The 288,358-nt window shown below is 40.9% G+C and overlaps 1 protein-coding gene across 6 annotated transcripts; it reads right to left on the reverse strand.

The window, feature by feature from the left end:
• Positions 1–2,994: 2,994 nt before the first annotated feature.
• On the reverse strand, positions 2,995–205,039 carry LOC134359998 (histone-lysine N-methyltransferase EHMT1-like). Of its 6 annotated transcripts, XM_063073967.1 has the most exons (28): positions 204,971–205,039; positions 195,276–195,448; positions 148,226–148,310; positions 142,644–143,257; positions 95,788–95,947; positions 95,246–95,373; positions 93,242–93,457; positions 91,970–92,065; positions 86,089–86,206; positions 74,292–74,399; positions 73,921–74,066; positions 67,702–67,845; positions 66,341–66,564; positions 64,153–64,341; positions 56,183–56,265; positions 53,967–54,073; positions 53,256–53,378; positions 49,083–49,184; positions 47,658–47,762; positions 45,530–45,684; positions 43,966–44,133; positions 41,065–41,209; positions 34,307–34,384; positions 33,347–33,462; positions 25,528–25,614; positions 20,246–20,324; positions 7,073–7,248; positions 2,995–3,752 (listed from the first exon to the last, which is right to left on the reverse strand). In XM_063073967.1, the coding sequence occupies exons 3-28, from the start codon at positions 148,299–148,301 to the stop codon at positions 3,569–3,571; spliced, it is 3,927 nt and encodes a 1,308-aa protein (XP_062930037.1). In that variant the 5' UTR covers positions 148,302–148,310; positions 195,276–195,448; positions 204,971–205,039; the 3' UTR covers positions 2,995–3,568. The 6 variants fall into 6 exon arrangements, with proteins under 6 accessions (XP_062930037.1, XP_062930035.1, XP_062930034.1 ...); XM_063073965.1 differs by lacking the exon at positions 195,276–195,448 and having other exon boundaries at positions 64,153–64,338; positions 204,971–205,014; XM_063073964.1 differs by lacking the exon at positions 195,276–195,448 and having other exon boundaries at positions 204,971–205,014.
• Positions 205,040–288,358: the final 83,319 nt, after the last annotated feature.

Consider the following 288,358-nt stretch of genomic DNA (forward strand, 5'->3'; position numbering starts at 1 on the left):
ACTGGGAGTATTGCATACAGTTCTGTTTGTCATTATCACCGAAGGATGTGGTAGCAGTTGAGAGTGCAAAAGAGTTCACCAAGATGTTGCCTAGATGTTACAAGGATAGATCAGGTTCTCACTGGAATAAAGGTGTGACATTAGTTTATAAAATGTGAGGAACACAGATAAGATAAATCACATCTTTTCCCATGGTAGAGTAGTATAGAACTACAGAACATGGATTTAAGGTGAGGAGGGAGAGATTTCCCCTTTAAATCTGAGTGCTATTTTTAAGGGGAGATTATCTGGAATGAGCACCCATTGAAAGTGGTGGAGGCAGATAAAATTACATTATAAAAGACAGGTACTTGGATAGGAAAAATGTAGAGATACACAGACCTAATATAGGCAAATGAGATTAGTGTGTATAGGCCTCTTAATCAGCATGGATAATGCAGTCTGTAAAGGCCCTTTTCATTGCTGGATTTCTCTATTATTCTACAGAAGTAAATGCAGTTAAACATACCAGCTCTCTCATGCTGTGCATGTCTGCCCTTCCTAATGGATTTGCCTGTTCTCTCTTCCATTATGAGAAGCCTCCTTCCCCACCTGCACTATCACTCTGACTCCTACCCCACCGCCTCAATAATTTAAATCCTCCCCAGTGGCACCAGCAAATTTCCCTCCGTTCAGATGCAGCCCATCCATCTTGTACGAGGAGTGATTGATAAGTTCATGGCCTAAGGTAGGAGTGAATTTTAGAATATCTAGCACATTTATTTTTCAACATAGTCCCCTCCTACATGTACACACTTAGTCCAGCGGTCGTGGAGCATACAGATCCCTTCTTTGTAGAAGTGGTCCACAGCAGGGGTGATTGATAAGTTTGTGGCCTAAGGTAGAAGGAGATGAGTGAAACAGCTCGCGTTACATGCACATGCAGTTCAACACTTTAAGTGAAAATGCAGAAAGTTTGAAGTTAGTAACTCATCTCCTTGTACCTTAGGCCATGAACTTATTAATCATCCCTCCCGTGAACAACTTCTGGAGGTCCAAGACGCTGACTTCTACAAAGAAGGGATCCATATGCTCCATGATCACTGGACTAAGTTTGTAAATGTAGGAAAAATAAATGTGAGCAACACACATCAAAGTTGCTGGTGAACGCAGCAGGCCAAGCAGCATCTGTAGGAAGAGGTGCAGTCGAGTGTAGGAAGGACTGCACCTCTTCCTACAGATGTCGCTTGGCCTGCTGCGTTCACCAGCAACTTTGATGTGTGTTGCTTGAATTTCCAGCATCTGCAGAATTCCTGTTGTTTGCGAAAAATAAATGTGCTAGGTTTTCTAAAATTAACTCCCTTCTACCTTAGGCCATGAACTTATTAATCACCCCTTGTACATAAGAGGGTACAGTGATCCAAAAACCAGAAGCCTTCTCCATTTACACCAAGCCCTTTAGCCACACAATCACCTGTCCTATCTTTCTATTTCTGTACTTGCTAGTATGTGGCACACACTAATCGTGTTTCCAATTCTGGAGGACCTGCTTTTCAACTTCCGATCAAAATCCCTAACTTCACTATGCATATCATTTTTGACTCATGTCATTGGTACTAGTACGGTTCATGATCTCTGGCTGCTCACTCTCTCCTTTCAGAAGGCCCTGTGTCTACCCAGAGACACCCTTGACCCTGGCACCTGGAGTTTTGAATGTGGACACAGTCTATTGAGTTCTCTATCACTAATGCATGTCTACACTTTGTGCTTCCCTGCTGTACAAAGGGGCTAAGGAGCCACAGCTGGCTGTTGCTGCTTTCCTCAGAGACCATCTCTCCAACAGTGTCCAAAATAGTACACCTGTTTTTTCTGGTGGTCACCTATTAACCTGGCCTCCTTCCTAAATCTTGAATCAATAATACTTGCAGCCTCCTCTACACTCCTCAGGGAGTCAACAGCAGCTCCAGCCCGATCTGTGTAGTTCGAGAGGAGTTTTAGCTAAACAACATACTGTAAATATGGTGATCAGAGACTCTTGACATCTTTCTTATCTCTTTCACTGGAGGAGCACACTATTCCACTGACTGCCATTACCAATCCTTCTATTGATGTAAATTAAAATCCTTACCTTGTCTTACCATGTTGCCACATTGTCTTCTTGTCTCAGACTCTCCATTTTGATCTTAGCCACAGTACTTCACCTCAAAATGTCTGCTTCCACTGTACCTACCTCAGTTTCTATAGCTCGTGTAGGCCTCTCCTTGCTCCCTCTTGCTCTTGCAAACTCAAGTACCACCAGTCCTGCTGCCTTTTGAAACCTTACCTTTCTCCCTCACTTTTATATCTCAGATATATGGAGTTCAGCAACAGCATACTAGCCATTGAATCCAATTAAAACAATAATGTCCATTTAAAATAGATTATATCAACCATTTATGTTGTATTTATCGAGTAAGGAAGCAGCCCCAAGCACACTTCAAACAGGGATGGTCATTTTGTATTAATTGTTTGCCTGACTTCATACGATCTCAAGAAATTTTTATGTTGAGCTGCCACAAATTGAACTTCAAATTAAGTTCACAGAGAGAACAGGTTCTTTCGTCCACTGAGTCCATGCCAACCATCAATCCGACATTAATTGCACTTTATTCTCCCCACATCCCATCAACTCTCACCAGATTCTACCACACACCCACCCACAGGTCAATTTACAGCAGCTAATTAGCCAGCCACCTCTCATCTTTGGAATATGGGAAGAATCCAGAATATGCAAAATCCATACAGACAGCCCCTGTTAAGGACTGAACTTGGGTCTCTTGCCCTGCAAGGTAGAGGCTCTAACTAGCTGCATTGCTGTGACACACATAAAAGTAACTCCACTGCAGGCAGTATTCAAACCTCTGTGTGACAGCTTATTGGAAATCCGATTATAGCTTTCACTACGTCTATGTATTTTCTAAAGCACAAATTCATATCAGTTTAGAATAAGCATTTTCACACTTTACAAATCCATTATGAACTGCTTTTATTTATAACATCTGAGCAAGATTTGCATACAAATTCAGAACACTAATGGATCAAGCATAAATGCCCTTAAAACCGGTGAAAATTATAATGAATGCTAACAGTAATGTTTCTGTAAAGTTCTTGAAGTACTTGCACAAAAAAACCTGACCTGCACTAAGGAAACCTTTAAAAATCTTATGCAAAATGGTGTTTTTAACGTCCAACCATCATGCATCAACAGCAGATGGCAAATTCATAAAGACAAACTATTACTACTTTTACTATTACTGATAATACTACATGTAAAAAATTTTTACTTAAATTCATGTTAAAAACAGGTTGTTCCTTTATACAATCTTGTGGTGACTTTAACTTTGGAGTAAAATCACACTATCAGCACCATAACTGTTGGCCCTCACTATAACAAAAGTTCAATTTATTAAATGTCCTATCATCAATAACTAGACAGACAATTTGTAGGAAGAATTTGTCAGTACAGCTGAGCTGGTGCTTCAAGAAGTCTTTCACACAAGTGGAGGCATTCCATTTAATACCGCTCAATGTGGTCCAGGTAACTAGCATGTCAAGAAACATTGGCAGATGTGCTTGAACTGGTGTCTGGGAGTCTGTTTTGTTGTGCTTCCATCTGAGATACTGTGGCTTGTCGCTGAGCAATGGCAGCAGCTGAATGCTTGCACTTCTCTGAACCACACTGACACGTAAAATATTTACTCTTGATGTCCCAAAACCTGTCACCATAGTCAAAACTGCGAAGTAAATACAGCACATTAAAACAGCTTGCATTAAAAAAAAAGTACTCTGAATACAAATTTGATACCTCTTCTCATTATTATTTTCTAGGTTAACAGTGCTCACAAATTTGCAAATCAACTTTCTTTGAATATAAATTGAACCCTACTTTACATTATAGTTGTCCTTTTATTACTAGTACTTTGAAGTGGATGAAACTAGAAGTAGTACAAGGCTAGTTCCATAGTTTTCTGGAATGTTTGATTTATCTGAATAGCCAAGATTCACTTGATATATAAGCCTTAATGGTACCATATTGGCTGTGACATTGAAATTTCTGCAAAGTGAACTAAAAAAGTACAGCAACTGTTCTGCAATGAAGATGATCTTTTTGAAGTGGATTAACTGAACATAATTGAGCAGTCAGCTACCCATGCATTCAGGTTCACCCTATAAGAATAGAGAGATGAGCACATTTATGTAACATTAAACTTTTAGGGCACTGGGAAATCAAGCAATTGAGTTTCAAGAAAGATTCCTTGTAAGGGTTTGTAATTTGTAACTCCTCCAAATTTAGTATCCCAATTCAAGGAAGTAGAGGCAGAAAGCAGGAGGCAAAAAGCCCATCAACCACATGTTGCTAGACAAATGCTGCGATTGATTTTTACGGAAACAGTAGTAAGACGTTTACAATGTTATTGTACAATTCAGCGGAGATAATATCATTTATTCAAAGCACCTAATGTTTAATAAATGATTATTTGAGGACGAACAAAGAGGAAACCTGTAGATGCTGAGTATTTGCATTTCCAAAGACATTTTATCAGATACTTTAGAAAATCTGTTTGCACATGAATTGCGGCTGATATAATAGCATAGATTAAGGATTAGCTAACTAACTGTACATAAAGTTAGGTCTAACAGATCATTTTCAGGTCAACAGGCTGCGACTAGTGGGGTGCTATACAGATTAGCACCAGGCATCAACAATTTAGATGGAGGAAGAGACTGAGTGCGTTGACATAATGACTGATGGAAAAGTAAGTTACAAAAAGGAACTTACTCACAGAGACCAAAAAGGAATTATATAGCTAAAATAAATGGGCAACAAAAAGGGCATTTGGAGTATTATGCAAAGTTCCTAGATATGTGAAGTAATCCATTTTGGCAGGTAAAATTTAAATAGAAAATGTTATTTAAAGGAACAGAGTCTGCAGCATGCATCTTGGTGGAACCCTACACAATACAAAGTCATGATAGAATCACTCAAGTCATTAAGGCAAATGTAATGTTGGCCTTTATTACATGGATTAATGAGAACGAGAGTGCAGGTATTGCTACAACGATACAGCCACTCATAAGATCATAGCTGATTCAACCTCCTTATTGCATTGGAGGCAATTTAGAAAACATACATGGGAATGGTTCCTAGGATGAAGGCTTGACTTAAGAGAATGACCATGTGATTTGGGCTTGTGCTTATTGGAGTTTAGAAGAGAGGTGCTCCGAGAGATGCACACACGATTCTGAAGAGTTTAGCATGATAGATGAGAGCGAGTCTGGAACCAGGGAGTATAGTTTTATTATTTAGAATTGTCAATTTAAGTCAGTGATAAGGAGAAATTTTCTCTCTTAAGCAGTGGTCCCCAACCACCAGGCCGCAAGGAAACGATACGAGTCAGCTGCACCTTTCCTCATTCCCTGTCACGCACTGTTGAACTTGAACATAGGGTTGCCAACTGTCCCGTATTTGCCAGGACATCCCGTATATTGGGCTAAATTGGTTTGTCCCATACGGAACCGCCATTGTCCCGTATTTCTCCTGCTAAAGTAGAGCGTTCCTGTGAAACCGTTTGTGCCGAAATGGTGTAAAGCAAAGAAGCAATTACCATAATTTATATGGAAAAAAATTTTGAGTGTTCCCAGACCCAAAAAATAACCTACCAGATCATACCAAATAACACATAAAACCTAAAATAACACTAACATATAGTAAAGGCAGGAATGATATGATAAATACACAGCCTATATAAAGTAGAAATGATGTATTTGCAGTATAGTCGGGAAGACTAAGGCAGAACCGATTTGTGGGAAAAAAAACGGCGGTACACGCATGCGCACACAGATGCCTGTGCAAGGCTTCATGGTCATGGTAGTCTTTCCTGGGGTAAACACAAGTGTCCCGGGATTTGACTGCTACTTTTGTCCCTATTTGGAAGTGAGAAAGTTGGCAACCCTAACTGTAAAAGACATGTTGAGGTGAGTTTAACCCCACTTGAACACCGGGGATGTCAGCCGGTCTGTGATGCAAAAAAGTTTGGGGACCCCTGTCTTAAAGGATTGTGAATCTATTTTGGAGAGTTGCAGAGCTGAAAACAATGGACATATTTAAAAGTGCATTTCGCCATGAGGGTAAAAGAGCTATAAAGCTAGATAAGAAAGTATATTAAGGCCGAGATCAGATCAAACTTTGGCAGAAGTTTGGCTCAGATCCACATTAATTTCTTCTGCTCCTTAATCCAAGTTAGTGGAGAAATCAATTAGAGAGTTGACTTACAGCCTTGAAACACAAATATTATTCATAATTACAGACAGAAAATTAAAAAGTTTTAAAATTTACATAGATTTGTATGGATCACAAATACTAAGCATACAATTTTGTTGTTAACGAAAATTAGTCCATAGACATCTTTGGACTAATTCAAATGAAATTGACACACTATCATGCTAACTGAACCCAAATCTGGCATTCTGAGTAGTTCCAGTGTTACCTTTAACATTTTCAGTGTAACATGGGCAATAACACGTTGCAACTCTGGTTTTCTTAATTTACTTCTAACATACCATTAATTATTCATTAAATAACTACATTCTCTGTTAAATATCTTTACAGCTAAGCCCAAGTTTTTGCAGTCCCTTGTCATAATTCAAACTCCCAGTTAGTGGATCTTCTCACCATCTGTTTGCCAAACATCTCAGGAGGCCGAATTGGAGACAATCAAGAAAAGTGCTGGTCAGGCAAAAGCACTATCTTCTTTGCTGATTAATATTTAGTAAAAATATAGATCAATATTTATAATAAATTGTTAGATGTGAACCACTTTGGGGCATTCTGCTCCATTTAAGGTTCTTTATAAACCTAAATTGTTATTTTATAAAGGACTGAAGACAATTCATCAAATATACATTTCCAAATCACGTACTCCTATTTGGGCACTTGTTTGGCCCATTTTTACATTGGGTACCTATAACAGCCTTTTCACGTCACAGGATACCACATCTGAAAATTATCTTGTTTTGGATATTGGAAGGAAATCTCAAAATGTTAAATATTTACCCTAGTTCCTCGCCACATTTTATGTCTCTACTGCTGAAGAATGCAATCCTTGGGAAACGAAGATCCTGGTGTGACATAAACACTCGTACCGGAATGAGATTTGGTTCACAGAGATGGTTGACAAAGCGGCTGACGTTTCCATAATATCGAGCATCAATGCAGTACACGTCCCCTTCCTTAAAATTAAAGTGATAGATAAATATGTATTTTATTACTTGTTTCCTCAGTTACAAGTGCTACAAATACAACTAGAGTTGTGTTTATACTTATAGAGTAGTTTGATGTACCCCAGACAATAAATTTACTTTCAATTTTGTTTCCTTGGTTCAACTAATGCATGTAAAAGCTTAAAAGCAGCAGTTAACTCAAGCCATTAGCCGTCAGAATTATCAAAGTAACTACTAACATTTTGCCATATATATAGTAAATTAAACTATTAATCTACATCAAATTTGATCAAGTCATTTTGATAAATTGGAGGCTTTTCTAGAACAGAAATTGAATAAAAGATTTTAATAACAAGAGATATGATGGATAGGCACAATAATCCAAGAAGTTTACTTCAAAGTTTCAAGGAAGCAACTTATAACAGTCTCTTTTTAAAAATGTATGAATAAACTTATACAAAAGAACTTCCATAAGACTGTAAAAAATAGGAGCAGAATCACACCATTCAGCCCATTAAGTCTGTTCTGCCATTTCATTACGGCTAATCCATTTTCCCTCTCAACCCCATTCTCCTACCTTCTCCCCCCAAACCTTCCGTGCCCTGACTAATCAAGAGCCTATCAACCTCCATCTCAATGACCAACACTCAATGACCTAGCCTCCACAGCCACTTGTGGCAACCAGTTCCACAGACTCTCCACCCTACGGCTAAAGAAATAAATCCTCATCTCCATTTTAAATGGACGTTCCTGTATTCTGAGGCAGTGCCCTCTGGTCTTAGACTCACCCACTACCAGGGCATCAAAGGGTATGGGGAGAAGGCAGAGGAGTGGGGATGACTGGAAAAATAGGATCAGCCCATCATTGAATGGTGGAGCAGACTCAATCGGCCAAATGGCCTACTTCCTGTATCTTATGGTCTTATGGTCTCATAATAAATCAACCATGATGGAATGGCAGGGCAGATACGATGGGCTATGTGGCCTAACTCTGTTCCCATGTCTTATCGTCTTATATTCAAACCACAATGAACAAAGGTAGTTGTCAGACCACAGAATTGAAGATCAGAGTGTTTTAACCTATACCAGTGATTCCCAACAAGGGGGTGGTTACGTGTCCTCAAGGGGCATTAAGGGAAATAGAAATCGTCAAGGGATGTTCAAGATTCTTGGGTGCGGAGTTAAGTGGCACCCTAACTTGAGGCACAAGACCTGACTAGCCTTGCCAACTCACTGCCATCAGCAACATCCGATGGACATTCCCAGTTTGTGTTTTTTTAATTTTAATTTAGCCCCATTAATCATGGATAAATACGTACATTGCAATCTTTATGAGTCTCAAGGTGGTGAAGCCTTGAATTCTAGTCCTGCTAAGAAATAGTAACTATAGAAAGTGCTATCATACAGTGTTACATATCTGGAGTATGGATTGGAAATTGGGTGGCTGACAGGAAACAAAGAGTAGCGATTAACGGGTCTCTTTCGGAATGGCTGGCGGTGACCAGGGGGGTACCTCAGGATTCAGTGCTGGGACCACAGCTGTTTACAATATATATTAATGACTTAGAAGAAGGGATTAAAAGTAACACTAGCAAATTTGCAGATGACACAAAGCTGGGTGGCAGTGTGAAATGTGAGGAGGGTGTTATGAGAATGCAGGGTGACTTGGACAGGCTGGGTGAGTGGGCGGATGTATGACAGATGCAGTTTAATGTGGATAAATGTGAGGTTATCCACTTTGGTGGTAAGAACAGGAAGGCAGATTATTATCTAAATTGAGTCAAGTTAGGAAAAGGGGAAGTACAATGAGATCTAGGTGTTCTTGTACATCAGTCACTGAAAGCAAGCATGCAGGTACAGCAGGCAGTGAAGAAAGCTAATGGCATGCTGGCCTTCATAACAAGGGGAATTGAGTATAGGAGCAAAGAGGTCCTTCTGCAGCTGTACAGGGCCCTGGTGAGACCACACCTGGAGTATTGTGTGCAGATTTGGTCTCCAAATTTGAGGAAGGACATTCTTACTATTGAGGGAGTGCAGCGTAGGTTCACAAGGTTAATTCCCGGCATGGCGGGACTGTCATATGTTGAAAGATTGGAGTGATTGGGCTTGTATACACTGGAATTTAGAAGGATGAGAGGGGAGCTGATTGAAACGTGTAAGATTATTAAGGGATTGGACACGCTGGAGGCAGGAAGCATGTTCCCGCTGATGGGTGAGTCCAGAACCAGAGGCCACAGTTTAAGAATAAGGGGTAGGCCATTTCGAACGGAGTTGAGGAAAAACTTTTTCACCCAGAGAGTGGTGGGTATGTGGAATGCTCTGCCCCAGAAGGCAGTGGAGGCCAAATCTCTGGATGCTTTCAAGAAAGAGATGGATAGAGCTCTTAAAGATAGTGGAATCAAAGGTTATGGGGATAAGGCAGGAACTGGATACTGATTGTGGATGATCAGCCATGATCACAGTAAATGGCGGTGCTGGCTTGAGGGGCCAAATGGCCTACTCCTGCACCTATTGTCTATATCATAACCACTTAATTCCTGGAATCATTCTTGTGAACCTCCTCTGAACCCTCTCCAAAGTCAGCATATCCTTTCTTAAATAAGGGGTCCAAAACTGCTCACAATACTCCACGTAAAGATATTCTAGTACTCTCGAAATGAATGCTAACATTGCACTGATCTGCCTCACCACAGATTTAACCTGCAAATTAACCTTTTAGGGAATCCTGCACACTGACTCCTAAGTTCTTTTGCACAGCAGATCTTTAAATTGTCTGTCCTTTTAGAAGATAGTTACGCTTTTATTCCTTCTACCAAAGTGCATGACCATACACTTCACGACACTGTATTCCATCTGCTACTTCTTCCTCCGTTCTCCTAATCTGTCCAAGTTCCTCTGCAGCCTCTCTGCTTTCTCAACACTACCTGCTCCTCCATCTCTCTTCATATCATCTGCAAACTTGGCCACAAAGCCATGAATTCCATCATCAAAATAACATATAGTGTAAAAATAAAGTGGTCCCAACACCGACTCCTGTGGAACACCGCTAGTCACCAGCAGCCAGTCAGAAAAGGGTCCCTTTATTCCCACTCTATCCATGCCGGGAACTTTCCTGTAGTACCATGGGCTCTTATTTTGTTAAACAGCCTCATATTCAGGCACCTTGTCAAAGGCCTTCTGAAAATCCAAGTATACAACATCCATCAATTTTCCTTTGTCTATCCTGCCTGCTATTTCCTCAAATAATTCCAACAAATTTGTTGAGCAAAATTATCCCTTAAGGAAAGCATATTTTGTACCCTGAGAACTTACCTTTAACAATCGACTCCAACATCTTCCTAGCCACTGAGGTCAGACTAACTGGCTATAATTTCCTTTCTTCTGCCTCTCTCCCTTATTGAAGAGTAGGGTGGCATTTTCTAATGCCTCCATAATCTCTTCAGCCACCTCTTTCAGAACCCTGGGCTGTTGTCTATTTGGGCCAAGTAACTAATTGACTTTCAGATCTTTCAGCTATCCAAGTACCTTCTTCTTAGTACTTTGCTACTACAGGTTTTCCCCACCATCCAAAGGTAGAGCGTTCCTATGAAACAATTCGTAAGCCGGAATGTCGTAAAGCAAAGAAGCAATTACCATTTATTTATATGGGAAAAATTTGTGAGCGTTCGCAGACACAAAAATAACCTACCAAATCATGCCAAATAACACATAAAACCTAAAATAACAGTAACATATAGTAAAAGCAGGAATGATATGATATATACACAGCCTATATAGAGCAGAAATACTTCTCTACAATCATTGACTGCACTGTCCACCGTAGCAAAAATCTCACGCAAGCGCCATCGGCAAAAACACGGCGCAAGCGCTCTCGGCAGAAAATCTCATGCAAGCAGAAACATTCTCTCCAGTAACCTTATGAAGCTGCCAAATTATACCAAATAACACGTAAAAATACACAGCCTATAGAAAGTAGAAATAATGTATGTACAGTGTAGTATCACTTACGGGAATCGGGAAGACAGCTTGCCAAGCACACTGATGATGGTGTGTTAGGCTGAATCGTCAAAGGTTGGGGTGGTGCAGTGGCCCCCACCCTCTGGGCAGCGACACGATACCGATCCGCGAAGCATGCAGGGGTGGCTGGGAGGCACTCAGCACATCTTTAAGAAAAAAGCTGAAATAAACATGCTAATTAATTAGGTGCCGCGATCTGGGCTGACATTTACGTGCCGGGCGGCACCTAATTAATTAGCATGTTTATTTCGGCTTTTTTCTTAAAGTTGTGCTGTATGCCTCCCAGCTACCGCTGCACTCTCTGTGAATCGGTATCTGTCCGTGGCCTGGGGGTTGGGGTGGTGGGACACTGGGGTGTCATCTCATTGTCATCTGTTTCCATTAGGGCAGGCAGGTCATCTTCTTCTACGTCTGCCTGCCTCGATGTCATTTTCGGTCCGTTCGCTACTGCATTCGGTTTCGATTGTTATCCTTTCCTCTTCCAACTGCATCAGCTCTTCATTTATCGGTTCTTGGTCATAGGATGCCAAGACCTCTTCAACATCATCTACATCAACTTCCACAAGCCAAACTCACTTTGTCCTTACTTCGTTCACCACGATCGAAACGCTTAATTATGTCTAGTTTTACGCTAAGTGTAACACTCTTACAAGCTCTTTTAGGCTTTTCTGCTACCTTAGAACTCAACTTGCAAACGGCTGCTCACAGGCATGTGTTTAAGCAATGCCAGCGAGAGTTCCGTTCCGAATCCAGGGGAGAGCAGCTGCTCGGGGCACATACTGATTTTTTTCGCGCGCTGCCTTTTTTCGTAACGGTGAAAACATCTTCTGTTAGCGAAAACAGGGAACTAATGTAGGTCTTTTGTAACAGTGAGGTTTCGTAAAGCGAATGTTTGAAAAGCCGGGGCACCTGTAATACTTTTGTAAAATATTGACTTTTACCCATTGCTATCAAAGTCAAATGGCATTCTTTACTTGGAACAGATACATCAATTTGTTTACTTTAAAATATCAACTAGCACCTATATTATCAATCCTAATATCTACAAAAATACTGCAAATTATGGCTTTTGGACAGATTACTCTTGGGGCTTTTAATAATCTGATAAATACACTAATTGTTAGTATTTTCACTTTCTTCCCCTAATATACCATTTCTCCCTAATTTTTTCATCCCCTTAAATGATAACTTTTATCTAATTAATGGGCTTCAGGGAGGGTGAAATTTCTCAAATATTTTCATTGGTGTAATTTTCATAGAGTAATACAAGATAGAACCAGGTCCTTTGGCCAACTCGTCCATGCCCACAGTGTGAAAAAGACTGACTATCCACCTCATCTATGCCCGGCATGATTTAATAAACCTTTGAGAAGTTGCCCTTCAATCTTCTTCACTTGTTGGAAAAAATACTAGCCTATCGAATCCTGTGGTAAAAGTATAATTAGGTTTCAGCATAGAGTAACCTGAAAAAATAAATTCTTTCTCCACATTCAAGAATAACCAAATGACTGATCATCCTCAATTTAGACTATACCAGGAAAAACATTTCAATTCATTTTTATCTGAAGAATTTATATCTACCTGGTTCTATAATTATATCAATCAATTGTCAAGCATTCACTTGAATCTAGACTTCGTATCTTTCCATTTTATTCTAAGTAATTATTTTCAAAGCCATAGTCTCACTCACAAGATCAGTTTTAAACACTAATAGGCTGACTTCTAGATGATTTATACAGTTTTTCCCTATGTAAGCAACAAGAGTATCCACACCCTTTCCCATTAGCTGTTGATGCAATCCAAAACAAGAAACTGAAGTAATAACATCTACTGAAAGCTCTGTCAAAACCATAGCTCAGAGTCAGTAACATTACACGTAGGGGCTGGTACAGTGTACTGATGAAAATCTTTCAGCTGCCTGGGGCGATGGTAGAGGCAGAAACATAAGGAGACATTTAAGTAGGCACATGAATGTGAGGAAAATGAAAGGATATAGACATTGTGTAGGCAAAAGGGATTAGTTTAGTTGGACATTTTATTACTAATTTATTTAGCTCGGCACAACATTGTAGGCCAAAGAGTCTGTTCCTGTACTGTATTGTTCCATGTTCTATGCATTAATGCTTTTCTCCTTAAAATGCATTAAATAAAATTCATTAGCTCCAATAAAAACAAAGTTTTTATTGAGTGAAATATTGCATGTTGGGATGTTTAACCATGGCAGAATATACACACCGAACAACGCTGTGTAGTTTGCTGAAAATGGCGACATAGGTAGTCATGGTGGTGAAGAAGAGATTTGACGCATTTGCCTTCATGGGTCAGGGCATTGTGTTCAGGAGTTGCAACATCACGCTACAGATACACTGTGTGCAGTTCTGATTACCACTCTTTCGGAAGGATGTGATTAAGTAGAGAAACTGCAGAAAACATTAACAAGGGGCTGGGGCTGGAGGGTTCCATTCTAAGGAAAGACTGATATGTTTTCCCTAGAGAGAGGCCAAGGATTAACCTTATCAGTTTATAAAATCATGAAAGGCATGGATACGATAAATAACCATGTCTTTTCCCCAGTGTAGAGAAATCTAAAGTTACCGTGAGAGGGGAAGATTTAAAGGGGACCCGATGGACATTTAAAGAATTAATTGCTAGAGGAAATGAAAAGAGGTACAATTACAAGTTTGAGAAGACATTTTGACAGATACATAAATTGGAAAGGTTAAGAGGGATATGAACCAAATGGGACTAGCTTTGGTAGGCATCTTGGTCAGGCATGGATGAGTTGGACTAAAGGGCCTGTTTCTGTGCTGTACAACTATTTCAACCTGAAATTTATCCATATATTTAGCAGCAAAATGAACTGAACGATAGTTTATAAAAAGTGAATCCCCGCCTATGACTTATCCTCTTTTAAATACTTTGTTACCGTGCCAGTTTCTCAGCCATCTTTGCTGTTGACATTAGCCTTAAGGATTTTACTTTCACACTTTACATTGCATTGACTCTTTGAGCTAGCTGTTTATTTTTAAATTTAGCACCCTGTATAACTTAGCTTATGCCAAATATTCCAAACACAATATTGCATGCATATTTATCATTTCTTGCAATGTTGTTTCCTTTCTATCATTGATTCCTTATGCATAAAACCAGGAAGAAGAACATGAGGAACAAAGATCTTCCTAACACTAATTCCATTTTCAAATTTGTTGAAAAATTAATCAATTATTTAAGATGATAATCAGAATGGTCAGTAGTAGAGCTTACAGAGCATATGGCAGGGATACAGGCCCTTCAGGTTAGAGTTCATGCCAACAATGTTGTCCACCCAGCAAGTTGCAGTTTCCTGATTTCGGTCCATTTCCCTCCAAGTATCTATCCAAATGCTTCTTAAATGATACTATCGTTGCTGCCTCAACCACGTATTCTGGAAGCTCGTTGCACATACTCACCACCCTTTGCATGAAAATTTGTCCTGAAGAAACTTCTACCTAAAGAGTGTAATGGAACAGAGGGATCTAGGAACACCTAAGTTATTGAAAGTGGGGACACAGGTAGACAGAGGAATGAAGGTAGTGTTCTGTCAGGGCACTGAGTATAGCAATTGCGAATTGTGGGAGTGGAGGCAAGGAGTGTGGGAAAAGAAACTAGGGGAGAAGTGTAGAAGGAACCAGGTAAATCATGAGGAGAGAGAAAGGGGGCAACGGTGGATCAGAGTATCTGAAATCGAAGGATCCAATGAAGAGTTCATTGTTAATCTGGTATGCCGCAAGTTCAATTCAATAATTTACTGGATGTGAGCAGGGGCAGATGGAAGGGGCCTAGTCCTCGGTCATAGCCAGGATTAGGCAGCATGAAGCCATGGTGTTGCTTGTCGCACGTGAAGTGAGGAGACAAAGCCATTGCGCTTCTCCAGGGTCGGTGCGGTACACCATCCAGAATGGAGTCGGAGCTGCCCTCCGGGGCTTTGGTCGGCAGAAAACAAGTTCTGTTGTGGTTGACTGCAAATTTTTTAGCGGCACTCAATGGACTCGGGCCTCAAGCTGTGGGGTCGCTTGTTTTTCAGCCGCAGGAGAGGCATTCGAGCCATCGCATTTACTGGGGGTGGCGTAGCGCAGTTGTGGCGACTGACGATTTTAAATGGACTGAGTGGTCTGGACTATATATATGCAGACATATATTTGTCGGGTTGTGTTTTTACTAACTGATATGCACTTATATATGCAAGGACTAGGCCTCAAAGTCACGGATTTGCCTAGTGGGAGTTGGGAGTTGGGCATTGGGGCAAGGACAAGGTTTCAAAGCTATGGTGTCGCCTAATGTGTATCGGGGGCCAGATGACAGATAGCAATGGGCTGGGGGTTCTGGACTATATATATGCAATGATCATTGCATTTTTACTGATATTCTATGTGGGTTTGTTGAACTGTATGCATCAAGCTGAAGTATCACTGGGGGGGCGTGGGGAGGTGGGCACCAGGACTCTCATTACATGATTGTGATCTTGTGTGTGCGACTGTCATTAATGTGTCTTTGCATCATGACCTCATAGTAATGTTGTCTCGATTGGCTGTATGGTTAAATGACAATTAAACTTGAATAGAAGTATGCCACTGAACCTTGCAGCCCACACAGGCAGCATGTGAGGTGCTGTTCTTCTAGTTTGCATTTAGCCTATGTTGGTGGTGGAGGTGGCTACGGACACAGGTGGCTATGGTAATAGGTAGAGGCAACCAGATGGCCATGGGGGATAGAGCAAAAAGTATCTAGGAAAGTAGACATCCAAGTCTGCACTTGGTATCACTGACATACAACAGGCTACCTCAAAAACACCAGATGCAAGATGAGGCTGGAGGAGGTGCATGTGCCTCACCTGGAAGGGCTATTAAGAGCTCTGGATGGTGGCGACAGAGAAAGTATAGCAAAAGGTCCTATACCTCCTGCAATTACTGGGTGAAGAGTCTCAGGAGGAAGGTGGATGGACAGGGATGAGTGAATCAGGTTGTCAGAACAGCGGGGTCCCTGTGGAAATCAGAAAGGTGTATGGAGAGGAAGATGTGCCTGCTGGTGAGATCACATCATAGCAGGTGCAAATGTTGACAAATGATGTGCTTTATGCATAGGCTGGCAGGGTAAAAGGCAAGGACCAAGGGAACTCTTATCCGTATTTTGTCTGGAGTGAGGTGGAAAGGTAGGGTAAGAGCAGAAGTACAAGAAATAGAGAAGATATGGGTGGGGGCTTCATCAATCATAGAAGCTCCATTTTCTCAAAAAGATCTCAGATTAAAAACAAACAAAAATTAAACAAGCACAAGTAGGTATATAGATGTTCTCCAGTTTGAAATACAACACCTCTGCATATCAACATATATAAATTCTTGCACAGCATTCACTCTTCCTGCCCCCAATCCTAAATTTCTCTTAATTTTCAGCTTCAGTGTCAATATTTAAGGTTGAAAATGTCTGGGCAGACATTAATAAGTGGGAAGTCTTGCACAGTGAGGGGAAAAAGTTGGATTCTTGGAAAAACAATTCTAAACATTTTTAAAAATACTGTATTTTTAGTCAAGTTAAGAACTCAAAGGTTTAAACATTGAAATTATGAACTATGTAGTCAACTTGAATAACCTAGTGCCTCTTTCTAGTTTTTTAAATTTTCAAATAATCTGTAAAATTACTGTAGAATGGCCCTATTAGGACGCAAAGTTTTCTTTCTAAATCCTACCAAAATCTTAAGACTCCAGCAAATGCTCTAGAATTCTAGTAATTGCTCAGAAACACCTTAATAGAATTCCTATTTCAAAAACTGACAAAGTTTCAAGATATTAAAAACCTACCTCACAAGCTTGCAGATCTTCCTTCCAGTATTTTGAAGACATAATCAGAATATCCCTGTGTTCCTTCCCTGAATTGTCATATTCCAGGCCTCCTGCCCTATACTTCTAGCTCTTAAAACTTCCCCCTAATATTGATACAACAGTACTTCTTCTCATTTTTCTTTGTTCAATACATGAATGGCTTTGCTGGCCATTCATTACAGCGGACTCTAAAACTCCTTGGAGTTAAAGGACTGCAGTGCAGAAGAGCCACCAAGAACACTCTAGAGGCTGCTGAAAAGGCCTCGCGGTGGCTGTGGATCCAGAGGGGGTATCCGTGGATTAGTGCACCACTTGGACACAAGTCGGGGGCTGATCACCCCCAGCTGGGTCGCCCAGTCGAGGCTGTCTGATGATTAAACACCCGAAACACCCTATGACCCCAGGTTCATCACCGAAGACGTGCCCAAGTAGCACCAGAAGGTGTATTCTACAACTATCATAAGCATTTCATTTGCTGAATGCTAAATCACAAACAACTATAGAAATTATGAACTATTTCATCCACCATAATTATCTAACACACTCAATTATAAATACTCTTAAATATATCATTCTGGTACACAGATACTTCGTCCAAAAGCATAGTATATATGAACATAAAATTAAAAAGGAGAAAATTTTAAACTGTTAGCCATTGAAGAAAATGGGAATTTGTTTAAACTCCTGAGATCCAAAGATACAAAATACATTGTATTTTGTTAATATATTTTTAAGAACAATCTTAAGGAATCTGAAGCAACAATTATACTTTCAAACTCAAGTTTTTCTTGAGCTAAATAATCTGCAAAGCATTCAAAGTTGACAGTGACCATTGTCCTTTGCTTCCTGTGGAGAATTACTATGTTGGAGTACATTAATTACCGGTAACATTTAAAAGGTAATTGGACAAGTACATGGATTGTAAAGATTTAATGGGACATGGGCCACATGGGACTAACTTAGATACGAATCTTACTTGACTTATTTCCATGCTACATGACTATGACTTAAGATCCCATTAACATCAACAGTTGTCAGAGAAATTATATGGAATTATGTATCCTGGGGAACTTCAGCCTTTAATTGGAGGCAATGAGCCTGCAAAGTTCTGTACTAAGTCCTGCACCAAGTCAATATGTACTGGACGACAATTTTCCAGTAAAATCATTTGGTTGTACCAACAGCAGCCCACCAGACCAACAAGATGAGAAGTGAGTAATTAAAATGTATCTTATCTTTCCCTTGCCAGAGGGTTTCTTCACAAGCTGGTCAAAGAACTTTGTCTACGGAAAGTAATTATGTATTTTTTTAATTGATCAGTGTTAGTTTCAAAGTTGCCATTGGAATCTGATTGTACCTTAATTTTGCACACCGAAATTAGCAGGACCAATTGTTCTTTGAAAAAGCTTCGCCTTCCATATTCCAGTGAATCTATCAACGTTCATAGACATGGAGTTGTAAAGGATCGGCCCACCATATCTGCACCAACCTGTTAACCATCTACACTACCCCATTTGTTTTCATTAGGTCTGTATCCTCTATACCTTGTGTCTGTCTAGATGTCTCTCTTAAACACAGTGATTATGTATGACCCCGCCACCTCCTCTGGCCACAAGTTCCAGATACCCACCACTGTCTGTATAAAAACCCTTCCACTCAGATCCCCTCATAAACTCCTTTCTCTCATCTTAAAGCTTATCCTCTTGTTTCTGACAACTCCATCATGGGGAAGGATTCTGACTACCTACCCCATCTATGTCTTTTATAATTTTATATCACCTGATCAGGTCACCTTCAGCTTTCTTTACTCCATCCAGGGAAAACAAACCCAGCCTATCCAATCTCCCCCCCCCCCCAAAAACTAGAACCTTCCAAGCCAACCAACATCCTGGTGAATCTCCCCTGCACACTCTCAAGCACTACTGCATCCTTCCTAAAGTGTGCAAACAAGAACTATACACAATACTCTAAATGTGATCTGACCAGTGTTTTGTGAAGTTGAAACATAATGTCCAATTTTTGTATTCTATATCCTGACCAACGAAGACAAGAATACTATATACCTTTGTTCACTATTATGTCTTGTCTTGCTACTTCTGGGGACCATGGACTTAGGCCTCTCTGTTCATCAACATTTCTTTCTGCCCTTCTATTTACTGTATAGAACCCACACCTATTTCTTCTCTTAAAATATATCATCTCACTCTTATTGGGATTAAGTTCCATCTGCCAATCTGATCTACATTTTCCTCTATCCTTAGACAACCTTCCTCACTACCCATTATTCCATGAACTTGAGAATTATACTTCAAATATTCACATCCAAGTGATTGACATATAATCACAAACAAATATCCCACCAATAAACCCTGCTGTACACCGCTGGTCACGCACTTCCGATCAGTAAGACATCTCACCATCACTGCCCTCTGCCTCCTATCATCAAGCCAAATTTGAATCCAATTAGCTAACTCACCTCAAGTCCCAGACATCTTAACCAAGGACCAGCCTAACCATGCAAAATCTTGGTAAATGCATTACTAAACACCATATAGAGAACATCTACTGCACTGTTAAATCTTCTTAGTTACCACCTGAAAAGATTCATCCAAATTAGTGAAAAACCATTACTTCCCAACATAAAGCCATGAGGCCTATCCCTGTGTTTCCCATTAGATTTTCTCCTACCACTGATGTAAGATTCACCAATATGCAGCTAGCTGGCTTATCTTTGCCACCCTTCAGAAATAAAGTAACTACATTAGCTGTCCTCTAGCCTTCAGCTGTGGTTAATGAAGATGCAGAAGTGTAGGGGCGCAACTATCTCCTCCCCAGCGTCCCATAGCAGCACAATAGTACTGTTTAATACAATATTAAAAATGTCAATAAGTACATTTGGTGATATTAAAAACACATTTTCTGTCCAATTAATTTACTCAGATCTTTTGTTGAGAAGTTTTCATTTTATATCTCTTCTGATTACCAGATAGGATTTTTGTTAGAACAGCAACAAAAACTTTTGTGAATTTAAAGAAGTAAACTAGTTCCCAGATTAAAGGCTAGTCTAATTCATGAACACACAGGAGATATAGTTAATCTGACACAAAATGACAACATAATAGAATAATGAGTACCTTATTATCAAGGTCAAAAAGATAGGAGTCATCTTCTCGTACATCTGCTTCCGCATCTGTTATAAGTTCCCCCACATACCTTGCACAAAAAAGAATGCATTTGAACTGTTTTATTTGATCTTGTATGATGTTAATAGAATACCCATCAACCAGCTTGACTGATGGAACAAATAATAGTCTATCACAATATTTGATCTTGGATTTCTTTTTTAGGAATCTTAAAAACTATTTATTTTCCAACACAAATTTTAAAAGGTGAATCAATGAGCACATTGAGAAACATGTGCCATTATCAATACATGAAAATAATTATCAATTCTATTCAAATTCAATGTATGGTATTCTATGAAGTAATCAGGAGGATAATGTGGCAACAGTGATTGTGGGAAGAAGCAGGTCATTTACAGGACAATCCACAGTATACATTAACACTCATCAATAATCCAATAAAGATTCCAGGACTGTGTCTGGACTTTGAAAATCCCAGTGCTCAAGCTAACTGAACCAACCTCCAAACTGTGGGCTACCGTGCCCATTCCCCACTTCCTACTGACAATTACATAGGTTGGTTATGAAAGGCCTGTTTTGTTGACCCTCCACATCCCAGAGTCCTTAGGTGCAGTTTGGACAACACCAAGGCTTCAGATGTTACAGAGCCAGGATCTACCAAAAAAACATTCTGGCAGACAGCAGAGGAAGCAATGAGCTTTGTCAGTTGTGAACACTGCCTTGATTTCAATGACTTTAAAGTCTCTGACATTTAACCACATTTTAAAATTGTTGAAGTAAAATATTTTTAAAAATATAGAAGATTTTTTTAAAAATTGAAAACTAAAATGCAAATAAAAAACTGAACTAACGCAATCCATTTAAAAATAAAATTTACCTTCCAATTTGGCTTTCCTTTCCATTTTAGATCCAAACTCATTATCCTAAAATCCCCAGCGAAATGAACTGAGTCTCAGATCATGCACAAAGTCAGACCTGGCATAGGATTTGTCAGCAAGTTCTGAATATTTGTGCTCCACAGCATATGTGAAGTAGCCCAGGATTTAATCCAGCCCATTACACTATGCATATTGCCACTGGAGTATTTCAAGGGAAGTATGCTTTTCACTAGGAGGATATCCAAACTCAAGGCTAATGAAGGCAGTTACAAGCTAATGTACACTTTGATTAGAAGAATGACCCAAATATGTCAGTTTTTGCCAAATAAGAAATAAAATCACGAACAAGGCTGCCAACATTTAAAGACAAACACACCAGAAGACTCAAAATCAACTTATACAGGTCCTCTTGTCTCCAGGGATAATTAAATGATTCCTTTAACAACTTTTAAGCAAAATATTAATGTAAAAGGCAAATAACCTTGACAATACAAGTGCTCCAGTATCTCACATAATAAACAAATTATCTGAGAAAAATACATCACTCTCCTATGTAATCCACTGGTACAACAGACAGAGTGATTTTGATCTTGGAATAAGATTTGAAGGATCAAATAAAAATGCAAAACAGCTATTTCTGTCTTCAACAGAAATTTCTAAGCGTTGTACCACTTAAAACACATTAACTTTAGCTTGAGTAAAAGAGACAACAAATTTAATTTAAAAAGGTGTTAGAAATGCTCAGCGAGTTAAGCAGCATCTGTGCAAAGAGAAAGAGAATACTTCAGATGCAAATCCGCTGCTGGATCAACTCAGCTGATCAAACACTGCGGAGGGAAATAGACAATATTTTGGATCAAGGCCTTTCACCTGGACTTAAAAGAGTAGAGTGGAGGTAGTTGGTATAAAGAGGTGAGGAGTGGTGGAGCAAGGCCTGGCAAGTGGTAAGTTGTTTCAGGTGACAAAGGGTGACTGGCAGATGGAAGGGGAAAAGGTGGAGCATGGAATCAAATAAAGGAAGTGGAGTGGGCAAATGGGAACAATGAAGGGAGGGTAGCTGGTGGGGGAATGTGTGGCTGATGGGCAGAAGGAAAGGTTGGAGAAGAGAAAAGGAATGTTTGGGGGCTGATGGAGGTGGGGTGGGCGGATGTAAGTAGAACTGGATAGAATGGGAAGAGAGAGAAAAGAGAAGAGAGATCAACTTACCTAAATTTGGACAATTCAATGTAGACGACCCAGGTGAAACATGATATGCTGCTTCTCTAGGTTGTGTCCTTCCAGACTCTATCATTTGCAGCCCTTTGTTGCCTTAGCTATCACCTCCCACCCTCTCACCACTTCCACTCTTCACTACTGCATCTGCCTATTAACTTTGAATCTGCCAAACATTTGCCTGCTCATGACCTACCCCTCACCTCTTTATACTGGCCCTCAATCTTTCAAACCAGATTAAGGGTCTTGACTTGACATGCTCACTGCCCATTACCCTTTGTATGTGCTGCCTGATCCACTAAGTTCCTCCAGCGGTCTGTTTTTTTGCTCTAGATTCCAGCACCTGTACTCCCATGTCTCCAGTTACCACTTCAGGTCCAGAACTCACCTCTGAAGAACACTAATTGTTTCTTCCTGGTCTGGAAGATTAGATCCTATGGAATCCAGTGAGAGCTAGTTAGGTGGATCCAAAACTGACTCAGAAATAGAAAGCAGAGTGGTGTTGAGGTTCTGTTTCGGAATGGAGACTGCTATAAAGAGATATGCCACAGATATCGGTGATGGGACCTTTGTTGTGCAAATGCACAAGGATTAACCAATAAGACCACAGATGACATAAAATTAAAAGGTGTTGGTCATAAATGAATAGGTTTTTGTAGACTACAGGGGGATCTTGATCAGCTAAAAGTGTGAGTGACATTGTCTAGAAGATGCCAAGAGCAGCACCCACCACCTCTCCATCCCTGTGAATGGCTTGCATTGCCCCAGCAAAGGATTCATGTGGATTTTGCCAGATCATTCATGCGCATAAATTTCTTAGTAGCTGTGGATACTAAAGTGGCCAGAAGTGTTCCCAATGATCCCCACCACAGCCTTGCACACTGTTGATGTTGAGAAGCCTCTTCTCAAGGACTGGTGTTCCAGAACACATAGTCAGTAACAATGGACCAGTTTGTTGCAGAACAGTTTCAGCCCCAGAACCTGAGATTGTTTCACAGCCAAGCAGAGTGACCCCTTGGTCAGGAAAGACATTAGCCGACAAAAGAAAGAAATCCTCTATAGCTATTAAATCTTTAGGTCTGAATGGGATAATTTAAAATTTACTCTGCTGTGGACATCTATATAGTAGTTGTGTACTTAACAGTTCAGTAATATTTGAGTAATATTGTAAATGTGGCCTGCGACTAGTGGACTCTGGATCGACTGTTGTGATGCCTGGTTTTGTGAACTTCAGTTCTGAATTCCATTTGCTTGTTTTTATTGTTTGCACAATTTGCTTTTTTCTCTCTCTACACACTGGGTGTTTGACAATCTTCTTTTGTTTTTAATGGGTTTTATTGGGTTTCTTTGTTTCATGGCTGCCTATAAGACCAATCTCATTTGTATAAAGTGTACATACTTTGATAATAAATTTACTTTTAACTTTGAACTTTAAAATACATTGTTTAATAAAGTACTCTTTATTGTTTACATAATTCATTACTGGTTATTTTTTTATATACAAGTTCTTGGGTTTTGGAGTTACAAAACATAACAAATATGATAAAAACTTGAAATGCACTGTTGTTCACTCAGCACCAGCAGAACAGGTCATTATGATAGAGCAGCTACTGGAAATCTTGAAATGATAAATAAATATCCAAGGCCTGACCAGGTATATTCAAGAACACTGTGGAAGGCTACAGAAGAAATTGCAGGAGACCTAGCTGATATACTTGCATTACAGTTAGCCTCAAGTGAGGCGTCGTAGACTGGGGGGTAGCAAATATTGTGCCTTTATCTAAGAAGGGCTGTAAAGAAAAACCTGGGAACTCTAGAACCAGTAAGTTTAAATTCCATGGTTGTTAAGTTATCAGAGAGGATTCAGAGGGGTAAAATACACAATTATCTAAAAAGACGGGATTTATTCAGGGTAGGCTACATGGCTTTGTGCATGGGAAGCATCACTCACAAAGTTGATTTGAGTTCCTTGAAGAAGTAACCAAGAAAGCCGATGAGTGCAAGACACTGTCTATAAGGACTTTAGTCAGACCTTTGGTAAATTTCTGCATGGTAGGCTGCTCTGGAAAGTTAGATTGTATGGAATCCAGGGAGAACTGACTAATTAGATTCACAATTGGCTTGATGGTTGGAAGCTGAGGGTGGTAGTGGAAGACTGTTTCTTTTGGACCGGAAGCCTGTAACTAATGGGGTCACTCACAGGTTCTGGGCACATTGTTGTTTGTCATCTATATCAGTAACTTGAGCAAGAATATACAAGCCATGGTTGACACTAAAAGGGGGGAAAAAAAAGCAAAGCTTATCAAATATCACAGAATGTTCTTGATCAGTTGAGTAAGTGGGCTGAGGAAAGGCAAATGAGAGTGTTTTTATAATAAGTGTGATGTAGTGCATTTTGGAAAGTCAAATCAATATAGCATTTTTTTTTACAGTAAACAGCAAGGCCCCAGGGAGTGTTGCAGAACAAAGTGATCTGGAAGCTCAAGAATATGGTTCCCAAACAGTGTAATCAAGGTATCGAGGAAAGCTTTTGGCATGCTAGCAGGACATTGAACATAGGTTGTGAGGTCAAGGCATTTGTGAACCATGCAATAGAAAAAATGTTATTAAACTGGAAAAACCGCAGAAAATATTTACCAGGACATTGCCAGGGCTTGATGTTCTGAGTTACAGGGAGGGACTGGACAGAGTAGGATTTTTTTCCTTAGAGCATAGTAGACAGACAGATGTTCTTGTAGAGTATAAAATTATGATGGGCATAAACAGGGTGAATGCACTCAGTCATTTTCACAGAGCTGGGGAATCAAGAACTAGAGTGCATAGGTTTAAGGTGAGAGGGGAAAGACATAATAAGAATTTGAAGGGCATTTTTTTCTAGAAGTGATAATACATATGTGGAATGAGCTGCCAGAGGAAATAGTTGAAGCAGGTATAACAACAACTTGTTAAATCCACTTGAACAGGTACATGGATTGGAAACATTTCGAAGGTTATGACTCAAAACTGGCAGAAAGGATTTAGGGTATTTGAAGTGGATAATGTGGATTATGTGGGCAGTTGGCACTACAGGAAACGGTAAGTAACAATTTAAGACCAATCTGATGGACAGGAGAGGCTGATGCAATGGTGCAAATCAGTTCAGCCATACATTGCTCCATCACCATTGTGCAGTGAAACACTTACTCGCAGATAAAATGACCCTTAGGAATGTCCTGCAGTGACCGAACGCCCCAGCCCATCTTGTGTGTACGATACGTCTGAAGTCGAACCCTAAGCAGACAGAATAAACAACAAAATAAATTGTAACCACACCATGGTTCCAAGCAAGTTGTTGAAAAAATACTTGCTTTTTTAACAAAGGTTATCTGCCATTGATTACTTAGTCACTTACCTCCCAGTTAGTTGCAAGGTTTTTATTTTGCATAAAAACTGACTACAGCACTTGTCCCATATGGAACGTTGTGCATTTCAAAATAATTCAATATGTATATATAAAACAAGTAATGTCAGAAAATCTTCTGATCTTCATATGTAAATACAAATCATGGGGTTAATATTTCAGAGGAAACTCTTCCGATACCATGCATAAGTTGTTTGTTTAGTTTTTCTTGAATGGATAATTGCTATTAGCTTGCAAGTGAAATTTTCTACGAAATGAAGTTAAGCCTGCAAAATTACTGCTAGTAACATGGAGAATTCAAACCTATAAAATACATATTGTTTAGTATAAATTATTCAATAGGTTAGAAACCATAGCTTTGATTCCAATAGACTATACTCAAATCATCAGTGGTAATGGATGCTATCATTGACAGAATAATCCAGCTATGATTAATTTCCAATAGCCTGGTCACTGATGCTCAGTTTGGGTCTTGCCAGAATCACTTAGCTTCAGAAACATCACAGCCTTAGTCTAAACATGGACCAAAAGAACAGAGCAATACAATAGCACCATAAATATACCAGACAATAACGATCTTCAACAAAAGAATGCCTACCCACACATCAGTAACATTTAATGACACTGCATCAATAATGTTGATCATCACCGAGCAGCAGCTTAGCTGCACCAACAAACCGAAGACCTTTCCTCTATCTACAAAACACATGTCAGGGCTATGATGGAATACTCATCTGTTATCTCAATGAGCACAGAAATAAGAACTCCAAAGAAGCTTTAGAGAAGGTAGAAAACCTGTGCCAACCAATTAGTGGGTGTGTTCAACTATAGTCAAAAGTTCCCACCTGCCCCAAAAGGGCAACAATCATACCAGTACCCAAGGTTTTTTCCTATATTATCATGTATTGCATTGTATTGTTGCTGCAAAGTTAACAAATCTCATGACAGATGCAGGTGATATTAAACCTGATTCTGATAATAGGAAGCAGGGTATGGTGGGATGATGTTTTTCTGACTGGAAGTCAATGACCAGTGGATCACAAAGTTCACTAGAGGTCATGGATTAAGGCAGAAAAGTGAAAAGTTTAACAGGAACACGAGGGAAAATTTCTTCAGACAGTCATGAGAGTGTGGAATGAGCTGCCAGTGCAATTGGTGCATGCGGGCTCGATTTCAACATTTAAGAGTAGTTTGGATAGGTACATGGATGGCAGGGGTATGGAGGGCTATGGTCCGGGTGCAGGTCGATGAGGCTAGGCCATTTAAATGGTTCTGCATGGACGAGATAGGCCAAAAGGCCTGTTCCTGTACTGTACTTTCCTATGCCTCAATGTTCCATATCTTCTGGTGCCACATACACACACCAACCCTTTGGTCCCTTTACCTGGTTACTCTCCTTTTCCTTCACTTTATAAGTGTGTAAGGGGTTTCTTCTTTTATGTTACTGCAAAGGCTCATAAAAAGGCTTGTTATGTTATAATAAAAATGGTTTTTCTGTAATAATAACTGCGATGTAAGGAGTTCTCTCTCTCTCTCTGCTTGTTTGGGTTATATTATTGATAACAGAGGGAACAAACCAAAGCGTGTCCATGTTATTCTTTTTGTGGGTGATATTCTGTCTCATATGGCTGGGAACCGTGTGGTTTGGCGGGCTTTTCAGGAGGAGACCTGGAGAAGAAGGACGTACTGGACACGCTCTGGTTGACTATTGTGGTTGGTCCTGAGCAGCGAGTCAAGGGGGTCAGAGGAGATTAGCCTGGTGGAAAGAGGACCCTGTTAATTCAGCTCCAACGGTTGTGCATGAAGTGGTTGAACTCTGATAAGATTGGCACCTTTTACTTTTCCTTTTATATTGTATTTCTATTAATTACATAGTTCCAGTAAGATTTATAAAGTGTAATCTGTAAATCGTACATTGCGTGCTGTCTGATATTTGATGTGTGAGTTTGTACCAGGTGGCATTACACAGTAACTACGCAAACCATGAGGCGCGGTTGGGCGACGGGCGGGGATTCCCCTAGATAATCACGAGCCGACAGACCTGAGCATTACAAGTGTATTAAGAGCAAGAGGATAACCAGGACAGCATAATTTTAAGGAGGCTGGAGCAAAGTATAAGGGAGGATATCAGAGGTAAGTTCTTTTTTCTGCAAAAGTGGTGAAACACTCTACCGGGGTGGTGGTAGAGGCAGACGATAGCACTAATAATGTGATCACTCGAGTCGAGTATGATGCTCTCCTAAGGGGTGGTCTCTTGGTGGGTCCTCAGGTGTCTGCAGAAGCCAATCTGAAATCTTCATATTCTGGTGCATCTGGGCAAGAGTAAGTGGTGGCTGTGGTTAGTGGTTGGGTCTTTTGGTTGTTCAGACTCTTCTTCTGCAGTTACCACTTATTCTCTGCAGCACAGTGGAGATCATTCTCATATAGCACAGCTACTTCTTGAACAGATTACCTCGGGTGTATCTATTGAGTGCAATGTCTTCTTAGTTTTCAGATGTAATGTTGAATTTCTTCAGACTGATTTTAATGTTGTCTTTGAAGTGTTTTCTTTGCCCAACAGGGGCTCAATGACCTTCCTTCAACTGGAAGTAAAGGATCTATTCACAAAAAGGATCAGATTGCAAAACCCTAGAAGATAGTAAAAACTGTAGAGAGAATCACTAGTGTCTCCCTTCCCCCTTATTTGTGACATTTACAGGGAGTATTGTATAGGAAGGGCTCGAAGCATTGTTGAGGACCTATACCACCCATCCCACAATTTCTTTGACCCACTACCGTCAGGAAGAAAGGTACAGGAGAATCAGATTACTACAGCCAGGCTGAGTAACAGCTTTTTTCCCCAGGCTATGAGAACATGAATACCCTGCCACCACTGAGTTCTTGCCACTAGGACAACAAGCTGTTTACTGTACCTGGTTACCTATGCTGCTCACTTTACTTGCATTTTGAATTATATTTTATTTACTGATTTGTGGTAATATTTTGTTTTATTTGCTACATGTGATATATGAATTGTGGGTGCACCGTGGTTTGAAGGAACGTTGTTTCGTTTACTTGCATACATATACAGTCAGATGACAATGAATTTTAACTTAAGCTGTTTGGGGAGATGTGAGTTTGGCTTCCAGATGACATGACCTATCCACTGGAGTTGGTGTTGCTTTATTGTGGTGGAAATGCTGATCATGTTGGCCTGCTCCAGTATGCTGGTGCTAATGCGTCTGTTGTTCCAGGTGATCCTCAAAATTCTTTGGTGGCATTGTTCCAGGACTTTAAGATGCCTACTGTAAGGATTCCATGTTTATAGCTCCATACAGTAATGTAGGAAAGATGACCGCTCTATAATCCAGAAGTTTTGTTTGGACCTTTAGAACTGGTCTTCAAAGATCTTTTTCCTTAATCCTGCATAGCACTACTCAGGCAGTGGTAGATCTGAGTCGACGTCTGCTTTTGAGAGAATGCTACAAAGGTAAGGAAAGCGGTCTACATTTTTAAGGGTGATATTGTCAAATTTTATGGAGGGCTGGATACATTGCTGGTTGAGCAGTGACTGATATAGAAACTGTCTTCATTATATTCAAAAGAAAACCCAGTGCCCGATATGTTTGGGCAAAGGCAATCAGGGCTTTGAGTTTTGTTTTGAATACAATAAAGACACAGATACTTTGGAGATCTTCTTCAGAGTGTGCTGCGATGGCATTGTCATCTGCATACTGAAGTTCCATGATAGTGGTGGTGCTGATCTTGTTCTTGGCCTTGAAGCTGTAGACGTCGAGAAGCCTGTTGTCATTCTATATGTGATTGGGATTCCCTCAGGCAGGTCTTGGCCAATGAAGTGAAGGAGGGCAGTGATAAAGGTGGCAAAAGGGGCACAATTATATAGCCCTGTTGGACTGCCTTGACAGTGAAGAGTTCTGATTCAGCACCACTATTGCTGAGTACTGCGGCTGGTATGCAGTAGTCTCAATATTCCTAAGTACTCGTCAGGCAGCCGTGTTTTGATAGCATATGCCTGAGAACTTGGTCTCCTGTATCAAATGTCTTTGTCAAATCTATGAAAGCCAAGTACAAAGGCTTCCTTTGTTCACACATTTTTCCTATAACTGGCATGCTGTGAAGATCATGTTTGCAGTACCCCTAGATTGGCAGAAAGCACATTGCGATTCAGGAAGTATTTCTTCAGATAGCAGAAGGAGTTAGTTGACAAGGATATCTGCAAGAACTTTCCCTGTTACTGACAAGATGGAGAAGCCTCTGGAACTGCTACGATCTGCCTCATCTCCTTTCTTGAATATGGTTACTATTAGAGCATCCCAGTGAACTGAAGACAGTTGTTCCCTTTCCCAGACCTTCAGAAACAGGGAATGTGGTCCACCTTCCTTGAGGATCTCCGCGGGGATCCTGTCACAACCGGTAGCTTTTTACTTTGCAGGCTCCAGACAGCATCATGGGGGTTTCCCCAAGTCTTCTTTCACCAGTATCTGAAGAATTTAGTTAGTACCCTTTGGTTCAACAGTGGTTATTAAGTTCTTGAAAGTGCTCTCTCCTTCGATTGCTGTTATCCTTCTGATCCTTTGGCAACTTCTTCCCATCCTTTGAACCTTGGTTTAATCAGCTTTTGCAGTTCACCAAGAATTCTTTAGCTCCCTCTCCCTCTGCTGCACACTTGCCTTGGCTCTGAAGTAAGCTTCTCCTTTAGCCTTGCTGCCGATGTCATTCTGTCAGGCACAAAAGGCCTTCCCTTTCTTGAAGATAACTTGTTCCATCTCAATGTCATTATCATCAAACCAATTCTGGACTTGTACCCAAGGATGCTTTTGCAGGTATTGAGGATGGTGGATTTGAATAGAACCCTTCCTTTCCTCTGGTACCCTTCCAACAGTAGAAGTCCCAATTGACCCTGACACTGAAGTCCCCTAAGAGAATTATCTTTCTTCCTTGGGTATGCTTGACAGTGTTGCATCAAGGCAAACACTGAGGCTTCCTTTGCATATCTACATGGGTCCAGAGTTAATTGCCATCTGATTGTTGGCAAGCACCAAGCACCATAGGACGTTCACTGATCCCCACGGGAAGCTCAGAGAGTTGACTGGTATGCTGGTTCTTTGTTGCAAACCCAACACCATTGATCCTGGGCTTGTCAGCTGCCTTCCCTTCCCAGAAAAAGGTACAACCACCCTTCTCCTCCTTCAGTTGTCCTTCATCTACCAGATGGACTTCTCCGAGGATTATCACATTGTCATGATGGAGAGATTTCTGAGTTCCTGAGATCTCGAAAGCAATATTGTCAGGAGTTTGGTTCCTGATAGGGTCACCCATGGTGGTAAGCTCCCGGGGGAGGCTCCAGACAAAGAGTGATCCGACCAAGACTTCAATGGTGGAGCTGGCAGAAGGTGATGGACACATCACATCACAAAGACAGAGGAAGGCTGCAGCAGTGAAGGGCTCCCAATCATCTTGTATTCCATACCTTTGAACCCTGACCCCAAGCTGTCAAGGCTATCTGTGCTTTAGCCTCTCCACTTTAAACAAAGTCACACATAGATGTTCTCCATTAAGGGAGTCTACCATAACATCCTGGATTAAGTCCCATGGAAATCAGCAAGTGGTGCAGAGGGGCAGGACTGTGAGGTCTGAAAGCCCCCAGTCACGAGCTGGCACATTGGGCAGTGGGCATTTGATTCTGTCACTGGACTCTTGGACTGAGGCAGAAAGAGCCCTTGGCCAGCTGCACCCTCGAATGAGCAGCCCTATTTAGTATTCACTCTGCTCACCCCACTCTGGGAAGGCATTGGAAATGGTACCTTAAAAATAACCTGTTTAAAACCTCCTGACTGCATTACTATGTCCAGAGGGATCACCATACAAGGTCAGAAACAAAGAAGCATGACAGTCTGATAGACAGTGATTGACCAGAGAGAAAAACTGCAATCACTGCCAAAGGACTTAGGAGATGGTAGAGGCAGACATATTAGGGGCATTCAAAAAACTCTTAGATAGGTACATGGATGACAGAAAAAAAAATATAAGGCTATATATGCAGAAGGGAAGGGTTAAGATTGATCCTGGAATAGGTTAAAAGGTTGGCACAATATCTGGACTGAAGGGCTTGTAGTGTGCTGTAATGTTCTATGTTACCAGCCCGTGGTACTTCATGGCCCTATTTGCACTCATTCCTTTTTAAGCAGTGCATTACACTGTGAAGAGCTTCCCATTTTCAGTGCTCCACAACTACTATATGCCTTCTTTTTCTTTATTAAACCATTGGTATTCCCTGACAAGCAGGGTTCCCTGGACTTGCCACCTTCATCCTTACAGCAACACGTCGGCCTTGAATTCTATTTCATTTTTGAAAGACTCCCACTTCCCTTTACCTGCAAGTAGCTGCTCTCTGTCTATGCTTGCAAGGTCCTGTTTAATGATACTGCAATAAGTCTTTCCCCAATTCAGACTCAATTCATGGTAGACCCCAAGTTATGAGCCACCCTATCCATTTCCTGAACCATGTTGAAACTTACCAAGTTCTGGTCAGTATTGCCCAAAGGATTACCCATATTCTGGGTTTTATCTACTTGCCAAGCTTCACTCCCCGGAATTAGGTCTAGCACCACTCCACCTCTAGTCAGACTATCTACGTACCAAGACAAAAACAGTTCTCCTGGATGCACATTAGGAATTTCAGCCTGTTTAATCCTTTCACACAAAGGTGATCCCAATTAATAAGGGAGAAGATGAAATCTTCTGTTACAACCTGTTCTTCTTAGCCCTCTGATTTGCCAGTATATCTTGTTGATGTCTATAGTAGACCCCCAACAAAATTACACCATCTTTTCTGGTTTTAAGCTCTATACATTGTCTCATCTGAAGAGCCTTTTAGGTCATCCTCCCTCACCAATGAAGTGACAGACAATGATAACCAGTATTGAACTCTCCCTCCTCTTTTACATTAACCTGTCACCATTTGAAACTTCTACATTACATAATGTTGAGTCATCATGTTTCAGTCATTGCAAAAATATCACATTCCAATGTACTGATCAATGCTCTAAGTTAGTCTCTCTTACCAGTCACTTTGCATTAAACTAGATGCTATTTAGCCTTCCAGTCCTCCCATGTGATTTATCACACCCATGCTTGCTCTGCCTACTTGACTGAAGTTCTTTCTCTTCCAAATGGAAATGTGACCCACCCCCAACTTTACATGTACTCTGCATCCCATAGCCTTACCAAACTTGCTTAAAAGCTGTCCACAGCATTAAGTATTTTTATTTTAGCAATACAGCAAGGAATAGGTCCTTTCGGTCCCTCCAATCACACCACTCTAGTAAACCTCACAATCCCATTTACCTCTAACTTAATCATGGGACAATTTACAATGACCATGTAACCTATCGGGTAGGCCTTTGGACTGTGGAGGAAACCGGAGCACCTGGGGAAAACCCATGTATTCCACGGGAAGGACGTACAGAGACACCTTACAGAATGGCGCCAGAACTGAACTACAAATTCTGGAACAGCCCAAGCTGCAAAATGTTACGCAAAGTGCTACGCTATTGTGGCGCCCACGTTATTACACTGTCCTAACAGGAACTTCCACTTTACCTGATTCCATTCTGTACCACACGATTTTTACATGTCCTCCAACATCCACAGGCATGATTACACTCGAAGATGAGTGGTGGTTCCAGCATATTGAATTCTGGAAGAAGCCGCCCATCCTTAAAATACAAATCATGACAACTGTCAGATCCACTGCATTGAGAAACTCTGTAAAACTGAGAAGAACATTAACTGCTTAAAACACCTTTTATATTCCACTCAATAAGGACCAGGATACTGTGATTAGAAAGATCAGTAAAAAATACATTTTATTTTAAAGCACCAATTACCAATTCCTCTTGATCTGCAGTTTTTCTAGATTTTAAAAATATCCAACCAAACTCTCCAAATACTGTATGCAGGACCGTATTTCTTCTCGCCCATGTCATTAATACCAATATGGGCCATGATGTTTGGCTGTTGACCCTCCCCTTTTAGAATGCTTACTGCCACTGAGACATCCTTGAACCTGGCATCTGGGAGACGACACTAGAATCTCACACATATCCAAAAATGTCTGTTTATCCACCTGACTATTGCCCCTCTCACAACTGTACGTCTATACTGTTCTCAAAACGATCACTCCTGTTGTACCTAGCTCTGCTTTTATTGCATGCTGGTCCCACTGAATCAGTAAACCTTACCATGCTCCCTCTCCCTAACTCTTGAATGTATTATTTTGTACCTCTCATACCATCTTCAAAAGTATTTTGTGTGTGTTTCTGCCAGTAAGATAACTGCTTAACTTTAAGAAGTTTGTTTACTAAGTTGAATGCTCCAAGTTATTCAACTGAAGCAACTGCCTCATGGTGAAAAGGTAACTTTAATTAAATTCCTTTGTAGCATTGAGAATTACACTGCGTCTTCCATTTACCTTTTAGAGAAACCATGCTCTACTCTGAGGGATTCTACAGACTGGGGAAAAAGAAAATCAGTTTTCATTGCTGAAGTTATCTTGCTTACCTGGCTATACCAGCAACGTATACTTAGTTGGCCACACATGCAGGCACTGGAAGAGCAGTCATCATCACAAAAACAGTACTGTACATTGAAATGAGACAACTGGTTAGAAAGATTTCAACAGGGAAAATAAATGCATTAAAAATGAAATCCTTATGTATTAGAATTCCTTAATGAGATAAGATGAAAACATTTTAACTGTTTTAACTCAAATCTTTCTCATAGACATTTCATTATCTATTAAAAGGTACCATGCATCTGGTAAAAAGTTAGTTAGGCTATTGGATTTTGCATTTGATTTTTTTAAATTTTACATATTTACTAATTAAGTTAATCTGGAAAATTCTATTACATTGCATCACGTATTTCAATCACTTCTTCCTCGGACAGTTGGTTCAAATATAGCCTCAGTTCTAATTAACTTTGTCCACAATAATCTACCTTTGCAGATCCATGACAACACTGATGTGAGTGACTACCACACAGTCCTTATGGAGATGAGGTCACCCTCCACTCTATGTGGCAGTACAATAATGCTCAATGAGACAAACAGACATGATAGTTCAAACCTAGCCATCTAGATAGGAGGCTCTGTGGATCACCAAGAGCAGCAGAAATATATTTCACTAACTTTTAGCTTCACAACCCAACATATCCCTCATTCTACTTTCAAACTAAACAACTGACAGTCATTCACTGAGAAATACAGAAAATATCACACCAGAAGTGGCATCTAAAACTACAATGAAAAACTTTGTGTATGCTAAACATCAAAAATAGCAGCGAGCAAACAGAGCTAATCAACCCCAAATCAATGAATCAGTCCAAAGCTCTATAGGCCTACTGTTTCTCATCCGGAATTGTGATCAACAATTAAATAGCTCATGGAAGAAGACTAAAGGATATCTGGATCCAGCATACAAGTGAAAGTTGTGTTCCACCAGAAATGCTCAGTGGATGATACACTTTAGTTTCTCCTGAGATCCCCAACATCATGTTCATATTTCACCAATTTATTTCAATACACTCTTCAATCTGTAATTTAAAGGTGTGCTACACACAGAAACCTGCGTACAACTCTAGTAAACACAATAGTAAAAATAAACAGATGGAAATTTGTCACAGCAGCTTCAAATAACCATCATTTTCAAATAATATTATTTTACAATTATATTTCCAAAAACATTACATAGGAGTAAACATCACCAAAAACCCGTCCTGATCCAACCACGTTGACACCATGGCCAAGAAAGGTCATCAGCTCACCTTTCTCAGGAATCTAAAGAAATTTTGCATGCCCCCTTTGAACATAATTTTCATTTATTCACCATAAAAAGCAACCTAGCCAGATATATCAACAATTTGGTATGGCATTTGCTTTGCCCATGGCTACAAAAAACTGCAGACAATCGTCAATACAGCTCAGCACATTATGGAAACCAGCTATGGACTCTTTCTATACTTATTTCTGCTCTGGTAAAACAGCAAAATAATGAAAAACCACAGCCAGTACAAGCATTCTCTTTACTTTCTCCTCTAATCAGGCAGAAAATACAAAAACCTTAAAGCATGTACCACCAGGGTCAAGACAGCTTCTATCCCACTGATTTAACTCTATTGAATCATTTCCCAGTATGTTAAAATGGACTCTTGACTTCACAATCTACCTCATTAAGACCTTGAAATAGATTGTATACTTGCAGCATACATTCTTTATAACTCTAATACTTCATTAGTCATATGGTTGTACAGTACAGACACAATCCCTTCAGCCCATCTAGCCAAACTGTCATTCAGTTTATTCCCTTTGACCCACACCTGAATCATAGCCCTCCATACTCCTCTCAACCATGCACACAACACTCCAAATATGGCTCAACAAAACCTTATACAACTTCAAATGTAGCGGTTAGCGCAACGCTATTACAGCTTGGGCGTTGGAGATCAGATTACAATCCCAGTGCCCTCTGTGAGAAGTCTGTACTTCCTCCCTATGGAATGTGTGGGTTTTCTCCGTGTGGTCTGGTTTCTTCCCGTAGTTAAAAGACGTACTGGTCATTGTAAATTGTGATTAAATCGGGAGGTGTCTGGGCGGCGTGGCTCGAAGGCCCTATTCCAGGCTATATCGCTAAATAAATAAATGTACCATCCCAACTCCTGTGCTCAATACTTTGAATTATGAAGCCCAATGTGCCAAAATCTCTCTTTCAACTCCATCTTCCTGTGACATTACTTTCAAGGCATTATGGTGGCTCTGTATTCCGAGATCCCTCTGTTCTATCACATTCTTCAGTGCCCTATCATTCATTGTGTACACTCTTATTATTTGACCCTGTACTATTTGACTGCACCATTGTAATGAATCAATCTGTTTGAATAGTATGCAAAACAAGTTTTCCCACTGTAACTTAGTATACATAATAATAAAACAATTTACTATTAGCCACGAATCTTTGGGTGACCTCTACCATAGGATGACACTTAATTTTCTGTAATTGTTATAATCCACTTCTGAAAATATTTTGAATATCAATTTCTAGTGCACTTGCTACCCAAAAGTTTTGCTTAAGAATACAAATCCTAGAACTCGCTACTAGCTATTCCACCATGAACTGACTTATCATGCCAGTGTGAAAATGCCTTCCAAAAGAAAATAAAAGACTAGAATTTTATCTTGAAAAATCTTTAAATCCACTGCACAGCTATGCATGATGCAGGAAAAGAGGTAATAAAATTTTCCCATAACAATTAATAATTAATGTGAAATGTATGAAAAAGATTGTTCATCTCTGCAATGGAGGTGGTTCTACAGACATTAAGAGCATAAAAGCAAAATAATGTTCAAACAGTGGACTGGAGAACGAAGGACCTATATATGTTTTTGTTTCAGACTGCTTGGAGTACAGGTTTCCCCCACCATCTGAAGGTAAAGCGTTCCTATGAAACGGTTCATAAACCGAAATGTTGTAAAGCGAAGAAGCAATTACCATTTATTTATATGGGAAAATTATGTGAGCGTTCGCAGACTGAAAAATAACCTACCAAATCATGCCAAATAACACATAAAACCCAAAATAACAGTAACATATAGTAAAAGCAGGAATGATATGATAAATACACAGCCTATATAAAGTAGAAATACTTTTGCACAATCATTGCTGAACTGTTCTCCGTAGCGAAAATCTCACGCAAACGCCGTCGGCAGAAAATCTCACGCAAGCGCTGTTGGCGAAAACACGGCGCAAGCGCTCTCCAGTAACCTTTAATCTATGAAGCTGCCAAATCATACCAAATAACACGTAAAAATACACAGCTGAGATAAAGTAGAAATAATGTATGTACAGTGTAGTATCACTTACCGGAATCGGGACAGCGCCGAGCACACTGATGGTGGTGTGTTAGGCTGAGTCGTCGCAGGTTGGGTGGTGCAGTGGCCCCCACCCTCCGGGCCACCAACCGATACATTGCCGCGAAGCACGCAGGGGTGCAGCAGTAGCTGGGAGGCACACAGCACATCTTTAAGAAAAAAGCCGAAATAAACATGCTAATTAATTAGGTGCCGCCCGACACGTAATTGTCGGCCCAGATCAGTGCCGATTTCCGACTGCGTCGTCTCTGATCTGGGCCGACATTTACGTGTGGGGTGACACCTAATTAATTAGCATGTTTATTTCGGCTTTTTTCTTAAAGATGTGCTGTGTGCCTCCCAGCTACTGCTGCATTCTCCGCAAATTGGTACAGTATCTGTCCGCGGCCTGGGTGTTGGGGTGGTGGGACACTGGGGTGTCATCTCGTCGTCTGTTTCCATTAGAGCAGGTAGCTCATCTTCTCCTATGACTGCCCGCCTCGATGTCGAAGGATGAGGTTCATTGCCTGCTGTGGCTGATGTGGAAGGCTTGCTTGACTGCTGAGTCTCGCTCATTTTTCTATCATACAGTTCTTTGTAAGGACTCAAACCATCTTGCAAATATCCCCTAAACCTACGTACCCTTTCAAAATTAAGGTCGTACTTTATCATTACTCATTCGGTTTTGATCGTTATCCTTTCCTCTTCCAATTGCATCAGTTCTTCATCTATCAGTTCTTGGTCATGGGATGCCAAAACCTCTTTAACATCATCTTTGACAACTTCCACAAGCCAAACTCACTTTCTCCTTGCTTCGTTCACCACGATCGAAACGCATAATTATGTCTAGTTTTACGCTAAGTGTAACACCCTTATGAGCTCTTTCAGGCTTTTCCGACACCATAGAACTCATCTTGCAAACAACTGCTCACAGGCATGTGTATAAGCAATGCCGGCGAGAATGCCATTTCGAATCTGGGGGCCAGTGGTTGTTCGGGGCGCGCACTGCCTTTTATCGCGCGCTGAAAATTTTTTTCATAACAGTGAAAAAACCTTCTGAAAGCAAAAACAGGGTACTAATGTAGGTCTTTCGTAACAGTGAGGTTTCGTAAAGCCAACATTCGAAAAGCGGGGACACCTGTATTACAGTGTATCTTTGAAGAAATGATAATTCAAATTTGTGTTGATTTTATTAACAAATTGGTCTAAGGTAGTACCACTTTTGAATTAAAAAGTGATGAACATCTAAATCAAACAATAGCCGATCAACCTTTCTTCAAATGCATGGGAACTGAACATTCTTTAGCTGAGATAATAAAATCCAGCTCAAAACCTCTCTACCAGTCAAAAATGTGCAAATGCAGGTGAAGTGAAAAATTCATTGTTACTTATATTCCACGAAATATTATTTAAAGATTTAGCTTTCACCCAATTATTGTCTTTAGCAATTAAAGTCAGGTTTGCCTACAATTAATTAATAGAAAATAAGATTATTTTTATCCTTGTTCTGACATGATACTTGAAATCATTGCACAGCTAAGTAGTTAAGGCACCCAACGGCCACTCCTTTGCTTGCATCTTCGAAAGCAGTCCTATTTCCATCTTTCGAAGACCCTGACATGGAGTTACACGCTGACTACAATTCTTTGCGGGAATGGGACCCACTCTCGGCCGCTATTCGGCATGCCAAAGTCTCGGCCTAAGATTTCGGCACGGTTTCAGAAGCCTAGGATCTCAGTAACTGGAGACGAGCGCATCGAGGGTCGGTGTCGCCACAGGAGATCCGTGTGTCATTGGGGGAGTCAGAACATCTGCTGTGTGCCTGGGGACTCGGGATCCTTGCGACCTCCAGGCACAGAGCTCGAAAAAAGCGACATAACAGACTTTTAATATTGTAAACCAGCGAGTTGTTTGTTATCTCTCCCACTCATTGGAAAATGGAATGGAGTCACCTCTTTCTCCCTTATTAGGAGAGAGAGAGAGAGGGAGCCTGCAGCATGTCGAATTATCAAGTGAACAATGCAGTCTTTGGGGTAACTGCAAGTCTATGTCTTTGCTATTGCTTTGCTCACGCTTGAGTGCTGGTGGCGGGCACGCTTTATTTTTGTTGGTGGGGGAGGGGGACTGTTGCTCGCTGCCACTTACGCGCAAGAGGGAGGGGAGCTGGGAGGGGGGCTTTGGGGTTCTAACATTTAACTGCCATTCATTCTTTGGGGCACTCTGTTTTCGTAGATGGTTGCGAAGAAAAAGCATTTCAGGATGAATACTGTATACATTTGTCTGACGTTAAATGTACCTTTTGAACCTTTGAAAATCATTAATCAGCTAAACTTCAGAAAATTCAGGTTTGAAACGCAATCACATTTAGACAGATATAATAATGATCTTCAACAGTGCCAAATGTGATTTATAAAAAAAGTCATCTACCTTACATTTTTGCATATCAGGTAGCACCTTTGGAAAGTTCTGGAATGCGTGTGAGGAGTGTGAGGGTTATAGGTTGCAAGGAATTGTAGTGTTAGGGAGGGGGGCAGGGCAAAACCATGGAGAGATTAGGCGTTGCTTAATCTGTTCCCATGTGGGTCAAATTCAAAGTGATTAATAAGCAAGATTTGGCATGAGTGTATGAGCATCAGATTTCTTTTATGACCTCTAGTTTATGGGAGTTGTATAAAGAACCCCAAGCAGTAGTAATGATGTGGCCTAAAAATTGCAATGAAAGATGGAAAATGCATGCCGAAAGGGCAATGTCAAAATAGACATAGGGGACTTCAATATGCAGGTAGGGTGGGAAAATCAGATTGGTGCTGGATTACAGGAGGGGGAATTTCTATAGTGCCTGTGAGATGGCTTTTTAGAGCATTTCAGGTACACAGTAGGTCAAGTGGTATCTGTGGATGAAAAGGAATACTCAATGTTTCAGATCCTGATGCAGGGTTGCAATTTGAAATGTTGACTATCATATAGACGCTGCTTGACCTGTAAGTTCCTCTAGCCATATGTATTTTGCTACAAGCCGCCAATTAATTTATGCCTTTTAATATTCTCCTTTTTATTATTTTGTTTTTCCTAAATATTAGCTGTGTGTAAGAATCACAGGGCAAATTGTATTGTCCATCTTTTGTACCCCAAAACATTAAGTCAACTTCACACTATGACAGATGTCACACTTAAGCCAGTCTGGTTTATTTCCCAGTCGAGAAATCAAGCTCAGATGGGTTTTTATATACTGCAGGTAATGCAGATTTCTACCGAATTTCGTTCCATTGTTTGCCACGGTGGTAAATAAACAAGTTAGTGGCTGACATTCTAATACATTGTAATGAGGTTATATAATCCCACTATTACTTAGCATGTCTCAGAAATATAACATTTTAAATCAACATTGCAGAGATTCATCTTCCTTTGATCATACCTGCAGATGTGTGATGTTCCTGTCAATGTTCATTGGAGAGGTTACACAATTTTGGGAAACATATTTATAGTCATTTGGACAAGGTTCATCATCCACTCCATTGACGCATGGGATTGGTACAGGTTCATATCCTCTACCAATATCTCTGTTTTTGAGGATCAAAAAGCAATCGTTTTTACAAAAAGAACTCTAACTAATAAACAATGTGAACAATGAAAAGAAGTGAAAATACTACCTGGAGAAACAAGATGCAGAGGGCTCACACTCTGCCGAAAGATATGATGCAACAAATCACATAGCATTAACTTAAAATATCCAAGCAACACTTTTACACTTGCTGTCTATTCAGGTGATGACCTAACTAAAGCTTCATGCAACTGCACAATGATCTCCCAACTTTCATATACTTAAGACCATGACCTATGAAGAAAAATATGCCATAGTCTTCTCACCACCTTATCTACTTATGTTAGCAATTTCAGAGATCTATGGATTTGCACTCCAAGATTCCTTTGTACATGAATGCTCCCCAGGGTCCTGCAATTTATTGTAAGCTTCCATCTTAATTTTGATTTTTCAACGTGCAACACCTCACACTTGTCAAGATTAAGCTCCATTTCTTGGCCTACATTTCTAATTTGTCTATATCCTGCCAAATCCTTTAGCAACTTTCCTCTCTATGTACAGGTCCATCAATCTGTACTCTCTGCACACTTACTAATCAGTCCACCTACATTTTCACCCAGCTTAACACAAGGTTACAGTATCTGTAGACAACACACATAAAAGTTGCTGGTGAACACAGCAGGCCAGGCAGCATCTCTAGGAAGAGGTGCAGCCTGGCCTGCTGCGTTCACCAGCAACTTTTATGCGTGTTGCTTGAATTTCCAGCATCTGCAGAATTCCTGTTGTTTGAGTATCTGTAGACTCTTGTGCCTACATTTTCATCGAAACTAGTTATATCGATTTATCAAACAAAAGACCCAGTACTTACTTGGCCCTGCAAAACACAACTGGTCACAGACCTCCAGTCAGAATAACATCCCTTCACCATTATCCTGTCTAAGGTCGAGATACTTTTGAATCATATCTACCAAGTTTCCAAGATACCAATCTTCTGGATCAGCCTACCACAAGTGACCATAGCTTTACTGAAATTCATGTATACAGCATGTGATGTCTTACTCTCAATTATCATTGACAGCTCCTCAAAAAACTCAATTGAATTTGTAAGACATGACGTCTCCAACATGAACTGCATGATGTGCAAATCTACTGCTATGTAAGTGAACAGATTCAGTTGTAACAATGCTTCAATCAGTATATTACAACACAAAAATTACAATTTGAACCTAAACTTACACCTAAATGAGGCACATTCACTGCTGCTAAATGTTACACTGATTTTATAAATGTACATGTTAATACTGCAGTCATCCATAAGCAACAGATAGGTAATGTCCAGTAAAATGCAATTTCACTGAAAAATTAGACCTGACTTGCAATTGCTGTTCAAGTAATAAAACCATTAGCCCGTAAGGCACAGGAGCAGAATTAGGCATTTGGCCCATCGAGTCTGCTCTGCCGTTCAATTGTGACTAATTTATTCTCCCTCTTATCCACATTCTCCTGTCTTCTCTCTGTAACCTTTGATGCCCTTACTACTCAAGAGTTTATCATCTCCTGCTTTAAATATACCTAATGATGTGGCCTCTCCCACTACTGGAAACATTCTCTCCACATTCACTCTGTCTAGTCCTTTCAATATTTGGTGGGTTTCAATGAGATTCCCCCTCATTCCTTTAAACTTCAGTGAGTACAGACCCAGAGTTATTAAACACTCATCTTAATCCTTTTGTTTCTGGGATAGTTCTTGTAAACCTCCTCTGGACCCTCTCCAATGTTAGCATGACCTTTCTTAGATATGGGGCTCCAAAACTGCTCACAATACTCTAAATGTGGTCTGACCAATGCCTTATGAAATCTCAGCATAATTATGCTTGCTTTTATATTCTAGTCCTGTCAAAAAATGCTAATCTTGCATTTGCCCTGCAAGTTAACCTTTAGGGAATTCTGCACTAGGACTCCCAAATTCCTTGCCCTTCTAATTTCTGAATTCACTTCCCATTTAGAAAATAGTCTATACCTTTACTGCTACCAAAGTGCATGACGATACACTTTCCTATACTGTATTCCATTCTGCCACCTTTTGCCCATTCTCCTAATCTGTTCAAATTCTTCTGCAGATTCCCAAGCTCCTCAACACTATCTCCTCCACCTATCTTCATATCATCTGCAAACCTGGTCACAAAGCCATCAATTTCTTCATCCAAATCATTAACATATAGCATGAAAAGAAGCAGACCCAACACCAACCCTTGCGGGAACACCATCAGTCACTGGCAGCCAACCATAAAAGTCACCCTTTATTCCTATTCTTTGACTTCTACCAGTCTACCAGTCTTCTGTCCATGCTAATATCTTTCCTCTAATAGCATGGGCTCTTATTTTGTTTAGCAGCCTCACGTGTTGCACCTTGTCAAAGGCATCCTGAATATCCAAGTAAATAACATCCACTGATTCTCGTTCGTCTATCCTGCCTGTTATCTCCTTACTATTTAAATAAAATATTCAATGCAAGTACATACAATAGAGAATGCAATATCACAAATATTTACTTGTAATGTAATTAATGTATTTTGTAGGCTTTGTCCAAAATTCCAAGTTAAGAATTAATATAATATTGGTGGCAGTGCCCAAGACAAGATCAAATATGGTGGATGCATGCAGTGGCCTTTAATAAGATAAATGTACAGACGGTGTTCTTTCAAACAGGAAACTCAAATACATTCATACTAAAATATGTAAAGAAAATTACAAAAGAAATTTACTATATCATACCTACTAACTAGCTTCTCAACCTGGGTAAGCTTATTAGCCGATGCTTGCTTCAGTTTTTTGTTCACTTGCAATGCAACCCAGACTTGTGAATTCAGGCTTGAACATTCAAGTGGAGTCTCACCTTCCTTATTCTTAATGTTAACAGCAGCACCACGTGAAAGGAAAAGCCTAAATATGTACAATTACAAGCAGATTTATTGCCAGAATATCCTTGAAATACATTTCAATTGCAATTAAGTATATTTCCATGTAGAATTATTTATATAAAGCATCATTCTACAAGTATTACCCATGTTATCTAGTTACAAACCAATATCTATAAACCATATATAACCCTGAACTTGATTTCCCATAACTAGTTTGGTGCTTAACAAAATTTGGAGCTATTTCACCAGTTTAGAAAAAACTGACGTATAATATAAGGGGGCATCATTTTAAGGTGAATGGAGGAAAACATACAAGGGGTGATGTTAAAGGCAAATTCTTTACACAGAGAGTGTTGGGTACATGGAACGTTCTATCAGGGGTGATGGTAGAGGCAGATGCATTCGGGGTATTTAAGAGACTCTTCGATAAACACATGGATAATAAGAAAATGGAGGGCTATCTGGGAGGGTAGGGTCAGATTGATCTTAGAATAAGTTACGAGATCAGAACAACATTGTGGGCCAAAGAGACTGTACTGTGCTGTAACGTTCAATGTTCTACACTTTTTCAAAATGGGGTTTTTCTGCACCAGGAGTTGTAAAAGTACAGAACAGTGGCTCTAGTGATGAATGAGGCTTGGGAGTTACTCTTCAAATAACAACTTTTATTTTCTCCCCCCAACAGAAACCAGAGTTAATTTCGATGAAAATATTCCCAAAGGACTACAAAAACATAAACTTTGCACAGTGTAACTGTAAAGAATATTTTCCCTGAGTAGAAAAGAAAAAAAATTGGTTACTGTTAATGGTCTTAAGAAGTTATATTGTTATTCAATTGATCTTGTACTTCCAGAAAGGATTAGCTATGATATAATTTTAAAATTAAACAGCAAATTTTAATGTATTTGGGTAAGAATAAGTGAACGTAATGAAGTAAGGGCAGCTGCAAAGGAGATCAGATTTACTTCAAAAGGATATGATCTGCCAAAACAATATGTTCATACCTTAGTAGTCAAACTTCTGCAAGTTATCTGACAGCAATTGCAGTACTGGTGCACAATATTATTGCAGGGACTATAAGAATGATGATCAGAAAACACACAGAATTTGGAAGAATTGATTTTTGTCCGTCATGAAGCAAACTATCAACCAATGACAAGTGTACTGGGATCTTCCCCTATCCTGAATGCTGCAGTTACGTATGTTATGGGTGTGGGGGGTGTGGTCAGCTAGGTGTATACTGAAGGGGGCGACATGAAAATGTGCCACCGCTCTGGGCACGTACAGACAGTAAATTAACCTTGAATTCCTATCATACAGAAACTTGCTCCGATAATTTATGTCAATATTATCGAGTTCAGAATTCACAAATATTTATTACATATACCAGTCACACATAAAAGTATTTTAATACTTACACGACACATTCATAATGATTTTCCCTTGATGCGATATGTAGAGGAGAATCACCATGCATATTCACTGCGGTTAGATCACATTTTGCATTCAGGAATATTTCAGCAATATCCACACATCCTGAGAAAGCTGCCCAATGCAAACAAATATTCTCTTCCTGTGCATCAAAAATAGGAAGAGAACAATTTTAAAGCTTAAATTCTTTTTCAACTTCAAAGAAAGAAAACAAATTCCACAAATTCAATTATTTATCAACTTTTGGCAAAAAGTCTTAAACTGGTCCTACAAATATCATTTGAAGTTAAGTACTACCAACTTTAATATTCACAACACAAGTGCAAGGTCAATAATGTACTAGGTCCATTCAAAGTGATGAAAATAGTCTCTGAAGTTAAATAAACTCAGAAATGAGGTTACCTTTAAAAAAAGTTTTACGTGACAAATTATGGAGTGAGAGAGACAAAGTTCAGAATCAGAATTAACATTACCAACATACGTCATTAAATTTGTTAACTTTACGGCAGCAGTACAATGAAATATGATAAATAAATATAGAGAAAACAAAAAACTGAGTTACGTTAAGTGTGTGCATTTTAAACAGTTAAGTTAAAATAAGTAGAGCAAAATAACAGGAATAAAAAAGTAGTGTGGTAGTGTTCATAGGCTCAATGTCCATTTAGAAATCGGGAAGGCAGAGAAGAAGCTGTTTCTGAACTGCAGTGTGTGTGCATTCAGGCTTCCTTCCCGATGGTAAGAGGGCATGTCCTAACTGGTGGGGATCCTCAATGATGGACACCACCTTCCTAAGGCACTGCTCCCTGAAGATGGCTTGGGTGCTACAGAGTTTGCTAATTTAGAACCACCAAATATAGTGTGCTGCATTTATATTGAAATTCAATCTGATAACATTACCATTTCCAAAAAAAAAACACTAAATGAAGTAGTTCTATTCATTTCTAGCTGAAAAATGTATTCCAGATGTGAAAGGGTGCAAATATAAGGTAAGGTATGTTTACTGCTTTTAATATTTGAATTTGATGCAAGTTTTTACATCAAGTATTGTAAATATGAAGTATTTCATCACTTCATCATGAATATTCCTACCTTTGAGGGGGGTGGGGGAAGAAAAACTTATGATGATGCATTTCAGCCTTTAAGTCGGCTGGTGGCACAGTGAGATCAGCGCCGGGCTCGAGAACGGAGGTTCCCGAGTTCAATCCAGTAACAGACCGCCCCCATGCACGCTTTCCATCCGTGCCAGGTTGATGTCGAGCCCGCAACTCGGCCTCGTAGAATAATACTGCGAAATGTCTGTGTGAGGAGTGGCGTCCCACACAGCCTTCCGATTCGCGCCTTGTAAGGCATGAAAATGCCCGACGCTGGCCTCTCAGGCCTGAGTCGACATCATCATCGTCAGCTTTTATGTGCAGCTCTTGATTTTTAAGAGTCTTTGCAATATGTTTCACCTTCTACACATAAATACCAACTTTGACAAATGTTCAAAGTGACACTTGTTATTCCTACCAAGACTAAATAATTTAAATGCAAACTGCTTCATACAGACATCCAGAACAAAGAAAATGATCCTGCTAAAACAAAATAATTTTCAGCAGAATTTTATCCTGACAAGATGAACCAAATACACAATAAATCTTCCCTCACTTTGTCCAATAGGCCACACTGAGGGAAGAACTACAATTAAGGCATCAACAATATGGTCTAAACATCAGCACCTGAAGGTTTTGTGTCAATATAGACCAAATTCAATTCTAATGGATTGACTGCAAATATGGGGGAATAAAAAGCAGGCTATATTTCATCAAACCTATGCTAAACTGTAACCAAATCCGATAAATCAATGTGTGTTTGTTAAAATGTCTCAGCTAACTGCAGTCTGGCACCAGAAAAGTCATCACTATGAGCAAAGACCACGTTTTTTTTTAAATCAAAATACAATTAATAGTTTTATTTTGTTTTTCTTCACTTGTGCAACTTTAAACCAAAATTTAGGACACAACATAGCTAAAAAGCACATTAGAAACTCTCTTGTTTATGTTTCAAAATGTTAAAGTTTTTTTTTCAGATTTATCCCATTAAGTTTGTTTATGCATAAGAGATTAAGTAACTTACATTGTCCCTAATGTTGATATCAGCACCTTTTGACAGCAGCAGCTTTACAATATCTATATGCTTATATTCTGTGGCCCAAATCATGGATGTCCAACCGCCATCATCCTTTTCAAAAAAATAAAATTATAAGTAAATGCACAAGTGAAACAAGAACACAGGAAAGGAATAAAGAATGAACTCTGCCATCTACTGAGCATATCTAGCATTTCCAGTTTTTATTTCAAATTTTCAGCATCAGTATTAAACACATAGTAGAGAACTACAGCCTATATAGTTCATGCTAAACTGTTATTCTGCCCAGTCACATCAACTCGCACCTGAACTACACCCTCCATACCTCTCTTATCCATGCATTTACCCAAATCTTACATGTTATAATTGAACCTGCATCCACCACTTCCTCTTACACCACCCTAACACCCCGCTCAAGTTCCCCTTAAATATTTCACCTTTATCCTTAACCCATGACCTCTAGTTCTAGTCTCACCCAGCCTGAGTGGAAAAGGTCTGCTTGCATTTACCTCATCTATACCACTCAGTTTTGTATACCTCTCTCTCTACTCATTCTCCGATTTTCCATAGGGAAAAAATTTTAAAAAGTCCACCTTTTCCCTATATCTCAGGTTCTCAAATCACAGCAACAGCCATGTAAATTTTCTCTGTACCTTTTCAATCTTATTATGCACTTTAAATCACATGATATGGTACCAGGCTCAACATTAACCCCCTTTACACGTCCAGCTCTTGGCTCCATCCCTCCCCCTCCTGTCTTCTCCTATCATTTTGGATCTCCCCCTCCCCCTGTCAAATCTCTTACTAGCTCTTCCTTCAGTTAGTCCTGACGAAGGGTCTCAGCCCAAAACGTCGACTGTACCTCTTCCTAGAGATGCTGCCGGGCCTGCTGTGTTCACCAGCAACTTTGATGTGTGTTGCATTAATACCCTTTTATTTTTAGGGGGAAAAAAATCAGTATTTTTTGGAATTTTACACCTTTTATCCTCTCACTAGTTCACAGTTACTTCACTATGAGGTCTCTGGATTGAGAACAATTTAGTGCTAGCCCTTTATCTGTTTTACTGAATAATCTAGATGTAAAATGTAGTGGGGTAAATTCATTAGAGTTGACATCAATCCACAAATTCATAGACATTAAACAGATTCTTGATGTTTTATTGCATTATCTTTGAATTTCTTAAATAAACATTCAAGCAGGAAAAACTGCCTCAATTTCAGTTGAGTAACAGGTACTGTTCCTTTCCAATTAGTACAGAGCTAATGATGGAAGTACAAGGTATGATATTTGAGGTTGGCCATGTAATGCATCCAGCAAAGTACCCAATTAGCCTTCACAACCCTAGTAAAGCCGAGGAGAAGATAGTTGAGATGTGATAATACCTTTATGGAACACTTACTCATCTGACTCACCTGACAGTTTACATCAATTAATCCCGTGGACAGAAGATGTACAACCACATCATAATGTCCTTTCTTAGCTGCCAGATGAAGGCAAGTTGAACCTTCAACATCCTATAAAAGAGGATTATAACTGATGTTAAAAAGTATAGAAGAGCATAAAAATATGTAGTTAGATAAGTGGAGTTCTAACGACCATATTTTGACCTCATCAACATTCAGGAATGTGCAGAACAATTACCTCAAGCTAAAGTTTGAACTGTACAGATCCACAGAAGTCTGATTTGTCAAGACTAAGCCTCAGTTTCAAAGGGAAGAGTTCTCACATCACTAATTTGTTTCTCTGATACTACAAAACTAAGACAGATTTGAGCTTTGGGATCAAATCCATTGGCCACAAGCTTAGACAATCTAAAAATAATTCTCCACGATTTTAGAATAAATCAATAGATGCATTGTCAATTATCATTTAATCTAAATAAGAATATTCATATTTCGGGAATCATTTCCAATACAAAACCATAAACAGAAAATTAGCACCAGTTCTGATTCATAAACTCCATGCAGTGGGCAAGCCAAAAATTATTTTTTTGTTTAGACCTCTTGCTATGAAAAAAAAACACCGTTGGGAAATCATAGATTAAATACAAATGAGACATTTTCAATATGCCGACAAAGAAGTTTAATGTATTCAGTTTCTAAAAATAAAACCTTTACTCTAATTTTCTTCAGTTGACAACGATCATCAAACCAAGAACCTTGTTATTTAATACATGATGATTCCACATTAAACTCAATACTGAAATCGCTAAATGATCTCCAAGGTCAAAGAATAAAGAGCAGCAGTGGATAGGTGCCCCCTTTTAACAGACATTGTGCTTAAATATAACCCAAATTAACAGAATCAATTTCTTTTCTAATTTATTTCAAGAGTTATAATCATATAACTTTTGATAGTTTAAGCTTGTTGCCAATGTACTAGATCCCAATGCACAAGCTACCTTAGTTTTACAATCTTAGACAAACAAGTTAGTGAAGTCCAAATTCTCTCTTTGAAAGTGAGGATATTCTTGACAGATTTGTTTACACATCTGTGTCAAAGCTATCTGATAGTGAAACTGGCTATCCAGAATGAGACAGGGTTCCATTTTGCAATATCATTTGATGCCTAATGAAGTTTAGTATTTGTAGAGGTAAGTCTAATACAAACCATTCTCGGCTTTTTTTTTGAAATACTGTTTGGAGTTTTCCATCCTTCCTCTCATTTCCTGTGGGCTTCTAACTTCTAGTGGTTTCTAACAGCATTTCTGGTGTTCCAAACAAATTTGTATAGTTATTACTTAGATCATATAAGAATCACATTTGTAAATGTCGCATGTAGTGCTGTTTTCTATTTTTTAAAACAATGTAATTACTGGGATAATTTTTATCCTTTGTTTTCTTCAACTGAGCAGAACAGAACTACATAAAGCGATGTCATCCTGAAACTTGAGGTCAATAAACTTGGCCTAACATTAGTCTGGTACATGTTAAAATAATAACCTAAGATAACAAGAGGTAATGGCATTATATGTTCTAACAAAAGAATAGTCCCATATTGTCAGAGGGCACAGATTTATTTTTGTTAGCATTGTGGCATTAAAGTGTCTCCTGCAGATTCACTAATAATCAACTATACAGACAGTTGCAAGAAAAAGTTTGTGAACCCTTTTCAATTACCTGGTTTCCTGCATTAATTACTCATAAAATGTGGTCTGATCTTCACCTAAGTCACAATCATAGATGAACACAATCTGCCTAAAAATAAAATTGTACTTTTCATGTTTTCATTGAATACATTACTTTATCATTCATACAATAGTCCAGGCTGGAAAAAGTATCTGAACTCATGTATTTATTAACTGGTAGAATCTCCTATAGCAGCAATAACCTCCACCAAATGTTTCCTGTAGCTGCTGATCAGACTTGCACAATAGTGAGAAGGAAGTTTAGACCATTCCTCCATCCAAATTTGTTTTAGTTTATCAATATTTCTGGGATACATTACCTGAACAACCCTCTTCATGTCACAGCATCTCAACTGGGTTAAGGTCTGGCCTCTGGCTTGGCAATTTCAAAACACCAATTTTCTTCTTTTTAAACCATTCTGTAATTGATTTACTCTTGTGTTTTGGATCATTGTCTTGCTGCATTATCCAACATCTATTAAACTTCAGGTGACGGACTGCTACCATGACATTCTCCTATAAAATGTCTTGATACAATTTTGAATTCATTGTTCCCTCAATGATGGCAAGCTGTCGAACCCTAAGGCAGCAAAGCAGCCCCAAACCATGATGCTCCTTTCACCATGCTTCACAGTTGGATGAAGTTTTGGTGTTGGTGTACACTGCCCTTTTTCCTCCAATCGTAGTGGTGTTCATTTCATTTCTGTCTCATCTGTCCAATGCAACATTATCCCAGAAGCATAATGGAACATCCAGGTGGTCTTTTGCAAACTTGGGACGTGCAGCAATGTTTTTTTTTTGGAGAGCAGTGGTTTCCTCTGTGTTGTCCTTCCATGAACACTATTCTTTTTCAGTGCTTTTCTTATAGTGGACACATGAATACAGATTTTGGCAAGTTCTAGAGATTTCTGCACGTCTTTTGCTGTTACCCTTGAGCTCCTTGTCACCTCCTTCAGAAATGCATGCTGTGCTCTTGGTGTGATCTTCGCAGAACACCCACTCCTAGGTTCACATACTCTTTTTGAACCTAGACTGTGATTGTTTAAATGGTGTACTCAGTATTGATAAGAAGTACAATCGCTTGTGTTATTAGTTTAGGCAGATTGTGCGTGTCTATTATTGTGATTTAGATGAAGATCAGACCACAATACAATGGATTCCGGTTAATTAGACTATTGGTTAATCAGGGCAGCCACTTACTTGGGACAATTGGTAAAGAAGAAAAACTAATCAAGGAAATAGCCGGGATTCCCTTAGTTTACTTCCGACACTGCCATTTAATTGGGGCAAGAGACTGCTCGTTGCCAAACTGTTTCTAACTGGCATCAGTCACTTGCACTTGTGTGGCCGTTAGACAGTGCACTGTGCTTAGAGCAAACAGTTTATAAATAGCATCAGCTGCGTGTGTTTGTGTTAAAAAAAACTGTGATTTTTGTCACTGATAGTTGGCAAGAAATAAGCAGGAAGACAATTCAGAACTGTTTTTCTCACTGTTGTTTCAAGTACTCAGGCTTGAAGATGCTGGAAACAGCCAGGAGTGAAAATGAAACAATCTCACTACTTTAACAAGTTAGTAACTACAGAGAACTTGAAGGTATGCATAATCATCTTGAATGTTAAAATGAAAATGAAGATTTGGGGGATGCAATCATTGAAAGCATTCAATGAAGGCAGTCCATTGTCTACACTAAATGTCTCGGCTGATATTGATCAATTACAATCAATCAAAAGAACACTACAGTGTATACTGGATGAATTCGTCCATCGATAACTATTAGGAACGAATACAGTTTTACAGTGCTGTATAAGTTCTACTTTGTTCTGTATTTCATTTAAATAAATAATTTTCTACTCACTTCAATGGTAGTTTGTCTTTGTTTATGCTTCATTTTAAACTATTTTCATGAAACTTCGGCTAATTCAGCTCCTTAAATTGGGCCAAAATGTACAGGTCCTGATTTGTCCCAATTAACTGGAATCCACTGGACTTATATTTTCTGTTAAAACTCAAATAACATTCAACAGCACTACAAAGCAGAATGCTGCTTGCTAGCCTGCACCAATTTCAACCATAAATTTCTCCTTAATATCATGCTTCAACTCCACACTCAGAAGGATACCTCCTACAGTACTAAAAATACATCTACTTCCATTGACTCACTCCACTCACAAATCTGTTGGAATGTATCTCTGAATTTCTTTTACTTTAGACCAGGGGTTCCCCACCTGGGGTCCATGGACTCCTTGGATACTGGCCAGGCTCCATGGTGTAAAACGGGTTGGGAACCCCTGCTTCAGACCTTTATATCCACTAAAAAAGACTTCAATCCCATCTTTTAAACCTTCATCCTACAATACAGGGATGCAAGAACAATATGGAAATACCCAACTGGGAAAATAAAGATAATCTACATGGAAATTAATGCTACAGCATTTGAATTATTACTTTAATTCTAACCTTGTGATCTCCCAGTGCACCAGCCTTCAAGAGGTATTTTACTGTTTCAAGCTGGTTGTTCTCTGCTGCATCCATCAGCGGGGTTCTCTGATCATCATCACAGGTATCCAAATTAGCGCCAGCCTGCAAAAGAAGTCAATTGCCTTTAAAATAATTATATCTTTACATTGTACTGCTGCTGCAAAACATACAGTTACAATAGTTTGTGAATCCTTTGCAATTACCTGGTTTTCTGCATTAATTACTCAAAAAACTTTTTCTTGCTACTGTATCACATCATACAAGTCAATTATAATAAACCTGCTCCTAATGCACAAAAATCAAAATATTAATGAATTAATTTCTCGGCAAAATGATTGATAATTTTGGTTAAAAAAAATTAACAGTCTGCTTCCTCGTAATTAAACTGACTGCCATCTAAATTCCCAACGACAATAAAATTTTCTAACAGTACTGTTTACAGCATGAAACATAAAAGTTAAATAACAACATTTCAGACTGCAGGGACTCAGTGAGGACCCATCACAACCTCCTTGAAAGTAACAAATGGCAACACTGTCAAGCAAATTCATAAACTGAAATTTAAAAGGAGATTGATTCAATGATGAATATCATGATCTTTTATCACAGGTGTTTTTTTAAAATTGTAGAATAAGGATACACATTTTTCTTTTAAAAGGTTAAAATATAGCAACACAAAAACATTTTAACCTGTACAAGCATATGACAAATTTCCACATGGCCCATCTCAGCAGCTGCATGGAGAGGTGTCCTCTTATTCTGGTGCTCAGCTCTAAAGTTAGGATCGATTCCATCAACTAGGGAAATAAGAATTGAAAAACTGTAAGCTTTGAGCAAATTTCTTAAGTTATAAAGTTTAATTTGGACCTGTTTTCATGCCAGAAGACCAAATAATAATTTATTACACAATTACTTTTCAATTTATACCAAGATAAAGATAAAGAAGATAGTACTAAAATAACTTTCAGCCCTAACACTCACTCCATATATACAACTTTTGTAAAGTGCCTTTGAAAATCTAGTTACAGTCAAATGCAAACTGTTGCCTTACTCAGTCTCCAAGGCCCATGTTTAAAATATCCGTTTCCGATCAAAGATTGAATTTCCCGACATTAAGTTTTCATAAAAAACATTCCCTTGCTTCCAAAAGCACTGGAATAAGTTCCTCCCAATGTCTGAAGCAACATCTATCCTAAACATCTTCAATCTGTCATAATGATGTAAAGATTCAGCTCAATAGTTTGCTTATGTATACATAAATCATGTGATTCAGCAATCAATACTATTCTTCAAAAATTGTTTCCTCTAATATTTCTGCTTCTAATTTAGAAGTCCCCAATTTTTGAAGTTTTGGCCTAGGGTCCAAAATTGTTCCTGCTAGTCTTCAATAACTAATGCCGGTATTTTAAAATCCTGTTTTTAAAGACAGGGTGTGTGCAAGATTAAATTGCTCCAAACAGTTTTTTTCAAATATGACCTACCCTTAGTCAAAATAATTCATATATAATCATATCACAATAAAACTATACTTTTTTGCCTTTTCACTGTTGCTAAATCTCTATGTTAACTTTTGGTGATTTGCAAATGCAGACCAGAAGACAAAAGTCACACTGAAGACCAAAACCTTTCAATCTCTCACTACTTAAGAAATATTCTGCCTTCCTGATTTTTTATATACATGTACTAAAGTGAATAACCTCAAATTTCCACAATATATTCCTTCTGCTCTGTTTCTGCCAATTCATCTAGCTAGTATATCCCCTTCCACGATTCAGGACACTTACAAAGACAGGTGTGAAAAAAAGGCCCGAAGGATCATTGGGGACCTGAGTCACCCCAACCATGGTCTATTCCAGTTGTTACCATCCGGGAATCAGTACTGCAGCATAAAAGCCAGCTTCTTCCACCAGGCCAACAGACTGATTAACTCACGCTGATTTGAGTGTATTTCTATTTTACAATGACTGTTCTATTTATTATAAATTACTATAATTGCACATTGTACATTCAGACAGAGACATAACATAAAGATTTTTACTCCTCATGTATGTGAAGGATGTAAGAGATGAAGTCAATTCAATTCCAGCTTCTCTGTACCTTTCGCACATCCACAATGCCAACAAATCATCCTATATTTAAGGCACCAGCAAGCTACATTATCCGTAAAAGGTATACATTATCTTGAACCTGAATCATACTTTCTTAAAACTTTTTCAAAATATGTATTTCAGTTTTCTATTACAAAACTTTTAAACTCAAGGATGGATTGTAAAAACTCTCGAAATTTAACTGGATAGAACAACAGTTAGATGTTCCCTCCTTATACCCCTTCAGCATAACTCCGTTTATACAAGACCCCTCCATCATTTTCATAGCTGTTTTGATATACACTCAGTCACCACTTTACTAGACACACCTACTTGTTAATGCAAATATCTAATCAGCCCATCATACTGCAGCAACTCAATGCATAAAAGCATGCAGACATGGGCTGAATGTTATCCAGACTAAACAACAGAATAGGGAAGAAATGCGATCTAAAGGACTTTGACGATGGAATAATTGTTGGTGCCAGGTGGGATAGTTTGAGCATCTCAAACTGCTATCTCCTGGGATTTTCACACACAACAGTCTTTAAAGTTTATAGAGAATAGTTCTGTGGGTGAAAATGCCTTGTTAATGAGAGGTCTGAGGAGAATGGCCAGACTAGTTCAAGCTGACAGAAAGATGACATTTAACTCAAATAACCACAGGTTACAACAGTGGTGTGCAGAATAAGCAACTCTGAACGCACAACACATCAAACCTGAAAGTGGATGGGTTGCAATACCAGAAGACCATACCACATTCCACTCCTGTACTTAATGAAGTGTATATTCTATATTTAGAGGCACATGAAAACTTACCCAGCATTAGAAGAACTTTCTGCATCTCCCCCTGCTTTGCAGAGATATATAATTGCTTTGGATGAAACCGCAACTTCTTGGGTCTGTTAGGAAAAACAGATTTAAATATTAGAGATAGAAACATAGAAAATAGGTGCAGGAGTAGGCCATTCGGCCCTTCAAGCCTGCACCGCCATTTATTATGATCATGGCTGATCATCCAACTCAGAACCCCGCCCCAGCCTTCCCTCCATACCCCTTGACCCCTGTATCCACAAGGGCCATATCTAACTCCCTCTTAAATATAGCCAATGAACTGGCCTCAACAGTTTGCTGTGGCAGAGAATTCCACAGATTCACCACTCTCTGTGTGAAGAAGTTTTTCCTAATCTCGGTCCTAAAAGGCTTCCCCTCTATCCTCAAACTGTGACCCCTCGTTCTGGACTTCCCCAACATCGGGAACAATCTTCCTGCATCTAGCCTGTCCAATCCCTTTAGGATCTTATACGTTTCAATCAGATCCCCCCTCAATCTTCTAAATTCCAACGAGTACAAGTCCAGTTCATCCAGTCTTTCTTCATATGAAAGTCCTGCCATCCCAGGAATCAATCTGGTGAACCTTCTTTGTACTCCCTCTATGGCAATAGTGGCAAGCATTACAGAAAAAGGCTCTTTGGCTCACCCTGCTCATGCTGATCATCAAGTATCAACACTGATCCCATTTTACAGCACTTGATCCACAGTCTTCTACGTGCTCGTCCAAATGATTCTTGAATGGAGTATACCCGCTCTACCGGCTCTCCAATCCAGATTAAAGAAATAAAATGTACCTTTTTCTACTGGCCCAGATTTAGTGGGAGAATAACAGCAACAGTGCACCATCTCCCACCACAATGGATGCCAGAGCAAAAGTATGTTATGTTCAAAAGTGGTTCTAATGTTTAAAATATTGTTACTTTTAAAAGTTACGTAAATGTTTTAGAAACATAGAAAACCTACAGCACAATACAGGTCCTTCAGCCCACAAAACTATGCCAAACATGTCCTTACCTTAGAAATTACCTAGGGTTACCCATACATAGCCCTCTATTTTTCTAAGCTCCATGTATCTATCCAGGAGTCTCTTAAAAGGCCCTATCATATCCACCTCCACCACTGTCACCAGCAGCCCATTCTATGTACTCACCACTCTCTGCATAAAAAACTTACCCCTGACATCTCCTCTGTATCTACTTCCAAGCATTTTAAAACTGTGCCCTCTTGTGCTAGCCATTTCAGCCCTGGGAAAAAAGCCTCTGACTACATCTGGACCAACAAAGCAATGTCCCCTTGGATCCCATGCCTCCTTACTTTCTCAATAAGCCTTGCATGGGGTACCTTATCAAATTTTAATCTACAATTTGAGAGGGAGAAGGGAAACTCGGAAGTGTCAGTATTACAGTTGAACAAAGGGAACTATGGTGCTATGCGGGAGGAGCTGGCCAAAGTTCAGTGGAACAATACCCTAGCAGGGATGACAGTGGAACAGCAATGGCAAGTGTTTCTAGGAGTAATGCGGAACGTGCAGGATCAGTTCATTCTAAAGAGGAAGAAAGATCCTAAGGGGAGTAAGGGGAGGCCGTGGCTGACAAGGGAAGCAATGGACAGTATAAAAATAAAAGAGAAGAAGTATAACATAGCAAAGACGAGTGGGAAGCCAGAGGATTGGGAAACTTTTAAAGAGCAACAGAAGGTAACTAAAAAGGCAATAAGCAGAGAAAAAATGAGGTACGAAGGTAAACTAGCCAAGAATATAAAGGAGGATAGTAAAAGCTTCTTTAGGTATGTGAAAAGGAAAAAAATAGTTAAGACCATAATTGGGTCCTTGAAGACAGAAGCGGGTGAATTTATTATGGGGAACAAAGAAATGGCAGACAAGTTGAACAGGTACTTTGGATCTGTCTTCACTAGGGAAGACACAAACAATCTCCCAAATGTAATAGTGGCCAAAGGACCTAGGGTAATGGATGAATTGAAGGAAATTTATATTAGACAGGAAATAGTGTTGGATAGGCTGTTGGGTCTGAAGGCTGATAAGTCCCTGGGACCTGACGGTCTGCATCCCAGGGTACTTAAGGAGGTGACTTTAGAAATCGTGGACGCATTGGTAATCATTTTCCAATGTTCTATAGATTCAGGATCAGTTCCTGTGGATTGGAGGGTGGGTAATGTTGTCACTCTCTTCAAGAAGGGAGGATGAGAGAAAACAGGGAATTATAGACCGGTTAGCCTGATGTCGGTGGTGGGAAAGATGCTGGAGTCAATTATAAAAGATGAAATTACGACACATCTGGATAGTATTAACAGGATTGGTATGAATCAGCATGGATTTACGAAGGAGAAATCGTGCTTGACTAATCTTCTGGAATTTTTTGAGGATGTAATGATGAAAATGGACAAGGGAGAGCCAGTGGATGTCGTGTACCTGGACTTACAGAAAGCCTTTGATAAAGTCCCACATAGGAGATTAGTGGGCAAAATTAGGGCACATGGTATTGGGGGCAGAGTACTGACATGGATTGAAAATTGGCTAGCTGACAGAAAACAAAGAGCAGCGATTAACAGGTCCCTTTCGGAATGGCAGGCGGTGACCAGTGGGGTACCACAGGGTTCAGTGCTGGCACCGCAGCTGTTTACAATATATATTAATGATTTAGATGAGGGAATTAAAAGTAACATTAGTAAATTTGCCGATGACACAAAGCTGGGTGGCAGTGTGAAATGTGAGGAGGATGTTATGAGAATGCAGGGTGATTTGGACAGGCTGGGTGATTGGGCAGATGCAGTTTAATGTGGATAAATGTGAGGTTATCCACTTTGGTGGTAAGAACAGGAAAGCAGATTATTATCTAAATGGAGTTAAGTTAAGAAAAGGGGAAGCACAACGAGATCTAGGTGTTCTGGTACATCAGTCACTGAAAGCAAGCATGCAAGTACAGCAGGCAGTGAAGAAAGCTAATGGCATGCTGGCCTTCATAACAAGGGGAATTGAGTATAAGAGCAAAGGGGTCCTTCTGCAGCTGTACAGGGCCCTGGTGAGACCACACCTGGAGTACTGTGTGGTCTCCAAATTTGAGGAAGGACATTCTTGCTATTGAGGGAGTGCAGCGTACGTTCACAAGGTTAATTCCCGGGATGGCAGGACTGTCATATGTCGAAAGATTGGAACGACTGGGCTTGTATATTCTGGAATTTAGAAGGCTGAGAGGGGATCTTTTTGAAACATATAAGATTATTAAGGGATTGGACACGCTGCAGGCAGGAAGCATGTTCCCACTGATGGGTGAGTCCAGAACCAGAGGCCACAGTTTAAGAATTAGGGGTAGGCCATTTAGAAAGGAGTTGAGGAAAAACTTTTTCACCCAGAGAGTGGTGGATATATGGAATGCTCTGCCCCAGAAGTTTGTGGAGGCCAAGTCTCTGGATGCTTTCAAAAAAGAGATGGATAGAGCTCTTAAAAGATAGCGGAATCAAAGGTTATGGGGATAAGGCAGGAACTGGATAATGACAGTGGATGATCAGCCATGATCACAGTAAATGGCGGTACTGGCTCGAAGGGCTGAATGGCCTACTCCTGCACCTATTGTCTATTGTCTATAAATGCCTTACTGAAATCCATATACACTACACCTACTGTTCTACCTTCAACAATGTGTTTAGTCACATTTTCAAAAATTTCAATCAGGCTCGTAAAGCACACCTGCCTTTGACAAAGCTGTGCTGACTATTCCTAATCATATTATGCCCCTCCAAAAGTTCACGTTCATAAATCCTGCCTCTCAGGATCTTCTCCATCAACTTACCAACCACTGAAGAAAGACTCACTGGTCTATAATTTCTTGGGCTATCTCCACTCCCTTTCTTGAATAAGGGAACAACATCCACAACCCTCCAATCCTCTGGAACCTCTCCTGTCCCCATTGATGATGCAAAGATCATCACCAGAGGCTCAGCAATCTCCTCCCTCGGCTCCCACAGTAGCCTGGGGTACATCTCATCCAGTCTCGGTGATTTATCCAACTTGATGCTTTCCAAAAGCTCCAGCACATCCTCCTTAATATCTACATGCTCAAGCTTTTCATTATGCTCTAAGTCATCCCTACAATCACCAAGGTCCTTTTCCGTAGTGAATACTGAAGCAAAGTATTCATTAAGTACCTCTGCTATCTCCTCCGGTTTCATACACACTTTTCCACTGTCACACTTGATTGGTCCTATTCTCTCATGTTTTATCCTCTTGCTCTTCACTTACTTGTACAATGCCTTGGAGTTTTCCTTTATCCTGTCCACCAAGGCCTTCTCATGGCTCCTTCTGGCTCTCCTAATTTTATTCTTAAGTTCCTTCCTGCTAGCCTTATAATCTTCTAGATCCCATCATGAAGACCCTGGAGAGACTTGCTCTGGAGCTGCTCCGGCCTATGGTTAGGCCACACTTAGATCCCCTCCAGTTCACCCACCAGCCCCGACTAGGAGTTGAGGATGCTATTTAATTATTTATGGTTTTATATTGCTATATTTATACTCTATTCTTGGTTGGTGCAACTGTAACAAAAACCAATTTCCCTCTGGATCAATAAAGTTTGACTATGACTATCTCGATTACTACCTAGTTTTTTGAACCTTTCGTAAGCTTTTCTTTTCTTCTTGACTAGATTTTCAACAGCCTTTGTATACCATGGTTCCTGTATCCTACCATCCTTTCCCTGTCTCAGTGGGACGTACCTATGCACAACATCACGCAAATATCCCCTGAACATTTGCCACATTGCTTCCGTACATTTCACTGAGAACATCTGTTCCCAAATTATTCTTATTTTTAATTTTTAAGATTTGATTTAAAAAAAAACTATTTTGAATGTCACATAAATAATCAACCTTGTTAAAATAATTTAAAAGCTTGTAAGTATAGTTTCAGAATGAAGGGATGAATGGTGTTGTGACACCAGTCAAATTGATGGGCAAGCTTTGTTCTAACCAGCCCAGACATAACAGAAGGCCCTTTTCATGTGTCAGAGCTTACCATGGAAAACTGTCTCAGCTTTCTCTGAAAGTTCCCAACAAGACTACTGAAGTGAGAATAGCTTGCTTATGTATAAACACAAAATCACCCCATTATGATGGCGCCAAATTGCTGCAAATATCTAATCAGCCGATCATATTGCAGCAACTCAATGCATAAAAGCATGCAGACAAGGTCAAGAAGTTCAGTTGCTATTCAGACTAAATATCAGAATGGGGAAGAAATTGTGGATTGATTGTGGATTAATTGTTGGTGCCAGGCGGGGTAGTTTGAGCATCTCAAACTGCTATCTCCTGGGATTTTCACGCACAACATTGTTGTGTTCAGTGTGACTTTAGTCTTCTGGTCTACATTTGCAAATCACTGAAAGTTAACATAGAGATTCAGCAACAGTGAAAAGGCAAAAAAGGGAGGGGGAGGCGGAGCAGGAGACTGAGTAAGTGGCATACTTTGGGGTAAACAACTGTCTTTGTTGACTGCAGATCATGGTCTCTCTTTGGGTGTTTTGCTATTGCTTGGTGGGTGGTGAGCACAGACACTGTGCTGAAATGGGTGGGGGGATTGATTGATGCTTTGCTGCTGCTTGTGTGGGAGAGGGGGCTTTGGGGCTCTAACTTTTTCTGCTGTTCATTCTTTTGGGGTTCTCTTTTTCGTGGATGTGTGCAAAGACCAAATATCTTATAGTAGGCACAAAATTCCCAGAGTCAATTTCCAATTCAAAGTATTGCTACAGCAGAGAAGTATTAAACCACAGCCACTAATAGAACAATGAAAGAACTTTGCTTTAATGGGTAAAATTTTAACACATTGTGTAAAACACATTGAAACAAAGCAGAAAGTGCAGGGAACATGCACCAGGTACATCTGTGAAGGAAAAACACAAAAGAAATAAGGAAGGTCTTCGATCTGAAATGCTAATTCTCTTTCTTATTCCATAGATGCTGCTTGTACTAATTGTTTCTATCACTTTTTTGTTTGTTCAAAGCGCAAAGTAAATTTCAAAGTACATACATGTCACCATATACAGCCCTGAGATTTGTTTTCTTGCAGGATTTCAAGACGTTGCAGTCATTTATCATCTTCAGTTATTTTAATCAGTCTGTGAGTTTGGAGTATTTGCTTGTCCAAAACAAAAAGAAAGATCCCACCATAATCAAAGATTCTGAACCCTTGATTAAGTATTTCAGGACTACTGTTTTACTTTAAATCGCTTTTCACTTTATGAACCAACTCATATACTTAAAGAGTTTAAAGCAATTTCAAAATAATTATTAAAATCAGATGTGGGAAGTACACAACATACCCTAATGTAAGCTGTGCAACCAAAGGAAGTCTGATTCCCAAATTGTAGGTTCCTGGACTGCTAACCAGGGCTTAAAAGGGACATTCTACTTCATTATATAGATAGGGAATTGAGTACAATAACCAATTACTATTTTTGTGCATCTGTAAGCATTCAGTTCCAAAACAATAATGACACAGCTTTTTTTTCAGAATCAGAATCAGGTTTATTTTCACCAGCATGTGACGTGAAATTTGCTAACTTTGCAGCAGCATAATATAGAAGAAAAAAAAGTAATAAATAAATCTTATTCAGTATACATTATACAGTATATTGAATAGATTAAAAATCATGCAAAAAACAGAAATACTGTATATTAAAAAAAAGTGAGGTGGTGTCTAAGGGTTCAGTGTCCATTTAGGAATTAGATGGCAGAGGGAAAGGAAGCTGCTCCTAAATCGCTGGGCGTGTGCCTTCAGGCTTCTGTACCTTCTACCTGATGGTAACAGTGAGAAAAGGGCATGCCCTGGGTGCTGGAGGTCCTTAATAATGGATGCTGCCTTTCTGAGACACCGCTCCTTGAAGATGTCCTGGGTACTTTGTAGGCCAGTACCCAAGATGGAGCTGACTAAATTTACAACCCACTACAGCTTCTTTCTGTCCTGTGCAGTAGCCTCTCCACACCAGACACTTATGCAGCCTGTCAGAATGCTCTCCACTGAACATCTATAGAAGTTTTTTGAGTATATTTGTTGACATACCAAATCCCTTCAAACTCCTAATGAAGTATAGCTGCTGTCTTGCCTTCTTTATAACCGCATTGATATGTTGGGACCAGGTTAGATCCTCAGAGATCTTGACACCCAGGAACTTGAAACTGCTCACTCTCTCCACTTCTGATCCCTCTATGAGGATTGGTATGTGTTCCTTCGTCTTACCCTTCCAACAGTCCACAATCAGCTCTTTCGTCTTACTGACGTTCAGTGCCAGGTTGTTCCTGCGGCACCACTTCACTAATTGACATATCTCACTCCTGCACACCCTCTCGTCACCACCTGAGATTCTACCAACAATGGTTGTATCCATCAGCAAATTTATAGATGGTATTTGAGCTATGCCTAGCCACACAGTCATGGGTATATAGAGAGTAGAGTGGTGGGCTAAGCACACACCCCTGAGGTGCACCAGTGTTGACAGTCAGCGAGAAAATGATATCACCAATCCGCACAGATTGTGGTGTTCCAGTTAGGAAGTCGAGGATCCAATTGCAGAGGGAGGTACAGAGGCCCAGGTTCTGCAACTTCTCAATCAGGATTGTGGGAATGATGGTATTAAATGCTGAGCTATAGTTGATGTACAGCACCCTGACATAGGCATTTGTGTTGTCCAGGTGGTCTAAAGCCGCATGGAGAGGCACTGAGATTGCATCTGCCGTCGTCCTATTGTGGTAATAGGCAAATTGCAATGGGTCTGTCTGCTTAATCTCACAGAAATTGTATCCATAGTGTGTCAAGTGAACATAAATATATTCACTTTAGAACCTTCAGAATTGCTGATTTTGTTTCAGGTCAGTAAGTTAGATAATTTTTCTTTAAAATAATGCTTTTAAACTGTGATTGCATCATTAACACATCCTTTTTGAATGCTTACCTCTCTGTATCAAGAGCAATAAGAATACTTTCCATTGTCTCTTTCCCAGGTGCAGTTGACAGACCTGTAACTGGTAAGATTGCTCCAGATTTCAAAGTAGTGGATGAGTTATATATGTCTGAACTATCAGCCACCTTGGAAACTGCACTTTCAGGTTTATTTTCCATTGACATCCTTATCCGAGCACTGCTGTAAAAAGACAACATTTATACTAACTTGATAAAAATTATGTACTGTACAAAATGACAATTCTGAAGAACATATTTTTAATAGCCACCGCTTTGAAAGCACCTAGTTCTACAAGTGGACCATGTCAGCTTAAATACGCAAGACGAACATTTACAAATAAAATTCTGGAATTTACCAATGAAATATTTTCATTTCAGACTTCCAAAATCTTCAGTTGCACATCTGTTCCCAAAGAGTAACATGGTTACAGAAAAACCAACAATGTGAAATGAAACAGCATGCCATCATTCAACCTTAAACTGGCAATCCAAGTAAACAGCACCAATTTTTTAAATATGAAAGAGAAAAGAAATATATGCAAAGCAAAAAAATGCTAAATCACATCATTTCAAGTGCTCTACATGCACAGAACATAAATATGTAAAAGGGAAAATAAATTGCTAAAACTCTATCAAGAAACTTATCTCCAAAGATCATAAATCTTGACAATAACAAATTATCATGCATCTTTGCTGCATGACAATACTTCTGGTCTTCAGAGAAAGTCAGTACTTCATATAAAAAATTCCAACTTAAAGGTGAAATTAATATCAAATCCATTTGCAAATAAACAAATTTAGGTAACTGCCTTATAAGAATATCAATTAATATCTCATATTAAATTTTAATCAAGAATTTTTAATCAGGTCACAGAATTGTACAGTATGGAAACAGGCCCAACACGTCCATACCAAACATTTTAAGCGAGTCCCATTTGCCTGCATTTGGAACATATTTCTTTGAGCCTTTTCTATCCATGTAGCCATCCAAATGTCTTTTACAGCTTATCTAGCAGCTTGTTCCATATACCCACAACCCTCTATGTGAAAAAGTTGCCCCTCAGATCTCTATCAGACTTTTCCTATCTTATCATAAATCTAGACCCTCTCATTGTACATTCCCCTACCTAGGTAAAAAAACTAAACATTCACCCTATCAATGTTCCTCATGTTTTTAAAAATGTCTGTAAGGTCACCCCACAGACTCCGATGCCCCAGAGAAAACAGCCGCAGTTAATTCAAACCCTCCAATCCCACTAACATTTCTGTATATCTTTTCTGCATCCTCTGCAGCTTAATGTCATTTTTAATGATCAGAACTACACACAATGCAAGAGTGATCTACTTGGAAATTTTTATGCATGCTATCATACTGTAGGTGCAGGAAACCTGGAATAAAAGCTGAAAATGCTGGGAGTAATCTGTAGGTCAGGCAGCATCTATCAGGAAAGAAACAGTGATAATTCTTCAGGTTATTACCTTCCTTCACAACTAATGAAAGACCTGAAGAATTAGTTATAAATATTGAGTATTTTCAGCTTTTATTTCATATTTCCAACAGATGCAGTATTTTTGCTCTTGGGTAATAGTTTCCACAGCCTTCGTACATTTTTTTTAAAACTTATTGCCTATCTCCAATTTCTTTGGAAAGCAATTTCAAGTGCAATACAGAGGGGCCAAAGGCCAAGTGACACACACCAACATTGCAATACAATGAAAGTAGATCTTTTTCCTGGAAGGACATTAGTTAAACCAGGTGGATGCTCACAACAATCCAACAGAATCATGGCTATCTTCAATGACATTAGCTTCTTAAACACAGAAATAATTCGCCTTAATTTAAACTTCCTGGCTATCTAAATGAGATTTGAATTCATGTCACAAAATCAATAGTCCAAGCTACTAGATATATATACGGCAACATCTAGTTATACATCTAACTTTAAAAAAATCATAAAATCACTGAATTGAAGTTAACAATTTTAACAAAGTCAAAAACACATTTATTTTATCAAGGCTCTTAAATTAATATAAAATTATTTCTACTCCGTATTTGAGATTCAAATTCATAATCAACACTCAAGTAATTAATGACCTGTCAAGTAAGCAGATTCTAAATGTTGACAATTATTTTCAACAAGAGTGCTTACCAGCTGACTAAAGGAGACTCAGGGACCCACCTTGCTGTTGTAGTGTCTGCTTTTCCATTCATAGCAATCATCTTCTCCTGTGTTGGAAGAGGTACCATAGAAGTAGTGTCTGCTTTTGCTATCGTCACTTCTTTTGCTTGAGCAGTATCCTCACCACAGTGTGGGCAGAAAGATAAGCCATTTATACACGATGCACAGTTTTTGTGAAAGCGGTGGGAAATGGTACTATCAGGCTGGCATTCCATGAACGTCCCCTGGAAAAAGCACCTTAATTTATTACATACCTTTACGAACAGACAATAAATTGAGCATAATTGTATTATTCTTTTTTTTTAATCTTCTAGCATGACGAGTGAGTGAAGGAGCTAACATCAGCATCTTCCAAAACTCTTCAATAAATTTAATGATAGTACTGGCCATCTTTTCTGAATATTCATAATTTTTAACTTGCGAACGATCAAGTCTACCCAACTAACCCTAGTTGAAATAAAGAAATTTACTACAGGAATCCTTAGTTTTAAACCCAAGTTTAACCCATACCATGTAAAGTAGTAGTTTTATTACCCTACTGAATTTCTAGTAAATCATCCAGTCTAAATAATTATTGGAGATTGGAGTGCTGTAAGCAAGTCAAACACCAATGGATTTGCAATAAAGGATTCACTATACAACAACATACGCAAGGTTGTTTTCTAACTATGATTAATAATGCAATGTAATGTCATGCCCACAATCAGTTATACGGAAATAATTAATAAAAAGGATCAAAATTGTTGCATCTCAATCTAATTCTTCAACAATGTTTGTCTCTGATTACTTTTAATGCATCCAAGAGGCATGCCCCCAGTTATAAAACACTTGCACTCTTCTACTTACAAAGAAATTAAATTCCTAAGAACAAAAATGAAGAGCTACATCGCTAAATAACTTAAGTGCAATGCTTAAAAGGATTTTACAAATGACAGCAAGTTAAATCTAAATAGCCCTGCCACAACTGTCAAAAAGGCAGCCATTTAGTTTGAAGTCCCGTGTGTCATCTGGAAGACAATCAATCTGGTTCCCACACAGAGTGCTTAGAATTGGCTATTTTCCTTCCTTTATTTGGAAATGAAGCAGCAAGCTAACTCTAAACATTCTATTATTCAAAGAGACATTCAGGTATTTAAAAATAAACAAAATTTATATGCTTGCTGACATTTATGAGCATGCAGGCTGCCTCGTGGCTTTCAAGGTAACCTGCTCTAAGAAAAAGATCATAATGCTTCATACATCACAAGATACCATTTCAAATTTTGTTCAATATTAAATACATAAGTTGAATTTTAAATCAATGAGAAAATATTTTTGCTGTGATATTTGTACTTAAATGCTTCGATGTTTTCTATACTTACAGCAGTGCAGAAATATCCACATCCTGGGCAACACTGATGCTTAACCATCCGGGATCTATGGTCCTCACATAAGACCATTAGTTGCACCTTATTGGAAGGTCGCATCAACTCTTGCTTAATCACTGTGTTAATGCAGCTACTTAACTGGAAGAAATGATTATGCAATCAGCTTCTTATTTACAGAGTTATGCTCTAAACTATTACCAATGAATTATTTTTCAAATCAACAACAAAGCATTGAATTACTACCATCAGGGAGGAAGTACAGGAGCTTAAAAGCCCACACTCAGCATTTTAGGAACAGGTTCTTCCATGATACACTGCCCTGCTATTTCTCTTTTGCACCTTTTATTTTTTTATGTCTTGCACTGCACCAGTGCCACAAAACAAGAAATTCCATGACACATACATGAGAAAACCTGCAGATACTGGAAATCCAAGCAGCACACACAAAATGCTGGAGGAACTCAGCAAGCCAGGAAGCATCTATGGAAAAGAGATGTTTCGAGCTGAGACCCTTCATCAGGACTGAAGAAAAAAAAAGATGAGGAATCAGAGTTAGAAGGTGTGGGAAAGAGAGATAGAAACACGAGGTGATTGGTGAAACTGGGAGGGGGAGGGGCAAAGTAAAGAACTGGGAAGTTGATTGGTGAAAGAGACACAGGGCTGGAGAAGGGGGAATATAATAGGATAGGACAGAAGGCCATGGAAGAAAGAAAGGGGGAGGAACACCAGAGGGAGGTGATGGGCAAGGAGGAAAGGAAAAAGGGAATGGGGAATGATGAGGTGGGGGGGGTGTAGGGGTAGGGCATTACTGGAAGTTAAAGAAATCAATGTTCATGTCATAAGGTTGGAGGCTACCCAGATGGAATATAAGGTGTTGTTCCTCCAGCCTGAGTGTGGCCTCATTACAACAGTAGAGGCGGCCATGCACTGACATGTTGGAATGGGAATGGAAAGTGGATTGAAAATAGGTGCCACTGGAAGTTACCGCTCTTTCTGATATGGAGCGTAGGTGCTCAGCAAAGCAGTCTCCCAATCTACGTCGGGTCTCACTGATATACAGAATGCCACATTGAGAGCACTAGATACAGTAGATGACACCAGAAGACTCACAGGTGAAGTGTTACCTCACCTGAAAGGAATGTTTGAGGCCCTGAATGGTAGTGAGGAAGGAGGTTGTAGGGGTAGGTGTAGCACTTCCTCACTTGCAAGAATAAGTGCCAGGAGGGAGATCAGTACAGAGGGATGAATGGACAAGGGAGACATGGAGGGAGCAACCCCTGTGGAAAGCATAAAGTGGAGGGGGGATCTGTTTGGTTGTGGGATCCTGTTGGAGATGGTGGAAGTTATAGAGAATTGTGTTGGACGTGGAGAATTGCAGTGGAGTGGTAGGTGAGGACAAAAGGAACCCTATCCCTGATAGGATGGCAGGAGGATGGGGTGAGGGAAGAGCTGATGGTGGAGGAATATTGCTCTGATATGAAAAGCCTCACTCTGAGAGCAGATGCAGTGGAGACGGAGGAATTGAAAGAAGGCATGGCATTTTTACAATTAATAGAGTGGGAAAAGGTATAGTTCAGGCATCTTTCGAATTAATCATCAGACTGAGGAACTTCAACCCTGTCAGGTAGGAACAAAGAACTCCACAGCATCATTCTGGAAAAGAGCTTGAGGCACAGCAGGTAAATGCACACAACACTCACGACATGCCGGAGGAACTCAGCAGATCGGGCAGCAACCACGGAAACCAGCAGTCAACGTCTTGGGCCTGAACGAAGGGTTCCGGCCCAAAACGTTGACTGATCGTTTCCACAGATGCTGCCCAACCCGCTGAGTTACTCCAGCGTGTTGTGAGTGTTGCTTTGACCCCAGCATCTGCAGAGGATTTTGCGTTTAGGTAAATGCACGCTTTGTCTCAACTAAGTTGTGCTGACCATCAACTACTCAGAATCAGATTTATTATCTCGACCGTGTATGTCGCTGAATTTGTTGCTTTGCAGCAGCAATCAGTGCAAAGACACAAGTTATAAATTACGAGTAAATACAGTGGTGCTAGAAAATTCATGAACCCTGCAGAATTTTCTATATTTCTGCATAAATATGATCTAAAATGTGATCAGATCTTCATGCAAGTCCTAAAACTAGATAGGGAACCCAAGTAAATAAATAACACCAAAACATTATGTTTGCTCATTTATTTATTGAGAAAAATTATCCAATATTACATGCATTTGCTGAAAAAAGTTGCTTTTTGAAACTGATGTGACCCCCTCGTACAGTAATAACTTCAACCAAACATGTCCATCATGGCTGATCAATCCTGTATGTTGGCTTGGAGGAATTTTAAGCTATTCCTCCTCCATACAAAACTGTTTCAACTCTGGGATGTTGGTGGACTTCCTTGCATGAACTGCTTGCTTCAGGTCCTTCCACAATATTTCTATCAGATTAAGGTCATGACTTTGACTTGGCCATTCCAAAACATGAAGCTTCTTCTTTTTAAACCATTCTGCAGTTGATTTAGTCTTCTCTTTTGAATCATTGTCTTGTTGCATTATCCAACTTCTATTAAGCTTCAGGTGACAGGCTGCTACCCTGACGTTCTCCTGTAAAATGCCTTGACACATTTTTCAATTCATTGTTCCCTCAACGACTGCAAGCTGTCCAGACCCTGAGGCAGCAAAGCTCCCCAAACCACGATGCTCCTTCCACCATGGTTGTTAGGATGAGGTTTTGGTGTTGGTGTGCCGTGCCCTTTTTCCTCCAAACATAGCAATGTGCATTTCTGCCAAAAAGTTCAACTTTTGTCTCATCTGTCCACAGAATACTGTCCCAGAAGCATTGTGGAACATCCGGGTGGTCTTTTGCAAACTTGAGATGTGCAGCAATTTTTTTTTGGAGAATAGTGGTTTCTTCTGTGGTGTCCTTCCACGAAGACCATACTTGTTCAGTGTATTTCTTATAGTGGACACATGAACAGAGACTTTAGCAAGTTCTAGAGATTTCTACAGGACTTTTGCTGTTACCCTTGGGTTGTATTTTACCGACTTCAGCATTGCATGTTGTGCTCTTAATGTGATTTTTGCAGGATGCCCACTCCTAGGGAGAGAAGCAACAGTACTGAGTTTCCTCCAATTTGTAGACAATTACTCTTACTGTGGCCTGACGAACACTCAGGTCTTTAGAAATGCTTTTGTAGCCTTTTCCACAGCTTCATGCATCTCTACAATTTTTCTTCTAAGGTTCTCTGCAAGCTGTTTTGATTGACGCATGACGCACATGAACAGATATTTCTTGAGAATGGCAGACTCTGTCTGTAACCTGACTTCGTGTGTCTTTTTCTTAAATAGGGCAGGGCACCTCTATAACCTATGCCTCTAATCTCATCTCATTGATTGGGATGTCTGACTCCAAATAGTTTTTATAGAAGGCATTACCCTAGAGGTTCATATACATGTAATATTGGATCATTTTTCTCAATAAATAAATTAACAAGTATAATGCTTTTTGTGTTATTTATTTAATTTGGTTCCTTTTATCTAGTTTTAGGACTTACGTGAAGATCTGATCACATTCTAGCCCCCAAACTTTCTAGCACCACTATAAATAGTGGAAAAGGAATAACAAGGTGGTTCTCATGGATTGTTGAGAAGTCTATTTATACTAATTCTATTTCAAACCCATTTTTTGTATCCACTCCATATTCCTGTCAACTATACCCAGATTCTACTCACTTGTATATCAGGGGTAATTTATAGAAACAATTAACCTACCAATTCACATCATTGGGTCCTGAGAAGAAACTCAAAGATATCTTTACGGTTACAGGGAAAATGTGACGCAGGTGACCACAATACTGCCCTTAACATCATTCTCCCTGGTATCTTGGCCAATATGCTGTTCTTGGACTACAGTTCAGCACTCAACACCATAATTCCCTCCAGGCTTGACAAATAGCTCAGAGACCTCAGCTTTCACCCTGCCTTGTGCAGCTGGATCCTGGACTTCCTCTCAAATCGACAGCAGGTGGTAAGAGTGGGCTCCTTCATCTCTGCCCCTCTGACCCTCAGCACAAGTGCCCCTCAGTGCTGTGTCCAAAGCCCCCTCCTTTACTCTATGTATACCCATAACTGTGTTGCCACCCACCGCTACAATCTACTAATTAAATTTGCTGACAATACTACATTGATTGGCCTAATCTCAAATAATAACAAGGCAGCCTATAGAGAAATCATCACTCTGACACAGTGGTGTCAAGAAAACAAACTCTGCCTCAATGTCACAAAAATAAAGGAGCTGGTTATGGACTACAGGAGGAATGGAGACAGGCTAACATCAATGGATCTTGGGTTGAGAGAGGGAAAACTTTAAGTTCCTCAGCATACACATCACTGAGGATCTCACATGGTCTGTATATACTGGCTGTGTGGTGTCAAAAGCACAGCGCCTCTTTCACCTCAGACGGTTGAAGAAGTTTGGTATAGGTCCCCCAAGGACTTTCTACAGCGGCACAGTTGAGAGCATCCTGACTGGCTGCATCACTGCCTGGTACGAAAACTGTACTTCCCTTAGTCGCAGGATTCTGCAGAGAGTGGTGCCATCAGCCCAGCACATCTGGAGATGTGAACTTCCCACTGTTCGGGACACTTACAGAGACAGGTGTGTAAAAAGGGTCCAAAGGATCATTGGGAACCCGAGTCACCCCAACCACAAACTGTTCCAGCTGCTACCATCTGGAAAACAGTACCACAGTATAACAGCCAGGACCAAAAGGCTCCAGGACAGCTTCTCCCACCAGGCCATCAGACTGATATAATTGCATTTCCATGTTATATTGACTGTTCTGTTGTACATACTATTTATCACAAGTTACTATAAATTGCACTTTGCACATTTATACAGAGACATAATGTAAAGATTTTTACTCCTCATGTATGTGAAGGATGTAAGTAATAAAGTCAATTCAATTTATCTCTTAACTAACATGACCAAACTATACTATTTTTGAGGTCTTTGTATGAAAAGTAATGTGCATAAATTAAAAGTTAATATGTTAAGAAGCTGGTTGTTCAAATTTAAAGATGGGTAAAATAATTTGCACTGGAAGAACATAATAAAAGTCTATTTATAAACAAAGGAAACTTTGTCTAATAATTTTCAGTTATGTTAATTTTAAAGGTGATATAGGCCTTCAGTGAATAGTACTCTGCCTTCCCCTATACTGAAGACGACACTAACAACATAAGAAACTCAGAACAGGAATAGGACAAATGGCCTCTTAAGCCTGTGCTGCCATTTAATAATTGATCTGCTCTGCTCTAGGCTCAAAGGTGTTTCAATTCCCTCATCTTTCTAAAATTCATCCACTTCTTTGAATGCCTTGATAAGCTACCTGTCTCAACATTACAGGGTAAAGATTACACTGCATGCATGACGTAATCGTAATGACTTAAATCACATTCTTTGGAATGAACAAAATACAAATACAAATAAATGGTTCAGAGTGCTTCTATTTGCTCTGTACATGGTTCACTTTCACATTTACATATATTACCCAACGCAGGGAACACTTAAAAAGTTATTATCAAATGAAAAAATGTTTAATTATCATTCAACCATACATGAAAACCCAGTAATACCGCCAAAAACAAAACAATCCAGCTGTAATTCTATGCAGAGTTAAATATTTTTAAAGTTGACAATAGACCCTCCACATACACAACTAGAAACACATTTTAAAAATATTTGTAGTTTCTTTAAGCTGAACTAAATCCATGAACTGAAATCGCCAACAAATACCCTCATTTGTGAGGGTACCTTTGTACTTACACATATTGCATATTTATAACAGAAAAAGATATTAGTGTTATAGCTCTGGCACTGTCTTACACAACAATAACCACTACATCAAACAAAATATTTAGTGCACTCATCTTTTTTGTCAAACCTAAAGCCAAAGCTCATTTCACAAAATATGGCTATACGACAAAAAACAAGAACCTACAATACAGCTCAATTCAGTAATTGTTCAAAAGTTAAAACAGGCCATCATAAATGTACTGATTGGGTTTTTAAAAAGCTAATTTTCATGCTATTTCACCGTTGGAAAAATTAGTTCTCTAGTATAATTAACTCTGCAATCCAGTCCTAACAATCTATCTACTAACTCATACCTGCCCAATTAATTACTGTCAAGCTTAACCAAGAGCTCCTTACCTCTTCATCTATATTCTCAGTGGCCATACATTTATTATTAGCCAGTTTAACTATCTCTCGGCTTTTTGGTGTTTCCATCCGACAGCTACAAAGCGGTAACTCCTGTAGTTTATCTAGTTCCACTGAGTCAGAGCTTTGGGAAATACCTACATTGAAGTAGCAAAATTCAAAATTAACTTTTATTATTACATAAAATATTGTCAAAAGTACTCATACAGATCATGCAAAACCTCAACTGGACTAATCCTTTAAGCCAAATACAAGTCCAAAATGTTTCCACCCAACAACAAATAATTTTTTTTATCCAAGTTGGACATTCAGAAATAAGTTCTCATATACAAATATTCTTAAGTTCACCATATCATCTTTACCTGTAGACTGTGAAGAAAACAGACCACCTGTAGGCAGATCCAATGAGTCAAGGGGAACCTCGGTATACTCATTATTATCTGTCAAAGTTTGGGTCTCTGTGTCAGCACCTGTAATTAATTAAATTTACACTGAGAAGTTTATGAAAGGTAATCACACAACAGCCTGAACGCAGACTGATTTAGAGAGACCTTTGTCTTTGAAGAATTATAAACCATTGTATATTTCTTCACCTGAAGAGTTTCTTTTCTCCATGGTTTTCACTGATTAAGGAATTCTGAACCTTCTGGTGAGGACAGGACATCAGGATTAAATAATCTAATATTTGGTGGCCATGTTCAAACTTTGGTGGCAGAGTATCCTACATTAAACATTGCTGTAATGGACAGCAGACATACAGTTTCCCCCATATGCTGATTTGATATCCACGGATCTGCACACTGACAATGTCAGCCCTAAGTTCCACCTCAAACTTTTTTCAAGCAAAATCTTTTCCCAAAAGTAGGAAAATTAAAAACAAAATGGTAGTTTTAAACTGAGATAGGAGCCTTAATTGCTCATGTTTCTTTTTTTTTTACACAGAATGTGCTATTGAGGAAAGGGTTGAAATGGAATTCAAATTGGTTTATTATTGTCATGTACAATGAAAAACTTGTCTTTACGTAGTGTATTAGAGGTGGAGCAAGATAAAATTACACAATGCAGAATAAAATGCAACAGCTAAGGAGAAACTGCAGTGCTGGTAAGTAATAAGGTGCAAGATCATAATGAAGTAGATTCTCAGGTTGAGTCTATCTTATTGTACGTGGGACTGATTTAATAGTCTTATAACAGCAGGGTAGAAGCTGTCCTTCAGGCTTGTGGTCTGTGCCTTCAGGATTTGTATCTTCTGTCTGATCGAAGAGGGAAGAGAGAATGCTGGGGTGGGTAGGGGTCTTTAATTATGCTGGCTGCTTCACAGTCAGCGAGAAGTAAAGACAGAGTCCATGGATAGAAGGCTGATTTCAGTGATGTGCTGTGTCCACAACTCTCTGCAGATTCTTGCAGTCACATGCAGATAAGTTGCCATACCAAGCCATTATGCATCCAGGTAGAATGCGCTCTATGAAGCATCAATAAAAATTGGCAAGGATCAACAGGAATATCAGCAGTAATAGAATCAGATTCAACCACTGTGTTTAACAGATAATTAGATGGACAAGACATGGAAGGATATGGTCCTAATGTGAGCAGTCTTTTCTTTCTCTCGCTCTCACACACACACACACACACACACACACACACACACACACACACACACACACACACACTTTAAATGCATATACTCTAGTATTAAACATTTCAACCTGGAAGAAAAAGATATCAATTTATCTATATCATTACCTCTCATAATCTTATAAACTTCTATTAAGTCTCCCCTCAGCCTCTGATACCCTAGAGGAAACCCAAATCTGTCCTTGCAGTACATACCCAATAATCCAGACAGCATCCTGGTGAACTTCAGCATCTCACCTATAATTGGGCAATTAGAATTGAACCAAAGTTTTATCAAACTATAACATAACTTCCTGATTCTTGAACACAGTATCCTGACTTATAAAAGCAACATAGTATTTATCACCCTATCAGCCTTTGCAGCCACTTTTCGGGAAATATGGAGTTCGACGCAGCATCTCTCCATAAATCAACACTATTAATGATGCTACATTAACTGTGTACTGTCCCTTTAGATTCAGTCTCCTAAAGTACAACACCTCACACATGGCCAGATTAAACTCCAACTGCCATGTCTCTGCCCATATCTACAACTGATCGAGTACCTACCATATCCATTGGCAACCTTCTACATGATCTATTTTTGTATTCATGGGCAAAGTTACAAACCCACTCTGATGTTATTTATTTATTTATATAAAAATACAATGCCTTCTTTAAAGCCCATTTTGACAACATACACAGCTCTAGTGTGGGCACGTGGCCAAGTGGTTAAGGCATTGGACTAGCGACCTGAAGGTCGTGAGTTCGAGCCCCAGCCGAGGTAACGTGTTGTGTCCTTCAGCAAGGCACTTCATCACACATTGCTCTGTGACGACTCTGATGCCAAGCTGTATGGGTCCGAATGCCCTTCTGTTGGACAACATTGGTGTCATGGAGAGGGAAGACCTACAGCATGGGCAACTGCTGGTCTTCCATACAACCCTGCCCAGGCCTGCGCCCTGGAGAGTGAAGACTTTCCAGGCGCAGATCCATGGTCTCGCAAGACTAACGGATGCCTTAAAACAGCTCTACCCTCATTGATCACCTTGGTCACCTCCTGGAAATACTCAATCAAGTTAGTAAACCATGACGTACCTTACTAAAAGCCATGCTGTCTGTCCCTAATGTTGAGTTCTGTTCATTTAGATTATATAAGTACTCAGTAGGCACGTGTGCTTTCCCTGTTATACGTGCACTGAAGGAAAAGGGGGAACTGTGAGATGAAAAGGTGGCAGCCCTCATATATTGAACTGAGATGTTGAAAGTTGTTTAAACAAAAGAAAAACGTGTCTTTGTTGTTTGGCTGTTAACGGTGGTGGCACAGGATGATTTCCAATTAAAGGAAACCACCAGCATTTGACGAGAGCAAGCCTTATGAAAGCTGGAAATATAACACTGGAACATGGACTCATGTTACGGAACTGGAGAAGAAGCAAGCAAGCCTTGGCTGTTGTGTTGTCGCTTTCAGGAAGAGCGGGAGAGATTGCCACGGGAATTTTGATGGAAGATTTGAACAAAGACGACTGTATGAATATGCTAATGAATATGCTTGACTGTTTTTTTGAAGGAAGGATTGGACATTTGAGGCATATTCAGACTTCGACAAAGTTTAGAGACAATTCTAAAAATATGGCTGATTATACTATTGATTTTTTTTTAAAGTACAGTCACATGCATTAATACAAAATGAAACTTCCTGGCACTGTATTAGCTTTTAATTGTTGGATACTCTGTGTCTAGACATAAAGGACAGACAGCTACCATTAACTGCATGTACAGAACTTACATTTGCATCTATGAAATCAGCAATGAAGAGGATTTTTGGAGAAAAGGCAACTACGACAACAGTCAGAACTAGTTTGAGTCGGGAAACGGCATACTTCACTGAGCAGAAACAAGAGTATAGCCAGCACAGATCTCAGAGTGACCAGACAAGGGGACCATTACCTGGCACAAATCCAATAAACAAGTACAGAAGGAGATCAAAATGTGCGGTATGTCAAAGTATTTACCACTGGGCATGAAGCTGTCTGCAGAGAACCAACCAAGCTAGGCTAACTGAAAAATATAACAAATCTGAAAATGTAGAACGGTACCATATCACATTGCTTGTGAAGAAATCACCTACTAATGCAGAGACATCTGAGGCGGAGATTTTAATGATAGAATCTCTAAGATCTGCTGTTATTGATAAAGCATGCACACACACACATACACAGTGTGTGGAGAAAAATGGCTTGAAAGTTATGTAAGTGAACAGAACCAGAAGAAGTGCAGAAACTGGTGAACACAGATATCCTAGAAACTAAAGAGGTGTTGTTTGAATCAGCAATCAAGGATGAAATCAGAAGTTGCAGAAATAATGGAGCATTTGAGCGAGCCAGAGATATTGGCCAAAAGACAGTGTCTACAAGAAACTCAGACAGGAATTATACCAGAAGCACTCCTGATGTCTAGAGGTTTTGAGGAACTGCACGTAAAAGAACTCCAAAAAGACTCACCAACATGTGCATCAGAGTCTTTCTGACTACTTCTCAGTGATACGCCAAGAGCATTGGCAACCCCACTGCATGGACATAAAATCCGCATTCTTACAGGGAATGGAGCTGGCACAAGATATTTACATTGAAACCCCATCTGAAGCCAGAAGCGGAAGAACACTGTGGAAACTCAAAAAGTGTGTGTATGAACTATCAGATGCATCACTCTGCTAGTATAAAGGTCAAGAAAATTATGTTGAAAACAGGTGGGAAGATGTCACGAGTGGATACAGCTGATTTTTTTTAACTGGCAAGATTCAGGATATCATGTCATTGGAGTACTTACCTGTCATGTAGATGACTTCATGAGGGGAGGATTACAAAACTTTGCCACAAGTTATCCCTCAGCTAAAGTCAGACTTTCGGGTTGGGCACGAGGAACATGACATATTCTGCTCTGTAGGGATAGACATCCTTGCTGTTGACAGTACAGTACAATGGCACCAAGAAAACTACATCAGGAATGTTCAGACAATCCACATGAGCAACTTAGGTCACAGATGTGTCAGATTATTTGGGTGGAAAGGCAGAACAGACCTGACATCATGTTTGAAGCCTGCAACTTGGCATCCAGTGCAAAATCTAGATTCCCTTGTTGGTTCTGTAACACTTTGATGCAGAAAACCATCCAAAGGTCACTCCAGAAACTCTCAGTCTTGAGACAAACCAGTCCAATTTCTCCAAATCTATGAGAACTAAAAATAATCCACCAAAACCAGTCTGCAATTGTCTTCAAATATTTATATATGTTACCATTTCATGGTTGCCATTAAGGCACTCACATTGTTGTTCCACTTGTCTTAACGCTTTCCGAGTTTCAGTTCCACAAGATGTCTCCAGTGCTTGTAAGGCACTCATAAGTGGAAGTGATCTAATAATTAATAATTATCGTTCACTTGTCCACTGTATTTTCTCCATCTTTCCAAAAATCCTGATCATCTGATATATTTAGCTCTAAGTCCGAAACATTTTCTTTAATACTTTAACAATGCTTATAACGCCATGCCTTCCAAGATGAATTTGCATAATGATTATATGAGAGATGTGTTATGTCACAAAGTTGCACTTTGGCAAAGTGTCACTGCACTGATGCAAATTGTCCATAGGTCTTTGGGGATGCCTAGTTTTCTGCTAAATGAGAGATTCAAAATTACTACAGGTAGACTGGAGAGGTAAAGGTGATATGGGTATTTCCTATGTCTGGATATACACATCACTTGGTGCGAGCTCAGCATGCCACTTACGTTCTTCAACCACAGCAAATGCAGGATCAATAATCTACAGGAAGAACTCAGCGGGTTTAGCAGCATCTATGGCAGGAAATGAAATGTTGATATACAGTGGTATGCAAAAGTTTGGGCACCCCTAGTCAAAATTTCTGTTACTGTGAATAGTTGAGTAGAAGATGAACTGATCTCCAAAAGTCATAAAGTTAAAGATGAAACATTCTTTTCAACATTTTAAGCAAGGTTAGTGTATTCTTTTTGTTATGTACAATTTTAGAGTGAAAAAAAGGAAAAGAGCACCATACAAAAGTTTGGGCAACCCAAGAGATTTGAGCTCTCAGATAACTTTTACCAAGGTCTCAGACCTTAATTAGCTTGTTAGGACTATGGCTTGTTCATACTCACCCTTAGGAAAGGCCAGGTGATGCAAATTTCAAAGCTTTATAAACACTCTGACTCCTCAAACCTTGTCCCAACAATCAGCAGCCTTTAAGCAGCTGCCTAGCATTCTGAACATTAAAATAAATGATGCCCACAAAGCAGGAGAAGGCTATAAGAAAATAGCAAAGCATTTTCAGGTAGTCGTTTCCTCAGTTCATAATGTAATTAAGAAATGGCAGTTAACAGGAACAGTGGAGGTCAAGTTGAGGTCTGGAAGACCAAGAAAACTTTCCGAGAGAACTGCTCATAGGGTTGCTAGAAAGGCAAATCAAAACCCCCGTTTGACTGCAAAAGACCTTCAGGAAGATTTAGCAGACTCTGGAGCGGTGGTTCACTGTTCTACTGTGCAGCGACATCTGCTCAAATATGACCTTCATGGAAGAGTCATCAGAAGAAAACCTTTCCTGCGTCCTCACCACAAAATTCAGTGTCAGAAGTTTGCAAAGGAACATCTAAACAAGCCTGATGCATTTTGGAAACGAGTCCTGTGGACTGATGAAGTTAAAATAGAACTTTCTGGCCACAATGAGCAAAGCTACGTTTGGAGAAAAAAGGGTGCAGAATTTCATGAAAAGAACACCTCTCCAACTGTTAAGCACGGGGGTGGATCGATCATGCTTTGGGCTTGTGTTGCAGCCAGTGGCATGGGGAACATTTCACTGGTAGAGGGGAGAATGAATTCAACTAAATACCAGCAAATTCTGGAAGCAAACATCACACCATCTGTAAAAAAGCTGAAGGTAAAAAGAGGATGGCCTCTACAAAAGGATAATGATCCTAAACACACCTCAAAATCCACAATGGACTATCTCAAGAGGCGCAAGCTGAAGGTTTTGCCATGGCCCTCACAATCCCCTGACCTAAACATCATCGAAAATCTGTGGATAGACCTCAAAAGAGCAGTGCATGCAAGACAGCCCAAGAATCTCACAGAACTAGAAGCCTTTGGAAGGAAGAATGGGCAAAAATCCCCCAAACAAGAATTGAAAGACTCTTAGCTGGCTACAGAAAGCATTTACAAGCTGTGATACTTGCCAAAGGGGGTGTTACAAAGTACTGACCATGCAGGGTGCCCAAACTTTTGCTTCGGGCCCTTTTCCTTTTTTGTTATTTTGAAACTGTAAAAGATGGAAATAAAAAAGTAATCTTGCTTAAAATATTAAAGAAATGTGTCATCTTTAACATTATGCCTTTTGGAAATCAGGTTATCTTTTACTCGCTTAGCTATTCACAGTAACAGAAATTTTGACCAGGGTGCCCAAACTTTTGCATGCCACTGTATCAGGTCAAAGCCTCTAATCAGGACTAATGCAATATTTCAACCTAAATTGTCATCAGTGGAAGGAAACAAGAGCACCTGGAGGAAACCATACAGCCACAAGAAAACGTGCAAACTCCACAAAGACAGCTCCCAAGGCCAGTATTGAAACCAGTCACTACAGCTGTGAGACAGCAGCTCCACTGCCTATACCACTGTATCGGTCCTATTACAATGGATTTGAAATGTTTATCTAATACAGCCTCTGACTATCAGTTCCGGAAATTGACCCACCTGGTTCACCCATGCTTGTCAGGATAGGAAGTCTAGTGTGTGTTTTTTTAAGCTTTAGCCTATACATGACTCCAGTTAACAGTTTAACTCTTAACTACCTTGTGAAAAGAACAAAACACTCAAACGTATAAAATAATTACAATCAGTTTATTTAGTTGGCAGCTTGGTTCGCTGGTAGAGTTCTTAATCTCCAGGTCTATTGGTTATGATTCATATCTGCTCCACAAATAGGCACAATTGTCTGGCCAGGCACTCACATATACACTCTATTTTTCTGTGACAGGGTACTGCAAATAACAAATCTTTCATGAGGTTAAAGTGAAGAACTGTTTGTAATATCTAGTGGATTACTAAGGTTCAAGGCACAAAAGGAAATCCTTAGCAAAATATGTCTTTCAAACACTATCATTAAGTAGAGACATTTTAATTGGCAATTGTTAGAACTTACTACATAGAAACATAGAAAGCCTACAGCACAATACAGACCCTTCAGCCCACAATACTGTGCCGAACATGTACTTACTTTAGAAATTACCTAGGGTTACCCATAGCCCTCTATTTTTCTAAGCTTCATATACCTATCCAGGAATCTCTTAAAAGACCCTATCGTAGCCGCCTCCACCACCATCGCCGGCAGCCAATTTCACGCACTCATCACTCTCCACGTAAACTTACCCCTGGCATCCCCTCTGTACCTACTTCCAAGCACCTTCAAACTATGCCCTCTCGTGTTAGCCATTTCAGCCCTGGGAAAAAGCCTCTGACTATCCACACGATCAATGCCTCTCATCATCTTATATACCTCTATCAGGTCACCTCTCATGGTCCACCGCTCCAAGGAGAAAGGGTCAAGTTCACTCAATCTATTCTCATAAGGCATGCTCCCCAATCCAGGCAACATCCCTGTAAATCTCCTCTGCACCCTTTCTGTAGTTTCCACATCCTTCCTGTAGTGAGGTGACCAGAACTGAAGACAATACTCCGAGTGGAGCCTGACTAGGGTCCTATATAGTTGTAACATTACCTCTCAGCTCTTAAACTCAGTCCCACGGTTGATGAAGGCCAATGCACCGTATGCCTTCTTAGCCACAGAGTCAACCTGCGCAGCAGCTTTGAGTGTCCTATGGACTCGGACCCCAAGATCCCTCTGATCCTCCACACTGCCAAGAGTCTTACTACATATACTATTAATACTACATTCTGCCATCACATCCAAATTTTTAATCTGTAACAGAAAAAGCAAGCAATGCTTGAACTTGAAATGTACAGGTGGGTATCACATTTTTTGCAAGGTGCCAGGGATACCATGAAAAATTACATAAATACAAATCTTATCAGCTGAGTGGATATTACCAAAAGAACATTTCAAAGCAAAGTTATTTTCAGAAAAAATGTCAAATGAAAGTAAGTGACAATTAAAGCGTTAGTTATATCACAGAATTACAAACACTTCAGCAGGAGCCAAAGGGGTAAAAAAAAATTATTAAAGGGTTAAATTTTTTAATCATTAGAAGTGCATTGCATTTAAGGTGAGAAGGGGCAAGTTCAGAAGGAGATGTGTAGAGCAGAATCTCTTTTAAAGCACGGAATGGTGGGTGCTTGGAGTGGTGGTGGAAGCAGATACAAGAGAGATATTTTGAGAAGCTTTGGTGGGCATATAGATGCACAGAGAATGGTGGAGTACTGACTGAACTGGCAGAAGGCATTGGTTTAATTAGGAGCCACTAGCTTAATTAACGTGGCACAACTACATGGGCTGAAGGGTCTGTGACTGAGCAGGCCACAAGTTTTGCCACACATTCCAGTAATGTTTTGATGAGGACAGTGCAGCAGAGTTGGTTTATATGGACATCAGTAAGGTCACACATGAGAGACTGGTCCAAAAGGCTAGGGGCCATGGGATTCAAGTCAGCAAAGATCTAAGCTTTGCTTGACAATAGAAGGAAGAAGGTGATAGCAGAGGGTTGTTTTAGCAGCAGGATGCCTATGATTGGTCATGTTTCACAGGGATCACTGCTGGGACCCTTGTCATTTGTATTATACAAAAATGACAGATGGCTTTGCAGAAAGCGTAACCAGAAAGTTTACAAATGATACAAAGACCAGTGGAGCTGTTGACAGTGAGGAAGGGAGTCTTTTACTGTGTTTTGGCATTGGATCCAAAAGATTCCCATCTATCAATAGACAATAGACAATAGGTGCAGGAGTAGGCCGTTCGGCCCTTCAAGCCAGCACTGTCATTCACTGTGATCATGGCTGATCATCCACTATCAGTATCCAGTTCCTGCCTTATCCCCATAACCTTTGATTCCGCTATCTTTAAGACCTCTATCCATCTCTTTTTTGAAAGCATCCAGAGACTTGGCCTCCACAGCCTTCTGGGGCAGAGCATTCCATATATCCACCACTCTCTGGGTGAAAAAGTTTTTCTTCAACTCCGTTCTAAATGGCCTACCCTTAATTCTTAAACTGTGGCCTCTGGTTCTGGACTCACCCATCAGCGGGAACATGCTTCCTGCCTGTAGCGTGTCCAATCCCTTAATAATCTTATATGTTTCAGTAAGATCCCCTCTCAGCCTTCTAAGTTCCAGAGTATACAACCTCAGTCGCTCCAATCTTTCGACATATGACAGTCCCGCTATCCCGGGAATTAACCTTGTGAACCTACGCTGCACTCCCTCAACAGCAAGAATGTCCTTCCTCAAATTTGGAGACCAAAACTGCACACAGTACTCCAAATGTGGTCTCACCAGGGCCCTGTACAGCTGCAGAAGAACCTCTTTGCTCTTATACTCAATTCCCCTTGTTATGAAGGCCAGCATGCCATTAGCTTTGTTCACTGCCTGCTGTACTTGCGTACTTGTTTTCAGTGACTGATGTACAAGAACACCTAGATCTCGTTGTGCTTCCCCTTTTCCTAACTTGACTCCATTTAGATAATAATCTGCCTTCCTGTTCTTACCACCGAAGTGGATAACCTTACATTTATCCACATTAAACTGCATCTGCCATGCATCTTCCCACTCACCCAGCCTGTCCAAGTCACCCTGCATTCTCATAACATCCTCCTCACATTTCACACTGCCACCCAGCTTTGTGTCATCGGCAAATTTGCTAATGTTACTTTTAATTCCCTCATCTAAATCATTAATATATATTGTAAAGAGCTGCGGTCCCAGCACTGAACCCTGTGGTACCCCACTGGTCACCGCCTGCCATTCCGAAAGGGACCCGTTAATCGCTACACTTTGTTTTCTGTCAGCCAGCCAATTTTCAATCCATGTCAGTACTCTGCCCCCAATACCATGTGCCCTAATTTTGCCCACTAGTCTCCTATGTGGGACTTTATCAAAGGCTTTCTGAAAGTCCAGGTACACCACATCCACTGGCTCTCCCTTGTCCATTTTCATAGGGAATTCAAATTCATTTTACAAATTTACCTGATTTAACAATGTCTTTACCATAAAAATTGCAGAGGGTCAAGGCAGCTCACCACCACTCTCTAAAGCAATTATGGTAGTCAATAAAGTAAGTCTCAACAGTGATCCCCAGCATTCCATAAATGGAAAAGAAAGGTTGTTATTAGAAAAACAAAATAGATCTCTGGATTATTGGAATCTCTTCTGGGGAAGTAATGACCTGTACAAAAAGGACAGGTTACACTTGAACCAGAGGTGCACAAATACCCTTACGGGCAGGTTTCCTAGAGCTGTTGGAGATGTTTAAGCTAATTTAGAAGGGGGTTGGGAATCAGGGTGATGAGGCTGAGGATGGGCAATTGCTACAGAAGTTGATGAATTGTGTAATGAAACTGTAAGGACAGGCAGATGATATGGCAAAATTGCAGTCAGTAGGAAGAATTGAACCGTGGCTGAAAGAAGATCATACTCGGGAGCTTAACATCCAAGAATACAACTCGTATGGAAAGGATAGGCAGGTGGACAAAGGGGTTGAGTTGGCTCTGTTGGAAATCAAATCCTTAGAAAGAGGTGACATAGGATCATAAAATGTAGAAGTCTTGTGGGTAGACTTAAGAAACTGCAAGGGTAAAGACACTGATGAGAGTTATATATAGACCCCAGGATAGTAGCCAGGATGTGGGATATAAATAAAATCAGGAGAGAGAAAAGGTGTGTTATAAAGGCAATGTTATGATAATCAATATACAAGTACAAGGAGAAAATCAGGTTAGCGCCAGATCCCAAAAGAGATGCCTATGAGATAGGGTTTTAGATTAGCTTCTGGTTGAGGCCACTAAGGAACAGCCAACTGTGGCTAACAATGGCTGACACTCATTTAGAACAGAGATGAGGAGGAGTTTCTTTAGACAGAGGGTGGCAAATCTGTGGAATTCATTTCCCACAGACGGCTGTGGAAGCCAAGTCATTGAGTATATTTAAAGTGGAGGTTGATAAGTTCTTGATTAACACACATAAAAGTTGCTGGTGAACTTTTATGTGCGTTGCTTGAAATTCCAGCATCTGCAGATTTCCTCGTGTTTGCGAAGTTCTTGATTAGTCGGGGAGTCAAAGGTTACATGGAGAAGGAAGGAGAATGTGGTTGAGAGGGATAATAAATCAGCCATTATGGAACAGCAGAGTAGACTTGATGGGCCAAATAGCCTAATTCTAATCCTATGTTTTATAATCTTATATCAGGAAGGTAATTCGCACATTAGTCTATATTAGGCTTTAACTATATTGAAGTTGTAACTAAAATGGCCTCAATGAGTAGTGGGCAACTGTTTCCAAGCATGATATCCAAGCTGATTTATTTTTTTTACCTGAATTATTACTTGCTTTTGGTCGATTTTTCCGTCTTCGTTTCCTGGTTGGCTTAATCCAAGGGCTGTCATTCTTCCCTTTCTTCTTCCATTTCCTTTTCAAACTAGATTCAGAACTCTGAATGGTAAAGAAAAGCAGTTACAAAATTACTTGCTACAGCAAATTAAACCACCGTTTGAAACACCCTTCCATAGGTAACCTTTCAATTTCAATAAAAATACTACTCAAGTTCTGATTTAGAACCAAAACAATTAAACTTATATTTTCTACTTTTTCCTCAGAAAGACAATTATACAGAGAGAAACTATAAATTTAGCTTCACTAAGATTAGCAAATATGATAAGTTTCCTATATAACTTTAAACTTAAAGACCATGCAAGCACCAAAGGACCTTGAACTTTTGACATAGATCCTCAATACTACATTCAGATTTATTTATCCACATGGACACAAACATACAACGAAATTACCATCCAACATACCCAAGGATGTGCTAGACATAATGTGCAAGTGTCGCCACACATTCCAGCACTCTCAATGTTTAGCAAAACAACACCAGCAGCAGCAACAAAACAGTCCTGATGAAAAGTCTCCACCCAAAATCTCAACTATTTATTCCCCTCCATAGATACTGCCCGACCTGAGTTTCTCCATCATCCTGTATGTTCCTCTGGATTTCCAGCATCTACAGAATCTGGTGTTAACAACAAAACAAGCTCCTTTCCCACTCTCCCACCTATAGACAGATCTCCAACCTCAGAATAGGCCTCAACTGGGCCTCAAACTCTTGGCCTCACTTTCACAAACATGGGGTTTGTGATTATGGTGGAACATTCAATTAAGGCTTTCAAAAGGCAACTGGCTAATTGTTTTTGTGGAATATAATTTAGATAGCTAGTAGAAAAAGGCTGGAAAATGAGACCAAATCCACTGTTTTATAAGACCTGATGAAGATTTAAAGGGTTAAATGTGTTCTATCTATGCATAAACTATACATTTGCAACAACTTATTTTAATTACATTGATGGAAGAAAAATTATAACGATATAAAACAATCCCAAATTTGTCACCTGACCTACACTCAGTGGCCACTTTATTAGGTACAACTATGTAATACCCCTAATACCCCTTGTTTAAGACCACGCTGTATTTTATTCACACAATTATGCTATTGGTCATTTTATTTTCTGTATATTTTCTATAAATGCAATGTGTTCCTTTAATTATATAATGCCATCAAGTAATTCAGTTGATTGATGAGTTAGGCTTATTGAATTAGCCAACAGGATTTGTCTTGTTAATATTTTGTCAACAAGATGCCCCAGAACATTCTGGAGGGCTCCGAGGAAAGTGGAGGAATTCTGGAAGAAGAAAAAAGAAGAAAAATGGAAACAGACAACAAACGAGCAGAAGAACGTGAACTTATTTGGAAAGACAGATACTACTGTCAGAAAATCATCATGCAAACAATGATCTCACAGAGAATGTGCAGATAAGCTTTAGTGAGCCAGTTATGACATAACCTTGGGGACAGTTCAATGCTTTGTCCTTGGACATGGATATTATGTTCCACTTGAACTGAGTTTTCAGGCAGAATTGTTCATTACCGTACGCAAACAAAGTGAAGCAAACCAGATTGATTATGCAACCAAGAGGTCCAACGATAATGTGCACTGTATTGGCTACTTCTATATGTGTAATGGGCCTTTTTCTTTATTAAGTTTATTATAGTTTAAAATATTTTGTCAATACAACTTTAATATAAGCTTATACTGGTGTGAGTTAAATTATTGCTTCCTGGCAAACGGTACGTATGCATGGGTGTGTTAGTATTCATACAAGTAACAGTCCTACTTTCCCTTAAAGGAACATTCAAACTTTAAGGTTTTGTATTTACCCAATCATATTTACACTAGACATGTTTACTTATTGGAAGTGGCCTTTTCATCATTATTCCCTATGCATTGCAGAGTGATGTTACTGTTAGCTTACATTCTCAGTACAAGCTAACTCACTATGAGTCTACGGCAAGAGGGTTACACCTGTACACCTCATTTATGCAAATTTCAAATCAGCCAATCATGTAGTGGCAACTCAACACATAAAAGCATGCATATATAGTCAAGGGGTTCACTTATTATTTAGATCAAACATCAGAATAGGGAAGAAATGTGAAATAAGTGACTTTGACCGTGGAATGACTGTTAGTACCAGATGGGGTGATTTGAGTATCTTAGAAACAGCTGATCTCCTGGGATTTTCAGGGAAAGCAGTCTCTAAATTTACAGAGAATGGTGCAAGAAACAAAACACCTCCAGTGAGTGGTAGTTTTGTATGTGAAAACGTCTTGCTAATGAAAGAGGTCAGAGGAGAATGGCCAGACTGGTTCAAGCTGACAAAAAGGCAACAGTAATTCAAATAAGCACGCATTACAACAGTGCAAAACAGCATCTCTGAACACACATGTGGAACCTTGATGTGAATGGAGTACAGCAGCAGAAAACCATGAACATACCCTCCTATATCTAATAATGTCAACACTGAGTGCAAATATTCTCACATGTTTAAGTACCACTCATCTCTCACAGAAACCAACCTCAGTCTACCATTGCCCTATATTTAGGCAAATGATGAAAGCTCATGGTAAATCAATCATCATCCAGAATAACTTTTGTAAGGGGTTTCTTCTTTTATGTTACTGTGTAGGCTAATCAAAATGGCTTCTTTGTTATGTTATAATTAAAATGGCTTTTCTGAAATAACTGCGATGTAAGGAGTTCTCTCTCCCTCTGCTTGTTTGGGTTATATTATTGATAAGAAAGAGAATAAACCAATTGGGATAGATGTTACTCTTTCTTGTGTGTCTGTAAACTATTGTGCTGCGCGGGCTTTGGGGGAGAAGGCGCGATGGGCACAGAGAGAGTGAACATGATGCTGTAAGCTGGCTGACGGGACGGACCCCGAGCGGGAGTCCGAGGCCCAGGATCTACGGCGAAGACAGGAGACCAAGACAGACTCGTGTGCAGTATCTGGTCAACCACCATGGTTAGTCCCAGGCGGCAGGTCGAGGTGGTCAGAGGGGATCGCATGGTGGAAACAGGACCCCGTTACTTGAGCTCCAACTGTTGTGCACGAAGTGGTTGAACTTGGATAAGTTTAGCGCCTTTTACTTTCCTTTTATATTTTATCTCTATTAATTACATAGTTCCATTAAGATCTATAAAGTGTAATCATTTAATTGCATATGGTGCATTGTCTGTTATTTGGCGGGGTGGAGTACATCACACAGCATCCACACAAACTTGATTACCCAGTTTGGCGGGGCCGAAGGCTGCTTCCCCTAGACGAAAGCGAGTTGAGCGAGTCCGAGGCTTACTAGGGGGCTACATTTCTAAACACACTGGTTTCACAAAATGAGTTCTTGACAAATTAGCAGGCTTATTTACTTTACTCAGAGCAATAGAACAAAATACATATCAACTTATACATGAACTGCAGAACAATGCTCAAAGCAAACCATATCAACACTACAAAGGAGCAAAATACACTCTCTGGAAATTTCTCTAAAACTAATCACACTGACAATCACTCTGTTTATCTAATTCTGGTTTCAAACAGAACTATATACATCTTCAGTCTACATTTCTTAAGGGAATAGGAGTGCACAGCTTGATTACTTGCCCTGTCCCCAACACCTAGAGCTCAGCTGTCCTACCAATCAGACAGAACATGACTTTCCAGTGACACTGGGATATTCCAGACTCTGTGAAGGATTTACATGGTAAGCTCCAAGAGGCTACTTCTTCTAGTCGGATGTTCTAGAAGTGAGCTATGAGACCTTACACAGAGAAGGATAATTTAATCAAATTGCCAATTACAGTTAGACCTCACTGGCTTTCTCTTTCCGGGTCATTCCGCCAGAAGGGATGATATCAGATACCTTGTTAAAAACCCTCTCGTTAGGCCCCGCATACAGTTCTGGTTGGCGTACTATAGGTAGGATGTTGAGGCTTTGGAGAGGGTGCAGAAGAGGTTTACAAGGCTGCCGCCACATTTAGAGGGCATGTGCCAGCATGAGAAGCTAGTCAAGCTTGGGTTGTTTTGTCTGGAGCAATGAAGGCTGAGAGGAGATCTGAGAGAGGTTTATAAGATTATGAGAGGCATAGATAAGAGTATCTGGAGTATCACGGAGTACCTTCTTCCCAGGGTAGAAATGTCTAATACCAGAGGGCATGTATTGAAGGTGAAAGGGAGTAGATTCAAAGGGAACATGAGGGGTAATTTTTTTTTTAACTCAAAGAGTGGTGGATTTCTGGAATGTGCTGCCTGGAATGGTGGTAGAGGCAAATACATTAAAGGCTTTCAAGAGACACTTAGATAGGCACATGACTATCAGGAAGATGGAGTAATATGGACATTGTGTAGGTAGGAGGAATAGTTTTTGGGTTAAAAAAAATTACTTTTTAGCTGGTTCGGCACAACATTATGGGCCGAAAGGTTTGTTCCTGTGCTGTACTGTTCTATGTTCCAGAGTCTAGAATCCTCTGCACTGTGAAAGAGACTGTGACAATCCATATGAGCTTTGCCTCTTATATTTTATAAACCTATATAACATCATTCCTCAGGTTTCTACAGTTCAATAAGAACAAACACAGACACGACGGACTGCAAATTCTGTAAGTCTGAAGCAACACGCAACGGAGCAGGAGAAACTCAGTGGGTCAGGTAATATCTTTGGATAGAAATAAACAGCTGACATTTCAGGTTGAGAGCCTTCAGCAGGACTACAAAGAAAGAGGGAAGATAGTATAAAAAGGTGTGAGGGAGCGAAACAGCAGGGGATCCAGGTAAGGAAGGAAAGGTGGGAATAATATAAGAGGCTTCTTCCACTCTTCCCACTTCATGATGTGTTTATTTTTCCCTGGTGCAACAAGAACATGCAGTAAACTTATTTTTTGGCTTAGCACATTTCACTATTATGCATATATATAGCAGTCCTCTGGAAACCCAGAAGACAAAGAGTCAAAGCCAATTGCAAGGAAAAGGTAACTGTCCTTTTAGCACCAAACATAGTCTTTCAAATGTACATTTCTTCTTCCTAGCTACAAGACCAATTCTACATCCCACTACCCCCAACATCAAAATCAGATTGCTTTAATTGACCTAATCATGCTACCATCCTCACTGACACTCTGTAATACAAATGAAGGAGGGGGCATTCTAATTCAAACTTTTGTGAAAGTTCCATTTTCTTTATTGGACTGTGAATTTTTCTTTTGAGGTTGGCAAATGTGTTTGTTCGTCTGTTCTTAGATGAAAAACATTAACTTGCCTGTTTCACAGTAAATCTGAGGTCAACAATCAGAAACGTAATCACTAATGTCCATTGAATATAAAAGTTAGTTCACAAATTCTCATAGCACCCATTCACATCTGATTACTATTTCACAAATCCACATGACAGGTCAAGGGCTAAGCCACCATCATTGAAGATATTTCCTCAATTGCTCCTTGATCTAGAGAATAATCACAACATGAACCAGGAAACAAATGTAGAACAGAAGATTTTAAGATCTTTTTGGTAGAAACAAATGATTCATAACAATGTACAGATAGCCACCCGATGGTGTAGTAGCATCAACACTGGACTTTGAGATGAGCGGTCCCGTGTTCGGATTTCCATTCATGCTGGGTTGAGTGTCGAGTTAGAACCCGGTCTCGTAAAAAACAAGACAAAATGCTAACGAAATGGCAAGGTTGCATCCAATGCACCACAACATACTGAGAGGAATAACAATGTGCAAATAATGATATTCAGAAGTAAAATGTCCTCTGAGTCAAATATCTAAAGTGTATACACATCCAGAACAAATGACTCACCACATCAGATTCAAAGTCTTCATCATCATCATCATCATCCAAGTCATCAGAATCTTGTTCCTCTTCAAGATCATATTCTTCCTGCTGGTAGTTAGCCTGTATGATGAAATAAAATTTCTGTAGCAAACTGCAACCTACAGCCAGTAAATTTGTAGGTATCATGAGCCCCAAGGAAAAGAAATAACAAAAATAAAGTAACTGTGGCTAAGATAACTGATAAAAATAATTCTGGGTTCATTGGAAAGCAGGTGGAAAAATGGGAGGGATTTACTACTACTGGCGCCACAGTAACAAAGTGGTTAGTGCAACGCTATCAGAGCTCGGGGCTTTGGAATTTGGAGTTCAATTCCAATGTCATCCATGAGAAGTCTGTACATTCTCCCTGTGGAACGTATGGGTTTTCTCCGGGTGCTCTGGTTTCCTCCCACAGTCCAAAGACATACCGGTTAGCAGGTTAATTGGTCATTGTTAATTGTCCCATGATTAGGCCAGGGGTTTGCTGGGTGGTGCGGCTCAAAGGGCTTATTCCACACTGTATCTCAATCAATCAATAAAGTTATTGACATCTCAATACTTCATTTGTCATATTTTAGCAGAACATAGACAGCATACATTTAATGGAGATGTGCAATGGATATCTGGATTTCTGCAGAAGGAAACAGAAAGGCAATTTATAAAATGTAGCTGAGTTTTTTTTCTTTAAGAAAGCATTAATTTCTACTTACAGGATAATCAAATCACTTCCTCACAAATCTACATAGTCAAGGATAACTTAAATCAGCTTAGTTTGTTATAATTTTCAAACTACTTGTAGAGAAGTAATTGTTTTAACACCATCAGAAAGCCAGCTTGCATCAAAAAATAATTTCTGATGGACTCTCTGAAGTACATTTGCAATTTCAACCTACAATAAATTAAATTAAATGTTCAAGTCTGTTTAGAAATTAAAGCAACAAGTAAATTTGATAAGAAACCCCACGAAAAACAAGTGAACAACAGGAACATGAATTTGTTTGAAAGTTAAAGAGAAACTTCTATGTAAATCAGAAGCTTACAAAGTTTGCAAATAGACCCTGATTGTTAAAATGGCAATATGAGGACCATCAGAAAGAATTCTGGTTATTGATTCTGTTATGTAATTATGGACATCAGGGTTGGCAGTTAAACATAACCAGGATTTCTTATTCCCAAAGTTGCAAATATTCATATTTGTTAGCTGTAAAAAGTCTTGGACTGTGAAAATTAACTGGCAAAGCAGCACCAAGTACATACTTTCTTAGAAATCTCCATTTTGCGAATATGGTCAAGCCCCCTAAAGTCCATGGTTAACTCCGAATCTGGTTGGTCTGCAATACTGTACTTTTCTTCTTCCTCCTCCTCCTCTTCATCTTCTTCCTCTTCATCGTCCTCAGATTCCATACCTTGAGATGTGTCAATACTTTCTCCATTTACGTTCTGAGTAACACCATTGGAGGGATTAGTCTGTTCCTTCAATATAGAAGAAAAAGACAAAGTTCAGGAACATATTTCAGACATGAAAATAGAAGAGCATGATACACTGATCTGGACTATTAGATCTTAAAACACCAAGTGCAGTATCATCCAATCAAAACACTCTTGATTCATCATATGTTGTCTTGTAGTCTGCTCTGCCTTGTTTCATCTGCCCACATCTCTAAACTTCACTCAATTTTTATAAAAATAATTCATCCCTAGAATTATCATGCACCATGTTATACATTTGAAAATCATGCTTTGGTAAATATAGCTAGTGAACATTTACAAGTACTGAACATTCAAATATAATTACTATAAATTGCACAAGCAAATTCATGTCATTATTTTCCCCGCATGATAAACCAGTCGACAGCTTACTTTGTGCTACTTCCAAGAAAAATTAATTTCCTTACAGTTTTCATATACCCTTTATGTGCATTACTGTTTTCGCAATATCATTCAATTTACTTAGATATGCAACCTTCCAGCATAGCACAGCACCCTCTGGTGCATCAGAAGTCTCACTACAAATCTTTGCGGGGATTTCAAATCTGATCACTGAAATCTTTTCACCTGTGAAGATTTAAAGTTCTGCAATTCAATCCATGATAGGGGGAACAGCAACTAAAGCAATGCTCCAGCATTCATGATCAAATGTCAGGACAGCAGTATACTGAATATTGTCTACCTGGCCAATTCTTGCAATCATTGGAACAAGAATATACATTCTTTTGTGTTTACATCACTCTAGGTTACTTAAGAGAATTTCCAAATTCTACAAAAAGGGAAATGTGGAAAAGTCTTGTATTTTAGGCAGTGTTTATGGAAACTAGTCTTGCTCAGTCTGAAGCAGAAAAGGGAAGGGGTAGATCAAGGACTGTCCTAAAGTTTTGTCCAGCAAGACTCAGACAAATGACGTTCGGGGTTTAAAAAAAAGTATCAGTTATGCCATGAAGTTCATAAAAAATACTACCGTAAACACTAGAGATCGCAAATAAAAATAGAAATAACTTGAAATGCTCTTCTCTTCAGCAGCTTCCACAAAAAGAGAAAAGAAGAATTAAAGATTTGTCAGTTATTTTTCATCAGTACTGAGGAAAAAAACAAAATGGTGGGCTTGTGAAAAAGATCGCATGAGAGATCAAATGCCAGAAAGTTTGCAAGCCCACTTTGCTGTATCACTTTTGTCACCTAAATTCTACTGTAGTTTATCCTATTGCACAACTTCCCTAAAATTACTCCCAACTAATTCTGATAAAACTCAAGAGTTAACTCAGAATTTGTAAAGAATAGATTGCAAGCAACATGGTTTCTCAAACCTACATTCATTTACACCAATAAATGTTTTTTAATGCAACACTTTTTGCTCCAATATACAAACTTTCCAGATCTAACAAGATAGTTGATTTACATTTGAAGTAACTTCTTCCTCAAATTAAAACATATTGATGCAAAATAAATGAAAAGAAATGGTGCTATGTTTTCTGGGTTATCATATTTTAATTGAAGCTGCAGAATGCATTTTGCCAAGCAAAATCTAACCTCAGCACGATTTTTAAAAAGGACAAAGGATGATCTCAGTGGAGCTTTGCTTGACCAGTACCAATACTCACTTGATATCAGATTTTTTTTCTTAAAATGAACAATAAAACACCTAACCAAAGCAAAAAAAAACAGTTTGAAATAGAAATCCTATTCTTATCTACACTACAACATTTTTTTCAGAAGTGGAAATGGAAAATAAAATCTGAGTAGAAGGCTTACACTTTCTAGACCCACCTGCATGTCAGATGCAGACTGTGACATGTTCTGAAACATTTCAAGTACGGTGCGCTGTTTTAACAGTTTGGTCTTCTTCTTAGGAGCCAGGCTATAAGTTCCCATTTTCCTTTTCTTCTTCCTAGCCACTGTCAAAGTTTTAATTATTTTGAATATTTAATAAGAAATGTATGGTCTACAAGGGTATGGCTGCCATTCATGTTTATGTGTTATTATCTCAATTATAATTGCACTGAGACTCATTCAAATTGGAAATGTCTGCACTATCTAAAGACATACATCAATTGAACTATTTAATCAAAATATATATACTAAAATAAAATACTATATTTAAAAACATTTCTGCCATCGCATATTTTATTGTAGTATGGTCAGGAATTTTTAAATTTACTATTGGAAATTTACCTCTAAATTAGCAGCCTTAACATATTTACTGTTAATTATTTTATTAAATTATAATATCTGCATCACTTGAATTTTCGTGACAATGAATGCACATTTAAATAAAACTTACTGTATTCCAGTTCAGTTACTCTTATTACCTGACTGTGGTTTACTAGTGGTTGAATTGTTCTGATTCTGAGGTAGTATCAGTTTCTGTGGTGATGTTGGTTGTGGTGATGGTGAAGATGATGGTGGTGGTGGATTTTTCCCACATTCTAGACTATTTACACCTTCTTCCTTTGGGTCTTTGTTTGGTGGCTTTAAAAGTAGAAGTAGAAAATTAATGTCTTCTAACACTATGGTTTGCAAGGTACCACTGCACATACAATAACAAACAATGATTCCCAACTAAATCTGTTGCACAATCTACATATAAATACAAACCTAATCAAAGCCCACTCCAATCAAGAAAAAAAATGTAACTAGTGCTTGATCAATGAAATTTGCTCTCTAAAAAGATGCACTACATCTTATATTATTTGCTCAAAAGATTTTGAAGTAAGTTTTTTTTGGCAAAAAATCTTTTCAGCTGCTAAAACAGAAGTAAACGTCAAAATGCTATGTAATCCTTGTGTCTGGTAGCAATCTAATATGAAGCTTCCTTATTACCATAAGATCATAAGACATAGAAGTAGAATTAGGCCACTCAACCCATCAAGTCTACTCTGGCATTTCATCATGGATGATTTATTATCCCTCTCAATCCCAATCTCCTGCCTTCTCCCCATAACCTCTGATGCCCTAACTAACCAAGAACCTATCAACCTCTGCTTTAAATATACTGAATAGTTTGGCCTCCACAGCCATTTGTGAGAATGAATTCTACAGATTCAACACCCTCTGGCAAAAGAAGTTTCGCATCTCTGTTCCAAATGGCCATCCTTCCATTCTCAGGCTGAGCCTTCTGGTCCTAGACTCACTCACTATAGGAAACATCCTCTCCACATCCACTCTGTCTAAGCCTTTCAATGTTCAACAGGATTCTACAAGATTCCTCTTCAGTCTTTTAAACTCTAACTAGTACAGGACCAGAGCCATCGAACGCTCCTTATATGTTGACCCCTTCATTCCTGGAATAATTCTCGTGAATCTCCTCAGCACCCTCTCCAATGCCAGCACATCTTTACTTAGATAAGGGACCCAAAACTGTTCACATTACTCTAAATACAGTCTGATCAACGTCTTATAAAGCCTCAGCATCAGATCCTTGCTCTTATATTCTACTGCTCTTGAAATGAGTACTAACATTGTATTTGCTTTCCTTGCCATCCATTCAACCTACAAGTTAATTTAAGGGAATTCAGCACAAGAACTCCCAAGTCCCTTTGCACCTCTGATTTTTGAATTTTCTCTTTGTTTGGAAAATAGTCTAAACCCTTAGACTTGTGACAGACTTGTGAAAATACAAAATATAACCATCTGGATAGCATGCAAAATTAGTAAACCAACATTAGTTTTCTAAGTGTGTAGACTATTGAAAATACTAGCATTCCTGATAATCTGAATTAATATTCTATATTCACTGATACCTAAAAGAAATTGTGTCGAGGATTGATTCCAATGTGAATTAAATTATAAAACAAAAGCAAAACAGGTAGGGTAGGGACATGTTTGACACATCTCTGTGGGCCGAAGGGCCTGTACTGTACTGTAGGTTTTCTGTTTTTAAAACACTGCAGATACTGAAAGTCTGAAATAAAATTAGAAAAAGATGAAATGTCCAGCAGTTCAGACAAAATCTGTACAAGCACTTCATGTTTCAGATCGCTGACTTCACTTCTGATGAAAAGTCTACTGCTGTTTCTGATTTCTAATAGGTAAGCTGTTCCAAAACATTTGCTGCCTTACAATTTCCTGGTTAAAAAAAGCAAATTTCATTGAAGCTGATAGTCTAACAAGTATCAGTAAGCCGGGTTTATTCAAGCCAGTCACAATTTATGTGATCAGGAAAGGTTGACTTATTAGCTCAGTAAAAAAAAAATCACAAAATCAGGAACTTACAGCACAGGAGGCCATTTGGCTCATGTATGTACGCCACCCAAGAACTATTCAAATTAATTATACTTCCCAACACAGTCTATATTCATCCTTCTGGGTCACAGCACAGTGATGTACGCTTCCACTTCTACCAACAATTTCCAGATCTTTAATTCATGCCTTCTTCCTGCTTCAAGTGAAATGATTTCCTTCTAATTTACCTGCCCTTTATCCAGAATATGTGTACCAAAAAATGACTTCTCTGAGCAGCGAAATGGGACTCTTATATCACTTCAATCTATTTGTTTTACATCATAAAGTCATAGTTATTGAACACAAGTATGTGCCAAACTATTGATCTGCCTTGTTGCATCGACCTGTACCCAGACCATAGCCCTCCATACCCTTCCCATCCATGTACCTATCTAAATTGCTCTTCAATCTTGAAATAGAACCCGCATCCACCACTTCCACTGGTAGCTCATTCCACACTCTCATCACACTCCATGTGTAGAAGTTCCCCCTCATGTTCCCCTTGAATATTTCACCTTTAACCCATGACTTCTAGCTCCAGTCTCATACAACTTCAGTAGGAAAAGCCTGCTTGCATTTACCCTACCAAAACCCCTCACAATTTTGTATACCTCTATCAAATCTCCCCTCATTCTTCTACGCTCTAGGAAATGAAATCCTAATATATTCAATACCTTTCCCTATAACTCGGATCCTCAAGTGCAGGCAACATCCTTGTAAATTTTCTCTGCACTCTTTCAATCTTATTGACATCTTTCTTGTAGGTAGGTGACCAAAACCACACACAATAATCTACATCAGGCCACACCAACATCTTATACAACTTCAACAAAATATCCCAACTCCTGTACTCAATACTTCGATTTATGAATGTACCATAAGCTTTCTTTACAACACTAGCTACCTGTAGCGCCACTTTCAAGGAATTATGTATCTGGATTGTCAGATCCCTCTGTTCTATCGCACTCCTCAGCACCCTACCAGTCACCATGTAAATCCTACCCAAGTATGTCTTCCCAACAAGCAACTCTCCACACTTGTCTGCATTAAACTCCATCTGCCATTTTTCAGCCCTTTCTCGCTGTCCACTACGTCCCCAATCTTGGGTGTCATCCACAAATTTGCTGATCTAATTTACCACATTATCATCTAGATTCATTGATAACATGACAAACAACAATAGAACTGGCACCAATCCCTGTGACACACAGCTAGTCAAAGACCACCATTCAGACAGGCAACCATCTACTCTACTCTCTGGCTTCTCCCATGAAGCCAATGTCAAATCCGATTTACTACCTCATCTTGAATGCCAAGCAACTGAACCCTCTTGATCAACTTCCCATGTGGGGCTTTGTCAAAGGCCTTGCTCAAGCCCATGTAGAAAACATCCACTGCCTTGCCTTCATGAACATTCCTGGTAACTTCCTCGAAAAACTCTATAACACTGGTTAGACACAACCTACCATGCACAAAGCCACGTTGCCTAACTCTAATCAGACCTTGTCTATCCAAATACTTAGAAATCTGGTCCCTCAGAATACTTCCCAATAACTTATTCTCTACTGATATCAGGCTCATTTGCCTACAATTTCCTGGCTTATATTTACAGCCTTTCTTAAAGAATGGAATAACATTAGCTATCCTCCAATCCTCCAGCATCTTACCCATGACTAAAGATATCTCTGCTAGAGCCCCTGCAATTTCTGCACTTGCGTCCCACAGGGTCCAAGGGGCCACCTTGTCAGGCTCTGGAGATTTATCCATCCTAATCTGCCACAAGACAGCAAGCACCTTCCCCTCTGAAATTTGTATACAGTTCATGATCTCGCTGCTACTTTGTCTCACTTTTAAGATTCTGTGTTAATTTCCTAAGTAAATACAAATACCAAAAAACCCATTAAGATCTTTTCCTTGTCTTTCAACTCCATGCATAGGTGATCACTCTGATCTTTCAGAGGACCAATTTTATCCCTTGCTATCCTTTTGCTCTTAATATATCTGTAGAATGCCTTGGAATTCTCCTTCACCTTGTCTGCTAGAACAACCTTATGCCCTCCTTTAGCCCTCCTGATTTCCGTAAGACCATAAGATATAGCTGTAGAATTAGGCCATTTAGTCCGAGTCTGCTCCGGTATTTCAACATGGCTCATCCAGTTTTCCTCTCAGTCCTCTGGTCTTGGACTCTCACACCACAAGAAACATATTCTCCACATCTACTCTATCACCATTCAATGAAGTCACCCTTCATTCTTCTGAATAATGAATACAGGCCCAGAGCCATCAAATGCTCTTCATATGACAAGCCATTCAATCCTGGAATAATTTTCATGAACCTCCTTTGACCCTCTCCAGTTTCAGCACATCCTTTCTAAGGGGCCCAAAACTGCTCACAATACTCCAAATGAGGGCTCACCAGTGCTTTGTAAAGTCTCAACATTAAATCCTTGCTTTAACATTCTGGTCCTCTTGAAATGAATGCTTTGAATGCTTTGTGCCTTCTTCACCACAGACTCAACGTACAAATTAATCTTTAGGGAATCCTGCAGAATGACTCCCAAGTCCCTTTGTACCTCAGATTTTCTCTCCATTTAGAAAATAGTCAACCTTTCAATTTCCTCTACAAAACTGTATGACCATACACTCCCCAACCCTATTGCCTCTATCATTTATCTGCCCATTCTCTTAACCTTAGTCCTTCTGTAGTCTCTCTACTTCCTCAAAACTACCTGCCTCTCCACCTATCTTCATATCCTCTGCAAACTTTGCAACAAAGCCATCAAACCCATCATCCAAATCACTGACATGTAACATAAAAAGAATTGGTCCCAACACAGACCCCTGTGACACACCACTAGTCACTGGCAGCCAGTCAGAAAAGGCTCCCTTTATTCCTACTCTTTGTCCCCCGTCAATCAGCCACTACTTTATCCATCTCAGAATCTTCTCTGTAATACTATGAGCTTGTAGCTTGTTAAGCAGCGTCATGTCAAAGGCCTTCTGAAAATCCAAGTACACAACATCAAATGATTTTCCTTTGTCCATCCTGCTTGTTATTCCTTCAAAGAACTCAAACAGATTTGTCAGGCAAGATCTTCCCTTTAAGAAACTATACTGACTGCCGTCTATTTTATTATGTGCCTCCAAGTACCTAAAAACCTCATCCTTAATAATTGACTCCAATATCTTCCCAACCACTAAGGTCAGATGAAATATTCTAGTTTCCTTTCTTCTGCCTCTCTCCCTTCTTGAAAAGTGGAATGACATTTGCAATTTTCCAGTCTTCTGGAACCTTTCCAGAATCTAGTGATTCTTGAGAGATCATTATTAATGCCTCCACAATCTCTTCAGCCACCTCATTCAGAACACTGGGATGTAGACCATCTGGTCCAGGTGACATATCTACCTCTAGACCTTTCAATTTCCCAAGAACCTTCTCCCGAGTAATTGTAACTTCACAAACTTCATGACCATAAACACCTGGAACTTCCACCATACTACTGGTCTCTTCCACAGTGAAAACTGATGCAAAATACTTACTCAGTTCAGTCACCATTTCTTCTCCACCATTGTTTTCCAGCAGTCCAATATCCACTCTTGCCTCTCTATTATACAATGTATCTGAAGAAATTTTTGGTCTCCTCTTTATTATTGGCTAGCTTACTTTTGCATTCCATCTTTACCTTCTTAATGACTTTTTAGTTGCCTTCTGTTGGTTTTTAAAACCTTCCCAAAACTCTAGTTTACCACAATTTTTGCTTTATTATAGCCATGATTCAGTGATGCCTACACATCATACTGCCATCTGCAATTGTGTTACAAGTTCATCTACCTTATTCCGTACACTGTGCACAATCAAATATAACCCCTTTAGTCCTGTATTCACCCTTTTCGATTTGGTCCACCTTTTACGTTGCAACTCATCCTCTCTTTACTACGCACTAAACTAGCTATCTGATTTTCAACACTAATATCCACCTTTCCTACAATACTTCTTGCACTGAGCTATACGCAGCTCAGGATACTAGTCGCACCATGCTCAACCCTTCGAATCCCAACTTTGTCTGAGGTTTTATCAACATCTGTGTCCACAACCTCTCCATCAACTGTCTGGCACTCTGGTTTCCATCGCCCTGCAACTCTAGTTTAAACCTAACCCCAACACTTGCCATTTCCATTATAATCACAAGTGTCATTTCAAGCTGTTTTACAGTCAATAAGCTACAGAGAGGTGTGTAATAGAAAAGATTTCCTTAAGTGTTCTCTTGCAGTTCTTATACTCCATTTGTACCCCATTTGTTCCAATGTGCCTGTACCTGCTAGGCACCTCCTTTTTTTTCATAACCATGACCTCAATATCTCTTGAAAACCAACTTTGGAGTTTTATTGAATACCTTTCATTTATACTAACTGATGAGAAAGACAAGTTTGGAGGCTTCATCTGGTCTGTGAACTTCTAGGGCATGTTAGGCTTAACATCTCTTGAAAACCAAGGTTCCCTAAACCGGGTGTTCTTGCCTTTTATTCTGACAGGAACATACAAACTCTTTAGTCCCAAAATTTCACTTTTGAAGGCCTCCCACTTACCAAGCACAATTTTGCCAGAAAATAACCATCCCAATCCATACTTGCGAGATCCTTTCCGATATCATCAAAATTGGCCTTTCTCCAATTTAGAATATCAAATCTAAGAACAAACCTAATTATCTTGAAACTAATGGCAATATGTTTACTGGGTGGCAGTGTGAAAGTTCTCCCCTCACACACTTCTGTCACCTGCTATGCCTCATTCCCTAATAGGAGATCTAGTATTGCACTCTCTCCAGTTGGGACCTCTATGTACCTATTAAGGAAACTTTCCTGAACACACATGACAAATTCTATCCCACCCAGCCCTTTTACAATATGAGAATCAATATATGAGTAAAGTTACAAACACCTATTATCACATTTCTTGCAACAATCTTCTAAATGTCTTTGCCAATATACAGAGAAGAGCTTATTTTTAAAGGAAAAAAGATCTGATGTTTCAAGAAAAGAGCAGATATTGCTCTTGACTGTGATTAACTGGACAGTAATATTAAGGAAAGCTGGGCTTAATTCCTCCACACCATATCATTCCAATAATAACACAAGCTGATTGCTCATCTCACTGCAATCACATAGTTTGACTATTATCCATTTTATGACTGAAATATCCAGCATTTATTGGCCATTCTGATCACCTGAGTTCAATTTAATTTTTCCTTTTAATTAACAACTTGAATGATCGCGCCAACACTCGCAATTTCAATTATAATTGCAAGTGCTGTTTCAAGCTGTTTTACAGTCATAGCTACAGAGAGACATATAATAGAAGACACCAAACTCAGCGACCCAGTCACAAGCTTCCAAAACAATCAACCCTAAAGCTGCCAATTCCTTGTATTGTCTATGTAGCTGTGGTCAGAAGCAAGCAACACTTTTTTTTAAGAAAATTTAGTCACAACATAGAGAACTGGCAAGAATATCTTCCAAAGGCTGTGTTGCAAAAAGGCAGCACCCATCATCTAGGAATTGATATGGGAGGTGAGGGGAGTAATGAATTAAAAGTATTGTATATGAATGCACAGAGTATAAGAAATAAAGTGGATGAGCTTGAGGCTCAGTTGGAAATTGGTAAGTATGATGTTGTGGGAATAACAGAGACGTGGCTTCAAGTGGACAGGGCCTGGGAAATGAATATTCAAGGTTATACGTCCTATCAAAAGGACAGACTGATGGGCAGAGGGGGTGGGGTAGGAATGATATTCAGTCCCTTGCGAGGGGGGGCATAGAATCAGGAGACGTAGAGTCAGTATGGATAGAACTGAGAAATTCTAAGGGCAGAAAGACCCTAATGGGAGTTATCTACAGGCCCCCAAACAGTAGTCTGGATGTAGGGTGTAACTTGAATCAAGAGTTAAAATTGGCATGTCGCAAAGGTAATGCTACAGTTGTTATGGGGGATTTCAATATGCAGGTAGACTGGAGGAATCAGGTTGGTACTGGACCCCAAGAAAGAGAGTTTGTGGAGTCCCTCCGAGATGCATTCTTAGAACAGCTTGTACTGGAGCTTACCAGAGAGAACGCAATTCTAGATTTAGTGTTGTGCAATGAACCAGATTTGATCAGGGACCTCGAGGTAAAGGAGCCATTAGGAGGTAGTGACCATAATATGATAAGTTTTAATCTACAATTTGAGAGGGAGAAGGGAAACTCGGAAGTGTCAGTAATACAGTTGAACAAAGGGAACTATGGTGCTATGAGGGAGGAGCTGGCCTAAATTCAATGGAACAATACCCTAGCAGGGATGACAGTGGAACAGCAATGGCAAGCGTTTCTGGGAATAATGCGGAAGGTGCAGGATCAGTTCATTCCAAAGATGAGGAAAGATCCTAAGGGGAGTAAGGGGAGACCGTGGCTGACAAGGGAAGTAATGGACAGTATAAAAATAACAGAGAAGAAGTATAACATAGCAAAGACGAGTGGGAAGCCGGAAGATTGGGAAACTTTTAAAGAGCAACAGAAGGTAACTGAAAAGGCAATACGCAGAGAAAAAATGAGGTACGAAGGTAAACTAGCCAAGAATATAAAGGAGGATAGTAAAAGCTTCTCTAGGTATGTGAAAAGGAAAAAAATAGTTAAGACCAAAATTGGGCCCTTGAAGACAAGAAAGGGTGAATTTATTATGGGGAACAAGGAAATGGCAGACGAACAGGTACTTTGGATCTGTCTTCACTAGGGAAGACACAAACAATCTCCCAGATGTGGTAAATTAGATCAGCAAATTTGCTGATGATACAAAGATTGGAGGTGTAGTAGACAGTGAGGAAGGTTTTCAGAGCCTGCAGAGGGACTTGGACCAGCTGGAAAAACGGGCTGATAAATGGCAGATGGAGTTTAATACAGACAAGTGTGAGGTATTGCATGTTGGAAGGACAAACCAAGGTAGAACATACAGGGTTAATGGTAAGGCACTGAGGAGTGCAGTAGAACAGAGGGATCTGGGAATACAGATACAAAATTCCCTAAAAGTGGCATCACAGGTAGATAGGGTCGTAAAGAGAGCTTTTGGTACATTGGCCTTTATTAATCAAAGTATTAAGTATAAGAGCTGGAATGTTATGATGAGATTGTATAAGGAATTGGTGAGGCCGAATCTGGAGTACTGTGTTCAGTTTTGGTCACCAAATTACAGGAAGGATATAAATAAGGTTGAAAGAGTGCAGAGAAGGTTTACAAGGATGTTGCCGGGACTTGAGAAACTCAGTTACAGAGAAAGGTTGAATAGGTTAGGACTTTATTCCCTGGAGCGTAGAAGAATGAGGGGAGATTTGATAGAGGTATATAAAATTATGATGGGTATAGATAGAGTGAATGCAAGCAGGCTTTTTCCACTGAGGCAAGGGGAGAAAAAAACCAGAGGACATGGGTTAAGGGTAGGGGGGAAAAGTTTAAAGGGAACATTAGCGGGGGCTTCTTCACACAGAGAGTGGTGGGAGTATGGAATGAGCTGCCAGACGAGGTGGTAAATGCGGGTTCTTTTTTAACATTTAAGAATAAATTGGACAGATACATGGATGGGAGGTGTATGGAGGGATATGGTCCGTGTGCAGGTCAGTGGGACTAGGCAGAAAATGGTTTGGCACAGCCAAGAAGGGCCAAAAGGCCTGTTTCTGTGCTGTCGTTTTTCTATGGTTTCTATATAATAGTGGCCAAAGGACCTAGGGTAATGGATGCAACACACATAAAAGTTGCTGGTGAACGCAGCAGGCCAGGCAGCATCTCTAGGAAGAGGTGCAGTCGACGTATCAGGCCGAGACCCTTCGTTAGGACCAACTGAAGGAAGAGTGAGTAAGGTATTTGAAAGTTGGAGGGGGAGGGGGAGATCCAAAATGATAGGAGAAGACAGGAGGGGGAGGGATGGAGCCAAGAGCTGGACAGGTGATAGGCAAAAGGGATACGAGAGGATCATGGGACAGGAGGTCCGGGAAGAAAGACAGGGGGGGGGGGGGGACCCAGAGGATGGGCAAGGGGTATATTCAGAGGGACAGAGGGAGAAAAAGGAGAGTGAGAGAAAGAATGTGTGTAGAAAAATAAGTAACAGATGGGGTACGAGGGGGAGGTGGGGCATTAGCAGAAGTTAGAGAAGTCGATGTTCATGCCATCAGGTTGGAGGCTACCCAGACGGAATATAAGGTGTTGTTCCTCCAACCTGTGTGTGACTTCATCTTTACAGTAGAGGAGGCCGTGGATAGACATGTCAGAATGGGAATGGGATGTGGAATTAAAATGTGTGGCCACTGGGAGATCCTGCTTTCTCTGGCGGACAGAGCGTAGATGTTCAGCAAAGCGGTCTCCCAGTCTGTGTCGGGTCTCACCAATATATAAAAGACCACATCGGGAGCACCGGACACAGTATATCACCCCAGCTGACTCACAGGTGAAGTGTTGCCTCACCTGGAAGGACTGTTTGGGGCCCTGAATGGTGGTAAGGGTCCTTCCAGTCCTATTTATATTAGGTAGGAAATGGTGTTAGATAGACTGTTGGGTCTGCATCCCAGGGTACTTAAGAAGGTGGCTTTAGAAATCGTGGACGCACTGGTGATCATCTTCCAATGTCCTATAGATTCAGGATCAGTTCCTGTGGATTGGAGGGTGGCTAATGTTGTCCCTCTCTTCAAGAAAGGAGGAAGAGATAAAACAGGGAATTATAGACCGGTCAGCCTGACGTCGGTGGTGGGAAAGATGCTGGAGTCAATTATAAAAGATGAAATTACGACACATCTGGATAGCAGTAACAGGATTGGTCTGAGTCAGCACCAATTTACGTTTGACTAATCTCCTGGAATTTTTTGAGGATGTAACTATGAAAATAGACAAGGGAGAGCCAGTGGATGTAGTGTACCTGGACTTTCAGAAAGCCTTTGATGAAGTCCCACATAGGAGGTTAGTGGGCAAAATTAGGGCACATGGTATTGGGGGCAGAGTACTGACATGGATTGAAAATTGGCTGGCTGACAGAAAACAAAGTGTAGCGATTAACGGGTCCCTTTCGGAATGGCAGGCGGTGACCAGTGGGGTACCACAGGGTTCAGTGCTGGGACCGCAGCTCTTTACAATATATATTAATGATTTAGATGAGGGAATTAAAAGTAACATTAGCAAATTTGCCGATGACACAAGGCTGGGTGGCAGTGTGAAATGTGAGGAGGATGTTATGAGAATGCAGGGTGACTTGGACAGGCTGGGTGAGTGGGAAGATGCATGGCAGATGCAGTTTAATGTGGATAAATGTGAGGTTATCCACTTTGGTGGTAAGAACGGGAAGGCAGATTATTATCTAAATGGAGTCAAGTTAGGAAAAGAGGAAGTACAATGAGATCTAGGTGTTCTTGTACGTCAGTCACTGAAAGCAAGTATGCAAGTACAGCAGGCAGTGAAGAAAGCTGGCATGCTGGCTTTCATAACAAGGGGAATTGAGTATAAGAGCAAAGAGGTCCTTCTGCAGCTGTACAGGGCCCTGGTGAGACCACACCTGGAGTACTATATGCAGTTTTGGTCTCCAAATTTGAGGGAGGATATCCTTGCTATTGAGGGAGTGCAGCGTAGGTTCACAAGGTTAATTCCCGGGTTGGCGGGACTGTCATATGTCAAAAGATTGGAGCGACTGAGGTTGTATACTCTGGAATTTAGAAGGCTGAGAGAGGATCTTATTGAAACATATAAGATTATTAAGGGATTGGACACGCTGGAGGCAGGAAGCATGTTCCCACTGATGGGTGAGTCCAGAACTAGAGGCCACACTTTAAGAATAAGGGGTAGGCCATTTAGAACGGAGTTGAGGAAAAACTTTTTCACCCAGAGAGTGGTGGATATATGGAATGCTGTGGAGGCCAAGTCTCTGGATGCTTTCAAGAAAGAGATAGATAGAGCTCTTAAAGATAGCAGAATCAAAGGTTATGGGGATAAGGCAGGAACTGGATACTGATTGTGGATGATCAGACATGATCACAGTGAATGGCCGTGCTGGCTCGAAGGGCCAAATGGCCTACTCCTGCACCTATTGTCTATTGTCTTATATAGGACCCACACCATCTACGGCATGTCATCTTCTCATCAGTACTATCAGAGAGGTGGTACAGGAGCCTGAAGACCCAAAGTCACCATTTTATGAACAGCTTCTTCTCCTCTACCATCAGACTCTGGTATATAACCGCTATCTTGCTATTGCTCTTTCACACTATTTACCTAATTTGTAACTTGTAGTTATTTATTATGCCTGCACCATACAATTCCACAAAACAACAAATTTCACGACTTTTTTTAAATGAAGAATAAACTCTTCTCGGGCTTCCAGCCCAGTAAAGGTATTGATTTTAATCCGACATTTCAATGACAAACTCCGGCATCTTAATCAGGGATGATGCCTAGACATGTCTAGTCCGCTGGTATATACACCCTATCCTTGTTATATGCAGGGGATACGTTCTTCGCAGTCGACGCATAGTATGGAAAACGCATAATGTGAATAATTAGTTAAATGGAGAAAATAGGGATGCATTCTGGAGGGCTTCCTAAATATGTTTTATCTGTAATCTATTCACATTTTCATACCAATACGACACAAAAGCAGTAGCACAAGGCAACATTCATATTATATTTCATCAATTTAAGGTAATATTCAACGTAATAAACCATAGAAAGTTAACATACTAGGGTGTGCAGTACTCACCAACAGTGGCAGGTGTGTTGGCTCCGGGAGAGGAGTGGTCGTGCAGTGGTGTCGGGCAGCTTTACATGGATGAGGTGGATGGCTGTGGGTCGTCAGGATGATCAAGGACAGCAAGGGTGAAGGAAGACTCATAGAACTGCCAGCAGCAGGAGATGACACTGGTTTGAAGAAAGTGGTGAGGGTTGTTTGCTTGGCAGCATTTTGTTTTTCAGCATAAATTTGCTTGTAGGGAAGAAGGATTGACGGCAGGAAACAACTGAAATGCTGACTCCGTTCTAAACTTGGGTCCATGTCCATCGCCATTTGTGCTAAGTGTTCCGCAGCCTTAAAAAATTCTGCCAGTTGCTTCACCGTAAATCCTTCACCTGCAACTCGACACTTTCTTCTTCATCGTTGTTATCACCTTCAGTCTGAGTTAAACGCAGAAGGTCATCCACACTTATTTCTTCATCATGAGAATCCAGGAGTTCTACCACGCCAGCAGTCTCAAGATCTGAGAATCCTTCCCCACCAATTTTACGGCCCAGGGCCACACAATCCTGGACAGCTGCAGTGAAGGCAGGAAACCCCTTGAGGGTGTGCACACACTCTGTCCAAATTGATTTCCACGCTCCATTGAGAGTGGAAGACCTGACCTCTTTCCAGGATTCATCAATATTGTTGATGGCATGTCTGATGTTGAAGGACTTCCACCATTCCTCACCATTGGTAAACTCCCGGGATTTTCAAAATCCTCTGTTGCTTGCAGCATCTGAGAGATAGTTCGCCGTAAAAAATACGTCCTGAATGTGGATATCACACCTTGGTCGAGTGGTTGAATCAGCAATGTTGTTAGGCAGCAGGAAATGCACTGTTATGTGAGGATGAATGCTGTCCAAATGTTTAGGATGGGCTGGCACATTGTCAAGCAACAAAAGAACTTTAAAGGCCAGATTCTGTTCCCAGCAGTAGCATTCAGCCTCAACAGCAAAATGATTAGCAAACCAATCTTCAAAGATTTGACCAGTGACCCATGCTTTCTTGTTAGCTGCCCAGTGGACAGGAAGCATATTCTTACTCAAACCCTCAAGAGCACGGGGGTTTAGTGAATGGTAAACTAAGAGAGGCTTCATCTTACAGTCTCCTTCGGCATTGGAACACATAAGCAGAGTCAACCTATCTTTTGCTGCCTTGAAACCTGATGCAGTCTTTTCATCCTTACTTATGTCAGTGCGTTTCCGCATACGCTTCCAAAAAAGCCCGGTCTCATCTGCATTAAATATCTGCTTTGGTGTGATGCCTAACTCAGCTATCATAGCCCACAACTGCAAAGGGTAGCATTCAGCAGCTTCGTGGTCAGCACTAGCTTGCTCACCACACACAGCTAAGTTGTGAAGCCTATGACAATTAACAAACTTAGAAAACCATCAACACACATAAAAGTTGTGGTGAACACAGCAGGCAAGGCAGCATCTCTAGGAAGAGGTACAGTCGACATTTTGGGCCAAGACCCTTTGTCAGGACTAACTGAAAGAAGAGCTAGTAAGAGATTTGAAAGTGGGAGGTGGAGGGGGAGATCCGAAACCATCCCCGACTTGCATTAAAGCTAACAATATCACTTGACACTTCCTCACTAGACTCTGAACAAAAGCGACCATAAATTTTCAAAGCTTTCACATGAAGATGATCAGAGAAGATGAACTGAGTGTTGTTTTCTCTTTGTTTCATGCTCAATGTAAAAACTCAACATTCTCTCCATTTTTGTCATAATCGGGTTACACACTTTGGTAACAATCTTTGAAGACACTTGTGATGAATCAATCACTGCACTTTTTATTTTCTCAGCATTTTTCTTTATGCTTCTGATCATGGACTCATCCAGGCCGAAGTAGCGTCCTATAGCTGTGTTACCTTCACCTGACTCAGCCCTGTTTATAATTTCCAACTTTTTTTCAAGAGTTAAAGCGGTTCTCTGTCGCTTGGCTGATGGCCCAGGACTTGACATAGGACGCTTAGGAGGCATAGTTAAATATTTCAGGCACAAAATCAGTGCACTGTAGGTAATAACAACAAAAGTTTAAGAGCGCAAGATCGCACATCCACACGCTGACAAAACCAATGTGAGACTGGCGGGAGTGAGACTGTGAGGCGTGCACATGTGACTTGTATTAGCGGGAAAGCGGTGCTTCTCGTCCCAACAGCCTCGCATAACTGTGAGTTTTGGACTCATAAGGATAAGTTGGTAGAAATAGGTTCAACACATAACTGTGAATCCGCATTGTCTAAAGACGCATATAACGAGGACAGGGTGTATAGCCACCATCGTCAGTCTCTAAAACTAGAGAAAAAGAATATTAACAAGGACAAAGGTCTCGCTCTAACTAAGAACTGGAGTTCAATTGGAAACAAGGTGAAACAGTGGAAGCCTGATTGGATGAAGACTAATCAATCAGGAGGGATGGATGACAGAGGTATATATACCACCAGGCTAGACATGCCTAGGCATCATCTCTGATGAAGATGGCAGAGTTTGTCATCAAAAAGTCAGTTAAGATTGATACCACTACCCGGCTAGAAGCCCAAGAAGAATTTATTCATCATATACGCAGGAATGCACTAGATCCTATTTCACTTACTCTGAATATTCTGGTGCTCAGTACTATAGAATAAGCTGATCTTAATCACATAAGTTAAATTTGTTCAACACAGAAGCACAGCCTTCTGCCAGGTCTGTATCAACCATCAATCAGAATCAGGTTTAACATTAGTGCAAAAAGTAGTGAAGTAGTATTCAAGGGTTCAATGTCCATTCACAAATCAGATGGCAGAAGGAAAGAAGCTGGTTCCTGAATCATTGAGTGGGTACCTTCAGGCTCCTGTACCTCCCCCTGAAGGTAGCAATGAGAAGAGGGCATGCCCTGGGTGATGGGGATTCTTAATGATGGATGCTACCTTTTTGAGGCATTGCTCCTTGAAGATGTCCTGGATGCTGGGAAGGCTAGTACCCATGATGGAGCTGACAAGAGTTTACTCTGTAGCTTATTTCAATCCTGTGCAGTGTCCACCCCGACACCAAATGGTGATGGAGTCAGTTAGAATGCTTGCCATGGTACATCTGTAGAAATGTGTGAGCGTCTTTGGTGACATAAATCTCCTCAAACGCCAATGAAATATTCTTGCTTTACCCTTTTCTGAAGTCTACAATCAATTCTTTCGTCTCACTGATGCTGAGTGCAAGGTTGTTGCTGCAACGCCATCTGGAATTACGTCAACTACAGTTGTGTCATCAGCAAGTTTACAGATGGCATTTGAGCTGTGCCTAGTCATGGGTGTAGAGAGTAGAGCATTGGGCTAAGCGCACATTCTTGAGGTGCATCAGAGTTGATTATCGGCAAGGTAGAGATGTTATTTCAGATTCGCACAGACTGTGGTACAGAGACCCAGGTTTTGGAGCTTTTTGATCAAACCTGTAGGAATGATTGCGCTGTAGATAATAAACAGCTGCCTGACATAAATATGAGTGCTGTCCAGATGATAGCATCCACTGTAGACACAATGTGGCGATAGGCAAACTGCAGTGGGTCCAAGTCCTTGCTGAGACAGGAGTTGATTTCAGCCATAACCAACCTCTCAAAGCATTTCATCACCATAGCTCACCCTGCTCTTATTGGGCACTGGTATGATTGCTGCCTTTTTGAGGCAGGTAGAAACTTCCAACTATAGTTGAACACACCCACTAGTTGGTTGGCACAAGTTTTCAGAGCCACAGCAGGTGATCCATCCGGGCCTGCCACCTTGCGCAAGTTCACCATCTTGAAAGGCAATCTTATGTCAGCCTCCAGGACATCGAGATCACAGGGTCACCAGGTGCTGCAGGGATCCTCACTGCTGTACTTTTATTCTCCCTTTCAAAGTGTGCATAAAAAGCTGAGCTCATCTGGGAGTGAAGCATCGCTGCCATTCATGATGTTAGGTTTTGTTCTGTAGGAAGGGTATGGACTGTAAACCCTGCCAGAGTTGACGTGCATCCGATTACACCCCTAGCCTCGTTTAGAATTGTTTGTTTGCTCAAGATAGCCCTCCACAAATCATACCTGGCCCTCTTGTACAGTCCTGGATCACTAGACTTGAATGCCAGCGGATTATGAAACTCCTGGTTCACCTTCGGCTTTTGATTCCCGTACGTACAGTATGGTCTCGTAGGCACACACTCATCTGGACTCAAGGATTAATCCCTGAATACAGTCCAGTCCACCACTCAAAGCAGTCCTGTAAGCTCACCTGGGACTCCCTTGCCCATACCTTCTTGGTTCTCACTGCCAGTGCGGTGGTCTTCAGTCTCTGCCTATACTCAGGAGGTAGAAGTACAGCCAGATGATCAGACTTTCCAAAGTGTGGCCTTGGGATGTCACAATAAGTGCTCTTGATGGTAGGAATACAGTGGTCCAGTGTGTTTGCTCCTCTGGTTAAGAGACTTTTTCAAGCTGGCCTGGTTAAAATCCCCCAAAATGATGAAGGTAGCTTCAGAGTTTCATGCCTGTTGACTACATTGCTCAGTTTGTTTGACACAGCCCTGAGGTGAATGAACCCTCTACCAAGATGACGGCTGATACCCCTCACGGCAGATAAAATGGACTTGATTACGAGATGTTCCAGGTTGGGTGAGCAGGATTGCCACATTTGTACACCACAAGGAGCTGATCATAAAGCATACTCCACCTCCTCTGCCTTCGAAAGACTCAGTCCGATCTTGGCGATGAATTGTGAAGCCAGTAAGCTGTATTGCTGCATCTGGAATTGTGGGGTTTATCCAAGACTCCGTGAAACATAAAACACAACAGGTCCTAATGTCCCTCTGGTTCAGCAATCTTTCTCTGAGGTCTTAAGATTTTATTCTCCAGAGACCATACGTTTGCCAGCAGAATAGACAGCAATGCTATCTGGAACTCTCCTTAAGCAAATTTTTAAACCAGTGCTGTCTTAAATGGGAACTGCACTAGAAACCAGAGACCGTCCAAGATTTGTCAACATTGAGTAGCAATAGATTTTTAATCACCTTAAAACCAGGTCACTTACTGTATTGTCTGTGGCTGTAGTTGTGGAATTCAACTGTAGCAGTAAAAAAAATGAATATTTGACGATATCTATTGGAGCTACTTGCAAGTTGCCTTCTTAATGGCGCCACAGAAGTAATCAAGCATCCATTTATGATAACTGTACATTAATCCCCTTTACTCTCCCCATATTCCCATCAAATTCCATATATTCTATCATTCACACAAGATAGGCAACTTCAAGACCAAATAACAGAAAAGGTTTAGAAGGATATGGGCCAAGCATAGGCAAACAGGACTAGCTCAGATAGTAATATTGCTCAGCATGGATCAGTTGGAGCAAAAGGTCCGTTTATGTGCTGCATGACTACCTGAGAATATGGAAGGAAACAACATGAAGAAATCATTGGGAGAAAGTGAAACTTTCATAGACACAGGACAAAAGGTCAGGATTTAAACCAGGTCACTGCATCCATAAGGCAGCAGTTCTACTAGTTGAGCCATCATGAGCCACACATTGCTGGCAACAATAACAAAGGAGAATACTACTACTGAAAAATCTATTTAACTGCATATTTCAATGATTATTGATTGTGGGAGGAGAAGATGGCAACGCGACGCAGCGCACGCAGCCCTCTGGTGAAATGATATTGTATTTGTAAGTAGGACGCCATGCACAATTCTGATTTGATGGAGACAGACGTGAGAAGCAGAGGAACATCTGGAGAAATTTCTGAAATGCCCGGTTCGATGCCGCTGCTACTGTGTGATCGAGAATCTCCAGAGCGAAGGCCCCAAAATCCCCGGCTTTGCCTGCTGCTGGCGACCGAGGCTGAGGTCGAAGCGTTCGGCAGAGATGGTGCTCGGTACTCGGTGTCGGAGGGCAGATCAGAGCTCGAAGTTTTTGGACGACTCAGAGTTGAACTGTGGTTGGGCATGGCAGGGAGAGCTTTCTTTCTTCTCTCGTCTGCGTGAGATGTGGGACCTTTGAGAGACTTTGAAGTTTTTTACTGTGCCATGGCCTGTTCTTCATCAAGTTATGGTATTGTTGCACTGTTGTAACTATGTGTTATAATTTTATGGTTTTTGTTTGAGTCTTGGTCTGTCCTGTGTTTCTGTGATATCACACCGGAAGAATATTGTATCATTTCTTAATGCATGCATTACTAAATGACAATAAAAGAGGACTGCGTGTCCTCATAATCTAATCTAATCTAATTGTGTTGATTTGGTGACTGGTAATTATCCACAATTTGTACTACTGCCCTGAAGTCTCCTTTATCTGAACCAAGGGTTTCATTTTCATCTCTATCACATTTGACAAAATGCAGTTTTAGTCTGCGTTTTGACTGCTGCAAAAAAGGAACTATAGTGATGACAATCCAATTAATAGTTTGCACCATGGTTTATATATTTCAACTTTATTGTCAGATTTGTTTCTTCCAGAAACTAAACAAATTTGTTTCAAATATCTCAATGAACCTTCGTCATTCATATGATGTTCCGACAGCCAACATTTTTTGTAAAATGGCAAATACTAAAATTTTGGAACAATTGAGAGTGGTCTCTGACACCATCAACACAAATACAATAGTCAAACAGCACTGATGATAATAGAAGACAATGAAATTTTTTTTGTTCAATAAAAGCAATTAGTTTAAAATCTAGCCCAGACAGATCAAGTCAAAGACATCAGTCAGAAGGCCCTACTTGAACATTCTTGAACTGTTCAGAAATTCACTAGAACCAGGATGAACTATTTAGTTTATTTAGAGATAAAGCACAGAATAGGCCATATGAGCTGCGCCACCAGCAATCCTTGATTTAACCCAAGCCTGAATACCAGGCAACTTATATTGATCAATTAACTTACCAACCAGTACATCTTTGGAATGTGGGAGGAACCTGAGCACCCGGAGAGAAACCACATATTCCATGGGAAGGATGTACAAACTCCTTACAGAGGATGCCAGGATTGAACTCTGACTCATTGAACTATAACAGCATCACACTAACATTATGCCACTGTGGCGTCCTGTCCCATGTCTAACTCACGAGTACCTGCTATTTACACAGGATATCCAAACAGGAAGTAGTTTATTGTTGATTATCCTCTTGCTTCATCTTAATAAATGCAAACTTTTCTCTCGTACAAAACACCAGAAGTACCAGGCCTACTGAAAGACCAGAAAGAGAATAGATCCTGCAGATGCGGGAAATCCAGAGCAATACAAAAATTGCTGGAGGAACTCAGCAAGTCAGACAGCATCTATGCAAATGAATAAAAAGTCGACGTTTCAGGCCAAGACAGATCGAGAAAGGGCCAAGACAGATTGGGAAAGGGAGAGAGGTGCCAGAAATGGACCAAATGAACTTAAGAGTAGTGTGGAAGTTAAAGGCAATGTTGATGTAATTGACAAGCTCAGCATGTGTGCATAAAGCAGCAAGCACCAATACAGTCTTCAATGTAGCACAGAAAGCATTGGGGAGCATTACCAGGGAAGGCTTGGAAGTTCTAATGAAGGGTCTCAGCCCAAAACGTTAACTGTTTACTCGTTTCCATAGATGCTGCCTGCCCTGCTGAGTTCCTCCAGCATTTTGTATGTGTTGCTTTGGAACATGTACTGTTCCACATAGCCAGCGAAAAGACAGGCATAGCTGGGGCCCATGTGTGCTCCCATGGATACATCTTGAGTTTAGAGTAAGTGGGTAGAGCCAAAAGAGGAACTGTTGAGGGTAAGGATCAGTAAGGATAGAGGAAGGTGGGTAGTGGAGGGGAACTAGTTAGTCTGTTTTCAATAAAGAAGAAGAGAGCTTTAAGGCCCCCTTGATGGGGGAAAGACATGTATAGGGACTGGACATCCATACTGAAAATGAGGCAATCAGGGCCAGGGAAATAAACATTGTTGTGGAGATCAAGAACATGAAGCGTTACAGATACAGGTGGGAAGGGACTGAACCAAGAGGGATAAAATGGAATCAAGGCATGCGAGCATGAGTTCAGTGGGGCAGGAGCAGGGAGGAACAATAGGCCTACCCGGTAAGTTAAGTTTATGGATCTTAGGAGGTGGACGAAATGAGCAGTGTGGGGTAAGGGAACAATGAGATTGGTGCTGTGGAGATCTCCAGAGTTGATGAGGTTGCTGATGACGTCGGAGCCAATTTTAAATGTTCCTGAGTGGGGTCCTCTTCAAGAGTCAAGTAAGAGGTGTCTGAGAGTTGTCGTCTGGCAGCAAGGTACAGGTCTGTCCACCACACTATAACAGCACCGCCTTTGTCTGTGGTTTGATTGTGAGTTTGGGATTGGTGTGGAGAGAGTGGAAGCCAGTTTGTTCCGAGGAAGAAGAGGAGGGAGGAATACTGAAGTTGAGCCATTTGGTCTTGTCAACAATTAGAGATAAACAGATCCAGAGCAGGCAGAGACCCAGAGCAAGGTTTCCAAGAGGAAGAGGGTTGCAATTGGGAGCAGTGGGTCATTGGGAGGGGAATCTTTGCCAAAGAAGTAGGCTCGGACACGGAGGTGACGTAGAAGAGTGGGTATGAAACTCACTGAGGTGTGGATGAAGGGGGACAAAAGCCCTTGCTGAAGACAGAACGTTCTGCCTCAGAGAAGGGAAGGTCGGAGGGAATGGTGAAGACATGGCAATGATTGGGGTGGGGGGGGGGAGCGGAAAAAAGATGGTGGCATTAGAGGAGAGAGAATGGTAGGAGTGTTCAGGGAAAATAGGATGGGAGGAAGATGGAGGTTTCAAGGACCCAGAGATGATTGGGGTGCCTGAGTAGTTGAGGAGAAGTGAAGGGGCAAGGGGAGTCCAAGGGTGCAGCGGTAGTGAGTAAAGTCTCGACCTGGAGGTGAGGCCAGCCAAGGTCGGGGCTGGAGCCAGTATTGGGAGCTGCGTAATTTGTGATCTGAAGGAATCTGGGGTCGTTGGAACCAGAGTTGGCGACAGTGGGATCCACGGTCTGGAGGTATCCAAGGCCATCCAAACCAGAGTTGAAGACAGCCAGACCATGGTCTGGAGCAGCTAGGTCAGGTCGCTGTACAGGAAGACATCTCTCTTTCTTGATCTCTGTCTCTAGCAATGGAGACAAAATGTCTACTGATACCTGTAATCCACTGATTTCCATGCTACCTTGACTATATCTCTTTCTAAACCTGTCTCCTGTAAAAATGCCATTCCTTTTTCTCAGTTCCTTCATCTTCATTGCATCTGTTCCTAGGATGAGGCTTTACAGGACATCAGAGCTGTCCTCCTTCTTCAAAGAACGGGGTTTCCCTTCCTCCAGCATTGATGCTGCCCTCACCTGCATCTCCTCTATTACCCGGATATCCATGTTCACCCCAGGCTCAACCAGCATTCTCCTCTCCTCTACTCTCTCCACACCGATCCCAAACTCAGCATCAAACCCGCATACAAAGGGGCTACTGTAGTTGTGTAGTAGACTGATCTCTACTTTGCTGAGGCCAGGCGACAACACTCAGACACCTTCTCTTACTTGTCCCCTTGAAGAGGACCCCACTCAGAGCCATCAGAAAATTGTCTCTGACACCATCACCATCCTCATCAACTCTGGAGATCTGTCATCCACAGCCACTAAACTCATAGTTCCCTTACCCCACACTGCTCATTTCAACCTCCTACTTAATATCCACAAACCTAACTGTACAGGTAGGCCTATTGTTCCTCCCTGCTCCTGCCCCACTGAACTTGTGCCTGCATATCTTCACTCCATTTTATCCCTCTTGGTTCAGTCCCTTCCCACCTATATCCATGTCCCTTTACATGTTCTCAACCTTCTCAACAACATTCAATTCCCTGGCCCGATCACCTCATTTTCAATATGGATGTCCAGTCCCTATACAATTCTATTCCTGTCAAGAAGGCCTTATAGCTCTCTGCTCCCTTCTTGACAACAGACTCAGCCAGTTCCCCTCCATCACCACCATTCTCACGCTCAACAATTTCTCTTCAGCTCCTCCCACTTCTCCAACCTCAAGGTGTTGCAATGGTTGCCCGCCTGGGCCCCAGCTATGACTGCCTTTTCACTGGCCACATGAACAGTCCATGCTCCAAGCCTTCCCTGGTAATGCTCCCTAAATCTCTGTGCAACCCTGACAACTGCATTGGTGCTGATTTATGCACCTATGCTGAGCTCATCAATTTCAAGAACTTTGCATCCAACTTCCACCCTGCCCTTAAATTCACTTGGTCTATTTCTGACATCTCTTGATCCTTTCTTGATCTCTGTCTCCATCATGGGAGACAAACGGTCTACTGATCTCTTTAATAAAGCCATCAACTCCCAAGGCTATTTTGACTATACCTCTTCTCACCTGTAAAAATGTCATTCACTTTCTCAGTTCCTTCATCACCGGCACAACTGTTCCCAGGGTAACACTATCCATTTCAGGACATTAAAGATGTCCTCCTTCTTCAAAAAATGTGTTTTTGCTTCCTCCACAACTGATGCTGCTCTCATTCACATCTCCTCAATTTCCTGAACATCCACACTCACTGCATCTTCCTGTCACCTTAACAGGGACAGAGTTCCTCCTGTCCTTATCTACCACTCTGTATTCAACACATCATTCTCCACAATCTCTACTATCTTCAATGAGATTCTACCACCAAACACATCTCTACCAAGCCTCCCCCCCCCCACCCACACTTTCCACCTTCTACAGGGATCATGCCCTCCACGATTCCCTTGTCTATTCGTCCCTCGTGGCATTCATCTCTGCGTGTGGCAGAAGTGCTACACTCACATCCTCTCTCATTTCCAATCAGGCCCCAAACAGTCCTTCCAGGTGAGGCAACTCTTCTCATGCGAATCTGTTGAGGCTCAACTAATGTATCCAGTGCTCCTGTGTGGCCTCCTCTACGTAGGTGGGATCCGATGTAGATTGGGAGACAGCTCTGTTGAGCACCTCAGCTCCATCCACAAAAAGCAAAATTTCCCGGTGGCCAACCATTTCAATTCCTATCCTCATTCCCTTGTGCAATTTTTTCTACACAATGCTGCAAAAGGATAGCAAATACAATTGCAATTTCATTTAAAGCAGAAAGCAGCCAGTGCATAAGTGGGCCAGTGAAGGAGTGGAGCTTTGAGGCTTTGACTCGAGAGATTCTGGCAGTTTTGGCAGTTGGTCTGTGCAATCAAGTCAATCAAGATTTGAATAGATCAGCAGAAAGCCGTTGATTAGACAATCAAGATTTGAATAGCTCAGACTCAGCAGGAAGCAGCTGATTGGGCAGTCGAGGTCAGGTGACCAAACATTTTGAGAAGTTCAAACAGATAAATAGAGGATAGCTCAAGCAAAGCGGCCAGTGCGTGAGTGGGCCAGTGAAGGAGTGGAGCTTTGAGGCTTTGACGAGAAGAGGCGGAGGACAAGCTAGCTCGCAGTTAGTTTTTACAATGTCTCCTGAGACGGTGATGTGCCTCTCATGTGAGATGTGGCAGTCTTGGGGGAACTCCCCTCTCCCGCAGAGTCACATCTGCCAGAAGTGCATACCGCTGGGTGATCTGGAAGACCATGTAAGGAATCTGGAGAAAGAGCTGGATGACCTTCAACTCATAAGGGAGAATGAGGCAGTCATAGATGAGAGCTACAGGGAGGTAGTCACACCTAGGCTGTCGGAAGCAGGTCATTTCGTTGGGTGACAGTCAGAGGGGGGAAAGCGAAGGTGAGCAGACAGGTAGTGCAGAACACCCCTGTAGCCATTCCCCTGAATAATAAGTTTACCGTCCTGGGTACTGTTGGTGGGGACGACTGACCAGGTGTGAGCCATGGTGGCCTGGCCTCCGGCACTGAGTCTGACCCTGTGGTGCAGAAGAGTGGGACGGAGAAGAGGAGAGCTGTCGTCATTGGAGACTCTATAGTCAGGGGAGCAGACAGGAGATTTTGTGGACGTGAGAAGGACACCCACATGGTTTGTTGCCTCCCGGGTGCCAGGGTCCGGGATGTCTCTGACCGGGTGCACGACATCCTGGTATGAGAGTGAAAGCAACCAGAAGTCATGATACATGTTGGGACCAACGACATAGGCAGGAAGAGGGATAAGGTCCTGAAGTGTGAGTTTCGGGAACTAGGCAGAAGGCTGAAGAACAGGACCTCAAGGGTGGCGTTCTCAGGATTGCTGCCAGTGCTATGTGACAGTGATGGTAAGAATTGGAGGAGATGGCAGTTGAATGCGTGGCTGAGGAGTTGGTGCAGGGAGCAGGGTTTTAGATTTTTAGATCATTGGGATCTCTTCTGGGGAAAGTGGGACCTGTACAGATTGGATGGGTTGCACCTGAACTCGAGGGGGAGCAATGTCCTTGCAGGTAGGTTTGTTAGCATAGTTCGGGAGGGTTTAAACTAATTTGCGAGGGGGATGGGACCCAGAGCGATAGAGCAGTGAAAGAAGTGCATGGAGTAAAGCCAGATCTAACATACAGAGAGGCTTTGAGGAAAGAGAAGCAGAATAAATGGTGTAAAGACAGTAAGGTAGAAGGGCTGAAATGTGTGTACCTCAATGCAAGAAGCATCAGGAACAAAGGTGATGAACTGAGAGCTTGGATACATACATGGAATTATGATGTAGTGGCCATTACAGAGACTTGGCTGGCACCAGGGCAGGAATGGATTCTCAATATTCCTGGATTTCAGTGCTTTAAGAGGGATAGAGAGGGTGGAAAAAGGGGAGGAGGGGTGGCATTACTGGTCAGGGATACTATTACAGCTACAGAAAGGGTGGGTAATGTAGCAGGATCCTCTTTTGAGTCAATATGGGTGGAAGTCAGGAACAGGAAGGGAGCAGTTACTCTATTGGGAGTGTTCTATAGGCCCCCTGGTAGCAGCAGAGATACCGAGGAGCAGACTGGGAGGCAGATTTTGGAAAGGTGCAAAAATAACAGGGTTGTTATCATGGGTGACTTTAACTTCCCTAATATTGATTGGCACTGGCACCTGATTAGTTCCAAGGGTTTAGATGGGGCAGAGTTTGTTAAGTGTGTCCAGGACAGATTCCTGTCACAGTAATGTAGACAGGCCGACCAGGGGGAATGCCATACTAGATCTAGTACTAGGTAATGAACCCGGTCAGGTCACAGATCTCTCAGTGGGTGAGCATCTGGGGGACAGTGACCACCGCTCCCTGGCCTTTAGCATTATCATGGAAAAGGATAGAGTCAGAGAGGACAGGAAAATTTTTAATTGGGAAAAGGCAAATTATGAGGCTATAAGGCTAGAACTTGCTGGTGTGAATTGGGATGATGTTTTTGCAGGGAAATGTACTATGGACATGTGGTCGATGTTTAGAGATCTCTTGCGGGATGTAAGGGATAAATTTGTCCCAGTGAGGAAGATAAAGAATGGTAGGGTGAAGGAACCATGGGTGACAAGTGAGGTGGAAAATCTAGTCAGGTGGAAGAAGGCAGCATACATGAGGTTTAGGAAGCAAGGATCAGATGGGTCTATTGAGGAATATAGGGAAGCAAGAAAGGAGCTTAAGAAGGGGCAGAGAAGAGCAAGAAGGGGGCATGAGAAGGCCTTGGCGAGTAGGGTAAAGGAAAACCCCAAGGCATTCTTCAATTATGTGAAGAAAAAAAGGATGACAAGAGTGAACGTAGAACCGATTAGAGATAAAGGTGGGAAGATGTGCCTGGAGGCTGTGGAAGTGAGTGAGGTCCTCAATGAATACTTCTCTTCGGTATTCACCAATGAGAGGGAACTTGATGATGGTGAGGACAATATGAGTGAGGTTGATGTTCTGGAGCATGTTGATATTAAGGGAGAGGAGGTGTTAGAGTTGTTAAAATACGTTAGGACAGATAAGTCCCTAGGGCCTGACGGAATATTCCCCAGGCTGCTCCACGAGGCGAGAGAAGAGATTGCTGAGCCTCTGACTAGGATCTTTATGTCCTCGTTGTCCACGGGAATGGTACCGGAGGATTGGAGGGAGGCGAATGTTGTCCCCTTGTTCAAAAAAGGTAGTAGGGATAGTCCAGGTAATTATAGACCAGTGAGCCTTGCGTCTGTGGTGGGAAAGCTGTTGGAAAAGATTCTTAGAGATAGGATCTATAGGCATTTAGAGAATCATGGTCTGATCAGGGACAGTCAGCATGGCTTTGTGAAGGGCAGATCGTATCTAACAAGCCTGATAGAGAGTTCTTTGAGGAGGTGACCAGGCATATAGATGAGGGTAGTGCAGTGGATGTGATCTATATGGATTTTAGTAAGGCATTTGACAAGGTTCCACACGGTAGGCTTATTAAAGTGAGAAGGCATGGGATCCAGGGAAGTTTGGCCAGGTGGATTCAGAATTGGCTTGCCTGAAGAAGGCAGAGTGTGGTGGTGGAGGGAGTACATTCAGATTGGAGGATTGTGACTAGTGGTGTCCCACAAGGATCTGTTCTGGGACCTCTATTTTTCGTGATTTTTATTAACGACCTGGATGTGGGGGTAGAAGGGTGGGTTGGCAAGTTTGCAGACGACACAAGGGTTGATGATGTTGTAGATAGTGTAGAGGATTGTCAAAGATTGCAGAGAGACATTGATAGGATGCAGAAGTGGGCTGAGAAGTGGCAGATGGAGTTCAACCCGGAGAAGTGTGAGGTGGTACACTTTGGAAGGACAAACTCCAAGGCAGAGTACAAAGTAAATGGCAGGATACTTGGTAGTGTGGAGGAACAGAGGGATCTCGGGGTACATGTCCACAGATTCCTAAAAGTTGCCTCACAGGTGGATAGGGTAGTTAAGAAAGCTTATGGGGTGTTAGCTTTCATAAGTCAAGGGATAGAGTTTAAGAGTCGCGATGTAATAATGCAGCTCTATAAAACTCTGGTTAGGCCACACTTGGAGTACTGTGTCCAGTTCTGGTCACCTCACTATAGGAAGGATGTGGAAGCATTGGAAAGGGTACAGAGGAGATTTACCAGGATGCTGCCTGGTTTAGAAAGTATGCATTATGATCAGAGATCAAAGGAGCTAGGGCTTTACTCTTTGGAGAGAAGGAGGATGAGAGGAGACATGATAGAGGTGTACAAGATAATAAGAGGATTAGATAGAGTGGATAGCCAGCGCCTCTTCCCCAGGGCACCACTGCTCAATACAAGAGGACATGGCTTTAAGGTAAGGGGTGGGAAGTTCAAGGGGGATATTAGAGGAAGGTTTTTTACTCAGAGTGGTTGGTGCGTGGAATGCACTGTCAGTGGTGGAGGCAGATACACTAGTGACAGGTATATGGAGGAATTTAAGGTGGGGGCTTGTATGGGAGGCAGTGTTTGAGGGTCGGCACAACATTGTGGGCCAAAGGGCCTGTACTGTACTGTGCTATTCTATGTTCTATAAAAGACATTGGAAAGATGTATGGATAGGGAAGGCTTAAAGAGGTATCAGTGAAATGCAGGCAAACAGGACTACCTCAGGTGGGCACTTTGGTCAGCATGAATGAAGTGAGCTGTAGGGCCTGTTACATGCTGTATACTTCTTCCTATGTGTAAATGTAGTAAGTTTCAAAAGGTCTGAGATTATACGTAATTATCCCCCACTCAGAACAATACCCAGGAATGACTGGTGTAGTGTGTGCAGTTTCAGTTGCCACATTGTAGGAAGTTATGTGGAGGCTTTGAAGTGGGAACACAAGAGATTCACCAGAATGCTGCTTGGGTTAAGAGGATGTTAGTTAGAAGAAGTTAGACAAAATTGGATCGTTTTCTTTGGAATATTTGGGGCTAAGGGGCAACCTGGCAGAAATATATAAAATTACCTGAGGCATAGATAAGGTAGTCTTTTTCCCTTGGTGGAAATGTCAAATTCTACAGGACATAACTCTAAGGTGAGGCAGAGATTTATGAGGCAATTTTAAATGCCTGGAACATGTTGCCAGGGGAAGTGGTGGAGCAGATATTACGTCAACATTTAAAAAGGCATTGAGAAATACACGGGCAGGGAATGAACGGAAATAGACCATGTGCAGACAGATGGGATTAGTTTGGATTGGCATTCATGATTAGCACAAACACTGTGCTGGATGGCCTGTTCTTGAAGGTTATTGTTCTGTTATTGTCATAAGAGACATACAGCACAAAAACAAGTCTTTTGGCTCAACTGGTCCATGCCAACCTAAAATCCAATCTAGCCAGTCCTATTTGCCCGTATTTGTCCCCATAACCCAATAATCCTTTTCTATCCATGAATCTGTCCAAGTAACTGTTAAACATTCAATATTTCCTCTACCCGTTCCTTCTATAGTTTTGCTTTATGTTGTTAAAAATAGCAAATGAAACACAAAATTAGTTTTTTAAATGTTTTATTTAATTTCATATTTTTCTCATCATTATTAGCAAATAAAACATCCCAGGCTTGTATCAATATTCATATAGCACATCTCATTCCCTCAGGATGTTCCTAAACATTTTGAAAGCAAAAAGGTGCATTTCAAATACAGATGAGATTAGAGCGCTGGAAACAGAACAGCAAACAATGCAAAATTCCCAGTTGATTAGGTTTGGTGCTATCACTGAATGACAAATTAAGCTCCCTTCCTCCTTTTAAAAACTAACACCTTGGAAATGTTTACTGCAACACCTTCTTGTTGCCCAAATTAATTGTGAACGATTAAAAAATATACAATTTCTTTATCACTCATATCTCCCCATAGAACCCCAGTTTAAAAGAAACATTCTACTTCAATGCAATTCTCTTACATTATCAAACTCTTGGCAAATGCCTTGTTTAACACAGAAATGGCATGCAATTTGCATACAAGCTGCTTTTTCCTCTCTGTAGGAAAGCACAAGCTGTTGCTCAACATCTCCCCAGACATTTGCAAACTGCATAACTCACATTCAAACACTCTCAAACATTCAAGCACACAACTCTAGCAGTGATTTGTGAAGTTTTACTGGGAGCCAACCACACCCCCTATGCCCATAGTGCAAGGCAGCAATTTATTTGTATGTCCTCTAACCAAGTGATACTACACTGAGGAATACCAAAAATGGATGTGATTATTTGACATCCACTTACATTCTGTTGTTAAATGCAATCCTGAATAATCAGTTGATTGTAAGTTCACCATACCACTCACGAAGTAATGAAATCTACACCTTTTCACATCATGCCATTAAATTCAGTGTAAATTCAGAAATAGCACTTCATTCTTCCACTAGGCATTGTACAATTTTCTTGCCCTCAACAATGACTTCGGATCTTCACTGCAGCTCTTGTTCCTGGCAGAGAATGGTGACTGTAGTGCTTGTGTTTTAGAAGATCAAACAGGATATAGAGGCAAGGCAGGTTCCTTTGCAATTGCTCTGTCCCAAGGATAAAATCCCCAGCTTCTCCAGTCTATCCAAATAACTAGTTAAAAAAGTCAATGGGATCTAGGGCTTCATAAATGTACTGAAAATATAAAAGTAAGGAAATCATTCTGAAACTTCATAAAATAGACAAAATGATTCACCTCTAGCACCATTTAAGAAATCTCTTCAGCTCCATTTCTAAAGCCAATATTTCTTTGCTGAAATGTTGTACACCAAATTGGATAAAACCCCAGATACAGAAGAGATGATGCTTGTCTCTGAAACATTTAAACTCAGAAACAATGAAACCTGAAATGTCAACAATTCCTTTTTACCCACAATGCTGCTCAGCTTGCTGAGTTCCACTAGCATTTTGTTGGATAAAACTCCAATTGTCAGAACAACAGGAGGTATCTAATAAAGTAGCCACTGAGTGCATTTCTGTATCTTCAAGTACATCTGGTACTGTAGCCCATTCTTCAAGATTCGACGTGTTCTGCGTTCAAAGACGCTCTTCCGCATACCACTGTTATAATGTGTGGTTATATAAGTTACTGTGGCTTCCAGCCAGCTTGAACCAGTCGGCCCCTCTAACCTTTCTCATTAACAAGGCATTTTTGCCCACAGAACTGCCACTCACTGGAGATATTTTGTTTTTCGCACCATTCTCTGTAAACTGTTGTGACTGTTGTGTGTGAAAATCCAAGGAGATCAGCAGTTTCTAAGATACTCAAACCACCTCATCTGGCATGAACAGTTATTCCACAAAGTCACTTAGATCACACTTCTTCCCCATTCTGATGTTTGGTCTGAAAAACAACTGAACCTCATGACAATGTTCACATGCTTTTATGCACTGAACTGCTGCCACATAACTGGCTGATTAGATACTTGCATTCATGAGCAGGTGAACAAGTGTACCCAATAAAGCAGCCACTGAGTGTAATATTTCATAAAGGTTCATCATCAGCTTCCTTATTTTTGTTCTCTCAGCCCAGGATCCTATATACTTTAGTTTAAACTAATTTCTTATATTTACTGTGTCCATTTCTGACACCTCTCTCCCTTTTCTCAATTCCTTCATTTCCAGCACATCTGTTCCCAAGATGAGACTTTCTTTTCCAGGATATCAGAGATGTCTTCCTCCTTCAAAGAATGGGGTTTCCCTTCACATCCTGCTGCCTTAACAGGAATAGAAATCCTCTTGTCCTCACCTACCACCCCATGAATCTCCACACCAAACACATTATTCTCTGCAACTTGTACCATTTTCAACAGGATCCTACCATCAACACATCTCCCATCCACTCTCTGTTTTCCGTAATGATCGATCCCTCCTGGCACTTACTCCTGCCAGTGGCAGAAGTGCTGCACCTACCCGTTCACCTCCTCTCTCATCTCCATTCAGGGCCTCAAAGAGTCCTTCCTGGTGAACACTTCATCTGCAAATCTGTTCAAGTTTTCTACTATATCCATTGCTCCCTGTGCTCCCATTGGTCAGACGAGACGCAGACTGGGGGTCCACTTTGTTGAGCACATCTGCTCCATCCGCAAAAAGTGGAATTTCACGCTGGCCAGCCATTTTAATTCCTATCCCCCATTCCCTTTCTGGAATGTTGGTCCATGGTCTTCTCTTCTGCCCCAAGTCCACTCTCAAGTCAGAGGAGCAACACCTTATATTCCGTCTAGGTAGCCTCCAACCTGATGGCATGAACATCAACTTCTCCATTTTCGGCTATACTTCTCCCTTCCCACTCAATTCCTTATTCTGGCCTCTTACCTCTTCTCCTCACCTGCCTATCACCTCCCTGATGCCCTTTCTCCCTCCCCTCTCCTATCAGATTCCTTCTTCTCCAGCCCTTTGCCTTTTCCACCTATCATCTCCCAGTTTCTTAGTTCATTCCTGCTCCCAATCCACCTGGCTTCACCTATCACCTTCTAGCTTGTCCTCCTTCCCTTCTCACCACCTTCCAATTCTGGCATCTTCCCCCTTCCTTTCCGCTTCCTGATGTATGGTCTCGGCCCAAAATATCAACTGTTTATTCATTTCCATTGATGCTGCCTGACTTGCTGAGTTCCTCCTGCCTTTTGTTTCTTTAGTTTCTCAACCTGGCCACTTTCGATGAATCCCATATTTCACTGCTCATGTACCCTTTTTAATGAAGGGCGCTTATTGGGAGATCACATTTCAGGAAGGATGCAATCAGAGAAAATACTTATAAGCACATCTCTAGAACTGATAACTGCAGTTATGTAATTCTCTGCTTCAGAACAAAGAACGCTTAGGAAAAGATTTAACTGTGATGCACAAAATTATGGGAGTATAATTAAAAAGGGCATAGATTTAGGATAATGGGCAAATTTGGGAAAATGAATTTTCACTTAATAGGATGTAAAGGTACAAATTACTCAAGTGAGCACTTACTATAAACTAGATAATTACACAAGAGGTTGCAGCCTTTCCTCAAATGACACAGGCATTACAAAACAAACACTATCCTTCTGAGTACCTAATTCTAATGAATATTTACAGCATGATCTGTACCACTGCTGTCATTTTGTTCTTGGTCCTTCCACCAAAGGCCTTGTCATATGTTACTGCTTCTCCTTCTACCTGTATGATTTGATTATTTAACCTCTCATCTCTCCTTCTAAAATCTAAATGCCCATGTGGTCCAACTAATTTCAAAGGTAGTTCCATTTCTTGTTTCTGTTTTTCTTTTCCTCTATTCCTTGAATCAATCATTTTAAGTTGTTCACATGTAACATCACCTCATCATGGAGTAGGCTAAAGAAGACCTGAAATATTAACTGGTTTCTTTCTTTCCAACAAGTAGCATTACTATTTCAAGCTTTTTCTTTGCAGATTTACAACAATGCTGCAGTTTTTCTTTCCTTGAAGGCAACCTTAAAGAGCTAGTATGACAATCAGAACTTGTGAACTTGCCAAATTATCATAGGTATGTAACTAAATAAATTAATCTAATAGGATTGTTGTTCTTCAGTTGTTAAGTCGAGGTTGACTCTTCACAACCTCATGGACCACAGGGTCGATAAGAGTTTTCATGGCAAGATACAGAAGTAGGCCCTTCTTCTGCGCAAATACTGTTGCTACCCAAGTTGGGACCCAGCTGGGTTTGAACTCAGGACCATCTGCCTTGAAGTCCAGTGCTGATGCCACTACACCGTCAGCTAGTAGGACTACTGCTCACCGACAATAATATGCCTCCAACACAAAATAATCTGAAGATGCTGGGGTCAAAGCAACACTCACAACACGCTGGAGGAACTCAGCAGGTCGGGCAGCGTCCGTGGAAACGATCAGTTGACGTTTTGGGCCGGAACCCTTCGTCAGGACTGTCCTGACGAAGGGTTCTGGCCCGAAACGTCAACTGATCGTCTCCACGGATGCTGCCCAACCTGCTGAGTTCCTCCAGATATGCCTCCAACAGATCTTTCAAAGTGAGATGAAATGATCAAAAATTATATACTCAACCAACACACACAAAATGCTGGTGGAACGCAGCATCTATAGGAAGAAGTACAATCGACATTTCGGGTCGAGCCCCTTCATCAGGACTAACGGAAAAAAGAAATAGTAAGAAATTTGAAAGAGGGAGGGGGAGGGAGAGACCTGAAATGATAGGAGAAGTCAGGAGGGGGAGTGATGAAGCCAAGAGCTGGGAGTTGATTGGCAAAAGGGATACAAGGCTGGAGAAGGGGGAGTATCATGGGACGGAAGGCCTTGGAAGAAAGGGGGAGGGGAGTACCAGAGGAAGATGGAGAACAGGCAAGGAGTTATTATGAGAGGGACAGGGAGAGGGAGAGGGGGAGAGGGAGAGGGGGAGAGGGGGGGAGAGGGGGAGGGGGAGGGGGGAGGGGGAGAGGGGGAGGGGGAGGGGGAGAGGGAGGGGGGAGGGGGAGAGGGAGGGGAGGGGGAGAGGGAGGGGAGGGGGAGAGGGGGAGGGGGAGGGGGAGGGGGAGAGGGAGAGGGAGAGGGAGAGATAAATAAATAAATAAATAAATAAGGGGTGGGGTAAGAAGGGCAGGAGGGGCATTAACAGAGTTAGAGAAATCAATGTTCATGTCATCAGGTTGGAGGCTACCCAGACAGAACATAAGGTGTTGTTCCTCTAACCTGAGTGTGGCTTCATTGCGACAGTAGGAGAGGCCATGGATTGACATATAGGAATGGGAATGGGAGTGGAATTAAAATGTGTGGCCACTGGGAGATCCTGCTTTCTCTGGCGGACACAGCGTAGGTGTTCAGCAAAGCGGTCTCCCAATCTGCGAAGGGTCTCACCAATACATAGAAGGCCACACCAGGAGCACCGGACACAGTATATCACACCAGCAGACTCACAGGTGAAGTGTCTGGAGCCCTGAATGGTGGTGAGGGAGGAAGTGTAAGGACAGGTGTAGCACTTGTTCCGTTTACAAGGATAAGTGCCAGGAGGGAGATCAGTGGGAAGGGATTGGGGGGACGAATGGACAAGGGAGTCACGTAGGGAGTGATCCCTGCAGAAAGCAGAAAGTGGGGGGGGGGGGAAGAGGGAAAGACGAGCTTCGTGGTGGGATCCCATTGGAGATGGCAGAAGTTACGGAGAATTATATGTTGGACACGGAGGCTGGTAGGGTGGTAGGTGAGGACAAGAGGAACCCTATCCCTAGTGGGGTGGCGGGAGGATGGGGTGACAGCAGATGTGCGTGAAATGGGAGAGATGCGTTTGAAGGCAGAGTTGATGATGGAGGAAGGGAAGCCCCTTTCTTTAAAAAAGGATGACATCTCCTTCGTCCTGGAATGAAAAGCCTCATTTAAATATCATCATCATATCAGGTGCCATGCCCAGTTTGAGCTTTGACTGCCATGGCCACACACTCCTGTTTCAGGTTAATGGATCAATTCATTGGTATACATTTCCAGTTCTCTGGCTGCTGTCTCCATCATCATTTGTCTTTGTCTTCCTCTTGAATTCTTCCCTTCAATCTTTCCCATAATTACCGTGCATTCTAACTCCTCTCTCCTAATCACATGTCCAATGAAATTACGTTGCCTTTTCATGATCTCATACATTATTTCTCGTTCTGTGTTTGCTCTGTTCATGACATCGTCGTTAGATATTCATTTTGACAATGATATTCTTTGCATCTTCCTCAAAAACCACATCTCTGCTGCTTCAATTCGATTCCTCATGTTACTAGATATTGTCCAACATTCTGAGCCATATAACATAACTGGATAAACATAACATTTCAGTACTCTCAGGCGGGTTGTCATGCCTAGTTTAGTACTGGTCAGTATACTCTTCATTCTCGTAAAGATGTCTTTTGCCATCCCTATTCTTCTTTTGATGTCCATGTCGCACCTGCCAACTTTTCCTAAGTAGCAAAAGTTCTGTACTTGTTTTATGTCTTCCCCGTTTATTCTCAGCCTGCAGATAGGATTCTCCTTCTTTCTGGATATCACCATACATTCTGTCTTTTTGCAATTGATAGACAGACCCATTTTTGCACTTTCTTCAACAATTACATCAATTAAGTTTTGTAGTTTTTCCTCCGTACTTGCAATTAACACAGTGTCATCTGCATATCTGAAATTATTGATGTTTTCACCGCCAACTTTGATTCTCAAGATATCTCTTATTTTTTGTAATATTGTTTCACTGTATACATTAAATAAATCAGGGGAGAAAACACACCCTTGTCTAACACCTCCCTTGATTTTCGTAAACTGACTCACTTCTCCATCTATTCTTACAGCAGCAGTTTGTTCCCAGTACAGATTTCTGATCGGGCGGAGGCCTTTAAAATCTAGATCTAGAGCTTTCTGTAATATTTCAAATAACTTATTGTGCTTCACTTTATCAAATGTTTTTGTGTAGTCGATAAAACAAACAAATAAATCTTTTTGCACTTGAATAGCTCATTCTGATAGTATCCTTAACATCAATATTGCGTTTCTTGTACCTTTGTCTTTCACAAAACCACATTGTTCTTTAACTATTTCAGCTTGTATTTTACTTTTAGCTCGTCATCAAAATTCTTAGAAGTATCTTGGTGATATGACTCATTAAACTTATGGTCCTATGTAATTCACATTCTATTGCTCCAGGTTTCTTAGGAAGAGTGATAAATACTGATTTTTTTCATCTCTTCTGGTATTATTCCAGTGTCACAAACGTCATTGATTAAATCAGGAAGTTTTTCAATTCCATAATCTTCAAGAGCAATAGTTTGTTCTATTACGAATTAATCAGGACCTGTTGCCTTTCCTTTCTTCATCTTACTTATTGCATTACGAACTTCAGATTTTAAAATACTTGGACCTTCAATGTTTTTCTTAATTTCTGGTTTTTCACCTCATTCGTCTTCAAACAATTCCTGAATATACTCAATCCATCTGTTCATAAACTCATCTTTTTTCCCATGATAATGGTACTGTCCTTTGCTTTCAAACATCCACCTGAAGAACAGAGGAGCTTTTTACCAGTGATGTTCTTGATTTGTTGATGTAACCTTTTTGGATCAGTAATAGGAATTCTTTCTATTTGCTCACATTCCTGGTTTAACCATTCTTCTTTGGCTTTTTGACATCAGCTCTTAACTTTTTTATCCAAGAATTTATATTCTATAGGATTTGCTTTCTTCCGTCTCCTTTCTTCCATTAGATTTTTGATTCTATTCAACAGATTCTATTTCTGGACTTTGAAACCTATTCCTTACTTCAATTGTAAATTTTTGTCTTAAGTTTTCTTCTTTAATTAATTGCAAGTAGTCAAGGGATTGTTCAGGTTTTTGCTTCTTTAGTTTTTTTAAGTTTTACTTTTACATGACATACTACTGGGTTATGGTCACTATTACAGTCTGCACCTGGGTATGTTTTGCATTGAGTCACTGAGTTTCTAAATCTTTGGTCAATTTGATTTCTTGTGTTATCACCTGGACTTTTCCAGGTGCACAAGCATCTTGGATGGTTTTTAAAGTAGGTATTCATAATGACCTGATTATTCATCTTGCACCATTCTACCCATTTCTCACCTCTTTCATTTCTTTCCCTTAGTCCAAATTTTCGTATGGTATTTCCATCAGCACCTTGTCCTACTTTAGCATTTAGATCTCCCATGACAATAACAATATCTTGAGATTTGCATCCATTCTTTTCTTGTTCAAGCTCTTCAAAGCATATATCTATATCCTCATTTGTTCCATCTGTTGTTGGTGCATATACCTGTATAATTGCTAAATCAAATGGTTGTCCTCTGAATCTAACAAAGAGCACTCTTTCTGATATTGCCCAAAATCCTAAAACACTTTTTGCCATGTTTTCATCCGTAAGAATTTCTACTCCATTAGTACGGGATGTTCCACAAGAATAAATTAGTGTTTTATTTCTATTCTAACGAACTTCACTAATTCCCATGATGTTAATCTTTAGACTTTCCATTTCATTTATTACATTGTCTAATCTTCCTCCTTGATACAGGGTTCTTACATGCCAAGTGGCAATAATCTTCTTTTGTGTTATTTGAATTTTATGAGCAGTAACTTGATGACGGTCGGGGATCCCCTGCTGACCAGAATCAACCCTACCAAGCAAAGCATCTTCAGAATTGTCTTGAAGATCCTCTTGACGCTGTTGTTGTGTGATACATTTTGTGAGTTTAACCATGGTTTTCTTAGCAAATAGATTCTAGGAAACCTAGTATCTAGCAACGGTGGTTTGCTCTTGCCTACCGCTGGGCAAACTAAAGAAATCGCCATTTCTCTTCCCAAATGTTCATCCGCCTGTACTATAACCATTGACATCTGAGGTCCTAGCTCATCTGCCTTCTCCGTCATAAGTTCAGTTACTGAACCTGCCGGATCTGCCGTTGGCCTTCGCTCATATTCTGAGCAGGAACCCTTGCAGGTGCTACTGTTCCAGGTCAGAGCGACCCTGGGAGCAATGAATGACTAAGGGATAACTCCACTTTCCCCAAAACTCTGGAAGTCCCCAATCAGAGCCTCATCACCGGTTGCAGTTTAGAGTTATACCCAGGACTTCATTTAAATATACTGCTCATTTAAATAGTGATTTCCAGAGGAGGATAGCATATAAAAATTTAATATCTTTAATAGTGTTTGTCACCAAAAATAATAAGAGCTTTTTAAGCACCAAGATCATTTACAATAAATCTGAGGCAAAGTTGTTCAGTCTTATGATTTTCAATGTTTTCACTATTAAACTTCATGGCAACTTTATTATTATTTGGAAAAGTCAGAGAATTCTACAAAAATAAATGGAATAGTGAAAATTTTAATGTTTTATTTAAAAAAAACAAGCAAACAACTATTGGTCACTTTTCTGAAGTAATCTGGAGATAATAACTTTTGGTCAAATGAAAGTGAGTGCCCAGAAAGAACCAACAAACAGGTGATATTTTGCTGGTTGAGTTATATCCCCATGTTTAATTGGCTATCAAACCTGTCAAAGGCTTAGACTGTTTTTGAAATCCTTAGCATTCAGAAACATTCAAAGACATTTGCAAACCAATTAAAATAAAGGAATGTTAAAACTAAAAATTTAACTCAAAGCCAATTAAAATATTTAACCAATCTCAATTAACTATAAAATTGAAAATACATTAATACATTCATATTCCTCAAAACTCTCCCTTGCCACATTAATTTATATCCCAGCTTCTCCTCTACCAATTCTCTCTGGCACAGGCTCAATGGGCAAACTACCCAGAATTAGTGCATGGGAAATGTTACAGGCTCATGCTCCACTGCTGGTTTCCAATGACAGAGCACAGGGAAGTGCTAAGTAATTCCAGGACATCCACTTTCATATGGGAATCCCGAATACTGCCAGTTAAACAAAGTGCCATTGTTGAAGTTACAGTGAGGCAAGGGTTAAAGACAACATCCAGGCAATGATAACTGTAGTGCTGTGTGGTCAAATCCAGACAAGGGAAACCTTTGAACTGAGACCACTGGAATCAACCTTGCCCATTGCAGACAGATAGGTGAGAATGCCTATTGGAGAGTATAATCAACCTAGAAGAACATAGGCTCCTTTACTCAGAGGGGCGTGCAGAGACAAGTGATATAGTAATAATAGAAAGATGTGAAATACTCCCAACAACAAAGGGACATCTGCTTTACTTACTAACTTCAAAATATCATCGGTTGTCAGCTGGAAGTTTTGACTGATTGTTAACAACACTTCTGAATGGCGATTGACCTTGCAAGTAAGGAATTCAAACATATACAGTTTACCAAATAATCAATGCCACTGCCGTGTAAGGAGATTGTACATTCTCCCTGCGACCACATATGTTTCATCCAGGTGTTCCAGTTTCCTCTCAAAGTCCAAAGATGATACATTAATTGGTCATTATAAATTGTTTGAGTTGTAAGACAGCACATGTTCTGGGTCCAGTTACCTTTAGTTATTTTACTTTATTATCGGCAACAACACAAGCAGCTTAGTGTAAAACTACCAGCATTTCCAAAAATGTTGCGTCCCTTGTGGTTATTTGTCCTCTCAAGCAGGCATACCATTCTGGATACTGTCAAGAGGGATGGAACCAACAAATAACACATATATGGCACGACGTTTGGCACTGCTACACAGCTGGTATGGGGAATAAACTAAGTAAGCAGTAGAGGTAGAGGATTCATAAGTGGAACAAACAGGTGCTTCTGTGGCCAACAGTAAGACTCCAGAATTGTCTATTATCTCCCAGGTGCTGAAGTCAGAAATATCTTGGATCCGGTACAGAATTTTTTGAAGGTGGTGGGAGAACAGCCAGAGGACATAGAAGTTGATAGCATTGAAGACACAGATAAAAAGAGTAATGTGGTCCTGTAAAGCGAGTTTAAGAAGTTTAGACAGGTTAAAATGCAGAGCCACAATTCAGAATTACTTCATGTTACGTTTCAGTGATAGAAGAAATAAAAGAATTCGACATACAACTGCTAACTGTTAGGAGGGATGGCAGCAACAGAAGACAAATTTGTGGCGCCAGAGTTAGCACTGTTGCATAGCGGTTAAGGGAAAACTCTAAGCAAGCAGTGCTGTGGGGAAGCTAGTGCAGGATAGTGGGCTTTGGATATTTAGATAATTGAAATAGCTTGTGGGGTAGGGGTGCCCTGTACAAGGAGGAAATATTGCACCCTAGATTCAAAATACATTTATTATCAAAGAATGCATAAATTATTTACACCTTGAGTTTTGTTTGCTTACGAGCAGCCATAAAGCAAGAAATCCGAAGAACAATTTTAAAAAAAGACCGTAACCACTGTGCTGAAAGAGGGAAGAAAAACACACATGAATCATGCAAACAATAAAAGCAAACGACAGCATTCCGAACCACAGGCTGAGTCTTTAGATCCGCTACCCAGAGCAGCCAGAGTAGGCCCAAGCCTCAATCTCAGTTCATTATATTAGTGGGGCAAAAATGCCACGAAAGTTGCAGAGATGGTAGCTGCCAGAGCAGTTCACAGACTTGGCTCCATAGAGAGAGAAATGAATAGTCCTAACAGGACAGGACTGATATCCAACAGGGAGACCTTCTCACATTATTCAAGGCAATTTCAAATAATTAATTTGCCTGGAGTCCAGGAAGCGAAACAGCAGTATAGCAGATAAAGAGAAAAATATAAAGGAAAAAATAACGTAGAGGAATGTCATATATTGATTTAGATGAAAATGTAGTTGGCATCATTTGTAGGTTTGCAGGTGACTCCAAAATCGATGGCACAGTGGAAAGTGAAGGTAGATGCCTAAGACTACAACAGGAAATGGGCAAAGAAATGACAAATAGAACCTAACTCACACATCAAAGTTGCTGGTGAACGCAGCAGGCCAGGCAGCATCTCCAGGAAGAGGTACAGTCGATGTTTCTGGCCGAGACCCTTCGTCAGAACTAACTGAAAGAAGAGCTAGTAAGAGATTTGAAAGTGGGAGGGGGAGGGGGAGATCCAAAATGATAGGAGAAGACAGGAGGGGGAGGGATGGAGCGAAGAGCTGGACAATTGATTGGCAAAAGGAATATGAGAGGATCATGGGACAGGAGGCCCAGGGAGAAAGGGGGGGGGGGGAACCCAGAGGATGGGCAAGGGGTATAGTGAGAGAGACAGAGGGAGAAAAAGGAGAGAGAAAAAAAGAATGTGTGTATATAAATAAATAACGGATGGGGTACGAGGGGGAGGTGGGGCATTAGCGGAAGTTTGAGAAGTCAATGTTCATGCCATCAGGTTGGAGGCTACCCAGATGGAATATAAGGTGTTGTTTGAGAACATTGACTCAATGACTCAAGTTACAATTGAACGAAGTATTAATTGGACAGTACAGAGTACCGTATGCAGTTCTACACACCATTCTAAAGGAAGCACTTGATTAAACTAGACAAGGTGCATATCCTTAATGATGGATGTCACTTTCTTGAAGCACCACCTCTTGAAGGTGTCCTTTATGGTGGCATGGTAGTCCCAGGACGAAGGTCCTGGGCACTACCATCACTGCCAAGTAAGATGACAATATGAAGACTTAATTATATCAGGAGCAAAAGGAGAGTAAGAGAAAGCATGGGTAAATGCTTGGATTTGGGTGCAGCCATGCAATATGGACGTGGACCTAAATGAATATTTTCCATCTATATTCACTGAAGATACTGAGTACATAGAGATACAGGTCCCACAATCCCTTATTCGAAATCCTTGGGGCCAGTTGCATTTCGGAATTCAGATTTTTTCGGATTTCAGAATCCCTCCTTATTGGTTCCAGGACCCCCCCCCGCGGATACGAAAAAACACATATGCTCAAGTCCCCTATTTAACCTGTCTCAGCACAGGTGGACCTTAGGACCCAGCGGAGCTCTGGACCTATGCACATCCTCCCGTATACTTTAAATCATCTCTAGATTACTTATAATACCTAATATAATGTAAATACTATGTAAATAGTTGTTATACTGTATTGTTTAGAGAATAATGATAAGAAAAAAACATTCAATAAAACATAAAAATATACAGCTTCAAACGAACTGAATCAAACACATGGTAAATGACTTATTGGAATAAATGTAGAACGTCACTGTCACTATAAAACTTCAGTAACTTGTCTTTCTGTTTCTTTAAATCATATACAATGGTAGTTCCAAAACCATATTCTTCAGTAAGACGCGCACAGACACACCACGATCAAGCTTCTGCAATAACTCCACTTTCTGCATTATGGATAATGATAGATGCTTCCTTCTCTTTTTCTCATTGTTACCCATAGGGGTATCTGCAGCTCTTTTTGACATTTTCACAGTGAAATTAAACACAAAGCCAACAATGAACACAAAATATCAGCAAACAGCAAATGCATGTGTAACCAGTACGAGCGCTGAGCCACAACTGACATCTGGCGGCCTCTGCTAGTGCTGCCACGTCACACCTGAGTGGCGTCAGCTGTTGGCAAAAAAAACTTCAGTTTTCAGAGCTTTTTAGATTTTAGAATTTCGGATAAGGGATTGTGGACCTGTATACTTAAGGGTGAAGATAAATGTGAAAGATTAAACACCTGAGGATTATGTATGTGTAACTGGCATCTGAGGGATTCAAGCCTGCATGACTCAACCATGCATCTATCAAATTGTGGGACAGAGCAGAGGTGCCCTATGACTGCTCCCATGTTCTTGTGTTCTTGTAGATGGATAATTTTGTGGAGGTCATTAAGAATCACTTGCATGCCATGGACACACACAAAAGTGTTGATAACTCCTCGAGACTGAACATCTGTCCCAGGCTGTAATGGGGAAACAAAGGAGGAGTTTGCTGGGGCTCTGACAAGAGAATTCTGCAAATGATCATTAACTACAATTAAAGTGCCAGAAGACTGAAGATTAGCAAATGCTGTTCCATTATTTAATAAGTGCAGCAGGGATAAGCCAGGGATCTGCAAACCATAAAACATGGGAGCAGAATTAGCTCAGCAACCCTGCTTTGCCATTCAATCATGACTGATTTATTTTTCCCTCTCAAGCCCGTTATAGTGCCTTTTCCCCACAATCTTTGACACCTACACTAACCAAGAATCTATCAACCAGCACTTTAAATATACCAAATGACTCAGTCTCCATAGCCATCTGCAGCAATGAATTCTTCACATTCACTATCCTATAGCGATAGCATTACTTATACCTCCTTATCTTTTCTAAAGGAGAATCCTTCTATTCTGAGGCTGTGCCCCCACAAATGGAAACATCTTCTCCATGTCCATTCTATCCACGCCCTTCAATATTCATAGAGTCTAGAAAAGTAGAGCACAGAAAGAGACCCTTCACCCCACCCAATCCGTGCCAAACCACTTAAACTGTCTGCTCCCATCGACCTGCACCAGGACCATACTCACCATACCCCATCATCCATGTAACTTTCCAAGCTTCTCCTAAAACACTGAAATCAAGCTTGCATGCACCACTTGCACTGGCAGCTCTTTCCACATCATGACCCTCTGAGTGAAGAAGTTTCCCCTCATATTCCCCATAAACTTTTCACCTTTCACCCTTAACCCATGACCTCTGGTTGTAGTCCCACCCAACCTCAGTGGAAAAAGGCTGCTTGCATTTACCCTATCTATACCCCTCAATTTTGCATACTTCTACCAGATCTCCTCTCAATCTTCTACATTCCAAGAAATAAAGACCTAACCTATTCAATCTTTCCTTATAACGCAGGTCTGGCAACATCCTTATAAATTTTCTCTGTACTCTTTCAACTGTATTTACATCTTTCCTGTAGGTGGATGACCAAAATTGCACACAATACTCAGCAATGTTTATAGAAGATAACATCCCAACTCCTATACTCAATTGATTTATGACAACCAGCGTGCCAAAAGCTTTCTTTGTGACCCTATCTATCTGTGACACCACTTTCAATGAATTATGAACCTTTATTTTCAGATCCCTTCATTCCACCACACTTCTCAGTGCCCTGTCATTCATTGCGTAAGACCTACCCTGGTTGGTCTTACCGAAGTGCAACACCTCGCACCAGCTTACATTAAATTCCATCTGCCATTTTTCAGCCGATTTTCCTGGCTGATCCAGATTCTTCTGCAAGCCACAATAGTGATCCTCACTGTCCACTACTCCCCCAATCTTGGTGTCACCTACTGTATCAAACTTATGTTTCTTACAACAGTCTGCAACCTCAGTCTGTTGGGTTGTCTGTAATATAGTCCCATTAACGTGGTCAGACCTTTCTTATTACTCAATTCCACACAGTGCCTTACTAGACGAGTTCTCCAATCTGCCCTGATTTTCCCTGACTAGTACCACCACCTCTCCCACTCGGTCAAGTCTAAAACAACGGAATCCTAGAATACTGACTTGTCAATCTGGCTACAATATCATAATTCCAGGTGTTGATCTATGCCCTGAGCTCATCTGCCTTTCCTAAAATACTTCTTGCATTCAGTAGGCTTCAATGAGAATAGACCAGAGTCATCAAAGGCTCCTCACGTTAACCCACTTATCTGTGGGATCCTCTGGAATCTCTCCAACACCAGCACATCCATCCTTAGATATGGGCCCAAAGGCTGCTCACAATACCCCAAATGTGGTCTGATCGATGCCTTACAAAGCCTCAGTTTTACATCCTTGCTTTTACACTAGAGTCCTCTCAAAATGGATATTTATATCTCTTTTACCTTCCCTACTACCAATTTAACATCCAAGTTAACCTAAATAGAACCCTGCATTAGGACTCCAAAGTCCTTTCGCATCTCGAATTTCTGAATTCTCTCCCCACTGAGAAATAGTCTATGCCTTTTATTTCTAGCAAAGTGCATGACTATCCATTTCCTTACACAGTATTCCATCTGCCATTTCTGCACCCATACTCCCAACCTGTCGAAGTCCTTCTGCAGAATCCCTGCTTCCTCAAATCTACCTGATACACCACCCACACCCCACCAACCGATCTTTTAATCATCTGCAAACTTGGCACAAAGGCATCAGTTCTGTCATCCAGATCATTAACATAATATCAGGATTAGTGGAACCATGGTTTTTTAAGGCGACCATGCTGACTTCATGTGCTTAAAGTACTGAAAAACTTCGTCTTTAATAATGGACTCTAAAATTTTACCAACAGCTGAAGTCCGGTCTAAAATTTCCTGTCTTTTGCCTCCCTCCCTTCCTTCTGAAAGAGTGACATTTTTAATTTTTCCAGTCCTCTGTAACCATTCCTGACTCAAGTGATTCTAAGAAATATGATTTACGCTTTCACAACCTTTTCCAAAACTCTGGGGTGAAGTCCAACCAGTCCAGGTCACTTATCCATCTTCAGACTTTTCAGCTACCTTCTCCTTAGTAATAGCAACTACATTCAGTTCTGCCTCTTCTCTTAAATTGATGGCACATTGCTGATATCTTTCACAGTAAAAACTATCGCAAACTACTTATTCAGTTTGTGTGCAATTTCTTTGCTCCCTATCAATAACTCTCCAGCATCATTTTCCAGCGGTTCATTGTTCACTCTTGCTTCTCTTTTACTCTACATATCCTGCACCATCAGTCTCTACAGGACATGACACTCAGGGACTTGCACTATATTTTTTTGTGCAACTGTATGTTTACTGTTATCTTATATGTGCTATATGTGCCTTAAGCTATGTATGACTGATGGCAGTTTGGCACCTTGGCCCTGGAGGAACACTATTTCGTTTGGTAATATTCATGGGTATTCATGTATGGTTGAATGACATTTGAACTTGCACTGTCTTTGTCTTCCCTTTTCAGTTATGGTTGCCTCATCCCAGCTTTAGAATGTTTCTTCTTCTTTGGGATGAAAGGATCCTGCAGTTTCCAAATTACTTCCAGAAACTCTTGTCACTGCTGCTCCACCATCATCTCTGTCAGGGTCCCCTTCCAATAAAATGTGTTCAGCTCCATTTTATATGCCTCTGTAGTTACCTTTACTCAAACGTAATACTGATACATCTGATTTTAGCTGCTCCCTCTAAAGCTGTAAGGTGAATTTTATGCCACAAAACACTAATTACACAGCAGCTGGAAGTATTATTGTGTGCTCAATATACTACAGAAAGCATTGGATTGCACTGGAAAGAATACAGAAGAAATAGATGAGGATGTTGCTTGGATTGGTAGACTTTAGCTATGGGAAGAAGAGACTGAATAGGCTGCCTTTGTTTACCCTAGAGAGGAGGCAGCCAAGGGATGCAAGATAAGATCCAGAGTTATTTTTCTCAGTAGAGGAATCAAAAACTAGAGGCCACAGGTTTAAGGTCAGAGGAAAGTTTTAAGTGGTTGTTTTATTTTCCCCACTTAGAGAGTCATCATTTGGAACTGGCTGCAGAGGAGATGGTGGAGTCAGACGCAATCACCATGTTTGAGATATTTAGGCCCATATGTAAGGTATAAAAGGACAAGGTTCTAATGCGTCCAAATGGACTAGTGGGCAAAAGGTTTGGTAAGGATGTGGTAGACCAAAGGACCCAATTCTGTGCTGTACAAATCTGAATCAAAGCAACTCAAATGTCCTCAATTTTTGTTAACATTATTTATCCACATAGCCATCAATACAGTTTAGAACTGCTCCACACACCAACTTTTATTTTTGGTTAACAGAATTTATGGAGGCTCATAGTTTAATTTTAAAATTTACTAAAATGATATCAAGATAAATCTTACTGAGGATTCCTTGGCTTCAGATATGTGCATAATGTATAGTTAGATTCTTTTCCAAAACAAAATGTCAAAGTAAACAATTTCTTCATTATTACTGTTGTTAATCCTGAGTAACTTAAGCAACTTCAAGAGGGTATGTGCAGAAAAGTATAACTTTTGAAGGTGAAGTTTCTTACCTGATTTGGATTGAGCCTGGGCAGTGTCTTCCTTGCTCTATGAACCTTGACCTCAGTATTGAGGCCTTGTGAGAATATTTTAGCCTGAGATGTATTTTCTTCGAGGTTTTCTTCTCCTGATTTGGCTGATGCCAGAGTAAGCGGTTTCATGGCTTGATTTTGCAGAACTTCAGCAGCTAACACTGAACTTAAGGTTTTTACTTTGTTAATTCCCCCAGCCTTGCTGGGAGATGAAGGAAGTGTTTTGGCAGCATGTCCAATTAAGGGAGGAGACCCAGTCTGTACTTGTGATAAGGGTTTATTATTTAAAACAAATCCATTACTTCCGGTCACAGATGCTAGTGTCAAATCATCTGAATTCATATGACTAGTTGCTTTAACTGTCTTACTGTCTTCTATTATTCCATTTTCATTGATCTGTTTCAGTTCATTTAAATCCTGCAATGTAGTTTTCACAGTATCCTGAGTGTTTTTAATTGACATTTGATGATTTATTGTTGAAGATGCTTCTTCACTCTCTCCACAAGAACCATTAGTTTCACCATCTGCAAACATCTCACAAATTTCCAGTGGCGCTTCGGTGACACTCAAATTAGCAGCTGTGAGGTCACTTCCTGTAGAAGAGGACACAACAGCTTCATTACTTCCCAATCTCACAAAAATTGTAAATGAAAATCAAAAGGAACTAAAATTTTTTAAAAATCAAGAGGTCAGGCAGCATCTGTGGAAAAAGAAACAGTTAATATTTCAGGTCTGGGAACCTTAAAGCTGAATTATGGATTGTAGACTACATATTACATTCCACTCTGGCCACCCCATTATAGGAAGGACATGAAGGTTTTGGAGAGGGTACAGATGTAGTTTACTAGGATACTGCCTAGATTAGACAACATATGCTCCAAGGAGAGTTTGGACAAAACTGGGCTGGTTTCTCTAGAGCAACAGAGGCTGAGGGGAGATCTGATAGAGGTTTATAAAATTGAAAGGTTTAGACTAGACAGCAAGTATCTTTTTCCCCAGGGTTGAAACCTCCAATACAATGGACACTTACAATACAACGGCAAACATTTAAGGCAATAGGGGATAAGTTCAAAGGAGATGTGTAGGGCAAAGTTTTTTGTTTTACACAGAAGGTGGTTAGTGCCAGAATGCACTGCCTGGGATGGCAGTGGAGGCAAATACAACAAGGGTGTTCAAGAGGTTCTTAGATAGGCACACGAAGGATATGGACATTGTTTTGACAGAAGGGATTAGTTTACTTGGGTATTTGATTACTAATTTAATGATTTCAGGGTTCTTGAAAAGCTTGTTCCCATGCAGTACTATTCTGTGGCACTGTACAAATTTTTGGAGCTAATAATTCTAAATTTTGACCTTGCAGGAAGATAGCAGATTTGTGGGGGGAGTGAGAGAGTGAGAGCGAGAGTGAGAGAGAGAGGATAAAAGGAGCAGATAAGGACAAGGCTGCACAGACACAAAAAGTTTCAGCGTAAGAGGCCTAACTTCAGCTGCAAATAAAAGGAGGGTATTGCAGCACCCACTGCTTGAATGTACCAGTGATAGAGTGTGAAGAAGAGGCAAGCCTTTTTCTTTTTGGTGGTATAGAGTCATCAGGATGGATTGTTCCTCCTGTCAGATGTGGGAATTCAGGACACCTGAAGGTTTCCCCAATGACTACATCTGCAGGAAGTGTACCTAAATTCAGCGTCTGACTGACCGGGTCAAGGAGCTGGAGCTGGAGGTGGATGTATTCAGGATTATTCAGGAGGCTAAAGATATTATAGACAAAACTTTTGAAGAAATAATAATAATAATAAGTATTTTATTGATCTCGAGAGGGAAGCCCTTTCGTCACAGCAGCATTTTAGTGTACAGACTTAACTAATAAAGTACAGAATATACACAATAATAATGCACCAATGTGCAATAATGTACAAAATAATAAAACAGATAATAATAATAATCTATTGTACTATGATGAGTGTTCTCCTGTTGCACGGAGATGAACTGTTGCATATGCTTATTGCATTTGGTAGGAAAGATTTTCAGTAATGATTCTTGTGACAGTGGAAATAAGTGAGTCTGTTCGAAAGGGTGCTCCGCTGCTTATTCGGTAGATCATGGAGAGGATGTGCCAGATTGTCCATAATGGATAATAATTTGTTTAGTGAATTTTCCTCTCTACCACTAACTACACTAAGTCCAGGTTGTAGCCAAATTTGGATCCAGCCTTTTTGATGAGTTTATTTAAGTCTTTTTGCATTACCAGCACCAATGCTGCCTCCCCAACGTAAAGCTGCAAAGAAAACTGCACTCGCTACAGCATACTGGCAAAAGATCTCCAACATCTTGCTGCACACATTGAAGGATCTCAGCTTCAGTACAAAATAGAGTCTGCTCATCTCCTTCTTGTAAACAGCCTTAGTGTGGAAAACACATACAGTGTAAAATCCAAAATATAGGCTTCAGACAGCAGACGGGTGACCACCAGGAAAAGAAAGGTTTAGGAAATTATGTCAGTGCAAGGTTCACCTACGGCCATTTCCCTCAGCAACAAGTATGTCCCTTTAGATACTGCTGGGGGGATGACCCATCAGATCACGGGAGCAGCTGCCAGGCTGGTGGCACTGTGGCCAGCTCTGAGTCTCAACAGAAAAGGGGAAGTCAGGGAGTGCAGTAGTGAAAGGGGACTTGATGGTTAGGGGGACAGAAAGTTGATTCTATGGCCAAAATAGAGAGACCAGTTGATGTGTTGCCTCCTGGGTGCTAGGGTCAATGATGTATTGGAGCAGCTGCACGATATTCTCAAAGGGAAAGAGCAATAGCCAGAGGTTGTTGTGCATATTGGCACCAATGACATAGGCAGAAAAAGGGGAATAGGTCCTACACCGTGAGTATATAGAATTTTAAAAGAGGCTGAAGAGTGAGACCTCCAAGATTGTAATATTCAGATTACTCCCTGTGCCATAGGCCAGTCCAGATAGGAATGTGGTGGCTGCAGAGATGGACAGGGTTTCAAGTTCTTGGGTCATTGGAACCTTTTCTGGGGAAGAGGTGACCTGTACAAGAGGGATGGGTTGCACCTGAACTGGAGGGAACCAATATCCTGGAGGTTTGCTAATGCTACTCGGGAGCATCAGGTCAGTAAAGGAAGGGTCAAACCAAAAGGATTTGTAAGATAAATATTGAAAGGCAAAATCGATAATAACAGGAACGATGCGTTGGGTATTTTAAGAGTGTGTATGTATTTTAATGCTAAAGTATTATGGGTAAGGGAGATGAACTTGGAGCATGGGTCAGTATATGGAACTACAGAGTTGTAGCCATTACTGAGACTAGGTTGATAGAGGGACAGGAATGAGTGATAAATGAACCAGGTTTTCAAAGTTTTAGAAGATATAGAAGGAAGTAAAAGAGGGGGTAGAGTTCCACTACTGTTCAGGAACAGTATCACAGCTGCACTAAGAGAAGTCGTAATGGAGGGGTCAGGCAATGAGTCAATTTGGGTGGAACTCAGGAACGGTAAGGGTGCAATCACGCAGATGGAATTGTATTACAGACCCCTTAATAGCCACCAAGACAGATATATAATCAGATTAAGGAAATGTGTAAAAATTGATGCCATGTGGGGGATTTCAACTTCACTAATATAAATTGGGACCTTGTTTAGCATAATGGGTTTAAATGGGCTGAATTTGTTAAGTATATGTATTTAAGAAACCTATAAGTACAATACCATATAAGTACCATACTAGACCTGTGTTGGGTAATGAACCTGGCCAGGTGACTGACCTTTCAGTGGGTGAAGAGTTAGGGAATAGTGACCATAACTCCTTATCTTTCAGATAAGTATATGTATAGTCCTTGTGGGAGAGTTTTAAATTGGAGTAGGGCAAATTATGAGGGCATTAGGCAGGAATTATGAAGTGTTAATTGGGATCACCTTTTCTCTGGCAAGTCCACATCAGACATGTGGAGGATATTTAACGATCAATTGCACACAGTACAGGAAAGGTATGCCTGTTAAAAGGAAGAACAGGGATGAAAAGATAAGAGACCCTTGGAGGTCCAGAGGGATGATGAATTTAGTCAAGAAGGAAAAAAAGGAAACGTACAGTATGTAAAGCTTTGGAAGTCAGGATCAAACAAAGCACATGAGGAATATAAAGAAGCCAGAAAAGAACTGAAGAAGGGAATTAGGAAAGCCAGGAGGGACCATGAAAAGTTTTTGGCAAGTAGGATTAAGGTGAATCCCAAGGCGTTCTATGCATACATCAAAAATAAGAGGATAACTAGGGAAGAGGGTGGGACCACTCAAGGTAAGCGGGTAAGCGGGGGGGGGGGGGGACATTTGCTTGGATACAGAGAATGTGAGTGAGGTACTTAATGAACACTTTGCTTCAGTACTTAGGAAAAGGGTATGGAGGACCAGGAGATCAACGCTGAGCTTATAAGTACATTAGGGTAAAGGTCAAGGAGGAGGAAGTGTTGGGCCTCCTAATGAGCATCAAGATGGACCCCCCACAGGTCTGATGGGATATACCCCAGGTCATTGAAGGAGGCAAGAGACAAAATTGCTGGGCCTTTGACCAGTAGCTTTGTGTCCTCTGTAGCCACAAGCAAGGTCCCAAAGGACTGGTGAGTGGCTAATGTTGCATCTCTATTTAAGGAGGGAACAAGGGAAATCCTGGGAACTACAGACCAGTGAGTCCATGTCAGTTGTAGGGAAATTGCTGGAGAAAATTCTTAAGAATAGGATATATGAGCATTTGGAAACCCATGATGGCCTTCTGTGTGGCAGGTGGTGCCTTACCAACTTAATTTGAGTTTTTGAACAGATAACAAGAGACATTGATGAGGGTTGGGCAGTGGATGCTGTCTACATGGATTTTAGTAAGGCATTTGACAAAGACCCTCATGGGAGACTAATCCAGAAGATTAAGATGGATGTGATCCACAGCGAGTTGGTTCTTTAAATCAGAACTGGTTTGCATACAGAAGACAGAGGGTAGTGGTCAAAGGGGCTTTTTCAGCAGGAGGTCTGAAATTAGTGGAGTTCCACAAGGATCTGTGCTGGGACTTCCACCGTTTGTAATGTATATAAATGACCAGATGAAAATGTAGGTAGCTGGGTTAGTAAATTTGTGAATGATACCACAACTGGTAGAGTTATGGAGTGTAGAAAACTGGCCAAGAATACAGCACTATATAGATCAGTTGCAGATATGGGCTGAGAAACGGCAAATGGAGTTTAACCCAGATAAACGTGAGGTGCTGCATCTCAGTAGGGCAAATGCAAGGAGACAGTACACTGTAAGAGCAAGATCCTAAACTGCATTGCTGAGCAGAAATGGAACTCATGATTACTTGAGGAAAGTTCAGAATGGAATAGCTTTTACAGAGTGTCAAGTCTATCAAATTGACAAAACAGTTAAGTAATCCATATTCTTTAATCATCGACTTAATTTCAAACTGTGTTTCAATTAAAGTAACATTCAATCTGTTAATTATCAACTTGAATGTTTGTACAAAATATTCAAAAAACCGCAAAGCCTCTAGTCTGAGCCAGCATATTTATTCACCTTTGTCTTCAGTAGTGGATGATTCCTTTGCTACTTCCCGTTTCCCATCTTCTACGGCTGTGTCTGCCCCAGTCATGCCTGCAGACTGAAAAACAAATATGTATATGGAACAACACGTATATTTACTGCAGAAATGAATTTACAGGTTTTTATTCCTGTATTTTTTTATATTTAGATCAAGTACATACAATCTGTAGAAAATGTAACGTCATTAACGTAAACAAGCATTTCCTGAGCTTTTGCCAAAGGAGTTCAATATCAGCTTGCTGATGAAATTATTTATTTTGAGATCACCGTTCAAGCAGCCAGTTGTAACACCTTCCTAAACTACAAATACGTTCACTTAACTTTGTCCAAGTTAGTGGATTACCATTAACAGAATAAAACAAATAGGATAGAACGATACACAGGAACTCACACAGAAGGAATATGTGGATGTATTCTCAATGTATCTTTGTATTCGTGAGATGCAAATATTCTACTCAGCAGATTTGTTGGACTGGCATAATATCTTGGTATACAATACAAAATTATCTCAAAAGAAGATTTGCAGCTTGAAAACAAAAAAACTCATCAAAATTTAGTGCAATACTTTAGAAGTTCAGATCTAGGGACTAATTCACCATTTTCAGTAGTTTTTTTGTAATTCAGGTTGCTACAAGTCTATTACTTGAAATGTAACCCACACTATTTATCGTGGCCGATAGAAAAAGTCATGACCCCAGTGATAATGGCAGGAAAGTTCTGTAATAGTGGTTTAAAAAAATACTGAAATAAGAATGTCAGAAACAAGACAGTAGGCCCTCAATCCTGCTCTACTATCATATCAAGTAGAGTGATAAAGCACAAATTACAATATTATTGCAACCTAGAAAACTGGTTTCAAATGAGAGGGCTATGCAAGAGGAAGTCACACTGCTGATTAGGGAGACCATCACAGTACTATCCAAAGACAGTATCCCACAGTAGAACTAAATAAGATAAGGGTGATCACATTGCTGCAGTTAAACTACAGAACTCACAACTGTATGCAGGAATTAGGAGGAATATACATGTAAACAAATCTCAAAGGTGTGAGAGAGAAGTGGTTAGTGGCGAGGAATCAAAATTTTCCAAACATTAGCTGGAATTATTTTAGTGCAAGGGACTTTGATTTGTTAAATGCACTCATGAAACAGATGAAGGTGGTACTGTACTCCATCTTATCCAAGTAACTGAAACAGTAGGTAATGAAACTGGCTGGAGTATTGACCAAGATCTTTAACCTCTCACTTTGGCAGTCTGAGATACCTACCTGCTTCAAGTATACCGGTGCCCAAGAAGGATGTGGTAATCAACCTCAAGGACTATCATCCAGCAGCACTTACATCGCAATGATGAAATGTTTTGAGGAGCTAGCGATGAAGTGTTTTGAGGGGCTGGTGATGAAATGTATCAACTCCTGCCTGAGAAGTGACTGGGATCTGCTCAAATTTGCCTACCGTCACTACAGGTCCATAGCAGATACCATTTCATTGCCCTTCACTCAACCCCGGAACATCTGGACAGCAAAGGTGCATACATCAGGATGCTCTTTATTGATTACAGCTCGGCATTCAATACTATCATCCCCTCAAAACTATTCAGTAAGCTCCAAGACCTTGGCCTCAATACCTCCTTGTGCAACTGGATCCTGGATTTCTTCACTTGCAGACCCCAGTCAGTTCACATTAGCAACATCCTCTCCACAATTTCCAACAGCACAGATGCATCACAAGGCTATGTGCTTAGCCCCCTGCTCTACTTGCTTTCCACTTATGACTGTATGACTAAGCAAAGCTCCAATTCCATATTTAAGTTTGCCGACAAAACCACAGTAGGCCAAATCAAAGGAGGTGATGAATCAGCATATAGAAGGGAGATTGAAAATTTGGTTGAGTGGTGCCACAACAACAACCTCTTCATTCAACTTCACTTGTCCCACCACTGAACTGTTCCAACAACCTATGGACTCACTTTCAAGGACTCTTCATCTTATATTCTCAGTATTTATTGCTTATTTATTATTATTATTATTTCCTTTTCTATGTCTTTTTATATTTGTAGCTTGCTGTCTTTTGCACACAGATTGTTTGCCCTGTTGGTGTTGTCTTTCATTCATTCTATAATGGTTATTGGACTTATTGAGTATGCTCACAAGAAAATGAATCTTACTATTGTATATGATGACATTATGCACTTTAATTATTGTATTTTTAAGTTCAAAGTTCAAAGAAAATTTATTATCTCTGCTCTGTAAGTTTCAAGGCTGGTCCAGAAAAGGACACAGGCCCACAAATTACGATCTTAAATCAGCCTTTCTCAAATTCAATAGCACAAGATGACCTGACAATGGTGCATTGGGAGCAGATGCTAACAAAATAAACATTTGATAATTCAGAGTCTTAAAGAGTTACCAAGTTCAGAGATCACATGTTCCAGTAAGGGTGAGAAGAAGATGACAAAATTAAGGAAATTTGGGTGACAAAAGACAGTGAAGAGATTGCTAGGGCCATAATGAAGATTTTTGCACCTTCATTAGTGAAGAGCAAAGTACATGAAGACTAGAAGATTTCCTTAATTTCAGAAAGGCAGCTGGGATAAGCCAGGTTACTGTAGGCTGGGAGCCTTATATTGGAAGTAGGGAAATTATTTGTGAAAATTCTAAGTGACAGGATTTATATTTATTTAGAAAGGCAGGGACTAATTAGGGATAGCACAGCAGAGCTTTGTAAGAGCTACTACACGATATTACTTACCTTGAATTGATAATGTCTTTCCATCATCCAGAACTCTGCTCCCCAGCAATCAACTCCATGACATACCTTCCCATCCATCCGAAATTCAACCAGACTATTTGTAACTTTGGTGATGGCAGCACATATTCCTTCCACTACTTCGACATTGAACTTTTACTTTTATTGAATCACATGACTCCAAACATGGTCAGCTCAGTCATTGATGAACTCATCATCTGTCCTTGTTACCCTTCTACGCCAGTACTCTAACAGCCCATTTTTCATTATTCTACTCTGAACAATCCGTAATTATTGAAAAAATCTCTGTTTGTATCATAAAACAAACCTGAACTTACATAAGATACTTTCTTCATGGTACAGTTCCTCAAATGCTTGCCAGAAAGAACAAAATCCCCATAGATTTATCACCTTAAAGCAGATGAATATTTTTCCAAGGTTATAAATGTCAAGTGCTAGAGGGCATAGCTTTAACTTGGCAGAGGGGCAGAGATTTTAGAGATGTACAGGGCAGTTTTTTTAATATAACAGACCTTTCTTATATAAGGGTGCATCCCCTCGAACAGAAGCAGAAGCAGGTGGCAGAAGCAGATGCAGCAGTGGATGTTATATCGGTATATGAATATGCCATGAATGGAGGGACATGGATCATATGTAGGCAGAAGGGATTAATTTAATTTTGCATCCTGTTCAGCAAAAATGCATGGGCTGAAGGACCTGCTCCTGTGCTGTACTATGTTCAATGAATACTGAATGGACAATGAACCCATGTACACCACCTCACATTTTTGCTCTCTTATTGTATTACTTAATTTTAAAATTTAATATACATTTCATATTTTAGTTTTTTATTATTATGTATTTTATCTGCCTTAACTACATTAGCAGACTCTGCTGCCTCCTTCATGAATTAATGTTCCTTCGTTCCTCGCTCTCATTTTCTTCATTAACCTATCAACCAGATGGCTTCACCACTGGGTTCACCCAACAGAGATAATTACTTTGTCCTAGCCATCTTTCCATACCTTTTCTGCAATTTAAAATTAACTTGTTTCACTTGTGTCCTGGCATCTTCAACCTGCAATGTTAATTTTACTTCTCTCTTCACAGATGCTACCCAACCTAAGATTATTCAACATTTACTGCTTTGACTTCACATCTCCAGTATTCCCCCCCGCCATTGCCCTTTCCCCCACCTTTCAGGATAATGATACATGTATTCCATCTTCAGCTGCTTTTTCAATGCTTCCCAGTGTTGCTCGAAATATTATCCTCCCATTAAATCTTTACAGCTTCTATAAAGGAAGGCCTTGCATAAAATTCTAGCAAGGATAATTTGCTTACTGTTAAAATTATAAAACTACAGAAAACAAAGACAAATTTGAAATTAGGAAGTATAAGAATATGAAATAAGACTGCTGGTCAAACCATATGGAAATTAGCACAAATACATAAAAGACTGCTTACAGATGAAAACAAAACTTAACTTAATAGAAAATGGTGACCCTTATTTAATATTTTGTAATGCCACACAGAATACAAGCAAAATACAATTAGTTTCAGTAATATATCATGTGATATTAATGGAAATAAGTTATATGACAAGATGTTGAACATTCAGAACAAACTGAAGTCAGAAAGAAGGATGGCAAAGACAAGAATGGAAGTTTTGTAAAACAATCTGGAAAACACTTAAGTCAAAGATTAAGGCACATGCAGCCCTGTCCAATAGGACGGTGGAGAAAATTAAATCCAACTAATACCATTTCAATTCTTCTTTAACACTCCTGTCTTGTCAAGTGAGACGGGAAAAAAATTAGGGTCTTAGAAAAACATGAGCTTGGTTAAGTGGTTATTCTTAATTAAGAATAACCTTCTCAAAAGAAAAACACAATGTAATTTTCAGAAATTATTTCCTAAAATGTTAAAATATTTCTGAATATTAAAACAAAAAGAAACAAAACTTGCATTTAGATAACATCTTTATCACAAATGACTCACAAAAAAAAATTATTCTTGCCTTAATGAAATATTCCACCTTTGAAAAATAGCAGTGTGGATAGAGAGATCGTTGGGGGACAAATGTAAGATGTTAAGAGTAGATATAATTCTCTGAATTGCTGGAATGTATTAAATGATGTGCCATAAGAACCTGTGCTGTGATATCTTATGTTGTTCTTATATAACAACTGGGGCATGAGCACAAGGGGACTTTTAATTAAACTTTGCAACTGAAAAATTAGGAAGAATAATCAAAAGAAAGTGTGAAAGCAAGAGGGCATATAACAGGTTGATAAAAATAGACAAAAGTGCATAAAAATCAGATTCAGTTATTAAACCAAACGAGTTTTCACCAACATTAGTCACAGAGTTATGCAGCATGGAAACATGGCCTATGGCTCAATTCAACCACGCCAAGGTGCATGGCTGAGCTAATCTCACTGGTCTGCATTTGGCCCATGTCCCTCTAAAGCTGGGTTAATGGTAGGAGTCCATGACATGAAAAAGGTTGGTGACCCCTGCTCTAAAGGTACATGCCTGAATAAATGCCTTTTAAACATTGTAATTGTATCGCCTCAACGGGTCTACAGAAGATGCTCTGCACTTGGCCTTGGACCACCTGGACAACAATAATACCATGTCAGGATGCTGACTAATTACAGCTCAGTGTTCAAACCATAATCTCCTCAAACTTCTAAACTTCTTGGGTATATTTGTGAAGTTTCTTCTCCTTTGCCATCAGACGGCTGAATGTTCCATGAACCCCAGCTAACTATTTTGCTCTCTTTTTGCACCACTATTTTTATATACATTTCTTATTGCAATTTATAGTAATTTTTATGTAATGCACTGTACAACTGCCACAAAACAACATGTCACAACATGTCAGTGATAATAAACCTGATATTAATTATCTACCATTTTATCTGGCAGCTAGTTCCTTATATTCACCATGTGAAAAAGTTATCCTCTGGTCTCCTTTGAGTGTTTCTTCCCTTCTCACCTTAAAACTGTATCCTCTAATTCTGACTCCCCTCCCTACAGAAGACTGCATCCATTCATAAGAGGTTTACAAACCTCTATAAACTGCATAAGGTCATCCCTTAGCCTCCTTCACGACAGGGAAATCATTACCAGCCTATCCAGTCTTTCTTGGTAACTCAACTACCCCAGCATTATTTTTGTGAATCTTTTCTACAACTACTAGCTGATACTCCCCAAGGGCCTACCATTCACTGTGCATTTCTACATGGTTAACTTCCTGAAAATGTGTCACTTCATACTTATCCAACTTAAGTTCCACCTTAGATCCTGCTGTAATGTAGACATCCTTCTTCACTCTCCACTACACTGCCCACAAAGAGGACTGATGTCTCACTGGGAGGAAGCAGTGTGCAATGGCTGATGGGTATTTTTATGAATGCAAAGAGGTTAATTACTGGCAACCACCAGTGGCTGCTTGGGGTATGGAAATTTGCCTTTGCAGAATTTAGAAATCACCAATCCAAAATTTGAGATACAGAATACAATTCCACTCTTACAGAATATAGGTTAAAAAAATAAACACTAACTATGCAAGAAACAAATTTCTATTTTAAGTCACTCATTACAGTAGGACAATAAGATTTATACATGACATCAGTGTGAAGTCCCTCCCTTTGCCTCGCCCTCTCCAGCCCAAGGACATGTGAGTGAAAGTCTCAGAGTGCAGCACTGCTGCACTCTTCTTCTGCAAGACATTGTTACTGACACATTGCACTGTGGGGAGCTGCAGTAGCCATGGCTAGCTCCTTCTAGTATTTCCTCAGCCTTTACTCCAATTCCACTAAGTCACTACACTTTAACATCTTATTCCTCTGAATGTGACATCACCTTTCTCCTTCCTAAAACCTTCCCTAATCCACAATGCTAGTACATCAGTGAAATTCCTCTCATGTTCCTCTCAGGCTTTAGTTTCTCAAATTGTGGCATATATACGACGAAGAACATATTATAAAAGAACTGCAGTTACATTACAAGGCTCCTTCAACACTACAAGAAAAAAAGGCATTCGTGCACTAAGATCTGCAAACCTAACATAGGAAGATAATGGCATCCACACTGAAATGCTTATAGTCAACTGGATACTGTAACTGCAGCTAAATTACCAACTTACTCAAAATATTTTTAACTGATTCAGTGAATATACCCAAGAGATTGCCCTATACTCCAGAATAGAAATCACAAGAATGCTAATTATGAAGAATTGCTGTTTATGCCACGCACAAGATTGCTCATTTATTGAAGATTTAAGCATGAAAGTTAAACAGTGGACAGTTTTATTACCTGAAGTACAAGTTACTGTGACACCTTCAAAATTTAATGGTTGAACAAGCTTATTGTTGTGCCATTTGTAAATTAACACAAGTACAAAAAGCCTTGGATGCAATTTTCTGTGTAAATTTCTGACATCGTTTGCTAGTATTATATAAAACTCCTATGCTCCCGTGACACTTCTGTAAATTTAAACTACATTCAAAATGGGTTCTCAACAAAATGACTATCAAATCAGTTATTCTCCTCTATCTAGCAAACATACTTAAAATAAGACCATGTGTTTGGAAACTAGAAAAGATCCAGAAACATGATAAACTCTCAAAAATTAAAAACAGCATTTTGCAAGTTGACCTACTTCAATTGTTCACAGCAAAAAACAATCACAGAAAGACAATTGAGGGGTCTGATCAGGTTTCTTCTAAGTCCACATTGCAAACAACATGCTTCTTTTTATTAAATCATAAAAAAATAAATATGCCATCTTCCAGATCCAACAATGTAATGAGTTTAAATTTTAATTTAATCTAGAAAGATGGTGTCACCTGACAACCAATATAAGTCACCCATCACATCATGAATCACTGCAAGATTTTGGAATCGTGCAATTTCAACCATGAGGTAAACAATGCCCCATCAATGTTTGCAACTCAGGATTTGAGGAAAATGTATTACAAGACAAAATATTCTATCAAGAGACATACAGTACCTTGATAATTTATTGGGTTAGCAATTGTTACATTATTTATGAAACTAGGTGCAAACATACTTGCTGTATTTCTTTTTAAAATCACAGATCTGCTTAGTCCCTAGTGTCTCTCCAAATAGGTCTTGGGAATCCACAAGTATCTACTGTTATCTCAAACAAAAGAGGCTTATTCTATTCTCAAAACTTCTTGAAGGAAAAAAGTCATCAATGTTGCATCAATCTAACGTGGAGCAACACAATCATTTAAATGTAGATTTAACATTAAGACGTATAAAGTCTTTCCATCAAAAAGTTACTTTATACATTTATTCAACCTGACTTCAAAGTACTGAATGTTTTTCATTTTTAAATTTAGGACAAGAGTAATTTTAGTACAAACCACCTGTGCATATTATTGTCCAATTTGAAAGCTCAAAGTGTTAGAGCACAAGCAGCAGGCAGTAATTACCTGCACAGATGCTCTACAGGTCATTCTGATGCCTTTCTTTGGACAAAGACTAGCATTTGTAAACCCTACTTGCGGCTGAAGACAGTTTTCTGCTTCAACTCTTCGTCTCCCCCTATAGGCTATAATTCAATAATCTGAGCATGCTCAATGTAGGTTCTTCATTGCAGTTTCAACCATTTCATAACATGTTTCCTTGCAGGCTCGATTATCTGCCATTTTGTGACTGACTATCCCACACTTCTTGGGCTAGAATGCTCCACAGTCTCATGAAGTTCATGAAACTAGTCATATTAAGGAAAATGCAATGCACAGATTGATCTTTGCTTCAGAACTGCAAAAGCGGGATGCTGCAAACAAAATACATTTTTTCTTTATGTCAATTCTAAACAGTTCATAATAATAAAAAAATACATACAAGACATACTAGGTAACTTCTCCAGGTATAAAGCAGCAAAGCTACCTTACAAATTTAAGATTTCAGTGACAAATGCGCAATCCCAGATCCATAAGAATGATACAAAAGAAAAGAATAAATACACCCAGCCTCTAAACATTAGCCATTAAAGATTGATAAAATGCTTATTCCAGAAACCTTATTTAACTAATCCATCTTATGGGATTTTAAAAAATAAAATATAATTCACACATCTCCAAATAATTTGTTTCATTAAAATGTTCAGAACTCATTATAATTTAATAAATCTATTTTTAAAATGACCAAAATATAATTCAATGGAAGGAACTGCCATGATACTTTATTGATTTTAGATTGTCAAGCCAAATAGTCATTCAATATAAAATTAAAACACAAAAAAAGACTTTAACCACTCACAAATTCCAAATGTTGCCGGCATTGCTTATGAATTTTAAAGCTAAGTGTAAGTGCATTAATTCTACACTAGCTCAGTGCTGGGTACTGTACAATTGAACTGTAAAAAGGAATGTTTTACAGATTATGTACCTTACCTGAAATAAATTGCATATATCAATAAAAAGCTTCTTTAGAAATATCCATGTATAAAATAATGACAGCATTTCAGCCATAGGAAGACTCTTCAAAACAATAAAGAACAAATGGATGAAGCAAAACCATAGTCTGCACAAAAACAAATCAGGTCTTTTCAAAATAAGTTTATTGCTCTCAAACAAAAACAGGATCAAATAACAAGGGAAATCAACATCATGTTATCCAGTGTTTCATATCTCAAACACAGAAGCACACTATGACCTGTGTTTTGTAATATTTCATGAAGATTCTTAGTCTATCCAAGTGCCACTCATTTAATAAGTACTTGAAGGCCACTTCCCATTTAAACTATGCACTATATATATATTTTTAAAATATTGGGACCTTCAGCCATTTTATATGAAGACAACCTCAAGAAAATGCAATCTGAATATCATTCCTCTCTCGAATTCTACCATACAATAAATCGGACAAAAGGCATTCAAGGTGCAACAAATTTATGTAATTACAATAAAGACCTTGTCATACTCAATTACTTTTTAAGCAGAATCATAGAGAACTTCAGTTGTGATTTTCAGCCAATGGCAGCAGCTGGTTTTTACAAATGTCCTCCCAGTACCTATGGGCCAGGGAGGACAAAAATCAGCTTAGGATCCAGGTTTTCATATGGATGCAAGTCAAAATCTAGTTCAGTTCTGAGATTCACACTCCCAGCACTCCTAGTCATAATTATAAATTAAACCAATGGAGTTGAGAGCAACAAGAGTTTAAATAAAGTCACTAGCTTTAAAATAAAATAAAATAAATGAGAAAGTGCTGAAATTTAGAGTGGCAAAAGACTTTTGAAAAGATGGCATGACTGAATCACCAGAAGTTACAGGGATTTAATTTTTAACATATAGACCACATTATTAATAGTTAATCAAAATATATTTCATCTATGCCTATTTCCCCAATAAACTGCAATTAGCCCAATAATTAATTGGAACAATACTCCAGTGAGTCATTAAAAGACAGCAAAATGATACCTCTGTACTAACCCTAAAATTTACATCAACTTCTGATATGGTTGGTCTTAAAAATATTGCACAGTTTATAAATAAGGCAGAAATGTGAAGAACTGTTACGGTTTATCCAAATCCAGATTGCAGATATAAGGCAAAAGATTCCAATCCATGACAACATTTTGTGGGGGGGGGGGGGAGGAGGAAGAATCTTAATCCTATACTTAATCTTAATCCTTGTGCGAAACATACACACGTTTTTAAAATACATTGCCTTAAACAAATGACATTGACACATTTTCCCATTTATGCAACACACAGATTTTCAAATAATTCAAGTAAATACAATCTTCCAGCTAGATTTCCTACAGTTCTCCCATTTTCCAAAAATCTTACAAGTATTTAATTTCAAAAAATTGAAATGAACAATGATTACGAAGAACAAGCACCCCTGAAACCACGTAAGGTGCATTAGAGCAATCGAAAATAACATTAAGGGAGGAAAACTGGTGTTATCATATGGTCACACATAAATATATAGGTTGTAAACATACAACACTACTATGCATTCATAAATTAAGACAAAGAAGGACAAAAGAATAATGTTCTCCATTCTAAAATACCAATACAGTCTAATGCACATTGTTGAAAGCACTGCAGCCCAGACAGTACTGTTACATCACGATCACAGCCTTTTATCATTTATTAAAAACAATGAAATAATTTTGAATCCAACATTCTTTTGCATTTGATAAGAAAATCCACCAGCCAAGATTTTGTTAGCATCTCAGTGAAATGCAGTGGTAATAAACCAATTATTGAACGTGTCAACGCATGAGATTCTTTAGACGTGATCAGCCCTCATTTATAAAAATGTGTCAAAAGAAATTTTGTTCATTTGCTCCACAACATTTATATCCATGCACTGTCTTTCATAATTAGAGCACCTAAATGATAGTCAAATTGCAGATGGTAATTATGTACATAAAATGTGCTCTTTTAGATGTCAGTATATGTAGACATGTACAAAAATCCATAGACAAAGAAAATTTCCCTCATGATAAAAAACATGAATTCCAGTGGGCTGTGGCTATACACAATTATCAAGAATAACTAAAATAACTAGATTATTACAATTAATATTCAAGTCCTTTCTTTTCATAAAATCACTAATGTTTACCTCATATTCAAAGAATTGTGATCATATGCTACAGCTTCATATTAGGGCTTAATTCACTGAAGTGAGCATGCTCAAATGGAACTCAATGCACAATGCTCTGAAATTTGCACCTTTATGGAAACTATTTGCATGCAGACATATGTTCAATAATTTTCCACTAATTTTCCACCAAATCAGTTGGGGCAACAAACTAGGAATTTGCATCATTTTATATATGCTGCAGTTTCAATAATTCAAAAATTAAGCAAGTTATTAAGGAATTAAGAATTACTCCCAAAAATGAAAATTATACCATGGTCTCAGAGAAATAATTTAGTTCAATAATTTCTAAATGTAAACATCTAATCAAATTACTCCAGCTGGTTAAAAAAATAAATCCAATAATACTCAATTCTCATTCCACACAAATAACAAAGAGACCTTTCGGAATTGTGTGAAGAAATGAGCAAGAACACAGAAAAGTCTGGAGACAAGAATTTTACTCATATACAAGTATTTTAAAAGTCTGTTAAATGCACCTCATTAACCTGTGTGAATTTTTTCATAATGTGTAAAAAAAATGAAAAAGGGAGGACACAGCAGAGCTGTAAAATGAGATTAGGCGGGGTAGGCTCTTTTCTATCGACAGCCATATATCATTCTGTATCAAGAAATTTCTCCAATTATCTCATTTATACCAAACCTGAACTTAAGATAAATATTTTAAAGTGTATGAAATTTTGCATGATAAATGAAACTGATTTTAAAAGATTATCAGAATACATCAAGCAAAATTGTAATGTATTACAACAGTTGAAGATTAACGATGGCTCAGAAATATTAAAACAAGTAGCAAACTGCTGGTGCAGAATGCAATTTTATTTCAACTGAAATTGCAATTTACTACACTAACACAACAACCATAGTGGCATGATTATGATTACTGTAGCATTCTGTTGTGTCAGAAGGATCATGACCACAATATGATATTACCACTATACTATACAACTCTTCAGTTTAATTAGATCAACCATTTATTAAATCAAGACAATACAAACATATACTCTTGCATACTGTATTACTTATGTAACATCACACTCTTCCAATTCTGCTCAGTGAACTGAATTCTCTGAAAACAAAACCAAGCATGCAATTAGCAAACATTTTCTATACATCATATTGTTCCACCTTCACATTTTTCCATGTTAATATAAGTGAGGTACACAGACTAGAAGAAGGACTTAATGGTACAGTTAGTTTAACAGTAAGTTACAACTACAAATTGTTTTTACATTATCTGAATCTGTAATGTTTGCAGACACTTTTTGTCTATAGGGAGTGCATTCATTCTGTCAGAAAATGTCCTGTCGGCTTCCACCTAGAACAGCATCCAGCATTCCAACATGCAAACCAGGAGCAGTAGGCCATTTGGCTTCCCGAGACTGCTCTGCTATTTAATATCATGAGAGGCTGACTGTAATTCCAACTCCACATTCCTGCCTATTCCAGTAACCTTTTACCCACTTGTTTAACAAGCATCTATCTGCCTCTAACTTCAAAAATTATTTACACTACCCTCTGTGGAACAAAGAAATATGTTATTTCATGATCATCTTCTACTTAGGATGTCGAGGAAGACTTCCACTTTTGTGGATACAAAGGTGACAGATGAGGCCAATGTTGTAATTGCAAGCTCTTCAATAGATGGCAAAAATATTTAAAATACTCTGTTTCAAATAAACAGTCCATTAGATATTCTCTGCAAGTCAACACAAACCTGATTTTATCAGCCTTGGTCACAACTCTATATAAAAAAACCAAAAAAAATTAAGAATAAGGTTCAATTTTACAATACTCTATTTTATTATCAATGTATGAAATCTATCACAGTCCTATAAGCATTTTTCCTTTTATTTGACATCTCTGAATGCATGGTAACTTATTTCCCCCCACCATGGAGAGCAAAATTAGCTCTCAGAAGGCGACCTTCATTTAATCCAGTCAGCAAAAGCCAAACTGTACTTAAAACTGAGGCTCGTGTCTTCAAAATAAGCTCTAGCGAAACAGAAAAAGCAATTCCATGTTTTCCAAAATTTCTAATCTTAAACTCACTAGCAGCCACTGTTTATGGATTTATTTTTTCTAAACCAAAGAAAGCTTAAGGAAGTTTATGTTATTATTCATTTAAAACAGAATTCTGTTCGCTCAATTTCAACATGCTTATGATTTTTAAAGATGCAGTATAGTAACTTGGGTCTCGAACTACAGTCTGGAACATAACACCATAAGAGCAGAATTACACTATTTGGCCCATCAAGTCTGCTCCATTTCATCATGGCTGGTTTATTAATAGAAAGTATAATTAAAATGGAAAACTTCTTTTCTGTGAAGACCATGACTTGAATTATTGTACCATGCTCTCAATAACTACTGAGCAAAGGAAAAGTGTTGCTACGTCTCATAGAGCAAAAAGATAAATTTTATTTCTGATGTGTGATAAATTGTCTTTTTTCAGCTGAGTCAGGTCACTAAATGATCTGGCACATTCTAGCTTGGGCAAACAAAAATCAATTGTAATTGCTGAATCCATGTTTTTCCCACCAATGACCTACAATGGAAAACATGTACGTCAACTTCAGGAACAAGGTAGAATAATTGGGGAGGGGGTGTATTGTTAACGATTATTAGCAGTAAATATTTTAATACTCCTACTTACAACTCTTATCTCTTACATTGTTATATTGCGACATTCTCTTTTACATTATACCAACATCCTTCAGTTGCAACAGACCTTAGTTCTTTCCTCTCTTCCCCACCTCTATCTTTCTCTTGCCCATATTTATTTGCTTAAAACCTGTTGTTTCTATTTCCAGTTCTGATGAAAAGTCATTCTCTAGAAAAGATGTCAACAACTTCATAGATCAGGGGACCAAGGAAGTGTAGGTGTTTCTGTCTATTGATCTAAAAATACAGGATTTTATTATTTGACTACAAATCATAACTCAAGATCAATGCAAAGACAGGAGTACACCTGAGCAGCACGTAAATTGTTCAGATTAGAAATTATCCATTAATATTAAATACTGTAGCTATGCTTCTCAAGCATATCTGATAAGGGCCATCTAATTTAATGCAAAATCCTTCAACCTTTAAAATCGGTTTGGTCACTTCTTCAAAAGCCAGTTTATTGAAATAACTGCAGCGTTTTTAAACAAATAAGCAAAATGTCTTACATATTCCTAAAATTTAAGATTATTGATTTCAGACCAATGCAAATCTCTTCAAATGAAAGAAACTGACACTGAGAATTATCTGATCAAACAATTCTATTGTCACAATAAACACAACAAACCCAAACACAGCACATTCATTTCAACTTTACTAAAACCCAGGTATTTCCATTAGGAAATCACTTTCTAGACAAAAACTTTACAGAGTTAAATTCCATTGATACAGAACCTTCAACGTTTTATCCATTAATAATAGAAACACAAGAGATTTTGCAGATGCTGGAAATCCAGAGGAACAAACACAAAATGCTGCTGGAAGTTAGCGGGTCAAGCAGCATTTATAGAGAGGAATGAGCAGTCTATGTTTTAGGCTGAGACCCAGGGATGGGTTTGTTTGGGGACAGCGAGGAGAATTAGGGGTCAAGTTAAAGTTTAAGTACGGGGCGTGGGCAAGTCTGAAGTCAGATTAGTATTTAGGGACAGAAATGTAGAGAAGTTAGAGGTCAGGCCAGAGTCTAGACTTCACTCCACACTTGAAGGCCAGTGATGTGGACGGGTAACGAAGTACATCCATGGTTGTTGGGCTGTCAAGCACTGCGGATGAGGACCAGCAAAGGCAAGGACTGATGGCCTACCGAGTCAGCGGGTCTCCCCAGGTCAGTGGGCCCCGAGATCAGACGTCCGTGCGAGCAGGAGGCACGCAGGCCGGTAACCCCTTTAGGTACATGAGTTGGCAAGTCCGGAATTCAGAGCACAAAGTTCGGGGTCCCGTCACTGGCTAGTCCTGGGGTCGAAACCAAAGCTAGAAGCCTAAAGTTCAATTGAAGTACAAAGGCTAAAGTCCGATGGCCAAAGCCCTGGATCTACCAGTCAGAGTCCATTGCAGAAATTAAAGGCTCATTGACTGTGAGTTCATGAGTCCACAGGAAGCTGGAAGACTGGAGGCTTAGCCTGGAGTTGGAGGACTGTGGGATGGATGGCAAGGAGGAAGTGGGTCTGTTTTGTTGTAGTTCAGTGGCTTGTTGTGCTCTGCTCTGTTGTTCTGTCGAGCATTGTAGGTATGCTATTGTGGCATTGCAATGCAGGGCGACACTTGAGAAATGCCCCCAGCACTCCTTGGGTTTTGTTGGTTGTTAATGCAAAACGATGCATTTCACTTTATCTATCGATGTACATGTGATAAATAAATCTAAATCTGAATCCAAGTGAACTGTCATTGACCTGAGAAATTCATGCAGCAAGTCATGAAGTTGAAATAACTGGTCACCAGTCATCACAACCACTTTCAACATGATAGTATTAACATCAGCCACTGGAGTTTAGACCAGTTTTGCAGAGCTCTTTGGCAACACAAAGACAATGTCAAATCCTGATATCAAATGATGTCAAATGAAGTTGCTTTTGCCTCGTGGATTAAGTTGCTTTTGTCATTGAAAAACACTTCACATGATCATGGAATTACATTGCATAGTGAAAGGCTCTTTGGCCCAGCTCATCCATCCCTACCTGAGTTAGTCCCATGGCCTGCATTTGACCCATATCCTCTAAACCTCTGCTATCCTTGGACCTGCCTAAAACATTGTAATTGATCCCACCTCTATCACTTCCTCTGGTAGCTTATTCCACAGACCCAATACCTCTTTTGTGGAAATTCTTGTTCTCTAGATCCCTCTCACCTAAAATCTATGCTTTCTAATTTTAGATTCTGCTACTCTGGTGAAAAGATTGTGACCATTCACCTTACCTAAGCCCCTACTGAATTTGTATACCTCTTAAGTCACCCAGAGAAAACAGCACCAGCCTATACAGTCTCTCCTTATAACTCAAGCTCTCCAGTCCCAGTAACATTCTTGTAAATCTTTTCTATACCCTTACCTGCTCAATTACATTCTTCCAATAGCTAGGTGACCAGAACTGTATACCACAGTGTGGTTTTATCAATGAATTTATGTTTGTAACATGACATCCCAAATCTTCTACTGAACGAAAAAGCAAGCAAGCTAAATGCCTTCTTCATCAGCCTCTCAGCATCATCACTTTCAGGGAAATATTTCCTCATGTCTCTGCTCTACGTTTGTCATGGCCTTAACCATTTTACTGTAAATGTCCCATCTGGTTTAACTGACTAAAAATTAGAGCTGGAAATCAAAATTATTGTCAAGTGCAATAACCAAGTACAGTGAGTTAAGGTAAAATGAAAAACTTGCTTGCAGTGTCAAAGGCACACAGATATAGACAACAGACAGAATATAATATGTACAAAGTTTATGAAAGGGAAATCGTATCTCCCTTCCAGAAATCCTGAAATTGTTTGAGAGATAGGGCAGCATCTATAAATGTTGTGTCTATGTGCACACAGACATTGATCTAAGGTGTCAGAGGGTACATACAATTAGTCTATATATATAAGTCAATCTTATATTTATTGTCGCAAACACGAGGAATTCTGCAGATGCTGGAAATTCAAGCAACACACATCAAAGTTGCTGGTGAACACAGCAGGCCAGGCAGCATCTCTAGGAAGAGGTACAGTTGACGTTTCAGGCCGAGACCCTTCGTCAGGACTAACTGAAGGAACAGCTAGTAAGAGATTTGAAAGTGGGAGGGGGAGGGGGAGATCCAAAATGATAGGAGAAGACAGGAGGGGGAGGGATGGAGCCAAGAGCTGGAGAGGTGATTGGCAAAAGGGATATGAGAGGATCATGGGACAGGAGGCCCAGGGAGAAGGAAAAGGGGGGGGCGAGCCCAGAGGATGGGCAAGGGGTATAGTCAGAGGGACAGAGGAAGAAAAAGGAGAGTGAAAGAATGTGTGTATACAAATAACAGATGGGGTACGAGAGGAGATGAAGCCACACTCAGGTTGGAGGAACAACACCTTATATTCCGCCTGGGTAGCCTCCAACCTGATGGCATGAACATTGACTTCCCTAACTTTTGCTAATGCCCCACCTCCCCCTCGTACCCCATCCGTTATTTATTTTTATACACACATTCTTTCTCTCACTCTCCCTTTTCTCCCTCTGTCCCTCTGACTATACCCCTTGCCCATCCTCTCATACCCCTTTTGCCAATCACCTGTCCAGCTCTTGGCTCCATCCCTCCCCCTCCTGTCTTCTCCTATCATTTTGGATCTCCCCTTCCCCCTCCCACTTTTAAATCTCTTACTAGCTCTTTCTTCAGTTAGTCCCGATGAAGGGTCTTGGCCTGAAACGTCAACTGTACCTCTTCCTAGCCTGGCCTGCTGCGTTCACCAGCAACTTCAATGTGTGTTACTTATATTTATTGTGTATTTTTGTGTTCTTTATGCTTATTGTGTTTTTCTTAATGCTGCATCAGATCAGGAGTAACAATCATTTTGTTCTCCTTCACAATTATGTATTGAAAATGACAATAAGCAATCTTGAATCTTAAAAGAATTAAACAAGAACCAAAGAGGAAACTTTTTCCACACAGAAGGCGCTGGATATACAGGACAAACTACCCAAAAAAGGGGGAAGGTACAATTCCAATATTTAAAAGACTTTAGATAGGTACATTCTTAAATAAGGGAACATTAGCCATCCTCCAGACTTCTGGTTTTTCACCCTGACAAAAGATTATCTCCACCAGTGCTCTGAAATTCTTCTCCAGCTTCCCACATCACATAAGCTGATTGAGCTGCATTTGGTGCATAGACCACAGGCTGAGAGCCATTGGTTTAGTTATACATGGTGTGCTCATCAAAAAAACTGTTTAGTTCTGTTTCATATAATCTTGATTGAGCGTTAGAGCAATTGCATTCTACTGCCAAGAACGCAAAAATCATTCTATTATAATTTCAACTGGCTCAACATCGATGATGGAAATAATTTGGGGTGTCAGGAGATAAGTGTCTAGCTGCAGAACATCCAACCTTTTTTTGGAGGTTTTAACATTTGGCAAAAGCCGAATATGATTAAATCAAATTACGTGAACGATGACTATACTGCCCTAAACATGCTCCAGTCACACTTCAAAAAAAAAGACCAGAAATCTCAAAAAGCAGTAAAACTGCAGATGTACAAAATCAAAATTAAATTAGAAAATTCTGGAATCATTTATGGAAAGAGAAACAAAGCTAATATTCCAGGACGAAGATCCTTTGTCAGAAAAGAAAGAAAAAAAAATTATTATTTCAGGTAGGTGACCTATCACAGGAATATTTCATTATTAAAATATTTAACAATGATCACTGAGTTTTGATTCCCTTCATACTCTTGCTTAAAGACCAAAGATAAAATCTATGGCACAGGAATTATGTAAAAACCATTTCATGAGCTTCACATTCATAGACAAATGATACTTTCTCCATGCTCAAATTTTGCAGGGAATCACAGCATAGTTGTTCGACACCACTATGACATCACTTCTCGAATTTCCTGAGATTGTCAAATACCAAAGAAATGGTAGGATCACTGCAAACCAGAAATCTAGGCAAATGGGGTTACTGGCATCAACCAGGATGTGAAGGTGACTCTGCAGCTTCCAATCAAAGACTCAGGTTTGGGCAGTCTGAAGGCACCAAACATGTCAGCACCTAAGCAAACAGGTTAAGAACCAATACTGCAAAAAAAATGTAGACTTTCATAGTTACGATCTGTAGGTGTACCAAAAGGCAAATAATGCAAAATCTTTTGATATGCCTACTATTCAAGGATTGGCGTTACATAAAAATCTTGGAATCAATTTATAAAATTAAAATGTACTAACTCCACAAAGAAATGAGTTGGCTGAATGGTCTTGAAGAGAAAGCATACAGTACCGTAATCTGGCTTCAGCGAAATTAAAAAATACATTGTTCGCCAAATGTAACTTGGCCGAAGCTACACAAAGCAAGACACCTTACTCTAACACAAATTCCATGATTTTCATGTAACTGTTTATCTTAATTTCCTCTCAAGGTATTTTTACTTGAAGAAGCTCCCATCAAATTCAGATTCATTACCTTTTGCCATCACTCAGTTAAAAAGGAGGTAATCACCAGTTTTCAAACAAAGTAGATAACTAATTGTCAAGCTAGAGGATTAAAAGCCTCTTGCTGTCACCTGAAGTGCCAAGTTAGTTCTATTTGCTTGCATAACTGAGTTATGATGCTACATTACATCATTACACATACATACTGAGGAATTGAGGATATTAAAAAAAATATTTTGAACCTATGTAATCTCTGGCTAAAAGAATAATTGGGACTGAATAGGAATTTTTAAACTGAGTCTTCAGCAGTCAGCTAAAACCGGCTTATACTCATTCTCCCTTGGTTTGCAGAGAGACATTAAGAGTTTGACAACATTGTACCCTCATTTGAGTAGGGGAGGAGGACTCACCGATAAGGACAGGAATGAACATCCATCTGTAATTAAGTCAGGGCCTAGCAAAGGGAATAACTGATAAGGACTGGACAGCACATCTATCTGTAATTAAGCCTTGATCTAGCAGACTCTCTTATCTGTAACTAAGTTTCACACCAACAGACTTGGTGGGCGTACCAGTTCAAATGATATCTTGCAACAGTAATGTATGGGGCTTACTATGTATAAATATACGGCTGTAACAGGAGAGAGTGGGCCCACTTGTCGGATGGTGGCAGTACTTACATGCCTTCGCTTTGACAACTGGGTCTCAAACTCCTGCAGGAGGATGCGCAATAAACTGATGTAACTATATGAAGCTGGTCTCCTGAGTTTTATTCAGATTCGACTTTAATACTTGGTGTCACAAACAGGATCCCAATAGAGGGAGTGCCAAGCAGACGGACTGAGTCAGCGGCTGGACCACTCTGGGGACTGTGGAGACCAACTGGGTGCCCAATAGCGACCTTCTGTCGCTCTCCGTTAGTTCCTTTGGAGGCACGGTCCCTCGCCCAAGGCTGATCGCATAACCTTGACGGGATCAAGAAAGAATCTGCTGGGAGACTCGTATAAGGTAGGCAAATTTTATTAATTGAGCAGGAGGCGGTACCAGGTAAATTTTACTAATTGGGCAGGAGGCATTCATGCCAGGTCAATTTATTAATTGAGCAGGAGGTGCCAAGCCAGGTAAATTTATCTGATTTATTAATTGAGCAGGAGACCTTGTGCCGGGTAAATTACTTAGAGAACATGGGTCAATTGCAGTCGATTGATACGAGTGGCCAGGAACAGCCCTACACAATATGCGCAAGAGCTTTCCAGACAAGGAAAAAGAGTTGCAAATGTTGAGTGCAGCGCTGAATAAGAAATGGGGGAACAAAATGTGGCCACTGGGGGGGGAGTTGATCCTGGGATATTACCTCATGAGAACAAGCAGTAAATTTGATATGGAAAAAGAACTGTGGAAATTGTTGATAAAGGAATGGAAGGAAAAGGCAGATGTAAAGTGGAACAGTACATTACTAGCAACTTGGGAGGAATAATGCCTGTGACAAAGGGATAGATGTATGTACTGCAGAAGGAACGCCAAAAAGTTCGGAGACACTAAAGGCGGAGCGTGACTAGGTGGATGGGCACTGAAAATGAGAGCAGGAAAAACAACGTAAGCAAACCAAGGTTGACCTAGATAGGAGAGAAGGGCAGGAACATCAGCCCAGAGTTCAAACTAATGGGGAAACAAGGGATCCCGAACCTGTTTGGCATACCGACCCTGTTTGAGGACAGTGACCGCAATGAGGATTGGGCACCCATCAGACAAACCCCCCCACCATACCAGGGGCCAAGTGCACCCAGTGCTCCCGAACCCCAATCCTCCCAATACTTAGATACAATAGCCACTCAGGTAAAACAGCGGCGGCAGGGAAGGGGAGGTCCCTATACCCTGAGATCCATAAAGGGAATACCGAGGATTGTTCCGAGACGGGGAGGGAAGAATCCAATAAAACCCCGGAGGTAACAGCTCCACCAAGACAATTGCCCACCCGAATGCTGCCCAGTCCACGAGCTGCGGAGAAAGGACAGCCCTCAGTGATTCCTGTGTATGCACCCTGGAAGCCTCAAGAAATGATAATGATCATGAATCAGGCCCCAGATAGAAAAGAAAGACCAGCACAGTTTGCTTAGTATGTCTGTAGTACTATACAAATATATAATGCGACCCCGCAAGATTTATTTGGTCTCTGCTGCATGATTCTCTCAGTTGATGAGGAACAGAAATGGAAGGCAGAATTAAGACACCAAACCTATCAGGCGTTACAGGCGGGAAACCATAATGAGAATGAACAGACAAACTCGATTATTCAAGCCTTGGAAAGGGCTCTCCAGCAACCTGTAAACATCACTAAAGTACCTGAATGCAAACCTAAGCCTGGGGAATCGGGACCAGACTATTGGGAGTGATTTGTGGCCTGCTACGGCACTTTCACAGGACACCAAGCCTTTAATAATGAGAATCCGTCCCCCCCAGTTTAATGCCCTACTGCTCCCATGCTTACCAACTAAGTGAGCCAACATGATTAAAAGAAATAATATGGATTGGCCTGACAATGACTGAAATCAAATGCAACGAACTTTGACATATTATTGGGACCCAGCTTTCGAATCCCGATCAACCCCGAAGGGAACTAATATTAAAGGTGAATATGTTCAGCAGGGGAGAAGGACGCGAGCGGGCTATTTCTGGGGATCAGAACTGGGATCATTTTCCCATTGGCTGTACCCTGATAACCCGGACTCTTACTGGACAGGACCCATAGAATGCTAGCCCAACGAATTTCAACCAACCGTCAGGATTCTGGGAATGGTAGGCCTGATCCACCGGGCCGATCATTATCACAGACAGGCAATGGGTATGGGGCGGGGGGGGGGGCCGACCCTGGACCAGGTGGGGTGTGCTTCATTGTGGGCATCCTGGACAATGCAGGGCAAGGTGCCCATGGGAACAAAAACCTACCAAAGGACAGGTAGGGACAATGACCGTATTCTCTGCCCACGACCCGTTTAGAAACTGACAAGCAAGGATGCTCCCTACCATGAGTACCACCTCTCAGGAAAAGCCCAATGTAATATTGTAAGTTGCTGGAATTCCAGTTCCGTTTATGATTGATACGGGGGCACCCACATCCACTCTCGATCAGGAAATAGTATTGGAACAGGGATTCCAGCTATCAGACGTTACAATCACTCTGTCTGGGTTCGAAGGCACGGAACGTACGTATTGACATACCCAGCCACTGCATGTGGAATTCCAGGGAAACCAGTGTGCGGTTTCATTTACAGTCACTACCAGACTGGGGTGCAATCTAGCAGGGAGAGACTTGCTCTGTCCATTGGAAGTCGAGATTCTGTGCACAGACAAGGGGATCACCCTGGGACGAGTGAACAACCGACAACTTCCCCAGTTTCCGACCCCCTGGTGGTGGGCACTTAATCTGGACTCTACTTCGTTTGAACCCGCTCTGCCAGCGGTCAACCCCCATGTGACCCTGTCCTATAACAGGGTGCGCCACCGAGGAAAGCCAATATTATGCACCCCTCGAGGGACATAAGTTCCCAGTCACAGTGATTGGACAGGTTAAAGGAAAAGAGGGCTATAGGCATCCGTTAGTCTTGTAAGACCATGGATTTGCGCCTTGGAAGATTTCCAGGGCGCAGGCCTGGGCAAGGTTGTATGGAAGACCGGCAGTTGTCCATGCTGCAAGTCTCCCCTCTCCACGCCACCGATGTTGTCCAAGGGAAGGGTACTAGGGCCGATACAGCTTGGCACCGGTGTCGTTGCAGAACAATGTGTGGTTAAGTGCCTTGCTCAAGGACACAGCACGCTGCCTCAGCAGAGGTTCAAACTAGCAACCTTCAGATCACTAGACCAACGCCTTAACCACTTGGCCACGCGCCAAAGGAAAAGAGGGCAGCGCATCAATGGCTGAAGTTCCAGATTTCCTTTGGCAACAGACAGGACTGGTGGCTCCCCATATCACTGTTAGGGTTTGCCCTGGGTTCAAGCCAAAGAACCTAGGGTTCCTTGCCTACACGCTGATGAAACAAGACTCCAGCACCAAGGGAGACTGGCAAGACTTGCCCGCAGGCCAACTCTGATACTGGAAGGAGTCTGAGGTGAAGATGGGATTTCTAGTAAGACATTCTTAATATTGACCAAATCCAGGACATTGTACCCCATCTCTGGGCAATTTCAGGCCATGAAGTCGGCTGCACCAACTGCCCCCCGTCTGGATCACCGTGAAAGGAGGACAGACTCTCCCATCCATTCCGCAATACCTCCTCAAGCTCAAGGCAAGGTTTTATGAGGATGGAAGCTCTTTTGCGGGTCCAGCAGGGAAACGATGTTCCAGCTATGCGATAGTGATGGACAGTGAAGTAACTGAGCAGGCCTCTTTTGAAGCAGCTGTCTCAGCCCAGAAAGCTGAGCTGTTTGCTTTGACTCGTGCCTGTATCCTAGCAACAGACAAAAGTGCGAACGCTTATACAGACTCCCGTTATGTATTATGTACTACGGGGCTCTCTGGGAACATTGGGGATTCCTGACTTCCTCTGGTCACCCCATTAGTAATGCTACCTTTGTAAACAACTTACTCACGGCTCTAAAGCTACCTAGAGTTTTGGCTATTATTAAAGGTGCAGCCCACACCCACTTGTCCAACCGGGTCACTAAAGGCAAAGCTTTAGCGGATAAGACAGCGAAAAGTGCGGCACAATCCTCGGTAGTTGTAGTCCCCTCGAATTCCCGTCAAGCGACCCTCCGTGACTTAAGCATAACGGGTTTGTCAGACATGCGAGAGGTACATACCTTTCAGGAGGATGCCTCTGAGGAGGAGCGCAAACTGTTGTCCCAGATGGGGTGCCAGAAAGACCCCGACCTAGGTTTTTGGATCACCCCAGCAGGATAGGTTTGTGCTCCTACACAGTTTTTACCAATATTGGTCAATTATATACATAATTGTGCACACCTGGGAAAGGAGGGAATGGTTGGTAACATGTACCCTGCACACTGGGTATGACTCCCTTGCCAGCTGGACCTTTTTCGTGTCTACAAGTTGATTTTATTGAATTGACTAAAGTACATTGCTATAGATACCGCTTAGTTATTATAGATGTGTTTAGTAGATGGATTGAAGCTATTCCAACTACCAATAACACTGCTATGACTATTGTGAAAGTATTATTATGAGAAATAATTCCCAGGTACGGCCTGCCAGAGATGCTGAGCTCTAACAATGGCCCACACTTTGTGGCGAAAGTAAACTAAGGGGTATGTAATGAACTAGCTATCAAGCAACAATTCCACTGTGAACACCACTCATGGGCCACTGGCATAGTGGAAAGAGCCAATGGCACTCTGAAGAGTAAATTGGCTAAACTAATGGCGGAGACTGGACTCACTTGGTTGAAGGTCCTACCGCTAGCCCTATTCCACATGAGGGTTACCCCACAGGGGAAAACAGAGTTGACACCAGCTGAAATCTTGTGTACCATTGCTCCCAGAAAGCCTACCAGCAAAAATTGGATATGCATACCCTGGGGGAAGAGATGGGAAATATATATGCCAATCAACCAAAATTTTCCAAGCATTACATTCACAGGTACAACAGGCTTACAAGGAAGAGAACTACCCCGCAGAGAGGAGTGACTATCCCACCCTAGAACCTGGGGATTTTGTCCTGATCATGAACTGCGATCGAGGGAAACTCGGACCTCGGTGGAGAGGGCCATATCAGGTGTTACTGACCACTCCCACGGCTGTGAAACTGAAGGGATGATCTTGGAGACACATCCAACAGACTGCAAACGTGTTACTGAAGGAACTGAGTAGGACTCTCTCAGACTAAAGGAACATGTATTGGTTGATAGTGGTGTCCGTGCTTATGCCTTTGAGTGCTTACCCCAGCATCTGGGGGCCCTATGTCAACACCTTTCTGTCTCTCTGTCACACCTATGCCAGACAGGTAGAACTAGGGTACCATTCCACAGCATGGTAAAACTATGACTATGCAATGTCAGTAATCTTCCTCAACCAGAGTGAGGAACTCTCAGCCTGAGCTTTCTCAAATAACACCCAGGGAAGTGAGGTGCAGAACTGTAGTCCAGTCAGAGATGACTGTGGCTGTCAGTGTTTTGAGGGATGGTATCTCAGGCCCCCACCAAACGGAACCTCATATACTGGGAAACATGCATCCTGGCCATACCTGCAGGTGCCCAGCAGCAGAGTAGTAAATGCCACCTGTTACTGTAACTTCCAGGGAGGGGAAGATGCATTTTTTTCCGGGAAATAGCAGCTGTACCACCTATACCACTGTGGCCCCTTCCTGACCAGTAAATGGCACCCACTGGGTGTGTGGAAATTGGGCCTATATATGACTCCCAAGGGAAACTGCCAATAGATAGAATCTGCAAAGTCCCAGCAAAAGGTGGACCAACTGTTGTTACCTAGCATATTTAGTACCCCATCTGAGAGTCAAGGCCCAGCTGCAGGATCACCCCCATTGGAACAAGCAGCGGAGAGGTATAACTGAGACTGAGCAATTTTGGATGATCGCTTTTCCCTCCTATGGAGTAGCCAGGAGTTCACAAGAGATAATCAATCTGGCTACAGCATTTGAGGAGCTGGCCACAACACTGCAGGAGCCCTGACAGAAACACAGGCCCAAGTAACAGAACTATCCACTGAAATGATTGCAATCCGGCAAACAGTCCTACAAAACCGGATGGCCCGTGATTTCATTCTGGCTGAAAAAGGAGGAACATGCACCATTATGGGGAAAGAATGCTGTACCTACATACCCGACGAATCTAGTAACATGTCGCCCCTTTCTGAGCATATAACCCAGGAAATACGAAAGATTCATAACGTAGGACAGAGGTTGCATGGGTATCAACAAGACAGGATGGTGGTCGTTTGGGAGCTTCTTCGGGGATATTGGTGGTATGCTATTGCATTATGGAAGTATTGTACTTATTGTAATTGCTGTCATTCTTGTCTTGTGATGCTTGTGGCTGCTGGTGGCTAGCTGCTTCAGTCGTGGGATCCCATTGTAACCTTTGGGCCCTGAGAGTTATTATGAAATTATAAAAAGGAAGGAATGAGGAATTGAGGATATAAAAAGATCGTTTTGAACCTATGTAACCTCTGGCTAAAGGAATAGTTGGGACTGAATAGGAATTTTTGAACTGAAGTAAACTCTGTCTTCAGCAGCTAGCTAAATCCGGCTTATACTAGTTCTCCCTTGTTTTGCAGAGAGATATTGAGAGTTTGACAATATTGTACCCTCATTTGAGTAGGGGAGGAGGACTCACCGCTAAGGACAGGAATGAACATCCATCTGTAATTAAGTCAGGGCCTAGCAAAGGGAATAACTGACAAAGACTGGACAGCACATTCATCTGTAATTAAGCCTTGATCTAGCAGACTCTCTTATCTGTAACTAAGTTTCGCACCAACAGACTTGGTGGGCGTACCAGTTCAAATGATATCTTGCAACAGTAATGTATGGGGCTTACTATGTATAAATATCTGGCTGTAACCAGAGAGAGTGGGCCCACTTGTCGAGATGGTAACAGTACTTACGGGCCTTCCCTTTGACAACTGAGTCTCAAACTCCTGCAGGAGGGTGCGCAATAAACTGTGGTAACCATAAGAAGCTGGTCTCCCGAGTTTTATTCAGATTCAACTTTAACAATGCATACAGAACTGTCTTTATTAATTCCAGAGCCCCACAAATCAATTTAACATTTAAGGTTTCCTTTAATGAATAAAATGGCATTTTACAACTTCAAAATTAGCTTGTCACTGAATTACACCACATGGATTTAAAAAGCTGGAAGTGCAATGTTCCTGCAAGTATTTGCTCAATTACTTATAGTCATAAAAATCTCAAGCTGGAGAAATTTCAGATGTTGAAAAAAATAATTATCAACAGGAAAAGAACTGCTCTAGAGATGAAAAGGCAGGGTAGTACTCTCCCAGGAGTTATAATATTGATAAAGGTGAACATCACAGTAGTACTGAAGAGAGGATATTCTGGGATAGCAAGGTTATATTGATAGAATTTATAAATAAGGAGGGGGTGATCGCCTTGATGAAATTGCACTTTTGGCCCCCAATAGCAGGAATTAGAGGAGCAAATATGCAGGGAAATAACTAAAAGATGTAGTAATAATAGGGTTGATATAACTTTTCTGATGTCAACTAGGACAGCCACTGTGGTAAGAGGCAGGACAGTGCAGAACCTGTGTCTCCATAATATTTTTCTCCAGCCTACTAGATAAGCCTACAAGAAGGGTGACAATGCTTAGCCTCCTAATGGGGAAATAAGACTGAGTAAATGGATGAAGTATCATTGGTAACCACTTCAGGATCAGTGACCATACAACTTTATAATAGTTATATATAAATAGAGGACTGGTCCACAAATTAAAGAATTTGTGAAGGTTGATCGGGAAAGGCTGTTAACAGGCAAAGGGATGTCGGCCAAATAAGGGGCTTTTAAAAGTGAGATTGGAAAAGTTCAGACCCATCATATTCCAATTAGAATGAAGGTCAAGAATAGGGAACCCTAGTTGACGAGGGATATTGAGGTTCTGAGAAGAAAAAATGTCACTTGTCCAGTATAGGGTTGGGGAGTAAAAAAGGGATGTAGTACACTTGAGTGATAAAGTTTAAGGGAGTAGGGAATTCTCAGATTCCTGTAAACAATGGGTTCAGTACTATGTCTGTGACTGCAGTGTGTTTGAATAATGTCTCACAGCTACTTTCTTTGGAGGAAGATAAAGGTTAAAGTTCACCCAGATCCACATAAGATGTCTCCTGGCTTTTCACACCTTTTAGTTTTGACAAAAGGCAGTACCTGATGGAAATTAGACACAACATTCCTTTCTTAATTAAAGCATAAATTTGATGTATGTTCTTATCTTTGTAATTAAGTTGTGGCTCCAACAAACCAAGTAGGACATTCCTTTCTTTAATTAAGGTGGCTGGAGTGTCTATCAAACTGATTATTCTTTTGTATCAACAGTCCACTGACTTGGCTAGAAAGCTTATCAAACTGATTCTTCTTTTGTATCGGTAGCCTTATAACTTTTGACAATTCTGACATCAGGCAGTGAACTTGTTGAACCGCCAGAGAGATAAGAATGCTTCTGTCTCTGATGCCGGGTCCAAGTTCACTTGCCGGCTGAGCTCGAAGAAATAAACAGGTGAAAAGATAAGTAACGATCCTTTTGTGCTGTCGTTATTTGATCCAGCAAATTTACATTTACAAGAGGAATCAGGAGATATTAAGACATGAAACAGCTTTGGCAGATAATGCAAAATAGAACTCTAAAAGATTCTATAAGTATATTAAGAGCAAAGGTTAACTAGGGAGAAATCAATGTGGTCACCAATATGCGAAACCATGGGTGGTGGGCAAGGACTTAGATTAATACTTATCACCTGTATCTACTATGGAGGTCACAGCTGTCAGGAAATTTTGTGTGCCACAGTTTCCTTGGAGACGTTGGATTATGCATGGTGGGAGAGATTTCAAAAGTAGTGAGCAGGAGCAGTCAGAACATTCTGCGCACCACAGTTTTCTTGAGGACATTGGATTACGTATTATAATCAACAGAATATACAAGGAGATAGTTTCACCGAAGGTGCAGAATCAGATTTATTATTACTGGCATGTGTCACGAAATTAGCGGCAGCAGTACTATGCAATACATAATATAGGAATTTAAAAATCCATTACATTAAGTATATAAGTATATTGAATAGATTAAAAATAGTACAAAAACAGAAAAAAATATTTTTTTTTAAAAACGCGAGGGAGTGTTCATGGGTTCAATGCCCATTTAGGAATCGTATGGCAGAGGGGAAGGAGGTGCTCCTTCACTGAATGTCCGCCTTCAAGCTTCTGTACCTCCTTCTTGACGTTAACAAGAAGTGAGCATGCCCTGGGTGATGGAGGCCCTTAATAATGGATGTTACCTCTCTGCGGCACTGCTCCTTGAAGATGTCTTGGATACTATGGAGGCTTGTACCCAAGATGGAGCCAACTAATTTTACAACTTCCTGTAGCTTCTTTTGGTCCTATGAGGTAGACACCCTCCCCAATACCAGACAGTAATGCAACCTGTTAGAATGCTTCTCTATGGTACATCTGTAGAAGTTTGAGTACTTTATTTGACAAACCAAATCTCTTCATATTCCTAATGATATATAGCTGCATTAATAGGTTGGGACCAGGTTAGATCCTCAGAGATCTTGACACCAAGGAACTTGAATTTGCTCACTTCTCCACTTCTGATCCGTCTATGAGCATTGGTGCATGTTCCCTTGCCTTACTCTTCCTGAAGTCCACAATCAGCTTTCATCTTACCGACATTGAGTGAAAGGTTGGTGCTGCGACACCACTCAACAAGCTGGTATATCTCGCTCCTGTATACCCTCTCATCTCCAACAATGGTTGTATCAGCAGCAAATTTATAGATGGCAACAGTCATTTGGAGATAGCAGCAGTTACATGTGTATCATGTGGCCATTAGACACTAGATTGAAGTTTTTTAAAACAGTGTCACTTCCACATTTGTGTTCAAAAAACAGTGACTTTTGTCACTGATAGTGGGCAAGTAATAAACAGTAAGACAATTCGGAACTGTTTTGCTCACTGCGGTTTTAAGTGTTCAGGCTTGGAGATGCCAGAGACAGCAGACAGTAAAAATGAAATGATTTCATTTCTTCAAGTTCAGAACTTAAACGATTTTGAAGGTATCAACAAAGAACATGTCAGCATACACTAAATGAATTCCTCTGTCCATACTATTAGGAACTAATACAGTTTTATAGTACTTAGTAGTTTTAGTAGTGTTCTGATTTATTCTGTTATTCATTCACTTAAATATATACTTTGCTACTCACTTAAAGAGCAGTTTGGCTTTTTTTTAAATTTTTTTTACTATTTCCAAGAAACCAACTAATTGGGGCAGCTGCTTAATTGGGCGAAAATACACTGGTTCCAATATGACTTAATTAACCAAATCCATTATATTCCTATCAGGTTGCCCCTCAGCCTACAACACTCCAGACAAACCACACTAACTGATTCAGCCTCTCCTTATAACACATAACGTTCAACGAGAACAAGCTGCTAGGGGAAGTGCTAGAGACAGGTACCCATACAACACTGAAACGACATTTAGACAGGGGTTCATAGACAGGAAAGATTTAGGGAAATATATGGGCTGAACACAGGCAATGGAATTAGCTCAGGTTGGCACCTTGGACGGATTCAGCCAAAGGATAAATTTCCATACAGTATAATTCTAATTACTTTCTTAAACTTTCCTAGAGAAGCAGCTTTAGGATTTTCATTTAATACCTCACTTTCAGATCTTAGGCAAGTACTTTGTTCTTATGGGAAGTTTAGTTTGATTGTGAATAGCTGGCTAATTTATGGTTTGTGAAAAAAAATCTGTCACTATGTAAACAACAGGAATTCTGCAGATGCTGGAAATTCAAGCAACACACATCAAAGTTGCTGGTGAATGCAGCAGGCCAGGCAGCATCTGTAGGAAGAGGTGCAGTCGACGGTTCAGGCCGAGACCCTTCGTCAGGACTAACTGAAGGAAGAGTGAGTAAGGGATTTGAAAGCTGGAGGGGGAGGGGGAGATCCAAAATGATAGGAGAAGACAGGAGGGGGAGGGATAGAGTCAAGAGCTGGACAGGTGATAGGCAAAAGGGGATACGAGAGGATCATGGGACAGGAGGTCCGGGAAGAAAGACGGGGGGGGGGGGGACCCAGAGGATGGGCAAGAGGTATATTCAGAGGGACAGAGGGAGAAAAAGGAAAGTGAGAGGAAGAATGTGTGCATAAAAATAAGTAACAGATGGGGTACGAGGGGGAGGTGGGGCCTTAGTGGAAGTTAGAGAAGTCGATGTTCATGCCATCAGGTTGGAGGCTACCCAGACGGAATATAAGGTGTTGTTCCTCCAACCTGAGTGTGGCTTCATCTTTACAGTAGAGGAGGCCATGGATAGACATGTCAGAATGGGAATGGGATGTGGAATTAAAATGTGTGGCCACTGGGAGATCCTGCTTTCTCTGGCGGACAGAGCGTAGATTTTCAGCAAAGCGGTCTCCCAGTCTGTGTCGGGTCTCACCAATATATAAAAGACCACATCGGGAGCACCGGACGCAGTATATCACCCCGGTCGACTCACAGGTGAAGTGTTGCCTTACCTGGAAGGACTGTTTGGGGCCCTGAATGGTGGTAAGGGAGGAAGTGTAAGGGCATGTGTAACACTTGTTCCGTTTACACATGCCAGGAGGGAGATCAGTGAGGAGGGATGGGGGGGATGAGTGGACAAGGGAGTTGTGTAGGGAGCGATCCCTGCAGAATGCGGGGGGGGGGGGAGGGAAAGATGTGCTTAGTGGTGGGATCCCGTTGGAGGTGGCGGAAGTTACGGAGAATAATATGTTGGACCCGGAGGCTGGTAGGTGGTAGGTGAGGACCAGGGGAACCCTATTCCTAGTGGGGTGGCGGGAGGATGTAGTGAGAGCAGATGTACGTGAAATGGGGGAGATGCGTTTAAGAGCAGAGTTGATAGTGGAGGAAGGGAAGCCTCTTTCTTTAAAAAAGGAAGACATCTCCCTTGTCCTAGAATGAAAAGCCTCATCCTGAGAGCAGATGCGGTGGAGACGGAGGAATTGCGAGAAGGGGATGGCGTTTTTGCAAGAGACAGGGTGAGAAGAGGAATAGTCCAGATAGCTGTGAGAGTCAGTAGGCTTATAGTAGACATCAGTGGATAAGCTGTCTCCAGAGACAGAGACAGAAAGATCTAGAAAGGGGAGGGAGGTGTCGGAAATGGACCAGGTAAACTTGAGGGCAGGATGAAAGTTGGAGGCAAAGTTAATAAAGTCAACGAGTTCTGCATGTGTGCAGGAAGCAGCGCCAATGCAGTCATCGATGTAGCGAAGGAAAAGTGGGGGACAGAAACCAGAATAGGCACGGAACATAGATTGTTCCACAAACCCAACAAAAAGGCAGGCATAGCTACGACCCATACGGGCGCCCATAGCTACACCTTTAGTTTGGAGGAAGTGGGAGGAGCCAAAGGAGAAATTATTAAGAGTAAGGACTAATTCTGCTAGACGGAGCAGAGTGGTGGTAGAGGGGAACTGATTAGGTCTGGAATCCAAAAAGAAGCGTAGAGCTTTGAGACCTTCCTGATGGGGGATGGAAGTATATAAGGACTGGACATCCATGGTGAAAATAAAGCGGTGGGGGCCAGGGAACTTAAAATCATCGAAAAGTTTAAGAGCGTGTCTCTGTCACTATGTTTCCATTTATTGGTTACTCCATAAATTCAAAGCAGACCATTGAGATTGTAAGAAGTGATTGACTGAGGTAGAAACTAACTAATTTATCAAATAGCAAATAATAAATTAGAGCAATTGTTGCATACATAAAATAATTATAGACTTAAATACTTTTGCTAAGAAAAACAAAACCAACAAATAGGGCAAACTAAATTAACCGGCCAAATACCAGTTATACATAAAGCTATTTGCTATTGTGCAACAATTCACAAAGTGCAAGTGGAATCAGACAAAAATAACTTCCCAAATTGGCTTCAATATTATCACCCACCAATCATTTAATCACCTGAAATCTTTCTCACTCAGATGACCCAAAATAATGCCTGCCTAATATTACTAGATATTTTAACAAGTTTCTTAAAAAATAGACCTTCTATATTATAAAGAAAGCAAATTTGTTGAAAATGTTTAAAATCCATTTCTTTTCACTTCTCATCTATGAATGATTGCCTGATTAACATTGAAATTACATACAGAAAATAAAGTTCCGCATTTTGATACACATTATAATTTTTCTAATTCGTCTTACAAGTAACTTTATTTTCCACCTTTTACTTTAAATTTCCAGAAACTAGCACTGGTAAAAGAACATTTGTCGAATCTTAGATTAGATCTCTTTTAACAACAGGAATTCTGCAGATGCTGGAAATTCAAGCAACATACATCAAAGTTGCTGGTGAACGCAGCAGGCCAGGCAGCATCTATAGGAAGAGGCGCAGTCGACGTTTCAGGCCGAGACCCTTCGTCAGGACTAACTGAAGGAAGAGTGAGTAAGGGATTTGAAAGCTTTCAAATCCCTTACTCACTCTTCCTTCAGTTAGTCCTGACGAAGGGTCTCGGCCTGAAACGTCGACTGCGCCTCTTCCCTTAGATCTCTTTTGTTTCCTTTCTTACACATATGTCTGCATTCTCCTCCAACACAAGAATGCCACTTGCCTTCAGCAATTAGAAGAATGGAGAATCAAATAAAGATCAGAATAAGATGACAAAGCTTCTGGATTAGAGATTTTTTCAATATCCAAAATTAATAGTATGTGAAATAGAGCATTATACAGCATCTATGGCTATTTGGACTGACATGCAGGTTTATAAATCTCTTGCAAGGCAAGTTATTGAAAAGTACACATTATCAACAGGTTGGCAAGGGTATCTGGGGACCTGAAAAAAAGAAACCACCTCTTAACTAACCAAATTGCAGAACTGTGAAATAAGTGTCAGAGATGAGAAATCCAAATGAAGATTAGATGAACTTAATGTCATAACAAGAAAGAGGAAAATTAATACTAGACTGAAGCAGAGAAATAAAAGGAAAAGTAAACTTTTACAGGTTTTCGTTTTATTTTTAAATCTCTTACCACTAAGGAATGAAATACTGGTAAAAGCTCCTTTTCATGCCAGAAAGATTGATTAACACAATGAACATTACTCATTTCAAGTTACTTAATGTGTGAAATGACAGTTAACTTTCTGGAACAAGTTTATTTACTAGCTTTTATGCTAATATACCAAATTTACATTACATACATTTCAATGATGGATTACTTATCAAGATATCAATCTTCTAAAGCCATGTTCCTTGTGTAGCACTTTTACTACAGGTGTACTGCATTGGTGGTGCTTCCTACACCCAGCCTGAGCATGTCAAATTCATTAACTTTGCCTGCAACATCCACCCTACCCTCAAACTTACTTGGTCCATCTCTGATACCTCTCTCCTTTCTCAATCTCTCTATCTCCATCTCTGGAAACAGTCTCTTCTACATTGGTGAGACCCGTGGTAAACTGGGGTACCAAGCACCTCCACTCCATCTGCCAAAAGTGGAACTTCCCAGTGGCCAAACATTTTAATTCCGATTCCCATTCCAACAAATCAGTCCATGGCCTCTTCTTGCGCAATGATGAGGCCACCCTCAGGGTGGAGGAGCAACACTGCCTGGGTAACCTCCAACCTGTATCAATTTCTCCTTCCAGTAAAAACATTTTTCCCTCCCCTTCCCCTCTTCTATTCCCCACTCTGGCCTCAACTCTACTCACCCCTCCCTGGCTCCCTCCTCCTTCCCTTTCTCTTATGGTCCACTCTGCTCTCCCATCAGATTCCTTCCTCTCCAGCTCTTTAACCTTTTAGCCAGTCCTCCTTCCCCTCCCCCACCTTTATTGTGGTATCTTCCCCCTTCCTTTTAAGTCCTGAAGAAGGGTCTCAACCCAAATGACAACTATTTATTCATTTCCATAGATGTTGCCTGACCTGCTGAGTTCCTCCAGCATTTTGTATGCTGCTTTCATTCTTTCAAATTTCAATTTCTGGTATAAGTTTTCATCAATTTTTTTTAAACCTTTTCGATCTATTTTATTATTCTCTTAAACTCACCTTTCTTACCCCTTTCTATTTTGCTTTGGTAACGTAATATGGCATGAATAAAAATTCCAGCCAACTTCATGAGTTAGGTTGATAAACTAACCATTTAAAGAAATGCAGAATTGCTTGGGAAAAGGAGAGCCAATTCTTCAAATCACATCCTAGCTTTCAAATCGCTCCCTGACTTGCTTCATACCCATCGCTAATAATTCTCAAAAAAAAATTTCTGTACGCTATCAGGCCCTATGTTTTCTAATTCACTTGCTTTCAGTTTAAGATGGCGCTGGTGATGTCCAGCGACTACTTATTGGCAGCAAAAGAAAAATAGAAAACTACGAAATACCTTATTGATAACGATCAACGCTAACAACGGGAAGGCTAGTGGCGGCTGTAACGGAAACGAGAAATGATCAAGAAAAGCGGAGACGAGCGGTAGAGGTAGGCATAGTTGAGGCAAGCGAAGGCGGAGGAAGGGTCGAAGCAAAGTCATGGCATCCCTGAGTGTGAGGCAAGTCTCAGCGTCAGATCCATTTCAGCGCTGGGTCAAATTGGTAAGGTTGGGTACAGGCTGAATCGTGATGGCAGGGTTCAGACCCGAGCGGTCTGAGAGCAAGGAGTGACCTAAATTTGGACAATTTAAGTGCCAGGCCAGATTGTGCTAAGGTGTTGAGACTGGAGACAAGGTGAGGGCTGTTTCTGCTCGCTGCTCTGTAAAGTTTACTCAGCTCTGCGCTGAACTGAGGCAGAGGCATGCTCCAGTTGCAGTGATGCCTGGCTTCATGCCTGAGGTCTCACAATGTTTATTCAGCTTTGTGATGAACTGAGGCTGTGACCTGCTGCAGCTGCAGTGATGTGCAGCTTTGCCTCTTTCGTAAAATTTCACTTCTGAAGCTATTTGCTTACTTCTATTGTTTACACAATTTGTTTTGAACTTTGAACTTCAAATTTACCATTTTTTTTCTGGTTAGCTGCTCAACCATCTCCGTTTGTGATTTGGCATCAAATATTCTTTGATAATACTTCACTGAAGTGCACTGAGATGGTCTATTGCATAAAAGATTCACAATGTTCACAAAGGTCTCAAAAGCTACCTGGAGCAAGCTCACACTTTGAATATTTCAGAAACTCCATGTTCCAGTGAAAGAAAACATAATCTACTCTATCCATGTGCTGCCACTTCCAATAAGGGCAGGAATATTGATGGACAGAAAAACCTTGGACTTGCACCCCAAGGTTCTTCTATACACTAATATTCCCACCCTTACTCGAAATGTTCTATCAGAATTTGACTTCCCAAAGTGGATTACCTCACGTTGGTCTGGATTAAATTCAATCTACCTCTACCCCACCAAACACTGCAGCTGATCTGTGTTGTCAGACAACCTTCTTTACCATCTATGAATTTACCAATATTCATGTTGTCTGCATACTCACTAATTTGGTCACGTTCATTCTCATTCAAATAATTTATATATGTTTTCAAAACATGAAATGCCCCAAAACAGAAATGCACAACTTGTTAGAGACTCAGTCAGAAAACCACCACTATCCTCTACATCCTCTCATCAAAATGATAAATTTTATTTCTTGCATATTAACAAGCATAATTTACAAATACTCAACTATAGTAAGAGGTCTGAAATTAAAACATGATACAGATACTTAGGAAATCTAGCAGATTTACAAAGAGCAATTTTTTCAGTTGATGATATTCCATCAGAACTGGAAGTGAGAAACCAAGCATGTTTTAAATTGAGGAGGAGTGAACAAAGACAAGACCAAGAAATCTAAGTAATATTACTCTGTTGGTAACACAAAGTCTGCTGGAGGAACTCCTTCAGAAGTATATTTGCTGCTCAAGGTTCTACGTCTCTCACATCCCAACTCTGCTGGTGCAGTCATAAGTGATTTGTCTGGAGGAGGCACAAATAGAGGGAGATCAATGAAGGAAGAAGAAAATTAAAATATCGGAACTGTGAAATACAAAACATGGCAAATGCTAAAAAGAGAATGTTAGGAAAACTCCCTTGATCAGTCAAGACCTTAGGGAAAAAGAAATTAATCTACTGTTACAGATGAATGTCACTGCATCAGTCCTAGCCAATTTTGATACAAGTGATATGACAAGAGCAAGGGGCTACACAAATACTAAGGAAAATGAGATATTGTACTGTGAAGCAACACACATAAAATGCTGGAGAAACTTATTCTTTTCCTTAAGATGCTGCCTGGCCTGTTGAGTGCCTCCAGCATTTTTGTGTGTTGCTTGGATTTCTAGCATCTGCAGATTTTCTCATGTTTCTGATTCTACTGTTCTTTGATTTTATATTTGCCCTGCTCCAAATGATGGAAAGGAAATATTTTCCAGGAATTCAGCCGTTTACCAATGAACTCCATGGGGGGGGAGAGGGGGGGAGAGGGGGGGAGGGGGGGGAGGGGGGGAGAGGGGGGGAGGGGGGGGAGGGGGGGGAGAGGGGGGAGAGGGGGGGGGGGGGGGGAGAGGGGGGAGAGGGGTCAAACTGCCGGAGGAACTCCATCCCTGGAGGGAAATGGACAGTTTAGGTTGAGACACTTCATCTGGACTGAAAGATAAGAGGTGAGATTGCCAGTATAAAGGAGTAAGGGAAAGTGGTATAGTAAGACCTAGCAAGCGCCAGATGGATTTAAGTGAGGAGGGGTGATGGGGAGGGGGGGAGAATAGAAGATGAGAAAGGGTGACAGAAACTGGGAGGCGATAAGTGGAGGCAACAGAGGGTCACAGATGATGGAATCTGATAATGAATTTGGAGCAGGGAACCAAATAATAGAGATGGAGTGGGCAGGTGGGAACAATATAGCATAAGACCCAATGGGAAGAGTGTCTGGATGATGGGTAGACAGAATGGGTGCAGAAGGAGAAATAAACAGTGATGCTGGCTGGGGTGGTTACAAGTGGAACTAGATAAATCAAGAGGAGAGAGAAAAAAGGGAGAGAGAGAGAACACATTACATGAAATTGCAAATTTCAAGGTTGATGCTATTGGGTTGTAGATTATCCAAATGGAATACAAGGTGCTGTTCCTCTTTTGACACCTGCCACTTTCTTCTAATCAGAAGTGTAGTCATGGACACTTGTATGGGCCACAACTATATGTGCCTTTTTGTTGGCTACATGCAGCAATGCATATTCCAATCCTACATGAGTAGAACTCCCCAACTCTTTCTCTGCTACACTAACGGCTGTACTGGTGCCACTTCCTGCACCTATATGGAGCTCATCAATTTCATCAACTTTACTACCAACTTTCACCTTCCCCCCATTCACTTGGTCCATCTCCAATACCACTCTTCTCATTCTTGATCTCTTGTCTCCATCTCGGGAAGCAGAATTATCTACTGACACCTTTTACAAATTCACTGACTCCTGTAGCTACCTCAACTACACCTCCACCCACTCTGTTACTTGCAAGGGCACAATTTCCTTTGTCTCCATGAGGGTTTCCTCCTTTTTCAGGAAACAAGATGCCCATCCCCATGACAACTATTGTTAGTCTGAACACACATCTCCATTTCCTGCAGCTTTTGCCCTCACCTTGCTCCCCCCCAACCCCTTCCCCAGTCATAACATATATATAACTTCCATAGCCCATGTATATCCTGCCACTAGGCAGACCTTCCCTTCCCCTCACAAGAATCTATCTCTTTGTGATTCCTCATCCAATTACTCCCTCCTCCCAGATATATGCCTCTGTAACTGCAGAGTGTAACACCTGCCCCTACGCCACTTCTCTCACCACCATCCAGTGCCCTATCACTACCAGGTGAGGCAGTTCTTCACATGAGCCCTGTGATGTTATTAATGTATCTGGTGCTTCCATTATGGGTTCTTCTCCATTCGTGAGAGTGATGCAGGATGGGCAACTGCTTTACTGAGCACCTTTACATCATCCACCGTGCTAGCCTGTATCACCCGTTGGCCAGCTATTTTAATTCTGCTTCCCATTCGCACCCCAACATATAATCATCAGCCTCCTCCACTGCTAGGTTGATGCTAAACATAAATCAGAGGAAAATTAAGTCTCCAGTTTCGTGGTATGAACACTTCATTCTCAAACTTCTTTGTCCTCTCAGCTCCTGATCCCATCACCCTTTCTCTTCCCCCTCCCTTACCCTCTCCATCTGCCCATCACCCACTCCCACTGGTTTCCTCCTTTGTGGCATGTTCCTGCATCCTCTCCTACCAGATTCCATTTTCTTCATGCCTTTTTCACTTTCACCAATCACTATCCAGCTTCTGTCATCATTCCCATGTTTCCACCCTCACTATCACCCTATCGTCTGTATCCACCTACAACTTTTCATCTCTTCTTCCTCCCTTCCCTCTGTCTTCATATACTAGCAAAAGCCCTCTTTTTCCAGTCCAGATGAAAGGTCTTTGATCTTAAATGTCAATTATCCATTTCCCTTCATGAACGTTGACCAACATGTTGAACCACTCCAGCAATTTTATGTGCTGCTGCTCCTCTTGTTTGTGTTTAGTGTCATCTTGACAGTGAAGACTGAGGTCAGACAGATCAGTCTGGTAATGAGAAGGAAAATTAAAATGGTTAGCAACCAGTTCTTGATGATTGTGCCAGACAGAGAACAAATACTGCACAAAGTGGTTGCCTTGTCTGCATTTAGTCTCACCAGTAGAGAAAGCACTTGAGAGAAGAGATGTTTCATATCTTCTAAAATTATACTTAACATACTCGATGCTCTAATATCCTTGAGAACATGCGAAATTCAGCAGTCTGTACAACTTCCCGAAGCCTCAACCAATTCAAAAGACAACTAGCAAGACAAAATTTAGCAAAAAGACAGGATCAAGAGAACTAAGTAATGCCAGCAAGCCAGGCAATGGTGTGAGTGGGGTCATGAGAAGTATTAGGACAATGACAGCTTGAGAAGGAACAATGCACAGTTATGCATCAAGAGAAAGAACAGAGATCTGTATGGATCAGAAAAAAAATCAAGCAAGAGAGTTGACTTACGAAAACATACAAGATCCTGAGGGATAGTGCTGTAGTAAATGTTGAGATGTTTCCATTAGGGGACATATAAGATAACGGAAGGGCAATTATTTTAAATCAAAGTGCCAGGATTTCTTACTGCAAATGGTGACAAATCTCTAGAAATTTCTACCCCAGAGGGTTGTTGAGGCTACAGAATTGAAGTTATTGTAAGAGGAGATAGATATATTTTGAAAGATGAAGGAATTCAAATTATGAGAAACCTACAAAGAGGAGGAGCTGGAGTCTATGATAATAATATTGAATGGCTGGGTAGGCTTCAGGCTCTGTGACCCTATATTTTTCAGAGTAATTGGGAAAATTAGGAGGGAAACTAGGGTTGAAGATTACAAAAGAAACAAAATGGAGCATTGAGCATAAATAAAACAAAGAGTTAAGAAAAGGGGAGAAGCACAAGGGGAATTAGTGAAATTAAGAGTTGCTAAATGAAAAAGAGGGGGACATAATAAATAATCACAAGAGCAAAAATGAAAAAAAAACATGAAGGACACAAGTATCAAAAGATATTTACATACTGGGAAGGACAGGTTGTATCAAGAGCATGCAGCCCAATAAGAGATAACAAGAAAAAGATAGAAAGGAGAGAAAATACATGCTAGAATGAAATAAAGATCATGGCAATGGAGAAAAGTCATAGGCAAGATAAAACATGATAAAGAAAAGGAATCCTGCATTTAATAGAACAACAGAAATGAAAGCAGTTCAACACTCCTCCACATGATGGCTACTTCGATCAATGCACCTGTCACAGGTAGACTGGCAAGGTTAAGAACAATGAGGTTTATTTCTCATACTGGTTCACTCACTACCTGTCACTCATATCCTTCAGGACTCAATCAGTGGAAATGCTACCATGCTCTTACCAAGTCATCTATCCAGAGTACAATCTTGAGAACCTATTCATTACATTCACCCTTGGCTTCTTCCAATTCTTATTCAACAGATAAAACACTGATTCAGCAGCTGAGAGGATGGTATGTAATAACCAGGAAGTAATTTTGCCCAAGTTTGAATTAATGCCAGGACATTTCACAACATCTCAAATTAATGTTAATAACTTCCAGAGCTAATGCCGCCATCATAGCATGCCTAAGGATTACGATTAAGTCTGTCGTATTGCCTTTAATGGATAATTTTGAGTATTCAGATTCATATTCATTTCCACTCAGTGGCCACTTTATTCGGTACACCTGCATACCTTCTCATTAATGCAAAAATCTAATCAGCCAATGCTGTGGCAGCAACTCAATGCATTAAAGCATACAGACATAATCAAGAGGTTCAGTTGTTGCTCAGACCAAACATTAGAATGGGGAAGACATGCAATCTAAGTGTCCTTGACCATGGAATGATTGTTGGTATCAGATGGGTGGTTTGAGCTTCTCAAAAATTGCTAATCTCCTGGGATTTTCATGTACATCAGTCTCTAGAGAAGGGGTTCTCAATCTTTTTTTAATGCCATGGACCAATACCATTAAGCAAGGAGTACATGGACCCCAGGTTGGGAACCCCTGCTCTAGAGTTTACAGAGAATGGTGTGAAAAACAAAACAAAATAATCCAGTGAGTGGCAGTTCTGTGGGAAAAACTGCCTTATTAATGAGAGGGGTCAGAGGAAAAAGGCCAGACTGGCTCGAACTGACAGGAAGGCGACAATAACTCAAATAAACACTCTTTACAACAGAGGTGTGCAGAAGAGCATCTCCGAACCTACAACACGTCAAACCTTGATGTGGATGGGCAACAGCAGCAGAAGACCATGAACATAAACTCAGTGGCACTTTATTAGATCCAGGAAGTACCTAATAACTAGCCACCAAGTGTATTTATCACATGTACATCAAAACATACAGTGAAATGCATTGTTTCCATTAACAGACACCACAACCTAAGGATATGCTGGGGGCAGCTTGCAAATGTCGCCATATTGGATGGCTTCCCCAATATTTGTGAGGAGAACTTTGTAGTGTCTACTAAGCTAGAAGCAATTTTGCTATTCCAAATTTAGTGCCTCATTTAGTGGCAGGCAATCTGTCTTCCTTTATTCTTTTCATTTCATTACAGCAGTAATGCAGTAATTAAGTGCCTTGAAAAGAAATTAAAGAGTCTGATTGGCGAGCCTGGAGTCACAAACACAGGCCATCCCCAAGTTACAAACCCCAATTTACTGATACCCCCTACATACAATGAATAAATATTAAATTTTAAAGTCTGGCATATATTTATACATTCCTACAAAAGGCAAAACAGTTTCCTCTCTTTTCTTTCAGAATTTTAGTAATTGCTCTTTCATATCAGTCTTATATGCTTATGATGCACTACAGTACTATAGAGGTATGATTACCATAAGTGACTTCGGGTAAATCGACTTATGCACATGTTAAATTGAACCTATTCATTACCCAGGGGTGGCCCATAGCCCAGTCTTGGCAAAGATGGCAGGAATTTTCTCCCTCGAGTCAAAGGACATCAAGGGGATAACATACCAATAGCTTGAATAGCTTACAGAAAGACGGTTCTGATTGAAGAAGCTCAATCCCAATACATCACTCGGAGTTATTGAACCATCTTTAAACACTTAAGCATTAGCCTTCCTTCAAATATATATTCAGAATTGAGGACGATGATTGCAAACTTCATTAATAAATGAACCAGTCCATGCCTTTCCACAGCAAAGTGTAGACATGTGCTAATAAGTGGCAGGTAAGTTGAGGCAATAAATGCTAACCTTGGCAGCAATGCCCAGATCCCAGTAAACTGAAAAAAAAAGGAATTCTAAATAAAAAGCACACAATGCAAATATCCTAATCTATAGGTGCTTTGCAATAACTTCAAAGAAATTGGCCCTTCGAGATAAATCAGCTGCCTTCTGCAGATGATCTATGACATTCAACAGGAATGTTATCAGGGGACTAAATACTCAACCACACTTAAAACTGAAAACAAGTGAAATGCACTTAACTTATTTAAGTCAAATTAAATGCATTTTCAAAATACTTTACCACAATAAAAAGACTATAAGACATTAGGAGTAGAATTAGGCCATTTGGCCCATTGAGTCTGATCCATTATTTCATTGTGGCTGATCCATTTCCCGCTTGACCCCATTGTTACCTGGGTTTCATCTCCTAAGTTACACAGAAAGGTTGAACAAGTTGGGTCTTTATTATTTGGAGCGTAGAAGGTTGAGGGGGGACTTGATAAAGGTATTTAAAATTATAAGGGGGATAGATAGAGTTCACTTGGATAGGCTTTTCCCATTGAGAGTGGGGAAGATTCAAACAAGGGGACATGAGTTGAGAGTTAAAGTGCAAAAGTTCAGGGGTAACATGAGGGGGAACTTCTTTACTCAGAGAGTGATAGCTGTGTGGAACGAGCTTCCAGCAGAAGTGGCTGAGGCAGGTTCAATGTTGTCATTTAAAGTTAAATTGGATAGCTATATGGACAGGAAAGGAATGGAAGGTTATGGGCTGAGTGCAGGTCGGTGGGACTAGGTGAGAGTAAGAGCTCGGCACGGACTAGAAGGGCCGAGATGGCCTGTTTCCGTGCTGTAATTGTTTTATGGTTATATTCTCCTTCTTTCTCTCACTCACAGGTTTTCACACTGACTAATCAAGAATGTAACAACCCTCTCTTTAAATATATTCAATGACTTGGCCCCCTCAGTCGTACGTGGCAATGAATTCCACAGATTCACCACCCTCTGGCTAAAGAAATTCCTCCTCATCTCTGTTCTAAATGGACAGCCCTCTGTTTTGGGCCTGTGCCCCAACATCTTCCCAACCACTGAGGTCAGACTAATTGGCGTATAATTTCCCTTCTTCTATCTCATTCCCTTCTTGGAGAGTGTAGTGACATTTGCAATTTTCCACTCCTCTGGAATGCTGCCAGAATCTGATTCTTGTAAGGTCATTACTAATGCCTCCAGAAGCTTTTCAGCTACCTCTTTTAGAACCCTGGGATGTTGTCCATCCGGTCCAGATGACTTAGCTACTTTCAGACCTTTCAGTTTCCCAAGCACCATCTCCCTGGTAATAGCAATTGCACTCACTTCTGTCCCTTGACACTCTCCAACATCCAGCATACTACTAGTGAAATACAGACTGAGACATCAGAAATCAGTACAAGCTATTAACCTTAAACTAAATAATAATTATATATCTAAGTGCAATTTTGGGCAATTCTTGCAGTGTTTTGAAGTATGATTGGTGCATAACAAAGTTGAGGTCCACATTAAACCATTCATTCTATGAAGACTGCAACAGCACAACATATGGAGATCTAAGATATAACAGACATATTTCCAAATTTCTATATTTAACTGCACAAATGTATTTAATCAGATGCTGAGCAACACACATCAAAGTTGCTGGTGAACGCAGCAGGCCAGGCAGCATCTCCAGGAAGAGGTACAGTCGACGTTTCAGGCCGAAACCCTTCATCAGGACTAACTGAAGGAAGAGTTAGTAAGAGATTTGAAAGTGGGAGGGGGAGGGGGAGATCCAAAATGATAGGAGAAGACAGGAGGGGGAGGGATGGAGCCAAGAGCTGGACAGTTGATTAGCAAAAGGGATATGAGAGAATCATGGGACAGGAGGCCCAGGGAAAAGGAAAAGGGGGAGGGGGGAACCCATTGGATGGGCAAGAGGTATAGTCAGAGGGACAGAGGGAGAAAAAGGAGAGTGAGAGAAAGAATGTGTGCATAAAAATAAATAACGGATGGGGTATGAGGGAGAGGTGAAGTATTAGCAGAAGTTAGAGAAGTCAATGTTCATGCCATCAGGTTGGAGGCTACCCAGACGGAATATAAGGTGTTGTTCCTCCAACCTGAGTGTGGCTTCATCTTTACAGTAGAGGAGGCCGTGGATAGACATGTCAGAATGGGAATGGGATGTGGAATTAAAATGTATGGCCACCGGGAGATCCTGCTTTCTCTGGCGGACAGAGCGTAGGTGTTCAGCAAAACGGTCTCTCAGTCTGCGTCGGGTCTCGCCACATCAGGAGCACCGGACGCAGTATATCACCCCAGCCAACTCACAGGTGAAGTGTCACGTCACCTGGAAGGACTGTCTGGGGCCCTGAATGGTGGTAAGGGAGGAAATGTAAGGGCATGTGTAGCACTTGTTCCGTTTACAAGGGTAAGTGCCAGGAGGAAGATCAGTGGGGAGGGATGGGGGGGACGAATGGACAAGGGAGTCGCGTAGGGAGCGATCCCTGCGGAAAGCGGGGGGGGGAGAGGAGGAGGGAAAGATGTGCTTGAGAGCAGAGTTAGCAGATGTGCGTGAAATGGGGGAGATGTGTTGAGAGCATTCCAGGACAAGGGAGATGTCCTCCTTTTTTAAAGAAAGGGGCTTCCCTTCCTCCACCATCAACTCTGCTCTCAAATGCATCTCCCCCATTTCACGCACATCTGCTCACTCCATCCTCCCACCACCCCACTAGGAATAGGGGTCCCCTAGTCCTCAACTACCACCTCACCAGCCTCCGGGTCCAACATATTATTCTCCGTAACTTCTGCCACCTCCAACGGGATCCCACCACTAAGCACATCTTTCCCCCGCCCCCCTACTTTCCACAGGGATCACTCCCTACGTGACTCCTTTGTCCATTCGTCCTCCCCATCTCTCCCCACTGATCTCCCTCCTGGCACTTATCCTTGTAAGCAGAACAAGTGCTACACATGCCCTTACACTTCCTCCCTTACCACCGTTCAGGGCCCCAGACAGTCCTTTCAGGTGAGGCAACACTTCACCTGTGAGTCGGCTGGGGTGATATACTGCGTCCGGTGCTCCCGATGTGGCCTTCTATATATTGGTGAGACCCGACGCAGACTGGAAGACCGTTTCGCTGAACACCTACGCTCTGTCCGCCAGAGAAAACAGGATCTCCCAGTGGCCACACATTTTAATTCCACGTCCCATTCCCATTCTGATATGTCTATCCACGGCCTCCTCTAAAGATGAAGCCACACTCAGATTGGAGGAACAACACCTTATATTCCGTCTGTGTAGCCTCCAACCTGATGGCATGAACATCCACTTCTCTAACTTCCGCTAATACCCCACCTCCCCCTCGTACCCCATCCGTTATTTATTTTTATACACACATTCTTTCTCTTACTCTCCTTTTTCTCCCTCTGTCCCTCTGACTATACCTCTTGCCCATCCTCTGGGTTTTTCCTCCCGCCTCCCCCGTTCCTTCTCCCTGGGCCTCCTGTCCCACGATCCTGTCATATCCCCTTTGCCAATCACCTGTCCAGCTCTTGGCTCCATCCTTCCCCCTCCTGTCTTCTCCTATCATTTTGGATCTCCCCCTCCCACTTTCAAATCTCTTACAAGCTCTTCTTTCCGGTTAGTCCTGACGAAGGGTCTCGGCCTGAAACATCGACTGTACCTCTTTCCTAGAGAGGCTGCCTGGCCTGCTGCGTTCACCAGCAACTTTGATGTGTGTTGCTTGAATTTCCAGCATCTGCAGAATTCCTCTTGTTTGCGTTTATAATCAGATGCTGATACCAGTTTCACAGAAAACAATGATGGGAAAATCTAAAAGCTTCATGAGTATAATTGCGAATTACAGGCCCAGAAGTTATCTTAGGCTGCCTGGGTCAATCACACAATACATTGGAAGCTATGAAAATTGGAGTTTTATTGATTTCAATTAAACTGAATTTTGGAAGTTGAGTACAGCACAAAATAACTACGATACTGCACATACAACACAAGCAACTGAATTATAACTCACATGTCATTAAAATCTCAGAAGTTAATGAGGAGGCGTATAGGAGTGAGATAGATCAACTGATTGAATGGTATCACAACAATCTCACACTCAACGTCAGCAAAACCAAGGAATTGATTGTGGACTTCAGGAAGGGGAAGTTTCTGCTGTTTAGTAGTCTATCAAATTTCAAATATCTAAAAAACACAAAAAAATTTATTTCAGCTATCAAATGAGCTAAGATATGAAAGCTTGAATATTTATAAACACATTCATACTGCAGGCATAACAACTCATTTTTGCTTTGGATTATATTTATAAGGCAGCAATAATGTAACATACAATGCATGAGTTACCAAAGCTATCACTACAGTTTATTCAAATATAGTTAGGTAAAATATAACCAAGTTAATAATTTAGACCAAGGGCCTACTGAGTCCTTCTAGCATTTTCTCTTTGTAACCATTTTGTTGTTTAGTTGGATAATCATATTCAAAGTTGTAAACTCCAAGATGTTTCCAATAAACTACCATGCTTTGAGGACCATGACTATCATTCATTAATTCAATGGACAACGTTAACTGAGTTTATAATATACAAAACATCTGCAAAAGAATTTTAAGAAATTTGTGGATGAACAATTTCTGTAAGCCATTGAAAATATATCTGCCTGGGTGTTTAGTTTCATCATTCAGTTTTCCATTTCATGTATCAATTTACTCTTGCCTCTATTTCCTAAACCTAAAGGAAATTACACATACATAAAAGTCATACATAAATGTTCATTTGAGATTAGCTGTCTAAAATTCTGAAACACGTTAACCATTCATATTCTTCCCATTATCATTTTAATTCAGGCCCCAATTTGAAGAGTTCATTTGAACACCACACTATTTTACAAATTTAAGTTATGACAAGACAGCTCTTCTAGGAACATTTAGATCACAATATCCAAATTACAAAACATAATAGCAGAATGAGGCTATTTGTTTCCTCTTATATACTCGACCATTCAATTACTGTGCAGCTGATCTTCTGCCTCAGTGTCACATGCCCAGACTAACCTAGAATCCTTCAAGATATACAATATACTGTCACTTCTACTTTCAGAAATTTTAAGCTAGGAAGGCATCATCCCACATCTACTTTTTTCTAAAAACACTCCTTCCTCCCACCTTTCTGTACTAGTTATTCCTTTCTTTCTTTCCAGTCGGAATGAAGCGTCATGACTTGAAACATTCATTGTTTATTTCCAACTTTAGATGTTGCCTGTCAAATGTCCATTTCCTTCTTTGGATGCTGCTGCCTGATATGCCAAGTTCCTCCAGCATTGTGTTGTTCGAGATCTCCAGCATCTGCAGTTTACCGTATCTATTTCGTTAAGACCCTTTAGAATTGTGTACATTTAGATAGGAATCTCTCTCATTCAACTGAACTTAGGAAGGAATACTTAGCTTGCTTAACCGTTCCATATGACAAACCCACCACTGCAGCAATCATTTTGCTTAATCTTTAATATATATCCTCAATCAAAATTATATCCTTCCTCAAGAGTGACCAGCTCCTACAAGTGATATTCAAGATTCAATGTCACTAGGGCCTTTGATGTTGAAGCATGACATCTGTGTTCTTTTCTGCAAATTCTCTTGCAATAAATAGTAGCTGCCTTCCTAATTGTTTACTGAATCTGCAAATTAGCTTTCAGCAATTCATTTAAGGACAACCCAGTTTCTCTGAACAACTTTCAAACTTGCATTCTTTAAAATTCTATTTTTACAAAGTGAATGACCTCATTTTTCTACATTATATTCCATGTCTTTACCCATTCATTTAACCTTCTTGATATGCCTCCACAACCTTCTCACAAACCATGCTGCCACCCAGCATTGTATATTAGCAAAGACACACTACTCAGGTCTCTTCAAACAAATCATTGATAAGAGTTTGTGAACACTCTAGGCTCCAGCATTGATTGCCATAACATCCCACGAGTTATCTTCTCCCCATTTAAAAAACACATGTTTATTTCCCATGTTTACCCATTAACCAATCCTTAATCTACAATAGTAATTACCCCCAATACCAACTGACATAATTTTGTTTAATAATCTGAGTTTGTCAAAGGCCTTCATAATGTCCAGATATACATCAACTGGTTCACCCATATATATTCTGTTGTTACAACCCCTAAAATCTCTTGCCAATTTATCAAATAGATTTCTCTTCCATAATTGTATGTTGATTCTATCCAAGTCTATTATTTTCAAGTGCCAGTATCAGTTCCTCAAATGACAAATTTCAGCATTTTCTCTACTGTTCATGTCAGACTAACTAATCTATAATCTCTATTTTCTCTTTTACTCCTTTCTATGTTCCATTCTGGAAACCATTCTAGAATTTGAATTTTATGACTACAATCAGTGTACATCCACTACCACTTCTTTCAAAATCCGAGATTGCAGATTATAAAGCTCTGGGATTTTTTTGCCTTTCAGTCCTAGACAAAAATTATTTTGGGGGAAACTTGATAAGGTTAATTTCTTTGACTCCTCATTCCAAGAGGTCTGATGTGTCTCCTTCAACAAAAACAAACAAATACTTATCTGCCCTTTCTTTATTTCTCAATATAATTTTTCCAGCTCAGTTCAAAAGGAAACTCTATATTCACCTCAAATAACTCAGAAGAACTGAGGTGGCTCCCAGTGCAGGAATCACATTCTCCTTCTGAACTTTTGTTTATCATTTGTTTTTGATTTTAAGTTTTCATTTTTATGTTTATGGTTTTCAATACACTGGTAGTTTGCTTTCTCCTTCCTTTTTGATGCTTTGATTCTTCTTGGTTAAAAATTGAAATTTCCCCAATCCTCAGCCTCACTACTTTATTGGCAATAAAAGCCTTTTCTTTTGACCTAATACTATTGTTAGCTTCATGACAGCCAAGGCAACACAACATTTCCTGTGTTTATTTTGTTGCTGTATAAAGAGAATATATGTAAATTTAAATATTGTTTTCCTTTGCTTGCTTATTATCCAATCTTTTAATAAGGTTTCTCACCTACCTCAGCCAACTCACAACTTCATGATTTTATAATTTCATTTATTTAGATTTAAGACTGATTTCAGATTGAACCAAATTATCTTCAAATTTTACCTAAAGTTCTTCCATTGTTCCCTGAAAGCCCCTTAACTAGTGGATCACTAATTAACAATTTCTCTTTCCACAGTACTGATCTGAAATTGTTGGCTCTTCGACATATTGTTCTTAAAAGAAAGGGAATTTCTGTTATTCCTCTATATTCTCTACCAAGTTCTCCTTCACATTATCATTGCCAATTTAGTTTACCAGGTCTATAACCAGTCTTTGCGATTATAATGACCCAGGTATGTGCTCCGTCTATTTCCTGATTTATACCATGCATTTCTATCTTTTATCATTTCTTAGTTCCAAGAAGTCTCATTCACTTTTTCATTTCCCAAGTTAAGACCCTCCCTCTCTAATACATTCATGCCATTCTTTAGTACTGGGCTATCACACCACGATTTCCATTTTGCTTCATTTCTGAAAGTCAGTATACAAAATTATTTAATTTACCAATCTGGTCACTACGATTATTAGATTGTAAACATTAATTTCTGTTTTGTGCCACTAATTCATGTATTTTGCAACAAACATTGCAAGCATTCAGTTGGAACCTTCAATATTGTCTATTTCTATGTTTCTTGATCTAAATCCAATTCTTTTCATGTTTTTTATGCACTATCCCCTCCCAATAAAACTCTGGTTATCATTTTGCCACCCTGCACTATCACTGACTTTTCTCTTAAAAACTTCCTATACGTTCCCTCTTCCAGAAGATTAGATAAATGACCAAGGCTAACTTCTACTGCACTAAAAGCAAATTGAGTATTATACTCCAAATGTCAGAGTCTATATTCTGCACTGACTTCTTAAAAAAAACTTGTAGTATATGATTAACAGGACATTTTTATTCTTTCTTCATATGCAGCTCCAGTATAACTCCCCCTGTTGGTTGAGATGGTGTTTACAAGTATACTTTTTTGAGATAACTTCACTGTAGGTACAGCCATTTTGTATTCCAAGCTGCTGCAAACATAAACACTATTCCTAGGTTGATACATCCAAAAGCACTATAAGCAAGATATTATTTAAATACAGTTCATTTAAATCAAAATTATGAAAACCAAAGCAAGGTGAAATTTAGAAGTGCGCAAAAAATGAAGGGAAGCAAGGACAGCAAGACATCTCAGCAATGAGTTCTGATATCAAATCAGACTCCTTCAGATGCTTAGTTCTAAAACTGAAAAACAGATGCCAAGTGTAAAGCACAAAAACAATTCCTCAACACTGAATTGAAAACAAGCGATTCATATTTGATCTTTGAAGATATAAAGTATTTGCCCCACTAACAAAAGTTGCCAATAAACCATTTTTCACTGTAAACAGTCCAAAATCTAAACCTAAATGTTCTTTGGTAGGCATTTAAATATAGCAAAAATGGGTGCCATGGTAGCATAGCAGTTAGTACAACACTATTATAGCTTGGAGTTCAGTCCTGGCATCTTCTGTGGAATGCATAGGTTTTCTACAGGTACTCCAATTTCCTCCCGCAGTCCAAAGATATAACGGTTAGTAGATTAATTGGTCACTGTAAATAAGCATCTGAAACAGTCTGATTTGATATCAAAGCTCATTGTTGAGATGTCTTGTTGTCATTGCTTTCCTTCAATTGTTGTTTTTGCACACTTTTAATTAATTTTTAACCTTGCTTTGGTTTTCATATGTTCATAGAAGTGAAATGCATTTCAATAATGTCTTACTCATAGTGCTTTTGGATTTTGCACTTAAATAAGGAGTTGTTAGGAATTGCTGGGCAGCGCAATTTGAAGACCCAGAAAGAACCTATTCCACACTGTATCTCTAAAATAAAATAAAAATAAATAAACTAGCTGAAAACAGTAAAATATTGCTCAATGCTGCAATATGGTTGTTAAATCTAGAAAAAATTCCATATTATTGTACAGAATATTCAAAACTGATATGCCAGTTATGAATAAAACTTAACAACAGACAATTCCCTATCACGTACATAGATACTTAAAATTTAAAGATACCTGTTTCAAGCAAATACTACATGGTTCAGTTTGCACATTCTCTCATTGCGGAATTTTATGGTTATGCAGTCATATGTCCAGTTTCCTCCCGTGTTCCAAAGATGTACTGATAGATTACATGGCTCCTTTAAATGCCAGAAGATTTAACGGGGGCGGGGGGGGGGCTGCTGACCATTTAGGAGAGAGTAAACTGTAGGGCTACAGGGGAAGCGAGACTAATGAAATTGTGCTGCTTAGAATGAGCAAGGACACCAAAGGCTAAATGATCTCCTGTTTGTTACTGGTTAAGTATTTTGATCAAAGCAACTATACAACACCCATAATCTATCAACCAAGAATACAAATTATGAATGACCACAAACAACACCAGGTTATCATTCTGATTTTGAAAGTGCTTCCCACAAATCCAGTAATCCTACTGTACAAATCAAGTAAATCAAAGTTTCCTAAGTATATGGATTTCCCCAACAATATCTTTTGCTAAAAAAAACAACAAATCTGTTCACAAGGATGTTGCTAAACACCAAAATGTTTTTTATTTTTAAAACTTTAACTTATCTTTAATGAAATAAAACAGAAACATCAACTTTAATGGAAGACATGACAATTGAGACTAATGAACTAATAATACTCAACCTGAAAGAAAAACTTAATAGATTTGAACAAACTGGAGTCTTAATCAGGTAAAATTCTGACAACTTCAGCTTTATAGACATATCTTATAAATATATTAAAAAATCTAAATGCTAAATTTCATTGTTTGCCCTTCAGCCAATAGTTTTGCGACTTTTCAATAAAGTGGTATTCATAGTCCATTTCTCGTACAGCTTATAAAATTAATTATTGTTTAAGAATGTTCATATCAACCTACAATAAAAATTATCATTCAATTTCTGAAGCCATATTTAATGGTTTTCTCGCCAATATAGTTTGTCTTTGACCAAGAAACACTGAAGTCCTAGATTACACAAAAATCATTCATTACACATTGTTTATCAAGCTACTGTTCAAAGTGTCATTTTGGATCACATTCTCCATCCATTTTGCCAATCTGTACAATGTATGTTCGCAGAACTATTGGCAAATGTGTTTCAGCAAAATGGATAAATGCGCTTCATCTTAAATGACAACATCTTGGTAGAAAGTTTATTTCACCCATTATATTCAGTAGATACAATCATGTCTTCAATAGATGGTGATGAGTTGCAAGAGACAACTATATTTCACACAAATTCTCAACAATTTAACATTTTGAAATGGTGCAACAAAGTACACTATATGCCTTATAGAAACTTGAATTAATAGCGACTAAAAGGCTGGCATTGTCCCACTTCACCAATCTATTAAGTTACCAGAAGAATACACCTAAAACTCACTAGAACATTGCAACCACAGCAGGTGAAGATTTTGGAAAGAAGTAAGTTCAAATTACTCAACTAATGATAATACTTTTCTAGTTGTGTTTGATCAACTACATCTAAATACAGTGTATAAGCCAACTCTTCAACCCCCCCTATTGGTTCAGTTACAGCATTCTGAGCATGCTCATTGGATATAAATTCACTGCAGATTCAGCCATTTCATGGTCCAAGCTGCTGGCAGACATGAAGGCCTGCCATTTGGAATCTAATACACTGCACTATTTTGAATCTTTTTTTTAAAGCATCTTTAATTGATTTAATATCAACAAATTCAGGATTTTAAGTCCAAAATTTTTCAGTTAATTTAACAAATGAAAATTTAATTGTAAATGAAGATCTTAATAGTTTGTATATTTGCACTACAATGCTTCATTCAATTTTGAAACCCAACACTTATTCAGATCTCTCGTCCTACCAAGATAAACCATGTTAATTCACTGCTAAAATCATCTGGTCCAATGTTGATATTAAATACCCTGTATCAGCATTTGAATACAGAATAGTAACTGAATTCAGTGCAAATACAAATTGGACATCATCAATGAATGTGGTGCAACAGATTAAGTAGAAGCACCATTTAAACAAAGCAAAAACAATGAAGAATCTACAGACGTACTTCATTTACAGTTTTAGCTCACGTACAGAGAAAGATCAATGGCACCTCAAAGGCCAAGGTGCAGGCAAATGACATAATAAAGTTTACTTCTATATTAGAATTCAGAAAAAAATGAAACTGCTAAAGCCCTAAATAATAGTGAAAATGAACACAAATTCACACGTGTTAATCCATAATTTATCTAGTTACCAGGTTTTCTTCCATAACTAAGTACAGCTACATTGTTCTCTTTGTTCCTGTACATGTAAAAGAAAAATTATACATTACTTTAGAGCACCCAAGCTTATTTTAAGAATCTTTTACTCTACAGACTCAACTGGAAAAAAAATTAGACAATTGCCTGAAACAATGGTCACTCAGTTGTTCACTTGGTTGAGTAAACCAGTTGAAATGGTTGGATGTCAGTAAATTACTCAAAACAATTGAGGTTCTGTTACATAGGTAAAAGATCATCTCTAATCCTGCATCAGCAGCTAAAATTTGTCCACTGGATAGGGTTACCAGTTTAAAAGGCACAGTAGTGGCCTGGCCTTCAACAAGATCTTCTATGTTAAATTCTAGTCCTGAGTAATCCCAAAAAATAATACTTGTCACTGTGCACATTCATATAGCCATCAATAAGTCACCTATATTAACAGAAAGCCAACTCCAATTCACTCAGAAACACTTAAAACTTAACCTAGATAGCACTTAACTGACAACATAAAAGAAAGGCTCAACATTACCAAAAGTACAATGCTACACGCCCAAGCCAATATATCCTTTTTTTTCCAGTTCTGAAAAATAAATTCCTCTGGTTACTCAAAAAGAGTGGATGAAGATGAAACACAAATATGTATTAATGTCCAAATGTATGTCAGCTGACTCCCAGTTACTACCAATTTTCATAAGTAAACCCAATTATAGCTACAGAAATAATTGACATCTTTATCAGTTTTGATGATTTGTTTCTATCAGTTGAAGGACTCAGTCAAAAATCAGTAACGATAAAATGAGACTTCAACAATCTTGCTTTGTCCGATCTTTATCCTATATGAATATCAAAAATAATATTTTGTAAAAATATTTTTACCACTTTGCCATTTTCTTGCAGTACAACTTAAGATTCTAATGGTTCACCATGCTAAAAAACTATAAAGTGCTGCATTTTTATGCAGATTAAGAATGCAAACTTTAACAAATTTGTAAGCAGTCAAAAGGGAAGTAAATTCTATGTGAAATACAAATGTTCCTGGCTCAACAACTGTTTAACCATCACCAAAAAATGTAATTTCCTGATCCAGCATCAGAATCCAATGCTATACCATATTGCAAAGGTCCTCTACTTTAGACTGATTAATGACAAGAAAGTGAATTGCTGAAAAAAAACATTTTGGCATGAACAAGAAAACAAACCTAAGAATAAAAGGATTAAAAGGCAAGGTGCTAAAACCCCAGAATCAGGTACATGGATCTCCTCCTAAATTCATTCTTATAACTATTGTCAAATGGGCAAAAGCTCAAAGGAAATTCAGTACTGAAGATCATCAATTTATAACAAGCAAACACAAGATCTATAACATGTCATGTTGGTAAAATTTACTCTGACGTCCACTTGCAATACAATAAGCTATTCAAGCAGACTTGAGAACTCAATAGAGCAGATCACAGCACACCTTAAACCAATTTAATGTACCACTAGATTATGAAAAACAATCTTGGACATCTCAAGAGAGCTAATCCACTCCAGACTGAGCACAGCCCAACAACAAAAAAAAACGTCTTTTCATCTAGATTGGAGGAAAAAGCTGGTTTTGGGGAAAAAAATTCTTTTACACATTAATCGCCATAGTGTAAACAAATAAAACTACAAAAAGTACAGCAATGCGCGGACTGGGCAATAGACCACTATTTCAGCGTGCAGAAATGAATTTCGTAGAGGTTTCTTGTTGACCATTGGGAAAGGTGTCCATCCATCCTTCCTTCCTCCATGTTCCGCTTCCCCACCAACCACCCGCCCCCACACAAAAATCATCACCTTTCCTCTCAATGTGATGGCAACTATCGGGCAGACTCATACCTCAGAGGCAAGAACGCACACTTCTCACTTAGTGATGAGGTATTTATGCATTTTTTTTTTAACGAATGCTCTCTTTCTCCACCTACACGCTTCCCAGTCGCCTACCCAAACAAAAATCTCCTCAGGCGCCTCGACATTGGAGTCAGACTTGCGTTCCCTCTATTAACCACCGCCCCGGACCCAGCCTGTCGGTTGCGCTGCGTGTCCGCATACGCCGAGTACGTATTCGTTATTCAGGGTACAGGGCCGCCGCCTCCGGCCAACAGGCCACCCCCTCAGCCTATTTTTTTACGCGCACACAGACACACAAAGCGCCAACTTTTAATTAAAACAAAACCCGATCTGCCGGCTGGTATTTCCCAGCTACGAGGCGGCGCACTCCGAGCCCGGGGCCTCCGCCCCATAGGAAAATACCCGGCGGCGGCGTTTGTAAGTGGGGGCGGGGGTGAGGGGAAAGGGTGCAGGGTGAGAGGGAAAAGTTGCTCGTTACCTCAGGATCCGGCGAAGCCATGGCTCAGGCTGCGCGCAGCTGACGCAGCGCCCGCCGCGTGACGTCACCCCGAGAGCCGGGGCTCTTTGCTCGCGTGTGTGTGAGAGAGGGAGTGCGCGCCTATCCGTCGCTGGCTGTTGCACACTCAGGTATTGCAAAGCACTGAAATCAACCCCCCCCCCCACGCCCTTGTATGTGTTTGAGTGGCTGTTGCACACCCTTCCATTGAAAAGAATGCAGTCCCACCCCCCCAACACTCCAAATTACAGCATGCACATAAACACTTCTTCGGGGTGGACATACATCGAAGATCTCACAGTTGACAGCATGCACATAAAGTACAGTCGAATCCAGTTAATTGGGATACAGTACATCAGCAACAGTACAGTTTGGCCCAACTAAGCAGCTGCCCCAATTAGTTGAACTTCTATGAAATAGTTAAAAAGGTATAAAAAGACAAACTGAGCAACAAATTATGTATTTAAATGAAATATAGAACAAATTAGAACATTGCCAATAGTACTACAGTACTGTAAAACAGTGTATTAGTTCATAACAGTTATCTTCGGAGCAATTCTTCCAGCATACGCAACAAACAAAATCAGTGCAGATAATGGACTTACACAAAATACTAGAGGAACTCAGCAGGTCAGGCAGGAACCATGGAAACAGTCAATATTCCAGGCCAAGACCCGTCTTTCAGGACCAAAATGTTGACAGTTTGTTCATTTCTCTGTGTGCTGTCTTGACCTTTTGAGTTCCTTCAGCATTTTGTGTGTTGCTTTGGATTTCCAGCATCTGTAGGTAATGGACTGCCTTCATACCATCACACCTTCATGCTATCAACGATTGCATCCTCCAAATCTTCATGTTCATTGAAGCATTCAAGACGATTGTCAATACCTTCAAATTCTTCGTAGTTTGTAACTTGTTGAAGTAGTGATATTGTTTCATTTTCACTCCCTGCTATTTCTGCCATCTCCAGGCTTGAATGCTTGAAACCACAGTGAGCAAAGCAGTTCAGAATTGTCTTACTGCCTATTTCTCGCCAACTATCACTGACAAAAAAAAAATCACAAACACAAGAAAGTCTGTAGATGCTGGAAATGCAAAGCAACACACACAGAACGCACAAGGAACTCAGCAGGTCATGCAGCATCTATGGAAAAGAGTAAACAGTCGACATTTTGGGCCGAGACCCTTCTTCAGGACTGAGCAGGAAGGCGGAGGGTGCCAGAATAAAAAGGTGGGGGGGAGAGGGAGGGAAAGGAGGCTAGCTGCAAAGTGATGGGTGAAGCCAGGTAAGTGAAAAAGGTTAAGGGCTGGAGAAGAAAGAATCTGACAGGAGAGGAGAGTGGACAATAGGAGAAAGGGAAGGAGGAGAGGACCTGAGGGAAGTAATAGGTAGGTTGGAAGAAGTGAAAGGTGAGAGTGGGGGATAGAGGAGGGGGAGGAATTTGTTCAGCGGAAGGAGAAATCGATATTCATGCCATCAGGTTAGAGGGTACTCAGATGGAATACAAGGTGTTGCTCTTCCATCCTGAGGGTAGCCTTGTCTGAGCACAAGAGGAGGCCATGAATCGACACGTCAGAACAAGAATGGGAATGGGAATTAAAATGTTTGGCCGCCAGAAAGCCCTGCTTGTGGTGGATGGTATGGAGGTGCTCAACGAAGCAGTCCCCTAAATAAATCACTGCTTTCTGAACACAAACACACACAACTGATGCTATTTAAAACCTGTTCGCTCTAAGCACAGTGTGGCATGTCTAACGGCCACACAAGCGTGCACGACTGACACTAGCTAGAATCTGTTCAGCAATGGTCTCCTGTCCCCATTAAGTGGCAAATAAATAAAGGGAGGTGCAGCTATTTACTCAATTAGTTATAGTTCTTTAAGAGTTGCCCCAAATCAGCTGTTGCTCCGATTAACCAATGCGCCAATGAACCGGAATCCACGTGTATCTTTATTTAAAAGGGCCTCTGTTGCCATGATGGTGTTACATCAATGTGGAAGCTCCTAACTTCACACAGTGATCACTGCATGCTGAGAAAATGGGTGTTGCAGATAAGAGGAGGATGAACCAACTCACTGATAACAGATTACCATTAGCAAATTAAGAGAAATGTATCTGTATATTTTCTAAAGCACTGATCGCTTGTCTCTATATTCTGAGTGCCTTGTGTAGAAAACCACTGAGAATTGAAATCTTGAAAGCTGAAGTCGAGCCTTTGAAAAGTGTCCACTTACAGCCAATCAATTAGCTAGTAGTCGCACTCTGTCAAATTCAAAGGTAAGTAGCTTAAAAAAAAGTCAGGATTGTCCTGAAGTGCTTGTGTCAGGTTTGCATAATACATGGAGCCAATGTCTTCCTGCACCAAACTTAGGGTGCAATTGTGAAAGATGTATGAGTTCAAAGTCTGGATTACTGTTTGTTTTAAACAGTTTAGAATAATGAATCCAAGCATTTACTGAGAATCTCAATCACAAGCCTATGAGTCAGTGAATTTGGTGCTGTGCCTTGACTGGCAGGTATTTCTAAAGCTGTTAGAATTTCTCTTCAAATGGAAATACTAATAATTGCATAATGATAAATTAACTTAATATCCTCAGCTGCTGAATCTCCACACACTTGTTTGATAAAGATTCATTATCCTCTGGACAAAGGAACCTCTTAGTTCAGTGCTAAATGGTCAACTCCTTGTTATGAATTCTGACTCTTGGTTCTAGACATATCCACCAGGAGAAACATCAATGTTCTTGGCCCTTAAGAATTTTGAATATTTCAATTAGATCAACTTGCATTCTGCTAAACGCTAAGATGTATAGCTCAGTCTGATTAATATCCTCCATCTCAGGAATCCATCTGGTCAAACCTCTGCTATGTTCCCTCTCATGCAAGTACAATCTTCCTTAGGTACAGAGACCAACTTCTGCATAAAAGCAATAAATGACTAAGTAAAGTATTGGAAGTATGTGAAGATGACCATCAGCAATGACTCCGGAGACCACGACTGACCCAGGCCAGGTTCATCAAGAGCTGGTAATATCAGAAAGCAGGTAGCAGGGCTTGGAAGTTGTGAATGTAAACTGAAAATTTGTGCAAGTAACTAAAAAAGTTCTGAAGCTAAAGAGTTAATGAGCCTTGGTTGAAAATACATGGTGAGTCTGCGAGATATTTCAATCAATCATGATTAATAAAGAAGTATGGTTGATAGGCAAATTTGTAGTCTGGTGTCTTTTATCATCTGCTGCATTTAATTGTTAACATTTCCACTTTGCCTGGTAGAACTCTTTTGCAGCTTGATGAGAGATATGTGTCATGTGGAGCTTTATCACCAGGTTCTTGTGTAATTCCGTTGCCTCAAGAAGTGGCTTCAGCCATTTCTTGATATCAGAGAAAGTGAATCAAATTGTCAGAAGTCTGGCTTCTGTGATGGCAGGAAATTCAGGAGGTAGCTGAAAAATATAATCCACAAATTGTGGATGAAAATTGCTAAAGGATGATTGGAAATATTATAAAGTTTTGGCATTAAAAGTCAGTGCCTTACTATAGCACATAAACTTGATTATAAACATGTAATCAGATGCATACATCAAATGTAACTCTTATCCTGATCACTATGTGAAACCCTAATCAATGCAGCTTAACAACACTAAGACCATTTTGATCACTTTGCTTTAAAATAGACTTTTTTGTTCTAATTGTTTTCTTTCTTGTAAGGATGTGTATACCAGTAAGTTGTGTATAATTTATGTTTTTTTCTCTTGAATGCTGCTTATATGATGTTGTTTGTCTGAGATGCTGTTGCAAATAAGTTTTTCATTGCACCTAAACGTACATGTCCTTGTGCATATGACAATAAACACAACACTGACTTTGATTACATCCGAATTCCTTCAGGGTGATGGATGTTGTTTAAATTATAACACAATATTTTTATTCAGGGCTATAATTCTTGTTTTATTGTCTTCAGCTTACACATTAACTTTCAGAAGACCTTCTCAGGAACACAAGTATTTTCAATAAATTATCCATAATATATTATCCATTATATTAATCTCAATTTCCTTAATGCAAATAAATTTACATTAAGGCTCCATGATATAATGTGATGTATTGTTATCTCATTCATTTAACATATAGTTGGTAGTAATTAAATATAAATAATTGATATAAATATATATTTATATATTGTAACATCACAACATAAGTATTTTACTTCTACTATTTAGGATATTGTGGAAGACTTCCAATCTGGCTTTGTGGATTCCTAGGTGAATGATGAGGCCGATGTTGGAATGGTGGTCTCTGCAATAGATGGGGAAGAAGATGTCAAATGAGCTGGTGTGTAGGCAGTTTGTGAGGTCTCTTTACTATCTGTGTGCCAACTTTCTGCTGTTTACACAGAACTTCAGCATGTTTCCAACATATGGAACTCAAAACCATCCCAGATGCTCCCTTTCCACTTTGAGCCAGTGTTTCCCAAGAATCCGGGAAGATGCATGAACAAGGAGGCTTTGAATGCATCTGTGAACCTTTTCATCTGTCTGATGTTTATCTTCCTGTGACAGAGCTTGGAATATAATGTCTGATTCAGGGTATGGTGTCAAGCAAGTGAATGGCGAAGCCTACCTGATGGAATAATGTCCCAGTTAACCTTAACTTTATCATGGGACAATTTACAATGAGCAATTAATCTATCTTTTGAGTTTTGAGTTCTGTATGTTGGGATACCTTTGGACTGCTGAGTGCAAAAGATGGAAAAGCAAACATTTTGTTTATAAGTTGAACTGCTCCAACCAAACCAGCCAAAGTTAACTTTGCTGTTATTGTGAATGTATTGCAAGAGCACTTAGACAAAAACCATTGTTGATTGTAAAACACTTTAGGTTTCATAAGCGGAATCAGAAGGAAGGGAAGTCCAATACAGCTTGATCATTGTCTGTACAGTGACGGGCTTAATGATGCACTGAGAGATTTTTAGGTTTGTAGAACCTTACAAGAGAGCATTCAAAAATGGTTTCTAACTGAAGCACAGCACATTTAAAAGGACAGTTGAAATAGCTGTATCAATAGAAACAACAGACAGAGGTGCAATTGAGTTCCAGTCAGGGATGAAAATGAGAGTGAACAAAATTGCAACGTCTAACCAGCAACCTGCCTGGCTGAACAAATTATGTTATCATTGTGGCAGGGGCTCACATGCACCAAATTTAAAGGTGAAATTTTAAGAAAATGCAACAGGGTAGGACACATACAAAGAGCATGTTGGGCAGACAAAAGTAAATGGACTGTACAGGGAAGAGAAAAAGATAAAAAGACAAGTTCAAAAGTGCAGTAATCTGCATGCTGTTGATGAGAAATATAATGATGAGAGTGAAACACTACTGCATAACCTTGAGATTTACAATGTGAAAACTGACAACAAAGAAGCAATATAGCTTACACTAGAAGTGAACGTCAAATTAATTAAAATGGAATAGGACACTGGCTTGGCTGTTTCAGTCATTACTCAAAATATTTGAATGGCATATCAAAGATAAAGCCTGAAGCCTGCAGATATGCAACTAAGAACTTATACTGGAGAAAATATAATCTCTGTAGGAATGACATTCATAATAGTGAAATACAACATAAACATTCACAAAGGGCTTTATTGCTATAATAGGCTTATTTTTGGGGTAGCATCTGCACCTGCACTCTGGCAGAAAGCTATGGACCAGGTGCTAAAAGGCTGTCCAGGCAGTCAGTGTTATCTAGATGACATTATTAACAATAAGGATGGCAAAGAACATCTCCAAAATCTCTCAAGACAGTGTTAAAAAGCTTGGAAGATTATGGGCTCAGAGCACATTGCAACATGTGTAAGTTCTTTAAGCCAAGCATCACTTACTGTGATCACCCCATTGATGTACAAGTATTACACAAGTGTGTCAAGAAATTTCAAGCAGTGCGGGATGCCTCAAGGCCAAAAGACTAGTGCTAGGTGATTAGTAATGAGGGTAAACTCTCTCCCATACAAGTACTAGTTGAGATGTTTTACACCCCAAACCAGACTCAAGGTGTTGTCAATTACCACCTTTTGTTGACTGCACCTCTTCCTACAGATGCTGCTTGACCTGCGTTCACCAGCAACTTTGATGTATGTTGCATCAATTACCATAACAAGATCCTGCCAAACATGGCTACTGTGCTTCACTCCTTGCACTCATTGCTACAGACTGAAGAGAAATCACAATGGAAACAGCAGTGTGAGGTGGCTTTCCAAAATTAAAGAAAATTGGGATGTCAGATACTGTACTCACACATTATGATCCACATCATCCAGGGAAGCTTGTCTGTGAAGTCTCGCCTTATGGTACAGGTACAGTCATGCCCCATAGCCTTTTCATCATGTTCCCTTACCACTGCAGAGGAAATTTACGCACAGATTGATGAAGAGGCCTTGAGTCAGGTTTGGGGTGTAAAAAATTTCAACTAGGGGAGAGAGTTTGTGTGGGAGAAAGTTTACCTTTATTTCTGATCATCAGCCATGAGTATCTGTTGTCAATCCACAGAAAGGTTTTCCACTAACAGCAGAAGCATGAAGGCAGAGATGGCAACATACATCAAAGTTGCTGGTGAACGCAGCAGGCCAGGCAGCATCTATAGGAAGAGGCGCAGTCGACGTTTCAGGCCGAGACCCTTCGTCAGGACAGAGATGGGCTCTGTCCCCTGGTGAACACAAACACAAGATTGATTTCAAGAAGACATCTAGTCAGGGAAATGCTGATGGATTATCCGATTTCCCCTTGGAAGAGGAAATACCTGAAAAAACTTATAAAAGTGGTAATCCCTCTTGACGTATTCTTCCTAATGCAAATCGGAAGACTCTCTATTATGGGACCAATGATCAAAGGGAAACTAGAAATGACTCCATACTATCTCAGGTCTACATGGCCACTCAAAATGACTGGAATGTGCAGCAGAAATCTCAGTTCCCCTATTTCTACCAGCGCCGACATGAACTTGCCCTTGATGCAGGTTGCCTTGTGTGGGGACTGAGAGTTGTTGTACCATCCAAGCTGAGAGCTGAAGTGTTGGAAGAGCTACATGTCGGTCATCTAGGAATGGTCAAAATGAAAGTGTTGGCTCAACGCTTTGTTAGTGATCTGGGATAGATCAGCAGATCGAGCACGCACCATGCACTGTTTGGGATACCAACACATCCAGATGGTTCCAAGAGCAATGCCTCTCCATCCCTGGGAATGGCCTGCATTGCCCTGGCAGAGAATTCATGTGGATTTTGCCGGAACATTCATGGGCACCAATTTCACGGTAGTAGAGGATGGAGCTACAAAGTGGCCAAAAATGTTCCTAACGACCTCCACTACGGCGTCACACACTGTTAATGTATTGAGAAGCCTTTCTCAAGGACTGGTGTTCCAGAGCACTTCGTGATAACAGACCACAGTTTGTTGCAGAGCAATTTCAGTCGTTCATGAAGAAGAATGGAATAAGACATATTGCAACTGCATTGTGCCACCCAGCTACAGTAGCACCACTCCTGTGAGATGCTGCTTTCACTAATTACCCCACCACAGTTGAGATGAATCTACGATCCTCTGATGGGTTGTCACTGTTAGGATAGACCCACTCCCGAAGGGCTCCACTCCCCACTGGGGTTGCAAATCCTACTCGAAGAGTGAAGGATACCTGACCTTCACGGCTGCTATTACTGCCTCATAGTGAGTCCTCACCCCCCACCCCCAGGGACCTGGTGGCACTCTCAGGGCATTGCTAATTGTGTGGTGGGATGACAGCCACTTCCCCCCACCCCTCCTGAGACACCCATCTCCCTGTTGGATAGACAGCAACCATGCGGGCAGAGGCTCCCCTGGCTTCTGCCTATATCTGTCTCCCAACTCCGCCGGTTCCTTAGCGGAAAATTCCCTGATGGTAGTAACCTCGGACAGACCCATAGGTCCCTCTCTCCCAGCCTGTTGCTCTTCCTCACCCCGTTCTATGGAGGGTGGAGGGGCAATGGCTGGCAGCCTGACCTGTACTGGTGCACTCACTTAGAGGGGGAGCCCCAAGGCTCTCTCCTAACCGCTCTTCTCTATCCTTACTATTTAGCCAAATGTCCGCATCTGCCATCCCACAGCATCGGGGCATGGACCTTAAAGGGATCTGGTCGTCGGTTAGCCCTGTGTGCATCCTCTAACTGCTGCTCCTTTTCTAGCCAACAGGCCATCCCTGTGCTCTTATCCTGTACCTTTCTGGCCCGGGGCTGTGCTGACTGGGCAATGACCTCCATGGTAACTCATCGCCGGCCTAGCAGTTCCACTTCTTTCATCAAACTTTCGGCCTCTTCCTCCTGTGCGATTACCTCATGCTGCTGCCTTGCTGTGGCCACCAGCAGCCAGGAGGTTCCCTTCTGGCTCCCCTTGCTTTTGGGGAAAGAGTACCTCATTAATTATAGACATATGTGGTGTCTCGTTTTTCACCCTGCGGGAGACCAACTTGTCTGACCAGTCTGCGGGTGTCCCGTAGTCTGTCAGTAGGTCGACAAGACTCCCAAATCCTGCGCTGTTGTTGGTCCAGCCCAGGGTGGGAGGGGGGTGTTCCTGCTAAAGATTTTCATCTTCTGTTCAATCACTGAATCCTGTGTGAAATCAGGTTTGCGGGCTTGGTGAGTGGGGACTGAAGAAACTCACTATGGGTAAGTGGGTTAAATATTTATTTACAAGACAAGACAGACACAAAACATTCAGTAAAAACACTTCAAGTTACACTTGGTTACAAGTACTTCTCTAAACTGAGCGAGTGAAGTGGCAGGACAAAACAGATACTTAACACACACACACACACACACACACACACACACACACGTGCACAGAGTGGCAAATAATAATCCATAGCGTGAGCCCGAGCCCTCTTCATTTCAGCGCATTCCCACCATTTACTGTTTCTGTGTCACCCTCGACTATCTGGTCCATGGCAACCTAGAGACCTAAAAGAGGCCACAATGGCAAGTGCTAGATTTAAACTCCACTGGCACGTGATGTCATCAGCTAAGCAGCAGGTAGTGGGAGGAGCTGCAACGTTCCTTACACGGACCAATACATGCCTCCCATTTGGGTGTGGCTTTCGATAAGCGGGTACTGCTCCAGAGACCTGATTAAGATTAAAGTTCAAAGTTCAAAGTAGTGTTATTATTAAAGTACATATGTATATATACTGTAAATACAATGGAGACATTTAAGGTGCTTAGATAACCACATAAAACTGCAGAAAATGACGGGATATGGATAATATGTGGGCAGAAGGGATTAGCTAGGTATTTAATTACTAGTTTAATTAATTCAGCACAACATCATGTGCTGAACTGTTTTATGTAATATCTTCCATGTCCTGGTGGAAGATTCTTGCAAACGCTTCGGCTTTTTTTTTCCCTGCTGAATCCTCTAGGATTGAGGGTGGGCTTATTTGTGGAGCCTCCTCCTGCAGTGAGTTGTTTCATTGTCCACCGCCATTCGTGACTGGATGTGGCAGGGCCGCAGAGCAAAGATCTGATCTGCTGTTTGTGGGATTGCTTGGCTCCATCTGTCACAGGCTGTCCATTGCCCTGGATTGCTGAGGATGTTCAATCGTCTTGATTTTTAAAGCTACCTTTAGAGTATATTTTTAAATAGACTCTTTAATGGAATCCAGGAAGCTCTAATTTCTTCTTCCATCACTATAATTATTCAGAAGTACAGAGTTCTGTAAACACTTCAGTAATACACCAGTTCCCCACTGAACCTTGCATTTTCACTCTTGCATGACTTCCTTGAAAAAGACAACTATTACCCACTTGTTCTAAATTATTTTTAGTTTTCTTCACTGTGCCTTTATGGCCATAGGAGTTGGGTTAATAATATATACTTTTTTTACAAAACTTCAACTTTTATTAATGAATTGATGACAAGAAGTTTGCATGCACATTCATTCTTCATTGCTTAAGATATTTGATCAGCATGATTAAACAATTTCTTCATTACCATTCGGGGCAACAATCACCAGTCCTGCTGCAGGCTCTGGTCTTGGAACATCCCTTAACCCTTTACCTCCACAAGGGCTGCCTAACCTGCTGAGTTTCTCCAGTAGCTTGTTTTTTTTTTGCTCCAGATTCCCCCATTAACATTCTCTTGTCCTTCTGCCCTGTATGGTGCTTCTATTTGTAATTTTTTTCATGGACTTACATCAGATTGTATGAAAGAATATGCAGTAACCATTGCATGTACTTCAGGCCCTCAATATCGATGTTTCAACAGATATTACTTTATCTTCTAGTTCTGGTGTAATACCATCTGCCTTCAGTTCAGTCTTTGGAATTGTAATCTGACTGTCTCCTGGCAAGGGTGGAAAATGCACATTGGAATTACACAATTGTAGAGTTACATTCGAGTTGGTACACCGTCATTAAATCTTTCTGCACATAATACTTTCAGTCTCGGTGGGATTATATGGTAATCATGTTACTTACGTGGAATTTTTGTTACGAAACACGGTTTATTTATTTATATCGATCATTGTAGGAGGGCTTCCAGAGATGAGACAATTTAAAAAACTTGATTTTAGAGAAGAGATTCAAGGTTCAAAAATGTTTAATGTCATTTCCAGGAACACAAGTTTAAGGGAGAACAAAGTAATTGTTACTCCGAGCAACACGCACAAAAGTTGCTGGTGAACGCAGCAGGCCAGGCAGCATCTCTGGGAAGAGGTACAGTCGACATTTCGGGCCGAGACCCTTCGTCAGGACTAACTGAAAGAAGAGTTAGTAAGAGATTTGAAAGTGGGAGGGGGAGGGGGAGATCTGAACTGATAGGAGAAGACAGGAGGGGGAGGGATGGAGCCAAGAGCTGGACAGGTGATTGGCAAAAGGGATATGAGAGGATCATGGGACAGGAGGCCTAGGGAAAAAGAAAAGGGGGAGCGGGGGAAGCCCAGAGGATGGGCATGGGGTATAGTGAGAGTGACGGAGGGAGAAAAAGGAGAGAGAGGAAAAGAATGTGTGTATATAAATAAATAAATGATGGATGGGGTACGAGGGGGAGGTGGGGCATTAACAGAAGTTTGAGAAGTCAATGTTCATGCCTTCAGGTTGGAGGCTACTCAGATGATCGTTTCACTGAACATCTACGCTCTGTCCGCCAGAGAAAGCAGGATCTCCCAGTGGCCACACATTTTAATTCCACGTCCCATTCCCATTCTGATATGTCTATCCACGGCCTCCTCTACTGTAAAGATGAAGCCACACTCAGGTTGGAGGAACAACACCTTATACTCTGTCTGGGTAGCCTCCAATCTTATGGCATGAACATTGACCTCTCAAACTTCTGTTAATGCCCCACCTCCCCCTCGTAACCCGTCTGTTATTTATTTATATACACACATTCTTTTTCTCTCTCTCCTTTTTCTCCCTCTGTCCCTCTCACTATACCCCTTGCCCATCCTCTGGATTTTCACCCCTCCCCCTTTTCTTTCTCCCTGGGCCTCCTGTCCCATGATCCTCTCATATCCCTTTTGCCAATCACCTGTCCAGCTCTTGGCTCCATCCCTCCCCCTCCTGTCTTCTCCTATCATTTTGGATCTCCCCCTCCCCCTCCCCCTCCCACTTTCAAATCTCTTACTAGCTTTTTCTTCAGTTAGTCCCGACGAAGAGTCTCGGCCCGAAACGTCGACTGTACCTCTTCCTAGAGATGCTGCCTGGCCTGCTGCGTTCACCAGCAACTTTTGTGTGTGTTGCTTGAAATTCCAGAATCTGCAGATTTCCTCGTGTTTGTGTTTTTAATTGTTACTCCAGATCTGATACAGCACAAAAACAAAACACCATAAGATAAAGAACACAATAATAAGAAAACACAATAACTATAAATACATAAAATAGATTTTATAAATATATATATCTTATATGACATTGAGGAAGAGGTTATTTGCCTGGCACCAAGCCTGTAGGCTGACTCTTTATTGATGGTGATGTTCGGTGATGCCGACAATGTGTTTGGCCGTGCAGTTGTGTGTGAGCAGAGTGTACAGCAGTGGGCTTGGCACACAGCCCTGGAGGGGTGGGGGCATTCGTGTTGAGGATGACGGGGAGGGAGGAGTAGTTGTGCATCCTGAATAACGAAGATATGTTCATTAGGAAATTCAACACCCAGTTGTACAGTGGCGTATTTAGACCGAGGAGTAGGAGTTTGTTCATCAAGATCTGTGGGACAATGGTACTGAATGCTAAACTGAAATCCGGAAACAGCATTCTGACATGTGTCCCGTTTTCTAGGTGGGTCAGGATCACGTGCATAACAGATGCTATGGCATCTGTTGTAGTGATTCTTATGTCGGTAAGCATATCAGTCAGTATCCGGTGTGTGGCAGGAATAGAGTTTTTGATGTGTGTCATTACCAACCATTCAAAAGCTTTTCATGATGGTTATCTTCAGTGCCACTGGGTGGTAATTATCTAGTTCTGAAAGTGTAGAGTTCTTTGGTACAGTGATGATGGTGGCTGATTTGAAGCATGTGGGGACAGTAGCCTGGATGAGCGAAGTGTTGAAGATGTTTGTAAAGACGTCAGTGAGCTAGTGCATACACCCACCGAGTACTCAGCCTGGGATGTTGTCTGGCCTGGCAGCCTTCGGGGGGTGGGGGGGGTGGTGGGACTTGACTCTCAGCAGAGCCCTCACCTTCTCATGCTTCCTGCTGTTACGGATAGTGGCCTTTCACCTGGAAGGGAGTAGCTTTCACAGTTGGTGTTGTGTTGTGTGCCCTGAAGGATGCATAGAAGTTGTGTTGAGCCTTGACGAGGGAGGTGCCACAGGTACAGTCAATGCTGTTTTACTTGTGGAGTCAGTAATGCTCTTGACGCTGAGCCACATACGCTGGGGATCATTATTGGACAGGTCTACCTGGATTTTTTGTCCTTGTCCTGTTGATGCCTAAAATAGGTTTCGCTTGGCTGCTCTGAGAGCTGTTCTGTCTCCTAGGCTTTTAGTGGTGGATGCACCTCTGTATTCATCCAGGACTTCTGACTAGGCTGTGAGATGACTGTTCCCGAGATACCGACGTCATCTACGCACTTACAGAGATAAATGGTGATAGATGAGACATACTCCTTGAAGTCTGTGTCTTCTCCTTTTGTGGCAGCCTCCTTCAACATCTACCAGTTAGTCCATTCATAACAGTCCTGTAGCATAGAGACTGCCTCACTAGGCCATATAGTGATGGTCCTCTTGACTAGTTTCTCCATTTTCAGCAGCGGTCAGTATGCTGGGATTAACATTATGGAGATCAGGTCAGAGAGGCCAAGATGAGGGTGTGGGATCGCTTTGTAAGTACTGAGTCTGTTGGTATAAACACGGTATAGTCCGTTTGTTTCCCTCGTGCCTATGATGACATGTTGGTGGAATTTGGGTAAAATGCCCTGCAGGTTAACGCGATGGAAATCTCCTGCAATTATGAAGAGATCGTCCAGATGCTTGTTTTGTAGAGAGCTGGTAATTACTGTGAGCTCTTCCAGTTCGCGCCTGGGGAACTATAGACAGTGATGATGAGCACAACAGTAAACTCCAGAGCAGGTACACTGGCCGGCATTTAATTGTAGGAAGCTCAATTGCCCCAGTACAGTGACAGCTAACTACAGATGAGTTTATGCACCAACCTTTGTTAATGTGCGCACACAGTCTACCTCCTTTGGATTTCATTGACTGGGAGTTTTTATCCGTCATTGTGTCGAGTTGAAATGCCCAGTTGGGCACGTTGTTCTTTAACCACGTTTCGGTGAAAACAAGAATGCAGCAGTTTCTCATCTCCTTCTGTGTGTTCATTCTCAGTCTCAGTGAATCCATTTGATTTTCCCGTGAGCAAACGTTGGCCAGGAAAAGTGAGGGTGCTGCTGGCCTGGTCAGTGCGCCGGCTCTCTTTTCACATTTCTACTTCCCCTTGCGCAGCCTGCGTCTGCTGCTCACTCAGCTGAGCAGCCTAGGCCAGGTCATTGTGACATTGTCACAAGCCCTGGTGTCCATAGAATCCCGAGACCATTGAGCACCACTATTAACTGTGCTGCCAGTGGATTAGAAGTAATAAATATTAATTGATTCCCAATTTTCAAAGAGGGAATAAATATTGTAAAAAGACATTTGTGCAATGTGTTTAATAATTAACATTTCACCTCATTTTCAAAATTTTTTACCATGTAATAGCAATCAGATTTTAATTGATAAACCTGTACATTTGAATTCTAGGCTTCACAGTGATTTAATGAATCTAATATTTAAAGCAATTTACATCATTTATGGCATACAGTCATACTCTGAAGATATAGGATACATGGAATGATGTAAACCTAAAGAAAACTTGCTCTAACACAATAAGCAAGTTATCTCCAGTTATAGAGCCATAGTACAACACAGCACAGAAAACAGGCCCTTCAGCCTAATTTGGTAGGTAAAGACAAGTAATGAGGAAGGACCTGACTTTGAAGATATTTTCCTCCTCTCTCTGATGGCAGCTCTGTGAGACCCTCTCCTGTTGCTCCCTCTCCATGGTTTCCACTGCTTGCTCCAAGACCTACTACTGCACCTACACATCCTTTCTCAGTACTCATGTTTGATCTGATGCAGGGTTTTAACCCAAACCATTGACAATCCTTTCTTCCCACAGATGTTGCTTGGGTGTTGAGTTCCCCCAGCAGGTTGTTTTTTTTTTGTTTTTGCTCCCATTTGGCCTTATTTGCCACATATCCCTCTAAATGATTCCTGTCCACGTACATGGTCACATTTAACTCCAAGATCATGGATTCGCTTACCACTGAGTGAGTTTAGATTATTAGTAATTGGGAAAGCTCAATGTTCAGTTTATTACAAATATTAAAAAATCAATAAAATGATCCCAGCTGACTGGTAGAATTGTATCATTAATTATAGAGTCTGCATAATATCATGTTCAATTTCCTTGGACCTTCAAACCTGAAGCAGCAAATACTTTTGGCTCAGCTGGAAAAGTTACCCTTGCTGACCTTCCTCAGGCTGATATTACATGACTCCAACATAACAGTTTGCACACTCAGAGGTGTGAGGAGAATGGATTGAGCTTTGCAGTGATAGAACCGGAGTCACATAACCTACACCAGCTGTGCTCAACTCATTGCACACACAGACCCAGCAGAATTAATGCCGCTGTCCAGGGTGCACAAACCTGATGTTGGTGGTGAGCATCCCGCAAACCTGTGAAAAGAACAGCCTCTGCACCCAGCAGAAAAATGATATCAAAATCAAGAGAGGAGAGCTGGTAGTGGTTTATGAGGTAAGAGAAATGGTAACAATCTAATGCACATCTCTCTCAGAATGCCCTGATACCGCCATTGGTGGGAGATTGCCTCTATGGTTTATCTGTAACAACACCAAAAAATAACTTCCTTAATTTCATACTGAGCAAATGAATTATTTCCCCTTTGTTCCATAATGATAAATGATAGAAAGAGAAAATCGTCCAGAAGTTTAAAACAAAGTTGCAGGTCTGTCATATCCTCAGTAGCCCCTTCAGCAGCTATGGAGATAGGGTGCAAATTAAAAATGGAATGACAAGCACAATGAGACCATAGACCTAACAAATACTTAATGATCAGTTATATTGCAGTCAAGGTAGAATAAAGTGCTACAAGAGCACGTTGCAATGCGTTCCCATTTTCCTATGGTATATTTGTCGAACTTCCATTAGGATGCCAAAACATTCTGAGATTGGGTTCTGACAAAGACCCTACTACTTATTGCACGAATTTTGTTTCCTTTCCGGAAAGCAAAGCACATATCAGTAGCAAAGAGGGTAGTCATGGGAAAGGTGGGCCCCTAAGAGACTATAAGGGTAATCCATGAGAGGGTTTAAACTACTTTGGCAGGGGGATGGGGACCAAAGCACTAGGTCAGAAAGAGGAGGGATTGACAGGAAGGTGAATGCCATGGAAGGACAGGCAGGAGCAAAGTAGTAGACACGATGGGATGGACATGATGAAGTGTGTTTATTTTATTGCTGGGACATTTATGTGTGGGGGTAATGAGCTCAGAGCATGGATCATTACATTGAACTATGATGTTGGGGCCATTAGAGAGACTAGGCTGAGAGAGGGACTGGGCTGGATGCTTAGTGTTCCAGGTTTCGATGTTTTAAGAAAGATAGAGTGGGAGTTAAAAAGATGCAGCAATTGTACTATCAATTAGTAACAATATCATGGCTGCACTCAGAGAGGACATAATGGAGGGCTCATCCACTGAGGTGGAACTCAAAAATAAGGAAGGTGTATTATAATCACTCTGATGGGATTATATTACAGACCACTGGGATATTGAGAACAGATATTTAGGTAGATTAGGGAAGGGTATGAAACCAAAAGGGTTGAGTGGGAGACTTCCACTGGGACCTCCTTAGTGCAAAAGGTTTAGACAGGACAAATTTGTTAGGTACATTTCAGGACAGTCTCTTAAATCCCATATGTAGATAGTCCAATGGGAGGTGGGGCCATATTGGACATAGTGTTGTGTAATGAGCCTGGCCAGGTAACTGACCTTTGAGTGGGAGAATATTTATAGAACAATGATCTCCGCTCCAAAAGTTTTAAGATAGTTTCATTAAGGATAAGTATGAACCACTGGGATGTATAAAATTGGATCAGGGAAAATAACAAAGGAGAGTTAATTGGGAACAACATACATCAAAGTTGCTGGTGAACGCAGCAGGCCAAGCAGCATCTACAGGAAGAGGCGCAGTCGACGTTTCAGGCCGAGACCCTTCGTCAGGACTAACTGAAGGAAGAGTGAGTAAGGGATTTGAAAGCTGGAGGGGGAGAGGCCTGAAACGTCGACTGCGCCTCTTCCTGTAGATGCTGCTTGGCCTGCTGCGTTCACCAGCAACTTTGATGTACGTTGCTTGAATTTCCAGCATCTGCAGAATTCCAGTTAATTGGGAACAACTGTTTTTGAGCATCTGACATGTGGAAGCTGTTTAAAGACCAACAGCATAAAGTACAGGACAGGAACAATGAAGGACAAGGATGGCAAAATAAGGAAACCATAGATTATGAAAGTGGTGGTGAAGAAAGAGGTCGAGAAGAAAAAAGAAACGTATGTAAAATTTAGGAAGCTAAAATCAAACAAAGCCCTTGAAGTTGTAAAGAAATTAGAAAATAACTCTGGAAGGGAAACACGAGAGCCAGCAGGGGCCGTGAAAATATTTGTCAAGTAGGATTAAAAAGAATCCTATAGATACGTACATCAAGAGCAAGAGGATAACTAGGGAGAGGTTAGGACCACTCAAGAATAAGGGAGGGAACATGTGTTTTGAGGCAGAGGACTTAGACGAGGTCCTAAATGAGTACTTTGCATCAGTATTTACCAAGGAGAAGGACATAGAGGATAGTGAATCTGATGTAGAACATGCTAATATACTAGGGCATTTTGAGACAAAGAAAAAGGTAGTGTTGGGTGCCTTGAAGAATGTTCAGGAGGATCGGTCTCTAGAATCTGATGGGATATATCTCAGGTTATTGATAGGGCCAATAGGTAAGTCTGCTGGACCTTGACCAAGATCCTTGCATCCTGTCTCACCACAGGTGAGGTCTGAGAGGACAGCTGATTAGCTAACTTTGTTCCTTTGTTCAAGAAGGGAAATAAGGATAGGAAAATGGTGATCTATTTAGGGGTGATCATGTCTTAACTAATTGACTGAGTATTTCGAGGAGGTGATGAAGATAAAGTTGTAGATGTTGCCTACATGGGTTTTAGTAAGGTGTTTGACAAGCTCCCTCAATGCTCGATTGAATTTATTTTGCTGGAGGTCCATGACCAGTGGTTTTCTACAGGGATATGTACTTGGACCCCTGTTGTGTGTGACTTGGATAAAAATGTGGATGGGAGGTTTAGCAGGTTTACACATGAAACTAAGGTTGGTAATATTGTGGACAGTGTAAAAGACTGCCAAAGTTCACAGCGGGACAGACGAGAGGTGATTGATAAGTTCGTGGACTAAGGTAGAAGGAGTCAATACATTTATTTTTCCTACATTTACACACTCAGTCCAGTGGTGGTGGAGCATACGGATCCCTTCTTTGTAGAAGTCAGCGTCTTGGACCTCCAGAAGTGGTCCACAGCAGGGGTGATTCATAAGTTTGTGGCCTAAGGTAGAAGATGAGGGGAAACTTCAAACTTTCTGCATTTTCACTCAAAGAGTTGAACTGCAAGGGCATGTAACGAGAGCTGTATAACTCATCTCCTGCTACCTTAGGCCACGAACTTATCAATCACCCCTGCTGTGGACCCCTGGAGGTCCAAGACGCTCTCGTTACATGCACGTGCAGTTCAACTCTTTGAGGGATAATGCAGAAAGTTTGAAGTTAATAACTTATCTCCTTCTACCTTAGGCCACGAACTTATCAATCACCCGTGCTTCTTTGAAAATAGGTGCAGGAGTAGGCCATTCAGCCCTTCGAGCCTGCACCGCCATTTATTATGATCATGGCTGATCATCCAACTCAGAACCCCGCCCCAGCCTTCCCTCCATACCCCCTGACCCCCGTAGCCACAAGGGCCATATCTAACTCCCTCTTAAATATAGCCAATGAACTGGCCTCAACTGTTTCCTGTGGCAGAGAATTCCACAGATTCACCACTCTCTGTGTGAAGAAGTTTTTCCTAATCTCGGTCCTAAAAGGCTTCCCCTCTATCCTCAAACTGTGACCCCTCGTTCTGGACTTCCCCAATATCGGGAACAATCTTCCTGCATCTAGCCTGTCCAATCCCTTTAGGATCTTATACGTTTCAATCAGATCCCCCCTCAATCTTCTAAATTCCAACGAGTACAAGCCCAGTTCATCCAGTCTTTCTTCATATGAAAGTCCTGCCATCCCAGGAATCAATCTGGTGAACCTTCTTTGTACTCCCTCTATGGCAAAGATGTCTTTCCTCAGATTAGGGGACCAAAACTGCACACAATACTCCAGGTGTGGTCTCACCAAGGCCTTGTACAACTGCAGTAGTACCTCCCTGCTCCTGTACTCGAATCCTCTCGCTATAAATGCCAGCATACCATTCGCCTTTTTCACCGCCTGCTGTACCTGCATGCCCACTTTCAATGACTGGTGTATAATGACACCCAGGTCTCGTTGCACCTCCCCTTTTCCTAATTGGCCACCATTCAGATAATAATCTGTTTTCCTATTTTTGCTACCAAAGTGGATAACTTCACATTTATCCTCATTAGATTGCATCTGCCATGAATTTGCCCACTCACCCAACCTATCCAAGTCACCCTGCATCCTCTTAGCATCCTCCTCACTGCTAACACTGCCACCCAGTGCTGTGGACCACTTCTACAAAGAAAGGATCACGACCACTGGACTAAGTGTGTACATGTAGGAGTGGACTATGTTGAAAAATAAATGTGCTATGTTTTCTAAAATTGACTCCTTCTACTTTAGGCCATGAACTTACCAATCACCCCTCATAGATCAGTTCCAGATATGGACAACGAAGTAGCAGATGGAGGTTAATTTATATATTTAGAGATGTAGCAGGCCTTTCAGGCCCAATGAGCCCACACCACCCAAATACACCCATGTGATCAATTTACCTGCTAATCTGTATGTCTTTGGAATGTGGGAGGAAACTGGAGCACCTGGAGGAAACCCTTACAGACAACAGTGGAATTGAACCAAGTCAGTGGCACTGTGATACCATTTCGCTCACCGTTACACTACTGTGCCGTTCTTAATCTGGTCAAATCTGAACTGTTATGCTTTGGGAGATCCATTGTTCAGTGTTCAAAGTTCAAAATAAATTCATTATCGAACTACATATATGTCTTTATACCTTGAGATTCATTTTCTTGCAGGCATTTATAGGAGAAAAGAAATACAACAGAATTTTATGAAAAACTACACATAAACAGAAAGAATGACAAACACCAATAAAAGTTCAAAGTATTTTTATTATCAAAATATGTATACTGTATACAACCTTGAGATTTGTCTCCTTACTGTTGTGTACATACATCTACTGATGCTTCTAGACATATCTTCAGTGATGTTCCTGGAATCATTGGGTGTTTTGGGTCTTTCAACATCATACACCCTCCTCCAGGTGACCCAGCCGGGGCTGATCAGACCCCAGCTTGTGTCCAGATGGCTAGCTACTTATGACTCCATGGCTCCCCTCTTTTGAGCCACAGCCATCTTGAGGCCCTCTCTGCTGCATCGGTGGTACTGCGGATGGCTCTCCTCTTCCTCTCTCCCTCGATGCCCAAATTGCTGAAGGCTCAGATATTCACAAGATAAAGAAACCTAATACTTTATACTTTATTGTCGCCAAACAATTGATACTAGAACGTACAAACATCATAGCAATATTTGATTCTGCGCTTCCCGCTCCCTGGATTACAAATCGATGGTAAATATTAAAAAGTTAAATTATAAATCATAAATAGAAAACAGAAAAATGGAAAGTAAGGTAGTGCAAAAAAACCAAGATGCAGGTCCGGATATTTGGAGGGTACGGCCCAGATCCAGGTCAGGATCCATTCAGCAGTCTTAACACAGTTGGAAAGAAGCTGTTCCCAGATCTGGCCGTATGAGTCTTCACGCTCCTGAGCCTTCTCCCGGAGTGAAGAGGGATGAAAAGTGTGTTGGCTGGGTGAGACCCATTAGAAAAAGAAAACCATCAAATACCCAAAGTCTCTCATGATAGGTGCTGCTTTCTTGTGGCATCACTCCGCATAACTATACTCAGTGGTGGGGAGGGCTTCACCTATAATGGACTGGGCAGTATCCACGACTTTCTGTAGCCTTTTCTTTTCTTAGCCATGATGCAACCAGATAGGATACTCTTCACTGTCCATCTATAGAAGTTTGCTGAAGATTTTGGTAGTATGCCAAATCTATGCACACTTCTAAGAAAGTAGAGGTGTTATCGTGTTTTCTTTGTGATGACACTTACTGGTGTATGTGTTGGTGCCAAGGAATATTAAGCTATTGACCCTTCCCTAATGAGTACTGGCTCATAGAATTTTGGTTAGTTCCTCCTTAAATCAACTCTTTGGCCTTTGCTGACATTGAATGAGAGGTTCGTTGTGACTCTACTCATGTGGTGACAGTGAGTGCAGAGGAGATGTTGTTGCCAGTCCATACTAATTAGGGTCTGACATTGGGGAAACTGAGAATTCAGTTTCACCAGGAGATACCAAGGTCCAGGTCTTGGAGTTTTGAGTGGTCCTAAGGTGTTGAATGCTGAATAATAGTCAATCCTGACATATGTATCTTCACTCTCCAGGTGTTCCAGAGCTGAGTGAAGAACCAATAAAATGGCATCTGCTGTTGACCTGTTGTAAAGGGATAGCGCAGCACCCTTAACAGTATTGACATAAAGAGTGATCTTAGTGTCCAAGTTCATAGCTCCCTGAAAGTAACTGCACAGTTTGGTAAAGGGTCATCATTGATTGCCGTGTACTTTGCTTCACAGTTAACAGAATACAGAACATTACAGGCCCTTCGGCCCACAAATGTTATATCAACCATGTAACCCACCATAGAAACTGCCTAGAGTTACCCTTCCCCATAGCCCATGTTTTTCTAAGCTCCATGTACCTATCTAAGAGTCTCTTAAAAGACCCTATTGTATCTGCCTCCACCACCGTCGCTGGCAGTGCATTCCACGCACCCACCACTCTGTGTGTAAACCTTACCCCTGACATCCCCTCTGTACTCACTTCCAAGCACTTTAAAACTGGTCGTGATAACCATTTCAGCCCTGGGAAAAAGCCTCTGGCTATCCTCATGATCAATGCCTCTCATCATCTTATACACCTCCATCAGGTCACCTCTCATCCTCTGTCACTCTAAGGAGAAAAGGTCAAGTTCACTCAACCTATTCTCATAAGGCACACTCTCCAACCCAGGCAACATCTTTGTAAATCTCTTCTGCACTCTTTCTACAGTGTCCTTGTCCATCCTGTAGTGAGGTGACCAGGAATTAATACGGTACTCCAAGTGGGGTCTGACCAAGGTCTTATATAGCTGTAACCCATGAAGATAATCACAAAGATATAGCTCACCCCAGAACTCCGGACACAGCATTCCGGTCCAAGGGCTTCACCTTCCACTGTGTGGACCAGATAGTGGCATCAGGTAAAGGCAGAGGAGGCAGTATTTGCTTCATTAACTCAAGGTCCTGCTGCCCGGACCTGGAGCAGCTGGCAGTAAAGTGTCATCCATTTTATCTACCAGGGGAGTTTTCTGCCATCATCTTAGTAGAGATGTACATTCCATCCTGGCAAATGTCAGGCTGGCACAGGAGAATAGAACATCATGATCAAAAGCCACAAGACCCCAGTGCCTTTCCAAACATCATGGAGGGGTCAACCAGGCCAGCTTGAGGAAGTCTGACAAACCACCATCAACACGTCACCCACATCCCCAGGCAAGCCAACACACACTTGATCACAGTTACATCACCATCAAGAATGTTCACCGTGCCATTACGTCCTAGAAGGAGAAGCCTAAATGGCAGTGATGGCACCACCACAACAGATCTACAGTAGATGTGATATCTATGATTCTATGCAATATTATACAATGGTAGAGCATAGAAACTGCAGGCCAGTTAGCCTCACGGTAGGCTGATCCAGATAACTGGGACATAAGGCATCTAAGCTAACCTGGATAACAGGACCAAAAATCATCTTAGTGACAGAAGACAGAGGATAATGGTGGAAAGATGCTTTATTAATGGGAAATCTGTTATCAATAGTTTAACAGGAATCAGTGCCAGACCTCTATTCTTCACAATATAGTTAATGACCTGGGTGTGAATGTATGAGATCTGACTAGTTGGTTTGCTGATGACAAGAAAATTGCTAATGTTGTGGAGAGCAAGGATGTTTGTCTAGCGCCACAGCAGGATATAGATCGGATGGAAAGTTATGTGGTGTGTGGACAGAAGGAATTCAATCCTGACAAGGATGCAAAACTGGGCTGAGAAATGGCAGATGGAGTTCAATCCAGATAAGTGTGAAGTGATCCATTTTGGTAGGTCAAATATGATGGCAGAATACAGTATTAATGGTAAGACTCTTGGCAGTGAGGAGGATCAGAGGGATCTTGGTGTCTGAGTCCATAGGACACTCAAAGCTGCTGTGCAGGTTGACTGTGTGATTAAGAAAGCCTATGGTGTACTGGCCTTCATCAACCGTGGAATTGAGTTCAAGAGCCGAGAGGTAATGCTACAGCTATACAGGACCCTGGTCAGGCCCCACTTGGAGTACTGTGCTCAGTTCTGGTCACCTCACTACAGGAAGGATGTAGAAACTATAGAAAGGTTGCAGAGTATATTTACAAGGATACTGCCGGGATTGGGGAGCATGCCTTATGAGAACAGATTGAGTGAACTTGGCCCTTTCCGCTTGGAGTGATGGATGAGAGGTGACCTGATAGAGGTGTATAAGATGATGAGAGGCATTAATCGTGTGGATAGTCAGAGGCTTTTTCCCAGGGCTGAAATGGCTAACACAAGAGGGCACAGTTTTAAGGTGCTTAGAAGTAAGTACAGAGGGGATGTCAGGGGTAAGTTTTTTATGCGGAGAGTGGTGAGTGCATGGAATAGGTTGCCAGCGACGGTAGTGGAGGCGGATATGATAGGGTCTTTTAAGAGGCTCCTGGATAGGTACATGGAGCTTAGAAAAATAAAGGGCTATGGGTAACCTAGGTAATTTTTAAATTAAGTACATGTTCAGCACAGCATTGTGGGCCGAAGGGCTAGTATTGTGCTGTAGGTTTCCTATGTTTCCATGTTTCTAAGTGCGAGGTGATGCATTTTGAGAAGTCATGGGGTAGGATATGTACAGTAAATGGTAGAGTCTAAGGAATGTTGATGAACCAAAGGGCTTCTGATTCAGGTCGATAGTTCCCCGAAAATTGCAATACAGGCTGATGGGGTGGTGATGAAGCCTAGGGGCATGCTTGTCTTCATTGGGCAGTTGAGATGTTACCGTATGTTCTAACTGGTTAGACTGCACTTGGAGTATTGTGTGCAGTTCTGGTCACTACACTAGAGGAAGGTTGCTCTAGAGAGAGTGCAGATGAGGTTCATCAGAACGTTGCCAGGAGTGTAGGACTTCAGTTATGGGGAAGTATTGGACAGGCCGGGTTTGTTTTTCTGGAGTGCTGGAAATTGAGGGATGACCTGATAAGGATATAAAAAACTATGAGAGGCATAGATAGGGTGTGTAACCCTCTCACCGTAAGCTCATAATGAGTTAGCTATTGCTGTGAATGCAACCTAACAGCAACATAATGCTACAATGAATGGGAATAATGATGAAGGAGGCCATTTCCATTAAATAAACATGTCTGGGGTAAATATGATTCCAGGTATACACAAACATAAAAGTTTGAATGTTCTTTCCAAGGAAAAATGAAGACAGTTCCTGTATGAACCCATGCAAATTTACCATTCGCCAGGAAACAATAATTTAACTCACACCAGTATAAAATTAGATCCAAAATGTATTGACAAAAATTATTAAACTATAACAAACACAATAATACCATATAAGGCCCATTATAAATAATAGTCTATATCATGCATGTAATCATTGGAGCCTATTGTTACGTAATTAATCCAGTTTACTTCACTTCATTTAGTCACAACATGAAACAATTTTGCATTGAAGAACCTGTCCCAGGAAACAAATATTCACGCAACATCCAAGGGAAAAACATCAAACTTTGTATAATGTCATCTGCTAATTAGCTAACTGAACATCATCTGCACATTCTCCATGAGACTATTGTCTACATGAATATTTCCTAACATCAGTAACTGTCCTTCCAAGTGGGTTCTGTGTCCTGTTCCCAAGAAAATCCTATCGGCTAATTCAACAAGCCTAACGTCAATCAACTGAATTTTTATGTTAAACAGTAGAAATGAAATACTCAATTGTATAATTTAATTAAAGGAACACTTACTGCATTTTGAGAAAAACCTGCAGTAAATAAAATATCCACAGCATAACTGTATTAATAAAGTCTTAAACCAGGGTATTACAGATGGATTGTCAGAACCTTTTTCCCATAGAGGAGTAACATAAACAAGAGGGCAATAGGTTTAAGGTGAGAGGAAGGAACTTGGGGCTAAGTTCTTTTTTCCACACAGGAAGTGATTGATTAAGGGTGGTTCATTTAATATTTAAATGATTTCAAAATAAAAAATGCGTTTGACATACATAATTGACATTAAATTACATTTAAGACGTATCTGGACAAGTACAAGAATCACAAAGCACGGAAAGCTATGAACATAATTGAGGTAAATGGGATCAGTGTAAATACATTGAATCGGTGGTAGGGTTGAGCTAAGGGCCTTTTCCCATGCTGAATGATCCTGTATGACTCTATAATGTACAGAAGAGAATATGGGGAATTGCTATACTAAGTTCTTACCTACAAAAGTTTCTAAAATCTTAAAAAGATTTTTATATAATAACTACTAAAAATAAGCTAGGAACACCAAAAGTAAATGCCTTCTCCAGCCTTGCCAGGGTCCAAAGCAAAAATAAGTCATGATTCTGCTTGTCAAACTCTAATTAAATTATTTAGTTTGGCTGTGATCTATTCCTATTACCCAGGCATTGCATCATTTTCACTAAATCAAGTTTTATAAAAAGAATATACAATAGAAGATTGATGATTCTATTACCAGTGGTTTTTTTGTCTGACGTGGAAGCTGAAATTTCAATTATTGTGTACTTAATATTTCAGTAATATCTGAGTAAAATTGTAAATATATTATTTGATTAAGCATTTTTGTTTGTGTAAAAATACATGAATTGCTTACGTCATGACGCGACATGTGATATGTAGACTCACATTCTTTACTCCCGTTTGTTATTACAATTAGTTTTATGTTTTGGAGTTACAAGACCTAACAGTGGCAACAAGATTTTTTTTAAATGAACTCAAGACAGCTACTGACCTGTTGAAGAGTAGCGAGGAACAGTAGAACAAAAAAAAAACAGAGCAGTATGTGCAGGGACAGTCGAGTTAAAAAAAGGCAGAAAACAGAAGAATTCGCAGGTTCATAAGCAGTGAATGCTGGTGATAATAATCATAAATAAAGAGAGCAGAAATGGCTGGCTACGTCGGAAAATTTGATGTGTTTGATTACACAACAGATAACTGGATTTTATATACTGAATGGATTGAGCAGTATTTTAAAGCAAATGGAACAGCCAATGAGAAACAAGTATCAATTTGATAACTGTATTAGATTTAAAGGTATACAGTTTGCTTCGAAGTTTAACTGCACCAACCAAATTGAGCTTTGTTGATATTGTGAAAGTAAGGCAGGAACATTTAAAACTAAAACCATTGTTGATTGGAAAATTTTTTAGGTTTCATAGGACGAAATAGAATCAAAGGATATGATGAGAAGGCAGGTGTATGGGATTGAGTAGGATTCGGGATCAGTCATGATGGAATGGTGGAGCAGACTTGATGGGTGGAATGGCCTAATTCTGCTCCCATGTATTATGGTCTTATATGCAGAATCAAAAAGAAAGGGAGTCCACTTCAGCGTATGTGGCTGAATTGAAGAGGTTGTCTGAACATTGCCAGTTCGGTAATGGACTTAATGAGAGGTTGTTTAGTTTGTGCAATCTTACAGGAACGCATTCAAAAACGGCTCCTAACTGAAACACAACTTTCATTGTCAAAATTGCCGTATCAGTGGAAACAGCAGAGACACAACTGAGCTGCAGTCAGGAATGAAAGTGAGTGTGAACAAGAATGAAACATCTAAGCAGAAACAGGCCTGGCCAAACAAATTCTGCTGCTGGTGTGGCGGGGGGGGGGCGCATACACCAGACCAAAGCAGGTTTAAAGGTGAAACTTGCAGAAAATGCTACAAAGTGGGACACGTACAAAGAGCATGTCAGGCAGACAAAAATAAATGCACTGCACAGCCACTCAACCCCATATACCTGCCTTCTTGCCATATCCTTTGATGCCTTGACCGATCAGGAAACAATCAACTTCCGCCTTAAATATACCCACAGACTTGGCCTCCACTGCTATCTGTGGCAGGGCATTCCACAGATTCATTACTCTCTGACTAAAAAATTCCTCCTTTTCTCTGTTCTAACAAGGTCATCCCTCAATTTTGAGGCTGTGCCCTCAGGTTTTGGATACTCCCACCATAGGAAACATCATTTCCACATCCATTCTGTCTAGTCCTTTCAATGAGATACCCCCGCATTCTTCTAAATAATAATTAGATATTCAACTAAGAACTTACACTGGAGAAAAGATAACTCCTGTAGGAATGACGTTTGTAACAGTGAAATACAATAACCTTTAAATCACACTGGGCTTGTATGACGTAAAAAAAACAGGAGAACCAGCATTGTGGGGACGTGAGTGGCTGAGACAACTACGATTTGATTGGAGAGCCATTCACCATTTGCATGCCACGTCCCCTGCAACAGAGGCAACGGAAAGCAAATTAAGAAAGGTACTGGATGATGCTACAACTGCTTCCATGCTGTACACCATGGACTGTTGACCAATAAATGGCAAATGGGTGCTGGTGCCAGCAGCTGAGTATTTGGCTGGAAAGCATATTGGAAAAAGGAAGGACCATGCTGTTCAGAGGAACCAAGAAAATGATGAAAGCAGTGATCTGACTACGACAGCTTACTGTAATCAGGCAGTTACTTGTGAAATGTGGTTTGGTTTTAAGCTGGAAGAGAGTTGAAGGAACTTCAGGAAAGTTGCAAGCATTCGGCTTTTGTGAGAATGAAGAATGGAAGGCCTAAAAGAGAGGAATCAGTGGAGATACAACAGAGGATTCATCAGATGATGCTGTGGACAAGGAAGCCAAGAGGAGAAATCAGATGGTAAAGGGGGCAATAGAAGGATTAATAAGAGAATACTCCAGTGAATTAAATGCACCTTCCCAAGACCAAGATGAACAAACTAGATGAAGAAAAAGGAAGTAAAAGAAAGGTGGCTACCACTGTCAGAACCACTTCTTGCAGTTTCAGAGTCACTCCTACAACCATAGTGGAGGAGGCCCCAGAACCCAAGATTGCTTCACAGCCACAAGTCTCACTTGTCGAGCAGAGTGACCCCCAATGTCAGGAAAGACAATATCCCACAAAAGTAAGAAAGCCTCCTCAGCAATTAAGTCTTCAGGCCTGAATGAGACAATTCAAAATTTACCATGTTCTGAATGTCTGTATAATAGTTATATTTTATAGTGTACTGTGTATATAGTTGAGATGCACTCTCTGTTGAGTTGGATCTTATTACTAAGCAAGAAGGAGTGTTCTGTATTGAATATTTCAGTATTATTTGAGTAATATTTTTAATATATTGTTTGATTAAGCATTCTTGTTCATTTAATAATATAGGTTATATGTAAAATCAATGAATTGCATACGTCAGGATGCTAGCATGTGATACAAGGGCCCTTCACTTAAATTAAAGAATGGAGTTAAACGCTCATTCTGAACTCCTTTGTTTTGCTTAGTTTTATGTTTTGGAGTTACAAAAAATAATGTCGGTAAGTGGATGAAACTTACTATTTTAGCAATTAATTTTTCAAAACATTGTGTCCTATAATGTCTTACCAACAGCAGTGTAGTGAATGCCAGAGAACCTTTTATTCGTCCAGACACCAGGAATAACCCCATTTAGGCAGGTAATGTGACAGTTGTTGTTCCTTTCTGCACCTTGTGGCACATCGGGTGGCAACCTTGCTGTTTCTTTACCATTTTGTCTGTTTTTAAGAGGCCAAGTTGCTCGCTTGCACAAATGGGAAGTGCGCAAGGTGCCGGCCGGATTTGAACACAGGACCATTCACCTCAAGGGCCGGTGCGGATGCCACGACACCACTGGCCAGTACAGTAATGAGACAGTAGCCTAGGAACATTGCTGCACAGTAGATTAATTTGAAATGGGAAATCTACCCCAATAGACAGTGTCCTTACGTGTGGAAATTTTTGTGTAGCCACAGTATCACCAATTGGCTTTTGCTGCAGCATCATTTAAAAACAGGCATCTGTCTAAGGAACAGCATGGGTTTTCAAGAGCAGGTCTTAAGGTATGAAGGCATCACTTAAAGGGCTTAAACTCATATGAACTGCTGGCTGGGAGTTAGCTCCTGATATAAAGCATCGTATCTTCCATGGGTATGATACGCAGATAAGGCTTTTATTGGAACAGGCGTCTAATCATTCGGTGGCTTGTCCTGGAAACCCAAATCCGTCAACGATCTATACCATCTGTCTCATTTCCAATCTGATGCTCAAAGTAAAACCTACCCCAGACTAACTAACGAAGTTAGTTCCATTAACTAATCAGTCCCACTAACTTGAAGCATTGGATTCAGCAGAGGTCATGTTTTCAAGCAATTAAAAATTTCCAGCCCAGTATATTGATTTCAATGTCATCACTTCAGAAGAAACCCTGATAGAGCTAAATAGAGTACAGAGTTATTGAGATGCATCCAAGTTTTTTTGTAAAAAATACATGACAAGTCCAATTGGGTATTCCTGGGCCTAGTTTAAGGAATGAATTTGGACGAATGAAAAAGTATAGTCTTCTGGACGTCTGAATCATGGGCAAGGACAAAAACAGACCGGGAATAAAAGTTTTGATTTGGCGGGAGACCAATTTTACAAAGCTGAAATATGCTTTAGCAAGAGCTGATAAATGGAAGCGACTTGAAGGTAAATCAATGTCAAATTACTGGGAGACGTTCCAAAATAGATAATAAAAGCTTATGATGAACTTCTTCTCTTTAAGAAGAAGGTTGGGAACTTCCAAATCTAGGCTAGTTGAAAGATACAGGGTAAAACAAGTCAAAACAGAAAGGCTTTAGAATTGTAATTGGTTTGCCTGTACCGAGGTAAAGTGGAACATACTTTATGCTTTATTGTCGCCAAACAATTGGTACTAGAACGTACAATCATCACAGCGATATTTGATTCTGCACTTCGCACTCCCTGGATGACAAATATTAAATATTAAAGATATTATAAATAGTTAAAATTAGTAAATATTAAAAATTTAAATTATAAATCATAAATAGAAAATAGAAAAATGAGAAGTAAGACAGTGCAAAAAAAAACGAGAGTCAAGTCCGGATATTTGGAGAGTACAGCCCAGATCTGGGTCAGGATCCGTGCAGCAGTCTTATCACAGTTGGAAAGAAGCTGTTCCCAAATCTGACCGTATGAGTCTTTAAGTTCCTGAATCTTCTCCCGGAGGGAAGAGGGACGAAAAGTCTGTTGGCTGGGTGGGGGTTGTGTCCTTGATTATCCTGGCAGCACTGCTCTGACAGCGTGCAGTGTAAAGTGAGTCCACAGACGGAAGATTGGTTTGTGTGATGTGCTGCGCCGTGTTCACGATCTTCTGCAGCTTCTTTCGATCTTGGACGGGACAACTTCCATACCAGGTTGTGATGCACCCTAGAAGAATGCTTTCTATGGTGCACCTATAAAAATTAGTGAGGGTTTTAGGGAACACACATCAAAGTTGCTGGTGAACGCAGCAGGCCAGCCAGCATCTCTAGGAAGAGGTACAGTCGACATTTCAGGCCGAGACCCTTCGTCAGGACTAACTGAAGGAAGAGTAGGTAAGAGATTTGAAAGGAATTTCAAATCCCTTACCTACTCTTCTTTCAGTTAGTCCTGACGAAGGGTCTCGGCCTGAAGCGTCGACTGTACCTCTTCCTAGAGATGCTGCCTGGCCTGCTGCGTTCACCAGCAACTTTGATGTGTGTTGCTTGAATTTCTAGCATCTGCAGAATTCCTGTTGTGTGAGGTTTTTAGGGGATAGGCCAAATTTCTTTAGTTTTCTCAGGAACTAAAGGCGCTGATGGGCCTTTTTGGCAGTGAACTCTGCTTGGTTGGACCAAGTCAGGTCACTTGTGATATTGACCTCGAGGAACTTAAAGCTTTTGACCTGTTCCACTTGCACACCACCGATGTAAATTGGGTTGTGCGGTCTGCTACTCCTTCTGAAGTCAACATCCAATTCCTTCGTCTTGCTGCTGTTGAGGTATAGGTTATTGTCTTGTATTCTGTTCATACAGGTCAAATTCTTACACAGTGGATTGAAGGTAAAACAATAACTAAGTGTAACAGCTAGTGCAGTGCATGTAGACAGTAGGTGCAAGATCATACATTGTGAGGTCAAGAGTCCATCTTATCAAACTAGGGAACTGCTTAACAGCAGGGTAGAAGCCGTCCTTGAACTTGGTGGTGCATGCTTTCAGACTTCTGTATCTTCTGCCTGATGGGAGAGGGGAGAAGAGAGACTGTCTGAGGTGGGTGGGGTCTGTGATTAAGCTGGCTGCTTTACAATCTGGAAACTAGAAGACTAATAATTCAAAATTACTGAAAGGAATATGGTAATGTGGAGGTAGGATTAAAGCCAAATTAGGAAATTTTAAAAATGGATTTTAAAATTAAAGAAACGTTATGTACTTTTAAAAATGCATCAAAGAGAAGAGGGTTTTAAAGGAAAGACGGGGTTGATTAGAGATTGAAAAGCTAAACTGAAGATAGAAGGTGTAGATTCTAAATGAATCCTCCATACCTCTAGTCACAGGAAGGGTGATGATCCAGAGATGGAGGAAGATGGATTGTTGAGGATTGAATATAAAGAATGCAGAGAGAAAAGAAATATTAAGGTGTTTGACATTTTTGAAAGTGGGAAAGTCACAATACCCGGATAAAAATGTAACCAAGTGCTGGAAGGGAATCACACAAGAAAGTAGAGATGACTTTGGACATCATTTTCTAGTTGTTGGTTACAGATGTGGTGCACAGTATTCCTGCTGATGTGGTATCATTGTTTAAAAAGGACTAGACCAAATAACTACACCAGAACAGCCTCATGCCAATTGTGAGCAAATAATTGCAGAAGGTTTTGATGGATTTGTTCACTTTGATCAGTTTAAGAGCATTCAATACAGAATTGTTGAGGGAAAATCAGGTGCGATGAAACTGATTGATTTTTATTTGAGAAGAAAACAAGGAGATAAACAGGACCACAGGAAAATGGTAGGAGTGGGTCACCCGGTCCCTCAGTTCAGCCCCACCATTCAATATGAGATCTTATCTCCTCCTCTGAACTGTTCCCTAAGGACCCTAGTTCTCCCAATCTTTCAAACATTTGTTCACCTCCTCTGTAAATACCCCAGTGATCCAGCTCTTTGTGATAGAGTGTTTCAGATAATCATCACCCTCTGTGAGAAGAAATTCTTACATGATTCTATTTAAATGCCCTTTCATCTCGTAACTATATTCCCTCATTTCCCGGTGGAAATGTCTCAATATCTTCTCTGTCTGCCATACTTCCTTACAATCTTATATGTTTCAATAAGGTCAAACCTCATTCCTCTAGACACTAGAGAACATAAACTGAATCCCTTTAGCTGCCCGTGAAAGAACAACTCTCATTCCAGGCATTAATTTGGTGAGTCTCTTTGGACTGTATCCAATTTGAATGAGTTGGTGATAAAAATTTAATGATATTACATTTTTAACAAATGACAAATGGGATGCTCATGGATTACCAGAAATGCTAGAGAACACTTAAGAAAGAAATCAGGATGGCTAAAGGAAGGAATGAAGTTGCTCTTGCAGACAAGATGAAGGAGAATCCTAAGGGATTCTACAGAAATGTTAAGAGCAAAGGGATTGCAAGGAACAAAATTGGTCCTCTGGAAGAATAGATTGGTAATCCATGTGTGGAAACAAAAGAGATGGGGGAGATCTTAAATGAATTCTTTGCATCCGTATTTACTCAGGAGACAGACACAGGGTCCACAGTAGTGAGGTAAAGCAGCCTCAACTTCATCGATCCTGTACAGATTACAGAGAAGGAGGTGTTTGCCACCCTGAGGCAAAATAGGGTAGATAAACCTCCAGGGTCTGTCAAGATGTTCCTTCAGACCCAACGGGAGGCAAGTGCAGAAATTGTCGGGGCCCCAGCAGAGATATGTAAATCATCCTTAGTGACAGGAGAGGTTCCAGAGGATTGGAGGACAGCCAGTGTTGTTCTGCTGTTTAAACAAGGCTCTAAACATAACCCAGGAAATTAAGTTATAGGCCTTTGGTGCAGGGTTTTCACAAATAAAACAACGGAGGTGTTTTAAGTTTCAGAAAAGACGTGGCAACTCATTTATTGAACACCAAAAGCTGCATCGCATCAGACCAGCCTCTGAAAGTGAAACCCCAACCCTACGTTGGTGGTTGTGGGTTCTGTACAATTCCACCAGTTACATTGCCCCACACAGCTCCCCGCCCCACCTCCCACCACAGAGTTCACTAAAACCGACATTGTGAGCCTGTTCGGAGCTCGGACGAGCCACCCGGCTCGGGTCCTGTGCTCTGAGGGTGGAAGAACAGCAGGTGCCACTGGGCCGTCCAGAGGTGCGTGGACGCTCATGGTCATGTGGTGACAGCAGGGGCATGGTAGCCGAATCTTCTGAATCTCGGTGGGCTGGTTTAAGGTGATTGACCGAAATACATTCAGGTTTACCCCTCCTATCTATGATAAAAAAGTCTTTTTTCCCCATTCCAAAATGTGAAATGGGCCAGTGTAAGTGGGCCGAAGGGGATGTTGGCGTGCATCATGGTGGATGAGAACAAATGAGGTGGAATGTAGGTCAACAGGAACCCAAGAGTGCTGAACGCCATGATGGGAGGTAGGAATAGGTGGAAAGGAATTGAATTTGCTGAGGAAGGTGGATTGCTGTTGAGAGGCCACCCAGGCAATAGTAACATCAGGAATGAAATCACCTGGTGCTCGTACTGGCTGTCTGTATACCAGCTCAGCCGCAGACCACTGCAGGTCCTCTTTTGGAGCTGTTCTGAGCCCCAGCAGGACCCGTGGGAGATGATCATGCCAACACTCATCCATCAGGGAAGCCCTCAGAGCAGCCTTTAAGGAGCAGTGAAACAGCTTGCATAGGCCATTGGACTGCGGGTGATAAGCTGTGGTGTGATGTGGCCTGACTCCAAGGTTCTGGGCCATCACAGCCCAGAAGTGTGATATGAATTGGGGACAGGAGTCAGAGGAAATATCAGATGGGGTACCAAACTGAGCGACCCAGGTGCTGATGAATCCAAAATCACATCTGCGGCCATCCCCATAATTCCTATGGGGACGACCTCTGGCCACTTGGTGCTGTGGTCCACCGAGGTAAGGAGGTGTGTGAAACCACAGGAGGAGGGAAGAGGACCAACAAGGACATGGTCAAACCATCCCTCAGGGACCTCAAAAGGTGCCAACGGCGCCTGAATATGACATTTGGTTTTTGCCTGCCAGCACTCCATGCAGGCTGAAGTCCAATTACACACGTCCTTTCAAAGGCTGTGCCACATAAATTTCAGTGCAAACAGCTCCTATGAGGCCTTCTGGCTCGGATGTGAGAAGCCATGTATGGAGTCAAAAACAGTCCACCTCCAGTTTGCGGGCATGATGGGGCAAGGGTGACCGGTTGAAACATCGCACAGGAGAAAAATCCCAACTTCCCCGAACTTGAGGTCGGCCAACTGCAGGCCCGTAACTGCGGTTCTGTAAACCCGGATCTCTGGGTCAGTAGCTTGGTCGGATGTGTATGGCCTCAATGGCTGGCTGTGAGAGCCATTCAGCTATGGCATTGTTTTTCCTCGATATACAGTGTTGAATATCAGTTGTGAACTCTGATACGTAGGTCAGGTGGCATTGCTGCGGTGCAGACCAAAGGTCTGATATTTTGGCCATCGTGTGCACGAGGGGTCTGTAGACAATGAACACTGTGAAAAAGCGACTGTCTAGAAGAAAAGGAAAATGGCAGACAGCCAGATAGAGACCAAGAAGCTCACAGTCAGAAAGAGCTTGCTTGGTATCATCAAATGTCCTGCTCATGTCCACTGACCAGTTAAGCATGTGATTAGGGGTATTACATTTGAGCACGCTATACAGGGGAAGCATAAGTTCAGCAGCTCACAGAATGAAGCAGTGATAGAAATTCACCATGCCTAAAAACTCTGTTTTTTTTTTGTAGTGTAGGGCGATGGGAAATCCATAATAGCAACTATTTTTGATGGGAGGAGTTTTGCACCTTCTGCTGAGATGCTATGGCCAAGAAAGTCAATGGTTGACAACCCAAACTAGCACTTAGCCGGGTTAATAATCAAACTCTGTTGGCTTAAGCACTCGAAAGTGTGCGGAGATGAGATACGTGTTCGGAGTAGGACGCACTGACAACAAGTATGTCATCCAGGTGAACAAAAAGAGAACCTGAGTCTTTTAATACAGAGTCCATCAGCCATTGGAAAGTCTGTGCCGCATTTTTCAGCCCAAATGGTATGCATAGGAACTCAAAGAGGCCAAATGGCGTTATCACAGTCATTTTGGCAATGTCCTCCGGGCACCCAGGCACCTGATGGTAGCTCCTAACTAAATCGACTTTGGAAAAGTTGACTTTTTGGCTAAATGCGCTGAAAAGTCTTGCATGTGTGGGATCGTGCAACGATTGGGGGGGGTGACCTCATTAAGTCATCAGAAATCACCACTGTTGGACTTACGGACCATATGGAGGGGTGAAGCCCAGCGTACAATGCTAAGTCTTTCCATGTTGGCAAACTCAACCTTCGCAGTTGCCAGCTTTTCTGGATGCAGTCTACGTGTGCGGGCATGAACTGGTGGGCCAGTTGTGGAAATGTGGTGCTGAACCCCCATGTTTTGCGACTGTAGTGTAGAATGTGGGCTTGGTGAGGGTTGGGAATTCGCTCAGCAGTTGAGTAAACTCACACGTGGTGGTACACGAGGTTGACAGAGTCATTGTGGGGAAATTACTGTGGGAGCAGGGTAACAACCCAAAGTCTTTGATATCCACAAACTGGGAGTTCTATGATTGACCAACAGTCCTTGGAGACACAGGGAACCTGCACCGAGCAGAGGTCGAGCCACTTTAGCCAGGGCAAAGTTCCGTGTGTAACACCACCCACCGAAGCAGAGCATCTCCCATCATGTCCCGTAAGTCTGGATCTTACTGACTTTGGCATCCTCCAACGAGGTTTCGTTGCTCTTTACCTTCTCATCAACAGGCAATGCAGGCAGCACACGTGCTTGAGCACCTATGTCACATAGGAAGCGTCACCCTGAAAGGGTGTCTGTAATGAACAGCAGATGTCCCTGGCAGTTGGAACTCGCAGTGTTCACAGACCTCTGATGTTCTGACGTGCTGGCACTGTCGAAGCTGCAAGGCAGTCAGTACTTCCTAACGTTCGTACCAGAGCGAGCATGGTAAAAGCACAGATCTGGCTTTGTTTGTTTTGCAGCAGCGGGCGTCCTTATGACAGGGGCCTTGCAGACCGGGCTTATTGAGGTAGAGAAAGGAGAAGGAATGATGCACTGCTGTCTGGCGCTGAATGTAGACTATCAGCCATTTTGGCAAGCTCCCTCACTGCATTAGCGAGGGTTATGCAAACTTGGTCAGGCATTTGCTGCATGAAGAGTTCATTAAAAATAAAACAAGAATGGTGATTTCTCAGGGGAGTCAGCATGTGGTCCATTAGCTCTGAAGGCTTATCATCACCAAGGCCGGGCAAGGAGAGCAACTGTTCGGCGCGCTCAGACTCTGACAGTCCAAAAATCAGTAAGAGGTGAATTTTCAGCCATTATATCTTGTTTGAGTTTGAATCACCACTCTCGCAGCCGTGGAGTTGCTGAGCGATGCTACTACATAGAAATATTTGTAGTCGGCAGAGATTTCTCACAGTGCAAATTGAGCCTCAGCTTGTACAAACCAAGCGATGACATTTTGCTCCCAAAATTCCAGAGTCTCAAAGTAATTGTGTTGGCTGACATGTTCAATAACTCCAGAATCGACCAGGAGCATCAGGGTCACCAATGCATATTTTCTCAAATAAAATGGCGGAGCTATTTCATGTTTCAGAAAAGCCGTAGCAACATATTTATTGAACACCAAAAAACTGAACGCAAAGTATGCTAAAAAACCCTTTACGTAATCACATCATCACGTCAGACCAGCTTCTTAAACTGAAACCCCAACTCAGTATCAGTGATGGTGAATTTTGTACATCTTCACCAATCATGTTACCCTACAGAGTATGACATCAGTTTCAGGAAAGTTATTGGAAGGTATTCTAAGGGACCAGATATATAAGTATTTGGGTAGACAGGGACTGATTAAAGGTGGTCAGCATGGCTTTGTGTGTGGTAGGACATGGCTAACCAATCTCATAGAGATTTTTGAGGAAGTTACTAGGAAAGTGGATGAAGGCAGTGCAGTTGATGTTGTCTGCATGCATTTAGGAAGGCATTTGACAAGGCCCCACATGGGAGGTTGGTCAAGAAGTAGGGCACCGAGGAGTGTGGTAGAACAAAGGGATATGGAAATACACATCCATAATTCAGTGAAAGAGGTATTATAGATAGGGTTGTAAAGAAAGCTTTTGGCACATTGGTCTTCATAAATCAATGTATTGAGTAGAGGAGGTGGGAAGTTATATTAAAGTTGTATAACATGCTGGTGAGGCCTGATTTGGAGTATTGTGTGCAGTTTTGGTCACCCACCTACAGGAAAGATGTAAACAAGATTGAAAGAGTTCAGAAAAAGTTCACAAGGATGTTACTGGTTCTGAAGGACCTGAGTTATAAAGAAAGATTGAATAGGTTAAGAATGTATTCTTTAGAATGTGGAGATTGAGAGGAGATTTGATAGAGATATACAAAATTATGAGGAGTATCGGTAGGGTAAATGCAAGCAGGCTTTTTCCACTGAGGTTGGGTGGGACTACAACCAGAGGTCATAGATTAAGGGTGAAAGGTAAGAAGTTTAAGAGGAACATGAGAGGAAACTTCTTCACTCAGAGTTGTGAGAGTGTGGAATGACCTGCCTGCACAAGTGGAGCAGGTGAGCTTGGTTTCAATGCCTAAGAGAAGTTTGGATAGGTACGTATATCAGTATGTATATATAATTTGAATATGGAGGGCTATGGCTCCGGGCAGTTTAAATGGTTTCAGCATGGACTGGATGGGCCAAAGGGCCTGTTTCTGTGCTGTACTTCTCTCTGACTCTATTGAACTTAAGGAAAATAGGAAATTGCAAGTGATTCAATGTAGAATACCTTGATTTACCAAAGTAAAGTGTTCTTGAAAAATGTTTCATTAAGTGCAAGACACTATGAGGATTTTGGTACCATGTTTTAATCTATGTGGAGCATGGCCCCTGTTCATTTGAGTGAAAAATTGTTTTGTAAATTGAAGACTCGTACTCAAGGGGGGTCAGTGGCTTTATAGCCATCTTGAACTGGATATCATTGGTTGGCCACTGGAAAATTCCACTTTAGACGGATGCAGGGGAGGTGCTTGGCAACGCAGTTACCAAACTTACGTCGGGTCTCACCAATGTGGAGGAGGGCACATGGGGAGCACCAGATACAATAGATGACTTCGACAGATTCCTACAGGTGAAGAGACTTTTCACAGGTGTTTGTGGAAGGTCTGAAGGTGGATAGATCACCTGGACCAGATGGACTGCATTCCAGGATTTTGAAAGGGGCGGCTGAAGAGATTGCGAGGGATTAATAATGATCTTTTAGGAATCACTAGATTCTGAAATGGTTCTAGAGGACTGGAAAATTGCAAGTGTTACTCCACTCTTTAAGAAGGGAGGGAGGCAAACGATAGAAAATTGTTGATAAGATGTTAAAGTCAATCATTAAGGATCAAGTTTTGGAAAACTTGGAGGCTCATGATAGAGCAGGCCAAAGGCAGCATGATTTCTTCAAAGGGAAAGTTTACCTGACAAACCTGTTGAAATTCTTTGAGGAAATAACTGGCAGGTTAGAAACAGATGCCGATTGGTAGGAAGCAGCGAGTGAAATAAAAGGGTACTTTTCTGGTTAGCTGCCAGTGACTAGTGCTGTTCCACAGGGGCCAGTGTTGGGACCGCTTCTTTTTATGCTGTATATCAATGATTTAGCTGACAGAATAGATGGCTTGTTGCCAAGTTTGTGGACGATATGAAGATTGGTGGAGTGGCAGGTAGCGTTGAGGAAACAGATAGGCTGCAGAAGGACTTAAGTTAGGAGAATGGGCAAGAGAGTGGCAAATGAAATACAATGTTGGAAAATGCATGGTCATGCACTTTATCAGAAGAAATAAATGTGCAGACTATTTTCTAAACAGGGAGAAAATCTAAACATCAGAAATGCAAAAGGATTTGGGAGTCCTTGTACAGAACATCCTAAAGGTTGAGTTGGTGGTGAGGAAGGCAAATGCAATGTTAGCATTCATTTCAAGAGGTCTAGAATACCAGAACAGGGATGTTATTGCTGAGGCTTTATAAGGCACTGGTGAGGCCCCACCTTGAGTATTGTGAACAGTTTTGGGTTCCTTATCTAAGAAAAAATATGCTGGCATTGGAGAGGGTTCAGAGGAGGTTCACAAGGAAGATTCTGGGAATGAAAGGGTTATCATATGAGGTATGTTTGATGGCTCTGGGCCTGTACTCACTGGAATTTAGAAGGAAGAGGGTGGTCTCATTGAAACCCTTCACATGTTGAAAGGCCTAGACAGAGTAGATGTGGAAAGGATGTTTCCCATGGTAGGAGAGTCTAGAACAAGAGAGCACAGCCTCAGGATAGAGGGTGTCCATTTAAAACAGAGATGTGGAGAAATTTCTTTAGCCAGAAGATGGTGAATTTGTGGAATTTGTTCCCACAGGCAGCTGTGGAGGCCAGGTCATTGGGTGTATTTAAGGCAGAGATTGATAGGTTCTTGATTGGCCACAACATCAACAGTTATGGGGAGAAGGCTGGGAGTGGGGCTGGAGGAGAGGGAAAAGAAAGGATCTGCCATGATTGAATGGCAGAGCAGATTCGATGTGCCAAATGCCCTAATTCTGCTCCTTTGTCTTCTGGTCTACTTGGATTTTCAGACAGCCAAGGTGCCACACAGGAGTCTGCTAACCAAGATAAGAGCCCATTATTATCTTTTGTAACTTAAAAAAAATTAAAGTGATTCAAAGAAAAACACACGAGTCTGAAATGTGGGTCTAACTTTTGAGCTTAATTTAAGCAAGGTGCGCATATTTCACGTGGTAGCATGATGACGTATGCACAACATTGCTCCCTGCTTACCTATAAACTCCAACTCATGGAGAATCTATCTCAACTTATATACATATATAGGCTATATAACACAACTACTATATACAGACATCCATGGCACAGTAAATTTTAAATTGTTCATACCTAAAGATTTAATCGCTGAGAAGGCTTTCTTACTCTTCTGGGACAATGTCTTTCCTGACAAGTGGGATCGCTCTGTTTGGCAGGTGACACTTGTGGCTGTGAAACTGTCTCAGGTTCTGGGGTTGCCTCTATGGTGTCAATAGAGTTGACTCTGAGATCGCAGGAATTGGTTCTGATAGCAGTAGCCAACTTTCTTTTCTATCAATTGACTGCTCTCCTCGACTGATCGATGTGCCGTCTCCAGATGATAACAGACACAATCTCCGCTGTGTAGGAGAGTGGACCAGTACAGTACTTAATCTTTCCGAATACCAACTTTTGATCACCTCTGTAGTCCCTTGTCAGGACTGCTTGTCCAGGACTGAAACATGAACCCTCTTCCTATTTCTTCTTCTAGTTTGTGCATCTTGATCTTGGGAAGATGCATTTAGTTTATTGGAGTATTCTCTTATTAATCCTTCTAATGTTCCCTTTACCATCTGATCTCTCCTCTTGGTTTCCTCATCCAGAACATCACCTGACAAATCCTCTGTTTTTGTATCTCAATTGACTCCTTTCTTTTTGGCCTTCCATTCGTCTAGCCTGGCTTTGGTCTTTGCATCTACTTTTACAAACAGCTTTTTGCCTCCCACTTGAAGTTCATGCAATAACCTCAATGCACGCAAAGTAGATTCTGGTTCTTTGTAGTCACAAAAGCTGAATGCTTGCAGCTTTCCTGATGTTCCTTGAACTCTCACCCAGCTTAAAACCAAACCACATTTTGCATGTAACTGCCTGAGTAACATATCAGAAGCTTTGTCAGATATGTTGCCTACAAAAACTGTTGTAGTCAGACCACTGCTTTCGTCACTTCCATGATTCCTCTGAGCAGCATGGTCCTTGCATATTGATACAATATGCTTTCCAGCCAGAGGCACAGATGTTGGCACCAGTGCCTGTTGTCCTCCCTTGGGCAATGGTTCATGATATTCAGCATGGAGATAGTTGTGACATAATTCAGTACTTTTCTTAATTCACTTTCCATTGACTTTATTGTAGGGAATCGTAGCATGCAAATGATGGACGGATCTCCAATCAAATTGTAGTTGTCTCAACAAATCATATCCCCACAATGATGGCCCTTCTGTTTTTACCACATGCAATTTGACTTACTGATTGTTGTATTTCACTGTTACAAATGTTATTCCCACAAGAGTTATCTTTTCTTCAGCATAAGTTCTTCGACAGGTATCTGCAGGCTTCAGTTTAGTATCTTTGAAATGTGGTTCAAACTCATTTTGTGGAGTGACTAAACCAGTGTCCAATTTCATTTAAATTAATTTGCCATTCACTTCGGGCTTAAACCCTATTGCTTGTCTATTGTTACTTTTCGTACTATAAATCTCAAGGCTACACAGCCTGTGTCACTCTCTTATGTTGACTTTTCATCATCAGCATGCAGATTACTGCTCTGTTTGAAACTTCCACTTGACCTTTTAAGCTTTTTCTCTTCTCTTTGCATTTATTTGACATTTATTTTTGTCTGCCTGACATGCTCTTTGAATGTGACTTACTTTATTGCATTTTCTGCAAGTTTCGCCTTTAAACCTGCATTTGTTTGGCATATGTGAGCCCCTGCCACAATGGTAACACAATTTGGTTTGCCAGGCTGGTTTCTGTTTAGATGTTGCAACTTTATTCACACTTCCTTTCATTCCTGACTGCAACTCGATTGTCTCTCTGTCTGTGGTTTATATTGAAACAGCGATTTCAATTGCTCTTTTAAAGGTAAGTTGTGCTTCAGTTAGAAGCCATTTTTGAAAGCTTCCTTTTAAGATTCCACAAACCAAGTGATCCCACGGTGCATCATTAAGCCCATAATGACAATCCTCAAATAATCTCTTCAATTCAGACACATACTCTGAAATAGACTCTCCTTCTTTTTGAATCTGCTTATGAAAATTAAAGTGTTCAGCAATCAACAATGGCTTCAGCTTCAAGTGTTCCTGCATTACTTTTACAATAGCACCAAAGCTCATTTCTGCTGGTTTGGTTGGAGCAGTTAAACTTCAAAGCAAAGTGTATGTCTTTAAACCCAATGCACTCAGCAAAATTGGCACTCACTTCACATTATATTCCGTCTGGGTAGCCTCTAACCTGATGGCATGAACATCGACTTCTCTAACTTCCGCTAATGCCCCACCTCCCCCTCGTACCCCATCTGTTACTTATTTTTATGCACACATTCTTTCTCTCACTCTCCTTTTTCTCCCTCTGAATATACCCCTTGCCCATCCTCTGGGTCCCCCCGCCCTTGTCTTTCTCCCTGGGCCTCCTGTCCCATGATCCTCTCGTATCCCCTTTTGCCAATCACCTGTCCAGCTCTCGGCTCTATCCCTCCCCCTCCTGTCTTCTCCTATCATTTTGCATCTCCCCCTCCCCCTACAACTTTCAAATCCCTTACTCACTCTTCCTTCAGTTAGTCCTGACGAAGGGTCTCGGCCTGAAACGTCGACTGTGCCTCTTCCTAGAGATGCTGCCTGGCCTGCTGCGTTCACCAGCAACTTTGATGTGTGTTACTCACTTCACATTGGCTATTTCATTTGCTTCAAAATACTGTTCCAATAGCTAAATATACGAGCCAATTACTCATTGTGTAATAAAATGCACCAAATTTTCCATCATAGCCAGTCATTTCTGCTTTTCTAAAATGATTATTATCACCCAGTACCCTTTATGAACCTAAGAATTCTTCCTTGCTCTTCATGAACCTGTGAGTTCTTCAGTTTTCTGACATTTTTTAAAGCTCAATTGTGTCTTCCCTTCTGAATAACATGAGCTACACTTCTTTTTTGCTTGAAGCTTGATGGCCTCTGCATGTGCTGGGGTGCACTGTTTCTCCCGTTGTATTTCTTTTTAAGTTTTAATGTCTCACTGTGTTTCAACAGGTCGATAGCCACCTCCGGTTTGTCTTAAAAATACCTCATTGATAATGTTATGTTTTGTAACTGCAAAACATTAAACTAATTCAAAGAAAGACACAGAAGTCCAAAATGTGGGTTTAACTTCAGGTATACTTTAAGCAAGGTGTGCACCTATCATGTGCTAATGCGATGACATATGCAATTCAAGTACTTATATATATAACCCATAATGAATTATTTAAAGGAACAAGAGTACAAGAATCGTTAGGCTGTGCAGTCTAAGCACCCAAGATTCTTCTTCGGTTGTCCATCGAAATCCGATGACAACGTCCACTCCTTTAATGGTGAGATCTTTGATGACTATACAGTCCTATCCTGGACCCAGAAGCTCTATTGCAGGTGGGACATGTATATGTAGTAGTGGTGGCAACCATGGCTGCATTTCTGGCTCTCCTCTGTTGTCTTCTGGTTGTTCTTTCCATCTCCAGAATATGAATCCCGTCCCTGCACAGCTGTCGCCACGTGGTATGGTCAGCAGCAACCTCCTCCAGGTCCTCTGGTCTGATCTTGCACTTCCTTAAAGCATTCTTCATCCGATCCTTATAGCGCTTCTTCGGCCTTCCAGCTGAGCGTTGACCATGATGTAGCTGGCCGTATAACACTCTGCGGGGTAGCCGACATGGGGGCATCCTTATCACGTGCCCCAGCCCCTGCAGCTGACGCTGGGTGATCATGGCCTCAATACTTTTGCAGTTGGTCTTTACAAGTATTTCAGTGTGAGGCATCTGCTCATGCCAGGTAATTCCCAGGATGTGCTGGAGGCAGCTTATGTGGAAGCGCTCCAAGGACTTGATGTGACGGCTGTAGGTTACCAGGCTTCACAGCTATAAAGGAGGGTGGTGACCCAAGATTATACATACACACACACACGCACACACACACGATTACTCAAATATTATCGAAATACCAAATACACAACACCCATGGTATTACAAGAAACATACTAGCATGGACGGAAAATTGTTAAGAGGCAAAGAGTGGGAATATGGTGGGCTTTTTCTGGTTGGCTGATGGTGACTTGTGGTATTCCACAAGGCTCAGTGTTAAGTCCACTTTCTTTCATCTTATATGTTAATGATCGAGATAATGGAATTGATGGCTTTGTGGCCAAGTTTATGGATGATATGAAGATAGGTGGAGGGGCAGGTAGTGTTGAGGAAGGAGTCTGTAGAACAACTTAGACAGATGAGGAGAATGGACAAAGAAGTGGCAAATGGAGTATAGTATAGGGAGGTGTATGGTCATGCACTTTGGTAGAAGGAGTCAAGGCATAGACTATTTTCTAAATGGAGGGAAAATTCAGAACTCAGAGGTGCAAAGGAACTTGTAGGATACCCTAAAGGTTAACTTGCAAACTGAGTCAGCATAAGGAAAGCAAATGAAAAGTTAGCATTCATTTTAAGAGGACTAGAATATTAAAGTATGTAATGCTGAGGGTTTATAAACGATTGGTCAGACCACACTTGGAGTATTGTGAGCAGATTGGGTCCCATATCTAAGAGAGAAAGTGCTTGCATTGGAGTGGGTCCAGAGGACTTTTCAAGAATGACCCTAGGAATTAAACTTTTAATGTATGAGGAGCATTTTATGGCTCTGCGTCTGTACTCGCTGGAGTTTAGAAGAATAAAGGGGGATCTTATTGGAACATACTAAATATTGAAAGACTTAGATATTGAATTGAATTTACTTTATTTCTTACATCATTCACATATATGAATAAAAATCTTTACGTTATGTCTCTGTCTAAATGTGCAATGTGCAATTTATAGTAATTTGTAATAAACAGTATGTACAACAGGACAGTCAATATAGCGTAAAAATACAATTGTATCAGCGAAAATTAATCAGTCTGATGGCCTGGTGGAAGAAGCTGTACCGGAGCCTGTGGGTTCTGACTTTTATGCTGTGGTACCGTTTCTCGGATGGTAGCAGCTGGAACAGTTTGTGGTTGGGGTGACTGGGGTCCCCAGTGATCCTTCGGGCCCTTTTTACACACCTGTCTTTGTAAATGTCCTGAATAGTGGGAAGTTCACATCTACAGATGTGCTGGGCTGTCCGCACCACTCTCTGCAGAGTCCTGCGATTGAGGGAGGTACAGTTCCCATACCAGGCAGTGATGCAGCCAGTCATGATGCTCTCAATTGTGCCCCTGTAGAAAGTCCTTAGGATCTGGGGACTCATGCCAAACTTATGGGATATAATGGGTGTGCAGAGTCTAGGACCAGAGGGCACAGACTTAGAAACAAGGACATCCATTTAGAATGGAGATTAGGAGGATTTTTTATATCAGTGCTCATACATAAAATAGGGCTCTAATTTTTTCACAGATCGTACAACTGATATTGTGTCTTTTTGATACTTGATTAACTGTGACGAATGAGTCTAAGAGCGACTGACTTCCTGGATCACCAATCCATTTTTACTGATGTAATCAGTTGAGGATTTAACCTTATCTTGTTACATCAGTAAAAGGTGGGCCTGCCTTGGGTAAATCCCAGACCTTCTCTTCACCCCTCCCCCTTCTCTCCCTCTTTGATTTATGGCAGCATGCATAATGAATGACTTTCATCTGATAATTAGTCATGTGATTCCTTTGGGCTCTCTCTCCCTTTATTAATGTCTACTCTAGATAGTCATTTGGCGTTTATTGGATATAATGCAATTTACAAATGATATAAGATTTAACAGTTTTGCCATCTAATAAAAGTCCCCATATTGTACTCTTACTGATCTGTATCAAACTCCAAACTCTGAACTGCTACGTCTACAAATTAAATACAGTTGCCGATGTGTCCATTCATCACTTATTTGCTTCACTGGCTAAAGTCAGTGAGCGGGTCCTATCAGACAGCTGGAGAAAGTAGACAGACTGCTGCCTCCTCAGGGCTGGTTGTACACAGTGATACCGACTGCGCAGCTGTGAAGCCACTTCAGCATTAAAGCATCCTTTTGTGACTTTGAATGCAAGCTTAATTACTAAATGTGTTTCCAGTATTCCGACGCACTTTCACCCCCAGAAATGCTTCCATTCTTCCTGAACACAAACGCATCCTTATTCTGAGTAAGAAGTCATTATAATTAATTGGTTTCCTGTTCAGCTGCTGGAAGCTGCAAGGCCCAATTGGCTTGGTGCTGTTGAGCAGTAAATCACAAGCCATAAATTTGCAAACAAAATGGACATTTTCAGCTGCATTTCCAATACTTGTATATTTCAGACCATCATGTTAGCTTAACAATGGAGAGAAAGAAAGGGAGAAGGCAGTTAATTAGTTCAGATTTGATTATGGAGGTTAATTAAAGCTCATATTTCCAGTGCTTTGTGTACGAGTGTTTTTCTAAATCCTATTATCGCTTTATTTTAGAAACAATTGAAGGTTGCAGGCACTTGCAAGAAAATACATGTTCAGCACAGCATTGTGGGCCGAAGGCCCTGTATTGTGCTGTAGGCTTTTTATGTTTCTAAAATATTAGAATTAGTATTGATGGGAAAATGCTGGCTGGGCGAAAGGAGGATTGTTACTTTAGGATTGTCATATTTAATTGCGTCTTTCGATGAGGGTCTCGGAGGAGTTTTATATTTTGGTGAGAATAATTCTGTTTATGTTTTGTGCCTGAATCATTGAAACAAATTTATAGTTAAACACTAAATCACTAATCCTGTCCTTATTCATCCAACTCTCATATTGATGGTCACCTGGCATAACTGTCACATTGATGGTCACCTGACACATTGTTAAATTGATTGTCACCTGACATTAACTGTTATATTCATGGTCACCTGATGTAATGTGCAGATTTGAAATACATTACAGGTCAGGAAAAAAAGGAAGAAAGCATTTTCATAATAGACTTGCTGACCACAATAATGGAATCACATAGGCAGGGAGCATCCGTGAATGCTTGTGGTGTCGTCGGTTTAGATGCTATGTACGATTATCCCAGTATCACTTAGATAACCCAGAGGATGTCTCTGCAGTGTGAATTAACTGACATTTCCATCATATATTCACAAACACAACACCATCATGATAAATGTACCAAGTTATCAAAGGTAAACTACAGCTAAACCACAACCATTTGGTTATATGTAAAGCATGTGCTAACTGGTTGGATCAATTCCATTGTTTTCCAAGGGCAAGTACTGTAAATTGTAGTGAATCTCCTGGTAAAGCCATTTAAGGGATCTGGAGATACTAAAGCAAAATGGTGCTGAGGTACTAAATTGGAAAAGATTTTAATGAATGTCAGAGCAACCTTAAAAGGTCAAGTGACCCCCGTCCTGCTGCTATCTTCAATGCCCTTATTTTTTTTGTAATTTATTTTTTATTGAATTTCATCATCAAACAAACATTTCCATAAGATGTATTTCAGATACTGTACATATATATCATATAATCATATTTGTCACAAATCTCCATATAATATTTATCTGAGGTATTCACTTATAGAAAGGAGAGGAAAGAAAGAACAATTGAAAGAAGAAAACTATGTACAGAGTAGGAAGTGATTTTTTACAACATATTCATTGACTTGTGAGAATAAAATCAGGCCTATGAGGTGTTATGTAGTTAAACCATTTTTTTCAGTATGAATAAAATTGTTCCAACTTATGATTAACAGATGCTGTTATCTTCTCCATTTTGTAAATGTCCATTGTAATTTCCATCCATACATTTAAAGTTGGGCTCTCCTGTGATAACCATTTCCTGGTAAGGGTCTTTTTACCAGCCACCAGCAGTACATTCATTAAATACTTATCTCTTTTCAACCATCTTGAGGTATATACCCAAAATATATGGTCTTACTCTCTAAGGGTATTTCACATATAAAGATGTCTTGTAGGGCATTATGTATCCCACTCCAATAGCCTTTGATAACAGAGCATTCCCAGAAAATATGATAATGGTTTGCATTTTGATTTCCACAATTTCTCCAGCAAGCAGGGGAGTTACTATTATAATGGGATTTCTGAGAAGGTGTAATAAAACATCTTATCAAGTTTTTCCACCCGAAACTCCCTCCATTTCTGTGAACTGCTACACTTCCATTGATACCTCCATATTATTTTCAGTCTTCCTCAGATATTATTATCCCTTCTTCCTTCTCCCATTTTGTTTTAATGTATGAAGTTGAATGTGTTTTAAGATTTGACAAACTCTTATAAACGCTTGAAATTATTCTACTACCGTTGTCTGAATTATATGCTTTTCTAAATAGCTCTATCAGACATGTACTTGCCTTGGTTACATTTTTAACTGTCCTATTAACATACTGTCGCATCTGTAAATACCGGTAAAAGTCTTGCTTTTCTAATAAGTGTTTCTCTTTGAGCATTTCAAAACTGAATAGTGTTCCTTCTTTCATTATATTGCAAATAGCTGTTATTCCTTTAGCTGTCCAGTCCTTAAATCTAGCATCCAGATTCGGTGTAAAATCCGAGTCATATGCACACCATTTAAGAATTGCAATGTCTCTCTCTAGTTTATATTCTTTTATAATAGTTTTCCATATTTTAAGAGCCCATTTCACCCACGGATTATCAATATTATTTATGTAACTTTGTAGGTTGTTATCAGCCAAAATTGCCTGTATGGGGATGGGAGGCATCCTCTCCTCAATGTTTTTCCATTGAGCGTCACATGATGGGTTGCACCAACATATCACAGCTCTCAATTGTGCTGCAAAATAATAATCTCTAATAGAAGGTAGGCCTCATCCCCCCTTTTCCTTGGCTAATTGTAAAGTTTTGAGAGGAACTCTAGGCCTTTTACCTTGCCATATATATCTTGATAGCATCTTGTTCCATTCATTGAATTGATTCTGATTAATCTCTATTGGTAGGGTCTGAAAGAGATACAGTAGTCTGGGCAGTATATTCATTTTAATAGATTCAATCCTTGAACTGAGACCAAGAAAAAGAATTAGGTTCCATCTTGTTATATCTTCCCTAATTTTTTTTATATATAGGCTGATAATTGCATTCTGATAATTTTGCCAAATCTTTTGGCATAATGATGCCCAAGTATTTGATGGACTCTGTTTGCTATGCCCAAGGATATCTACTTTCAATTTCTCTTGGTGGACTATAGTTACATGAAAGTAGTTGGGTTTTATCTATGTTGATCTTGTATCCTGATAATTGGTCATATTGTTCAAAGGATTGCATCAATTTAGATAAAGAGTATGCTGGCTGCCCTAGATAGATCAAAATGTCATCCACGTAACAGGCCAATTTATGCTCTGTCCCTTTAATAGTAATTCCCCGATATCTTCATTTTGTCTGATGTGTTGAGCTAATGGTTCCAGATATAATGCGAAGAGTAGTGGAGACCTTGTCTTGTGCCCCTTTCTAGGGTAAAACTATTAGATAAATATCTATTGATTTTAATCCTGACAGTAGGATTGTCGTATAGTGCCTGTATAGTTTTAATAATTGTGACATGTAGACCAAATCTATGTAAAACTCTGTAAAGAAAATTTCAATTAACCGAATCAAATGCCTTTTCAGCGTCCACGCTTATCACTATTGCTTCAATTTCATTTTTAAAAATATGATCCACAATGTGAAGTGTCCTTCGTATATTGTCTTGTGTTTAGCGTTGCTGTATAAAACTTGTCTGATCATTACATAGCAGTGTGGGTAGAAACTCTTCTAATCGTTTGGCCATGATGGAGGTAAATATTCTATAATCCACATTAAGAACAGATATTGGTCTAAATGACCCACATTCCATTTTATCCTTGCCTTCTTTCGGTATAGCTGAGATTATCGCCTCCTTCCAGCTGGGGGGCATTTGCGCCTTTCTTAGAGCCCAGTTCAGAGTGGGGAGTAAAACAGGAATTAACTCACTTCCAAACTCTTTATACCACTCTGCCGTATATCCATCTGATCCTGGTGACTTACTAATTGCAGTTTTTAGTTCAGCTTCAGTTATGTCAGCAGTCATCGTTCTATTTTGTTCTTTGCTTAAAGTGGGTAACTCTAAAGAATTCAGGAAGGTGTCAATTGGGGTTACGCTTCCCCCAGGAACTTTGGAATATAGAGTTTCGTAAAACATTTCAAAAGCTTCTTGAATTTCACTTAGCTTATTTTTTTATCACTTTTGTTCTTGGATCCCTTATTCTATGAATTGTATTTTCTGCTATCTTTTTTTTCCAGTTCCCACGCCAGTATTTTCATAGATTTAGATCCACTTTCATAGTGTCTCTGTTTCAGAAACATTAAATTTTTTCTAATTTCTTGTGTAGCCAAACTATTAATTTCATTCCTAACTTTTAAAATTTCCTCTAGTGCAACCTGTGCCAAACTCAATTTGTGTTTTTTTTTCTAGTTCCTTCACCTTATTTTGCAAGTCCTCTAATATTCTATTCCTTATTTTTTTCTTGTATGAAGATATCGCTATAATTTTGCCCCTTAAGACAGCCTTCAGAGTATCCCATAGAATGGGAGGTGAAACCTCTCCATTATCATTGAATTCTAAGTAAAGACCAATTTCTTTTTTAATTTGTTCCTTAAAATAGGGATCATTGAGTAGACTTGAATTTAGTTTCCAAATAGTATTCTTTGGTTGTAGGTCAAAATCAACAGATAAATATATAGGTGCATGGTCACTTACACCTATTGTCCCAATTCCACAGGTGATTACTTTATCTCTATCTTTTCCAAGTGTTATGAAATAGCCTATTCTTGTATATATGGAATGGGGGGGAGGCAGAATAATGAGTGTAATCCCTTCTGTCGGGGAAAATGTCCCTCCATATATCAATTAGACCAACATCCTCAAAAAGAGTGTTAACTTTCTTATGTAAGGACTTTGTTTCCTAAGTTTTTCTATTGGAAGAGTCTAACTTTGGTTGTAATTGTAAATTTAAGTCTCCCCGACATATCAAGAGACCTTCTGTTTCCGTTACCATAATATTAGTAATTTTCTGGAAGAAACTAATATCACTTCCGGGGGGTGCGTATATATTCAATAAAGTAACTGGATTTCCATCTATATTCCCTCTTACCAAAACATATCTGCCCTCCTTATCTCCCATTTGGAATACTTTTTCAAAATTTAGCTTACTTGAGATGAGAATAGCAACTCCTCTTCTATGTCCTGACTTGTATGAGGAGAAAAACAAATTAGTGAAGCCCACTCTCTTTAATTTTCCATGCTCATTATCACTTAAGTGAGTTTCCTGTAAATATACTACATGGGCTTGTTCTTTTTTCATTTTTGATAGAATTTTACTGTGCTTGACTGGATTCAACAGCCCATTGACATTAAAAGAAATGAATTTTACTTTGTCCTTAGCCATGTGTATATATCTGTTAGTATATCATTGAAATTTGCAGAATATAACTTTACAGAATATATCATTGAAATTTGCAGAATATATAACAATCTACTCCCTGAACAAATAAGAGCTAAGAAACGCGAATAATTAAAAAAAAAGGTAACAAAGGTGTGATTCCAAGGCTGGGGTCTCTAGATGACCCTGGGTTGGGCTAGAAAAAAAGTCTAGCCATGGGGGAGAGCCCCTCCTACCTGTGGGTTGAGGGCCCCACGGCAGTACCTATAAAAGAAAGTAAAAATAACTATGTCCATTACACAGAAATGATTTCCCTGTGTATTCCTCCCATGTATATATTCTCATTTAGGTGGGGAAGAAGGAATGAATAAATGAATTTTTAAAAATTGAGTAATATAAAATCCACATTATAACACGTATTTCTCGAGATAGGTATATCACCGTCTATTTTTGCTTCCGTTTAGTTTATCAGCACTTTTAAAGTTAGCCAAACCTTATGGCTCTTCTGGAGGAGGTGAGGGCTGCCCTCGGAGAACTGACAGTCTCTTCCTAAAATCCTTCTCTCATCCTGTTCCCGTCCCCTGCTTTCTCGGTTCTCTTACTATTTCCCAAGCAGCTCAGGACAACTGCTCAGCCAGACTTTCCCTTGGTTTGACCACGCTAATGGACAGTCCTCTGTTGTTCATGTCTGTAGTCGCCTCCTCCACCGTCTGGTACAGTCGCATCCCTTCTTGGTAAAATACCCTCAGTTTAGCAGGGTACAGAGTTTGTAATTTAATCTTTTCTTGCTTTAATATTCGTTTCACTTCGGAATATTCTTTCTGTTTCTGTAGGACAACCGGAGGGTAATCATGATTGAAGTATATTAACTTCCCGTTCCAAAAACCCCTCTTCTTACCCCAGGCCCTTCGCAGAATCTCTGCCTTGCTCTTAAATCGAAGGAATCTAAGTACAATGGAGCACGGTTTACCTTCTCGGTCTCCGGGAGGCCGCTGGACAAGCGAACGATGCGCCCTTTCAATTTCAATCTCCATAGTCTGAGGAATCTCCAGCGCTTCCCACAGCAGCTTGTCTACAAAGTCCGTCATCGACAATCCCTCCGCTCCTTCGGGAACATTATAAATCCTGACATTTTTCCATCGCGATCTTTCCTCCTGGTCAAGCAGTTTACTTTCCTGTTGATTTAATATTTTTATCGTCTTACTTAGTATCCGTTCCATGTTTTGCACGTGATCTCCAACCTTCTCAATTCGAGTCTCTGCCATCGCTATTTTCTGATTGACGTTGGTGAGCTCTGACTTTATATCATTGAGTTGCTGCTTTATATCTTTTTGGACTTCCCTCATCTCCTCCAAAGTCCTTATCATATTTGCCGCTTCGTCTGCACGAGGCCCCATGTCAGCTTCGCCACCACGCGCATGTGTAGGAGATCCGCGCGTTGTACCTCTCTCTTCCATAGGCTCCGCAGTGATGCTTTTTTTTCTCCCCATTCTTGCCCCCCTTATCAATTCAGATATTTTCAAATGATCTTATACTTGATGGATTAACGGGGCAAAATATGCCTTTTTCCAAAGGAGCTGTTGATTTAAGCTAGCATTCTGAACGATGAGCAACACACATCAAAGTTGCTGGTGAACGCAGCAGGCCGGGCAGCATCTCTAGGAAGAGGTACAGTCGACGTTTCAGGCCAAGACCCCGAAACGTCGACTGTACCTCTTCCTAGAGATGCTGCCTGGCCTGCTGCGTTCACCAGCAACTTTGATGTGTGTTGCTCGAATTTCCAGCATCTGCAGAATTCCTGTTGTTTGCGATTCTGAACGATGACATCACTGGAATCTTCAATACCCTTATACACTTCAGAAAATCCAAAAGCACACATAGAACATCATCATAACAGTGTCTATCTTCCAAAGGATCAGTAACAGATGGCAGGGGTACATAATCAAGTGAAAAACACTTAGAATAAAATCTAAAAGTTCTTGCATATTTCCCCAAACTAAATGAAAGAGAATTCAGAATGATTGTGGGATGTCCAATGTTGTGACGGTGATTGTTATTAGAGTTTGTGACGTCAGAATCCTTCAGAGATATTTTCACTCTGTGAAGATTTCGTCCGGCCACACAATGTTCCATCTCACTCCAATTGTTACCAGGAAACTCACTACAATTTGCAGTTCTTGCACTGTGTGGCTCAGTGATATCTCTCACTTATTCAAATCAGAGGACTTTCCACTGGGTCTCCCATATGAGTGTGAAAGATCCCACAGCAGATATTGGTACATGAACTTGACTAACAACAGATTATTTGGTCATTATTATGTTGCTATTGGTAGGATCTGATTACACACAAAGTGGCTGCCATGTTCAGTATAGCAGAGACTACACTCTCAATCCATTGTCTGTAAAGCACTTCTGAGACATTCTGAAAGTGATGCTTAAAGTATCATGAAGGTGCAGGTCTTAGATTTTTTTTTTGCAAATGTCACCTCCTTGCCTAAAGATAGAAGACTAACAAAGTTCTCCACTCGCTTGAACACCGAAGGGAAGGAGTTCTGCTTTGCTGGAACTGCCATCTTTCAGTCAGGTTAACACAATGACTCTTCCTGGTTGTCTGTTTACTTGGATATGATCCAAACAAAACAAAGGTGTTACAGGAGCATAAAATAAATATCCACTGTGTTCCTGGAAGACCGTCGTAAGTCTTTGAAAAGCCAAAAACTTCAGAGGCTGGAAATCTGAATTAAAAACAGAAAATTCAGATAATACAGCGGGTCAGGTAGCATCTGAAAGAAAGGGAATGACAATGAAATGTTCTGAATGAAACATTATCAACCTAGAACATTAACTCTGTTTCTCTCATCACAGGCACTGCCTGACCTGTTGGAGATCCCTGACAATTTCTATTTTCGTTCAAAGTCTACAGTCCTTGCTGACAAACTTTGTGAACTCTGATCAGAATTATATTTTCACTTGGTTGTAGTTTCTGCCTTTTACGTCTTCTTGACTAATTTGCATGTTATAACTAGGATGCTGCCTGGATTAGAGAATACGTTTTATGAGGACAGGTTAATGGCGCTAGGGCTTTTGTCTTTGGAGAAAAGCAGGATGAGAGATGACTTGACAGAGGTGTACAAGATGATAAGACACATAGATCGACTGGACAGCCAGAGACTTTTTCTGAGGGTGGAAATGGCTAATGCAGGGGTAGGGGAGTTAATTTTAAGATGACTGGAGTTAACTCTCGAGGGGCGGTTGTCAGATGTAGGTTTTCTTTACACAGGGAACGGTAGGTCCATGGTAGTGCCTGGGGTGGTGATAGAGGCAGATACATTAGGGACATTTAAGAGTCTCTTAGAACGGCACATGGATGAAAGAAAAATGGAGGGCTATTTAGGAGGGAAGGGTTAGAGAGATTTTAGATTAGGTTAAAAGATTGGCACAACATCATGGGCTGAAGGGCCTGTACTCTGATTTACATATTTATCCACTGATTTACATATTTGCCGTCAAGCAATGAGAAGAAATAAGTCATTTCCTGAAACAACTTTTGCTTTTCCATAGACGCTGCCTGACCTGCCAAGTTCTTCCAGCATTTTGTGTGTGTTGCTCTGGATTTCCAGCATCTGCAGAATTTCATGTTCATGATTTGCTAAAAATAAGACTCCTTTTAAGAATTCAAAAGCTGGCTTTCTTTGCCAAGGACATCTATAAATAGATACACTTTAAGCTGTTCAAAGTAGGGATGAAATATTAAAACTCGTCTCAAATGCCCAATATCACCAAACACCTAGAACACAGACAGAGCAGAACAGGAACAAGCCCCTCAGCCCATGATATAGTGCCAGACTAATTACACCAGCAATTAAATGCCTAACTAAACTAATCCTGTCTACCTACAGAATGTCTGCATCTCTCCAATCTAGGCACATTCATGTGCCTACCTGGGAGCCATTTGAACACCCCTTTTGTATCTCCTGCCCCACCACTCCCGCCGTTGCACTCCAGGCATTCACCACCCTCTGTGTAAAAAAATCCTTGTCCTGCACATCCCCTTTGAAGTTACCCCTTCCCCTAATTCGCTGAATGATCTCCAAGGCTGACATTGGTCCAGGTCCTTCATCGCTGTTATCTAAACAGAAAAGCCTATTTGAAGTCTATTTTACAGGCACTGAGATGATTAGTGGGAGAGAGTGAGGAGGAACATGCTGAAATGGAATTTCACTGCTCACTCTTTCTGTCTCGGCCTCTCATGATTTTATAGACCTCTACAAGATCAGTCCCCATTCTCAGATGCTCCATTGAGAAAAGTCCCCATCTGCTCAACCTCTGTCCGTAACTCTGTCCCGAGTCTTAGCAACATCCTTAAAAATCTCCTAGGCACTCTTCCCTGCTTATTGCCTTCTTTCCTGTAGCAGGATGATCAGAACTGAACATGCCAACTGTCACCTCACCAATGTCTTGTATAACTTCAACATCCCAGCTTCTTTACTCAGTGCCCTGAAGGCCAGCGTGCCAAGAGTCTTCACCACCCTGTCTACCAGTAATGCCATTTCTAGGGAACCATTTACTTGTACTCCTACACCCTTCTGTCCTACAATGTATTCACTGTGAAAGTCCTGTTGTCATTTGCCTTCACAAAATAGAACACCTCACATTCATCCAAATTGGACCTTTTGGCTTTTTTTTAACGCACACAGCTAACAATGGCAACACAAGAGAATACATCTGCATCTCCCCCAGAGACTCAAGTGGCACGTCGATAGGTAAAATGATAAAGCCTGCCAAGGAAGAGGTACCAATATCAGGAAAAGCAATGTAATTGAACATTACCTGCAAACAAAATACCTCAAGTAGGGAGAATTTAATTTCGCACTGGATTAAATTGTAGTGAAAAGTATCAACCAGGCTGTTGTGAAACAAAGAAAATGGAACAAAGAGATAAAGGCGGAAGTTGTGATGCGCATTGATTAAAGTGGTTTGAAGGTGAATATCCTGTGTAGGAAGTCAAACAGCGACGGAAAGGAATTGCAATAATTAACAGAGTGCATGTAAGGGTATACAGGAGCATATATGTGCAAATTCGTTTCAGACATCAAGCAAGATAAAGGAAGCAATTGAAACAGGAAGATTAGCCTTGCTGTTGCAAATCGACTGACCACAAATCCCTCCCATTTTAGCACTGCTACACAATTTTGTAGCTACTAATTTTTTTAGTAGCACTAAAATTAGTGCACTAATTTTTTCTGTATTGGAAATGTCCAGTGCAGCGGAGTTACACTCCTCAAGGGTTTGCACTGCAAGCATCCAAAGCAGTAACTGTACCTAAACTTGTAAGACTCGCCATTCTGGTAGCAATCAGAGTTCTTACTTCTAGTAAACGGAATCACCGGTTCAATTAACAATAACTTTTGAAATCTTAGACACTTTTATTCATATCTTGTCCAGTTATGGGACATGAATCTTTAATGTTTCATTGCTTTTTGTGCACACTGACTGTCATTGTGAGACAAGTAGACCCTGAAAGCATGCTTCCCTTGTTGAATGCATTTCCTCAGAACTTTTTTATTCATGGCCTTAAATACACAAGAGCCCATTGTCCTGTTTAAATTTCATTATAGTTATTGATATCCACTAAATTTTGCAGAAGTTCCTAAAACAGGCATGAATATTGCATTGTATACAATATCACTTTCTATTCATGAGTTGTATTCAGAAACAACCTTTAAAATACATAAAATTTATTCACGCTTGCTCTGTGCCAGTATGAAATATGGCTGCATTATTGTCACTTGACAACACAGGCCTTCTTGTTGATGCATGATTTTGCCACAAGAAGCAGCTTTCCCATTTCAGTTCAGTGTGTGCAACTGTAACAGGGCAGAATCTCATTCTCTAATTCAACATTGCCGTTAGTTTTTTATTTAAGTTTACATGAGTTTAAGTGAGACATACTGCTCACGAGGTGGGGTTAATTTCCTTCAGCAGAACACTGGCTCATACAGTAAAAAAATCAATTTTGTTACATTTTGATCCATTTTCAACATTTTAAAATGAACAGTCTTGTCATATTAGAAACATAGAAACATAGAAAATAGGTGCAAGAGTAGGCCATTCGGCCCTTCGAGCCTGCACCGCCATTTATTATGATCATGGCTGATCATCCAACTCAGAACCCCGCCCCAGCCTTCCCTCCATACCCCCTGACCCCCATAGCCACAAGGGCCATATCTAACTCCCTCTTAAACATAGCTAATGAACTGGCCTCAACAGTTTCCTGTGGCAGAGAATTCCACAGATTCACCACTCTCTGTGTGAAGAAGTTTTTCCTAATCTCGGTCCTAAAAGGCTTCCCGTCTATCCTCAAACTGTGACCCCTCGTTCTGGACTTCCCCAACATCGGGAACAATCTTCCTGCACCTAGCCTGTCCAATCCCTTTAGGATCTTATACGTTTCAATCAGATTCCCCCTCAATCTTCTAAATTCCAACGAGTACAAGCACAGTTCATCCAGTTTTTCTTCATATGAAAGTCCTGCCATCCCAGGAATCAATCTGGTGAACCTTCTTTGTACTCCCTCTATGGCAAAGATGTCTTTCCTCAGATTAGGGGACCAAAACTGCACACAATACTCCAGGTGTGTTCTCACCAAGGCCTTGTACAACTGCAGTAGTACCTCCCTCCTCCTGTACTCGAATCCTCTCGCTATAAATGCCAGCATACCATTCGCCTTTTTCACCGCCTGCTGTACCTGCATGCCCACTTTCAATGACTGGTGTATAATGACACCCAGGTCTCGTTGCACCTCCCCTTTTCCTAATCGGCCACCATTCAGATAATAATCTGTTTTCCTATTTTTGCTACCAAAGTGGATAACTTCACATTTATCCACATTAAATTGCATCTGCCATGAGTTTGCCCACTCACCCAACCTATCCAAGTCACCCTGCATCCTCTTAGCATCCTCCTCACTGCTAACACTGCCACCCAGCTTCGTGTCATCCGCAAACTTGGAGATGCTGCATTTAATTCCCTCATCCAAGTCATTAATATATATTGTAAACAACTGGGGTCCCAGCACTGAGTCTTGCGGTACCCCACTAGTCACCGCCTGCCATTCTGAAAAGGTCCCGTTTATTCCCACTCTTTGCTTCCTGTCTGCTAACCAATTCTCCACCCACACCAATACCTTACCCCCAATACCGTGTGCTTTAAGTTTCCACACTAATCTCCTGTGTGGGACCTTGTCAAAAGCCTTTTGAAAATCCAAATATACCACATCCACTGGTTCTCCCCTATCCACTCTACTAGTTACATCCTCAAAAAATTCTATGAGATTCGTCAGACATGATTTTCCTTTCACAAATCCATGCTGACTTTGTCCGATCATTTCACCGCTTTCCAAATGTGCTGTTATCACATCCTTGATAACTGACTCCAGCAGTTTCCCCACCACCGACGTTAGGCTAACCGGTCTATAATTCCTCGGTTTCTCTCTCCCTCCTTTTTTAAAAAGTGGGGTTACATTAGCCACCCTCCAATCCTCAGGAACTAGTCCAGAATCTATTGTGATAATACATTTTTGATCAGTGCACCACCAGAGCAGACAGAAGCCAGACCAAATTATTATTATATTTTTTATGAATTGTTACATTAATTTTCACAAAAGTATTCTGTTATGTTTTGTAACTTTAAAGCAGTAAACTAATTCAAAATAAGACACAGGAGCTCGAAATATGCGTCTAACTTTGAGTTTACTTCAAGTGAGTCGTGTACAATATGCAATTCACATATTTATGTATATAACTCATAATAAACCAACAAGAATGCTTAATCAAACTATATTATTTATACACACACACACACACACACAAGATTACTCCTCAGATATTACCTAAATAAATACAACAAATTCTAATCAAAATCTGTGGATTAAAACATGAAAAGTTTGAAAATCTTTTCAAGTCTTCCTCTAATCCTGACCAACAAGATGTAAAAAAAGACTACATATCACCTGAAACTCAACAAAGACATGGGAGCAGCAGCAGCGTCCTCACCAAATCCACAATTTGATAGCCCAAATCCAGGATTCACCAAAGATTTAAAACTTGGGAAGTGTACGAGCACTTTCAAGGAAGGAGATACCTGACTGCGGTAACTACTGGGAGGTGACCGTGCTCTTCTCCACTGGGAAAGTTTTCACCAGGGAACTCCTCAATGGTGGCCCAAGAACATCGTTGATACAATCTTCACCAAGCGACAACTTCGAGTAGTTCAGGGTGATGTACTGACCACTATACATGGCCTTTTGCAATCTCTGTGAAGCTTTCTACTTCCCCCAACCGGAAGAGGCAGTGGAGTAAACAGTAGAGGCAACAGTATCCGAACAAAAGCGCTGGAAGGAAAAGTGAACCAGTGGCCAACATTAACAGCAGGTCAAGTCATGTGCATTCTGGACACTGCACTCTGTCACAGGAAGAGAAGAATGTTCAGGTACGTTGTCAATGCCTTCAATTTTGTCTTTAAATTGAATTTTAAATCCTGTAAGATGCATTAATAATATTGAAGGGCCACTATACAAACAGGCTGTATCACACTGTATACTTGCACTCTGGTCACATTTCTTCTAAATTACATTATCTATCGTTCCATGGCACTTGATGTTATCCCAAGAAAATGCCACTGTATTGTCTTATTAATATTGTCCCTCTCAGGATGTTCAATATTCTTTTTTTAAAAAACAGAAGGCAATTTTGAAGCAATTAGAATAATGCTAGATATTATTTTGATTCCATTCCCTGAATTTGATTAATAGTTATACTAGCACAGAGTTATTTAATGATTCCTGCACCCGAGTGTAATCACAGAGGTGTCTATTACAGATGTGACTTGAATCTGATACATTAACATTCGGCATCATGAATACACCCTAAGGAGATAAGTTCATTAATTTAAAAATGAAAATGGTTTTACCTGTGAAATTTCCTACTAAGGGTTCCCCTGAAATATGTATTATAAGACCATAAGATGTAGGTGCAGAATTAGGCCATTTGGCCCATCGAGTCTGCTCCAATATTCCATCATGGCTGATTTATATTCCCTCTCAATCCCTTTCTCTTGCCTTATCTCTGTAACCTTTAATGCCCTAACTAATCAAGAACCTTCAATCTCCACTTTAACCATATGTAGTAATGAACTCCAGAGATTCACCACCCTCTGGCTAAAGAAATTCCTCATCTCTGTCCTAAATGGATATCCCTCTATTCAGAGGCTATGCGCTCTGGTCCGAGTGGATGTGGACAGGATGTTTCCTACAGTGGGTGACTCTCGGAACAGAGGGCACTGTCTCAGTATAGAATGTTGTTCACTGAGAACAGAGATAGGGAGGAACTTCTTTAGCTAATTTATAATATATCTGTGGATTTCGTTGCCACAAATAGCTGTGGAGGCCAGGCCATTGAGTGTGTTTAAAGCTGAGGTTGATAGCTTCTTGATTACTCAGGATATTAAAGGTTATGTGGAGAATTCAATTCAATTCAAGTTTAATTGTCATTCAACCGTACATGAATACCCATGAATACAGCCAAACGAGATAGTGCTACTCCAGGGTCAAGTTGCAAAACACAGTACCAACAGTCACACACAGCACAAAGCACACACAAGATAGCAAGTACAATCACTCAATAAAAGAGTACCAAAACTCATGCCGTGAATTCACAGTCGACCACAATAGAGTCCGTCTTCCGCTGAGCGAACTCTGGACGACTCTAGCCTGGAAGCTGAGCCACATTGCCCCCGATGGAGTCTTCCGCCCCCCCACAGGTGACACCTCGACTTGAGGCCCAGTCGTCACACATGCAAGGCAACAAGCACGTATAGAATATCAGTCAAATACAGTGGTGTAGAATATACATGAATATAGCCCAGATCTCCCCCTGCCCACCCAGCCTATCAAAATCATCAGTCGACCACATTAGGGTTTCCAGCTCTGATGCTGCACCATGCTGCCTTCAGTGGTACGCAGCGGTCCCGATGCCCGCCAGGTGACACCTTAGCTTGAGGCCCAGTCCTTTCATATGCAAGCACATATAGAATATCAGTAATATGCAACCACGCAAAATATCTATGTATGTATGTAGTCCAGACCCTTCAGTCCATTGAAATCTTTAGCTGACCACAACCGCAGCACCCGTTCCCGACGGAGCACACCAGCTTGGATGCCTCTCGCCCAGCGGCTGTAGATCTTGACACCCTGAATCCATAGAGTGCCGCTAAAATCTGCAGTCGATCCACAACAGAGCCTGCTTTCTGCTGAGAAAAACCCTGGGAGGGCAGCACCGCCTCCATTCTGGACAATAAATCAGCGAATCGAACCACCAGATTAACAATGCCCGAAGGGATTTTGCGATCACAAGAATAGTGACCATGACTGCCAATTGCTACTTGACTGTGTGCCTCCATAAACTCAGGCGTCAGCACACTGAGCAGCTCCCTCATTTTCTCCCCCTCAGAGCAACTCGCTGACCTGCAGAAACTTGTGATCATTAGAAATACGTTTAAGTACAACAGTAGCACCTTCTGTTGACCCCATAGAAGCCACTGCGACAGATCTTGCTGCCATCCTACCAGAATATCGCAGGAGAATGAGATAGAGAAGGTTAATAAATCAGCCATGATGGAGGGCAAGGACTCATTGTGCCGAATGGCCTAATTCTGCTCCTGCTTGTATTCTAGTCCTCTCGAAATGAATACTAACATTACATTTGCCTTCCTTACCAGCAACTCAACCTGCAAGATAACCTTCAAGGAATCCTGCACAAGGACGCCCAAGTCCCTTTGTACCTCTGATTTTTGAATTTTCTCCCTATTTAGAAAATAGTCTATACCTTTATTCCTTCTACCAAATGGCACAAGCACATAATTCCCTACACTATATTCCATCTGGCTTCTTTGCCCATTCTCTGAATCTATCTAAGTCCTACTGCAGACTCCCTGCTTCCTCAATACTGCCTACCCTTTACACCTATCTTTGTAACTTCTGCAAACTTGGTCCCAAAGCCATCAGTTCTGAAATCCAATTTGTTGACGTATAACATGAAAAGAAGTGATCCCACCACCAAACCCAATGGAACACGACTTGTCACTGGCAGAATCTAGTCATTCTTGAAAGATCATCACTAGTGCCTCCACAATCCCTTCAGCCATCTCTTTCAGAACCCTGGGGTGCACACCATCTGGTCCAGGTGACTTATCTATCTTCAGACCTTTCAGCTTCTCAAGAACCTTCTCTCTAGTCATGGTAACTCTACACACTTCATGGCCCCCGACACCTTGAAACTTCCACCATACTGCTAGTGTCTTCCACAGTGAAGACTGATGCAAAATACTTATTCAGTTCATCCACCATTTCGTTGTCCCCCATTACTACCTCTCCAGCATCATTTTCCAGCAGTCCAATATCCAATCCCACCTCTCTTTTACACTTTACGTATCCGAAGAAACTTTTGGTATCCTACTTAATGTTATTGGCTGGCTTACTTTCATATTCCATCTTTACCTTCTTAATGACTTTTTAGTTGCCTTCTGTTGGTTGTTAAAAGCTTCCCAATCCTCTAACTTCCCACTAATTTCTGCTCTTTCCTCTTAGAGTTCTTTTACCTTAAGCTCTCTAATCAATTCAAATTCATTGCACAACATCCAATCCAGAATAGCAGATCCTGTAGTGGGGTCAACAGGGAGCTGCCCTAAAAAGCCATCCTGTAGGCACTCTAGAAATTCTCTCTCTTGGAATCCAGCAACAACCTGATTTTCCCAATCTACCTGCAGTATTGAAGTCCCCCATGATTATTGTAACATTGTCCCTCTGGCATGCATCTTCTATCTCCCATTGTAACTTGTAGACCACATCCTTACTACTGTCTGGGTGTCTCTACACAACTCCCATCAGGATCTTCTTACCCTTGCATTTCCTTAGCTCTATACACAATGATTCAACATCTTCCAACCCCATGTCACCTCTTTCTAATGATTTGATTTCATTTTTTACCAACAGAGCAACGCCGCTCCCTCTGCCTTCCTGCTTGTTCTTTTGATACAATGTGTATCCTTGGACACTAAGCTCCCAGTTATAATCTTCTTTCAGCCATAATTCAGTGATGCCTACAACATCTCAACTGCCAATCTGTAACCGTGCTACAAGATTCATGATTCAAGATTCAAAAAACTTTATTGTCATTCTAACCCTACATCAGCTCTGCGGGCAGAATGAGACAGCGTTTCTCAGGGGCAGTGCAATCATAACATAACAAACACAACACTAAATAATAAACATAACAATAAATAGTAGAACACAACAGCCACATGTTAGCTACCCAACAGCTACAAGTTCATCTACCTTATACTTTATACTTTATTGTCGCCAAATAATTGATACTAGAACGTACAATCATCCCAGTGATATTTGATTCTGCGCTTCCTGCTCCCTGGATTACAAACATTAAATATTAAAAATAGTAAAAATTAGTAAATATTAAAAATTTAAATTATAAATCATAAATAGAAAATAGAAAAATGGAAAGTAAGGTAGTGAAAAAAACTGTTAGGCAGGCCCAGATCTGGGTCAGGATCCGTTCAGCAGTCTTATCACAGTTGGAAAGAAGCTGTTCCCAAGTCTGGCCGTATGAGTCTTCAAGCTCCTGAGCCTTCTCCCGGAGGGAAGAGGGATGAAAAGTGTGTTGGCTGGGTGGGTCGGTCCTTGATTATCCTGGCAGCACTGCTCCGACAGCGTGCGGTGTAAAGTGAGTCCAAGGACGGAAGATTGGTTTGTGTGATGTGCTGCGCCGTGTTCACGATCTTCTGCAGCTTCTTCCGGTCTTGGACAGGACAACTTCCATACCAGGTTGTGATGCACCCTAGAAGAATGCTTTCTACGGTGCATCTATAAATAGTGAGGGTTTTAGGGGACAGGCCAAATTTCTTTAGTTTTCTCAGGAAGTAAACCTATTATTCTGTATACTGCGCACATTCAAATATAACATCTTCAGTCCTGTATTCACCTTTTATGAATTTGTCTGCCTTTTTTGTTGCAACTCATTATACTGACTGCCGTTTTGCCCTATCAAGAGCCTCTCCTCTCTACAGATTACCTCTGTTTGTAAACCAGCTACCTCATCTTCAACATCATCATCTGCCTTTCCTAAGATACTTCTTGCATTGGAATAGATGCAGTTTCAGACACAAGTCGTATCATGCTCAACCTTTTGTCTCCTGACTTTGTCTGAGATCTTATCAACATCTGCCTCCACAACCTCCCCACTGGGTTCCCATCCCCCTGCAACTCTACTTTAAACCCCACTGTGCAGCATTAACAAACCATCCTGCCAGAATATTGGTCCCCCTCCTGTTCAGGTGCAAACTGTCCCTTCTGTACAGGTCCCATGTTCCCTGGAAAAGAACCCAATGATCCAAAAATCTTATGGACTCCTGCCTACACCAACTCCTTAGCCACATATTAAACTGTATAATCTTCCTAGTTCGGGCCTCACTAGCATGTGGCATGGGTAGTAATTCTGAGATCACAACCCTGGAGGTCCTACCCTTTAAATTAGCACCTACTTCCCTGAACTCGTTACTTGTCCTACTCATGTCATTGGTATCTATATGGACCCCAACTTCTGGCTGTTCACCCTCCCACTTAAAGATGTTGAGCACTCATACAGGGACGTCCTGGACCCTGGCACCCAGGAGGCAACATACTATCCAAGAATCTTGTTCCACCCACAGAACCTCCTGATCATTCCCCAACTGACGAATTCCTATCATTGTAGCGTGCTTCTTCTCCCCCCTTTCCCTTCTGAGTCACAGAGGCAGACACAGTGCCAGAGACCTGTTAGGTCAAATACCACTCCCTCCCCACAACAGTTTCGAAGTGATGTACCTGTTGTTGAGGGGGATGGCCACAGGGGTACTCTGTACTGGTTCCTTAACCCCTTTCCCCTACCTGACTGTCACCCAGTCTCCTATGTCCAGCAATTGGGTGTAACTACCTCTCTATATACCCGTTCAGCCTCCCAAATGATCTGGAATTCATCCAGTTCCAGCTCCAACTCCTTAACACAGATCTTTAGAAGCTGTAACTGGATGTACTCCTTGCAGTTGTAGTGCTCAGTTCATCTACCACTTGTTTGTCCCCCATTACTACCTCTCCAGCATCAATTTCCAGCGGTCCGATATCCACTCACGTCTTTCCTTTACTCTTTTTCTGTATATCTGAGATGGATTTTTTTCTGGTATAAAATTCTGTTATTTTCACTCTGTGAAGAGACAAAGCTACCACAAGGTGGTCTGGAATCTCCAGTGCTGTGTGGGTGCCTGTTGTCCATGAGGTGGTGCTCTGTGGTTCCTAAACCATTCCATTCTTTACACCTTTTACTTCCTTGTTAGGTGTATCGGTGTGCCTGATTCCATCTACTGGTGGCAGCAGGTTCCACATCCCCAGCTCAGAAGTTCCTTCTAAATTCCCCACTGGAATAACTAGTCATATTTTCATGAAGTAATATTTTCACAATTTCACCTTTAAATGTCTGCGTCATCATGGCGATCTCTTTCGACTCACCTCTCTGTTTTCATTGTCTGGACAAAAGCGTTCCTATCTGCCCAGTGTCTAATGATAAAATGGTTGTAGTCCTGACGAAGGGTCTCGGCCTGAAACGTCGACTGCACCTCTTCCTACAGATGCTGCCTGGCCTGCTGCGTTCACCAGCAACTTTGATGTGTGTTGCCTGTATTATTTAACTGTCCTTTTATACAAACCTTATTATCAGAGTGGTTATAATCCACTTTCAGTGATGGTGCCCATGCTTATTCAAAATGAACAAACTACCTTGAATTGCAGACAGGGCTGCAAAGCACTGGGAATCCACATTTATTCTGTATGGCTTTGTGACCCAAGTGATACCTTCATTTTAAATGTGTGTGGTCTATTAACGCTTCAATCGACCCTCCCTCAGGATATTTGAATAACAATCAGGAAGGTAACTAATTCCCTGGATATCCAGGGAGAATTCTTTTCACAGCCCTCCTTTCCAGTCAGTCCCCTAATAACACTACAAAAATTCAGTCACAGCCCAACTAAAGGCTGATTTATACTTCTGTGTCAAAGTGACGCCGTAGGTATGGCGTCGCCGCGAACCCTACACAGAGCCTACGCGGATCCCTATGCTTTAGCCTGACGCACACCTCTCCCAAAATGTAACTACGCGTCGTGGCAACACAGACCGAACAACTGTGATTGGTCCGCTTGGTAGCATCGCATTTCCTCCTACGCTGCAATAGCTTCCCATTGGGCGACTGAAGGGCAGGGAAGGAACTCTGGCTGCAATGCTTTCCATAAAGCTTTACAGACCTCCGAAATTATGGAGGACACATTTCGCTTTTACGAAAAAAGGCGCTCGCTTTAAACTTGTTTACTCCGAGAAAGACTATCATGACCATGAAGCCTTGTGCGGGCAGGTGTGTGCACATGCGTGACGTGCGCGAATTGCAGAGCGACGCAGACACACCAACGCACAAGTATAAGTGCTGACAACGGGCGTAAGTCACTTGCGAAGGTTACGGCGTCGAGTTGATGTAGAAGTTTCAATCAGCCTTAACAAAGACCAAAGGCTAGAACTATGAAAATCCATCACATTCCCTGCCAGTACAATAGTCCGACAATGACAGAAACCTTTCAAGTGCTCTTCCCTTCCATTTTTCACTTTCTCAAAATTTATTTCATTTGCCAAGGCCGCAGCTGAGGTGGATCACTTTGTCCTAATAGCTTCAACTCCCTGCCAAGTTTGATCTGATGACAATCACATGTAAAGCTTTCAAACATCTCTTGTGTTGGAGGAACTATATAAATGCAATCAATGTGGTCAACTGTGCTGTACCCAGGCAGAGAGTCAGGCCTATCCGACACTGATTTTAATGAGGTTTATCTGAGTAAGTCAATTACTAATAGTGGTGTCATCCTATCTTGAGAATGCTTCAGTCCTGAGAGTCAGAAACCTGATATGTTCAGACCTCAATCTCAGACTCAGACACACGACAATTCTCAGGTGAAGGACTGAAACACATCCAGTGATGATATCCTTTGGAAAAGAACAATAAAATGCGATGTTTGGATGCACGATATGAACTACACAGACTATTCAAATAATTGTAACTGAGCTGATCCACGTTCCTTCTCCAAGCAGCCAGTCTTTGGTGAAAATTTTACTTTTGCAACAAGTTTTAAAGTTCCTCCCTGTGGCGCATCGGGTGGCAACCTTGCCGTTTCTTAAGCGTTGTCTGTTTTACGAGGCCGAGTACTAGCTCGACCCAGCACGGATGGAAAGTGCGCAAGGGACCGGCCGGAATCGAGCCCGGGGAGCTCTCGTTCTGAAGTCCATGTGCCATTACCACAACATCACCGACACAGATAACAACTTTTAATGACTGGCAAATTGCAAAAGTACGGTTAATTTGAACAAGATACAAGCATATGGGAACCTTCAGATTTTCCAAATTGCTGTAGTGTTGACGGGGAAATTCTTCCTGGCACAAAACCATAACCCTGTCAAAGAACCCGAGAACTAAACAACTGTGAGTGTGCAAAACAACCTATGTTTTGTTGGGATGAGGATGGGGAGGTCCCACATGACCTTTTCTTTTCCCGTAAGGCTGGAGAGTTTATCAAGGGCGGCACGTCACTGAGTGTTGAGACAGTGAACGCAGACATTCCCTTCAGGAGTGCACTGGCTGAATTGATTGCAAGCCGAATTTCATTCCGTGTGCCAGCGCCAAGGTCGAGGAAGTTTTCAATACGCTTTCACAGTCCATGCATTCTCTGGGGTAGAGAATAAACGGGAAGTTTTTAGCTTAGCAAGTATGACAACTGAATGGTTCCTTAGTACCATAAAATGGATTCTTGACCTCACAATCTACCTTGTCATGATCGTGCAACTTGTTGTCTAGCTGCACTGCACATTCTTTGTAACGATAACACTTTATTTCGCATACTGCTATTGTTTTACCTTGTTCTGTCTCACTGCACTGTGCAATGATGTGATCCACAGGAACAGTAGGCAATCAATCTTGTCACTCTATCTCGGTACATGTGACAATGATAAACCAATTCCAATCCACCTGTGCACTAATCTAAAGCTGCACACAGAAACTGGTCATAGAGTGAGGCTGCTCACTCTATCTTGGTTAAGAATGAGCTCTCAATGCAAAACGAACACTAACTGTGCTCCCCTAAACTGGACGGTCAGGAGTAAGATCACAAGTATTCAGGGGCTGGGCCGGATCAGCCCAAGACCGATCTATGCACAGGTAGAAAAGAGTGAAATGCAAAGTTTAAGAGAGCTACATATGGGCCAAATGTGGGTAAAAGGGATGAACTCAAGTAGAGAACTTAGGTTAGCATGGATGCATTGGGCTGAAGGGCCTGTGTCATGCAGTATAACTATGACTCTCTCTATAAACAAAGCAGTGAGAAAAGCTCCTGACAGCTTCATTATCCAGTGTAACAAAACACAACTTTCACATTCAATCCCTTACACAATATAATTGCATCCCCATGCGTTTCATGACCTGAGTTACGTCCCCACAGGAAAACCCACCTCCCCCCAGCCTTTGTGCTCGGACTGACGCCACAGTGATGTTTACACTCAGTGGCCTTGAAACAGCCTTACAGAAGAGCAGGATAATGGCCACCGGACAACTGAAGCAGCATCCAACAGTCGTCGTGTCAGATATCGACCTCTCTCCGCAACTGCGGCCCAGCAGATGAGGACGGGGGATGGCAGGCAGATAGCAGTCCAATGACATCCTGATGTCCCCATCACTTAAATACCAACCTCGCCCAGTAGCCTGCAAGGGTTAGCTGCCTTGCCACGACACTCATCCATTACCTGAAAGCTCCCACGGTGCCTGCATGGCTTCCCAAACCAGGACGGATTCAGCACAGCCATGTTAGAGACGTCCATTTACTGGAACTGGAATATTATTGTTACTTGTACAGTGAAAAGCTTGTCTCTTATTCTGTTCATACAGATCAGATCACTGAAGTAGAACAAGGTTAAAAAAAACCTTGGACTTTTCTGGTATTCTGGTTTCATTTTGAGAGGTTCTGTTACTTTCACCCTGACCTCTTCTCCTTCCAGGACAGGAGGTCTCCTTCACCAGAGACACTATTGTGGAGGAGCTCCCCACCACCATCACTGCAGACAATAAATACCCCCACAAGCAGAGTGCACTCATTGAACCCCATGGATTAGGGTCATGTTTTTCACAGCTGCTTGGCCAAATCACTATTCAGCAGCTACATGAATAGCCCATATGACCATGTTACCACGAGACATAGAAGCAGAACCAGGTCATTCAACCAACCCATCAATTCTGCTCTGCTCCCTGTAGCCTTTAACACCCTTACACCCTTAATCAAGAACTTGTCAACCTCCACTTTAAATATACTCTTTGAATTATCTTCCACAGATATCCTTTACAATAAATTTCACAGATTCACAAGCATCTGGCAAACAAAATTCCTCCTCATTTCCCTTACTCACTCTTCCTTCAGTTAGTCCTGACGAAGGGTCTCGGCCTGAAACGTCGACTGCGCCTCTTCCTATAGATGCTGCCTGGCCTGCTGCGTTCACCAGCAACTTTGATGTATGTTCCTCCTCATTTCTGTTCTTTTTTGTTGTAATTTATTTCTCATTGAATTTCATCATCAGACAAACATTTCCATAAGATGTATTTCAGATACTGTACATATATATCATATAATCATATTTGTCACAAATCTCCACATAATATTTATCTGAGGTATACAGTCACAGAAAAGGAGAGGAAAGAAAGAACAATCGAAAGAAGAAAACTATGTACAGAGTAGGGAGTGATCTTTTTTTTAACAACATATTCATTGACTTGTGAGCTCATTTCTGTTCTAAAGAGGTGCCCTTTTATTCCGAGGCTGTGTCCTCTGCTCCTGGAGACCTTCACTATTGGAGACACCTTTTCCACGTACATTCCATGTAGGGCTTTCAATATCTGATAGGTTTATAAGGCCAAGTGGTTAAGGCATTGGACTAGTGAACTGAAGGTCGTGAGTTCGAGCCCCAGCCGAGGTAACGTGTTGTGTCCTTGAGCAAGGCACTTAACCACACAGTGCTCTGCGACGACACTGGTGCCAAGCTGTATGGGTTCTAATGCCCTTCCCTTGGACAACATCGGTGTCATGGAGAGGGGAGACTTGCAGCATGGGCAACTGCTGGTCTTCCATACAACCTTGCCCAGGCCTGCGCCCTGGAGAGTGAAGACTTTCCAGGTGCAGATCCATGGTCTCGCAGGACTAACGGATGCCTTCAGAAGAAATAGGAACATAGTTAGGCCATTTGGCCCATCAAGAAGCTCTGTTGTTTCACACTGGCTGATCTAATTTTCCTCTCAGTGCCAATCTCCTGACCAGTCAAGAATCTATCAACCTCTGCTTTAAATATACATAAAGACTTGGCTTCCACAGCTGCCTGTGGCAATGAATTCCACAGATTCACTATTCTCTGACTAAAGAAATACCTCATCATCTCCGTTCTAAAAGTACACTCCTCTATTCTGAGGCTATGTCCTCTGGTCTTAGACTCTCCCACCATAGGATACGTCCTCTCCACATCCACTCTATCAAGGCCTTTCACCATTCATTAAGTTTCCATGAGGTCACTCCTCATTCTTCTGAATTCTAGTGAATACAGACCCAGAGCTATCAAACACTCTTCATACAACAAGCCATTCAAACATGGAATTATTATCATGAACCTCCTTTGAACCCACTCCAGTTTCAGCACATCCTTTCTAAATTAAGGGGCCTAAAACTGCTCACAGGTTACTCCAGGTGAGTCCACACTAGTGCTTTATAAAGTCTCAACTTTACATCCTTGCTTTTATATTCTAGTTCTCTTGAAATGAATGCTAACATTGCATTTGCCTTCCTCACCATAGGCTCAGACTGCAATTTTTTCTTTAAGGAATCCTGCACAAGGACTCCCAAGTCCATTAAAGCTCCAGTTTTTTGTATTTTTGCTCCATTTAAAAAATAGTCAGCACTTTCATTTCTTCTACCAAAGTATATCACCATACATATCCCGACACTGTATTCTTTCTGCCATTTTGTTGCCCATTCTCCTGATCTGTCTAAATCCTTAAAACTACCTGCCCCTACCCTACCTTCATATCATCTGCAAACTTTGCAACAAAACCATCAATTCCATCATTCAACTCATTGACATGTAATGTGAAATGAATCGGTTCCAACACAGACCCCTGCGGAACATCACTTGTCACTGGCAGCCAAGCAGAAGAGGCTCCCATTATTTTCACTCTTTGCCTCCTGCCAATCAGCCACTGCTTTATCGAAACTAGAATCCTTCCTGTAATACTACGGTCTCGTACCTTGGTAAGCAGCCTTATGTGTGGCACCTTGTCAAAGGCCTTCTGAAAATCCAAGTACACAACATCAACCAGTTCTCCTCTGTCTATCCTGCTTGTTATTTCTTCAAAGAATTCTAACAGATTTGTCAGGCAATATTTTCCCTTAAGGAAACCATGCTGACTATGGCTTATTTTATCTTGTGCCTCCAAGTACCCTGAAACCTCATCCTTAATAATCGGCTCCAACGTCTTCCCAACCATTGAGGTCAGATTAAATAGCCTTTCTATTTTCCTTTCTTCTGCCTCTCTCCCTTTTTGAAGAGTGGAGTAATATTTGCAGTTTTCCGGAACCATTTCAGAATCTAGTGATTCTTGAAAGGTCATTACTTATTTAAGATTAACTTTTTACCATTAATAGACCATATTATTCAACTTTCATCTAAATGGTTTCCTTTATATTTAACTTTGATTGGTCGTATTAATGCAGTTAAGATGTTTTTTTTTGCCAAAATTTTTATATATATTTCAGGCATTACCAATCTTTGTTCCAAAATCTTTTTTTGACAAAGTCGACTCTAAAATTTCTTCATTTATTTGGCAAAATAAAAACCTGAGACTGGGTAAAATATATTTACAGAAAGCTAAGAGAGATGGAGGCTTAGCATTACCTAACTTTAGATTTTATTATTGGGCAATTAATATTCGACATATGAAATTCTGGTTACTTGACCAGGATATACTATCCATTCCTAAATGGGTAGCATTGGAATTACAATCTGTTCAGGGTTATACACTTGGCTCTATTTTAGGTTCCTCTCTTCCTTTTGATTTGAAACGCCTTAAACAGGTGTCTAACCCGATAGTTAAATATACCTTACGTATTTGGTTTCAATTCAGAAAATTTTTTGATCTTAATCAATTTGGGTTAGCGATTCCTATTTTAGGTAACATATTTTTTCCTCCGTCTTTTACGGATCGTGCTTTTCAAATTTGGAAGACTAATGGTATTTCACGGTTTTTGGATTTATTTTTAGATGGTTCCCTTATGTCTTTTGAACAATTATCTAATAAATATAACTTATCAAGAATACATTTTTTTAGATATCTACAAGTTAGAAATTTCCTAAGTACTATACTTTCTTCCTTTCTAATGCTTCCTCCTACATACATTTTAGATACTATAATTAACCTTAATCCACGTCAGAAAGGTGCATCGGCTATGATTTATAATATTATTATGAAACTTAGGAAAGCTCCATTTGATAAGATTAGGGTAGATTGGGAACAGGAATTGGGGTTTATCATTTCCGTGGATGACTGGGGGCAGATTTTACAATTAGTCAATACTTCCTCTATCTGTGCTAAACATTCCCTAATTCAATTTAAAGTTGTTCATAGAGCACATATGTCCAAAGATAAATTAGCGCGCTTTTATTCTCATATTAATCCTTTTTGTGATAGATGTCCGGGGCAGATAGCCTCTTTAACTCATATGTTTTGGTCTTGCCCTACTCTGGAAACATTTTGGAGAGACATTTTTAATATTATCTCCAAGGTATTGAATATAGATATCTTTCCTCACCCTATTACTGCTATCTTTGGACTACCTAAAATTTCCAGTAATCTTTCTCCTTCAGCCCGTAGAATGATTGCATTTCTTACTTTAATGGCGAAAAGATGTATCTTACAACATTGGAAAGAGCTTAATGCTCCAACTACCTTTTTTTGGTTTTCTCAGACGATATTATGCTTGAATTTGGAGAAAATTAGAAGCAATCTTTATGATTCCTCATTTAAATTTGAACAGACCTGGAGATCTTTTATTCAAAATTTTCATTTAATGTAATATATACCCTTCTTGTTTTTTTTTTACTGTTTTTAATGGAGGTCGGGATTGAGGACGTGATTTTAAGTTTTTTAACTCTGTTTGGTTTCAAGTTAGCCCATTGCTTTGCTTTGCTTTTAGTTAGTTGCACGGTGGGTTTTTTTTGGGTTTTTTTTTCCTTTTCTCTATTGATATATATATAAAAATTAGTATACTATTATGTTACCTTGGTACGTTATGTTTAAATTACATTGTTTGTAGTATTTTTTTTGTATTAAGATCTTCTGTAATTTTGTTATATTCTAACAGTGTATTAGTGCCTATATGGCTTACCTTTTTGTATACTTATTTAATAAAAAGATTTAAAAAGAAAGGTCATTACTAATGCCTCCACAATCTCATCAGCCACTTCTCCCAGAACCATGGGGTGCACAATATCTGGTCCAGGTGACTTATCCACCTTCAGACCTTTCAGTTTCCCAAGAACTTCTCTCTAGTAATGGTAACTCCACACATTTCATGACCCCTGACACCTGGAACTTCCACCATACTGTCAGTGTCTTCCACAGTGAAGACTGATACAAAACACTTATTTGGTTCACCTCCATTTCATTGTCCCCAATTACTACCTCTCCAGCATCGTTTTCCAGCGGTCTGATATCCACTCTCACCTCTCTTTTACACTTTATGTAGCTGAAGAAACTTTTGGTATCTTCTTTAGTATTATTGGCTAGCTTACTTTCATATTCCATCTTTACCTTCTTAATGATTTTCTTAATGGCCTTCTGTTGGTTTTTAAACGCTCACAATCCTTTAACTTCCCATTAATTTTTGCTCTATTATATGCTCTCTCTTTGCTTTTATGTTAGCTTTGACTTCTCTTGTTAGCCATGGTTGTGTCATCTTTCCTTTAGAATACTTCTTCCTCTTTGGGATGTATATATTCTGTGCATTCCAAATTGTTTCCAGAAATTCCAGCCATTGCTGCTCTGCTGTCATCCCAGCCAGTGTTCTTTTCCAATTAATTCTTGGCAACTCCTCTTTCATGCATCTGTAGTTCCCTTTACTCCACTGTAATACTGATACATCTGACTTTAGCTTCTCCTTCTCAACTTTCAGGGTGAATTTGATCATATTATGATCACTTTCCCCTCGGGGTCCTTTACCTGAAGCTCCCTAATCAATTCTGGTTCATTGCCCAACACCCGATTGGAATAGCTGATCCCCTAGTGGGCTCAACCATGAGCTGCTCTAAAAAGTCATCTTGTAGTCAATCTAGAAATTTCCCCTCCTGGGATCCAGCACCAGCCTGATTTTCCCAATCTACCTGCATATTGAAGTCCTCCTTGACAATTGTAACATTGCCCTTTTGGCGTGCATTTTCCATCCCCGATTGTAATTTGTAGGCCACATCCTTACTAGTGTTTGGGTTGTGGTCTGTATATAACTCCCAACAAGGTCTTTTTACTCTTTCAGTTCCTTAGCTCTATCCACAATGATCCAATACCTTCCAACCCTATGTCACCTCTTTCTAATTATTTGATTTCATTTATTACCAGCAGAGCAATGCCGCCCCCTCTGCCTTCCTGCCTGTTCTTTCGATACAATGCGTATCCTTGGACATTAAGCTCCCAGCTATAACCTTCTTTCAGCCATGATTCAGTGATGCCTAGGACATCATACCTGCCAATCTGTAACTTTGCTGCAAGTTATTCTGCACACTGCATGCATTCAAATACAACACCTTCAGTTCTGTATTCACCCTTTTCGATTTTGTCTGCCTTTTATGTTGCAACTCATCCTGTTGACTGCAATTTTGCCCTATCAACAGCCTCTCCTCACTACACATTCCCTCTGTGTGTAAACCAACTACCTCATCTTCAGCACTGTCATCTGCCTTCCCTACGATACTTCTTGCACTGAAATATGGACAGCTCAGGACACTAGTCGTGCCATGCTCAACTTTTTGATTCCTAACGTTGTCTGAGGTCTTGCCAACAATTGCCTCCACTCACAACCTCTCCGCTAACTGCTCTGTCACTCTGGTTCTCATCCCCCTGAAACTCTAATTTAAACCCCACTGTGCAGCATTAATAAACCTTCCTACTGGGTTATTAGTCTCCCTCTAGTTAAAGTGCAAACCATCCCTTCTCTACAAGTTCCACCTTCCCTGGAAGAGAGCCCAATGATCCAAGAATCTTATGCCCTCCCTTCTACACCAACTCCTTAGCCATGTATTAAACTGTATAATCTTCCTGGGTCTGGTCTCACTAGCACGTAGCACCGGTAGCAATCCTGAGATCACAACCCTTAAATTTCACACCCAACTCCCTGAACTCCCTGTGCAGAACCTCGTCACTCATCCTACCCATGTCACTGGTACCTACGTGGACCATGACTTCTGGCTGTTCGACCTCCCAGTCAGGAATGCTGAGGACTCGATCCAAGATATCCTGGAACTTGCCACCTGTGAGGCAACATACCATCCAGGAACCTCATTCTCACTCACAGAACCTCATGCCTCTTCTCCCCTTTTTCCTTCCGAGTCACAGAAGTATGCTCCATGCCAGAGACCTGACCACCGTGACTTTCCTCTGTTAAGTCATCGCCTCCCTCCCCCACATGACTGTATCCAAAGTGGTATACCTGTTGTTGAGGGGATGGCCACAGGGGTACTCTGCACTGGCTCCTTAACCTCTTTCCCCTTCCTGACTGTCACCCAGTCTCCTGTGTCCTGAACCTTGGGTGTAACTACCTCTCCATACGCCCTCTCTATCACCCCATTAGCCTCCCGACTGATCCGGAGTTCATCCTGTTCCAGCTCCAGCACCGTAACACGAGTTATTAGAAGCTGCACTTCTCGCAGTTGTAGTTGTCAGGGACACTGGAGGTCTCCCTGCATTCCCACATCCCACAAGAGGAGTATTTCACTGTCCTGCCTGGCACCTCTACTGTTCTCACTAAGCAGATGTAAAGAAGGAAGAAAAAAAAATGACCAAGAGCTTTTCTTTGCTTTGCTTTCTCTGACTGAAGCCGCTCTTCATGGAAACGTCGAAGGGCTAGAGCCTCAAGATCACCACTCTGAGCCTGCCCACACAGACGATGGCCACTGTGCTCGCCTGTCTTCCTTTAATTTGTTCTCACTAATTAAGCCCAAACGCCGATTGTTCACTGGTCAAAGCTCTCTTTCGCTGTTACGACCTGCTGCCTTTTGTACTTGGGCAGTGGACCTGGTTGAAGTTCTTTCCTCTCAAAATTTCCATTGTCTGGATTGGCCACTGGTCAAAGCACTGGTTTTTTTCAATGAGTTTCTGTGTTACTCTTCTCAACTCCAGCAAGTACAGGCCAAGAGCCATCAAATACTCATTATACTGTGCATTAACCCTCTCATTCCTGGATTTATTTATGCAAACCTACTCTGGGCCCTTCCCAATGCCAGCACATCCTTTCTGAGATAAGGGGGCTAAGACTGCTAACAATACTCCAAATATGGTCTGATCAATGCCTTATAAAGCCTCAGCGTTACAGCCTTGGTTTTATTTTCTTGTCCTCTCATTGCTGACTCCTGTCTCAACTTGCAAGTTAACTGCACAAGGATTCCCATGTTCCCTTGCACATTCGATTTCTGAAGTTGCTCCCCCATTAAAAAGTAGTCTACACCTTTATTCCTTCAACTAAAGTACATAACCACATACTTCTCTGCCACTTGTTTGCCCAGTCTGCTAATCTGTTTGTCCTCCTGAAACACCACCTGCCCCTCCACCTATCTTTGCTTTGTCCACAACATGGCCACACACCCATTAATTCTACCACCCAGATTATTAACATATAGCATGAAAAGTAACTATCTCAACACTAACACTTATGAAGCACCACTAGCCACCAGCAGTCAACACTTCATTTCCATTCTTTGCCTCCTGCCAGTCAGATAACCTTCTATCCATTCGATATCTTTCCTGTAATATCACAGGCTCCTCTCTTGTTAAGCGGCATAATGTACGGCAGCTTGTCAAAAGCCTTCTGAAAATCCAAGTAAACAACATCCACTGGCTCTCCTTTGTCTATCCTCCCTGTTATTTCCTCAAAGAATTCCAATAGATTTGTCAGGCAAGGTTTTCCCTTAAGCAAACCATACGAACTTCGGCCTATTTTGATCACGTGCCTTCAAATACCCTGAAATGTTATCCTTAATAATGGCTATCCTTAATCATCCCAATCACAGAATTCAGCCTAACCAGACTGTAATTTCTTGACTTTTGCCTCCCTTCCTTCTTAAAGAATGGAGTCCTCCAAAGCCAGTCCAGAATGTTGTGAGTTTCAAATGATCACTACTAATGCCTCCACAATCACTTCAGCCACAGCTAAAGCAAGCTTTTGGCACATTGGCCTTCATAAATCAAAGTATTGAGTACAGGAGATGGGATGTTATATCGAAGTTATATAAGACATTGGTGAGGCCTAACGGAGTATTGTGTGGAGTTTTGGTCACCTACCTACAGGAAAGGTGTAAACAAGGTTGAAAGATTACAGTGAAAATTTACAAGGATATTGCTAGGTCTGGAGGACCTGAGTTGTAAAGGAAGATTGAATAGGCTAGGACTTTATTCCTTGGAGTGTAGAAGACTGAGAAGAGATTTGATAGAGCTATACAAATTGTAAGGGGTATAGACAGGGTAAATGCAAGTAGGTTGGGTGGGACTACATGGGTTAAGGGTGAAAGGTGAAAAGTTTAAGAGGAACATGAAGGGAAACTTCTTCACTCAGAGGGTGGTGAGAGTGTGGAATGAGCTGCCAGCACAAGTGGTGGACGTGAGCTTGATTTCAACATTTAAGAGAAGTTTGGATAGGCACATGGATGGTATGGGTATGGAGGGCTATGGTCCCGGTGCAGGTTGATGAAGTAGGCTTTAAGTAGCTCGACACAGACTGTTTCTGTGCTGTACTTTTCTATGACTCTATGTTTCTGAACCCTGGGGTGTAGTATATCTAGTTAAGTTGACTTACCTAACTTCAGACTTTTCAACTTCCCAAGCACCTTCTCCTTATTAATCGCAACTACACTCACTCCTGCCCCTGACACTCTCAAATTTCTGTTATACTGCTGGTGTCTTCGACAGTGAAAGCTGATAGAAAATGCTTATAACATAAACAACAGGAATTCTGCAGGTGCTGGAAATTCAAGCAAAACACATCAAAGTTGCTGGTGAACGCAGCAGGCCAAGCAGCATCTGTAGGAAGAGATGCAGTTGACGTTTCAGGCCGAGACCCTTCGTCAGGATGCTTATTAAGCCTTTCTGCCATTTCTTCGTCCCCCATACTACCTCTCCAGTGCCATATTCCATTATTAGTGTGACATACCTTCTGATGTTTGAAGATCAAAACCCAGGACCTTGCATAAAACTCAAAGTCCTTTTAGCAGCAGTGTATTTTCCTTTTGTATCTGACCAACCTTCCCTCAGCATTTCAAAAACACTGTAAAATATCTTCATCATTGTCTCCACTAAATCTACTTGAAGTACACAGGTACCCAATAAAACAGCAGCTAGAATAGGGGGAAAGGAAGCAGGAGATAATTCAACACAGAATCGGGAGGGATTAACGGTGTCATGAAATGTTCTTGACAAGTAGGATTAATGAGAATCCCAAGGCATGTTACTCCATATTTTAGATGCAAGAAGGTAGCCAGGTTGAGGATGGGACCACCAGGGGACAAAGGAGGGAATTTATGCCAGGAGCCAAGGAGAGTGGTTCACGTACTAACTGAGTAGAGATCAGGGAGGAGTGTTCTGATATTCCAGGACACACTAATATCAAGGAGGAGAAAGTGTTGTGTCTTTCAATAATATTAAGATGGATGCACCCAGGGCCTGATGGAATCCATTGCTTGTTATTAAGAGAGGTAAGAGGGGAGCTTGCTGGGGCTTTGGCAGAGATCGCTGCATCCTCCTTAGTCAGAGGTGAGGTCCTGGAGAACTGAAGAATGGACAATGTTGACCCTCTATTTAAGAAGGAGAATAGGGACAGTGGTTGTAGAAGTGTTAGTGAACCAACATCAGGCCCGCCTCCCAGCATCGAGTCCCTGTTCACATTCAGGCAATGACACCAGGAAAGGCCACGTTATTCACATGACATATGCCTGACACAGTGTCCCCAAACACACAGCCCTGCTGCGAGTAGAAATGACCAGGTGGGAAGAGTGACCGAAGGGTGAAAACAAAACTTCCTTAAAGAAACACAACTTCCCCACTGACTCAGCTCTACGCCGTGGAGAGAGGAAGAATTAACCCTTCAGCCTGAAGAGCTCTCATCGGGACTAGAGAAAAAACAGAAAATTGACTGTTTCCCATTCACAGCTGACGCCTGCTCTCGTCAGACCCCTGTTGAGAGCATGTTATCCATTTGTTGAAAAACACAAATATCAAAGCTACAAAAACTATTTCAGGGATCTAATTACACAGAACATTACACCACAATACTCTTTAACGTACTCGAAGATCAAAACAACCATCCCCTCCAACATAACCCTCCATTTTTCTAATACCCATCCAGGAGTTTCTTAAAAGCCCCTAATGTATCTATCTGTAACACCACCCCCAGTGTCCCACGCACCCACCACTCTCTGTGTAAAGACCTAAACAGTACCCCAAATGTTCTACACACCCACCACTCTCTGTGTAAAAAATACACAGTACCCCAGTGTCCCACACACCCACCACTCTCTGTGTAAAAAACACACAGTACCCCAGTGTCCCACACACCCACCACTCTCTGTGTAAAGACATTACAGTACCCCAGTGTCCCACACACCCACCACTCTCTGTGTAAAGACCTTACAGTACCCCAGTGTCCCACACACCCACCACTCTCTGTGTAAAAAACACACAGTACCCCAGTGTCCCACACACCCACCACTCTCTGTGTAAAAAACACACAGTACCCCAGTGTCCCACACACCCACCACTCTCTGTGTAAAGAACACACAGTACCCCAGTGTCCCACACACCCACCACTCTCTGTGTAAAGACCTTACAGTACCCCAGTGTCCCACACACCCACCACTCTCTGTGTAAAGAACACACAGTACCCCAGTGTCCCACACACCCACCACTCTCTGTGTAAAGAACACACAGTACCCCAGTGTCCCACACACCCACCACTCTCTGTGTAAAGAACACACAGTACCCCAGTGTCCCACACACCCACCACTCTCTGTGTAAAAAACACACAGTACCCCAGTGTCCCACACACCCACCACTCTCTGTGTAAAGACCACACAGTACCCCAGTGTCCCACACACCCACCACTCTCTGTGTAAAAAACACACAGTACCCCAGTGTCCCACACACCCACCACTCTCTGTGTAAAGACCTTACAGTACCCCAGTGTCCCACACACCCACCACTCTCTGTGTAAAGAACACACAGTACCCCAGTGTCCCACACACCCACCACTCTCTGTGTAAAAAACACACAGTACCCCAGTGTCCCACACACCCACCACTCTCTGTGTAAAGACCTTACAGTACCCCAGTGTCCCACACACCCACCACTCTCTGTGTAAAGAAAACACAGTACCCCAGTGTCCCACACACCCACCACTCTCTGTGTAAAGAACACACAGTACCCCAGTGTTCCACACACCCACCACTCTCTATGTAAAAAATACACAGTACCCCAGTGTCCCACACACCCACCACTCTCTGTGTAAAAAACACACAGTACCCCAGTGTCCCACACACTCACCACTCTCTGTGTAAAGACCTTACAGTACCCCAGTGTCCCACACACCCACCACTCTCTGTGTAAAGAACACACAGTACCCCAGTGTCCCACACACCCACCACTCTCTGTGTAAAAAACACACAGTACCCCAGTGTCCCACACACCCACCACTCTCTGTGTAAAGACCACACAGTACCCTAGTGTCCCACACATCTACCACTCTCTGTGTAAAAAACACACAGTACCCCAATGTCCAACACACCCACTACTCTCCGTGTAAAAAACACACAATACCCCAGTATCCCACACACCCACCACTCTCTGAGTAAAGACCTTACAGTACCCCAATATACCACACACCCACCACTCCCTGTGTAAAGAACACACAGTACCCTAGTGTCCAACACACCCACCACTCTCTGTGTAAAAAACACACAGTACCCCCGTGTACCACACACCCAACTCTCTCTGTGTAAAGACCTTACAAGTACCCCAGTATCCCACACACCCACCACTCTCTGTGTAAAAAACACACAATACCCCAGTGTCCCACACACCCACCACTCTCTGTGTAAAGAACACACAGTACCCCAGTGTCCCACACACCCACCACTCTCTGTGTAAAAAACACACAGTACCCCAGTGTCCCACACACCCACCACTCTCTGTGTAAAGAACACACAGTACCCCAGTGTCCCACACACCCACCACTCTCTGTGTAAAAAACACACAGTACCCCAGTGTCCCACACACCCACCACTCTCTGTGTAAAGACCTTACAGTACCCCAGTGTCCCACACACCCACCACTCTCTGTGTAAAAAACACACAATACCCGTGTCCCACACACCCACCACTCTCTGTGTAAAGACCTTACAAGTACCCCAGTGTCCCACACACCCACCACTCTCTGTGTAAAAAACACACAGTACCCCAGTGTCCCACACACCCACCACTCTCTGTGTAAAAAACACACAGTACCCCAGTGTCCCACACACCCACCACTCTCTGTGTAAAGAACACACAGTACCCCAGTGTCCCACACACCCACCACTCTCTGTGTAAAGACCTTACAGTACCCCAGTGTCCCACACACCCACCACTCTCTGTGTAAAGAACACACAGTACCCCAATGTCCCACACACCCACCACTCTCTGTGTAAAGAACACACAGTACCCCAGTGTCCCACACACCCACCACTCTCTGTGTAAAGAACACACAGTACCCCAGTGTCCCACACACCCACCACTCTCTGTGTAAAGAACACACAGTACCCCAGTGTCCCACACACCCACCACTCTCTGTGTAAAGAACACACAGTACCCCAGTGTCCCACACACCCACCACTCTCTGTGTAAAGAACACACAGTACCCCAGTGTCCCACACACCCACCACTCTCTGTGTAAAAAACACACAGTACCCCAGTGTCCCACACACCCACCACTCTCTGTGTAAAGACCTTACAGTACCCCAGTGTCCCACACACCCACCACTCTCTGTGTAAAGAACACACAGTACCCCAGTGTCCCACACACCCACCACTCTCTGTGTAAAAAACACACAGTACCCCAGTGTCCCACACACCCACCACTCTCTGTGTAAAGAACACACAGTACCCCAGTGTCCCACACACCCACCACTCTCTGTGTAAAGACCTTACAGTACCCCAATATACCACACACCCACCACTCCCTGTGTAAAGAACACACAGTACCCTCGTGTCCCACACACCCACCACTCTCTGTGTAAAAAACACACAGTACCCCAGTGTACCACACACCCACCACT

The sequence above is a fragment of the Mobula hypostoma genome, chromosome 21, assembly GCF_963921235.1.
Source record: "Mobula hypostoma chromosome 21, sMobHyp1.1, whole genome shotgun sequence".
NCBI lineage: Eukaryota > Metazoa > Chordata > Chondrichthyes > Myliobatiformes > Myliobatidae > Mobula > Mobula hypostoma.

Excerpts from the sequence above, each read along its gene's own strand:
- LOC134359998 (XM_063073964.1), bottom strand. The coding sequence starts at position 204,991 with ATGGCTTCGCCGGATCCTGAG. Across the intron at positions 92,066-93,241 it reads AAATGGAGATTTCTAAGAAA|GCTAACTACCAGCAGGAAGA; the intron begins GTATGTACTTGG and ends TTCATCATACAG. Across the intron at positions 49,185-53,255 it reads GTGCACTGGGAGATCACAAG|GATGTTGAAGGTTCAACTTG; the intron begins GTTAGAATTAAA and ends CCTCTTTTATAG.